Source organism: Oncorhynchus keta, chromosome 8 (genome assembly GCF_023373465.1).
Source record: "Oncorhynchus keta strain PuntledgeMale-10-30-2019 chromosome 8, Oket_V2, whole genome shotgun sequence".
In the NCBI taxonomy this organism is placed as follows: domain Eukaryota; kingdom Metazoa; phylum Chordata; class Actinopteri; order Salmoniformes; family Salmonidae; genus Oncorhynchus; species Oncorhynchus keta.
This window is the reverse complement of record NC_068428.1, coordinates 21330390-21575552: the sequence shown is the minus strand read 5'-3', so window position 1 is coordinate 21575552 and position 245163 is coordinate 21330390. Positions and strand designations below refer to the sequence as shown.

Genomic DNA, 245163 nt, shown 5'->3' with positions numbered 1-245163 from the left:
GTAGTAATGATGATCATTAGCTTCTTTTTTTAATTTTTTTTTTTACTGTGGATTGTTTTAAATTCGGATTGCTCCTACAGTCGGAAGGGGCAATTTGTGCAAAGCGCATGGCAAATACCAAATAGATTATTGTTGAGTTGTGACTGTCAGTGAAAAGCAGAGAGACCCAGCCAGGCTCATCTCAGTATTTAAAAATACAATCACGTGAAAAACATTTGGAAAGCGAAAAGGCTATTGTTGTAGCTAGAAGACGATGTAAAGGCCCCAATCTGCCTTTTTAATTCTAAAAATTCTCAACTGAATTGAGCTAAAAGTAGCCTATCGTATTGGCACCCACGGACAATATCTGCCATATCCCTGTTGAGTGTGCATATTGATTGTCTTTATCATTGGGTAAGTCAGTGCCACTTTTGTTTGTTTTTGGACAATATTTTCCTCCTCCAGATTAGATGGACGTCATATTGTATTTGCATCTTCCCTTTTAATAGGCCCAGAGTAGACTCCCCTGTAATGTGTGTTGCATTAAAAAAACATTCTGCTAATGTTTCTAGTCATATAAAATGTAATAGAATTGCATGAAATGTGTTTTCCTGTGATATAGCCCAGGCCTGCTCTACGCCACTACACCCTGCATTGAACAATATTGTTTTGCAAACAGTGGTTGAGTTATTATTAACCTAAATTCTGATTATCCAATCTAGTCATCACATTAGGAATAATAGGCTATCTTACATATGTCTGAAAATGTGAGGATGCATGGAATGCTTTATTATAAAGGTGCATTTTTATGGTGAAAATTAGCTTCCCCAAACTTGAAACCCATGCACCGCATATGTTAGAATAACTGTCCACATGGACTTTTCCTCAGCCAACAAGACAAGTAATGAAGAGCAAAATCACTAGGCTATGTCATCTACTATCCCCCATTGTAGAAAAGTTGACCTATTGTATTGGTCAACTTGTCATTTTGTGCAAGAAATAAATGGCCTTTTCCAAATCCAAGCAGACTCTGGGACAGTTGTCGGATGATAGACTCCAAATTCATACAACCACTAGGCTACCCCCCCACCCAAAAAACAACAACAACTTAAAAAGCAATGGTGATCATGCAACAGATCAGAACGTTTAGCTTAAAATGTTGATATTACTCATTCACATTATAAGCACAGCAATGCACACAAGGCAGTAGGCTATGTAGGAATGTTCGTTCCATACTGCAATTAGCAGGAAAACACCATTGTGAAAAGTGCACTGCACATGCGAGCGGTTTCATGTGACAGAGATGAAAATATCTGTTAGAAAGAGTGGAGATTTGAAGATTCAAAAACTAGCATGGGTTGCTAATATGACTAGGATTGTGCCTTTGGCTACTGGACAGTGAAAGACAGTTGAAAACCAATAGAACATGAGAGAAATGAGCTTCTGGTTTTAATGGCATATGGAAGTCTTTATAAAAGAATTGCCTCCACGTTTCTATGGTCAGATTTTGTCTACGCTACTTTGATGCAGGTAAGACTTGCCTCATCATATGATGTAAAACGTTCAGATTTCAACAGTTACGTAGGCCTATATGTTTTATAAATGCATACTGCCTCCCGTTCATTGCAAAGTGGTGTGTGATGTGCTGATGCCTGTCTACCGTTGCCTGTGCACTTGGCGAATGGGAAGGGCGCTTCAATTACCATTTGAGAAATAAAAATAGTAGTTATTTTAATCGTGGCCATCAATACTGTTTTTAATAAACGATTGCGTTTAGAATTGTTGTGCAATGAATAGGATTATAAAATAATATGTTTCAATCCAGAAGCAACAAATAAGCTTTTTGAGGAGATGTAGCAGCAGCTCTTGTGCTGTCTGGTAGATTTTCTGCTCAAAGTAGGCTCTATCTGTATGCTGTGTGCGTGTGATATATAAGATGCATAACGACTAACAAAAATACACACGCGCCAATTTAATTCCCCTAAATTATGCAAAATAACCTGTAGACCGATAAGCATGACCAGTCAAATGCATTTATATTGACTGGTATTTACATCAATAAAGAGGCTAAAAAGCATTATTTTGCATTGGGATTTTTTTTCCTTCTCGCTGACAATTCACCAGTACCAATTGTATTTATTGGCTTTTCATTTTTTGGGGGAGGGGCAAAAGCTATTACCTGGCTAACGGAAAACCTGACCCAAAATTTAGAACAGTGTTTAGTGGTAACTTCTTCCTACTACATTGAAGGTCTCCATTTATTTTGTTAATCTTCTTTACAGGATTCTGAACTAGTCTGCTTTCGGGACATTAACCCCGCTGCACCACATCACTACCTGGTTGTGCCAAAAAAACATATAGTGAGCTGCTTTTCTCTCTTTAAGGAGCACGTAAAGCTAGGTAAGGAATGATTCATCCAATAACTAACGTTACATGAAATACTGTTCATTTTTGATATGCATATACACAGTTGAATGTTAATTGATTATTTATTTGTTAATGTGGCAGTTGAGAGGATGGCTGAGATGGGGAGGGCTGTGTTGCAGGAAAATGGCATCGCCAATCCAAATGACATCAGGTATAAAGTATCCTGTGTTTGCACATGTGTGTGAAAGAGAGAGACCGATCATGTGAACATGTATGTTCATGCTTGTATTTGTATGTCGCTGGTCTGGTAGGTTCAGTGATCTTGTCTGTCCATCTACAGGATGGGGTTCCACAGACCTCCATATATCTCTGTACCTCACCTCCACCTCCATGTCCTCGCCCCGACAAGTGAGATCACTGACGACATGGCACACAAGTTCACACCAGGCACAATGAGGTTCGCCACAGTGAGTGCAAATTCTGACACACTCAGAGCAGATACAGTAGGATATACACACACAGTGACATACAGTATATACTGAACAAGTATATAGACGCAACATGCAATAATTTCAACAATTTTACTGAGTTACAGTTCATATAAGGAAATCAGTCAATTAAAATAAATTCATTAGGCACTAATCAATGGGTTTCACATGACTGAGCAGGGGCACACCCATTGGTGAACCAGGCCCAGCCAATCTGAACGAGTCTTTCCCAACAAAAGGGCGTTATTACAGACAGAAGTACTCCACAGTTTCATTAGCTGTCCGGGTGTCAGATCTCAGACGATCCCGCAAGTAACAAAGCCGGATGTGCAGTTCCTGAGTTGGCATGGTTACAAGTTGTTTGCAGTTGTGAAGCTGGTTGGACGTACTGCCAAATTCTCTAAAACAACATTGGAGGTGGCTTATGATAGAGAAATGAACAAGCTTTTTGTGCGTATGGAACATTTCTGGGATCTTTTATTTCAGCTCATGAAACATGGGACCAACACATGTTGTGTTTATATTTTTGTTCAGTATAGTTGCAGAACACACTTTCATATACAGGTACACATACATAATGTGTCTTTAGTTAGTGTAAAATGTAAATTTCCTGCAGGAGGATTTATTGCGCAGGACCCTGGTCAGTGGAGTGGATCCAGATCATTATCTGATGCTGACATGCATCAGTGGGAGAGGGCTCTCTGAATGAGGGGCAGCCTGTCTGCGGGGTCAGAGATGTGAGAATGGGAGAATTTAGCTAAAACCATACTTTTTTTTAATGGATAAATTGCGTTATTTAGGGTCCTAAACTCACAGTTATGAAAACATAGTATAGTCTATCAAAGAATATCAATACATTTGTATATTAAGACATCTGCTCCATTTATTTTTTTACTCTGAAGTTCACTAAATAATTAATAAACCTGATCAGTTCCATTCATAATGAATACTGTGATTTATACAAGTTAAAGCCCCAGTGCAGTCGAAAATTGGATTTTCCTGTGTTTTATATATTTCCACACTATGAGGTTGGAATAATACTGTGTAATTGTTAAAATTATGATAATGCCATTTTAGTGTAAGAGCTGTTTGAAAAGACCCCCTGAAATGTCAGCCTGTTTTGGTGAGATGGATTTTTGGCCTGCCTGGTGGTAAATGAGTTAAAAGACCAATAAGAAAAAGAGTTCCAAACCTCTCTTCCAATAATAGCTAATATTCAGTTTTCCCCTTTCCGATCAGAACACTCCTAGACAGTACTAGAGGTGCTTAACTGATTTGATATTGAGATAAAAACAGCGGAATTAGACCTTTAAGGATAGGGCCACTAGAGTTTACTGCACCAACCAGTTTATCTACACAGGTTGACAAAATACCAGGTAGGTTAAAGTTCCTGGACAGACATCCTGATTTCCATATAAAATAGCCTTTTGTTTGGTTAATGTAACAGCATCAATATATACAAAATGCTTTTATAAATTAGCTAGTGAGCTAAAAGGGAATTGTCATTACTGTTTAATCAATGCTTGCTAGTTAATTTTGGACAATTTCATAAAAATATATATATTTACTGCCAGACTATGTTCATAAACCAAATATATATATATATTGTATATACTGTATACAACTCCCATTTGGCATGTTTCTTCTGTTGCATTTACAGCAGCACTGACAGATGTGTTGACAGGACAAGTTCAACTGCGTCTGAGTTGTAAAGGACCCATCCCCCCTTTTGTTCCATCCTAGCTAGCCAGTAACTAGCTAACGTTGGAGTAAACCCATTCGAATTCAATCACTTTGTGACAGCATCTCTTTTGATTTAAACAAAACTTTTCATACCTGTTTGTCCATGGAAGAAGAGGTCAGAAAGGGACTTGTTGGATCTGAATGCAGAATATTCAGGAGATAAAGTTGCTCATACTTGATCAATTTATTAAATAGTTTGACAACCCTGTTTGTAATCTTTCACATATCAATCTTAACGGTTTATCTTCTTCAGTGACGAAGACATGGATGTCTCATGGTAAGGTGGGTTAGGCAAAATAGGTCAACTTTGAACACCTTTATCTCTTGAATGTTTTGGCATTCAGGTCCAAAAAGTCACTTTCTGAGCGCTTCTATAAATGGGCAAATATGTATGGAAGTTTTTGTTCAAATCAAAAGGGGTGCTGTAAAAGAGAATTTGAATTCACCCAGCATTTACAGACACACATACATTTACAGACACAGAGGAAAGGAGAAACCCATAAGAGTCTTTGCCATAGATGAATAGGGGAAACATCTAATTATATTTGCTGACACCCTGCAGTCAAATTTTGGCACCAGTAGACTAGCTAGCTATGTAAATGGTAAAGAACAGGGGGGCGGCAGGTCGCCTAGTGGTTAAGAGCATTTGGCCAGTAACCAAAAGGTTGCTGGTTTGAATCTCTGAGTCGGCAAGGTGTAAAAATTCTGCCCTTGAGCAAGGCAGTCAACCCTGGGCACCGTGGATGTCAATTAAGGCAGTCCGCCGCACCTCTCTTCAGAAGGGTTGGGTTAAATGTGGAAGACATTTAAAACAGTTCAATGCATGCAGTTGTGCAACTGACTACATATCCCCTTTCCCTAAAGGAACTGGGTGCCCAAAATTGACATCTGGGGAGGTGATCACATTAAATAAAAATGTGTAGCAATGTTTACTACTGAATAATAGAACCAGTGAGAAGGAGGCATAGGCTAGCTTTCAGTCAATAATATTTATTTTATAAAGCCTTTTTTACATCAGCAGTTGTCACAAAGTGCTTGAAAGATACCCAGCCTAAAACCCCAAGGAACAAGTGTAACTGACATAAGGCTGATTGCTTAGTGAGTACCATTTCCTCCTGATTCTGCTCTTACGAGGCTCACACCCAGGAGTAAGTTTCACACATCCCCATGTGCTACATTCACCCCCCAAACTTCCTCTACACCGAACCCAGCGTTGTGCTGAGTTCAACTGCAGATCCGGGTCACGGTACCATTTGTAATGGATGTCACGCTGCTTGCTTAGCGAGTACCGCTTCCTCCTAAATCAGCTCATACTGAGGATCGAAACCCAGGACCTCTGCCTCGCCACCACGTGACCCCGCCCTCCTGAAGCACCACGTGACGCCCTCCTGAAGCATCTTACCAGTCGACACCACTGAAAAGTGAACAATTCAGCGGAAAAAGTAGCAACACTTCAGGCTGAGGATGAAGTTTCACACATCCCCATGTGCTACACAAGCAATGTAAAAGCAGAAGCACGTGGGTCAGGAAAAATGAACCTGATCCAAGAGACCGCTCTCGTTCTGCTGTGTAGCAAAACATATTTATGTAAGCTTGTGAGATCCGGAATCATAGTATGAGGCTAAGGAAAAACTCCCTACAAGGGAGGAACCTAGCTGAACTAGGCTCACACTCAGAGGAGTGGCCAGTCCCATGGCTGTACTGGTAGGTGGTGGGCCGAAGCCTTTAAACTTTAAGTTGATCGATCCCTGTTGAGGGAGGAGCTGTTTTTTGTTAGTCACCATAATGTTTTACTGTCATTAACATTTGTTGGCACCTTCAATTCTTAGAAAGAAGTAGAATGTGCTCAAACAACGTGAGTAGAGGTGCAACCTAAAAATGTGTAGACATCATTGAACAGGAAAAGGCGCAAAGCTCACTCGCTATTAAAAATGCATAGTTTTATTTGACAAGTTTAAAAGATTGACACTTTGGCCTTCAAAATAATCACAGAGGGAATGGACAAGTTCATATAGGGCATGGGGAAGACAATTAGGGAGAAAAGACTCTTCAGTTGGTGGTGCTAATGAGAGAATGTGGTCGACCATACAGGTTGGTACTCGATGTGGTGTGCTCAATGTATTCACCTATTGATGAAATACAGAAGTGAAACCAGTAAACAACAATTACAAAATTGGACAAGCTTTTTTTCAACTACAGTAGGTGTAATTGATATACATGTTGGATATTGAAAAAATGAACAGGTCTAAGCAAAACTAGGGATAACAACAAAAAAAAACACAAAAAGCTTAGGCAAAAATGACTGGATTTTTTCAATTTCGTTAATTCTCTTAAAAAATGGGTAAAGAATATGTATAGTAAACCCAGGTGTAAAATAGTAAATAACGGCTACTTCTCAGAGTTTTGAATTGTCAAGAGGAGTTAAACGAGGGTGTCCCCTGTCACCATATCTATTTGTTAGGGCCATTGAAATGCTAGCTATTAAAATCAGAACCAATAACATTAGAGGATTAGAAATCCAAGGCTTAAAAATAAAGGTGTCCATGTATGCCGATGAATCATGTTTTATATTAATTCCGCAAGATAGATCCCTGCAATGTCTCATTGAAGATAACTTTTCTGTACTCTCTGGACTAAAACCTAATTAAGTACACAATATTACGTATTGGATCTTTAAAAAAAATCTACTTTTACATTACCCTGCAGTTTGCCTATAAAATGGGCTGATGGTGAAGTAGACATACTTGGTATTCATATCACAAAATATATAAATAAGCTCTCCACAATGAATTTCAATAGAAAACGTGTTAAAATAGACAAGATCCTGCAACCATGGAGAGGTAAATACCTGTCTATTTATGGAAGAATTGCCCTGATTAACTCCTTAGTCATATCTCAGTTTACTCACTTACTTATGGCGCTGCCTATTCCTGATGATTCGTTTTTCAAATCATATGAGCAAAAAACATTTAGCTTTATCTGGGATGCTAAACCAGACAAAATAAAACGTGCCTATTTATATAATGAATATGAATTGGGTGGGTTGAGATTATTAAATAATTAAATATATTATTAAATTATTAAATATATAAGCACTAAACCTCTCTCTAAAAGCTTCACTCATTCAAAGTTTTATTTTAATCCTAAATGGTTCTTAAGTAGATTACTAAAAAAAGCTCATCCATTGTTTAAAAATGTCCTTTGTGCAGATTGCCATGTCTCATTTTCGATTAATTGAAAGGATCTCTATATTTCAAACAAGCATTGCAGAGCTGGCTACAATTTCAATTTCATCCCCCTGAAAGGATATAACAAATATTATGGCTGAACTCAATTGTGCTGGTTGATAAAATACCTGTATTTATGGAAAAGATGTTTGAAAATTGTATTTTGTTCTTAAATGATATTGTAAATTGTAATGGTAGAGTTATGTCCTTCATGGAGTTATCAGAATTGTACGGGAAGGTCTGCTCAATCCAAGAGTACAACCAATTGATTACAGAATTACCCCAAAAATGTATGAGGCAGGTGGCAGCGGGAGGAGGTAGGGAACTGGTCTGTCTGCCCAATATAAAGGATCAAATCTGTCAGAGGAATAAAAATATCATAAATAGGAAAGTATACCAGTTTCATATGAGGACGAGGATGAAGACAAATGTGCCATACAGATTGCAAAATATTTGGGAAGAGATTTTTGATGTACCGATTCCATGGTACAGGGTGTATGAGTTGATATATAAAACAATGCAAGATGACTTTGTGCTTTTCAGCTAAAATTATTATATAGAATTCTTGCCACCAACAAAATGTTGAATATTTGGGGTATAAAATCATCGAAGCTCTGAAGATTTTGTTGTGAGGATACAGAATCAATAGACCATTTATTTTGGTCTTGCCCTCAGGTAGCCTGTTTCTGGTCTCAGGTTCAGGAATGGCTGAAAATGCATAGCATTGATCTAAAATTGACCCTAGAAATAGTACTGTTAGGATATCTGGAGGAACGAGTCCATCAATTGCTAATAGACTAATACTCTTAGTAAAATTATTTTTCTTCAACTCACAATCTGTGGATTATATTTGATTAGATAGTTAACATACAATTTCAATCTATCACAGTATAGTTGAAAGAAACAGTGGGGCAAAAAAGTATTTCGTCAGCCACCAATTGTGCAGGATCTTCCACTTAAAAAGATGAGAGAGGCCTGTAATTTTCATCATAGGTACACTTCAACTATGACAGACAAAATGAGAGAGAAAAAATCCAGAAAATCACATTGTAGCATTTTTAATTCAAAATCCTACAATGTGATTTTCTGGATTTTTTTCCCTCATTTTGTCTGTCATAGTTGAAGTGTACCTATGATAAAAATTACAGGCCTCTCATCTTTTTAAGTGGGAGAACTTGCAAAATTGGTGGCTGACTAAATACTTTTTTGCCCCACTGTATGTGTTGAGTAGAAACCCGAAGTGGGTGGCCAGCATACATAGATGGGATGGGCTGAGGGAAGCTGAGGGTTGGGATGTGGAATTGGAGACAAGTGGGAGTAGAGTTGCTGTGTGAGAGACAGAATGATGGTCAAAGATAAACGTTTAAAAAATAAAACATCATAAAAAGTATGTTTGAATGACACTGGGGGGCAGTGTTTTCACAACTAATGCCGGTTTGCCTTAGTTCATTCTCTTGGTTGTTTGTGCATTGGGGGGTTCTTGGGGGTGGGGAATGGGATAAATTGTATTCACTTCTTGGGGGGGCTGGGAGGGGTCTCAAATGATTGAGGGACAGCTATTGGGGAACTGAACCATTTGTGCAAGTTCTCCCACTTAAAAAGATGAGAGGCCTGTAATTTTCATCATAGGTACACTTCAACTATGACAGACAAAATGAGAAAAAAAATCCAGAAAATCACATTGTATGATTTTTAATGAATTTATTTGCAAATTGTGGTGAAAAATATTATAACTAACCTGGTGAAAGCTAGCTAGCTGGAGCGATAGGTAAGTAATTTAGAGCCTTCAGTAAGCGAAATGTAAATGCCTTCCTTCAGTGCTTGGTAGCTTTACTGACAGACAAGGCGGGGAGCTTACATTAAAACCCAAGAAGCATCGAGCTCAAGCTAGAGAGCTATCATATCAAACAAGTGTCTATGTGTGCGTCTGTGTGTACACTGTCCAATAATCGTTCAAGTCTAGCCAGCTCCAGCTAACACGGCTTGACATACCAACTTTTGACCATCACCCTCTCTCTGCCATCAGGTATTATTAATTAATTATCAGCAATTGTCTATATGGTGTAGGTAGCTAGATATAGCTGGTCCTTCCCTCCACTTAATAATGGCAAAGATGAAAGGAATTCAAATGGATTGTTCGCTTATTAAATTATGCTCATGGGTAATTAGTGAGTAAATGTGAGTGTACTCTATATCTGTAGAGCAGTAGGTGGGCATATGCATGGCCACCAATACACCTGCACCACTGGGTGCGATTGAAGCTGGCGGTGTTGACAGTGACACTACACATATAGCCAGGCACAACACTGCTGCCCTTCCCTGCCTTGCATGGTATTGCTCTGTATATACTAGAGTATAATGACATATTTCCCTATGTTTTTCCAGAGGGACAGTGTGTAATGTGTGATTAACTAAACTGACTTTACCTTTGACTCTCTCAGTGTAGAATCTTCATTCTCTATAAAGATGCTGGATATAGTCCCTTACATCCAACACATGTTCAGTATAGAAGAAGAACATTCATTGACACGGAACTGTGAGGTAAGGAGGTGTGTGTCTGTGTGCGAGGTAAGGAGGTGTGTGAGGTAAGGAGGTGTGTGTCTGTGTGACGTAAGGAGGTGTGTGTGTGTGTGTGTCTGTGTGAGGTAAAGGAGGTGTGTGTCTGTGTGTGAGGTAAAGGAGGCAGAGTGTGTGTGTGAGGTAAAGGAGGCAGAGTGAGGTGTGTGAGGTAAGGAGGTGTGTGAGGTAAGGTGTGTGTGTGTCTGTGTGACGTAAGGTGTGTGTGTGTGTGTGTGTGTGTGTGTGTGTGTGTGTGTGTGTGTGTGTGTGTGTGTGTGTGTGTGTGTGTGTGTGTGTGTGTGTGTGTGTGTGTGTGTGTGTGTGTGTGTGTGTGAGGTAAAGGAGGTGTGTGTCTGTGTGAGGTAAAGGAGGTGTGTGTCTGTGTGTGAGGTAAAGGAGGCAGAGTGTGTGTGTGAGGTAAGGAGTTGTGTGTCTGTGTGTGAGGTAAGGAGGTGTGTGTCTGCGTGTGAGGTAAAGGAGGTGTGTGTCTGCGTGTGAGGTAAAGGAGGTGTGTGTCTGCGTGTGAGGTAAAGGAGGTGTGTGTCTGTGTGTGAGATAAAGGAGGTGTGTGTCTGTGTGTGAGGTAAAGGAGGTGTGTGTCTGTGTGTGAGGTAAAGGAGGTGTGTGTCTGTGTGTGAGATAAAGGAGGTGTGTGTCTGTGTGTGAGGTAAAGGAGGTGTGTGTCTGTGTGTGAGGTAAAGGAGGTGTGTGTCTGTGTTTGAGGTAAAGGGGGCAGAGTGTGTGTTTCCCGATGTGCACTGTTAGAGGGTATGTATCTGAAAGCACTAACCTGTGTGCGTGGACGTGTTTAACTATACTATAATATACTATAATAGTATGCTGCAGCCCTCTCTTCAAGCACACAGACACCACCCCCCCAGAAAGGGATATGCCATGGTGTAATTTAAAAGTAGCTAAAAAAAAAATAACTGTGACCAAAACATTTTCATAACATCGTTTTCAAAATAGCCCAATTGCGGAAAACTGTGGACATGGCAACCCTGGTCAGATAACTCATGGTCCAATGACTACCTGTTAGCAGTATATGTCCCGCATTCGAAGCTACATCCATAATCGGTAGACGGTTATGATTGTAGAATCGCGGTTTGCATTGCGAGCAGTGTACAAGAAATTATTAAATCCAGCTTTTAGGATGCTACCCCCTCCCCAAATCAAAATGTAATATGGATGCCAATGTCTAGCTTTGCGTGCACACATTTCCTTTATTTCTCATGTGGGACAGCACCTGCCTGTTTTGCCGGACTTATTAGATAACAGACCGGTGTGCGCAAAGCGAAAAACTAACATTAGCATCCATATTAGATTTTGGAGCGTAGCATCTCAAAACTGGATTTAATAGAACCGTCTACCGATTATAGAATCTAGCTTTGGACCGGGGACACATGCTGCTAGCAGGTACGGTCATTGGACCATGACTTATGTCGAATGCAGTCGCTATGGAATGCCCTTAGACCTAGTCTCATTAAATAATGAAATCATTAATCAAACATCTAATATTGGGCGACCTTGGGTTTTCAGATCAGAACGATGTAAATGATGTTATTGAAATGTTGACTTTTTCTTGAATCCTTTATAGACAGAGGGGCAAATTCCTGTGGTCGCTGTATAGACATGACAGATATCATAGTGAGTCATGTAGGATATCCTACATTAGTAGATGTCCTATTCTTTAAGTTAATTTGTCATAGAGTTATGTTTCATGACTTTGAATGTTAAAAATAGCATCTTATCATGCTACTTTTAAAATGTCAATGATGTTTTGATCGTCTTTCCTTAGAAACTTCTGAAACGAGCCAGAGGGTGAAGTGGAGAGACCTTTCTACAACATGATTCAACAACCGATTTACCAGGCCTTTTTAAAGTCAAATTTGTCTGAATTATAAATTTAACCTGTGTTTTGTTTTATTTCCTTTAGTTTGAATCTTTAGTCTTTACTTATTTTTCAGTCGCTAGTCTTTATCTGTTTGCGTTTCATCTGTTTTGTCTGCCATTTAGAATTTGTACAATGCAGAGTATTTTGGAACACTTTTATATGCTGTCCAATTAAATGTTGTGTCCTGTAAATCTCTTTGGTGTAGTCCTAGTGGCCCCTGCCATGTTCCATCAAGCTGACCAGAATTTGTTTCCTGTCATACTATTTTAGTTCCCTGTCATAGAAATGTGCCTCTTTATCTTTTGAGAGGAGTGATATTCACCCAGTGCCTTTATCATTTTCTCTGTTATAAAGATGTAGCATTAATGAAATGCTAGAGAGCCCTCCAAATTAAAATTGGAACCTCAAAGCTAGTTCCTGTCTAATCAGGGACTGGTTTAGACATGGGACACCAGGTGGGTGCAATTAATTATCGGGCACAAGAGCCAGCAGTCCTCTGGACCTCATACGGTAAGCTTTGAATACCCCTGGCCTAGAGCCTTGTCTATCTCAGGCCTCCATCTTCTTTCCCTAACAGTTTGTCACGGTGGTCAGAGCTTCAGGCTGAATGCTTCAGACTGTTCACTAAGCATTGGCCTGCCGCCAAGACTTCTCCCAAATTCCTCACCTCTTCACGCTACATACATTATTCGGGTGTCGAGATGTTATCTCACTCATCTTTTATCACAGGGTTTTCAGAAGCCATGACACTTGACATGTGTGGTCTGCTGTAGGGATGTTACGTTTCTACATTGTTATAATCAGGTTTATTATGAGAATAACATTGAGGAAAAAATGCACTGTAATTATACTAATGGACAGATGCATCAAGTTTCTGTTTTTAATGCTATGCCTGCGTTCATCCACATGCATAATCATATTTTATTGGTTGACATGTTAAAGCCAGTGCAGAAAACCAACAATCTAAGACCCCGCCCCCTGCTTATCTCTCTTGCTTTTCCGCCCAGAGATGAAAGGATGGGAGACATCTCACTCATTTGTTCTAGTCAATGAACTAAGTAGACCAGACCCGGCTGCTATCATGTTGGTGTCATTGGGAGAGCCACCCCTTAAGTAGACCGGAACTGACAATTGTTTTCAATGGTTAACTTCCTGTGTAAGACATCTTCATTTATGTCTCCTCCCCCCCCCCCACAGCTGGGTTGATTTGCCTCCCTCTCTAGCGATTTGTTTTCCTCTGAATCTGATCTGGCGTTCCAGTGATGTAGGGGGGTTTCTGGGTGTGGAACCCCACCCCTCTGACCCCGACAGTCACATTGTCTGCCTGTGACAGCCCACCCACCTGTTTTTAAGTGATATTCGGTGGGAACTGGAAAGGCAAAAACATGATTTTCCCAACACTGCATGAAAGCATATTTATACAGCTAGAAGAGGGAGCTCTGTTCTGTTTTGTCTTATTATCAGTGTTATCTTGTCCTTGAGGGACCAATATGTGAACATTTCTGTAATTTCACTGGGGAAATAAAGTAGTAATTTTCTTTAATGTAAAAATGTGTGTGTGTATAGGAGAACCTGTTTTCAATTTGGTCTTAGACTCATCCAGCTCCAGTCTAGCAGCGTCTTTGGCTTTTGTCTCAACAGATAAATCCGCTGCAACGTCAACCCCATGAATGCGCCCTCTGATACCATTTTTGACATTTTTCCAGAAACCAGAAGTAGAACTTTAGATGAGATGTTATTAATCTCCCCCTCCCCTGCTGAAATGCACATTTTAAAAAAGCACTATGGTGTCCATCTAGCTAACAACAGACAATAAATACATTGTGTTGTTCAGATGAGCTCTAGGTGAAGTAAACAGGATATTAGCTGATAGTCATAAAAAAAATAAGAGTTTCTGAGCGAGAGAACACTTCTATGTAAAAGACACAAAGGCAAGTCTGTCGGGTGGTTTTTGCATTGGTTTGTGGTTCCCAGGCCATAATGTAAACTGGGAATCCAAACAATTATCCCTTTGGAAGTGTGTGTGGCTTTTGCCTGTTACCCATAGCGAACAGAAGTGGCAATGGTTGATTCTTTCTGACACCTTCCTGTCCTATCTGTTCTTCAGCTTTGTTTTGTTTTCTTGTCGGACGTTAGAAAGTCGCTCTGTATTTGAGAGTTTGGTTTTAGTTTTCTGGTAACATTCACTTCTGAGTTAATCTGAAACACACAGTCACAGCATCGTTTTGGGGCATAAACTTCAGGGAAAAGTCGTCAAGCTTTCAGTCAGCAATGTATTGTCGGAAATGTAGATACAAGGGGAATCCGGCTTCTTTTTGAAGTTTATATTTTTTCACTCAATCCAAGCTGCCAGGGTGACATTGACAGAGTGCCCGGTGTAAAATCTGTGAGGTGACTCACAAGTGCACTTATGCTCCTCTGTTTTAAATGAAACCAAATGCACTGACATATTTCTTACACATAGTCACCCAGTCATCCTCTTTTCATTAGAATGGGGGAAGACATGTGGCTGTGGAATGATGAAGGTATCTATGCAGATGAGGAGAATCCCAAGTAGGTGAAGCAGACTCAACAGGACAATACAAGTTAATAGGTCTACTTGAAGTGCTTACTTGAATATGACAACTTTTGCATTGAGAACAGGTGTGTATGTGTGTGAGAAAATGAGTTTGTGAGTGAGACTGAGAGAGGGGGAGAAAGCAAACTCGCTGCTAACCCAAAACCTTGCATTAGGTTTGAGGTGAGACTATCATGATGTTCTGAGATGTTTTCATTCCTTATGGATTCTGACGGCATGGGTGATTTCATGGAATTTTTCTTGTATTTTTCTTCTGGAAAACAGATTTGTTCTCTAGCGTGCATACTGGGGTTGGGACAATTGTGGATGATGTTCTTTTAACACAATTCTGGGGGAAAAATATTTTTCAGGTATTTTATTTACATCAAAAGGTGACTTAGCTGTTGTACAAAGAACCTTAATTCCAAAGAGGGGAAAAATGCTAATTTGGTTACCATTTCTGATTTGGATTCTGCACTTCTTGGATCTTATTAACGGACAATATTTCTCAAGACATCCACGACACAGACGTAAGTAGTCAACCGACACATTTTGATGGGACCTGATTGAAATGCGGACACCTGTTCTGCGTAATTATACGCACAGTCAACTCCTCTTCATACATGTGTAAAAGCATGGACATTACTATGTGGGTGCAGTAAATTGTACTTTCCGGGAACAATGCGGTCATATATTTTCATGGTTTATATGCGTTGGCTTACTATGTGAACATTGTAAAGTTTGGCTGAGGGTTTGATAAACCCCCTGATCCTGTTCTTGGAACATTAATGTGCCAGGTATAGTAAGTCACTACTCAGGTTTATGAGGTTGGCTGTATACATTGAGTGGAGAGCATAATGATTTGTGATAATGTAGGTCTTCCAAAAAAGACTGAAGTTGTATGGGATTCAAGTTTGACCAAATTTCACATGCACGTGCTCAAGACATGTAACTGCATCCTCTCTTATGCCGGAACACATGCACACGTGTGTGAGTGAAAGAGCGAGAGAGACAGGCACACACAGCCATAACACCAGCTCTTCTCTCCAGGTGGCTTAGTGGTGAGCAGGTTGTGTCATGCTGGCTGCCTGACATGCTCAGCGTTAAACGGCTGCCTGTCCTGTAAGCCCCGCCTCTTCTTCCACTTGAAGCATGATGGGATGCGGGAGAGGGGGACCTGTCTGCTATCCTGCCCCAGAGGTCACTATGGGACACGCTCCCCACATGTCAACACCTGCACCAGTGAGTCATGTGATGGATGAACAACACCGACACTCTTATGGAGTGTTGTGATAATAATGTCATACACAGTGTAATGCCCTGATCATGTATCCACTCTAACCATGGTCCCTGTCTGTGTCTCAGAGTGCAGGGAGGACTGTGTTTCCTGCTTCAACAGGAACTTCTGCACTCACTGTCACCAGGGCCACTACCTGTACAGAGGGAGTTGTGAGAACAGCTGCCCCGAGGGCCTGACCCCAAACGCTGCACTAAGAGAGTGCAATGGTAAGTCTATTACACTACAGCTGAACTGTGATCTTCCTTCATAGTCATAATGTGTTCAAAGTCTGGTTAAAACTAATAAGATCTAGTATTGGTCAGCCAAGAATCTGGGCTTGGATGCATTAAAATCACAGAAGACATATAAAGTACATATTTACAGTAGGGAGAGAGATCTATATAGAAATGTGTCTCTAACGTCTATGTCCCTCCGTCCCAGATTGTCTAGTGGGCTGTGAGGTGTGTGTGACGAGGAACACCTGCACCAGGTGTAGAGCAGGACTGTACCTCCTGCATGGCCAGTGCCATCATACCTGCCCAGGGGGGTTTGAGCCTGATAGACAGCTCATGGAGTGCATTTCTCAAGGTTAGTGACTCTCTGTGTTCCCCCATCTCTGTACATGCCATCCCAATATATCATTGATCGATCACTCTACAATGCAAATTTGAGTGTACATTTTGTGTATCTATCTACCCTACAATGTCATGCCCCACATATCTCTCTCAGTACACTGTCAGGTGGGAGAATGGGGAGACTGGGGTCTCTGCTTTCGGAGAGGGAGGGACTACAGGAATTTTGTGGAGGTACGAAGACGAGAGGTCCTACGGCACCCCACTCTGTACGGCGACCCCTGCCCCAAAGTCAAAGAGTGGAGGAAATGTGTCATCAAAGGGAGACCGAGTCCAGGTATACTGGTGATCAATGTGAAATGTTTGACTTATTTCAGTTTTCACACATCTTGCATTGTCCTCTCCCTTTCCACAGGAAGATCAGATGGCAAAGGCATTAGGCCAACAGAACATTGATGCAAGATCATTGGTGGGAGCAAAATAATAGCAAGTGGCAGATGTGATCCAAAACAGGATGGAAGGACAGGAGGACTGGATTAACTGGTTTGAAAGAGAGACCTCCATTGCCTGAACATCAGTCGTTTCTTGTCAGGAACAGTGTGCAACAATTTATTCCTCTATGTTTGTGACCAGCTGTTGGCCTGCCTTGGTTGAGAGACCTTGGAGAAGATAACATTATCATCTGCTCTAGAATTTTGTGTTCAACATTTTTTTCTTCATTATGACATGTCACCCACACGATCCATTCCAGGAAAAGGTCACTAACTTGATATGGACTGAATTGAGCAGTGTTCAAAAAGCAAAGTGTGTTATTCTAATAGTTTTTTTGTTTCTATCATGATGGTGGCAAGCCCACTTGTTCTAACATGTGTAGCATTTCTCTGTATAGCAAGTCAAATTGAAACTATTGATTCCTTTTCATGATTGCAATCATTGTTATAGACCTACATAAAATGTTTGTGTAGGTGATTTTATAGTAAATTACAGTATGTTGTCTTCACAAACATGACTGAATTTTTAAAACATTTACCAAAAAACGTTGTTAGGTGGAAAGCCTACTCCAAAGATGTCTATAGCTAGCTAAATAAAACAAATTCTATACAATGTGTTCTATACATTTTCTCCTACATTAAGGCGGCAGGTAGCCTAGCGGTTGGAGCGTTCAATTCCCTAAACCGACAAAGTGAAAAATCTGTCGATGTGCCCTCGCCCTTGATCATGACTCAGTTCCATTACACATAAGAGTCATTTGACGAAGGCGTGTTCTGTACGGGGATGCTCAATCTGAACAGTAACAAGCGTCGCTTGCTGTACGTTATTGGCAGCATAAGGACCTTATCTTCCATAGCAGAAAAAAATACAAGGTTAAATTTATACACACATTGGTACAGTTAGGGTTAGTGTTCTCATACCGCCATATCTCCATGTTACAGCGCTTGTTTGGGGAAAACAGACACCTATCTAGCATGCTCCGAACACCTGTGTGTAATGTACATGTGCAACTCGAGAAGTGTAGTTTTTTTTCGGTTGGAGACACCCATAGCTGTATGGATCTGTGCAAAACTGCTACTGTAAGTGTAACTTTTTTAGTTGAAGGATACTTTCTCGCTGATGAAAGATAAGGGCCATATGTTTCAAAAACGGTATTGCAAGCGATGAAAACGTTAAAACACAGTGTCGGGATTGTAGTTCACATGAGGCAGTTGTGGGCAAAGCTAATGCCTGAGAACTGTAAGGAGAACGCATAATGCTGCCTAGAGTTTTCAATAGCTCGATGTGCCCTTGAGCAAGGCACTTAAACTTGATTGCTCCATGTTCGTTTCTGATAATGGCTGGCCGTGACCCTATTCTCCTATTCTTCCCTGAGACACCCCTCAGGGAGTTGGGATATCAAAAAACACATTTCCATTTCACACTTGCATATAATAGCTGACACACTTGTACATGTGTGAAACAGGACAAATATAAGCACCCACATGTTATACGCAAGCAATAATACATGAGGCCATGTGTTAATGCCAATTGTATCATGGTTATGATGTGGTCACAGCCACGAGGAGAAGCTGACAAATAAAACCACCCACACGATATTCTGTATGATCAACCTCCTCCGAAGTTTGAGGTGGCAGACAGACCACGCAACGTCATCCCGTTACGTGTATGAATACACGGAAGGAGGAGGAACGTCAGTATTTTGCTTTGTTTTGGTAGAAGATATTTTAGTGATTAGCTAGCGTTTATAGGTCGAAAGCGATCAATAATTTGCGACTGGTCTAAAAACATCACTGAGCGATGGTCAAACGCTATTCATGACAGGTGAGTGTGGAGGAAATACGCTCGAGGTAGAAGACAGTCAAGCGGTGTGTCACTGACAACTGTGGCCTCCGAAGCTAACAGTAATTCGAAAGCAAAACTTGTCAACAAGAAATGGCTACTGTACAGAAGCTAACTAGTTTGATGGCGACATCATACTATTGATGTGTGTATTTAGTAGCTAGCTATGTTCTTTATGGTGATTGTCCTGTTCGCTTTAAATTAGCAAGATGGCTAACGTTATAGCAACATACCCTCTCTAATTATAGCTAACCCGTGTTTTTATCTCTCTGGGAAACGTGGGATTAAACAGACTCCTGAGTCTTGTCTCTTTTCAACAATATTTTTTTCCATAGAGAGGAACTTTGAGAGAATACAGAATTGACCCTGATGTCATCCCAGTAACTGCGCTTGAGAGAGTAAGTAGTTCATTTTTTTCCCATCATAGTAATTAGGACAATATGATTGACACAAAATATTCTAGCCAGCTAAATCATCTGAAATTCACATTTGAGATATTTAGGCATATTGCTAATTGAGTCTCTCGTGACAGCTTGTATGTGATTTTGTTCAACTGGGGGCTGAGAATATTGCTTAAAATTAGTCCGCAGGACTGTCTTTTTCTGTGTCTCAGCATTAGCTTAACGATCTGTCTTTCTGTCTCTCAGCATTAGCTTAATGATCTGTCTTTTTCTGTGTCTCAGCATTAGCTTAAAGATCTGTCTTTTTCTGTCTCTCAGCATTAGCTTAACGATCTGTCTTTTTCTGTGTCTCAGCATTAGCTTAATGATCTGTCTTTTTCTGTCTCTCAGCATTAGCTTAACGATCTGTCTTTTTCTGTGTCTCAGCATTAGCTTAACGATCTGTCTTTTTCTGTCTCTCAGCATTAGCTTAACGATCTGTCTTTTTCTGTCTCTCAGCATTAGCTTAACGATCTGTCTTTTTCTGTCTCTCAGCATTAGCTTAATGATCTGTCTTTCTGTGTCTCAGCATTAGCTTAATGATCTGTCTTTCTGTGTCTCAGCATTAGCTTAATGATCTGTCTCTCAGCATTAGCTTAATGATCTGTCTCCCCCCTCAGCATGGCGAGCTGTGGTGAGGTAGACCACACTGTGGACTCTGTGTCCTCTAAGGTGGAAGATGGAGGGGACGCCTGTACTGGTGACTCCCCCACCTCCCCTAAACCTTCGGCCAACCCCTTGCCGGAGTGTGCCATCTGCCTCCAGACCTGTGTCTACCCGGTTCGCCTGCCCTGCTGCCACGTCTTCTGCTTCCTGTGCGTTAAAGGAGCCTCCTGGCACAGCAAGCGCTGTGCTCTCTGCAGACAGGAAGTACCTGAGGACTTCCTGGAGCATCCCACCCTGCTGTCCCCAGAGGAGCTGAAGGCAGCAGCTGCAGGGGGGCGAGGAGGAGCCGGGCCGAGGAACGCTGGGGGAGACAATGCCTGGTACTACGAGGGGAGGAATGGATGGTGGCAGTATGACGAGAGGACCAGCCGTGAGCTGGAGGACGCCTTGGCCAAGGGCAGGAAGCGTGCCGAGATGCTGATTGCTGGCTTCCTGTACGTGGCTGACCTGGAGAACATGGTGCAGTACCGCCGCAACGAGCATGGTCGCCGCCGACGCATGAAGCGTGACATGGTGGACATTCCCAAAAAGGGTGTAGCCGGACTCAGACTGGAACCTGACTCCGCCCCGCCAGTAGTTGCCATGGCAGCTGTTCTGGTCACAACAGCGACAGTGGAGCGGTCAAGCTCTGCTGACGGGGAGGATGTGACTGGACGGTCACAGGCAGGCGGCTCAGGGGTTCTCATCCCAGCTCCACCTGTCAGACCCCCTACAGTCCTGGGGGCCCACCCTGCCACCCCAGCCTTCATGTCCCTGGAAGACTCTCTGTCCCAGCTCATCATCAGCCAACCAGAGGGGGAAGAAGAGGAGGATGAAGATGTAGCTTTAACCATGAGCCAGGCGTACGAGTCAGCATCTGGTAGCAGTGAGGATGAGTATGGTGGTGGTGATGAGGTAGGCCAGGGGTGGGACAGGGAGAGGAGGGGACGAGAAGTAGGAGTTCGACGGAGGACCAGATACAGACTCCTACAGCGGTGGCTCAGGGAGGTCCAGCCTGACAGACTGCCACCTGGTGGTGGGTCCTCTAGCAGAGGCCTTACTGTGCGCTCACGCAGCCCTGACGGTCAGTGCAGTGTCACTGAGGTGTGACCACAACTGGACCACTGTCTCTGCACTCATCCCGGCTCAGCAAAAAAACGCGTTCACTTCATGCCCATAGTGGTAGTGAAGAACCCAGGGGAAGATAGCAGATCAGCCATTTCCATTACATATACAGTTCAGTCAGGCACATATGCTAATCAATAGTTTATAATAATATGTCAGCCAGCAAGATTATGCAACATTGCACACAATGAAATAGCCCATACTGCTCCACTGTCTGCCACTGTAGCCATTTGAGCCCATGTTAACCATGCGTTGGTACTAAATATTTGAAGAGAAATGGTGAAATGATAACGGTTTGAGATTTGGAGGGGACTTAACCTTTTAAATGTAGCATCCCATCTCTAACCGGAGGCAAAAAATAATTATTGTTTTGCTGTACATTGTTTTTTGCTGTAAGAAATGTATTTTCTCATCTCTATTGAGTGTGTGCGTGCGTGTGAGTGTGTGTGCGCGTGCGTGCTTTTTTGTCTGTGTATTGAGGTCATATTCCATCTTAATATAAAAAGTGTGCGCTTGTGTTGTGTGAAAGGTGATGAGATTCTACTGGTAGAGAGGTCTTGAGTGTAGAGACGAGTGATGATTTCTATGACTTGTTCTAGTATTTTATGGAAACAGTTTGGATGGGAGATGTATTCTGAGTGTTAATGAGTCTGTTTTGAAGTTTGAACCTATTATTTGAACTCTTCTGTCAACAAAAAAAGTATTTTTGACTTATTTAACATATGTGTGTGGTCTCTAACTGTGTTTTCTCAAAAACAATAAAGTTTGTCTTTGACATTAATTGAAAAGTCACGAGTTCAATTTTATTGGTAACTTAATGGGAATATGACAATTATTGGAAGGTGATAGCTATTACATATGCATATGACTTTGGGTGATACAATATGCTCAGTGTGCATGAGTGTTGTGACTCAGCATTGTGAATTTACACCCGCAAGGTTTTTTTTATTAAACATTGTTGACCAGGCAGGTCAATTAAGACCAAATTCTAACATCAGCTCACTAGGTGGAAATGATGGGAAATGCTATATCAGGAGACTTCCTCACTCAGATGAAAAATTACAAAATGAAACGGATGTTGATGGAAAAAGATGGTTACTTGTAGGCATGAGAAACTCAATGACTCGTCTTTTCATCAAGTATAAAGCAGAAACGTTTGCATGACAAAGACACTAGTTGTTTGGATTGAAACATTGAAACATGTGAGTTACTCTATTCCTCCTGCCTCTGACCATACAGAATGACTAAGCAGCAGGAAAATTAGGGAATTGTTTTGCAAACTGAAACTGATCGGATGAAAATTGTGTAGATGTTTCCCTGGATTCACTTGGTGTGGATCTTGATGCGCCTGTGGATAAGCTTTTTATGGCGGTTTTGGAGCAGTGGATTCTTCTTTGCTGGGTGGCCTTTCAGGTTATCTCGATACAGGACTTGTTTTATGGGGATATAGATATAGATACTTTTGTACCTGTTTCCGCCAGCATCTTCACAAGGTCCTTTGCTTTTGTTCTGCGATTGATTTACACTTTTCGCACCAAAGTACGTTCATCTCTAGGAGACAGAACGCGTCTCCTTCCTGAGCGGTATGACAGCTGCGTGGTCCCATGGTATTAATACTTGCATATTATTGTTTGTACTGGTACCACTTTCACCTTCAGGCTTTTGGAAATTGCTCCCAAGGATGAAACAGACTTGTGGAGGTCTACAATTTTTTTTCTGATGTCTTGGCTGGTTTCTTTTGATATTCCCATGATGTCAAGCAAAGAGGCACTGGGTTTGAAGGTAGGCCTTGAAATACATCCACAAGTACACCTCCAATTGACTCAAATGATGTAAATTAGCCTACCAGAAGCTTCAAAAGCTATGACATCCTTTTCTGGAATTTTCCAAGCTGTTTAAAGGCAATGTTAAATTAGTGTATGTAAACTTCTGATCCACTGGAATTGTGATACAGTGAATTATAAGTGAAATAATCTGTCTGTAAACAATTGTTGGAAAAATGACTTGTGTCATGCACAAAGTAGATGTCCTAACCGACTGGCCAAAACTATAATTTGTTAACAAGAAATCTATGGAGTGGTTGAAAAACTAGTTTTAATGACTCCAACCTAAGTGTATGTAAACTTCTGATTTCAACTGTACATAGTCATTGAACACTGGTCACTGTAATAGTGTTTTATGTATGTACTGTGTTCCAGTCATGTCTAATCCTATATAATTTATTTAATATTTATTTACGGATTATGTGTGTATTGTTTTTTATTTTATTGCTTGGTATTACTGCACTGTTGGAGCTAGAAACACAAGCATTTCGCTGCACCTGCAATAACATCTGCAAATCTGTGTATGTGATGTCTAACTCCACCCACACGGTGTGCTCCTGCAGTCATCTCAGCAGCTTTGCCCTGCTCAAAGATAACCACCAGAGTCTGTGGTGATGTAGGTGGGTGCTTCCGTGGCTATGGCCTGTGTGGTCAAATCGCTATTCGTGACAGCTGCTTAATGATAGACGCCTCCAGCAACAGGAACATACAGACATTTCGGAAAGTATTCAGACCCCTTGCCTTTTTCCACACTTATGTTACAACCTTATTCTAAAATTAATTAAATTAAACATGTTCCTCATCAATCTACACACAATACCCCATCATTTTTTTCAAATGTATATTAAAAAAACCTGAAATACCTTATTTGCATAAGTATTCAGACTTTTTGCTATGAAACTTGAAATTGAGCTCAGGTGCCTCCTATTTCCATTGATCATCCTTGGGATGTTTCCAGCTGTGGTAAATGCAATTGATTGGACATGATTTGGAAAGGCACACACCTGTCTATATAAGGTCCCACAGTTAACAGTGCATGTCTGAGCAAAAGCAAAGCTCGAAGGAATAGTTCGAAGGAATAGTCTGTTAATTTCAGACATAGGATTGTGTTGAGTCACAGATCTGGGGAAGGGTACCCAAAAATGTTTGCAGCATTGAAGGTCCCATAAAACACAGTGGCCTCCATCATTCTCAAATGGAAGAAGTTTGGAACCACCAAGACTCTTCCTAGAGCTGGCTGCCTGGCCAAACTGAGCAATCGGGGGAGAAGGACGTTGGTCAGGGAGGTGACCAAGAGCCCGATGGTCCCTCTGACAGAGCTCCAAAATACCTCCGTGGAGATGGGAGAATCTTCCAGAAGGACAACCATCTCTGCAGCACACCACCAATCAGGCCTTTATGGTAGAGTGGCCAGACGGAAGCCAGTAAAAGGCACATGACAGCCCGCTTGGAGTTTCACAAAAGGCACCTAAAGACTCTCAGAATCTCTGGTCTGATGAAACCAAGATTGAACCCTTTGGCCTGAATGCTAAGCGTCACGTCTGAAAGAAACCTGGCACCATTCCTACAGTGAAGCATGGTGGTGGCAGCATCATGCTGTGGGGATGTTTTTCAGCAGCAGGGACAATGAGACTTGTCAGGATCGAGGGAAAGATGAACAGAGCAAAGTACAGAGAGATCCTGGATGAAAACCTGCTCCAGAGCGCCCAGGACCTCGGACTTTGGCAAACTGTTCACCATCCAACAGGAAAACGACCCTGAGCACAGAGCCAAGACAACACAGGAGTGGCTTCAGGACAAGTCTCTGAATGTCTTTGAGTGACCCAGCCAGAGCCTGGACTTGAACCCAATCGAACATCTCTGGAGACCTGAAAATAGCTCTGCCGTGACGCTCCACATCCAACCTGACAGAGCTTGAGAGGATCTGCAGAGAAGAATAGAAGAATCTCTCCAAATACAGGTGTGCCAAGCTTGTAGCGTCATACCCAAGAAGACTCAAGGCTGTAATCGCTGCCAAAGGTGCTTCAACAAAGTACTGAGTAAACGGTCTGAATAATGCTGTAATGTAACAAAATGTGGAAAAAGTCAAGTGGTCTGAATAGTTTCCGTGTGCACTGTATATGCCATTATGCAATAAATCCCCAGTACACCTGTATAAATCACACACCATGATGTACTTTGTGTTCAAATCAAAGTGTATTTGTCACGTGTGCCGAATACAACAGGTGTATTCTTACTTACAGGTTCTAACCAATAGTGTGGAGGGGAAAAATGTATGTGTGTGTAGGTAAGTAAAGAAATAAAACCACAGTAAAAAGACATTTGAAAATAAGAGTAGCAAGGCTATATACAGACACCGGTTAGTCAGGCTTATTGAGGTGGTATGTACATGTGGTTAAAGTGACTATGCACGTATGATGAACAGAGAGTAGCAGTAGCGTAAAAAGAGGGGTTGGCGGGTGGTGGGACACAATGCAGATAGCCTGGTTAGCCAATGTGTGGGAGCACTGTGGGAGCACTGGTTGGTCAGGCCAATTGAGGTAGTATGTACATGAATGTATAGTGACAAGTGACAATGCATATAAGATAACATAGAGTAGCAGCAGCGTAAAAGAGTGTTTGGGGGGGCACACAATGCAAATAGTCTGGGTAACCATTGGTTACCTGTTCAGGAGGCTTATGGCTTGGGGGCAAAAACTGTTGAGAAGCCTTTTTGTCCTAGACTTGGCACTCCGATACCGCTTGCCATGCGGTAGTAGAGAGAACAGTGTATGACTGGGGTGGCTGGGGTCTTTGACAATTTTCAGGACCTTTCTCTGACACAGCCTGGTGTAGAGGTCCTGGATGGCAGGCAGCTTTTCCCCAGTGATGTACTGGGCCGTACGCACTACCCTCTGAAGTGCCTTGCGGTTCGAGGTTGCATCACTGCCGTACCAGGCCAGGATGCTCTCGATGTTGCAGCTGAAGAACCTTTTGAGGATCTCAGGACCCATGCCAAATCTTTTTAGTTTCCTGAGGGGGAATAGGCTTTGTCTTGCCCTCTTCATGACTGTCTTGGTGTGTTTGAACCATTCTAGTTTGTTGTTGATGTGGACACCAAGGAATTTGAAGCTCTTAACCTGCTCCACTACAGCCCTGTCGATGAGAATGGGGACGTGCTCGGTGGTCCTTTTCCTGTAGTCCACAATCATCTCCTTGGTCTTGGTTACGTTGAGGGATAGGTTGTTATTCTGGCACCACCCGGCTAGGTCTCTGACCTCCTCCCTATAGGCTGATTCATCGTTGTCGGTGATCAGGCCTACCACTGTTGTGTAGTCAGCAAACTTAATGATGGTGTTGGAGTCGTGCCTGGCCATGCAGTTGTGGGTGAACAGGGAGTACAGGAGGGCACTGAGCACGCACCCCTGGGGAGCTCCAGTGTTGAGGATCAGCGTGGCAGATGTGTTGCTACCTACCCTCACCACCTGGGGGCGGCCCGTCAGGAAGTCCAGGATCCAGCTGCAGAGGGAGGTGTTTAGTCCCAGGGTTCTTAGCTTAGTGATGAGCTTTGAGGGCACTACGGTGTTGAACGCTGAGCTGTAGTCAATGAATAGCATTCTCACATAGTGTGTTCTCAGACATTCAGTTTGTACTTGTATTTATTTAGCTTTCATTTATGATAGACACTGTCATTGTTGTAGTTATTGTTGTTCTCATATGCCAACAATTGTTTTTTAGGGCAAGTAAGAGGCAACTCTGACCTCTAATGGCTGAACATATAAAACATAATTTTTTCAAGATTTTATTAAAAAACAATGCAGACGTGGTATGTAATACAATTAGACATTTTAGATGAGAGCCATGTGAAAGACATACTGTATATAGATGTTATTATGGTCACCAGGTGATAAATATAGAAATTCAACACACTTGGGGTCTTATGATGCCAATGTGAAAGATACATGGGGAGAGAAAAAGAGAGAGTGATGAAAGAGGAAGACCGATAGAGGGAGAAAGGGAGGTGGTTGGAGTGGGAGGGAGTGAGATAAGGAGACAGGAAGATGAGAAAGTGAGAGAGAGCAATGAGAGATAGGAAGAAGAGAGGGGGGGTGGAGAAAGAGGTAGAGTGAAAGAAGGATGATGGAATAAGAACGTGAGTGAGCAATCAGTGGGAGAGAGGAAGGGATGGAAAAAAATAGGGATGATGAAAGAGAACATGCTAAAAGAGTTCATCTTAGGTACGTATGGACTAGGCCAGACATAGCCCTGAATACAGACAGACAGACGGACAGACGGACAGACGGACAGGCAGACAGAGGGGAGACAGAGAGAGAGAGGGAAGACAGGCAAAAGTAATTTAACTCTCCCATAACCCATGTAGTCTACACCCTCTCTCTGCATGCAATACACTGGGATATACAACCCCCAGTCCTACAGGAATAGTTGGATTGTTCTTGTCTATCTGACTCCCACCACCCTGTAGTTCAAGAGCACAATTGTTTTTGTGTGTGTTATTCTTTGCAAGTTTGTTTTTCTTCGGATGGGACTTTTATTTCTTTTTTAATGCTTAGGGGCTGTGTATTCCTTACATTGTGAGTTATGTTCTGTTGATACGTTGAGACATGTTTGAACTAATCCATTCTATGTTGGTCGATTTATCTATTCCATCTATTAAAACCACATTTCCATTAGGTAAGAGTTAAGTTCTGGTGCCTGTAAGTTTGCGTACATGTGTGTGCATGCATGCATTCGTTTGTGTGTGTGCATGTGTGTGTGTGTGTGGTTGTTGGTAGCCTATTTCCAGTGGTAGAACAGACATGGATGCGGACAGATTCACAGACGTGTCTGTAGTCTCGGCCCAATAGGAACCAGCATGACCTCATTCTACTGTAACCATCATCTGCTTTAAACCATGAATACTCCGATGGCATCCCACTGTGAAAACAGTGCCACCGCGAACATGAATAACTCTCAGATGTCACCCACCGGCTATGATTTTAGGAATAAGGCCTGTTTTTCTTTTGAAGCCAGGAGGCTAGTATCAGCTACATTTATCCCTTTACTCGACCATGGGGATATTTTATTTTTATGCTTCCACTCAGTGTTTGAGATCAATTGACACCCTTTACCATGGCACATTGAGATTCATTTTAAACTGCAAAACCCTTACGCACCACTGCACTTTGTATACCAGGGTGGGCTAGCCTCAGTCACTGGTATACTTTTATTTACAAAGCCATTTTGGGTTTACTACCATTTTATTTTGGCATTTTTATTGTTCAGAGATGTGGTGGGTATTCTCTTCGTTCGCAGGACTTTATCCTGCTAACTGTTCCAAATGTCCCAACTGAATTTGGTAAAAGGGCTTTTATGTACTCTGTGCCATCGGCTTGGAACGCCTTACAAAATACTTTTAAACTGGAAGAACTTGTCCTGATTGGTGATTTTAAATCACTGATGAATGATCTTGAGGCTGATTCCCTGACCTGTCAATGTTTTTAATTTGCTGTTTTATGATTTTGTTATACTCTTGTGAATTTTATGATTTTTACTAGAATACTAGAGTAGTTTTTCATGTTGTCTGTCTGTAGTTGTGTAATGAGTTGGTGCTGCCTATCCAGGATGCTCTTGAAAAAGTGATTTCAAACCTAAATGAGCTCTTCCTGGTTAAATTAAAGGTTAAATGTTTTTTACATTTTTTTATCACCTTCCTATGCTCATAAATATCTCGACCTATGACACAGTTCTGGACTCGTACATCATATAATTATTTCTAGTTTATCGTCCACCATGCATGTTACATTAACCAAGGCACTGTAGCAGTGGTAACATGGAAGCATAAACAGAGAAAACAATGACAGAATGGATTAATAGAGATTTGAATGTGTGATTGAGTATGACAGAAATAAATGGAGCTAGTCTGATGAAGGATAGAAGAGAGGACAGAGAGAAAGTGTGAGGGAGAAACAGGTAACTGGTCAAAAGAAAGGAAACACCAACATAAAGTGTCTTAATAAGGTGTTGGGCCACCATGACCAATCTGTTGACAGGCCTCCTGCTGGTTGTAGGGGTCTCATCTTCCTACGTGGTAATTGCTTGAACAGGGTCAGCTGTCCCTTCAGCCTGTTGCACATCGACTGACAGGGTCAGATTCAAACCCTGCAGCTCTACTTAGAATCCAACAGGTCAGGAAGCCAACAAGACAGCCTGTCTGAACACATTCCCTCATAACTCACATAGCATCATACTGTACACCGCACATGCTGCATTGGGACTGTTGCTAGCTCACTGTGAGAGAGTTAGCTTCTCGCGTGGCCAAAGTCAAGTTCACTTGTTTTTTTACATTTAAATAGTTGCATGTTCACTTCTCTCAACTCTAAGTCATTTTTTAAGAGCCACCAGATACAGTACTATGAATATTCCCTAATGGTACATACTGTATAGTTTAAATGGACTTTGCCCTGGGCAGGGGTGTCACCAAAGCTCAGTAGTTGTCTGTGCAAAAACCATTAGCTTACTGTTGCTATGGCTGCTATTTCCATATAGGTTTTATTATGTGATACAGTTGAAATCGGAAGTTTACATACACTTAGGTTGAAGTCATTAAAACTAGTTTTTCAACCACTCCACAAATGTCTTGTTAACAAACTATAGTTTTGGCAAGTCGGTTAGGACATCTACTTTGTGCATGTCATTTTTCCAAAAATTGTTTACAGACAGATTATTTCACTTATAATTCCCTGTATCACAATTCCAGGTGGTCAGAAGTTTACATACACCAAGTTGACTGTGCTTTTAAACAGCTTGGAAAATTTCAGAAAATTATGTCATGGCTTTAGAAGCTTCTGATAGGCTAATTGACATCATTTGAGTCAATTGGAGGTGTACTTGTGGATGTATTTCAAGGCCTACCTTCAAACTCAGTGCCTCTTTGCTTGACATCATGGGAATATCGAAAGAAATCAGCCAAGACCCCAGAAAAACAAAAACAAAGTCAAGGTATTAGAGTGGCCATCACAAAGCCCTGACCTCAATCTCATAGAAAATTTGTGGGCAGAACTGAAAAAGCGTGTGCGAGCAAGGAGGCCTACAAACCTGACTCAGTAACACCAGCTCTGTCAGGAGGAATGGGCCAAAATTCACCCGACTTATTGTTGGAAGCTTGTGGAAAGCTACCCGATTTGACCCAAGTTAAACAATTTAAAGGCAATGCTACCAAATACTAATTGAGTGTATGTAAACTTCTGACCCACTGGGAATGTGATGAAAGAAATAAAAGCTGAATAAATCATTCTTTCTACTATTATTCTGACATTTCACCTTCTTAAAATAAAGTGGTGATCCTAACTGACCAGCACATTTTTACTAGGATTAAATGTCTGGAATTGTTAACTGAGTTAAATGTATTTGGCGAAGGTGTATGTAAACTTCCGACTTCAACTGTATATGTTAGATGTGTAAATGATATCTCAGAGGTGTGATATATTCTAGATGTGTTGATATGTGTCAGATGAGTATAGTCAGACAGTAGTAAATGATTTTGCCACCTCAGCTAACCTCAGCTAAGCCTTCTCAGGTTGACCTGTCTCTGGGGAACATTCAGATTGATCTCTGGCTCTGAGCCAATGGCATAATATCTGGTGTTCTCCCTGGTTCTACCATAGTAAGCCTGTACTACAAATTGGGATATTATACAGCATGTTGTGGTCACAAAACTATGCTGATATTATATACACTGAGTGTAGAAAACATTAGGAACACCTGCTCTTTCCATCACATCGTCTGACCAGGTGAATCCAGCTGACAGCTGATCCCTTATTGATGTCACCTGTTAAAACCACTTCAATCAGTGTAGATGAAGGGAAGGAGACATGTTAAAGAAGGATTTTTAAGCCTGGGGACAATTGAGACATGGATTGTGTGCCATTTAGAGGGTGAATGGGCAAGACAGAAGATTTAAGTGCCTTTGAACGGGGTTTGGTAGTAGGTGCCAGGTGCACCGTTTGGAGGGTGTCAAGAACTGCAATGGTGGTTGGATTTTCATGCTCAACAGTTTCCTGTGTGTATAAAGAATGGTCCACCACCCAAAGGACATCCAGCCAAGTTGACACAACTGTTAGAATCAACATGGGCCAATATCCCTGTGGAATGCTTTCAAATCCTTGAAGAGTCCATGCCCCGCCAAATTGAGTCAGTTCTGAGGGTGAAAGGGGTGCAACTCAAAACAAAAGTTTTTGTCACATGCGCTGAATACAAGTGTAGTAGACCTTACAGTAAAATGCTTAATTACAGGCTCTAACCAATAGTGCAAAAAAGGTATTAGGTGAACAATAGGTAGGTAAAGAAAACACATCAGTAAAAGACAGGCTATATACAGTAGAGAGGCTTAAAGTAGCGAATCTACACACAGACACCGGTTAGTCTATACTTATTTTCCACCATAATTTGCAAATAAATTCATAAAAAATCCTACAATGTGATTTTCTGGATTTTTTTTTCTCATTTTGTCTGTCATAGTTGAAGTGTACATGTGATGAAAATTACAGGCCTCTCTCATCTTTTTAAGTGGGAGAACTTGCACAATTGGTGGCTGACTAAATACTTTTTTTGCCCCACTGTACATGTAGATATGGTTAAAGTGACTATCCATATATGATGAACAGAGAGTAGCAGTAGCGTAAAAAGAGGGGTTGGCGGGTGGAGGGTGGGAAACAATGCAGATAGCCCGGTTAGCCAATGTGTGGGATCACTGGTTGGTCGGCCCAATTGAGGTAGTATGTACATGAATGTATAGTTAAAGTGACTATGCATGTATGATAAACAGAGAGTAGCAGCAGCGTAAAAAAGGGGTTGGGGGGTGGCACACAATGCAAATAGTCTGGGTAGCCATTTGATTACCTGTTCAGGAGTCTTATGGCTTTCGGGTAAAAACTGTTGAGAAGTCTTTTTGTCCTAGACTTGGCACTCTGGTACCGCTTGCCATGCGGTAGTAGAGAGAACAGTCTATGACTGGGGTAGCTGGGGTCTTTGACAATTTTTAGGGCCTTCCTCTGACACTGCCTGGTGTAGAGGTCCTGGATGGCAGGCAGCTTAGCCCCAGTGATGTACTGGACCGTACGCACTACCCTCTGTAGTGATGCAACCAGTCGAGATGCTCTCAATGTTGCAGCTCAATATTAGGAAAGTGTTCCTAATGTTTAGTACACTCAGTGTTCTTCTATTCTGTGTCCACTTTGTTTTGTATTCAAGGGTCATTTCAGACTGTTCCATATTTGCAAAATAAATAAAATATTTAGTGTATCAAAGGCCTTTGACTTCGACAGATAAACACCTCCAATTGTCATTTATACAGTACTCTGTAGTCTACTATGAATCAAGTGCCATGAAGATAGACTGTTTTAATCTATAGATATACTGACAGGATTAGAGAAGTTTGTTTCTAAGATTTAGAATTTAGAGCAAGTTTATCTCATAGTAAAAGCCCATTTAGTACCTTATACATACTAAGAGCCCAGATTCAGTGAAAGGATGAGTTGATTCAGTTTCAGGTCTCAGTTTTGAACCTGTTATTCTTGTCTCATTCCAACCTGTCAGTCTTCCTAAAAGACTGAAGTGCTGACATCAGATCTGCCTTTATCCCATAGCCTAGAGAATCCAACTCTTTCTGTACTACAGCTCTCCCTCATTCTAGCTACCCCCCTCTTCATCCCTCCATCACTCACTCGTAATGGACACGACAAGATGAGCCAGTCACAGCAGGGTGCTTGTGTGTGTGTGTATGTGTGTGTGTGTCTGTGTGTGTGTTTGTGTGTATGGGTGAGTCGGTGTGTGTGTGTGTGTGTGTGTGTGTGTGTGTGTGTGTGTGTGTGTGTGTGTGTGTGTGTGTGTGTGTGTGTGTGTGTGTGTGTGTCTGTGTGTGTGTCTGTGTGTGTGTTTGTGTGTATGGGTGAGTCGGTGTGTGTGTGTGTGTGTGTGTGTGTGTGTGTGTGTGTGTGTGTGTGTGTGTGTGTGTGTGTGTGTGTGTGTGTGTGTGTGTGTGTGTGTGTGTGTGTGTGTGTGTGCCACGGTGGTGTGTGTGTGTGTGTGTGTGTGTGTGTGTGTGTGTGTGTGTGTGTGTGTGTGTGTGTGTGTGTGTGTGTGTGTGTGTGTGTGTGTGTGTGTGTGTGTGTGTGTGTGTGTGTGTGTGCCACAGGAGGCTGCTGAAGGGAGAATGGCTCATAATAATGTCTGAATGAATGGAATGTTATCAAACACATGGAGATTTGGTGTCTGATTCAGCCATTACTATGAGCCTGTCCTCCCCAGTTAAGTTGCCACCGGCTGCCTGTGGTGTGCGTGTGTGTCCAGACAGAGTACCCGCTCCACTTTGGACAACCGGGCACGATGACACACCCAGACCCCCTCCACAGAAACCAAATTGGATCGTCATTCATCACGCGTAACGTGGTCGATTATAGTCCCCTCTGCCAGGCAACACACTCACTAATCCCACGAGAGCTCCCATTGCTTGTTTTGAAAGCCGAGCCCCTAGCCCGGATCTCCTTTCAAAGGGATGTTTTTGGGCCCCTTTCTATTTTCATGGGGTGGCTGAGATTCTGAAAGACCCTTAGTGGTCCTCCCAGTTTTCCTTGATCGGGTATTTGAGCTGGACACCTCAATTGGGCCGACGTGGACACTGACAACTTGGACAGACTGACGGTGATAAGAAAGAGTTAGACCGTGATATTGGTCTTCTTTAGCGGCTGGGACCAGGTGTCAACGACAGAAAGTGGGTTAAACAAGGAGGTTTGGAGTGGTGGCTTCGTACACTGTAGTTTATTATGCCTAAATCAGAGTAGATTTGAAAATGTAAATTTTTTACATTTATAAGATACTGTAGATGTCCTACAGGAGGGAATAGTGTTTGTGGGATTGGACAAAATACATTTTGGGTCGTTCCACCATTTTGGTGCCTTTGGGGAGTGTAACTTGCTCAATAAAACTTTTGATTTCACTTAATTTGAACATTCTGTAGCGGTACATGGGTAAAATCACAAACAAAGCCATATTGCATACCTATACATTGTTTGCTCTATAACTTGTTAGTTCATATGCCTTGCGACCATGATATATAGGCCTAAGGCAGAGACAAAAAAGAAGACACAGTGGCAGAATAAATTAAACCACACCTTTGTTTCATCACAAAACTGGAGAGCTGCCTCTGTCCAGTGAAGTCCACAAAGAATATTGCATGTAACAAACAGTTACATGGTCAAGCAAGTTAACGTTTCCGCCATTTTCGGACTAATAAAAAACTATTGATATAGAATCACAGAGTTACCGCAAGTCACAAATAAAAAAAATGGGCTGCCTCCACTGTTCCAGCACCACTTAAATTTCAACATTTCAACATCATCAAATCACCAATGCTTAGTCTAATACAATGACAACAATTTAGTCCAATCAACGCATGCTAAATATGTGGCTGTCCATGGTTCTGATATCTCTGTGTGTGTGTGTGTGTGTGTGTGTGTGTGTGTGTGTGTGTGTGTGTGTGTGTGTGTGTGTGTGTGTGTGTGTGTGTGTGTGTGTGTGTGTGTGTGTGCGTGTGTGTGCGTGTGTGTCTGTGTCTGTGTCTGTGTCTGTGTGTGTGTGTGTTTTGTGCAAGTAGAAAAAACATGTTGACTCACCGTACTTGTAGAGAAACTTCAATGCCATCCTCCTCTGTTTCATGTTGACAAAATGGTCTATAACTCTGTCATACAGTACACACTTTTAGTTTTTGTTGTTCTATGCTACCTGGCTAAAATGCTTTCACTCTAACCCAACTTTCTTTCATGGGCAACACTGAGCCAGCTAGTTAACATTAGCCTACTACATCTAGCTACATAGAATCACCGTTATAATCATTGACCTTTAAGGAGAATTAAGTAAAACCACAAGTCCAAATCCCTATCTCCATCCATGGCTAATTTAGAAAAGGGCCAAATTTTGCTAGCTAGCTAGCTAGCCACCGGAGGACAACAACACAACGAGATGCATGTTTTTTATGTCAATGGCTTTTTGCTCTCGATGTGATCAAATCAAATCTAATGTCATGCCCTGATCTGTTTCACCTGTCCTTGTGATTGTCTCCACCCCCTCCAGGTGTCTCTCTCCCTGTGTTTCCTGTCTCTGTGCCAGTTCGTCTTGTATGTTTCCAAGTCAACCAGCGGTTTCCCCGTTCTCCTGCTTTTTGCATTCTCCTTTTTCTCGTTCTCCCGGTTTTGACCCTGTTTCTGTACTTTGTACCCGCCTGCCTGACCACTCTGCCTGCCTTGACCACAAGCCTGTCTGCCACTCTTTATCTCCTGGACTCTGATCTGGTTTGGACCTTTTTGACTTTCCTCTGCCATTCTCTTGCCTACCCCTTTGGATTAATAAACATTGTAGGACTCCATCCATCTTCCTCCTGTGTCTGCATTTGGGTATCGCCTTGTGCCTTGATATTTAATTTTATTAGTCACATGCGTCCAATACAACCTTACAGTGAAATGCTTACTTGCGAGCCCTTAACCAACAATGCAGTTAAAAAATAAAATAAAAAATAAAAGTAACAAGTAATTAAAGAGGAGCAGTAAAATAACAATAGCGAGACTATATACAGGGGGGTACCGGTACACAGTCAATGTGCGGGGTCACCAGTTAGTTGAGGTAATATGTACATGTAGGTAGAGTTTTTAAAGTGACTATGCATAGATGATAACAACAGAGAGTAGCAGCGGTATAAAGGGGGAGGGGGCAATGCAAATAGTCTGGGTGGCCGTTTGATTAAATGTTTAGGAGTTTTATTGCTTGGGGGTAGAAGCTGTTCAGAAGCCTCTTGGACCTAGACTTGGCACTCCAGTACCTCTTGCCATGCGGTAGCAGAGAAAACAGTATATGGTTAGGGTGCCTGGAGTCTTTGACAATTTTTAGGGCCTTCCTCTGACACTGCCTGGTATAGAGGTCCTGGATGGCAGGAAGCTTGGCCTCAGTGATGTACTGGGCCGTATGCACTACCCTCTGTAGTGACCTGTGGTCGGAGGCCGAGCAGTTGCCATACCAGGCAGTGATGCAACCAGTGCTCTCGATGTTGCAGCTGTAGAATCTTTTGAGGATCTGAGGACCCATGACAAATCTTTTCAGTCTGCTGAGGGGGAATAGGCTTTGTCGTGCCCTCTTCACGACTGCCTTGGTGTGCTTGGACCATGTTAGTTTGTTGGTGATGTGGACACCAAGTAGCTATCAACCTGCTCCAATACAGCCCCGTCGATGAGAATGGGGGTGTGCTCGGTCCTCTTTTTCCTGTAGTCTACAATCATCTCCTTTGTCTTGATCACGTTGCGGAGTGGTTGTTGCCCTGACACCACAAAGCCAAGTCTCTGATCTCCTCCCTATAGGCTGTTTCGTCGTTGTTGGTGATCAGGCCAACCACTGTTGTGTCATCGGCAAACTTAATGATGGTGTTGGAGTCGTGCATGGCCATGTAGTCATGAGTAAATAGGGAGTACAGGAGGGGACTGAACACGCACCCCTGAGGGGCCCCTGTGTTGAGGATCAGCGTGGCGGATGTGTTGTTACCTACCCTTATCATCTGGGGGTGGCCCGTCAGGAAGTCCAGGATCCAGTTGCAGAGGGAGGTGTTTAGTCCCAGGGTCCTTAGCTCATTGATGAACTTTTAGGGCACTATGGTGTTGAACGCTGAGCTGTAGTCAATGAATAGCATTCTCACATAGGTGTTCCTTTTAGTCCAGGTGAGATAGGGCAGTGTGCAGTGTGATGGCGATTGCATCGTCTGTGGACCTATTGGGGCGGTAAGCAAATTGAAGTGCGTCTAGGGTAACAGGTACAGTGGAGGTGATATGATCCTTGACTAGTCTCTCAAAGCACTTCATTATGACAGAAGTGAGTGAAACGGGGCGATAGTCATTTAGTTCACTTACCTTTACTTTCTTGGTTACAGGAACAGTGGTGGCCATCTTGAAGCATGTTGGGACAGCAGACTGGGATAGGGATTGATTGAATATGTCCGTAAACACACAGTCAGCTGGTCTGCGTATGCTCTCAGGACGCGGCTAGGTATGCCATCTGGGCCGGCAGCCTTGCGATGGTTAACTTCTTTGGGATAGGGCGCAGCATTTTCACTTTTGGATGAATAGCGTGCCCAGGGTGAACTGCCTCCTACTCAGTCCCAGATGCTAATATATGCATATCATTATACGTATTGGGTAGAAAATATTCTGAAGTTTCTAAAACTGTTTGAATGATGTCTGTGAGTATAACAGAACTCATATGGCAGGCAAAAACCTGAGAAAATATCCAAACAGGAAGTGGGAAATCTGAGGTTTGTCATTTTTGAACTCCCCCCTATCAAATACACAGTGGGATATGGGTTATTTTGCTATTGCTAAGGCTTCCACTAGATGTCAACCGTCTTTAGAACTTTGTTTCAGGCTTCTCATGTGAAGTGGGGCCGGATGGGAGCTGTTTGACTAAGGGGTCTGCCTGCAGCCTCATTCTCAGTCACGCGCATTCACATGAGAGGTATCTCTCATTCCATTGCTTTTCTACAGACAATGGAATCCTCCGGTTGGAACATTATTGAACATTTATGATAAAAACATCCTGAAGATTGATTCTATACTTAGTTTCTTCGACCTGTAATATAACCTTTTGAACTTTTCGTCCAACAAGATCGCGCATTTGGATTTGTTTACCAAATGCCCTAACAAAAGAAGCTATTGGACATAAATGAACATAAATCATGGACATTATCGAACAAAACAAGCATTTAATGTGGAATTGTGATTCCTGGGAGAGCATTCTGATGAAGATCATCAAAGGTATGTGAATATTTATAATGCTATTTATGAATAATGTTGACTACCCAACATGGTGGATATTTCTCTGGCTGGTTTGGGGTCTGAGCGCCGTTCTCAGATTATGCATTTACGTAACGTTTTTTAAAATCTGACACAGCGGTTGCATTAAGGAGAAGTGTATCTAAAGTTCCATGCATAACACTAGAATTTTCATCAACATTTAGAATGAGTATTTCTGTGAATTCATGTGGCTCTGCATAATCACCGCATGTTTTAGAACTACTGAACGTAATACGCCAATGTAAAATAAGATTTTTTGATATAAATATGCACTTTATCGAACAAAACATACATGTATTGTGTAACATGAAGTCCTATGAGTGTCATCTGATGAAGATCATCAAAGGTTAGTGATTCATTTTATCTCTATTTGTGCCTTTTGTGACTGGAAAAATGGCTGGGTTTTTCTGTGGCTTGGTGGTGACCTAACATAATCATTTGTGGAGCTTTCACTGTAAAGCATTTTTGAAATCAGACACTGTGGCTGGATTAACGAGAATTTTATCTTTAAAATGGTGCCTAATACTTGTATGTTTGAGAAATTTGATTTATGAGATTTCTGTTGATTTGTATTTGGCGCCCTGCAATTTCATTGGCTGTTGGCGAGGGGTTCCCCTAGCGGAACGGGGTTCAAGACGTTGATGTCCGCGATGGTTTTCTTTTTGGAATCCGTGATTGTATGTATACTCTGCCACGTGTTTGAGCCGTTGAATTGCAACTACACTCTTGTTTTCCTTATTAGGATGTCGGTGGGTGGAGCCAGGAGGGTCATCAGCGAAATGGGACACACCTGGGCCCGGGTGTGTCCTGGGGATAAATACGCCTTTCTCCCATTTATTGGGGAGACTCTGCATGCAGATGTAACTGATGTGAAATGGCTAGCTAGTTAGCGGGGTGCGCGCTAATAGCGTTTCAATCGGTGACATCACTCGCTCTGAGACCTTGAAGTAGTTGTTCCCCTTGTTCTACAAGGGCTGCGGCTTTTGTGGAGCGATGGGTAACGATGCTTCAAGTGTGGCTGTTGTCTATGTGTGCAGAGGGTCCCTGGTTCGAGCCCAGGTAGGGGTGAGGAGAGGGACGTTACACAGACACACTGTTGGATTTTGGTTGTGGCATTTTTGTGACTATTTTGTTTGTTTGCTTTGGCACCTTTCAACACCCCTCATTATCACATCTATGCATGCAACCACTTACTTACACTACTGACTACACACACCAGTGTTTATAGTTTACTTTAGTTAATAAATATATTTTTGTTATTCCTTGATCTCCATGTTGTCTCCCTTTTTGTTACGGGCTATGAGCCTGTTCGTGACACTATGATTAGCTATTAGATGTTCAATTTTCTTTTGAAGATAATATTTTCAAAGGAATAGTTTCACCATATTAAAATGAGAGTTCACGTAACAGGGTTGACCTTAAAATGGTGGACAGATGTAAATGAATCACTAATCACATAAAATACATAATAATCTTCAGAAATTACTTTGTCAAAGCAACAAAATAACGAGGGCTTTACAATGATGATGAAGACTTTGAGGTTTTTGTGCTTAAATGGGTTAAAATCTTCCTGGAAGTCACAAAGGGTGCAAGGAAGGACATGTCAAAATGCTGTATTTTGGAACTTTAGCAAGTCTTTATTCATACAAATGAATCTGATGTATTGAATTCTCTATGTGCTCTATGTTAAAGGTCACCTTATTTTATATAACAGGTTTTTAAAAGTCAATATTGGTGCACAATTTCTATTTCCAAAAAAGGGACTCTTTTCATGGAATGACCCCTTTACATTGACATTTTATCCATTTAGCAGATGCTCTTATCCAGGGCGACTAGCACAATTAGTGCGTTCATCTTAAGATCGCAAGGTGAGACAACCACATCACAGTCGTAGTATCACAGTTGCAGTAATAACCTAATGCGGTCTGCCTTCAACCCTTATGACATGCTGATCAACTTCAAGCATAACGTAATTCAATGACAGTAGGTGTCCTGCATTAGTATGGATGCCAAAAAGGGACATCTTACCGAGAATTGCAAACACTGTATAACTGAAAGTGTCCCTGACATGCCTGATGTCTTCAACATGCAGACTGTTAAACTTTTACAAATGAAAACATTCCCAGTAAAGACTGCACCTGTGAATACCGCGAACCAGTATGAGTTCTCAAGTTCAGCACTTTAGTCTTTACTGTTAACCTATTACCAGGGTGGTCCTATCACTCTCCTATTCACATGTGAACGCACACACGCATGGGCACACACACGCATACATACACACAAATGTTTAAGTGGCAGTTAAATGTCTATTTCAAGGCTTTCACAGTAGCGGACTGACATGCTGTGGCTGTCACCACGGGCTTCTGCAGAGGTCCTATGAGTGAGGAGAGAGAGGCAGGGAGGGAAGGAGAGAGAGAAAGTGGGAGAGGGGACAGAGAGAGCTAGGGAGTGAGAGAGAGCTAAGGAGCGAAGGAGGGAGAGAGTGGGGGAGAGTTACAGAGAGAGCTAGGGAGGGAGGGAGGGAGGGAGGGAGAGAGAGGACAGGGCTGGAGCGTTACACACATGCCCCTCAGACACCACCAGTACCTTCATTGTCACCTCTGTTCCCCCAGGGCTTATCTCTGATGTGCCAAAAACAATATGTCTTGAAATCAATTTTAGCCATTATTTCAGCTGAAGCCAGAGGAAATATACTCCAACTTTGGAATGAAATGTTGCCTATTCACATCTTATATGTTGCCTGACTACAATATTTAATCTTCATACGTTAATAAATACATGCTGTGTTAATTTTTTAAATGTTTATCTGCCTACGTACTGTAGACAGCAAGCCCGTAATAAGTCAATAGGGCTAACTGGCTAGCTACTAGTACTGTAAGCTAGCCAGATAGCCACAAAGAATTGTGAGCTAGCTATCCTCGAAGAATTGACATCTATCTTGCATAGAATTTGTTTTAGGTCATTTTTGACTGTTATATTATCTGGTTAGCTACATCATTACGATTCACATACAGTGGGGAGAACAAGTATTTGGAGGTTTTCCTATTTACAAAGCATGTAGAGTTATGTAATATTTATCATAGGTACACTTCAACTGTGAGAGACGGAATCTAAAACAAAAATCCAGAAAATCACTTTGTATGATTTTTAAGTAATTAATTAGCATTTTATTGCACGACATAAGTATTTGATACATCAGAAAAGCAGAACTTAATATTTGATACAGAAACGTTTGTTTGCAATTACAGAGATCATACGTTTCCTGTAGTTCTTGACCAGGTTTGCACACACTGCAGCAGGGATTTTGGCCCACTCCTCCATACAGACCTTCTCTTGATCCTTCAGGTTTCGGGACTGTCGCTGGGCAATACGGACTTTCAATTCCTCCAAAGATTTTCTATTGGGTTCAGGTCTGGAGACTGGGCCACTCCAGGACCTTGAGATGCTTCTTACGGAGCCAATCCTTAGTTGCCCTGGCTGTGTGTTTCGGGTCGTTGTCATGCTGGAAGACCCAGCCACGACCCATCTTCAATGCTCTTACTGAGGGAAGGAGGTTGTTGGCCAAGATCTCACGATACGTGGCCCCATCCATCCACCCTCAATACAGTGCAGTTGTCCTGTCCCCTTTGCAGAAAAGCATCCCCAAAGAAGGATGTTTCCACCTCCATGCTTCACGATTGGGATGGTGTTCTTGGGGTTGTACTCATCCTTCTTTTTCCTCCAAACACGGCGAGTGGAGTTTAGACCAAAAAGCTCTATTTTTGTCTCATCAGACCACATGACCTTATCCCATTCCTCCTCTGGATCATCCAGATGGTCATTGGCAAACTTCAGACGGGTCTGGACATGCGCTGGCTTGAGCAGGGGGACCTTGCGTGCGCTGCAGAATTTTAATCCATGTCTGCGTAGTGTGTTACTAATGGTTTTCTTTGAGACTGTCGTCCCAGCTCTCTTCAGGTCATTGACCAGGTCCTGCCATGTAGTTCTGGGCTGATCCAACACCTTCCTCATGATCATTGATGCCCCACGGGGTGAGATCTTGCATGGAGCCCCAGACCGAGGGTGATTGACCGTCATCTTGAACATTTTTTAATAATTGCGCCAATAGTTGTTGCCTTCTCACCAAGCTGCTTGCCTATTGTCCTGTAGCCCATCCCAGCCTTGTGCAGGTCTACAATTTTATCCCTGATGTCCTTACACAGCTCCCTGGTCTTGACCATTGTGGAGAGGTTGGAGTCTGTTTGATTGAGTGTGTGGACAGGTGTCTTTTATACAGGTAACAAGTTCAAATAGGTGAAGTTAATACAGGTAATGAGTGGAGAACAGGAGGGATTATTAAAGAAAAACTAACAGGTCTGTGAGAGCCGGAATTCTAACTGGTTGGTAGGTGATCAAATACTTATGTCATGCAATAAAATGCTAATTAATTACTTCAAAATCATACAATGTGATTTTCTGGATTTTTGTTTAGATTCCGTCTCTCACAGTTGAAGTGTACCTATAATAAAATTACAGAACTCCCCACTGTATCTAGCTGATAGTTATATGTATATCTTGTTTTGTCTATTGTTGTCATTGTCCTGGCTGGGGGGGTGAGGCATGAGGTAATAATACAGTAGGGGGGGTGCTAGTGGGAGTCCACACTCGTTCCTACAAGAACGTACCCACAGTCAACTCAATGGTTTAGTAATTCCTCTTGGGATGGCCTAGGTTTGTGTTGTACTGTCTGTTAGAAAATTGGGGATGTTTCAACTTGTGATGCAATGCATGCTGGTTTAACACGGAAAGGTCAACCAATTGAAAACAAAGTGTAATATTTCTCACACCCACCTTATTTCTCCCCACTTGACCGCACCCCAGCATTGGCAAATGTGTTGTATGGGTTTTGGTTTGAAATTGGCCGAAGAGCTTGATAAAGACACTCCCGTTGTTTAGCTTCTCTTATGACTTTGAGGAGTAGAACAGTTACCAGCACAGTAAATCTGTGTGTGCTCATATATCATTACTGTTCCCAAAACAGCAACAGACACACACGCACTTTCCAACTTCAACTATAACTCAGGAAGGAAAGGACAGAAGGTATATATACTGTATAATGAATCATTATGAACTTGAACCTTAATCCCTGGTGTACAAAGACAAATCATTATGAACTTTAACACTAACCCCTGGTGTACAAAGACAAATCATTATGAACTTTAACCTTAACCCCTGGTGTACTAAGACAAATCATTATGAACTCTAACCTTAACCCCTGGTGTACTAAGACAAATCATTATGAACTTTAACACTAACCCCTGGTGTACTAAGACAAATCATTATGAACTTGAACCTTAACCCCTGGTGTACTAAGACAAATCATTATGAACTTGAACCTTAACCCCTGGTGTACTAAGACAAATCATTATGAACTTTAACCTTAACCCCTGGTGTACTAAGACAAATCATTATGAACTTTAACCTTAACCCCTGGTGTACTAAGACAAATCAAGTGTTTGGCTACGGCCTACGTGAAGAGTATAGATGGATCCGTGTTCAGCTGCCCCTTCCCTCTACCCAGTGATATAGATGCATTTTTTGTTGTTTTGGCTCTGTATTCCAGCACTTGACAATGACTATGAGATTAAACTGCAGGCTGTCAGTTTTAATTTGAGGGTATTTACAGACGCACAAATGTCATACCCCCCCAAAAATGCTAAACTCCCCTGTTATTGTAATGGGGAGTGGTTAGCATGTCTTGGGGGTATGATATTTGTGCATCTGTAACTTTCTATCCTTAATAATGGTAACATCCACATTAATGTAGAAGTGTTTAGAAACATATGATATTCTTATTTATAATAAAAGTGACTCCAAAGTGACACACTACATTATTTACATTTCATTTCTATTGGGCACAAAATAATCTAAAACAACCAAATCAAACAGCAAATGCATCCACCAAATGTGTAGAATCACAAGTTTGTTGTAGTCATTGCGTGCTATGAATATGGGACCAAATACTAAACTTCATACTCCTTTAATACACGACACAGTACATTTGGTTCCCTAAAATGGGGGGACTATTTACAAAAAGTGCTGGAATTTATAAACGGTTCACCCAATATGGATAGAAATACCCTCCAATTAAAGCTCACTGTCTGCAGTTAAATCTTATAGAAATTGTATCATTTCAAATCCAAAGTGCTGGAGTACAGAGCCAAAACAAAAACTCACAGTCCCAATACTTTTGGAGCTCACTTGTAATGTGTGTGTGTGTGTGTGTGTGTGTGTGTGTGTGTGTGTGTGTGTGTGTGTGTGTGTGTGTGTGTGTGTGTGTGTGTGTGTGTGTGTGTGTGTGTGTGTGTGTGTGTGTGTGTGTGTGTGTGTGTGTGTGTGTGTGTGTGTGCCTGCATATCTGCATACCCTTGCTCTTTTGCAGGGTTATGTAAAAGGCTTTTATGATGGGGTATACGTACCCAGGGGTTACAGTGTGATAACTTGGTGTGGCCAAAAGGCCTGTGGTGAGGTCAATGTGACCATGGCTACCATAGGCCTTTACTGTGCTTTTCCTTCTCTGGGTTAGTCATGTGCCCACCGCTACTCATCCCACTTGTCCACACAAATACCCAGCAGGGAACACAGTGTGCCCTCAGCCTGTCTGTTTCTGTCCATCATTAGGCCATGGGCCAGGAAAGAGGGAGAGAGAGGTAGTCAGAAAGGGAGAGAGAGAGGCAGGAAGAAAGGAAGGAAGGAAGAGAAAGACAGACAGAGAGGAAGAGGGAGATGAAATAGAGAGAACTAGGAAGTGAGGGGGAGACAAAAGGGAGGAATTGTGAGGGAAAGGTAGTGAGGGAAAGAGAAAGGTGTAGAGATAAGAAATAAAGGAGCTCTGATCCAGTGGGGGGCCTAAACAGGACCCAGGATTGGTGGCTGGCGGGATGCCTTGTTAAGATATCCCAGTGTGGACCAAGGGAGGTGCCAACCTGTGAGCTTCCCTCTCATTTACACACAGTCAGACACACAGGCAATGTGGGGCAGAGAGAGAGAGAAATAAATACCTAGCTGGGATAAGAGAGAGAGTTAGCATGAGGATAGAGATAAAGAAAATGAAAATGGAGAGATGAGAGAGAAAAAAGGTATACGGTGAACACGAAGAAAAAGAAACAAGCTGGGAGAATTGGTACAGAGATGTGAGAGAGGGGTTAAAAAGGGACTGGGAAGTGTACATATACAGTCGTGGCCAAAAGTTTTGAGAATGACACAAATATTAATTTTCACAAAGTTTACTGCTTCAGTGTCTTTAGATATTTTTTGTCAGATGTTACTATGGAATACTGAAGTATAATTACAAGTGTTTCATAAGTGTCAAAGGCTTTTATTGACAATTAAATGAAGTTGATGCAAAGAGTTAATATTTGCAGTGTTGACCCTTCTTTTTCAAGACCTCTGTAATCCTCCCTGGCATGATGTCAATTAACTTCTGGGCCACATCCTGACTGATGGCAGCCCATTCTTGCATCATCAATGCTTGGAGTTTGTCAGAATTTGTGTTTTTTTGTTTGTCCACCCGCCTCTTGAGGATTGACCACAAGTTATCATTGGGATTACGGCCATTCCTGGCCATGGACCCAAAATATAAATGTTTTGTTTCACGAGCCACTTAGTTATCACTTTTGCCTTATGGAAAGGTGCTCCATCATGCTGGAAAATGCATTGGTTGTCACCAAACTGTTCCTGGATGGTTTGAGAAGTTGCTCTCAGAGGATGTGTTGGTACCATTCTTTATTCATGGCTGTGTTCTTAGGCAAAATTGTGAGTGAGCCCACTCCCTTGGCTGAGAAGCAACCCCAGACATGAATGGTCTCAGGATGCTTTACTGTTGGCATGACACAGGACTGATGGTAGCACTCACCTTCTCTTCTCCGTACAAGCTTTTTCTTCCGGATGCCCCAAACAATCGGAAAGGGGATTCATCAGAGAAAATGACTTTACCCCAGTCCTCAGCAGTCCTTTTGTAGAATATCAGTCTGTCCCTGATGTTTTTCCTGGAGAGAAGTGGCTTCTTTGCTGCCCTTCTTGACACCAGGCCATCCTCCAAAAGTCTTTGCCTCACTGTGCGTGCAGATGCACTCACACCTGCCTGCTGCCATTCCTGAGCAAGAACTGTACTGGTGGTGCCCCAATCCCGCAGCCGAATCAACTTTAGGGGACGGTCCTGGCGCTTTCTGGACTTTCTTGGGCGCACTGAAGCCTTCTTCACAACAATTGAACCGCTCTCCTTGAAGTTCTTGATGAATCGATAAATGGTTGATTTAGGTGCAATCGTACTGGCAGCAATATCCTTTCCTGTGAAGCCCTTTCGTGCAAAGCAATGATGACGGCACGTGTTTCCTTGCAGGTAACCATGGCTGACAGAGGAAGAACAACGATTCCAAGCACCACCCTCCTTTTGAAGCTTCCAGTCTGTTATTCAAACTCAATCAGCATGACAGAGTGATCTCCAGCCTTGTCCTCGTCAACACTCACACCTGTGTTATTGAGAGAATCACTGACATGATGTCAGCTGGTCCTTTTGTGGCAGGGCTGAAATGCAGTGGAAATGTTTTTGGGGGATTCAGTTCATTTGCATGGCAAAGAGGGACTTTGCAATTAATTGCAATTCAACTCTTCATAACATTCTGGAGTATATGAAAATTGCCATCATACAAACTGAGGCAGCAGACTTTGTGAAAATGTATATTTGTGTCATTCTCAAAACTTTTGGCCACGACTGTACAATAGAGAGGGAGGGAAAAGAGAGTGATGAGATAGAGATGAAAGTGCTGAGAAAGGAAGAAAAAGGGAGACAAAAAGAGAGAGAGAGAACCAGCAGCACACACCCCTCTTCTTTATTTATACCTCCATCAGCAGCAGGCTAAGATTTCTGGCACCAAAACAACGTCACGATTGCTATTTCAGTCAGAGGGGCAACATTTCAGAGTGGGGTTGGGTGACGAGGTTGAGGCGTCGCAGGGCCAAGGGACTTCCGTACCCCTACAGCCCTAACATTTCACAGCCCTGACATTTCACACTGTAGCTACCTCCCCTTGCTTTGTGTGTGTGAGAGAGAACATCTCTCTTGCTCTGTGTGTGTGTGTGTGTGTGTGTGTGTGTGTGTGTGTGTGTGTGTGTGTGTGTGTGTGTGTGTGTGTGTGTGTGTGTGTGTGTGTGTGTGTGTGTGTGTGTGTGTGTGTGTGTGTGTGTGTGTGTGTGTGTGTTAGAGAGAGAGAGAGAGTGTGCCATCACAGCAGCAAGATTTGTGACCAGTTGCCACGAGAAAAGGGCAACCAGTGAAGAACAAACACCATTGTAAATACAACCCATATTTATGCTTATTTATTTTATCTTGTGTCCTTTAATTATTTGTACATTGTGTATATATATATATATATATATATATATATAATATGACATTTGTAATGTCTTTACTGTTTTGAAACTGTTGTATGTGTAATGTTTACTGTTAATTTTTGTTGTTTTTCACTTTATATATTCACTTTGTATGTTGTCTACCTCACTTGCTTTGGCAATGTTAACACATGTTTCCCATGCCAATAAAGCCCTTGAATTGAATTGAATTGAATTGAGAGACACAGGTAGTAAGATGGCACTGACAGATATGGCAGCTCTGCCAGAGGGAGAGAGAGGGAGAGTGTGTGTGTGTGAAATTGTAAGTGTGTTAGAGAGGACCCACCTGCTGTGTGTCTTGAATGGCAGACAAAGTGGCAGCAGACAAGTTGGCAAACCGCCTCTTGGTTGTTCATGCAGTTTTATGAGGAGAGTACCTCAGGGCATGAAAACACATCTAATATAGACCCCCAACAGTCTTCTCACGCAACCCCAGTCTATGTTAGTCTGCCTGGTAACAGGGTTGGAGAGAGTGAGACACTATCCTACAATATAAACCCTATTATTATGGCCATGGGCACTTATTTACTGAGCATTCACTACCATATGTAGATATCATATGGTAAAGTGTTGAGACACTTTGCACTGATGCAAAACAATGACTTATGGTGCAAATGTTTAGTAAATCTAGCCCAGAATGTATGTTAAATAAAATAGTTAAAGGTTAAATAAAATAAATAATAAAAAAATAACTGTGCACTGACTCAGTGTTTAGTCAAAGTGAGTTGTTCACATGTAGTAACCAGGTCATAAATAGGGATTTCATAGGTGGTGGTCTTTCCCAAGAAGATATTGCTTATACATGATCAGATTGACCAAAAATCATCCTGTCATCCGCTGTCTCGGAACCTACACTACCGTTCAAATGTTTGGGGTCACTTAGAAATGTCCTTGTTTTTGAAAGAAAAACACATTTTTTTCCTTTAAAATAACATCAAATTGATCAGAAATACTGTGTAGACATTGTTAATGTTGTAAATGACTATTGTAGCTGGAAACTTCAGATTTTTTTATGGAATATCAACATAGGCGTACAGAGGCCCATTATCAGCAACCATCACTCCTGTGTTCCAATGGATTGTTGTGTTAGCTAATCCAAGTTTAGCATTTTAAAAGGCTAACTGCTCAGTTGTGCACCGGGGCCTCCCACTCCTATTTCTATTCTGGTTAGAGCCAGTTTGCGCTGTTCTGTGAAGGGAGTAGTACACAACGTTGTACGACATCTTCAGTTTCTTGGCAATATCTTGCATGGAATAGCCTTAATTTCTCAGAACAAGAATAGACTGACGAGTTTCAGAAGAAAGTTCTTTGTTTATGGCCATTTTGAGCCTGTAATCAAATCCACAAATGCTGATGCTCCAGATACTCAACTAGTCTAAAGAAGGCCAGTTGTATTGCTTCTTTAATCAGCACGACAGCTTTCAGCTGTGCTAACATAATTGCAAAAGGGTTTTCTAATGATCAATTAGCCTTTTAAAATGATAAACTTGGCCATTGTGCCATTGGAACACAGGAGTGATGGTTGCTGATAATGGGCATCTGTACACCTTAGATATTCCATAAAACGTTTCCAGCTATAATAGTCATTTACAACATTAACAATGTCTGCTCTGTATTCCCGATCAATTTGATGTTATTTTAATGGACAAATAAAATAGGCTTTTCTTGCAAAAACAAGAACATTTCTAAGTGACCCCAAACTTTTGAACAGTAGTTTATTTGGCACCGGAGAAGCTTCCTCCCCCCTCGCCTTCATTCAGCTCCAGCTAATGTAGAATACATCAGCTAGTCATAGTTAGCTTGGCCTCAGGCATTGATGTCACCTTCCCTGAGACCTAGAGTAGCTGACTCCCCTGAACAGTAGTAGCTGAGCTAGTTGCTTTCGATGTTTAGTGGCACTCAGGATTGTTTCAGTATGGTACTGAATCTCAGTAGTGTTGATACATGGAGTAGCAACACCATGTCATCACCAACCAATGAAATAACAGGCACAAATCAAACAATACAAATCATGGAGATGCAATTCCAAAGATAGCTGGAGTCAGTTCGTCAAAGCACTGTCGTGTTTATTTCTTATCAAGAGAGAAAAAAGGACATGAAAAGCATCACAGTCATAACTGTATGTCTCACGATGGTTACTTGAACATTTTCAAATGCGTTACTTTGATAATATGACACAGTAAAACATACTATAGACAGTTAGCATGTTGCTTCTGTGCTGACAGGACAGGATCAACTCTGAATTGACTTGTTGGCCATTTATAAAAACAAGCCAACATGGCACTTATTAGGGTTGAGTTACATACATAAAGGGACATGCACCCGCAAGTAAAAGGGGGCATGCTATATCACATTTTACACAGCCATCCAAAAATCACCAATACAAAAGAAAGAAAGGTAGAGAAGTTAAGAGAGTGAAAGAAATAAAGACGTAGGAGAAGGGAAGGCCACAGTAACACTGGAGACTGAACAAGAGTCAACTATTCTGTTTCTTATAGACCACACATACACAGTCATGTGGGTAATCTCATAGAAAATTTCTTAAAGCACTTTTTTTAAAAGCCAGATAGAAGGAACAGTCTTTAGTATTTACAGACAGGGCAGGACTATGTCATCTGAGTCCTGTGGGTTGATTTGGGGAGGAGAGGCAGGGTTTAGAGGGGGGCGGGGCAGGTGTCTCACATGATGGCAGTCTCAGTGTGGAGCAAATAGGAGCAGAAAGATTGCTGCTTCAGGGCGGGGCTTGGGGTTCTTGCTATCGTGCTAGGAGTGCGTGCCAAGGTTCTTGGGGGGTGGGATATTGGGCCGGAGGGGGCAGAGATCAAGGCGGTGGGGGCACAGCAAGCCCACCTGGATGGAGGACGTTGATTAGCTGGACGAGCAGGACGAGAGAAGTTACTTGTGGGGGTTGCTGAGAATGAGTCAGCTGGGCTCACCTGGAGAGAAACAATACAAGTTGGTCAGGTCAAGACTGTGTGTGTATGTGTGTGTGTGTCTGTATTTGCTATGCCTATTTCACCTGCTGTGTATCCTGTCTGTAGGCAGTCTGTGCGGCTTGGGGGCAGGAGCTGTACTCGTGCTCAATGTCCAGCATATCCAGTAGCTCAATGAGTCCATTGTCCTTCTTCTGACCTGCAACTGGCCCTCCCCTCTGGATCATCTGAGCCCCAACATAGGATCCACTCAGGTTCCTGTAGTCCACTCCGAGTTCCCCAGGCTGGGGTGAAGGCCTCCTGGCCCTCTCTCCCTGGACCAGACCCATGTCTCTGTCTGCCCTTCCGAGAGCCCTTGCTTTGGGCTTGGGGCTGCCTCCTACCTGGGTCCTCCTCTGAACCCCTGCATGGAGTCCTTTAGGGTGAGCATAGCTAGCCATTGAGGTGCCTCTGCCCTCTCCCAGCTGGCTCCCTCTCCTAAAGTCTTTCACTGCCCCTCGTTCTTGGCTGCAATCCATCCTTGCTGTTAGCACGACGGAATCTGCTTGGCACTTCTGGACAGGCACGCGCCCAGTCATCCTGCTGCCGTCCAGCCCTTTGTGCTGACAGATGGCGGTGGGGCACTTGTTCTCGGTAGGCACCTGGTTGGTCACCACACCGGTATCAGTGAGGGTTTTGCCCTCGTTTTCCTGGAGCATGGCTCCAAACTTTCTGAGGACCGAGGGGCTCCCACACTTCCTGTCCACAAGGACCCCAGGGGCATTGGACATCCTGTCCAGGGCTGGGGAGAAGGTGTCGGGAGGGGCCATCTGGGAGGTGGATCGGGGGGGTATGGGAGGACCTTCTCGCTGTCTGAGGGGGGGATTGGCCCATGTGTTCTCCTTGTTAAGGTCCCTGCAAGGGGAACTCTTTCTGTGTGACACCCTGTTCTTCCTGTTCTCAGCCTCCTCGTCCGCAAACCGCACCTTACTAATCCTAAAACAGATCAACGAGCAAAAAATGTCACCAGTAAGATAACTAAAATAAGGAATTGCATAGGTGGATTGAACTCTCAAAATTAATTTTCTCAAAATGAACTTCACAAAATTATGTCTGTATGAAAGGTCTCTTACCTTTCATTCCCAACAGGCCTCCTCTTCATCTCATCCTGGTGTACAGACTGATCCTGGCTCCCTTTAGTGATCTCCTTCAGATGCTGAGAGAGAAGTGGGACAAGGGTTACCTGGGAGGGAAAATAATCAGTGAAGCAGAATAGTGCAAATAGCATAGATACAGTATATCAAATTCAGCTGTGCAGTCACACTGGCATGGCTGATGCAATTTCCAGTGGAGTATGAAGTTCTATGTAATCTATTTATATTAATATTCCTGAAAACAACCCTGCCTATCCCCTGCCCCTCCAGTGCTGGCAGACTTGAAGGAACCAAATAGGTGTAATCATTATGGTGTTGGCCCCATCTCGTCTTCCAATGAGCTAAGGGGAGATTCTACCACATTGCTTTCACCTATCAGATTTCTTCCCATCTGCAAACACCAAAGAGGTGAGTCATAGGATAAAAGTTGTTTCCGGATGGGGCTGCCTTATGACTGTAACCCTTAGTTACTGTAGCTACTCACATTGTTGATAGCGGAGTTGGTCTTCCGGGTCTTTCCGTGACCATGTCCAAGATAATCCTGCAACAAGTCTCCAAGTTCCACCGCACTGTTGCTAAGGGGATAACCATAGCCGCCATTCTGATGGTTGACAGGGTAGCCGTAACCGTTGGGGCCGTGGTTAAAAGCATCTACAGCACTGGGGTGGTCCTTGGTGGCGTTGACGTGGCTGCCATACAGGTCACAGAAGCCAATGTCATGATGCCCACGGCCCCAATCAATCATCCTATCATTTTTGCTGTTATCCATGGTGACATAATTTCCACCTCTACGAGCCTGCACCTCGTTGTAAAGCTGAAATATGCACATAAACATGATGATTATCAAGACTCTACATTCACAACATGAACACAAGTTTTTATACATACAACAATTCCTTACACTTACAACGTAGATGTATTCCAAAACACAAATATCAATACAAAAGCACTGTATAGCAATATGTACACAAAACCCTTCTGTACGCATGACAATGTCAACCGGCCTTGTTTACGCAATCCATCGCACCATGCCAAAACAGTTACACAACCCAACTATTTTCTATAATCTGCACCTCTGCTACTTCATCTGGAGTGAGTGTGTGCTTCCTTTGACATTCCAATCTTTAATGTGTTCATTAGTATCAACTTTCACAGTGTGTGTGTGTGTTCTGACTGTCTGTCAGCACATCACAGTTTAATTAGCTTGTTAACATGTGTCTGTGTCCTTAGTCCAGAAATGCATAGGGTCGCAGGAAGGGGTGTGCTGCCAACAGTTTATTATAGGACACACACACAACCAGTTAAACACTCTTCAGGAACGACCAAGAGTGTGAGACGAGAAAGACATTATCTCAAAGTGAAAATATTCACAAGTATGTTCACACGACTGATGTAGTGAACCCCATGTCAGGTAATGTTACTCTACCTAGGATCTTGTTAGACCATGTCAGAACGGTGCTTGAGCATGTTGGACAACGTTTAGACTAGCCCATGTATTTGGATTATGTTTTACTTTAGTTTGGACCGCGTTGGACTGTATCTGACCGTGGTTGACCCCTCACCTCCTCTATCTTCCTCTGCATGTCCTGCAGCTGGTCCTCCCATTCCTGCATCTCTGAGTCGAAGCTGTCCAGAAGCTCCCCCCTCTCTGTTCCCCAGCCCCTTCCAGACCGCTTCAGACTCTGCTGTAGTTCGATGGCCTCCATTTTGGGCCACTTCCTGTCCTGTCACAAACTTCCTCTCTTTTTCTGTTTCAACTTCCTAGTGTCTTTCTGTCTTGATGGGGTCACCAACGTGTGGAAATGTTGGAGGAAAACTGCAAAGGGGGAGAGAGTGCGAGAGAGATGATTATTGTGGATGATAAGACATGGAAGCACTAGAGGACAGTAGCCATGTGTACATCAACCAATAAACAAAGGGTCTCAATATGCATTTAGCAGATTTCATGGAAAGATTCAAAGCAATTGGCACATTCCAATCTTTCACATCCTGTAGGCCAGATATTTTCGGCACGCCCTCCCATTCATTCGTGATAAATTATCATATGTAAATATGAAATGTCATAGACTACACATTTTAAGATTAGATCCCTCTCGAGTCAGTTGTTAACCGAATGTGTCATTTATTTTTCAAGTGAAAACTAGGTAAGTCTGATGCCAAAAAAAAGGAAATTCTTGTCTACTTCACCCATATTTTCTTCAATTTTAGCAAAAAAGTAGTGTGTAGTTCCAGTAGTTAGCTACACCACTACCTGGCAAAAAAAAAAAACAATTAACTACTGAAAACACTACCAAGATTTTAAATAAGTTCAACTACCACCAAGCGATTGCAAAATGTAGTTAAATTACTACATGTAGTTCACTACCCCAACTCTGCTTGTGACAACTTCACTGTTTGGCTCTTGGTCACCATCCCCTCTGCTCCAACCCTTCTCTTAGTCTGGGTACCAGTCTTTTCAGCTAACATTCATTTGGCAAATGATATGACTGGCAAGGAGTGGAATGGTATAGCTGATCAGAGACGGCAACCAGACTACCTTTCCCTATGTCCTTCGCAACTTTCTATACTGGAATTTGGTATACATTTCAACTTCGGGGGCATGCACATATCCGGCAGCCATTACCCATTTAACGTACATGCATTCCTCATTTTTCAAATGTTCACACATTATGCACAATGGGCATTTCTGCCCTCAGTGTCAACGCTAAAAGATAAGGTCATTGCCGACTTGGCTGCATGCGCGACTCACCACTAGAATATTGACCATATGCCACACAATATTGGCATGGCTTTCACGGGTTTCCGTAGGCCTATCGCTGCAGTAATATATTACAGTACATCCAGTACATTTTTACAAGGGAGATGATTTGCTACCAACAAATGTTATAGATTAAGTGCGTACCGAACACCAACGTAAGAGTACGGGTATATTTATAAACCTGTAAATATGCATTGTAAACTTGGGAGGGCGGAAGAGAGAAAGAATAAATGTGAATGGCGTATGTGTTTATATTAATAGGTGTCTATAATAAAGAAATCCACACATGGCCAAATGCAACCTATTTGGAGGCGCGTAGAAAAAGGCACAGGTTGATCAAATGTGACCCAATACACAAAGCCCACAGTGGATCTGCAAGGTTATATTTTACAATGGTTTACCTCTGTCCAATGATTATGTTGATAGAAACCAAAGTTGTAGAGATGATCAATTAGCCTTATGGGTAAAACAATGCTTACAACACAACTTAATTGAACGTTCTATATATTTCCACAAAATAAAATAAAATATTAACTTCTGAGTGTGGCCTTACCTGGCTGTGCAATAGCTTCCTTGAATATTTTATTGCCAATCGCTGGCGGTATATTGCAGTGGCATATACATATAATAAATAATAGCAGAAAATGAATCCAGATTTTAGTCTAGCCAAGGTCTTCACAGTGACCCTCTCTTTAGCTCGCAAGATGTGTGTCTGTGTGCCTGGTGGCGGTTCTGCTCCCCTCTTCCACAGCTCTCCCTTTCGGTTGCCTCCAATCTATTACGTAAAGTCGCGCGGATTGTCACTCCTAGGCAGCGGGGTTAAATCCGGAGCAGGTGCCTTTTTCCCCCAGGGTAAACAACTTCTGTTCCAGAGGGGGACCCTGCCTTTATAGTGCGCCTGGTATTTACACCGCGTCACTGGGGCTAGGATCAAGTATGATAATGTCAAATGTATTCTAGCACGACTGTCTTCACCACCATCCTGTCTATAATTACAAAGCAACCGAGAGAGGGAAAGTGTTTACATAGCTATTTTAGCTGCCGTTCTCTGAGCCAATTGGCACCCCTGTTGCTACTCCGCTTTGGGGTGCTTGGCAGATTTCGTCTTGTGACTCCAAGCTACTCGTAATTGTTTACAATTTATAATGTCAAAATGTAGACTACCGATATGTGACAACTGCGCTAATATTTGGATTTGAAAGGCTACGCCGCAAAACTGGATGTCTGGCGCGTTGGCAGGTACTTTGATCCTATTTCACCACTATTTTACAGTTTATTTGTTTTCATATTCTCAATTGCTGTTGGTGAAGGTTGCACAATATCACCGCTCGCGTCATTCGATCCCCGCTCGGTTCTGACCCAAATAGATTACTTGTCGACATAAACAAGAAGCGTTGCAAAACGCATCTGATCGCTCAAAACCAAAATATATTTGGTGTGGATAGGAATGTGGGAATCCTCAGACTAAGGTAATATGAAGCTTTTGTGTGACCGTGTTATTGACTCAAATCTATTGGTACGATGTCCGGGAGTCATACGTGTTTCCTCAGTATAGGAGCTAGCCTACTGTATGCCTACTCATTCCTCGTTCGTTTACCAGAATTAGTATGGTGACAGGAAGGAGAGAAAACACATTTGTTCTTACCTTTTTGAGGTAAAAGCAGCATACTCGTTGATTAATGTAGACCTATAGGCTAAATCTGAAAAAGACTACAACACAGCACTGTCACAATCTGTTACAAAATAAGATGTTGTTAGGGGCAAACACCATTCAGCTGTATTGTCACTATTATGTTTGTTTAAAATTCTTATCTACTAGGCTACCTGATGTGGTGGCCTACCTTCATGGCTAATGGGTTTGATTTTGGAATTGGGCAAAACAGGTGTCATTAGCTAACTCACCTTTACTTGGGGGTGATGAAGGAAGTGGTGGGTAGTGGGTAATGTAGTCTCCAGTGTTGAACATAAGCATACTGTAAATCCAGTTATGTGACTGTGGCCTGTGCTTGAATAGGGAGGCTCCTGTGCATTGACCTTGACAACCAATGTAAACATCAACAGAAACAAACAAACAAAGGATGTGGCTATGCTATTGAGGCGGGATCACAGGACGAAGAAAAGGGTAAACAGAAAGACAAGTTTAAAGATGGTGGCATAGGAGAGGGAGGAGAATAAGACTAGTATGAGGATGAGTAAAATTATGGGCTGAAACATCTGGGCAGAGGAAGTGAGAACATGAGTGTCAACGAAGGAGAAACGAGAGGGAAAATAGGGTCAGAGTAAGAAGGAAAATAGATTCAGCAGAATATTCAATGGTCAGGGACAAGTGAAGAGACTATGGTGATACAGCCAAACCATATCTGAAAGTGGCTTATGGCCAGGTCGGTATGTCTCTTTAATTAAAACACACACACACACAGAGTAATAGTCTACAATAAGATTACAGCACAGCTGCTTAGAACCACATGCTGCTAAAGCTGGACCTCATTCTACACCTCAAATACAGAGACCCAGCCTGTATCAATAAGAAATGGGTAGAAGGCTAATATGTCTGGTCTTTTCTGGCTTATGAACAGACACACACACACACACTTACCGAAAGTGGTTCCTCCTCCCTGTCCTCAGGTTTGGGCACCTCCAGTCTGTCTATGAAGCCCTGTAGCTCCTTCCTGAAGGCCTTCATCTGGGCATTGATCCTGTACAGCAGCTCATGCTCCCTGATCCTACCCCCCTCATCCTCCTCCTCACCCCCGCTGCCTCGCCCGTACAGGTCACCATTGGAAACGTACACCCGCGCCTCTGCGATGATGGTTGCTGTGTCGGCAATTAACCGGTCGATGGTCCTGCCAAGACGCTCCGCCTCCACCCGGATGTCGATCATCTGCTGGCGATCCCGTGGGCTGCGGGGCAGGAAGCGGGCGGCGACCTCTGGGGGCGGTGTGTAGAGACCTCGGGTGGGTGTGAGGCAGCGGGTTTGGTTCCGCACCTCATCTGAGTCACTTTCCCCGCCCACTGGGCCCTCGCGTTTGCGGTGCGGGGGCAGGATGCGGGAGGAGGAGGAGTCATCATCACTCTCGCGCTGCACGGTTGGACCGGTCCCACCCGCGTCACTGTCTGCATCGCTGTCCCGGGGGCTTGTGCACCCCCTCAGGGCCAGGTGGGAGGCCAGGTCGTAGCGCTGCATGTTGGAGAGCAGAACACGGTTCTCATACTGCAGCTGCATCACCTGGGGAGAGAAGAGGACAGGATGAAGGAGGCATGCTATGTTTATGACCATATATTTTTTGCTTAACATATACCATACTTTCAATGTATGTTATGTCACAGAAATAAAGGGGGAAAACCATCCCACCTTCCCACTGAGATCATTAATCTGTAGCCGGGCCGTCTTCAGTTCTTCCTGCAGTGCATCTGCCTTCTCTGTGCTTAGTCCTCCTCCTCCTGCCACCCCTCCTCCATGCCTCGCTCCTCCCTCGTGGGTCCCAGCCTTAAACCTGAGCTTGTTGAGTTCTCCCATCACCCTCTTGTTGTGATCCTCAGCGTCTGCCAGGTTCCTCCTCAGTAACTCTGCCTCGTCCTCCACCAGCTGCAGCTGCTGCCTCAGCTCTGTCATGGCCTCCCCATGGCCCCGGCCCACCCCTACCCTGCCCACAGCCCCGCCACCGGACCCCCCTTCTCCCTCCCCTTCTCCCCTGAGGTCGTCCAGCTCGGCCCTCAGTCCCCGGTTCTCCACCTGACATGAAACACATGACATGAAAAACATTTGATCAGTTATGTTATGAATCACTAGCATCCTCTCTCTGAAAGCAGCTTCTGAACCGAACTAACAGAAATGCTTGGAACAGTTGTGTTCCCAAGTGCAAACTTATTTCCTGGTCTCTTTGATGACATACATCATGCAACCTACATCAAACCCTCTGCATCACATCCTGTCTCTCTCACCTCCAGCTCCACAATCTTTCTCCCTAGGATGTTAGCCTCCTCCTCCACCAGACGCAGACGCAGCTTCAGCTCGGACTCACGGGTGCTGGGGGGTCCCCCGGCCTCACCCTTGGGATGGGGGCTGTCTAGATCCCCGTAGAAGGAGCGGTACTTCTGTAGCTCCGCCTCCAGCCGGTCCTTTTCCTTGTCGATCTTAGCTGTCTTCTTCCTCATCAACACGGCCTCCTCCTTGATGAAAGCAAGCTGGCACTTGAGGTCCTCATTGTGGTCCTGAGAGGGGGAAGTGGAAGGAAGATTTCAGATGTACAGACACAACTCTCGCTGGTGTTTGCAACAAAATCACTTTTTATTTATTTCTAGGATAAAACCATTTCATGTTGAGCCCACACCTCTGTTGGGGTCTGGGCAGACTTCTTGTCAGACCGTTGAACCTCCTTGCTTCCTCTTCTCTTCTGTGACTGTTAGGAATTGAATAACAGAATAACCCTATGTAATATGTATTATAGCAATATATGTGCTATATAGATTATATAGTGTACTGTGGGTGTGTGCTCTTACCTCCTTGACTTTGTCCAGCTCATTCTGAAGGGCCTGTTTGGTCACCTCCACCTCAATGAGTTTCTGCCTCAGTTTCTCATTCTCGTCCTCTGTCTTTGTACGTTTCTCCTCCACATTCTCCAGCTCATGGTGGAGCCTCACAGACACATCCTTCGCTACCTGCATTAGACAAGAATCAGGGACATTGATTAAAAGTTGATTGAATCAATTATCTAGGTGAGTGGACAGCGCATCAACCAACTAAATAAATGAGTTTAAATATCAAGCCTACCCTCCCTCCCTCCCTCCCTCCCTCCCTCCCTCCCTCCCTCCCTCCCTCCCTCCCTCCCTCCCTCCCTCCCTCCCTCCCCCTCCCTCCCTCCCTCCCTCCCTCCCTCCCTCCCTACCTTCAGGTCCTGCTCCAGGCTCCTCAGTAGTTCCTCGTCAATCTCTCCTGTCTGGGCATAGCGCAGCTTCTTCCTCTCAGCCTTCCTCAGCCGGTACTGGAGGATCCGGCAGTTCTTATTGGCTCGCTCCAGTTCACGCCTCATTTCCTGCAGCTGGCACGTGTCCTCCTCATAGAAAGTGTCACGCATCTCATCCATCTCCGTCCTCATCTCCTCGATCTCCGTCTGGGACATCAATAGGAGTGATCAGTCAGTCAGGCACTACAGGGTACTAGTAGCCTACAGGGTACGTGGGGCTCACGCTTTAGTGTTATTGGTGTTGAGTGTTTCGGTCCTCAGAACATGATGCAATTGGATAGGGACATACCAATCTGAACTGATCAATAGGGTCATCATTACAGATGTAGGATCTTAATTTGATTATCTTGTTGCTGGAGAACTGTCCTGCTGTGCAGGAAATGCAAAAGCTGTCCTGTATTTGAGGTTTAAAAAGGCTTCTAAAGTTTGTAATTTCCACTTTGAAATGTCAGACTTGATTATGCCTGATGTAAAATGTATCAACCCATACAAAAATGTCCATTAACTTTAATCCACATAACAATTCACATTTCCTGTTGCTGCAGAATTATTTTCCTGCTGTAGCAAACCGGCTCAAATTAAGATCCTGCATCTGTATGTCAATCAATGATTAGAAGTAGGCTAAACACAGGATGGTGCTTTTTATTGTTCTGAATAGGGAGGAAGGGTTTGGCTTGTGTAAGCTATAGGCCTACCTAAATCATATAGCTTTCGCAAGCATCAATAACGAACCAAGGGAAGTAGACACGTTTCTACATCAGTTCTTTGTAATGCTATGGAAAGAATAATAACTGTTCAGTTAGACTACTTGTGGGCTAAAAAAAAGATGCTTGCTTCATTGTATCAACATACAGTTTTCCAGTATAGGCCTAATAGGCCTAATGATAAACCTTGGGGAATATGCCTGGTATAACGGCAGCAATACTAACTCAGTTGCAGTGTTATCATCAAACACGAAATAAGTCTACCTTTTCACTTAGGCCTACTATGTATAATAGTTAATTAAGCATGCATTAAATGCATTATATGAGCATAGGGCTATGTCAGTGCCAAACTTTGGGCAATATGCCTGATTTCACAATGAATCTTATCAAACAAAAAGTGGTCCATACCAGCAGTGTGTTTGCATACATTGAACATAATGAATTGTACGTCAGTGACGCCAAACCTTGAGATCTTCATTCTCATCCACCAGTCTCTCCAGCTCGTCCTCCGGGCCCTCGTCTTGCTGTGTCACGGGCTCCGCCTCTATGGCCTCTGTAGCCGGTTCCGTCTCCGCCGAGGCCTCCGCGCCCGGAGCCCTTTCTGCCTTGGTGTGCATCTTACTGCCGCTTCTCTTCAGTTTCTTATGTAGGTGGAAGTGGATGAGTTCAGTCTGCAAGCAACCCCCGCTCCACAGACATAGGCCCGGCACGCAGCCCACGTATTCCCCGCTTCTATTCCCTCCGCAGCCTGCTGAAGCTGTCACTGCCTCCCCTCCCCGCGTCTTCGCTTTCCCTTTCACCGAACCCGCCGTGCTGGAGCCGTCTGGCCGGTATGACCCAATATGTTGGGAAGACTCGCCTTTGAGGCAGGATACACGTAACGAGGAACGACGGGTTTGAGAATCTATCGGCTGGTGAAATATCTCCCCCGTACCTTCCTCTCTGCTAGAATCCGCCTTCTTTGCATTGCAATTGACAGCATCGGTTTCAGCACCATCCGAGTGAACAGCTTCCACGTCGCATCGCTCAATCTCCTTCTCCCTCACGACAGCGGTCCTAAACCCCTCGTTTCCCACCTTATTCCTCGATCCTCCTTTGGAAACTATACTTTTGGATCTACTGGAGGATTTCTGGGCCGGTTTTGGGGCGCATTCCCGGATTTTGGTCGGCGAGGGAGCCCGATGCAGCCTCGCTGTGCTATTGTCTGATGCTGCCACTGGAAAATCCGCAGCGCCGCTTGCGGCAGAGTTCATCGTGTCATCCATCAGTCCTGACGTTTCACTCGCCCATCTCAAAGTATGATTTTATTATTATTTATGGAAATAATAAAACCTTAATATAAGTATTGATATGGCCTATTATCATTTAGATAAAATGAAAAAGATGCAATGAAATATGATGGTCAACCGGTTCCACAATTTATAGGCCTACTATAAATAGAAAGTCTGGGTGAAATGAACTAAATCTCGTAGCCTATGCTGCAAATGAGATATGACGTCTGCAGAGTGACATTGCAATAGTAGTTTTGACTTTAAAAAAACAAGGTCAATAGAATCTAACTTATAGACTGGATAAGGAGGCTATTATTCTGGATCAAGTGATACAAGATATACAATTAAATGGGTTTCTACTTCTATAGTGAGTTTTGTAAAGTGCTGTAACTTTTGTTCAATAAAAAATAAACATTCGTTAATAAATTAGGCTACAAACACAAATATTTCCATGCATTTTCTGTAAAATGTCGTACCAAAAACGTGTTATTTTATTTAGGCTTCTTACCGCAAGAGACAGTGCAGTTTCAGCCCAGCGCTAGTGGGCTGGAGAGATGCTGACACAAGGTACCACCAGGCACTGCAGGGGCACGACGAGCCACACAGTATTCATCACGTGTGATTTTAACGTCAAACCAGGAAACAAACATTTGAATATCTTTCTCCAGGCCCATTGTAAAGGACCCATTGTAGCCTTTACTTACTGTCTTAAACTATATACATATTTAACTAGGCAAGTCAGTTAAGAACAATTTCTTATTTACAATGATGGCCTACCCTGGCCAAACCCGGATGAAGCTGGGCCAATTGTGCGCTGCTCTATGGGACTCTATAGCCTGGATTCAAACCAGGGATTGCAGTGACTCCTCTTGAGATGCAGTGCCTTAGACAACTGAGCCACTCCGGAGCACCACTACACTACATCCACACAACTTGAAAAACATCCACACAATGATTAGGCAATAGTTATTGTTTTGTTTTCAAATTAATTATTTTTTCAAATCGCTACAATCTTCTGACCTGGTAACAGCATACTCTCTGACCAATCAAATACAAGGATTGAGAAAAGGAAACCAGTAGGCCTAGTACTACTAGAAGTTCAAGAACTCAGGAACCCATATTGTGCATGCAATGATTTGTGGTGGCCATGGGAGGGTGGTCTCCACCCATCTATCAGCACCATCATAAAGGGCTCATCTGTGCTGTGTAGACAAGGTACCACCAACTGACTGTATCAACTAACTCAGATATAATGAGGGTTGTCATAAGCGGTAGTGAGTGAGTGAGTGAGTGAGTGAGTGAGTGAGTGAGTGAGTGAGTGAGTGAGTGAGTGAGTGAGTGAGTGAGAGGCAGACAGGCAGGCAGGCAATATTACAACCTATATGTTGTGATAATTGCATTGTTTGCTCTATAACCTCTTAGTTCATATGCCTTTCCACCGCTACATATTGGCCTAAGCAGAGTGAGGTGGGTGGGGTCTCTTGGGCACATGCTCATACACAATGTTTTGGGGGGCGTAATAATAAAGATGTAATTTAGCATTAAAAATCAATTAGGCTACCGTTTAATGTGGCATGAACCCAACCAGTAAGGATGATTGTCAACTGATTGTCAAACAAATCACTCTAAAAAGTAGGTTACCTGTGGATGTTCTCCACTCCAAAATCTGGAATCTCAGAGATCTCGGGCGGCAGCGTAGCCTAGTGGTTAGAGCGTTGGACTAGTAACCGGAAGGTTGCGAGTTCAAACCCCCGAGCTGACAAGGTACAAATCTGTCGTTCTGCCCCTGAACAGGCAGTTAACCCACTGTTCCCAGGCTGTCATTGAAAATAAGAATGTGTTCTTAACTGACTTGCCTGGTTAAATAAAGGTAAAATAAATAAAAAATGCACTAGAAGTGTAGGCCTACGTAATGTTTCGCCGTGAAAACAGTGCTTATGGTCACACAAATCCAAAATAATGTAAACATATGCCATTGCAAATTTGATTGCTTCTAACCGAAAGAGTCAACTATAGGTCTATAGGTCAACTATAGGTCATTAACGTATAGCCTACTTGTTGGATGGATTGGATGCACATTGGTGTCTAGCTGTAAGCTAGTTGCATAGTGATATTGTCAACCATCATCAGTTGATCCAGAAAAGAAAACTAATACTCCGGACGGCACGGAGAACAGCAATACCCAGCTTACCTGAAAAAAACCTTGAGCGCTCTGAACAGCTGACTGACAAAAGCAAACAATGATACATCACAGATAGCCTAAATCGAATGCATTGGAATAAAGGCACAGCATTTATTTTTATCAAGGACTCATGGTAAACAAATGGTGAAAATTAGGAAGTACAAATGGAAATATATGCGTTTAAAGGAGCTCAACTGAGGCCGAAATACAGCACTACTGAGTGGACAGCGCAGCTGTATAGCCAGCTATAGAATTCTACAGTAGGCCTACCATTCATAGACAGGGAGACGTTTTGTGCAGCAAAGTAGAAATAAATGGTTTAAACCATGACAGAGAGGTGGGGGTGTTCGTTTATTTTGAAAGCTTTTATTTTCATATTTACCTCTGTAAAACATTTTTACCCATGCATTTTAAACAAATGGAAGAATGGTTAAATTAGCATTATTTATGTTGAACCTTTATTGCATCTAGGGGAGCTAATTTCTAATTCAGGGGAGCTGAGTCCCCCACTGGCTCCCCCATCATTCGCTCCCTGGGCTTAAAGCAGACAATACGAATGCACAATGGCAGAGTAAATTCAACCACACCTTTGTTTTATCACAAAACCCGGACAGCAACCTCTGTCAGGTGAAGTCCACAAAGCAAATTGAATGTCATAAACAGTTACATGACCTACAGCATGGTCAACCAAATGAATGTTTCCTACATATGTGTTTGTGTGTGTGTGCATGCGTGCATTGTGCAAGTAGAAAGAAACATGTTGAGTCACCCTACTTGTAGAGAAATGCCAATGCCATCCTCCTCTCTTTCATGTTGATGAAACGTCTATGGCTCTGTCATACAGTACACGCTTTTAGTTTTTGTTGTCCTAGGCTACCTGGCAAAAATGCTTGCTCGCTAGCCTAACTTTCTTTCATGGGCAAAATGAGCCGTATAGTTAACATTAGCCTACTACATCTAGCTACATATTGAACTTCCATCCTCTCATAGCCGGGGGCACAATGTTTAGATTTATGGTTGGATTAGAATCACCGTTAAAATCATTGGCCAGTACAGAGAATGAAGTAAAACCACAAATCCATATTCCTATATCCATCCATGGCTAATTTAGGAAAGGGCCAATTTTAGCTAGCTAGCTAGCCACCAGAGGACAACAAGATGCAATAATAAAACATTTCTGTCAATAACGTTTTGCTTTTGATGTGATGTGATTGGTGGGAAGCCAAATCCATATGGGCTTCCATTGACGTGTTTTAAAAATTCTTCAAGCTCTGTCAAGTTGGTTTTTGGTCATTGCTAGCCTGTTTTAAAGAAATGTGATCATTGAATATTGTAAGAGATTTCTTTGTCTGCTTATATGCCCCTTTTATTTATACAATGGTTCTGAGTTGGTGTACAGGGAGAACACTGTAAGAACGGCCCATCTTCTGCATTCTGTCAATGTACATTTCAAAAGTGCTGAACAAATAGTTACACTACCATTCAAAAGTTTGGGTTCACTTAAAAATGTCCTTGTTTTTTAAAGAAAAGCAAATTTTTTGTTCATTAAAGATAACATCAAAGTGATCAGAACATAGGCGCACAGAGGCCCATTATCAGCTACCATCACTCCTGTGTTCCAATGGCACGTTGTGTTAGCTAATCCAAGTTTATAATTTTAAAAATACAACTGTCCTTCTTTAGACTAGTTGAGTATCTGGAGCATCATCATTTGTGGGTTCCATTACAGGCTCAAAATGGCCATAAACAAAAGCCTTTCTTCTGAAACTTGTCAGTCTATTCTTGTTCTGAGAAATGAAGGCAAATCCATGTGAGAAATTGCCAAGAGATTGAAGATCTCAGACAATGCTGTGTACTACTCCCTTCACAGAGCAGAGCAAATTCTGGCAATAACCAGAATAGAAATAGGAGTGGGAGGCCCCGGTGCACAACTGATCAAGAGGACAAGTACATGAGATTGTGTAGTTTGAGAAACAGACACCTCACAAGTCCTCAACTGGCAGCTTTATTAAATAGTACCCACAAAACACCAGTCTCTACGTCAACAGAGAAGAGGAGACTCCGGTATACTGGCCTTCTAGGCAGAGTTGCATAACTAACATTAAATAACTGAGATTTGTGTCTACAGTGATGGTTGTTCGCGGCTTGCTCTGTGATGTAGCTAATAGCTATAGTATAGACAGACTTAAATTGCCCTTTCTACAGTGGCCTATGTGGAGTGGAACAGAGCCACAAAACCCAGCAGTTGCCAGAAATATATTACATCTGTTGTGATAAGACTTACCATTGAGAATGAATAGGAAAAGTTAAGGAAAGTTCAGCTTTATTAAACTCAGCAAAAAAAGAAGTGTCCCTTTTACATGACCCTGTCTTTCAAAAATAATTAGTAAAAATACAAATAACTTCACAGATCTTTGTTGTAAAGGGTTTAAACACTGTTTCTCATGCTTGTTCAATGAACCATAAACAATTAATGAACATGCACCTGTGGAACGGTCGTTAAGACACTAACAGCTTACAGACGGTAGGCGATTAAGGTCACAGTTATCAAAACTTATGACACCAAAGAGGCCTTTCTACTAACTCTAAAAAACACCAAAAGAAAGATGCCCAGGGTCCCTGCTCATCTGCGTGAACGTGCCTTAGGCATGCTGCAAGGAGGCATGAGGACTGCAGATGTGACCAGGGCAATAAATTGCAATGTCCGTACTGTGAGACGCCTAAGACAATGCTACAGGGAGACAGGACGGGCAGCTGATCGTCCTCACAGTGTCAGACCACGTGTAACAACACCTGCACAGGATCGGTACATCCGAACATCACACCTGCGGGACAGGTACAGGGTGGCAACAACAACTGCCCGAGTTACACCAGGAACGCACAATCCCTCCATCAGTGCTCAGACTGTCCACAATAGGCTGAGAGAGGCTGGACTGAGGGTTTGTAGGCCTGTTGTAAGGCAGGTCCTCACCAGACATCACCGGCAACAATGTCGCCTATGGGCACAAACTCACTGTCACTGGACCCGACAGGACTGGCAAAAAGTGATCTTCTCTGACAAGTCACGGTTTTGTTTCACCAGGGGTGAAGGTCGGATTTGCGTTTATCGTTGAAGGAATGAGCGTTGCACCGAGGTCTATATTCTTGAGCAGGATCGATTTGGAGGTGGAGGGTCCGTCATGGTCTGGAGCGGTGTGTCACAGCATCATCAGACTGAGCTTGTTGTCATTGCAGACAATCTCAACGCTGTGTGTTACAGGGAAGACATCCTCCTCCCTCATTTGGTACCCTTCCTTCAGGCTCATCCTGACATGACCCTCCAGCACGACAATGCCACCAGCCATACTGCTCATTCTGTGCGTGATTTCCTACAAGACAGGAATGTCAGTGTTCTGCCATGGCCAGCGAAGAGCCCGGATCTCAATCCCATTGAGCATGTCTGGGACCTGTTGGATCGGAGGGTGAGGGCTTGGGCTATTCCCCACAGAAATATTAAGGAACTTGCAGGTTCCTTGGTGAAAGAGAGGGGTAACATGTCACAGCAAGAACGGGAAAATCTGGTGCAGTCCATGAGGAGGATATGCACTGCAGTACTTAATGCAGCTGTGCCCACACCAGATACTGACTTTTGATTTTGACCCCCCCTTTGTTCAGGGACACATTATTCCATTTCTGTTAGTCACGTGTCTCTTAGTCACGTGTCAGTTTATATCTCAGTTGTTGAATCTTGTTATATTCATACAAATATTTACACACGTTATGTTTGCTGAAAATAAACGCAGTTGAGAGGATGTTTGTTTTGTTGTTGCTGAGTTTATATCCGGCTCCCACCCCAAAGTCACGCAGCGCCTCTTCGCTACCTGCGGCCATGCTTGGCCATCTCACTTCAGAATTAGACGTTCATTTTCTTACACATCAAATGTTGAAGTCGTTCCAAACGGCATTAAGGTAATTGTGCCCCTATTTCAGGAGAGGAACGACATGAATGACATTTTGGCTCTACTCTCTGCTGAGACCGATCCGGCCCCAGCAGTGCAGGCCCAGCTATAACAGTGGTCCTCCCTACAGGCTCCCCTTTGGCACCAGCTCCTGCCACAACAAAAGAGGATTGCTATGAAGAGTTTCTGCTGGATACAGGTAATTCAAATTATATCACACACACACACACAAACACACAAACACAAACACACACACAATGGTTCAAAAGCGGGAAAACTAGAAAACAGGAACTAGACAAAGACAGGAGCAAGGGGAAAACCACTGGTAGGCTTGACGAACAAAACTGGCAACAGACAAACAGATAATACAGTTATAAATACAATGGGGATAATGGGGAAGATGGGCGACACCTGGAAGGGGGTGGAGACAAGCACAAAGACAGGTGAAACAGATCAGGGTGTGTCAATCTAGGTCACTGTATAGGAAAGGCTTAGTCATTAAAATTATATTGGGCCTCTGTTTCAGATCAATTCAAGAAAATAAAAAGCAATGTATTTACATTCACATATCAAACTGTTTTTTTATTTTTTTATTTAAACAGGTAGGCTAGTTGAGAACAAGTTCTCATTTGCAACTGCGACCTGGCCAAGATAAAACATAGCAATGTGAACAGACAACACAGAATTACACATGGAGTAAACAATTAACAAGTCAATAATACAGTAGAAAAAAGGAGAGTCTATATACATTGTGTGCAAAAGGCATGAGGAGGTAGGCAAATAATTACAATTTTGCAGATTAACACTGGAGTGATAAATGATCAGATGGTCATGTACAGGTAGAGATATTGGTGTGCAAAAGAGCAGAAAATAAAATAAATAAAAACAGTATGGGGATGAGGTAGGTAAAAATGGGTGGGCTATTTACCGATAGACTATGTACAGCGGCAGCGATCGGTTAGCTGCTCAGATAGCAGATGTTTGAAGTTGGTGAGGGAGATAAAAGTCTCCAACTTCAGCGATTTTTGCAATTCGTTCCAGTCACAGGCAGCAGAGAACTGGAACGAAAGGCGGCCAAATGAGGTGTTGGCTTTAGGGATGATCAGTGAGATACACCTGCTGGAGCGCGTGTTGCCATCGTTACTAGTGAACTGAGATAAGGCGGAGCTTTACCTAGCATGGACTTGTAGATGACCTGGAGCCAGTGGGTCTGGCGACGAATATGTAGCGAGGGCCAGCCGACTAGAGCATACAGGTCGCAGTGGTGGGTGGTATAAGGTGCTTTAGTGACAAAACGGATGGCACTGTGATAAACTGCATCCAGTTTGCTGAGTAGAGTGTTGGAAGCAATTTTGTAGATGACATCGCCGAAGTCGAGGATCGGTAGGATAGTCAGTTTTACAAGGGTAAGTTTGGCGGCGTGAGTGAAGGAGGCTTTGTTGCGGAATAGAAAGCCGACTCTATATTTGATTTTCGATTGGAGATGTTTGATATGAGTCTGGAAGGAGAGTTTACAGTCTAGCCAGACACCTAGGTACTTATAGATGTCCACATATTCAAGGTCGGAACCATCCAGGGTGGTGATGCTAGTCAGGCGTGCGGGTGCAGGCAGCGAACGGTTGAAAAGCATGCATTTGGTTTTACTAGCGTTTAAGAGCAGTTGGAGGCCACGGAAGGAGCATTGAAGCTCGTTTGGAGGTTAGAAAGCACAGTGTCCAAGTGTAACAGTATACTTTTAAACCGTCCCCTCGCCCATACCAGGGACCTTCTGCACACATCAACAACAGTCACCCTCGAAGCATCGCTCCACAAAAGCCGCAGCCCTTGCAGAGCAAGGGGAACTAGTACTTCAAGGTCTCAGAGCAAGTGACGTAACCGATTGAAACTCTATTTAGCGCACACCGCTAACTAAGCTAGCCGTTTCACATCCGTTACACAAGGACTGGCCGGAAGTATATAGAATGGTGTCGTGTAGTATATAGAATAGTGTGTTTACACTAAACAGACCTAAAACATCTATTTAGATTTGATGCATGAAGTAATTAATAAATAGGTGTTGATCATAAAGCATGTCAATGCTGAGGTAGAATATTGAAAGTGGAACATTCCATTTTATGTGTTTATCTTCCGATTTTGCTTGTATTGACATTACATCTCATAGGACATATATGCCTTTTGCTCAGAAGATTTTCAGCTTTTAATTTTGTATTAATTTGTAAACATTTCTAAAAACATACATCCACATTGCCACGTTGACATTATGGGGTATTGTATGTAGGCCAGTGACACAAAATCTCAATTGAATCAATTTTACGTTCAGGCTGTAACACAACAAAATGTGGAAAATGTCATGGAGTGTGAATACTTTCTGACCTGTGTTACGTGTACTAAGTGTACAAAATATTAGGAACATCTTCCTAATATTGAGTTGCACTCCCTTTTGTCCTCAGAACAGCCTCAATCCGTTGGGGCATTGACTCTACAATGTGTTGAAAGCATTCCACAGGGATGCTGGCCCATATTGACTCCAATGCTTCGCACAGTTGTGCCAAGTTGACTGGATGTCCTTTGGCTGGTGGACCGTTCTTGATACACATGGGGAAACCCAGCAGTGTTGCAGTATTTGACACAATCTAAACGGTGCACCTGGCACCTACTACCTAACCCGGTTCAAAGGCACTTCAATATTTTGTCTTGCCCATTCACCCTGAATGACACACATACATGGGGCGGCAGGGTAGCCTAGCTAGTAACCGAAAGGTTGCAAGTTCAAACCCCCGAGCTGACAAGGTACAAATCTGTCGTTCTGCCCCTGAACAGGCAGTTAACCCACTGTTCCTAGGCCGTCATTGAAAATAAGAATTTGTTCTTAACTGACTTGCCTGGTTAAATAAAGGTAAAAAAAAAATGTTTAAATACACAATCCATGTCTCAATTATCTCAAGATTTAAAAAATAATTATTTAACCTGTCTCCTCCCCTTCATCTACGCTGATTGAAGTGGATTTAAGGTGAATTCAATAAGGAATCATAGCTTTCACCTGGATTCACCTGGTCAGTCTATGTCATGGAAAGAGCAGTTGTTCCTGATGTTTTGTACACTCAGTGTATATTGCTTGTGAGTATGGGTGTATGGGGTGGCAGGGTAGCCTAGTGGTTAGTGTGTTAGACTACTAACCAGAAGGTTGCAAGTTCAAACCCCCGAGCTCACAAGATATAAATCTGTCATTCTGCCCCTGAACAAGGCAGTTGTTCCTAGGCCGTCATTGAAAATAAAAATGTGTTCTTAACTGACTTGCCTAAAGGTTAAAAATAAAAAAATTTCACAAGCGAGAGTTCGGATGTAAACAGAACTTGTCCCTCACCACTGATAGACGAGCTAAATCATTTATATTCTCGCTTCATGGCAAGCAACACCTTTGCATGCATGAGAGCATCAGCTGTTCCGGACGACTGTGTGATCACGCTCTCCGTAGCAGACATGAGTAACATCTTTAAAGGGTCAACATTCACAAGGCTGCAGGGCCAGATGGATTACCAGCATGTGCTGATACTGGCAGGTGTCTTCACTGACATTTTCAACATGTCCCTGATTGAGTTTGTTATAACAACATGTTTCAAGTAGACCATTATAGTCCCTGTGCCCAAGAACACAAAGGCAACCTGCCTAAATGACTACAGACCCATAGCACTCACATCCGTAGCTATGAATTGCTTTGAAAGGCTGGTAATGGCTCACATCAACACCATTATCCCAGAAACCCTAGACCCACTCCAATTTGCATACCACCCAAACAGATCCACAGATGATGCAATCTCTATTGCACTCCACACTGCCCTTTCCCACCTGGACAAAAGGAAAACCTACGTGAGAATGCTGTTCATTGACTACAGTTCAGCGATCAACACCATAGTAACCTCAAAGCTCATCACTAATCTAAGGATCCTGGGACTAAACACCTCCCTCTGCAACTGGATCCTGGACTTCCTGACGGGCCGCCCCCAGGTGGTGAGGGTAGGTAGCAACACATCTGCCACGCTGATCCTCAACACTGGAGCCCCTCAGGGGTGCGTGCTCAGTCCCCTCCTGTACTCCCTGTTCACCCACAACTGCGTGGCCAGGTACGACTCCAACACATCATTAAGTTTGCAGATGACACAACAGTGGTAGGCCTGATCACCGACAATGGTGAGACAGCCTATAGGGAGGAGGTCAGAGACCTGGCCGGGTGGTACCAGAATAACAACCTATCCCTCAAAGTAACCAAGACTAAGGAGATGATTGTGTGACTATAGGAAAAGGAGGACCGAGCAAGCCCCCATTCTCATCGACATGGCTGTAGTGGAGCAGGTTGAGAGCTTTTAAGTTCCTTGGTGTCCACATCACCAAGAAATAGAATGGTCCAAACACACCAAGAGAGTCGTAAAGAGGGCACAACAAAGCCTATTCCCCCTCAGGAAACTAAAAAGATTTGTCATGGGTCCTCAGATCCTCAAAAGTTCTACAGCTGCAACATCAAGAGCATCCTGACTGGTTGCATCACTGCCTGGTACGGCAACTGCTTGGCCTCAGAGGGTAGTGCGTACGGCCCAGTACATCACTGGGGATAAACTGCCTGCCATCAAGGACTTCTACACCATGCGGTGTCAGAGGAAGTCTTGGACCAAAAGGCTTCTCAGCAGCTTTTACCCCCAAGCCATAAGACTCCTGGCTACCCGGACTATTTGCATTGTGGGTGGGGCCTATTCCTGAGGGGGAATAGGCTTTGTCGTACCCTCTTTAAGACTGTCTTGCATTGTGTCCCGCCACCTGCCACCCACCACCCGCCAACCCCTCTTTTACGCTACTGCTACGCTGTTTATTATATATGCATAGTAACTTTAACCATACCTACATGTACATACTACCTCAATTAGCCCGACTAACCGGTGCCTGTATATAGCCTCGCTACTGTTATAGCCTTGCTACTATATATAGCCTCGCTACTGTTATAGCCTTGCTACTGTTATAGCCTTGCTACTGTTATAGCCTCGCTACTGTTATAGCCTCGCTACTGTTATAGCCTCGCTACTGTTATAGCCTTGCTACTATATATAGCCTCGCTACTGTTATAGCCTCGCTACTGTTATAGCCTTGCTACTATATATAGCCTCTCTACTGTTATAGCCTCGCTACTGTTATAGCCTCGCTACTGTTATAGCCTCGCTACTGTTATAGCCTCGCTACTGTTATAGCCTCGCTACTGTTATAGCCTTGCTACTATATATAGCCTCGCTACTGTTATAGCCTCGCTACTGTTATAGCCTCGCTACTGTTATAGCCTCGCTACTGTTATAGCCTTGCTACTATATATAGCCTCGCTACTATATATAGCCTCGCTACTGTTATAGCCTCGCTACTGTTATAGCATCGCTACTGTTATAGCCTCGCTACTGTTATAGCCTCGCTACTGTTATAGCCTTGCTACTATATATAGCCTCGCTACTGTTATAGCCTTGCTACTATATATAGCCTCACTACTGTTATAGCCTCGCTACTGTTATAGCCTCGCTACTGTTATAGCCTTGCTACTATATATAGCCTCGCTACTGTTATAGCCTTGCTACTATATATAGCCTCGCTACTGTTATAGCCTCGCTACTGTTATAGCCTCGCTACTGTTATAGCCTTGCTACTATATATAGCCTCGCTACTGTTATAGCCTCGCTACTGTTATAGCCTTGCTACTATATATAGCCTCGCTACTGTTATAGCCTTGCTACTATATATAGCCTCGCTACTGTTATAGCCTCGCTACTGTTATAGCCTCGCTACTGTTATAGCCTCGCTACTGTTATAGCCTTGCTACTATATATAGCCTCGCTACTGTTATAGCCTTGCTACTATATATAGCCTCGCTACTGTTATAGCCTCGCTACTGTTATAGCATCGCTACTGTTATAGCCTCGCTACTGTTATAGCCTCGCTACTGTTATAGCCTTGCTACTATATATAGCCTCGCTACTGTTATAGCCTCGCTACTGTTATAGCCTTGCTACTATATATAGCCTCGCTACTGTTATAGCCTTGCTACTATATATAGCCTCGCTACTGTTATAGCCTCGCTACTGTTATAGCCTTGCTACTATTATAGCCTCGCTACTGTTATAGCCTCGCTACTGTTATAGCCTCGCTACTGTTATAGCCTTGCTACTATATATAGCCTCGCTACTGTTATAGCCTCGCTACTGTTATAGCATCGCTACTGTTATAGCCTCGCTACTGTTATAGCCTTGCTACTATATATAGCCTCGCTACTGTTATAGCCTTGCTACTATATATAGCCTCACTACTGTTATAGCCTCGCTACTGTTATAGCCTCGCTACTGTTATAGCCTTGCTACTATATATGCCTCGCTACTGTTATAGCCTCGCTACTGTTATAGCATCGCTACTGTTATAGCCTCGCTACTGTTATAGCCTCGCTACTGTTATAGCCTCGCTACTGTTATAGCCTCGCTACTGTTATAGCCTTGCTACTACATATAGCCTCGCTACTGTTATAGCCTCGCTACTGTTATAGCATCGCTACTGTTATAGCCTCGCTAGTGTTATAGCCTCGCTACTGTTATAGCCTTGCTACTATATATAGCCTCGCTACTGTTATAGCCTTGCTACTGTTATAGCCTCGCTACTGTTATAGCCTTGCTACTATATATAGCCTCGCTACTGTTATAGCCTTGCTACTATATATAGCCTCGCTACTGTTATAGCCTCGCTACTGTTATAGCCTCGCTACTATATATAGCCTCGCTACTGTTATAGCCTCGCTACTGTTATAGCCTCACTACTGTTATAGCCTTGCTACTGTTATAGCCTCGCTACTATATATAGCCTCGCTACTGTTATAGCCTCACTACTATATATAGCCTTGCTACTGTTATAGCCTCGCTACTGTTATAGCCTCGCTACTGTTATAGCCTTGCTACTATATATAGCCTCGCTACTGTTATAGCCTTGCTACTATATATAGCCTCGCTACTGTTATAGCCTCGCTACTGTTATAGCCTTGCTACTGTTATAGCCTCGCTACTATATATAGCCTCGCTACTGTTATAGCCTCGCTACTGTTATAGCCTCGCTACTATATATAGCCTCGCTACTGTTATAGCCTCGCTACTGTTATAGCCTCGCTACTGTTATAGCCTTGCTACTGTTATAGCCTCGCTACTATATATAGCCTCGCTACTGTTATAGCCTCGCTACTGTTATAGCCTCGCTACTATATATACCCTTGCTACTGTTATAGCCTCGCTACTGTATATACCCTTGCTACTGTTATAGCCTCACTACTGTTATAGCCTCGCTACTGTTATTATTCACTGTCTTTTTACTGTTGTTTTTTATTGCTTTACTTATCTATTGTTCACCTAATACCTATTTTTTACTTAAAAATTGCACTGTTGGTTAGGGCCTGTAAGTAAGCATTTCACTGTAAGGTGTATACGTGATAAATAAACTTTGATTTGATTTGATACAGGGTCAGTTATTTTGTTCATCCTCCTAATAATGAAGGCTAGAATTGAGTAGGTAATCTGATCCTAGATCTGTGGTTAGGAGGTAGTGTGAGTTCAGAGCAGTGCTAAGAGCCCAGGTGCAGTACAGGTTAGGGTGACCTGTGTTAAGTGACCCTGATGGAAAGCCATGGCCTACTGCAATCCTCTTAGAGCTTGGCATAGATCCCGCTGTATCCCCTGGGAGGACAAACACCTCTAGCCTCTACACACTCATCACTTCATCCTCTCCTCCATCCCGGAAATATAGTTAGAGGGGGAAGGGGTTCATGTGAAGTTGCAGTGGTGTGAGTCAGTGTAGTTTGTAAGTTTATAAAGACAGTAAAATGTGGCAGTGATAATGGAGAAGGTTAGAGGAGGGGGCAGTGTATTGAGGACATGCTAGAGAAAACCAACGGCGATAGTGGAGGAGGCTGGTGATAGGAGCTATAGGAGGACGGGCTCATTGTAATGGCTGGAATGTAATTAATGGAATAATACCAAACACATCCAACACATGGAAACAACGTGTTTGCCTGGCACAGGAGAGGGTCAGCCGGTGTGTGTATGCGTAGCATACTGTATGTGGAGTTGTGTGTGTTACTATGTGTGAATGTTGCATATTGTTCTCTCTGTGTTTGCATATCTATATATATATATATATATATATATATATATCTACACTGAGTGTACAAAACATTAGGAACATCTTCCTAATATTGAGTTGCATCCCATTTTGCACTCAGAACACCCTCAATTCATTGGGGCATGGACTCTGTTGCAAGCGTTCCACAGGGATGCTGGCCGATGTTGACTCCAATGCTTCCCACAGTTGTGTCAAGTTGGCTGGATGTCCTTTGGCTGGTGGACCACTCTTGAAATACATGGGAAAGTATTGAGCGGGAAAACCCAGCAGCGGTGCAGATCTTAACACTAACTGGTGCACCTGGCAGCTACTACCATACCCTGTTCAAGTCACTTACATTTTTGTCTTGCCCATTCCCCCTCTGAATGGCACACGTACGCAATCCATGTCTCAATTGTTTCAAGGCTTAAATATCCTTATTTAATCTACACTGATTGAAGTGGATTTAACAAGTGACATCAATAAGGGATCATAGCTTTCAGCTAGATTCACCTGGTCAGTCTGTGTCATGGAAAGAGCAGGTGTTCCTAATGTTTTGTGAACTCAGTGTACTATATTCATACCAGTATGCATGTATGTACATACTGTATATGTGAGTGTCAATGACCCAATGGAAGATTACAGAAGACTCCTCTTTTCCACAGTGACATGAATTCCTCAGTTAACTAGCTGTGTGACGTGGACATAAGCTCTTTTACAGCTAAAGCCAATTTACCCCCCCCAGATTACAATAGAGCTGTCTGGCCAAGCCCCAGAGACACAGGCCTCTCTTCCTCTCCGTTACTCCCAGGAATCTGCTTGACCCAGGGGACAGAAGGAGAGGGGGGTGGGGTGGGCTGGTAGAGGAGAGGTGGAGGAATCCTACTCATCAGAGCAAGATATGCACAGACTTTTGCAAACTTTGAGAATGAGAATTCTAAAGGCTTCTGTAGATGCAAGGAGAGAAAGAAGGGTTTTTAGCGGTTTTTGAGGTATTGGTTAGCTCAGGTATTCATTTTTTTAAAGTTCTAAATAAAAGACAAAACATGCAAACGAAGATACACATTGATGGGGAAACATAGACACTAACACACTAACATACACACAGAACAACGAGGGTGTTGGCATCCTCTTTATTTCCATTGTAGCCAGTAGCTGTTTTATTTAAATAAAATAATGAATATACTGTTGTCGTTTTTTAAAAGCCCTTTGGGATGAGGTATCATTTTCCCCATCTTGAGTTAGACATGTTTCCCAGTTGCACCATAGCTACATTGCACAGCAAAAAAAGAGAGGAAAATTATGCAGAAAACCCTTAAGATCCACAACAGCAAAAAAAGATAACCATATAAATGCACAACAGACCATATAAATTGACAACAGACAATAGATAAACAGTCTAGGAGTAAAGGTATTGGTCAGCCAACTTGCATGTGCAGTATGGTAGCTACCCAATCTTCATAATGATACACTAACAACTTGCACAGATGATTACCCACCCAATCTCCTGTAGTTATAATACCATGCACTAAACATGCACTTCCTCCACTCTCTTGTACATACATACACATGCCAGGTACAATGCATTCAGAAAGTATTCAGACCCCTTTTTCCACATTTTGTTATGTTACAGCCTTATTCTAAAAGGAATTCAATTGTTTCCCCCCCTCATCAATCTACACACAATACCCCATAATGACAAAGCAAATACAGGTTTATATATATATATTTTTTTTTTATATATTAAAAATAAAAAACTTAAATATCACAATTACATAAGTATTCAGACCCTTTACTCAGTACTTTGTTGAAGCACCTTTGGCAGTGATTACAGCCTTGAGTCTTCTTGGGTATGACGCTACAAGCTTGGCACATCTGTATTTTGGGAGTTTCTCCCATTCTTCACTGAAGATCCTCTCAATCACTGTCAGGTTGGATGGGGAGCGTCGCTGCACAGCTATTTTCAGGTCTCTACAGAGATGTTCGATCGGGTTCAAGACCGGGCCCTGGCTGGGCCACTCAAGGACATTCAGAGACTCCAAATCATGTCCAATCAATTGAATTTACCACAGGTGGACTCCAATCAAGTTGTTGAAACATCTCAAGGATGATCAATGGAAGCAGGATGCAACTGAGCTCAATTTAGTCTCATAGCAAAGGGTCTGAATACTTAGTAAATAAGGTATTTCTGTTTTCTATTTTTAGTACATTTGAATAATGTTTAAAAAAATAAAATGTACTTTGTCGTTATGGAGTATTGTGTGTAGATTGGTGAGGGAAAATGTATTTTATCAAGTTTAGTATTAGGCTGTAAATGTAAATAAATGTGAAAAAAGTCAAGGGGTCTGAATTATTGTGTTCGTGTATGTGTTTATTATGTACTTTAGGGCAGGTCTGTATGGCAGAGAGGGCTTGCAGCTAGTCTGTGTGTTCCACGTAGACAAGTAATACTGCCACAAATAGAATTGAGAACAGCCCCTGTACTGTAAAACAACTATTTATTCCTCAATAATGCTCCCCCAGTAGTTCCCTTACTCATCACGCAATGAAATATAAATCCTCTTTGGTATACGTTTCTGGAAGATTCTTCAATTGAAATAATTTAATACGTAAAATACCATTTACAATGCTACAAAAATAAATAAGCATTTGCATCACTACATCAGCATTGAGTTAAACAAAGAAAAGTACAAAATGGTGGTGGAGTTTTGGTTGGAAACGTTGCAGCTGCTGAGCAGTTTGGGAGTCCCTGTGGTTGTGTTGTGGTCTTTTTAAGGTCTTGTCTTTGACCAGGACCCCAAAGTAAGGAGACAGAGCACAGACTCTACATGAAGAGCAGCGATCTTCTTTCGTTGTAAAAAGACAACCAACACTCTCCTCTCCTACCCCCATCCCTCCATACCCAAACCTTACCAAATCCCAGAATACAAACCTCACCAAATCACCCCCCCCACACACACACACAAATTGGTCACAAATCACATCCTCAAAACATCCTGCAGGGGCAGTGGTGTGGTGGAATCCCATTTGACTTTTGAACTTTCACCCCTGAACCCCCCTATCTCCTCTGCCTTTTCACCCCACGGTCCTCGTGTTGGTCTGACAGAGGCTTCCTCCATCCTCTCCACCTTCTCCTTACTCCCTTTTCGCTCTTTCCTTTTTCTGCTGCTTCTGCCCATTTTCCTCTACCTCCTGTAGCTTGTTGTAGCCGTTGGTTGTCATGGAGACACCGTTAGTGACGGGCTTGGCCGCCTTGTGGGCAGAACGTGGGGTGCGTCGGTAGGTCTGGTAGTAAAAGTTGCCGAATAGAATGATGAAGGTGACGGCGTAGCCAATCAGGGCCCACTGCATCCAGGCAGGGAATGGGCAGCCAGTGTAGAGGGAGTGGCCGGCATGGCCAATGGTCACGTGGAACTGGATCTGTGACGTACACAAAACACACAACAGACCTGACATGCTCAATCCCAAATGTAATAATGCCAATATAATCTGTGATGAATGAGTCAGACCGCACACTCCAAACAATGGAATATATTTTGACATGCAAAGATGTGTTTCGGTATCAATCACACACTACCTGAACAGCTGTGCTATGGCCACAGCAAGAGGGAGACTTACCATCTGAATAATGGTCAAGTATTTCTTCCACCAGAGGAATTTCTGGATCTTGGGTCCGAAAGCGGCCAGGCCATAGTACCCATACATCAGGACATGGATGGATGAGTTTATTCCTGCTCCGAAGAACGCTGTGAGGGGGTTAAAGGATAAAGGTATTTCCAAGGGGATACAAGTCAGGCTGCTTATGAGTGGCTAGCATGCTATTTCAGAACAGTATGATAGTGAAGGGTAGAGATGAGCCTGGTGTATCCAGGTGGGAACATTTAATCACCCACCCTACACAAATGCATGAACACACACACACAATACGCCAATGTACCCCCCAGGTACTCACATTGTCCTCCAGGGACCCACTTGATTCCGATCCACCAGAGGATGAACATGGTGCAGTGATGGTAGACATGGAGGAAGCTGACCTGGTTGATCTTCTTCCTCAGGATGAAGAACACTGTGTCCAGATACTCCACTCCCTTAGAGATGTAGTACCACCACAGAGCCGACGCTATCTGCCAAAGGGAAGAGGGAGTGAGCTTTAACACAAGATTACATCATTGGTGCTCAAAACCATCTGGTTTCAGAGACACGAGTCTCAAAGACAATAAAGATCCCAATTTCCTGAAACACTTTAAAGAGGATTCTGTAGGTTTCTATGGATTCCACTGGGTTGGGATTATGGAGATCAAAAGGTTTGCTTTTCACACACATTCTCATCATCATGCATCCTCTACACATATGTATCAAGGACACACACATGCACACACCCACATGCACACACATGTGCATATAACCTACAGGTGTAGTTTTCAGTGTAAGGTAACACTGACATTGTACTGAAGAGACTATACTGAGATAGAGTGTAGTGTAAGGTGGGACCAGGAGTATTGTAAAAATGGTTATTTTCACACGTTATTTCAATATCTATTCAATTTGAATGCTCAGACGGCGATTGGATGATCTGCCTAATTTTAAAGTCAGAGTCAACAATGTTAGCGTCAACTCCGTCCATAGGGGATTGGTGATGACAATGAAAGGGGTCATTGATGAATGACATGGCATGTTAGCCTGCGGTCTGGTAGAGAAAGTGGCTTGATAAGGGGTTGGTACAGTAAAATCTGATAACTGAGATTAACTGAGGGATGTATCAGGCTTGTTGCTGGCTTGTATGTCAGACTATCTATGGGACAAAGTAGCCTGTCATTATCCATTACCAACCTCCCACCAACATACTCTCTCTCTCTGTCGTATCCCTTTGTAATTCACACACACACACACACACACACACACACACACACACACACACACACACACACACACACACACACACACACACACACACACACACACACACACACACACACACACACACACACACACACACTGCTCTGAGTGTCACTCTTATCCCTCAGTAATGCCATCATGCCATGGGCGGGGACAGAAGTGGTGAGACCTAATAACTCCTCCTCTTTATGTTAAAGGTCACACCCCCTCTGTCCTGGAATCACCGTAGATCTATCTCTGACATTCTCCTACTCTCCCTCTCTCTTGCACACACACACACACACACACACACACACACACACACACACACACACACACACACACACACACACACACACACACACACACACACACACACACACACACACACACACACACACACACACACACACACACACACACACATAGAGTAATAGTCTACAATAAGATTACAACACGGCTGCTTAGAACCACATGCTGCTAAAGCTGGACCTCATTCTACACCTCAAATACAGAGACCCAGCCTGTATCAATAAGAAATGGGTAAAAGGCTAATATGTCTGGTCTTTTCTGGCTTATGAACAGAATGACCAGACAAGCTCTAGCTCTTGGTCTTTCCACCAAATCGATTGCAAGAGTGTACAGATGTACTATCTTAATTTGACCAGTTTCCTACTGCAGGAAAATAATGCTGCTGCAACAAGAAATGTGAATTATTATGTGGATGATAATTCATGGACATTTTAGTAGGTGTTGTTACATTTTTGGTTTGGGAAATCAAGTCTGAAATGTTTAAGTGGAAATTACAAACTACAAATTACAAAAAAGAAGCCTTTTTAAATTGTGAATACAATGTTTTTTTTTAAAGCTCTCTTGTCATAACTCTCCTGTGGCGATCTGAAGGATCAGGTAACAGTGGGTCCGCTCTACAGCGTGCTCTCTCTCGTAGAGGGGGAGAGCTGGAAGTCGGCTGTTTTAGGGCGGTCATAAAATATGCTGCCTCTGTGCTATGTAGTGTTCGAGATTGGAATGTAAATTGTGGAACACAGAGAGACCCATTGACATCAAAAGTTTGAATAATTAAACAATATTTATATTTTTGAGAATGTGGGAATGTTCCGTGGGTAATTAAAGAACAATCTTGTCAAAGTTGTTTTATTCTGGGCCTCCTGGGTGGCGCAGTGCTTAAGGGTGCTGTACTGCAGCGCCAGCTGTGCCACCAGAGACTCTGGGTTCGCGCCCAGGCTCTGTCGTAACCGGCCACGACCGGGAGGTCCGTGGGGCGACCCGGGAGGGTTTGGCAGGTAGGGAAATCTTTGTCTCATCGCGCGTGACTCGCAGTGCGCGCTAACCAAGGTTGCACAGTGACACATTGGTGCTTCTGGGTTGGATGGCGCTGTGTTAAGAAGCAGTGGGGCTTGGTTGGGTTGTGTAGGACGCATGACTTTCAACCTTCGTCTCTCCCGAGCCCGTACGGGAGTTGTAGTGATGAGACAAGATAGTAGCGACTACAACAATTGGGGAGAAAAAGGGGTCAAAATAAAAAAAAGTTGTTTTATTCTGTGACATCACGGAAAGGTAGTTGGACAAGGAGGACGATAAGGATATCTCTGCTTGTCCACACTTCCCAGTTATGAGGTTTCCATCTAACTGTTGTATAGAATGAATGACTGAGTATAATGGTACTCTTGTTGTTGTTGTCTCTTGTGAAGACAACAATGTGATGTTAGCATTCTAAATGAGAATTATTTTCCATTGTAGCTTATTCTCAATTGGTGGTCCTGCCCCAAGTGAACACAGACATTGGGTGGGAATGATGAAACACCTACCCCAAGTATATAAACCCCTGTGACGAAATTCACTTGGTCTTGGACTTGATCGCCACATTGAAATGGCTACAATTCTATTACCAAAGGACAAGACCATACAGCATGGAGCGTTGGCTACACGGCTGGAAATGGTTCAACTCTGAGACTATCGATCACTACAGAATAAGAGCAAATCCTAGACATAGAATTACTAGTCTGCAGCTGGAAATTACGAGAATAACAACAACCGCAGAAGCATCTATTCTATGCAACAACCATCTGTACGCCTGACGTATCCATTACAACAGACACTATCCAGAGCTGCTGAGAAAGCCACAACTACGAAAGACATTGTGACTCCTGGGGAAGTTAACCAGAGACTCTCTGATGAACTGACTCTCCAGCAGACGGACCGGCGATTCCAACAAAGAAAACAACAGCGACATACGGGCGTAAATATATATGTTGAAATGATTTTTGAATGAGCGGCCATTCAGGTGCTTAGGATTAGCATTTCAATGAATACAATAATCAACTGTGTGTAGTCAATCCATTTTGTCTGTCCCGCATTTTATCTGTCACCACCTCTTTCCATTATCTACCAAGCCGTCATACCGGTTTAGCCCACTAGGGACTTATCAATGCATCGTGTTAGTAACCAATAAGTATATTGTTTGTTTATGTATTTCTGTGATTTGTTTAGTAAATAAATAATTAAGCCAATATGTACATCGCAGATTCAGTTTCGAAACTAGGGTTCGTGCAGATATCCAAGGGTTTGCGACATTCATTAATGAGAACTGATGAGGTAATAATGATACATTAATAGAAGACTAATCGATAAGATATGAAAATATATTAAGAGTCGATTTGGGAAATAGAGACTCTATAAACATTTTCCGGTGGTGCCCCGACTTCCTAGTTAATTCAAGTTTACATGATTAGTTTAATCACAAAAATAATAATTACACATAGAATTGATTTGATAAAATAAGTCTTCACATTTAATGATAGTCACAGACACGACACTCTGCAACAACAGAGTGATCAAATTAAGAGTATGTCTTTAGTGTGTCAAGTTTGCTCACCCTGACTTCGTTGACGTCGTTGGAATAGCTGACAGGTTGACATAGGTAGCTGTATCCCGCTGCTCTCGCACCCAGGAGGAGCTGAGGACCACAGGGATACAATGTTAAGGACACAACGTTTGGGGTAGTCCCTTTCCTCTAGACCACAGATACACAACAATAGTCCTCAAGGGCCACAGAGACCAATTTACACCTGGGTGAATGGACGTGTGAAAGAAATTGCCAGGGAGAAATTAAAACCACCAGTACTGTAGCCTTTGAGGATTGGAGTTGTGCCCTAGACCCTGTATCCTCTGTGCCTACAGTTCTAAAAAGACTATATAGATGTAACTGTAGAGGATGTTTGACAGGTGCAGTGCTGGGTATGGTATGGGAGTATGGTATTGAGTTCAGGCAGGGTTGGTATATGGCATGCTACATTATCCATTTGGTGATGGCTCAACCTTGCCCACCAATACATTAGCTGGAGAAGGTGTCATTGCTATCAACTTTAAAGCCCTTTCCAATCTGTAGACACTGACACTGGGACTGGGAATCATAAAGACCATGGCCTGAAACGAAATGGAACATTTCCTGAATTACTTTTGTTGAAAAAGGAAAGGAGCTGGTTACCTCTTTGGCGATGTAAAAGTTGAGTATCACCATACTGAAGTTGTACACTATGAGGGTCTTCCTTAGCTGGAAAGGCTCGCGATTCTGCATGTACTTAGGCCCCGCCCACAGGAAGAGCAGGTACAGGCAGCTGATGGCCAGGGTGGGGGCGGGCGATGACATCATTGGCCATTTCTCCACCCGCTTGTCTGGAAGAGGGATAGGAGAGGAAAGGGGTAAGGTCAGAACCGGTCATTATAACAGACACTCACATGTAAGACCACATAATGTATGAATGTAAGACTACATAATGTTGAACCAATGGTGTCTTGAGGATATACTCAACTCTAGTTCCATATTGCGCTAATAGTGTACTGAAGACAGACTGAGATAGAGTTTAGTGTAGACAGGTGGGACTGGAGTATTGTAAAAATAGTTATTTGAAAAAGTTATTTAAATATGTATTCAATTTGAATGCTGAGACAGTGATTGACCCACACACACAGCATCGGCAGACATATGGACAACCATAGGAGTTACAGTGCTTATGTGTTGTTGGAGGGTGCTGTGTAGGTTAGTCAAATGAAAAGAAGGAGACTTTTTCTAGGTTAGTCAAACAAACATGAAAAAGAACATTCTAACAGTCACATGACACAGTCAACAGTAGTATGTAAAGTACCACTCAAAAGTTTGGACACACCTACTCATTCAAGGGTTTTTCTTTATTTGGACTATTTTCTACATTGTAGAATAATAGTGAAGACATCAAAACGATGAAATAACACATGGAATCATGTAGTACCCAAAAAAGTGACATCCAAATCAAAATATATTTTATATTTGAGATTCTTCAAAATAGCCACCCTTTGCCTTGATGACAGCTTTGCACACTCTTGAAATTCTCTCAGCCAGCCTCACCTGGAATTTTTTCCCAACAGTCTTGAAGGAGTTCCCACATATGCTGAGCACTTGTTGGCTGCTTTTCCTTCACTCTGCGGTCCAACTCATCCCAAACTATCTCAATTGGAATGAGGTCGGGTGATTGTGGAGGCCAGGTCATCTGATGCAGCACTCCATCACTCTTCTTCTTGGTCAAATAACATTTACACAGCCTGGAGGTGTGTTGGGTCATTGTCCTGTTGAAAAACAAATGATAGTCCCACTAATTGCAAACCAGATGGGATGGTGTATCTCCGCAGAATGCTGAGGTAGCCATACTGGTTAAGTGTGCCTTGAATTCTAAATAAATCACAGACGGTGTCACCGGTAAAGAACCCCCACACCATTACACCTCCTCCTCCATGCTTCACGGTGTGAACTACACATGTGGAGATAATCTGTTCACCTACTCTGCATCTCACTAAGACACGGCAGTTGGAACCAAATATCTCAAATTTGGACTCATCAGACCAAAGGACAGATTTCCACCGGTCTAATGTCCATTGCTCATGTTTCTTGGCCCAAGCAAGTCTCTTCTTCTTATTGGTGTCCTTTAGTAGTGGTTTCTTTGCAGCAATTCAATCATGAAGGCCTGATTCCCACAGTCTCCTCTGAACAGTTGATGTTGAGACGTATCTGTTACTTGAACTCCGTGAAATATTTATTTGGGCTGCAATTTCTGTGGCTGGTAACTCTAATGAACTTATCCTCTGCAGCAGAGGTAACTCTGGGTCTTCCTTTCCTGTGGTGGTCCTCATGAGAGCCAGTTTCATCATTGCGCTTGATGGTTTTTGTGACTGTAATGATGGACTGTCGTTTCTCTTTGCTTATTTGAGCTGTTCTTGCAATAATATGGACTTGGTATTTTACCAAACAGGGCTATCTTCTGTATACCATCCCTTCTTTGTCACAACACAACTGATTGGCTCAAACGCATTAAAAAGGAAAGAAATTCCACAAATGAACTTTTAACAAGGCAGACCTGTTAATTTAAATGCATTCCAGGTGACTACCTCATGAAGCTGGTTGAGAGAATGCCAAGAGTGTGCAAAGCTGTCATCAAGGCAAAGGGCGCCTACTTTGAAGAATCACAAATATAATACTTTTTTGGTTACATCATGATTCCTTATGTGTTATTTCATAGTTTTGATGTCTTTACCATTATTCTACAATGTAGAATATAGTAAAAAATAAAGAAAAACCCTTGAATGAGTTGGGGTGTCAAAACTTTTGACTGGTACTGTATGTGTGTGTGGTGTACCTGGGTTTGTGTGCATGTATGTGGCTACATTAGCAGACTGACCCTGCTATGTGAGAGAAGAGAGATCAACACTAACTCACCTGCTATAGTAAGGCTCCATCTGTAGAACTCTACCGTGTCATTCATAAAGTGGGTGAGAGCTTCCATGACTGCGTCTTGATTTGGTCCTGCTTATGCTGCAGTGAGAGATAGAGGAGAAACTTTATGACAGACTACTTGAGCTCACTTTTAAGCGAGTTCATCTGGAAAAGGAGCAGGTGTGTTAGCGTAAAGAAAGCTAGACAAGAAATGTAATTAGCCCCTTTAGATAATTGAAAACCTTAACATAACATTTGGTTCTAATGTAAAGGATGTCACGCTGCTTGTTTAGTGAGTACCACTTTCTCCTGTGACCTATGCCTTTCTCCTGATGCGGAGACCTGTGCCTTTCTCCTGATGCAGGACATGTGCCTTTCTCCTGATGCAGGACATGTGCCTTGCAAGCACACGTGACTGCCCTCCTGAAGTGTCTTACCAGTCGCCACCATGCAAAACACTAGCTATCCACTAGTGCAAGTGGGGACACTTCACTCTAAGGAGTAGGTTTCACACATCCACCATGTGCCGCACTAAGTTTTCATGCTGCCCATCAAGTCCAAAACCTGAGTCTGCACATGCAACACCAATTGGTAAGAACATTCCCTGGTCTAAACTGTTTGTGCAGGGTTTATTTCCAGCCTGAACAACTGATCAGTGTTTGTCCGACCATTAATAAGGCGGGGTGCCTCCTCAACCCCCTACACAGCTGTCACTGTTCGAGGCGCTAGCTAGCTGCTGGTAATGCTAACATGCATAAGAGACCTGGCCGGTCGCTGCCATAAAAGCAGTTTAAGTTCATTATGGAGGATAAGAGATGAGAGATCAATGTTCATAAGAGGGTCTTTCTCTCTCTTTCTGTCTCCACACACATGGCTGTACGTCTATATGTGTGTGGTTATCCCATCCCTAGGGTTACCCATTCTGCAACAAGATTAGAAAGAAAACACTGATTAAAAAGTTGACAAATGTGTGTGTCACGTTCTGACCTTAGTTCTTTTATTATGTCTTTGTTTTAGTATGTTCAGGGCGTGAGTTGGGTGGGTTGTCTATGTTCTTTTTTCTATAATTTGGGATTTTCTGTGTTCGGCCTGGTATGGTTCTCAATCAGAGGCAGCTGTCAATCGTTGTCCCTGATTGAGAATCATACTTAGGTAGCCTGGTTTCACTTTTGAGTTGTGGGTGTTTATTTTCTATTCTGTGTTCTGTTGCACCGTTCAGGACTGTTAGTTTGTCGTGTATTGTTTTTGTTTCAGTATTCATTCTTTATTAAATTACAATGAATATTTATCATGCTGCACCTTGGTCCTCTCTTTCTCCCGACGACAACCGTTACAGTGTGCCACTCTAGCATGATTTGAGTTGATGCATAACAAATGAGCTCTGGAGAACAACGTTACATAATTGCAGCATAGGCCTATCCATCTTACAACAGGTGTCCATTTATTCATCTATTATTCATCCCGTGGATCAGTTCAATAACAGTCGCCACAGATGAGAATGCAGAGGCCTAAATATGTTCCTCTTGTTTTTATTACTTTGTTAGTACTTTTATTTGATATTTTATGACATGAGGCACTTTGATACTTTTATTGAAAAGCAATGTACAAATAAAGTTAATGTTATATTATTATAATAACATGAACTAAAGAACCATACACTAGAACCATCTCATGTGCATATAGATCATGTTAGGCCTAATGAATTTGTGAAAATGTATTGGGAAGTTTATGAAAAAACATATGCATTCACTGACAATGGGGGTTTAGTTTTGTTTTCAAAACGGAAGAGGAAAGGAGAGGATGGAAGGAGAAAAAACGTCACCCAGCGAATAGATCCGGTCGCCCATGGAAACGGGCATGATCGCACACAAAGACCCCGGGCGTGTCAGCAGGTTTCGGGCGGAGCACTCAAGAGGCTTAAATCCAATTGATCTACGAGCTTAGATGTAAGTGCAAATGCCGGACGACCCACATTCGCAGGGCGACAGGGGATTGTCAAAATGTGGTTGATTGAACAGTTCAATTCATACGAAAACTTTAGTAGGACACCCATTCGTAGGAAAATATAATGAAAATAGTCTCTAAACACTTTATAGACACATTTTATAGGCTGTATCCAGTGCGTTCGTTCCTATGTGCCACTCATCTTATTCTAACAACGTGCTAGCCTACTACACGTTTCTTTCGGCCAAGTCTATTTACGGGCTACATTATTGCCATCTGTCATGCACGCTCACATAGAAGTTCACCGTTTTTTAAGGAGGAGGGAGTAGGCCTAATGGAATAAAAGTAATGAACGAACGAAACAGAATGTAACGGTTCAATACCTCAAAGCAGCTCATGACTAATTAAACAAGACTAAGCCTACACTTTCCAAGGTTGTGCACTAATATGTTCCCCAAATGTCCTATATAAAGACTGATAGCCTAAGCACACGGTTTTTATTTCGGTATTAACCATTTCATTATAATGGAGAAAAAATACATATCTACATACCTTCTCGAGATGTAGGTGCGTGTAATGACATCCGGTGCAATGTGATGCCCAACACCTCTAAATTACCGTATTCTGCCGTTATAGCTGTTGATCTCCAACACTGCTGGACAATTCGACATCAACCCCGAATTAGGCAAAAACTACAAAATGCAAGCGGAAATCAGGCATGAGTTCCGTGCTGGGTGCTCAGGCTCATCTTCTCTGTTTTCGATCTTCAGGATCCACGACGAGACTGATGGCACTGCGCATGCGGTTATTGCACTCCAGGGACCGCTACACTGACTGGAAAGACTGATGGCCCCTTTGCTTGATAGAGATAATCAACTTCCACCCTGTCCCCTTATTCAGCCCCTTCAAGTGATAGGAGAATGGAGAAGCCACTAGAAATGGCTTCCCTCGCTAGAAGCATGTTTCAGACATAAGGAAGTGGATGTCTGCAAAATGTCTACTTTTAAACTCGGACAAAACAGAGATGCTTGTTCTAGGTCCCAAGAAACAAAGAGATCTTCTGTTGAATCTGACAATTAATCTTAATGATTGTACAGTCGTCTCAAATAAAACTGTGAAGGACCTCAGCGTTACTCTGGACCCTGATCTCTCTTTTGAAGAACATATCAAGACCATTTCAAGGACAGCTTTTTTCCATCTACGTAACATTGCAAAAATCACAAACTTTCTGTCCAAAAATGATGCATAAAAATTAATCCATGCTTTTGTCACTTCTAGGTTAGACTACTGCAATGCTCTACTTTCCGGCTACCCGGATAAAGCACTGAATAAACTTCAGTTAGTGCTAAATACGGCTGCTAGAATCCTGACTAGAACCAAAACATTTGATCATATTACTCCAGTAGCCTACAAAGCATTACATGTGCTTGCTCCTGCCTATCTCTCTGATTTGGTCCTGCCGTACATACCTACACGTACGCTACGGTCACAAGACGCAGGCCTCCTAATTGTCCCTAGAATTTCTAAGCAAACAGCTGGAGGCAGGGCTTTCTCCTATAGAGCTCCATTTTTATGGAATGGTCTGCCTACCCATGTAAGAGACGCAAACTCGGTCTCAACCTTTAAGTCTTTACTAAAGACTCATCTCTTCAGTGGGTCACATGATTGAGTGTAGTCTGGCCCAGGAGTGGGTAGAAGATATCCCTCTAGTGGTGTGGGGGCTGTGCTTTGGCAAAGTGGGTGGGGTTATATCCTTCCTGTTTGGCCCTTTCCGGGGGTATCCTCGGGTGGGGCCACAGTGTCTCCTGACCCCTCCTGTCTCAGCCTCCAGTATTTATGCTGCAGTAGTTTATGTGTCGGGGGCTAGGGTCAGTTTGTTATATCTGGAGTACTTCTCCTGTCCTATTCGGTGTCCTGTGTGAATTTAAGTGTGCTCTCTCTAATTCTCTCTTTCTCTCTTTCTTTCTCTCTCTCGGAGGACCTGAGCCCTAGGACCATGCCTCAGGACTACCTGACATGATGACTCCTTGCTGTCCCCAGTCCACCTGGCCGTGCTGCTGCTCCAGTTTCAACTGTTCTGCCTTATTATTATTGGACCATGCTGGTCATTTATGAACATTTGAACATCTTGGCCATGTTCTGTTATAATCTCCACCCGGCACAGCCAGAAGAGGACTGGCCACCCCACATAGCCTGGTTCCTCTCTAGGTTTCTTCCTAGGTTTTGGCCTTTCTAGGGAGTTTTTCCTAGCCACCGTGATTCTACACCTGCATTTGCTTGCTGTTTGGGGTTTTAGGCTGGGTTTCTGTACAGCACTTTGAGATATCAGCTGATGTACGAAGGGCTATATAAATACATTTCATTTGATTTGATGACTAGAAATGAATCTTAGCAAGAACTTGGCTGAATCCATATAGAATGACAAAGGCTTCTAGTGGCCAAAGGGTCATTTAGCATGTCCAGCGCCATTGAGGGCTTCCACCATTTCACTGTAGTCAACTGGGTGGGACTTCCAACCTTATTGGCTGATTCCTCCTGATGACCCTGTTGGAGTCATGCCCAACCGGGTCATCAGGATTGATCAGACAATCGTGACGAAGAAAATTGACTACTTCAAAATGGAGATTGTCTTAATGGAACTGCCCGTGCGCTCAGACGCCATAATGGAAACGAATGGGACGCTTTCTCTATCATTCTCTAGCTGAATCGCAAATCACTCCCTTTCCCTTGGCCCTCCATTTGCAAATTCACGTGTGCCTCTGCCATTTGCACAAGTCTCCCAAAGCTGAAGGAGGGAAAATGATTAGACTCTCAGATAGCCACTTTAACCAAATATGGGTAATTGCCTACTTGGAGTGTCAGAAAGTCGGCGTTGCAAAAGGAGTGGGTGGATCAACAGCAATGGGTGTAACATCAGTGGGTGGATCAACAGCAATGGGTGTAACATCAGTGGGTGGATCAACAGCAATGGGTGTAACATCAGTGGGTGGATCAACAGCAATGGGTGTAACATCAGTGGGTGGATCAACAGCAATGGGTGTAACATCAGTGGGTGGATCAACAGCAATGGGTGTAACATCAGTGGGTGGATCAACAGCGATGGGTGTAACATCAGTGGGTGGATCAACAGCAATGGGTGTAACATCAGTGGGTGGATCAACAGCGATGGGTGTAACATCAGTGGGTGGATCAACAGCGATGGGTGTAACATCAGTGGATGGATCAACAGCGAAGGGTGTAACATCAGTGGGTGGATCAACAGCAATGGGTGTAACATCAGTGGGTGGATCAACAGCAATGGGTGTAACATCAGTGGGTGGATCAACAGCAATGGGTGTAACATCAGTGGGTGGATCAACAGCGATGGGTGTAACATCAGTGGGTGGATCAACAGCAATGGGTGTAACATCAGTGGGTGGATCAACAGCGATGGGTGTAACATCAGTGGGTGGATCAACAGCAATGGGTGTAACATCAGTGGGTGGATCAACAGCAATGGGTGTAACATCAGTGGGTGGATCAACAGCAATGGGTGTAACATCAGTGGGTGGATCAACAGCAATGGGTGTAACATCAGTGGGTGGATCAACACAGCAATGGGTGTAACATCAGTGGGTGGATCAACAGCAATGGGTGTAACATCAGTGGGTGGATCAACAGCAATGGGTGTAACATCAGTGGGTGGATCAACAGCAATGGGTGTAACATCAGTGGGTGGATCAACAGCAATGGGTGTAACATCAGTGGGTGGATCAACAGCAATGGGTGTAACATCAGTGGGTGGATCAACAGCAATGGGTGTAACATCAGTGGATGGATCAACAATGATGGGTGTAACATCAGTGGGTGGATCAACAGTGATGGGTGTAACATCAGTGGGTGGATCAACAGGGATGGGTGTAACATCAGTGGGTGGATCAACAGCAATGGGTGTAACATCAGTGGATGGATCAACAATGATGGGTGTAACATCAGTGGGTGGATCAACAGTGATGGGTGTAACATCAGTGGATGGATCAACAGGGATGGGTGTAACATCAGTGGGTGGATCAACAGCAATGGGTGTAACATCAGTGGATGGATCAACAGCGATGGGTGTAACATCAGTGGGTGGATCAACAGCGATGGGTGTAACATCAGTGGATGGATCAACAGCGATGGGTGTAACATCAGTGGATGGATCAACAATGATGGGTGTAACATCAGTGGGTGGATCAACAGCGATGGGTGTAACATCAGTGGGTGGATCAACAGCAATGGGTGTAACATCAGTGGGTGGATCAACAGCAATGGGTGTAACATCAGTGGGTGGATCAACAGCAATGGGTGTAACATCAGTGGGTGGATCAACAGCAATGGGTGTAACATCAGTGGGTGGATCAACAGCAATGGGTGTAACATCAGTGGGTGGATCAACAGCAATGGGTGTAACATCAGTGGGTGGATCAACAGCAATGGGTGTAACATCAGTGGGTGGATCAACAGCAATGGGTGTAACATCAGTGGGTGGATCAACAGCAATGGGTGTAACATCAGTGGGTGGATCAACAGCAATGGGTGTAACATCAGTGGATGGATCAACAATGATGGGTGTAACATCAGTGGGTGGATCAACAGTAATGGGTGTAACATCAGTGGGTTCATCAACAGCGATGGGTGTAACATCAGTGGGTGGATCAACAGCAATGGGTGTAACATCAGTGGGTGGATCAACAGCGATGGGTGTAACATCAGTGGGTGGATCAGCAGCGATGGGTGTAACATCAGTGGGTGGATCAGCAGCGATGGGTGTAACATCAGTGGGTGGATCAACAGCAATGGGTGTAACATCAGTGGGTGGATCAACAGCGATGGGTGTAACATCAGTGGGTGGATCAACAATGATGGGTGTAACATCAGTGGGTGGATCAACAGCGATGGGTGTAACATCAGTGGATGGATCAACAGCGATGGGTGTAACATCAGTGGATGGATCAACAGTGATGGGTGTAACATCAGTGGATGGATCAACAGCGATGGGTGTAACATCAGTGGATGGATCAACAATGATGGGTGTAACATCAGTGGGTGGATCAACAATGATGGGTGTAACATCAGTGGGTGGATCAGCAGCGATGGGTGTAACATCAGTGGGTGGATCAGCAGCGATGGGTGTAACATCAGTGGGTGGATCAACAGCAATGGGTGTAACATCAGTGGATGGATCAACAGTGATGGGTGTAACATCAGTGGGTGGATCAACAGTGATGGGTGTAACATCAGTGGATGGATCAACAATGATGGGTGTAACATCAGTGGGTGGATCAACAGTGATGGGTGTAACATCAATGGGTGGATCAACAGCGATGGGTGTAACATCAGCACTCCATTATTGGTTAGAACGGCCATAGCCAGGTGCACTGCGGGTCAGTTTAATGTATACATAGCAGGTTCAAATAACTAATGTAGCAGGTTAGTATATATATATATATATATATGCCATATAGCATATATATATATTAGGAGAATTAACGTAGCAGGTTAGGATAATTAACGTGGCAGGTTAGGATAATTAACATGGCAGGTTAGGAGAATAAGGTTACATTTAGGAAATGTGTTAGGGAAAGGGGGATACCTTAGGGTTAGCTAAAATGCATAGCAGGTTAGGATAATTAAAGTGGCAGGTTAGGAGAATGAGGTTAAGGTTAGGAAAAGGGTTAGGCTTAGCTAGAATTCTCCAGTTGTCATCAATCGACTTGTTGTGCAGCCCAATCTGCCACACAAATGGTCTTAATTGGCAACAAATCTGCCCAATTATCTATTTCGCTTACTATACACCCACTTCTGTTGATCCTCCCAGTTCTGTTGACACGCCCACTTTTAGACACACTCCATGTATGCAGTTACCCATGACTCTCTTCGACCAAGCCAGCAATGCTGTAGGCTTCAGAGCAAAGAGCTATCCGAACAACACACTGTGATATCAAATCAAATCATATCAAATGTTATTTGTCACATGCGTCGAATACAACAGGTGTAGTAGACCTTACTGTGAAATGCTTACTTACAAGCCCTTAACCAACAATGCAGTTCAACAAATGTTTGGAGCTTGCACAATTTCAAAGAAAATAATGGAGGCGTGCCTAATTATATGACATGTGCATTTGTTTATGTCTGATTTCGAGACTTGACAACAGATGAAATACCTCCCAAATTAAATGTTTAACAGTTACTGAGGTTTCTATCTTGTAAGGGGATTTGTTCATTCAAATTTGTATGATTTAAAAGTAGAACATGAATTGCATCATTCAAGTCAGAAGTGTGTTCCGAAGTTGATGTGTTAATTGATCCCCTCTCCACTCTCTGGAAGTCACCCTCAGCGTTTCGTCAACATCACGTGACAACAAGGGTCCGCCAAGCCAGTTGGTTGGGGCGATGGGGTGGTTTGGGATTGACAGCTTGATATAAGGGCGCATCTCTGCTGTTGCACCGTGTGTGGAACCTCCTGGACAAATGCATTTGCTGCAAATGCATTTGCGTTTTTGGCCTTAATTACACCCATTAGAGGATATTCTACATTGTCAGTATTGTCATTGCAGATTTGGACTTTAATTTATACCAAGAATAGGCTATACGAGGCATGTTTTTAATCAGAAATATAAATAGCCTAGTGATTCTATTATCGCTTAATTTGGGTAGAGGAGAAGCTTCATACAACAAATGTGTGTATTCTCTCTCTAGTTGCTATTTAGGCTATAGGTCTGTGGCTGTAAGTAGCTTTTGGATATGTGCCAATGTCCCATAGTGTGTCAAACCATTAGCCTATCAATTAGTCTTTAGAGTGTGTCCTATAGTCCAGTCACTGAGGTGGTCAACATTGAGATATATTTTGAATTCACCGCTAGGTGGAAGTGTCACACCAACATTAGATACAACCCAGCTTTACCTGTTGGTTACAGAAGAGAGCTTCCTCTGGCCTACATTCTCTGATGTAACCTAAAGTTTTCTATTTTTAGGCAGTGGTGGGAAAAGTACTCTATTGTCATAATTGGGTAAAATTAAAGATAGAAAATGACTTAAGTAAGTGAAAGTAAATGGAATTCCTAAAATGTATAAACCATTAAAAAAATAATTATATTAAGCTAACCAGACTGCACAATTTTATTTCTATTTTTTATTGACGGATAGTCAGGGGCACACTCCAACACTCTGACATACTTTACAAATGAAACATTTGTGTTTAGTGAGTCCGCCAGATCAGAGGCAGTAGGGATGACCAGGGATGTTCTCTGTTCAGTGAGTCTGCCAGATCAGAGGCAGTAGGGATGACCAGGGATGTTCTCTGTTTAGTGAGTCCGCCAGATCAGAGGCAGTAGGGATGACCAGGGATGTTCTCTGTTTAGTGAGTCCGCCAGATCAGAGGCAGTAGGGATGACCAGGGATGTTCTCTGTTTAGTGAGTCCTCCAGATCAGAGGCAGTAGGGATGACCAGGGATGTTCTCTGTTTAGTGAGTCTGCCAGATCAGAGGCAGTAGGGATGACCAGGGATGTTCTCTGTTTAGTGAGTCTGCCAGATCAGAGGCAGTAGGGATGACCAGGGATGTTCTCTGTTCAGTGAGTCTGCCAGATCAGAGGCAGTAGGGATGACCAGGGATGTTCTCTGTTCAGTGAGTCTGCCAGATCAGAGGCAGTAGGGATGACCAGGGATGTTCTCTGTTTAGTGAGTCTGCCAGATCAGAGGCAGTACGGATGACCAAGGATGTTCTCTGTTTAGTGAGTCTGCCAGATCAGAGGCAGTAGGGATGACCAGGGATGTTCTCTGTTTAGTGAGTCTGCCAGATCAGAGGCAGTAGGGATGACCAGGGATGTTCTCTGTTCAGTGAGTCTGCCAGATCAGAGGCAGTAGGGATGACCAGGGATGTTCTCTGTTTAGTGAGTCTGCCAGATCAGAGGCAGTAGGGATGACCAGGGATGTTCTCTGTTTAGTGAGTCCGCCAGATCAGAGGCAGTAGGGATGACCAGGGATGTTCTCTGTTTAGTGAGTCCTCCAGATCAGAGGCAGTAGGGATGACCAGGGATGTTCTCTGTTTAGTGAGTCTGCCAGATCAGAGGCAGTAGGGATGACCAGGGATGTTCTCTGTTTAGTGAGTCTGCCAGATCAGAGGCAGTAGGGATGACCAGGGATGTTCTCTGTTTAGTGAGTCTGCCAGATCAGAGGCAGTAGGGATGACCAGGGATGTTCTCTGTTTAGTGAGTCTGCCAGATCAGAGGCAGTAGGGATGACCAGGGATGTTCTCTGTTTAGTGAGTCTGCCAGATCAGAGGCAGTAGGGATGACCAGGGATGTTCTCTGTTCAGTGAGTCTGCCAGATCAGAGGCAGTAGGGATGACCAGGGATGTTCTCTGTTCAGTGAGTCTGCCAGATCAGAGGCAGTAGGGATGACCAGGGATGTTCTTTGTTCAGTGAGTCTGCCAGATCAGAGGCAGTAGGGATGACCAGGGATGTTCTCTGTTCAGTGAGTCTGCCAGATCAGAGGCAGTAGGGATGACCAGGGATGTTCTCTGTTCAGTGAGTCCTCCAGATCAGAGGCAGTAGGGATGACCAGGGATGTTCTCTGTTTAGTGAGTCTGCCAGATCAGAGGCAGTAGGGATGACCAGGGATGTTCTCTGTTCAGTGAGTCTGCCAGATCAGAGGCAGTAGGGATGACCAGGGATGTTCTCTGTTCAGTGAGTCTGCCAGATCAGAGGCAGTAGGGATGACCAGGGATGTTCTCTGTTCAGTGAGTCTGCCAGATCAGAGGCAGTAGGGATGACCAGGGATGTTCTCTGTTCAGTGAGTCTGCCAGATCAGAGGCAGTAGGGATGACCAGGGATGTTCTTTGTTCAGTGAGTCTGCCAGATCAGAGGCAGTAGGGATGACCAGGGATGTTCTCTGTTCAGTGAGTCTGCCAGATCAGAGGCAGTAGGGATGACCAGGGATGTTCTCTGTTCAGTGAGTCCTCCAGATCAGAGGCAGTAGGGATGACCAGGGATGTTCTCTGTTCAGTGAGTCTGCCAGATGAGAGGCAGTAGGGATGACCATGGATGTTCTCTGTTCAGTGAGTCTGCCAGATCAGAGGCAGTAGGGATGACCATGGATGTTCTCTGTTCAGTGAGTCTGCCAGATCAGAGGCAGTAGGGATGACCAGGGATGTTCTCTGTTCAGTGAGTCTGCCAGATCAGAGGCAGTAGGGATGACCAGGGATGTTCTCTGTTTAGTGAGTCTGCCAGATCAGAGGCAGTAGGGATGACCAGGGATGTTCTCTGTTTAGTGAGTCTGCCAGATCAGAGGCAGTAGGGATGACCAGGGATGTTCTCTGTTCAGTGAGTCTGCCAGATCAGAGGCAGTAGGGATGACCAGGGATGTTCTCTGTTCAGTGAGTCTGCCAGATCAGAGGCAGTAGGGATGACCAGGGATGTTCTCTGTTCAGTGAGTCTGCCAGATCAGAGGCAGTAGGGATGACCAGGGATGTTCTTTGTTCAGTGAGTCTGCCAGATCAGAGGCAGTAGGGATGACCAGGGATGTTCTCTGTTCAGTGAGTCTGCCAGATCAGAGGCAGTAGGGATGACCAGGGATGTTCTCTGTTCAGTGAGTCTGCCAGATCAGAGGCAGTAGGGATGACCAGGGATGTTCTCTGTTCAGTGAGTCTGCCAGATCAGAGGCAGTAGGGATGACCAGGGATGTTCTCTGTTCAGTGAGTCTGCCAGATCAGAGGCAGTAGGGATGACCAGGGATGTTCTTTGTTCAGTGAGTCTGCCAGATCAGAGGCAGTAGGGATGACCAGGGATGTTCTCTGTTCAGTGAGTCTGCCAGATCAGAGGCAGTAGGGATGACCAGGGATGTTCTCTGTTCAGTGAGTCCTCCAGATCAGAGGCAGTAGGGATGACCAGGGATGTTCTCTGTTTAGTGAGTCTGCCAGATCAGAGGCAGTAGGGATGACCAGGGATGTTCTCTGTTTAGTGAGTCTGCCAGATCAGAGGCAGTAGGGATGACCAGGGATGTTCTCTGTTCAGTGAGTCTGCCAGATCAGAGGCAGTAGGGATGACCAGGGATGTTCTCTGTTCAGTGAGTCTGCCAGATCAGAGGCAGTAGGGATGACCAGGGATGTTCTCTGTTTAGTGAGTCTGCCAGATCAGAGGCAGTAGGGATGACCAGGGATGTTCTCTGTTCAGTGAGTCTGCCAGATCAGAGGCAGTAGGGATGACCAGGGATGTTCTCTGTTCAGTGAGTCTGCCAGATCAGAGGCAGTAGGGATGACCAGGGATGTTCTTTGTTCAGTGAGTCTGCCAGATCAGAGGCAGTAGGGATGACCAGGGATGTTCTCTGTTCAATGAGTCTGCCAGATCAGAGGCAGTAGGGATGACCAGGGATGTTCTCTGTTCAGTGAGTCTGCCAGATCAGAGGCAGTAGGGATGACCAGGGATGTTCTCTGTTTAGTGAGTCTGCCAGATCAGAGGCAGTAGGGATGACCAGGGATGTTCTCTGTTCAGTGAGTCTGCCAGATCAGAGGCAGTAGGGATGACCAGGGATGTTCTCTGTTCAGTGAGTCTGCCAGATCAGAGGCAGTAGGGATGACCAGGGATGTTCTCTGTTCAGTGAGTCTGCCAGATCAGAGGCAGTAGGGATGACCAGGGATGTTCTCTGTTCAGTGAGTCTGCCAGATCAGAGGCAGTAGGGATGACCAGGGATGTTCTTTGTTCAGTGAGTCTGCCAGATCAGAGGCAGTAGGGATGACCAGGGATGTTCTCTGTTCAGTGAGTCTGCCAGATCAGAGGCAGTAGGGATGACCAGGGATGTTCTCTGTTCAGTGAGTCCTCCAGATCAGAGGCAGTAGGGATGACCAGGGATGTTCTCTGTTTAGTGAGTCTGCCAGATCAGAGGCAGTAGGGATGACCAGGGATGTTCTCTGTTTAGTGAGTCTGCCAGATCAGAGGCAGTAGGGATGACCAGGGATGTTCTCTGTTCAGTGAGTCTGCCAGATCAGAGGCAGTAGGGATGACCAGGGATGTTCTCTGTTCAGTGAGTCTGCCAGATCAGAGGCAGTAGGGATGACCAGGGATGTTCTCTGTTTAGTGAGTCTGCCAGATCAGAGGCAGTAGGGATGACCAGGGATGTTCTCTGTTCAGTGAGTCTGCCAGATCAGAGGCAGTAGGGATGACCAGGGATGTTCTCTGTTCAGTGAGTCTGCCAGATCAGAGGCAGTAGGGATGACCAGGGATGTTCTTTGTTCAGTGAGTCTGCCAGATCAGAGGCAGTAGGGATGACCAGGGATGTTCTCTGTTCAGTGAGTCTGCCAGATCAGAGGCAGTAGGGATGACCAGGGATGTTCTCTGTTCAGTGAGTCTGCCAGATCAGAGGCAGTAGGGATGACCAGGGATGTTCTCTGTTTAGTGAGTCTGCCAGATCAGAGGCAGTAGGGATGACCAGGGATGTTCTCTGTTCAGTGAGTCTGCCAGATCAGAGGCAGTAGGGATGACCAGGGATGTTCTCTGTTCAGTGAGTCTGCCAGATCAGAGGCAGTAGGGATGACCAGGGATGTTCTCTGTTCAGTGAGTCTGCCAGATCAGAGGCAGTAGGGATGACCAGGGATGTTCTCTGTTCAGTGAGTCTGCCAGATCAGAGGCAGTAGGGATGACCAGGGATGTTCTCTGTTCAGTGAGTCCTCCAGATCAGAGGCAGTAGGGATGACCAGGGATGTTCTCTGTTTAGTGAGTCTGCCAGATCAGAGGCAGTAGGGATGACCAGGGATGTTCTCTGTTTAGTGAGTCTGCCAGATCAGAGGCAGTAGGGATGACCAGGGATGTTCTCTGTTCAGTGAGTCTGCCAGATCAGAGGCAGTAGGGATGACCAGGGATGTTCTCTGTTCAGTGAGTCTGCCAGATCAGAGGCAGTAGGGATGACCAGGGATGTTCTCTGTTTAGTGAGTCTGCCAGATCAGAGGCAGTAGGGATGACCAGGGATGTTCTCTGTTCAGTGAGTCTGCCAGATCAGAGGCAGTAGGGATGACCAGGGATGTTCTCTGTTCAGTGAGTCTGCCAGATCAGAGGCAGTAGGGATGACCAGGGATGTTCTTTGTTCAGTGAGTCTGCCAGATCAGAGGCAGTAGGGATGACCAGGGATGTTCTCTGTTCAGTGAGTCTGCCAGATCAGAGGCAGTAGGGATGACCAGGGATGTTCTCTGTTCAGTGAGTCTGCCAGATCAGAGGCAGTAGGGATGACCAGGGATGTTCTCTGTTTAGTGAGTCTGCCAGATCAGAGGCAGTAGGGATGACCAGGGATGTTCTCTGTTCAGTGAGTCTGCCAGATCAGAGGCAGTAGGGATGACCAGGGATGTTCTCTGTTCAGTGAGTCTGCCAGATCAGAGGCAGTAGGGATGACCAGGGATGTTCTCTGTTCAGTGAGTCTGCCAGATCAGAGGCAGTAGGGATGACCAGGGATGTTCTCTGTTCAGTGAGTCTGCCAGATCAGAGGCAGTAGGGATGACCAGGGATGTTCTCTGTTCAGTGAGTCTGCCAGATCAGAGGCAGTAGGGATGACCAGGGATGTTCTCTTGATAAGTGTGTACATTGGACCCTTTTCCTGTCAAAATGTAACAAGTACTTTTGGGTATCAGAGAAAATGTATGGAGTAAAAAGTATATTCTGTTCTTCAGGAATGTAGTGAAGTAAAAGTAAAAATTGTAAAAAATATAAATAGTAAAGTAAAATACAGATACCAACCAAAAACTACTTAAGTAGTACTTTCAAGTATTTTTACTTAAGTACTTTACACCACTGGCAGAAGGCTCATGGTAATTATTGCACAGAATATTCAATATTCAATATTCTCAAGCTTCTGCCCAAGATTCCATTGAATTAATTTGATTGAAAGTAAAAGATTGACAACCTACTGTATTTTCACTGCTGCACTGACACAATTAGTTATACTTAGATAACCAGTCAGAGGGTATATTTGGGTTGTTGTTGCTTTTGGACATCATAATGATATCCAAAGTCAGGAAATCCTTCGCTCAAAACTTTGACACTGTCATTTTTATTCCTCTGTCTGTTATTTTGTACTTTTCCATTAGGGATGTCAAAGTTCCAACTGGAGGGTCCTCTCCAAACCGCATCCAAGGCCCTGCTTCATTCACGAATAAAGGGAGAGGAAAATATTACACAATATGTAACAGTTCCTGTCTTCAATTTCACGACGGACTAATCGGACACATCTATTACACACACACACACACACACACACACACACACACACACACACACACACACACACACACACACACACACACACACACACACACACACACACACACACACACACACACACACACACACACACGCACACACACACACACACACACACACACACACACACACACGTGTACAGCAGTTTCACAAGGCTCCCCCATTGTGTTTTATTTATTTACACATTTTTGGGGGAAAGCAGCTAATTTCCTGCAATTTTATCAATTTTGCCATGGGGAAAAGGGAAAATGTTGCAGTTTTAAAGCTAATTTCCTGCTATTCTAGGGAGGGGGAGGGCAGAGCTCGTGGGCAGTGGTGCAGACCTACACTTACGCACACCTATGCACAACGCACACACACGCACACACACAGGCAGAACTTCCGGCGCAGACAGAGATGGCCGCCTCGCTTCGCGTTCCTAGGAAACTATGCAGTTTTTCATTTTTTTTACTTGTTATTTCTTACATTGGTACACCAGGTCATCTTAGGTTTCATTACATACAGTCGAGAAGAACTACTGAATATAAGAGCAGCATCAACCAAGAATATGACTTTCGCGAAGAGGATCCTGTTTTCTGCCTTTCACCCAGGACAACGGAATGGATCCCAGCCAGCGACCCCAAAAAACGACTTCGTAAAAGGGGGAAACGAAGCGGACTTCTGGTCAGACTCCGGAGACGGGCACATCGTGCACCACTCCCTAGCATTCTTCTCGCCAATGTCCAGTCTCTTGACAACAAGGTTGATGAAATCCGAGCAAGGGTAGCATTCCAGAGGGACATCAGAGACTGTAACGTTCTTTGCTTCACGGAAACATGGCTCAATGGAGAGACGCTATCGGAGTCGGTGCAGCCAGCTGGTTTCTCCACGCATCGCGCCGACAGAAACAAACATCTTTCTGGTAAGAAGAGGGGCGGGGGCGTATGCTTCATGGTTAACGAGACGTGGTGTGGCCACAACAACATACAGGAACTCAAGTCCTTCTGTTCACCTGATTTAGAATTCCTCACAATCAAATGTCGACCGCATTATCTACCAAGGGAATTCTCTTCGATTATAATCACAGCCGTATATATTCCCCCCCAAGCAGACACATGGATGGCTCTGAACGAACTTTATTTGACTCTTTGAAAACTGGAATCCATATATCCTGATGCTGCATTCATTGTACCAGGGGATTTTAACAAGGCTAATCTGAAACCAAGACTCCCTAAATTGTATCAGCATATCGATTGCGCAACCAGGGCTGGAAAAACCTTGGACCATTGCTATTCTAACTTCCGCGACGCATATAAGGTCCTGCCCCGCTCTACTTTCGGAAAAGCTGACCACGACTCCATTTTGTTGATCCCTGCCTACAGACAGAAACTAAAACAAGAAGCTCGCGCGCTGAGGTCTGTTCAACGCTGGTCCGACCAAGCTGATTCCACACTCCAAGACTGCTTCCATCACGTGGACTGGGATATGTTTCGTATTGCATCAAACAACAACATTGACGAATACGCTGATTCGGTGAGCGAGTTTATTAGAACGTGCGTTGAAGATGTCGTTCCCATAGCAACGATTAAAACATTCCCAAACCAGAAACTGTGGATGGCAGCATTCGCGTAAAACTGAAAGCGCAAACCACTGCTTTTAATCAGGGCAAGGTGACCGGAAACATGACCGAATACAAACAGTGTAGCTATTCCCTCCGCAAGGCAATCAAACAAGCTAAGCGTCAGTATAGAGACAAAGTAGAATTTCAATTCAACGGCTCAGACACAAGAGGTATGTGACAGGGTCTACAGTCAATCACCGATTACAAAAAGAAAACCAGCCCCGTCACGGACCAGGATGTCTTGCTCCCAGGCAGACTAAATAACTTTTTTGCCCGCTTTGAGGACAATACAGTGCCACTGACACGGCCCGCAACCAAAACATGCAAACTCTCCTTCACTGCAGCCGACGTGAGGAAAACATTTAAACGTGTCAACCCTCGCAAGGCTGCAGGCCCAGACGGAATCCCCAGCCGCGCCCTCAGAGCATGCGCAGACCAGCTGGCTGGTGTGTTTACGGACATATTCAATCAATCCCTATCCCAGTCTGTTGTTCCCACATGCTTCAAGAGGGCCACCATTGCTCGTGTTCCCAAGAAAGCTAAGGTAACTGAGGTAAACGACTACCGCCCCGTAGCACTCACTTCCGTCATCATGAAGTGCTTTGAGAGACAAGTCAAGGACCATATCACCTCCACCCTACCTGACACCCTAGACCCACTCCAATTTGCTTACCGCCCAAATAGGTCCACTGACGATGCAATCTCAACCACACTGCACACTGCCCTAACCCATCTGGACAAGAGGAATACCTATGTGAGAATGCTGTTCATCGACTGCAGCTCAGCATTCAACACCATAGTGCCCTCGAAACTCGTCATCAAGCTCGAGACCCTGGGTCTCGACCCCGCCCTGTGCAACTGGATACTGGACTTCCTGACGGGCCGCCCCCAGGTGGTGAGGGTAGGCAACAACATCTCCACCCCGCTGATCCTCAACACTGGGGTCCCACAAGGGTGCGTGGCCACGCACGCCTCCAACTCAATCATGAAGGGTTTGCGGGCGACACAACAGTGGTAGGCTTGATTACCAACAACGACGAGACGGCCTACAGGGAGGAGGTGAGGGCCCTCGGAGTGTGGTGTCAGGAAAATAACACTCAACGTCAACAAAACTAAGGAGATGATTGTGGACTTCAGGAAACAGCAGAGGGAACACCCCCCTATCCACATCGATGGAACAGTAGTGGAGAGGGTAGTAAGTTTTAAGTTCCTCGGCGTACACATCACAGACAAACTGAATTGGTCCACCCACACAGACAGCATCGTGAAGAAGGCGCAGCAGCGCCTCTTCAACCTCAGGAGGCTGAAGAAATTCGGCTTGTCACCAAAAGCACTCACAAACTTCTACAGATGCACAATCGAGAGCATCCTGTCGGGCTCTATCACCGCCTGGTACGACAACTGCTCCGCCCACAAACTTAAGGCTCTCCAGAGGGTAGTGAGGTCTGCACAACGCATCACCGGGGGCAAACTACCTGCCTTCCAGGACACCTACACCACCCGATGTCACAGGAAGGCCATAAAGATCATCAAGGACAACAACCACCCGAGCCACTGCCTGTTCACCCCGCTATCATCCAGAAGGCGAGGTCAGTACAGGTGCATCAAAGCTGGGACCGAGAGACTGAAAAACAGCTTCTATCTCAAGGCTATCAGACTGTTAAACAGCCACCACTAACATTGAGTGGCTGCTGCCAACACACTGACTCAACTCCAGCCACTTTAATAATGTGAATTGAAGGGAAATGATGTAAAATATATCACTAGCCACTTTAAACAATGCTACCTAATATAATGTTTACATACTCTACATTATTAATCTCATATGTATACGTATATACTGTACTCTATATAATCTACTGCATATTTATGTAATACATGTATCACTAGCCACTTTAACTATGCCACTTTGTTTACATACTCATCTCATATGTATATACTGTACTCAATACCATCTACTGTATCTTGCCTATGCCGCTCTGTACCATCACTCATTCATATATCTTTATGTACATATTCTTTATCCCCTTACACTTATGTCTATAAGGTAGTAGTTTTGGAATTGTTGTCGGAACTAGAAGCACAAGCATTTCGCTACACTCGCATTAACATCTGCTAACCATGTGTATGTGACAAATACATTTTGATTGGATTTGATTTGATTTGACACACACAAACACACTGCCTGCACCTTCCTCTGTGAAGATGAGTGTAGGGAGGACAGGAAAGGAGAGGAGAGGAAGGAGGAAGCAGCACTTTCAAGGGTCACAGTGTTTCTGTGTTGCATGATGATCCTGAGGAACACATCTCCCTCATTTCCCCTCAGTAATCTGATGCAGGAATCTGTTTACTGGGCCAAGCACAAGAGCCAACAGCAGGGCTCTACAGCATTGTGTGTGTATGTCTGTGTGTGAGAGACTGAAAGACAGAGACACAGAGAGAGAAAGAGAGTGAGAGAGAGAGAGGGAGAGAGAGAGAGAGAGAGAGAGAGAGAGAGAGAGAGGGGGAAGAAAGGGAGCAAGAGAAAACGGAAGACAGGGACGGAGAGTGATAGTCAATACATGAGAAAAAGAGAAGAGGGGGCAGGAGAGATATTGTTTACTTGTGTGTATCAGTGTGAGAGTGAGCAAGAAATAAAAAGTTCCATAGATCCACCTGCTCTCACTGTCAATCGACCATATACAGCCTTCATTACGGGCTCTGCCTCAGCACTGCTGCCAAACCAAACAAACATAAATTCTCAGATACTACACGCAGGCTGCAGTGTTTGGGCTCCAAGAACAGATACAAACACACACACTTGATGGCAACCGCACCGTGACACCTGTTCAAATGCCTGAAGGGAGGTCTGCAGACTGGGGAGAGCATCAGATAGTGGGCTGAATAAAGGCGTCGGCATGCTTCAGTTCGGCTGGCGCCTAGGCGAACTCGGCTAGCCGAACCAAACAAGTGTACTTGCATGCGGGACACACAACGAGACAACCCAAAAACCACAGGGTGCCAAGTTAAAGAAAAGAAAATCCACCACTACCTAAAATGCACACACGTAACATAAAGACAATCCACCACTACCTAAAATGCACATACATAACATAAAGACAATCCACCACTACCTAAAATGCACACACCTAACATAAAGACAATCCACCACTACCTAAAATGCACACACGTAACATAAAGACAATCCACCACTACCTAAAATGCACACACGTAACATAAAGACAATCCACCACTACCTAAAATGCACACACCTAACATAAAGACAATCCACCACTACCTAAAATGCACACACATAACATAAAGACAATCCACCACTACCTAAAATGCACACACATAACATAAAGACAATCCACCACTACCTAAAATGCACACACCTAACATAAAGACAATCCACCACTACCTAAAATGCACACACATAGCATAAAGACAATCCACCACTACCTAAAATGCACATACATAACATAAAGACAATCCACCACTACCTAAAATGCACATACATAACATAAAGACAATCCACCACTACCTAAAATGCACACACGTAACATAAAGACAATCCACCACTACCTAAAATGCACACACATAACATAAAGACAATCCACCACTACCTAAAATGCACACACCTAACATAAAGACAATCCACCACTACCTAAAATGCACACACATAACATAAAGACAATCCACCACTACCTAAAATGCACATACATAACATAAAGACAATCCACCACTACCTAAAATGCACACACGTAACATAAAGACAATCCACCACTACCTAAAATGCACACACCTAACATAAAGACAATCCACCACTACCTAAAATGCACACACATAACATAAAGACAATCCACCACTACCTAAAATGCACACACATAACATAAAGACAATCCACCACTACCTAAAATGCACACACATAACATAAAGACAATCCACCACTACCTAAAATGCACACACGTAACATAAAGACAATCCACCACTACCTAAAATGCACACACCTAACATAAAAGACAATCCACCACTACCTAAAATGCACACACCTAACATAAAAGACAATCCACCACTACCTAAAATGCACACACGTAACATAAAGACAATCCCGCACAAAACAAGGGCGGTTCCACCTACTAAATATAGGGAAGCTAATTAAACCAAACAACAGAAACACAGGTGAAACACTGCACTGTCGGAACTAGAAGCACAAGCATTTCACTACACTCGCTTTAACATCTGCTAACCATGTGTATGTGACAAATAAAATTTGATTTGATTTAAGACAAAACAAACAGACAAACGAAAAAGGGATCGTGGCGGCTAGTAGGACGGTGACGGCGGCTAGTAGGATGGTGAGGACGACTGCCGAGCACCGCCCGAACAGGCAGGGGAGCCAACTTCGGCCGAAGTCGTGACAAAATGAGAAAAAAGCGGCAATAGTACTGTCTGTCTATTTTGAGATGCTGTAGACAGTATATACACAAAAGTAACTCAAGAAATATGTGATTAATTGTGCCGTTTTTGCAGAGATCTTAGTTGTGCAATTTTACATCTAATTAAGATGTTTGGTGCAGTATTTCTTAATGAAAGAATTTGCATGAAAACGAGTTGTCTCTTGTTGAGTGACAACAAAGGCTGTATTGAAGAATCCCTACTGTTGACCAATCACTGACAAAGGGATGTAGACTTCAGCTCCAAACTTCGGCTTGCCTCCAAACCGCCCCCCAAAAAACTCACCGAAGTCCAAAACGACAAAAATGTAGTCATAATATATGCACAAACTCTTACGTCTAGGAAACATGTGGACACCTTTAGTCTACTTCACTAAGTGGAAAATGCTGTCTCAAGTAACTGTTTACATTTTGGCAGACGCACAACGCACTTATCCAGAGCAATTTACAGTAGTGAGTGCATATTCAGGGACCCAATTGGGTTTAGGTCTGGGGACTGAGACACACACACACCCGCACATTATGATTTCACCAAGTAGGATGCACTCCTGGATTGTCTTTATTATTTTACCCCTCGATCAACAAGTTCATCAACTAATTAGACAGTCATGCACCCTTGTAACATCATCAATATGTGTGTGCACAGTCCCACCTCCTCACTTGTGCAAAAGCAAAAACTCTGCCTTTCCTGTAAATATGCAGAATCAACTTGTGCACTGCTTTTCAATAGGTAGAAACATTTCATAATATTTTTCCATCTCCATGACCCAAAACATTTAAAAAAATGGCACCTTATTGAAAACGATTTTTGCTTAGCGTTGTTCTAGAGCACAGGTAAGCTTTAAGTTACCATCAAGCAAACTATCTAGCTAAAAAAGTAATGGAGGGAAAACAGAACGCTAACTAGCATTTTGCTAACTGGCATTGAAGTGCCTTGCTATGCTTTTTATTAGCGGATTATACTTTTTTTAGAGCACGGTTTAGCTTTAAGCTAGCAGCAAGCAAGCTATCTAGCTAAAAATGATGAAGGGTAAACAGTGAGAGAACTAGCGTTAAAGCTAGCTGGCATTGAAGTGCCTTGCCATGCTTTTTATTAGCTAATAATATATTTGGCTGATTATAGTTGAAGTATAGTTAGCAGCTTAAAGTAAATCGAGGGGAAATAGTTAGCTAGCTTGCTAAAAACTAGCAAAAAAGATAATAAGAAGCTAATCTTATGGAAATTTGTTGGATAATGTTAGTCAAATGTCCTTCTTGTCCACTGTGGCAGTCCTGGATCGTCATGACTGTGGCAGTCCTGGAACGTCCTGGACTGTGGTGGTCCCAGATTGTCATCACTATGGTGATCCTGGATCCTCTTGACTGTGGCGGTCCCTGCTAGCACCCTCAATACCTCCTACCTCCCGTCCTTTGCTGAAACGTATGGTTGCCCCTGAAATCTTTAAGATGAAATCCTTAAGCATAGCAGAACTGCACCATGGACTCCTTCCTCTCCTTTGATTGCAAGCTTATATCAGCAACTCGGCAAAGTAAAATAAAAAAATCTAATGTCACACCAGTGTCAAAGTTTGGATCTCCCTCTATTGCAGTTGAGAAGTTAAGGTTGCTGTAGTAATAAAATAAAATGTGATGCAATCTGTACTGAACCTGATCAAATGATGAATGAATGAGGATTAGGTATCGCTATAACAATAAGGTTAAAAGGGTCTTTGTGATTTTGGATTTACTTACTGTTCAAACCAAATTGCTGATGTAAGATTCCCCATAATTGTAGCAATATCCAAAATCTTCCCATGTAAAGGCCAAGCCTCTCCCTGTACTGCTTGAAACCCTTGGCAGTTTCCTAAAAGTCAATCCTGTGCAGTGAAAAACAGAATATCGTTTTTTTCCTAATTATGGAACTGTGCAGGGGTACTTACAGCAACATACAGTACATGCCATTAGCAGTATAAAGCTATTATACTAGTAAAACACTACATACCGTTGTACAGGCTTTCAGTCTTTTGAAAAAGTAAACCATTTTGTTTCAGACTTCTTTATTGGTAGGCCCACTGACTCCAGAATCTGTCTTCTTCAACCATCGGATGACTGCCTATGAATAAAAACATGTTTTCCGAGTTCACTACAACAGACATAACATTTAGAATAAAATTGCCATACTAGTATTTGAATAATATAATGTTTTTTTGTAATTGTTTTTGTATTTCTGACCCAAATGTTACCTCCCACAGGCGGGAGAGGTAGGATTTTCACTGCTGTGCAGGAAACTGCAATCGTTGATATGGTCATCAGAAACAATGGCATAAAACTCACAGAGATTCGGGACAGAGTGTTGGCAGACAACATTACATTTGGAAATATTCACAACGTAAGCATAACAACTATTTCTAGAGTCCTGAAACAACATCAAGTCAGGATGAAGCAGTTGTACACTGTCCCCTTCGAGAGGAACTCTGAACGAGTCAAGCAACTCAGGAACCAATATATCCAGGTAAGATGACTAATAAATACAGAACTGGTTTTGAACAAAACCAAGCAGGGCAGAGGCACACAATGGCATGTTATTAGGTATAATATAAACTACTGTAATAGCCTAACTCTTATGTTGCCTTTGTAACGGCGTTCGTTTGTTGAAGGAGAGTCGGACCAAAATGCAGCGTGGTGATTACTCATGTTCTTTAATGACGAATAGCGAATACATGAAATAACTATACAAATACAAAACAACAAACGGAACGTGAAAACCTCTACAGCCTGTCTGGTGAACAACTACACAGAGACAGGAACAATCACCCACAAAATACACAGTGAAACCCGGGCTACCTAAATATGGTTCCCAATCAGAGACAACGAAAATCACCTGACTCTGATTGAGAACCGCCTCAGGCAGCCAAGCCTATGCTAGACACACCCCTAATCAACCACAATCCCAATTCCTACAAAAACCCCAATACGACAACACAATAAACCCATGTCACACCCTGGCCTGAACAAATAATTAAAGAAAACACAAAATACTAAGACCAAGGCGTGACAGAACCCCCCCCAAGGTGCGGACTCCCGGACGCACCTCAAAACCATAGGGAGGGTTCGGGTGGGCGTCTGTCCATGGTGGCGGCTCCGGCTCGGGACGTGGACCCCACTCCATCAATGTCATAGTTCCTCCCCCTCGCGTCCTGGGATAATCCACCCTCGCCGCCGACCATGGCCTAATAGTCCTCACCCAGAACCCCACTGGACTGAGGGGTAGCTCGGGACTGAGGGGCAGCTCGGGACTGAGGGGCAGCTCGGGACTGAGGGGCAACTCGGGAATTAGGGGCAGCTCGGGACTGAGGGGAAGCTCGGGACTGAGGGGAAGCTCGGGACTGAGGGGAAGCTCGGGACTGAGGGGAAGCCCGGGACTGAGGGGAGGCCCGGGACTGAGGGGAAGCCCGGGACTGAGGGGAAGCCCAGTACTGAGAAGAAGCCCAGTACTGAGAGGAAGCCCAGTACTGAGAGGAAGCTCAGGCAGGTAGTTGGCTCCGGCAGATACTGGCTGGCTGGCGGATCTGGAAGATTCTGGTTGACTGGCAGATCTGGAAGAGTCTGGTTGACTGGCAGATCTGGAAGATAATGGCTGACTGGCGGATCTAGCTGCTCTGGCTGCTCCATGTAGACTGGCAGCTCTGGCTGCTCCATGCAGATTGGCAGCTCTGGCTGCTCCATGCAGATCTCTGGCTGCTCCATGCAGATTGACAGCTCAGGCTGCTCCATGCAGACTGACAGCTCTGGCTGCTCCATGCAAACTGGCAGCTCTGGCTGCTCCATGCAGATTGACAGCTCAGGCTGCTCCATGCAGACTGACAGCTCTGGCTGCTCCATGCAGACTGACAGCTCTGGCTGCTCCATGCGGACTGACAGCTCTGGCTGCTCCATGCAGACTGACAGCTCTGGCTGCTCCATGCAGACTGGCAGCTCTGGCTGCTCCATGCAGATTGACAGCTCAGGCTGCTCCATGCAGACTGACAGCTCTGGCTGCTCCATGCAGACTGACAGCTCTGGCTGCTCCATGCGGACTGACAGCTCTGGCTGCTCCATGCAGACTGGCAGCTCTGGCTGCTCCATGCAGACTGACAGCTCTGGCTGCTCCATGCAGACTGACAGCTCTGGCTGCTCCATGCAGACTGGCAGCTCTGGCTGCTCCATGCAGATTGGCAGCTCTGGCTGCTCCATGCAGACTGACAACTCTGGCTGCTCCATGCAGGCTGACAGCTCTGGCTGCTCCATGCAGTCTGGCAGCTCTGGCTGCTCCGAACAGGCATGAGGCCCCGGCAGCGCTGTAGATGAGGAAGGCTCTGGAAGCGCTGAACAGGCGGGAGACTCCGACAGCGCAGGAGAGGAGGAAAACGCTGGCTGCGCTGAACAGGCGGGAGACTCCGGCAGCCCAGGAGAGGGGGAAAGCGCTGGCTGCGCTGAACAGGCGAGGCGCACTGAAGGCCTGGTGCGTGGTGCTGGAACTGGTGGTACTGGATTGAGGACACGCACAGGAAGCCTGGTGTGGGGAGCTGCCACCGGAGGACTGGTGTGTGAAGGTGGCACAGGATGGACTGGACCGTGAAGGTGTACTGGAGAGCCTGAGAGCAGGGCTGGCACAGGACGTGCAAGGCTAGGTAGGTACACAGGAGGCCTAGTGCGTGAGGCTGGCACATTTTTCACCAGCCGACTAACACGCACCTCAGGACGAGTATGGAGCGCTGACCCAGGTGCCATCAAATCCCCGACACACTCCGTCGGACGAGTCTTGTACCTAAAGCACCAAGCTAGCAACTCCCTCATTACTCTCCACTCCACTTTCCCCATTAACTCCTTCACAGTCTCTGCTTCGCTCACCTCTAACACTGGCTCTGGTTCTGGTCTCCTCCTTGGCTCCTCACGATTAACAAGGAGAGTTGGCTCAGGTCTATCTCCTGACTCTGCCACTCTCCCCCCCCCCCAATAATTTTTTGGGTCTGACTTTCGGGTTTCTTTCTGCGCTGCCGTGTCTTTCTCTTCGACTCCATTCTCCTATAGCCCTCTTCGCACTGCTCCAGCGAATCCCAGGCGGGCTCCAGCACTCTCTCTGGGTCGACCGCCCGCCTGTCTATTTCCTCCCACGTCATATACTCCATACTTCTGCTGTCCATAACGTCCTCCCTTCGCTGCTCCTGCTGTCGCTGCCTGTTACCATGCCGCTCGGTCCGGGTGTGGTGGGTGATTCTGTAACGGCGTTCGTCTGTTGAAGGAGAGTCGGACCAAAATGCAGCGTGGTGATTACTCATGTTCTTTAATGACGAATAGCGAATACATGAAATAACTATACAAATACAAAACAACAAACGGAACGTGAAAACCTCTACAGCCTGTCTGGTGAACAACTACACAGAAACAGGAACAATCACCCACAAAATACACAGTGAAACCCAGGCTACCTAAATATGGTTCCCAATCAGAGACAACGAAAATCACCTGACTCTGATTGAGAACCGCCTCAGGCAGCCAAGCCTATGCTAGACACACCCCTAATCAACCACAATCCCAATGCCTACAAAAACCCCAATACGACAACACAATAAACCCATCTCACACCCTGGCCTGAACAAATAATTAAAGAAAACACAAAATACTAAGACCAAGGCGTGACAGCCTTGTGGATTTATTTTTAGAGAGTCATGGAGATTGAAGTCAGGCAAACACCCCACATATTCATCTTTGTGGATGAGGCTGGTTTCAACATGGCCAAAACACGGCAGCGAGGAAGGAATGTATTGGGAAAAGAGCCACAGTGGATGTCCCGGGCCAGAGGGGTGCCAACATCACAATGTGTGCAGCAATATCCTCTGATCGATTGCTTTTACACAATTTGAGCCATACAACACTGTTGTCATTCATTCCTGGATGACCTCCATGGAAGGGTTGTGCCAGGTGAGGAAAGAGTTGCAGTGAATCAGCCAATGTTTGTAATTGTGTGGGACAATGTAACATTTCACCACTCCCATGCAGTCACAGAGTGGTTTGCACCCATCCCAGGATGGTGTCACTTTTCCTCCCACGTTACTCTCCATTCTTCAACCCCATAGAGGAATTATTTTCCTCATGGAGGTGGAAGGTTTATGACCACCATCCACATGATCAAATGTCCCTCCTGGACGTAATGAATGCTGGATGCCTGGACATATCTGCAGAAGATTGCACGGAATGGACCAGGCTTGCCAAAATATTATTTCCTAGGTGTATTGCCCAAGATGTGGATGTGGATGAGAATCTGTGGCCAAATGCAGAAGACAGGGTTGACCAGCATTGCTACTGTATCTGTATTGGTAGATGGTGTATATACACATTTTTGTATTTGGAATCACTCAATGCAAAAAAATGACTTAAACATATTGAAGCATATTGCATAATGTCTGATTAATTCCTGTAACATATACTGCAGTGAATTCTATACAGTAGAGAGGTGTCATTCTTGTTTTGTAAAGTCATTTTGCCAAAGAAAACATTGTGAAATCTTCCTGTTGTTCGTGTTTTTTAGGTAGTTGTTTTATGAGTGACAAAGAGTACTTGTTGGGTGACAACCTTTGCTAGTGTTATGGAAGAATGGGACGATTTGAGACATGTATGAAGTGTTTTGGTAGTTTTAGTGCATTTTGGATGTGAAATGAACTGCTGTGCCAAGCTGAAGGTTGGTTAAGAGAACTGTGTGAAGTGTTTCGAAAAAGTGACCGAAGTATTGGGAAATGGGTCCTAGCGATTGTAAAAAACTGTAAACAGCATGGTCATTAAACAGGTGCACCTTGTGCTGGGTACAATAAAAGGCCACTCTAAAATGTACAGTTTTGTCACAACAACACAACACAACACAATGCCACAGATGTCTCAAGTTTTGAGGGAGCGTGCAATTGGCATACTGACTGAAGGACTGTCCACCAGAGCTGTTGCTAGAGAATTTAATGTTAATTTCTCTACCATAAGCCACCTCCAATGTTTTTTTTTGAGAATTTGGCAGTACATCCAACCGGCCTTACAACCGTAGATCACGTGTAACCACGCCAGCCCAGGACCGCCCCATCCACATCTTCACCTGTGGGATCGTCTGAGACCAGCTGATGAAACTGTGAAGAATTTCTGCACAAACAAAATCAAATAGCTAAATGATCCTTGGTATGACCTTCTTAAAACAATTCAATGTTAGCTTAGTAGAAACCCAGCTCCGGGCCCTTAGACCATACTTTTAATAATATTTTTGTGCTTGAGCATTTGCCTAATATTAAATGGCACATTTCTTTAGTATTAACTTCATATTAGCTGATAATGATATTGTTACTAGCTAGTTAACTATTTTCCCACCATTTACTTTAAGCTACTTGCAAGACTTCAACAAATTCAACAATAATCATCCAAACATATTGTCAGCGAATACAAAACATGGGATGGCACTTCAGTGCCAGCTCACTAAATCCTAGCTTGCTCACTTTTTGAAATGAATTACTCTTAGCGGGCTAGCTCGATGCTAAGCGGTGGTCTATAACATTCAGTATCATCATACTGGGTCACGGTAAAGGAACAGCTTACCTTTATGTTGAAAAGCAGTGCAGATTTTGCAGCATTGCACAGCACGTACATTTTGAGTTTTGGTGGGTACAAAGGGTGCGTTATACGTCTTGTGCATGTTGTCACTGGTTGATGGACATGTTGTTCCCTGGACAATAATAAAGACGATCCAGGAATGTGTCCTACTTCGTGAAATCATGTCGTGCCACACCGCTGGGTGAAAAAGGTCAATGTCAGGGGATATCTTTATCTATATATTTCCAGATATCTGACAATTTATTAGATATAAGGAGTAGACCAGTGGAGGCTGGCAACTTGAACAATTTAAGAGGACGGGAGTCCCACGGTATAGGCGTGAAGACAACAAAGCGTGTTAAAAAAATTGTCTTAGACTAATTATTTTAACCTAAAGCATTAAAAAAATGTTTTTTTTTATAGTACAATATGATGAATGGGAATGAGATGGGCTACTTACACCGTGTTGGGAAGGGATCACAGCAGGGATTGAAAGAGGGCATGAGTTGAGGTGTTCGGAGGCTTCACTTCAGTGCAGGACAGGGATTGAGGTGTTCAGAGGCTTGACTTCAGAGCAGGACAGGGGTTGAGGTGTTCGTAGGCTTCAGTGCAAGACATGCCCATCATGGATGGATGGTGTTGGAGAATAGTTAAACTCTTCCACTGAGGGCAGGACAGGATTAGAAAAAGGATTTATATGGGCTATGATGAGACCAGTTTTCTAATCACATGGTTTTAAAAAGCATATGTAAAAAACTCCTGGCGCGGGGGAGGATGAAAACCCTGTCAAACTGCAGCAAACTTATAATTGTTCATATTAATTATATTTAGACTAGACTAACGGGGTGTTTCCTCTACCCAGACACAGAGCAAACAACAATGGACAGTAGATAGAACAATAGAACTCACAGGGCTGAGCGTGCTTTATGCATGTCTGCATCATGCAGGCCTATGCAAAACCATACACATTACATTCAGTATTATGATTATAATAAGATTCATACATCCATACAGTAACATAGTAGTATTCTGTTTAGTTATAGTTCTGATTTAAATGTATACATAATGTATGTTCATTATTCATAAAAATCCCTTAACAAATAATCAATAATTTTTATCTTTATTTAGCCATCTTACATATAAATCCTTATTTATTCGTAAAAATGGTGAATAATGCACCACAGGTTAATGAGAAGGTTGTGCTTGAAAAGATGCAGATCATTCAGGAAGGAAAAAACATCACCCAGATAAGCCAGTCATGTGAGAAATCATCATGCAAGCAGTAGGACAAGTGAAAATTATGGTCAGTAAAGAAAACTTTAAGCTCATCTCTCAATTAAAGAAAATGTGTCAATACTTTGCCCCTTGATAACCAGGGCACTTCTATATGTTGTAAAAGTGTTACATGGTCGCTGCCCATATCATTGCATAATGTCGAAAATACACGACTGTTCAGGGGCCTTACTTTAACAAAGTTAACAATTTTCACTGTAGTGTCCGTCAAGCTGTCAGGCATTCCCTTTGCATCAAGAGCCTCTCGGTGGATGCTGCAGTGTACCCAAGTGGCATTGGGAGCAACTGCTTGCACACGCGTTACCACTCCAATATGTCTCTCTGTCATGGCTTTTGCGTCATCAGTAGAGATACCAACACATCTTGACCACCAAAGTCCATTTGATGTCACAACGCTGTCCAGTACTTTAAAAATATCATCTCGTGTTGTCCTGGTTTCCAGTGGTTTGCAGAAGAGGATGTCTTCCTTATTTACAGGTATATCTCTCTAATCACCCCCTAAACCAATTATTTCTTTGGCCGCCTCTCCTTCCAGTTCTCTGCTGCCAATGACTGGAACGAACTACAAAAATCTCTGAAACTGGAAACACGTATCTCCCTCACTAGCTTTAAGCACCAACTGTCAGAGCAGCTCACAGATTACTGCACCTGTACATAGCCCACCTATAATTTATCCCAAACAACTACCTCTTTCCCTACTGTATTTAATTAATTAATTAATTTTGCTCCTTTGCACCCCATTATTTTTATTTCTACTTTGCACATTCTTCCACTGCAAATCTACCATTCCAGTGTTTTACTTGCTATATTGTATTTACTTTGCCACCATGGCCTTTTTTTTGCCTTTACCTCCCTTATCTCACCTCATTTGCTCACATCGTATATAGACTTGTTTATACTGTATTATTGACTGTATGTTTGTTTTACTCCATGTGTAACTCTGTGTCGTTGTATGTGTCGAACTGCTTTGCTTTATCTTGGCCAGGTCGCAATTGTAAATGAGAACTTGTTCTCAACTTGCCTACCTGGTTAAATAAAGGTGAAATAAAATAAAATAAATAAATACATTTGAACTCCCATATACATAATGGACATACTGTATACCAGGAGCTGTGCCAGGCCCACCACGTCTGTTGACTCATCCAGCTGTAATGCATATAATTCACTGGCTTGTATGTGAACCAGTAATTGTTTCAAAATATCTCCTGCCATGTCACTGATGCATCGTGAAACAGTGTTGTTTGATGAAGACTTTGTCGGTATAGTTTTTTAGGCCCTTTCCCCCAGCTTTGTCCCAGCCATATATGCGGCAGCAGAAAGAATTGAAGTCCTCCACAATAGTATTGGGGCTTGCCTGTCCTAGCCACTCGGTAGCTCACCATATATAACTCTTCTAGTCCCTTCTTATTGATGGTATCTGTTGCTTTAAAACATGTCTTACTACTCGAAAGTCATCTTTATTCTCGCACAAAAACTCCTGTGGCTTATCTTTTAAATTGTCTCTTTTAAAATGTTTTGTTTCTAAATGTCTGCGCAAGAGTGAAGGTTTCCCGTGAGAGAGTAACGGTTACTGTGATTGTTGGAAAATATAAATGTACTGTTTGAAAATATGAATAATAAAAAAGAAAAAAAGTTTAATGTGAATAACAGATTTTTTTTGCCGTACCCCCAACAGAATAGCGTGTACCCCCAGTACCCCGGTTTGGGAATACCTGCATTACACCATAACCTATGTGTCAACCATATGTTTATGTTATATACAGTACCAGTTAAAAGTTTGGACACTTACTCATTCAAGGGTTTTTCTTTATTCTTACTATTTTCTACATTGTAGAATTATAGTGAGGACATCATAACTATGAAATAAGACATATGGAATCATGCAGTAACCAAAAATGTTTTAACCAAATTTAAATATATCTTATATTCTAGATACTTCAAAGTAGCCACCCTTTATCCGCCAACCTGGATAAAGCACTAAATAAACTTCAGCTAAACACGGCTGCTAGAATCTTGACTAGAACCAAAAAATGTGATCATATTTCTCCAGTGCTAGCCTCTCTACACCTTCTTCCTGTTAAGGCTAGGGCTGATTTTGATGTTTTACTGCTAACCTAGCTTCATTAAATAGTACCCACAAAACACCAGTCTCAACGTCAACAGTGAAGAGGTGTTTTACGGGAACTATTTAATGAAGCTGCCAATTGAGGACTTGTGAGGCACCTGTTTCTCAAACAAGACACTTTAATGCACAGTTCTTGTCCTCTTGCTCAGTTGTGCACCAGGGCCTCCCACTACTCTTTCTATTCTGGTTAGCGCCAGTTTGTGCTGTTCTGTGAAGGGAGTAGTACACAGCGTTGTACGAGATCTTCAACTTCTTGGCAATTTCTCGCATGGAATAGCCTTCATTTTTCAGAACAAGAATATACTGACGAGTTTCAGAAGAAAGGCCTTTGTTTCTGGCCATTTTGAACCTGTAATCGAACCCACAAATGCTGATGATCCAGATACTCAGCTAGTCTAAAGAAGGCCAGTTGTATTGCTTCTTTAATCAGCACAACAGTTGTCAGCTGTGCTAACATAATTGCAAAAGGGATTTCTAATGATCAATTAGTCTTTTAAAAGTATAAACTTGGATTTGCTAACACAACGTGCCTATGGAACACAGGAGTGATGGTTGCTGATAATGGGCCTCTAAATGCCTATGTAGATATTCCATAAACAATCTGCCGTTTCCAGCTTCAATAGTGATTTACAACATTAACCATGTCCACACTATTTCTGATCAATTCTTTCAAAAACAAGGACATTTCTAAGTGACCCCAAACTTTTGAACTGTAGTGTATGTCAAAACAAGTGTAAATATATGGGTCATGACAGTGTTATGACCATATTATGATAGGTTATAACAAGTTATGTCAATTGTCATTACATATTATGACATGTTATTGCAGTGTCATAATGTGTTATGGCCCTGGGTGTCAAGTAAGGTGTTACCAACATTTGTCTGACTGATGTAACATAAGAATGACTTCAAAATTATACAATTTGTAACTCAGGAAAGTTTTATTTACAACATTATCAGGTCAAATCGACACTATGTTTCCAAAAGTTGCGCATCTGTTAAAAACTCCACCCATTAACTTTTTTTCGTAACCTATCGGATTTCTTCTGCCCTATTAAATCAATCAGATGATCTCTTCCTTTAGAACAAAGTTGACTACACTTTATGTCAACCTGCAGGCCAGGAAAACAGGCTATGTGCACACTGCCCACAACATGACGTGGAAACTGACATGCACTTCCTAACCTTCTGCCAAATGTATGACCATATTAGAGACACATGTTTCCTTCAGATTACACTGACCCACAAATAATTAGAAAACAAATCAAATTTTGATAAACTCCCATATCTATTAAGGGAACTATCACAGTGTGCCATCACAGCAGCAAGATGTGTGACCTGTTGCCAGAAGAAAAGGGAAACCAGTGAAGCACAAACACCATTGTAAATACTACCCATTTTATTTGTTTATTTATATTCCCTTTTGCACATTGTTACAACACTCTACATATCCATAATATATCATCTGGAATGTCTCTATTCTTTTGAAACTTCTGTGAGTGTAAACTTTACTGTTCATTTCTGATTGTTTATTTCACATTTGTTTATGTGTTTATTGTCTATTTAACTTGCTTTGATAATGTAAACATATGTTTTCCATGCCAATAAAGCTCTTTGAAATGAAAGTCAGAATGGGAGTGGGAGAGAGATTTAAGGAGAAGGGAGAGACAGATTCTTTATTTCCCACATCTTGGTATATTTGGCTGGGCCCCGAGAGAGGGAGTGGCTGTAAGGAGGGAGATAGAGATAGAGGGAGAGGGAGTGGAAGAGCGATTGAAGGAGTAGGGAGAGAGAGAGAGATTATTTATTCTTCTGGGTATATCTGGCTGGGCCCTGAGAGAGGGAGTGGCTGTAGAGAGGGAGAGAAAGGGTGTCCTTACTGAGAGGTCGTTTGGGGACAACACGATGTGTGTGTGTTTGTGTGTGTAGTTTTATAGTCAATCTCATGCTATTCTACATTTTTCATGAGGCTGAGAGAAAATGGTGCTGTTTTAAAGTACGTTTACTGTAATTTCTAAGCATTTTTGCATGTTCATACACTATCTGGAAAGGTGGAGCGACCTCCAGGGGGCCCCCAACCGCTTGCGAGGGCTGCGGGGGTGTATGTGTACATCTATTGAGAAGCTACACATACACACGCATTTCCATTGAGAATGGTATTTGGTACACACTCTACCAAATTCCTCTACTGTAAGCCTGTAATTTCCAGTCCGCAATGTGCTGAAACAGAGGCCTGATTCAAACAAAACACATCTTGAGTGAGTTCGCTTCAGCCTTATTCCTGTGAGTGCACTATCATTCTCACAGCCTCCTCGCAGCTTAATGTCCCAGACACAACTACCACAAGACAACCCAATCTGCTGGAGTGTGGGGGAGGGACAGGAGGGTATGTTTGTGTGCGTGTGTGTGCGTGCGTGCGTGTGTGTGTGTGCGTGCGTGTGTATGATTTTGGTTTTACTATCCTTGTGGGTACCAGAAGTCCTCACAAGAATGGTAAAACAAGGACAATTCAGAAATGTTGCCGATCACAAGGAAACATACTATTTTAGGCTTAGGGGTTGGTTAGGTTTCAGGTTAGGGTTACAATTAGGCCTAAAATTAGGAGTTTGGGGTTAGGGTTAGAAGTTAAGGTTAGGTTTAGGGTTAGGGGTAAGGGGAAATAGGATATTGAATTGGAATCAATTGTTTGGTCCCCACAAGGATAGTAAAACATGCATGTGTGCGTGTATGTGTGTGTTTGAATATGGTCTATCCCAGCAGTTTAGCAGAGCCTGAGAAATGTGGTGTCTCCCAGGTTTGTCCCGGGTGCTCTCCACAATACATGTGCCCTTCAGTGGGAAATTTGCTGTGTGTTAACCACCAGTTTCATAAGGTCTCCAAATACTGTTTTGGTATTCGCCTGCCTGGCAACCAAGACAAAACAAGGCAACGCTCAAGAGTCTCTCTCGGTGAGCCACTACACAGATCAGACATAATGATCATAATTCATATGAGCAGGATATTGAGAGCTTATGAAGTGTTCACTAACAAATACCAGGCTTCATTACAGGTCATAGACGAGATGACCATTGTTATGTGTCCTGTCTTAGATAATAACAATGGCAAATGGCAAATGCTCCACAATTTAGCCCATTTTCGATCAGACATACCAATACGGATACATAAATGATCAGGTATGACTAAGTCGCTTTGGATAAAAGCGTCTGCTAAATGGCATATATTATTATTATTATTAGATAAGATACATTTCTGAAAATATGTGAATTCGTTCATGTCTCAATATAAAGGCTTAGATATGTCAGCATGCTGACACTTACCCTTTCCGGAGTTAGAATATTCTACAAATATGTAAGTGGTGCAAGCCTATTAGGTGCGTGTGTTGAACATATCTCACCCGAGATATCTCCCTGGGATCCGGATTGGATGCATGTAAAAACTGTCCCATTAAAGAGAATATCCAAGCTCCATATATCAAATTAAGGACATACATATCTGGAGAATGTGTACTCCAGTGGAGGCTCCTCAGAGGAGGAAGTAAAAATACAGAAAAATAATGAAACACTAAAAAGGTTATACTTTTTAGATAAAACTATACGAAATATATTCACGTCACCAAATACCTGATTAAAACACACTGTTTTGCAATGAAGGTCTACAGTAGTCTCAACAACATACTCTAGGCTAGCACCATAGTGTAGCCAGAGGACATCTATTTCCCGTCCTTGTCTAGCCACATTGAGGCATCTGTGGCATTGTGTTGTGTTACAAAACTGCATATTTTAGAGTGGCCTTTTATTGTCCCAGCACAAGATGCACCTGTGTAATGAACATGCTGTTTAAATCAGCTTCTTGATATGCCACACCTGTCAGGTGGATGGACTATCTTGGCAAAGGAGAAATTCTCACTAACAGGGATGTAAACAGATTTGTGCACAACATTTGAGAGAAATGAGGATCTGTTATTTCAGCTCAAGAAACATGGGACACTTGTTGTGGTTATATTTTTGTTCAGTATAGATGAAACAACAAACTTTGTGTTCTTTTTTAATACCAAATGTTTATTCTAAAAACATGAACAAAATTGTCCTACATTTATTTATCTATTCTATACTAAATGAAAAGTTATAATACATTCAATGGGGTTTCATTGTTCCTTCATTAAAATCATCATTCTAATGATCTTTTCATCTAGACCAGTGGTTCCCAAACTTTTTATAGTTCCGTACCCCTTCAAACATTCATCCTCTAGCTGCGTACCCCCTCTAGCACTAGGGTCAGCACACTCTCAAATGTTGTTTTTGCCATCATTGTAAGCTTGACACACACACACACTATACGATACATTTATTAAACATAAGAATGAGTGTGAGTTTTTATCACAACCCGGCTCGTGGGAAGTGACAAAGAGCTCTTATAGGACCAGGGCACAAATAATAATATAAAAATAATCAATCATTTTGCTCTTTATTTAGCCAGCTTACATACAAAACCTTATTGGTTCATCAACAATTGTGAATAACTCACCACAGGTTAATGAGAAGGGTGTGCTTGAAAGGCTGCACATAACTCTGCAATGTTGTATTGGAGAGAGTCTCAGTCTTAACCCTTGTGTCGTCTCAACATTCTATATACTCCCCTTGCCCTAAGGGTAAAAAAAATGACCTACCTTCACGAAACACCTAAAATAAAGCAGCTTAATTTAATTTAAAACCCCAAATCTATTTTGCATGAAGAAACAACCTCTCATTCATTACAAATGTTGTGAATATCTGGGTTTTCCCTCTCGACAATGCAGAAAGACTGCATTTAATCAGTGGACACCGCTGGTTTTTATTACAACACACCGATCACAGTTGTTTTCTTTACTAAAGTAGAGGTTTATTATTATGTGTCGGTAGCACTGTATTGTCCTCAAAGCTAGCAAGGAAGTTGTTTAGTTTGTCTGGGAGCAAGACATCGGTGTCCGCGATGGGGCTGGTTTTCTTTTTGTAGTCCGTGATTGACTGTAGACCCTGCCACATACCTCTCGTGTCTGAGCCGTTGAATTGTGACTTTAATTTGTCTCTATACTGACGCTTAGCTTGTTTGAGTGCCTTGCGTCGCGGAAGTTAGAGTAACAATGATCCAGGATGTAGGACAGTATGCAAGTGTGTGTACATGGACTTTGCAGATGCATTTCTCAAATGCAGCAGTCCTTCTTTGGGGGGCAGAATTGGCATCTCCTCCTCTTGCCTGGCACAGCTGCAGCATCAGGACAAGATTCAGCCCCACAAGCACTGCAAAGGCTGCTATGCGGGGGAGGCGCTCCCTTCTTTGAATGTGTGGGGTTACAAGTGCTGTCACGTTCTGACCTTAGTTCCTTTGTTTTTGTATGGTCAGGGCGTGAGTTGGGGTGGGCAGTCTATGTTTGTTTTTCTATGTTGGTTTTTGTGTTCGGCCTAGTAGGGTTCTCAATCAGAGGCAGGTGTCGTTAGTTGTCTCTGATTGAGAATCATACTTAGGTAGACTTTTTCCACCTAGGTTTTGTGGGTGTTTATTTTCTGTCTTTGTGTTACGTGTGTATGTCACCAGACAGGACTGGTTCGTTCATTTGGTTATTTTTGTATTGATTCAGTGCTCAGTGCTTCCTTGAATTAAAATGATGAACACTTACCACGCTGCGCTTTGGTCCTCCTCTCTTTCTCCCGAAGACGATCGTTACAAGTGCCTTTTCCAGCAGCTCCAGGAACAACCTCCTCTTGTTCCGCTTATCAGCCATCTAGGTAGGGTTGATCTTGTTCCATATCACTAAGGCATTGTATGAGGACACATCCATGATGTTATGGATGATGACCAGGGGCCAGTGGGCAGTCATCCTCCTGCAGCTGTAAGTTCCAATCACCTTGTCCAGGTTGTCCACGCCTCCTTTGTTGTGGTTGTAGTCCAGGATGATGGCTGGCTTCCTCTCCTCACGATCACTGACCTCAGCCGTTTTGTGCAGTTTGCTCCCCCTTGTTGCGAGGTGTGCAGAGCTTGTTCTTTCTAACTGTGCCAACCACGGTGATCTTCCTCTTCAGGACCTGCTAGCTGAGTTCAATCAGTACCACACATAATCTCAATTTCTCGTGTGTGTGTGTGTGTGTGTCTCTGGGGTTTTTGTGGTGTTCATGGAAATATGAACAAAGGCGATGGTTCACTTTTTCTGATGCTGGGGTAACTATAGGAAAAGTAATCAAATTTCAAGGTGAAAAAATATCATTTAGGGTGTTTTCTCTGCTGTTAAACATACTGGCGGGTCATTTTTGACCCATAAGACAACACAAATGTTAAATCATTTTCCACAAACAGTCTGTGCCTGTATTTAGTTTTCATGCTAGTGAGGGCCGAGAATCCACTCTCACATAGGAATGTGGTTGCAAAGGGCATCAGTGCCTTAACAGTGCGATTTGCCAAGGCAAGAAACTCTGATTGCAGCCCAATCCAGAAATCTGTCAGTGGCTTCTGATTGAATTAAATTTTCACAGAACCGTTACTGCAATTTCGATGAGTCTCTCTTGTTCAGATATCGGTAAGTGGACTGGAGGCAAAGCATGAAAGAGATAACGAATCCAGTTGTTTCTGTCGTCCATTTCGGGAGAGTACCTGCGTAATTGAGCTCCAAGCACATGCTTTTTTTCTGTTCTGCCCCCACATTTTCTATAGGATTGAGGTCGGGGCTTTGTGATGGCCACTCCAATATCTTGACTTTGTAGTCCTGAAGCCATATTTCCACAACTTTGGAAGTATGCTTGGGTCTTTGTACATTTGGAAGACCCATTTGCGACCAAGTTTTAACTTCCTGACCGATGTCTTGATGTTGCTTCAATATATCCACAACTTTCCTCCCTCATGATGCCATTTATTTTGTGAAGTGCACCAACCCCTCCTGCAGCAAAGCACCCCCACAACATGATGCTGCCACCCCCGTGCTTCACGGTTGGGATGGTATTCTTCGGCACGCAAGCCTCCTCCCTTTTCCTCCAAACATGATGATGGTCATTATGGCCAAAGAGTTCTATTTTTATTTCATCAGACCAGAGGACATTTCTTCAAAAAGTACAATCTTTGTCTCCATGTGCAGTTGCAAACTGTAGTCTGGCTTTTTTTATGCCGGTTTTGAAGCAGTGGCTTCTTCCTTACTGTGTGGCCTTTCAGGTAATGTCGAAATAGGACTCGTTTTTCTGTGGATATAGATACTTTTGTACCTGTTTCCTCCAGCATCTTCACAAGGTCCTTTGCTGTTCTGGGATTGATTTGCACTTTTTGCACCAAAGTATGTTCATCTCTAGGAGACAGAACGCGTCTCCTTCCTGAGCGGTATGATGGCTGCGTTGTCCCATGGTTTAGCACATCTGGTAGGCTTGTGTCACTGGGCAGCTCGTGGCTGTGCTTCCCTTTATAGTCTGTAATAGTTTGCAAGCCCTGCCACATAAGACGAGCGTCGGAGCCGGTGTAGTATGATTCAATCTTAGCCCTGTATTGGCTCTTTGCCTGTTTGATGGTTTGTCACAGGGCATAGCAGGATTTCTTGTAAGCTTCGGGGTTAGAGTCCTGCACCTTGAAATCGGAAGCTCTACCCTTTAGCTCAGTGCAAATATTGCCTGTAATCCATGGCTTCTGGTTGGGGTATGTACGTACAGTCACTGTGGGGACAACGTCCTCGATGCACTTATTGATAAAGCCGGTGATTGATGTGGTGTACTCCCGAATTACATCGGAAAAGTCCCGGAACATGTTCCAGTCTGTGATAGCAAAAAAGTCCTATAGTTTAGCATCTGCTTCATTGGCCACTTTTTTAGACACAGAGTCACTGGTGCTTCCTGCTTTAATTTTTGCTTGTAAGCAGGACTCAGAAGGATAGAGTTGTCTACGGATTTGCCAAATGGAGGGCGAGGGAGAGCTTTGTACGCTTCTCTGGAGTACAGGTGATCTTGAATTTTTTTTCCCCTCTGGTTGCACATTTAACATGTTGATGGTAATTTGGTAGAACTGATTTAAGTTTCCCTGCATTAAAGTCTCCGGCCACTAGGAGCGCCGCCTCTGGTTGAGTGGTTTCCTGTTTGCTTATTTCCTTATTTTCTTATACAGCTGACTGAGTGCATTCTTATTGCCAGCACCTGTCTGTGGTGGTACATAAACAGCCACGAAAAGCTAGCTTCAAACTCTCCGGGCAAGTAGTGAGGCCTGAAATTTATTACAATATACTCTACTTCAGGTGAGCACAATCTAGAGACTTCCTTAGATTTCATGCACCAGCTGTTGTTTACAAATGCACAGACCCCCCCCGTGTGTGCTGTTCGATCTAGCCGGTGCAGCGTATATATCCATGTCGTCATTCAGCCACGATTAAGTGAAACATAGGATATTACAGTTTTTGATGTCCCGTTGGTAGGATATTCGTGATCGTACTTCATATAGTTTATTGTCCAATGATTGCATGTTGGCGAGTAGTATTGACGGTAACGGCAGGTTTCCCACTCGCCTTTTCCGGCTCCTGACCAGGCATCTGTCTCTTTGTCCTCTGTACCTGCGTCGCTTCCTCTTGCAAATAACGGGGATGTTGGCCCTGTTCGGGTGTTTGGAGAATGTCCTGTGCGTCTTGCTTGTTGAAGGAAAAAATTGTTGTCTAATCCGAGGTGAGGGATCGCTGTCCTGATATCCAGGAGCTATTTTTTGCTGCAAGATACATTTGCAGAAACATTATGTACAAAATAAGTTACAAATCACTTAAATAGTTGGCTAGTAAATAGCAATCTCTTAGCAATGTTGAGTTATAGAATTGAGCTAGCTCGGTCTCAAATATAGTGGGGTAAAAAAGTATCTTGTCAGCCACCAATTGTCCAAGTTCTCCCAGAGTAACTATGATGAAAATTACAACAGACAAAATGAAAAAAATCCTGAAAATCACATTGTAGGATTTTTTATGAATTTTTTCTTTTTTTTGCAAATTCTAAAGCGTTCCACAGGGATGCTGGCCAACTTGTGCCAAGTTGGCTGGATGTCCTTTGGGTGATGTTAATTTGGGTTAACCTCTTAATTAAGAATCGGCCCTCTTTGTTTTCAATTTTGACTGGAGATTACTGAATGTAAGTACATTATTTACCTTCAGAGGTGAATGTATCAAGCCCGTTGCTGTGATAAAAGGTTTTGTTGTGCACTCTCCTCAAACAATAGAATGGCATTTTTTCACTGTAATAGCTACTGTAAATTGGACAGTGCAGTTAGATTAGCAAGAATTTAAGCTTTATGCCCATATCAGACATGTCTTTGTCCTGGGAAATGTTCTCGTTACTTACAATGTCATGCTAGCGCTCGTTAGCTCACTAGCTCTATTTAGCTTAACATTTTACATTGCTGCCCTGGGGGCAGCATGACTGACCATCCCCGTTTTTATATAGATTATTAAAGTTAACATTTCAACAAAGCAAATGTTACTTAACTTGTATATTTAACACCTAGTTAGCTCTATTTATTGCTTGCTCTGATTAGCTTGCTACATTTTACTCTTTGCTTCAAGTTAGGAGACAATTTGTCTGACTACTGTAGCACAATTCTGATTTCAAAATGTTAGTTTTCTTTACAAGATTCTCAGTTGAAATTTCCGCCATGTTTTCAAAAGTTGTGCATCTATTAAACTCCGCTCATTGAACTTTTAGAAACCAATCGGATTTGTTCTGCCCTATACTAATCAGATTATTTCAGCCCTTAGAACAAAGTTGACTACACTTTATGTCAACCTCCCCTACGCAGGCCTCTCTCAATAGCAAGTCTATGATCACTGAGAATGTACTTGGTCAAAGCTTTTCTTAATTTTGGGTCAGTCACAGTAATCAGGTATTCTGCCACTATGTACTCTCTGTTTAGGGCCAAATAGCATTAGTGTGCTATGTTTTTTTTTTTGTTAATTCTTTCCAATGTGTCAAGTAATTATCTTTGGTTTTCTCATGATTTGGTTTGGTCTAATTGTGTTGCTGTCCTGCGGCTGTGGGGCATGTTTGTGTTTGTGAACAGAGCCCCAGAACCAGTTGGCTGAGGGAACACTTCTCTGGGTTCATCTCTTTGTGGCTCAGGGTTGTTATGGAAGGTTTGGTATGGTTGTAGAACTTACTGTCTTTTCTGGAGTTTGATAATTAGTGGGTAGTGTCCTAATTCTGCTCTGCGTGCATTATTGGGTGTTTTACGTTGTACACGGCGGATGCGTTTGCAAAATTCTGCATGTCTCAATGTGGTGTTTGTTCCATTTTGTAAATTCTTGGTTGGTGAATGGACCCCAGACCTCACAATCATAGAGGGCAATGGGTTCTATAATTTATTCAAGTTTTTTTTAGCTAGATCCTAATAGGATGTAGAATTTTATGTTCCGTTTGATGGTGTAGAAGGCCCTTGCCTTCTCTCTCAGATTGTTCATAGCCTTGTGGAAGTTACGTGTGATGCTGGTGTTTAGGCCAAGATAGGTATAGTGTTTTTGTATGATCTAAGGCATCGGTGACCAGATGGGGTGAATACATGCTCTGTTGTGCGGTTGTTCAGTAAAAAGCCAATTTGACATTGATTTCACTGAAATGTAGTAGCCTGCTGTTAATGATAATGCAGTACTTGATCGCTCTCTCTCTCTCTCTCGCCTCCTATCCCAAATCCTTATTTTTTTCTCATAAACAATGTATACATGGGTGCTACCATGGGATGTGAACTCTGTGGTATCTGGGTAATTATGAAGTTAACAGAAATTAAAGGGCACTTAAATGTCGTTGCCAGGCCGACCTGTGTGATGAACTTATCGTTAGGAGGCTGGTGTAAAGCAACACTGGCAAAATGTATGCTGCCTGCTGTTTGTGCTTCTGCTTGTGTATGTGTGTGTTCATGATTCTGTGCTTGTGTATTCAAAAGGGCAATTCCCCATTTGCAATTGAAAAACAATTCTGCTACCAAATGATCTCAACAGGAGACAACAACTCACGTCACGATTAAATACTGGTACATACTGTTCAATATTTGAACTTTGAGGTCGAATGGTTCTCATAAGAAATAGTGTACTTCTTTCAGAAAGCCAATGGCCTTTAACAGCCTGTTTGATCCATAAAACTCAATGTTGTGGTTCGGGGGTCCAGTTTCAAGTACAATTAGTTTGACCACAGACTCAGCAATGAATAGGCTCTAATAGGGAGTGATCTAACCGTCCAGACCAAACTCAACCTGTAAAAAAAACATTATTAGTCAATTACGTGGGAGAAATGCGTTAGCGGTGTGCTAGCATGGCGTAATTCCACTTGTGAAAAACCCAATTACAGACACCTCGAAATTAGCTTTATGAGCTCTTTTACACGTTTACCATTTCTTTGCGTCTCACGGTGGTTCGTATGTAAAACAATCCAAGCTGGACTGAACATAGGAGCATTTCACTAATGGCATATGAAGATTTTGGCCTGATGAGTAGATACCTCTGGCATAAGGTACAGTAATGTTACCCGGTTACACGCCTAAATGCTGATTTGCTACTACTGCTTTTTGAGCTCAACATAACTCTTATCTGCAGATAAGTTACAAAATAATTCTGACTGCAGAAACAATTATGAGTGGGGAGAGTGCATACATTCTGGTCCCCTCTCATTTCTGCCGTGCGTTAAAAATAAATGTCCTTTTTTTTCTGTATTTTTTTGCAGGTGATCTAATAATTTGGCTGGGTAAATGTATTTGAATGCGCATTTCACGATCTGACATAATGGTTGCCTACTTTTTTGGCTTTATATCGGAGATTGGTTCTAGGTGGTTCTAGCAAAAATGCACTCCCGGGTTAAGTCCAGAGAAGTCCTTCACTCACTGTGAAGTCTTGAAAGATTGAAATGTTGTGCCTGAAGTGGAAGACGTTCTGTTGTGTCCCTCATCTCTCCAGCATGAACCCTGTCATGTCAATCAAAGGGCCTAACTCATATGGTTGCATGTTTATTGTGCATGTGTTACCAGGTTAGGGAGAATTACAGGTGTCATTTAGCCATAGAATTAGAACAATTCCAAATGGTACAACCCAAAATGGCCACCAGTCCAGTCACCAAGGAATATGTTGCTTTCAGTGGGAAGGTCCATTCTATTGATTCTAGTTCATGCATAGTCCATTCTACTGGTTCTAGTTTTACCCTTCCTTGATGACGCTGGATGATGACGCTGGGTGGTGACCTTAGACATAACAGGGTGGTAGGTCGTAAGGCACTGGGTCGGCCCACGGCAGGGCATCGTGGTGAGATTGACGCTAACAGAGTGTGACGGCGCTGATAGGCTTAAATTATGGCTTTCCAGGGCATGGGATACCACCACCAAGTGACTACTCTGGCCAAAGAAAGGTAATGACTGGGCCCAATGGACAAATGTACCACCATTAAAGTGGAGGAGCTAGAGAATATGCATTGGACAAAGCTGGCAGGTCAGCTAAACCAACTGAAGTTCAACTTAGACCTATACTCATACAGGAGCCGCTCCTCCATTCTAAACCACAACCTTACCTATCATGAGCTCAATGATTTAGCTTGTGGTTATACAGTGAGTAGAAAGAGCGACCACAGGTTACTGGCAGTTCCAAGCCTGTTGGCTTCTCTCTCAGGTTAAATTGGCAGAAAATCTGGGCTGAACTATAAAGCCTGAAATCTTAATGTGTTCTCTAAAACCTGACCTTATATTAATACAATAACTCTTGTTTTGATATAGAAATACTGGATTGACAATCACGCCACATTACATAAAAGATCTGGCTTGTGCTGACACAATTTCTTCTTGACAGAAGCTAAATGACCACATTACTGCCAAAAGGTAGGAAAATCTGACTTAAAGATTTCCTGGGTTGAAGTTCAAAGGGAGCCAAATGAAGGTCTCTGCGATTCGGTTCCCGACATTCACCAAAAAGATTGGTTCAAAAAGAGCTGTTCGTGGGTGAACAACCCATAGAGTGAGATTACAGAGTCATCTGCACAAGCAGGTCCATTATCTTTCTGTATTCTCTTTAGGCCGGGCATCCATTGTTGCAGATGGCTTATGTTGGTCTTTTTATAATAACGAATAATCAAGAACTTGGCTTGAGTTATGGATGGGGTCTGGGTTTCATAGTATTCAGACCCCTACCGCTATTTCATATTAATGACCAGTTATACCAATTAGTAACTGTCAGACCCCACTTTCTCGACCAAGTAAATGCATGCACACACGCACCCACGTACGCACACGTGTGCTTACACACACGCACACACACACACACACACACACACACACACACACACACACACACACACACACACACACACACACACACACACACACACACACACACACACACACACACACATCACATTCTCTCTCCTTCTTTCAATCTGTAATGTACTGGATGTTTCATATGTTTCATAGGAAAATTAGTTGAGGATACATTTTCAAGCCGTTCTCAGGGGGTACAATCTGGAGAAATTCAGGGTGAGTGTTTCAGTTCAACCTGCAGTCTGACCACACATTCCCTTTATGGAAATACAGTAGCCCAAGGACGGTTTAAAATGGCTTCAAACTAAACAAACAGAAAATTCGACAACCAAATAAAGACAGCAGAGCACTGTTAGTTGCTCAATACATCTATGAAAACATGTTGAGAGAGAAAGAAAGAGAGAGAACCCTTCTGGTGAGGACAACTCTCTCATGGTCTCCCAATAAAAATATTTCCCATTGTGTATGTTTTAATTGAACCTTTGGAGAAAACTGTGTAGTCATTGATGTTCTCTTTTTCCACCTGGTTTATCACTTAAAGTTTCCCTCGGTTTCCCCCCATTGTGCTCCTGTTATTTTTCTATTTTTACCTGCGATGTCGAGGGGTAAAATGGTAAAGTACTGTGGGCTATTACTTGCTAATGTGCTGTTTTTTTATTAGAATTTTGTCTGGCTTTTAATGTCACTTTCATAAGGCTGTCATCAGTAGCACAACAATGGAGCACATATGGTAACACAGCCAGAGGTTGCTAAGAGGACAATGATACACATACACACAAACATTCTCACACACGAGCACATACTCGCATGCACACTCTGACACACCCTTGTGTACACACAAATGCATGAAGATAGGCACATGCACACGTTCAAATGCACACATACACTCTAAGGGCAACTGAAGCAAGTGTTTATGTAAGGGATAAATGCCGACATTCTGTACATTACCTTGGAAATAATGGATGACAGTGGGATAAGGCCCTAGCCAAATCTCTCAGCGGAGTTAATTAGTTCCAAGGTAAAGTACGGAACGCAGACATTTCTCCCGCTTTACCACAGTTGCCAAAGAAAACAATACTTGTGCACACGTTTACCTGTAGAAATTATATATTTATATATATATATATTTTTATAATATGTTTATTATTTTACAATAAAAAATCAAATAAAAAAAGACAGCAATACTAACAATGATATTCATTGTACTGTTGATTGGGATGTCCAATTTAGAGGACAAAACAAAACTTAACTCACACATACACAAAATAAAACTAAATCCTATTAGGTGGTACATGTATATGAAGACAGCATAGTCATTACAAGCAGTGTAGTTAAGCCAAAAATAAATGTTGAGTGGAGTACAGCACAGAGTAGCAGCAGATCGTCAACCCAGTTATGAAGCGGGACTAGACCATTTATCCAGTATCGGCTGCCATATTTTGTAAAACATTGGACTTCTATTGGAGGTATTGTATCGAATCTTTTCCATATGTATTACATTCCCTAAATCCCGTAACCACATTTCAAAGGTAGGTACAGTCTCCAGTTTCCAGAATTGCAATATGAGCCTTTTGGCTAATAGAGTACAAAGAGAGACACCTTTCCCTTCGTGGTTATTCCCATCAACTGTACCAAACAGAGCCTCCCACCAAAACTGGTTGTTAGCCCATTGCCAGAGACACGACACAGTTGTTAATTATTTTTGTTTTATATCTATGTACACGACCCAGTAGTTTGTTCTTTATGTTCCGTTTCAATGCTTGCTGGCTAAGTTCTTATCCCTGGCTTTCCAAATAGTCAACTACTGCTAACACAGTCACATCAAACAGTACAGTCAGAATAACAGCAAAGTTGCTGCATTTGAGTTTGCTTAACATTTATTTGGATACATCCATAACAATAAACTAATGAGGCACGATTTCGCCTGGCATAGAAAATGCGCTCTCTCGTCAGGACTCTCATCAGAGGTGTCACGTTCGTTGTGAGGAGACCAAGGCGCAGCGTCGTAAGCGTACAATCTTTATTTTAGAATGAACACTGAACAAAAACTAACCGTGACGCTAATATGAGTAGTGCAGACAGGCAACTGAACATAGAACAAGAACCCACAAACACAAAAGGGAAATGGCCACCTAAATATAATCCCCAATCAGAGACAACGATAAACAGCTGACTCTGATTGGGAACCATATCAGGCCACCATAGACATATAAATACCTAGACCTACAAAACCCCTAGACATACAAAAACCCTAGACAATACAAAACTTGCATACCCACCCTCGTCACACCCAGACCTAACCAAAATGTAAAAAACAAACAGATATTAAAGGTCAGAGCGTGACAAGAGGAGCTAGCCTCTTGTATAATTAAGCAATAATGCCCGAGGAGGTGTGGTATATGGCCAATATACCATGGCTAAGGGCTGGTCTTAACCACAACACAATGTGGAGTGCCTGGACACAGCCCTTTGCGGTGGTATATTGGTCATATACCACAAACCCCCGAGGTGCCTTATTGCTATTATAAACTGGTTACCAATGTAATTAAAGCCGTAAAAAAAAATTTGTTTTGTCATACCCGTGGTATACGGACTGATATACCATGGCTGTCAGCCAATCAGCATTCAGGGCTCGAACCACCCAGTTTATAATTCACTATAACGCATGGTATATCTGCACGGTATAATTGGAGCGAGCGGTCGCATTCGCACTTCGCTCTGCAGGTTGTATAACTTTTTATAACTTTTTCATTACATTTCATTATAGTACAACGGTTGATTTGTCTAATCTTAGCAATTCTTCTTAGCTAGCTACATAGCCGTCCTTGTATCAGAGATAATTGCATAATTATCGTATTTAAATCGCCCTAACGTAGCCTTCACTGCTATTCGCCCAGGAGCTAGCTAACGCACACAGATTAGCATCACTGTAGTGCTATTCACTCAACTGTACGACTTGATTAGTTCAGTGTTAGCTAGCTACATAGCTGTCTTTGTTTCCAAGATAATTGTGTAGTTTAGTGTGTGTAGCCTTGGAGTGATTATCTTAATTCACTGAGGTTCGCTAGCCAGCTATTTGTCGTCCTTAACGTAGGAGACTCTGCTAGCTAGCCAACAGCTAACTGCTAACAGCTAGCCAACGTCTGCTGTTTTGAATTCAACAACCCGGTCAGGTGGTTTCACATTTTCGTTTCATTGCAGTGCAGCGGTTTGATTTGTTTGATCGTGGCTAGCTGCATAGCCGTCTTTGTTTCAAAGATAATTGTGTAGTCTAGACCGATTCCCTAGGTTAGCTAGCCAGCTATTGTCGTTCTTTTAACTCAACGTAACGTAAACAACACTGCTAGCTAGCCAGCTAGCCCCGAATAGCAGCACTGTAGAATTATTACACTCAACGGAACGACTTGATTAGTGTAGTGTCAACAACGCAGCTACTGCCAGCTAGCCTACTTTAGCAGTACTGTATCATTTTAATCATTTTAGTCAATAAGATTCTTGCTACGTAAGCTTAACTTTCTGAACATTCGAGACGTGTAGTCCGCTTGTCATTCAATTTCCTTGCATTAGCGTAGCCTTTTCTGTAGCCTGTCAACTATGTGTCTGTCTATCCCTGTTCTCTCCTCTCTGCACAGACCATACAAACGCTCCACACCGCGTGGCCGCGACCACCCTAACCTGGTGGTCCCAGCGCGTACGACCCACGTGGAGTTCCAGGTCTCTGGTAGCCTCTGGAACTGCCAATCTGCGGCCAACAAGGCAGAGTTCATCTCAGCCTATGCCTCCCTCCAGTCCCTTGACTTCTTGGCACTGACGGAAACATGGATCACCACAGATAACACTGCTACTCCTACTGCTCTCTCCTCGTCCGCCCACGTGTTCTCGCACACCCCGAGAGCTTCTGGTCAGCGGGGTGGTGGCACCGGGATCCTCATCTCTCCCAAGTGGTCTTTCTCTCTTTCTCCCCTTACCCATCTGTCTATTGCCTCCTTTGAATTCCATGCTGTCACAGTTACCAGCCCTTTCAAGCTTAACATCCTTATCATTTATCGCCCTCCAGGTTCCTCGGAGAGTTCATCAATGAGCTTGATGCCTTGATAAGCTCCTTTCCTGAGGACGGCTCACCTCTCACAGTTCTGGGCGACTTTAACCTCCCCACGTCTACCTTTGACTCATTCCTCTCTGCCTCCTTCTTTCCCCTCCTCTCCTCTTTTGACCTCACCCTCTCACCCTCCCCCCTACTCACAAGGCAGGCAATACGCTTGACCTCATCTTTACTAGATGCTGTTCTTCCACTAACCTCATTGCAACTCCCCTCCAAGTCTCCGACCACTACCTTGTATCCTTTTCCCTCTCGCTCTCATCCAACACTTCCCACACTGCCCCTACTCGGATGGTATCGCGCCGTCCCAATCTTCGCTCTCTCTCCCCGCTACTCTCTCCTCTTCCATCCTATCTTCTCTTCCCTCTGCTCAAACTTTCTCCAACCTATCTCCTGATTCTGCCTCCTCAACCCTCCTCTCCTCCCTTACTGCATCCTTTGACTCCCTATGTCCCCTATCCTCCAGGCCGGCTCGGTCCTCCCCTCCCGCTCCGTGGCTCGACGACTCATTGCGAGCTCACAGAACAGGGCTCCGGGCAGCCGAGGCGGAAATGGAGGAAAACTCGCCTCCCTGCGGACCTGGCATCCTTTCACTCCCTCCTCTCTACATTTTCCTCCTCTGTCTCTGCTGCTAAAGCCACTTTCTACCATTCTAAATTCCAAGCATCTGCCTCTAACCCTAGGAAGCTCTTTGCCACCTTCTCCTCCCTCCTGAATCCTCCCCCCTCCCTCCTCCCTCTCTGCAGATGACTTCGTCAACCATTTTGAAAAGAAGGTCGATGACATCCGATCCTCGTTTGCTAAGTCAAACGACACCGCTGGTTCTGCTCACACTGCCCTACCCTATGCTCTGACCTCTTTCTCCCTCTCTCTCCAGATGAAATCTCGCGTCTTGTGACGGCCGGCCGCCCAACAACCTGCCCGCTTGACCCTATCCCCTCCTCTCTTCTCCAGACCATTTCCGGAGACCTTCTCCCTTACCTTACCTCGCTCATCAACTCATCCCTGACCGCTGGCTACGTCCCTCCCGTCTTCAAGAGAGCGAGAGTTGCACCCCTTCTGAAAAAACCTACACTCGATCCCTCCGATGTCAACAACTACAGACCAGTATCCCTTCTCTCTTTTCTCTCCAAAACTCTTGAGCGTGCCGTCCTTGGCCAGCTCTACCGCTATCTCTCTCAGAATGACCTTCTTGATCCAAATCAGTCAGGTTTCAAGACTAGTCATTCAACTGAGACTGCTCTTCTCTGTATCACGGAGGCGCTCCGCACTGCTAAAGCTAACTCTCTCTCCTCTGCTCTCATCCTTCTAGACCTATCGGCTGCCTTCGATACTGTGAACCATCAGATCCTCCTCTCCACCCTCTCCGAGTTGGGCATCTCCGGCGCGGCCCACGCTTGGATTGCGTCCTACCTGACAGGTCGCTCCTACCAGGTGGCGTGGCGAGAATCTGTCTCCTCACCACGCGCTCTCACCACTGGTGTCCCCAGGGCTCTGTTCTAGGCCCTCTCTTATTCTCGCTATACACCAAGTCACTTGGCTCTGTCATAACCTCACATGGTCTCTCCTATCATTGCTATGCAGACGACACACAATTAATCTTCTCCTTTCCCCCTTCTGATGACCAGGTGGCGAATCGCATCTCTGCATGTCTGGCAGACATATCAGTGTGGATGACGGATCACCACCTCAAGCTGAACCTCAGCAAGACGGAGCTCCTCTTCCTCCCGGGGAAGGACTGCCCGTTCCATGATCTCGCCATCACGGTTGACAACTCCATTGTGTCCTCCTCCCAGAGCGCTAAGAACCTTGGCGTGATCCTGGACAACACCCTGACGTTCTCAACTAACATCAAGGCGGTGTCCCGTTCCTGTAGGTTCATGCTCTACAACATCCGCAGAGTACGACCCTGCTCCTCACACAGGAAGCGGCGCAGGTCCTAATCCAGGCACTTGTCATCTCCCGTCTTGATTACTGCAACTCGCTGTTGGCTGGGCTCCCTGCCTGTGCCATTAAACCCCTACAACTCATCCAGAACGCCGCAGCCCGTCTGGTGTTCAACCTTCCCAAGTTCTCTCACGTCACCCCGCTCCTCCGCTCTCTCCACTGGCTTCCAGTTGAAGCTCGCATCCGCTACAAGACCATGGTGCTCGCCTACGGAGCTGTGAGGGGAACGGCACCTCAGTACCTCCAGGCTCTGATCAGGCCCTACACCCAAACAAGGGCACTGCGTTCATCCACCTCTGGCCTGCTCGCCTCCCTACCACTGAGGAAGTACAGTTCCCGCTCAGCCCAGTCAAAACTGTTCGCTGCTCTGGCCCCCAATGGTGGAACAAACTCCCTCACGACGCCAGGACAGCGGAGTCAATCACCACCTTCCGGAGACACCTGAAACCCCACCTCTTCAAGGAATACCTAGGATAGGGTAAGTAAGGGTAAGTAATCCTTCTCACCCCCCTTCTCCCCCCCCAACAAGATTTAGATGCAAGTGGCTGTTCCACTGGTTGTCATAAGGTGTATGCACCAATTTGTAAGTCGCTCTGGATAAGAGCGTCTGCTAAATGACTTAAATGTAAATGTAAATGTAATAATTCAATGGCTATAATTCATTCTTACTTGCTCTGTATTTGAGCTACTTTTGCAAGCACAAGTCAAATTGAAAACATTATTATTATTATTGGCATTGTTGAATTTGATTTTCAGGATGGAAAACTAGGACTGATAATTTGGTTAACTAAACTAGCAAGTCTGTTCGTTTGGTTACCACAAAAACTACTGTAGCTATCTAGTAAACTTGCTAGCTACTTTAGTGAATGTTGAACATATTTCTACAGTCAAATGAACAGATTTCTAGTGGCCACTTGTTTAATTATAGCCTTGGTGTATATGGCATAATCAACTCGGGATCTATGCTATCGCTGGAAAATAATGCAACTCCTTGGAAGGCTAGTTCCACTCCGTTAGCCCGTCGTCGAACACACCTTCCACATAGTTCATAGCCTCTCGTTAATTATCCCTTACTTATCCACCTCATTTTTTAACACTTTTAAAAAATGGAAGCCAAATGCGGAAACTATTGGTACAACTTCCTCCGTTCTCACGCATTATCGTAACTTGTGTACATTAGCACATGGTAAATTGTGGTAAATTGCACTCGCTCGCGGGCGTGCTGGCAGAATAAGGCAGCCTATAGCAGCAGTTCGGCTGTGCATCAAGAATTCAGCGTACCAGGTTTTTATTAAGTTATTAAATGGGTGAATAGTTTAATCCATTCTCCATTTCATGAATTTATTCACAGTTAAATAGTAACATGCTCTAAACCGCTCTGTTGACAAACAAATTCTGCTGCTCTGTTTCCAATCGTCCACATGGCTGGGAGAACCTATCCCAGTAAGTAAATACATTTTGAAAATGTAAAAATAGTAATGTATTATTAGCTACAGTGCAGGCTACCTCAAATGAGCTGCTAATGTAGCTAGCTAGCTATCCATCCAACTTTACATACTGTATAGCTAGTCAGCAAACTTAATTAAATATCAGCAGCTACCTAACTTCATATTAGCTAGCTATCTTGATGTATTTAACATAGTTTTTAACAAACTCCAAAAGCTAGATACCTGCAAATGCAAACAGCCATGGTCGAGGGTGAAAGGATAGCAGCCCAACTGTCAAAGAAGGGAGAGATTAGGCTATTCTATTCTACATAGGACAGGTACTTTTGTGTTGTTCCAGTCCCTAGAAAGAAGTGAGGACAGAGATAATAGCAACATAATACTCAGCGCTGTCTAATTTCAGTGTAATGAAGTCTGTTTCTTGTGATGTTGTCTGTCCTCAGACACAGAGAGCTGTGAAAGCCTGTATGCAGATGAAGAAGTCACAGTGAAGAGCAGTGCTTCTCAGTCCTGGTCCTGGGGACTCAAAGAGGTGCACATTTGTGTTTTTGCATTAGCACTACATAGCTGATTCAAATGATCAACTCATCGTCAAGCTTCAAGTGTTTATTTATCTATTCATTTGTGATGCTATCCTTGATATGATCCTGCTGTTGTCACATACTAGACATAAAGTTGAAGACGGAGATTTACATACACTTAGGTTGGAGACATTATAACTTGTTTTTCAACCACTCCACAAATGTCTTGTTTTAACAAACTATAGTTTTGGAGGTTAGGACATCTACTTTGTGCATGACACAAGTAATTTTTCCAACAATTGTTTACAGACAGATTATTTCACTTATAATTCACTGTATCACAATTCCAGTTGGTGAGAAGTTTACATACACCAAGTTGACTGTGCCTTTATTAAACAGCTTGGAAAATTCCAGAAAATTATGTCATGGCTTTAGAAGCTTCTGATAGGCTAATTGACATCATTTGAGTCAATTGGAGGTGTACCTGTGGATGTATTTCAAGGCCAACCTTCAAACTCAGTGCCTCTTTGCCTGACATCATGGGAGAATCTTTGCTTGAATGAAATAATCTGAATGCTTAAATTAAATAATCTGTCTGTAAACAATTGTTGGAAAAATGACTTGTGTCATGCACAAAGTGATGTCCTAACCTTCTTGCCAAAACTATAGTTGGTTCAAAAGAAATTGGTGGATTGGTTGAAAAACAAGTTTTAATGATTCAAATGTGTATGTAAACTTCCAACTTCAATTGTATGTCAAATGCAATTATTCAGTTCCCAGTTTCTCTCCCTTTGATTTCTACTTATCAGGTGAGGGTGCTGTGCAGGTAAGGGTGATGCCTGTACAAAAACAAAACCGACTCCTTTATGAGTCAACCATATTGTTTTTTTAAAAACAATTAGACACCAGACAACCCACACCTACACACTCGTGTACCAATCTGATTGATGGATTGTGTTGTGAAGTAAGCAGGCTCAGGTGTATAACTGTGGCTTCTTCCACCTTAAAAGAATTAGGCAAGAGGACCAACCATGGAGAATATTAAGACATCTCATTATTTATATTTATGCATCTACGCTATATTGTTTGTCCTTGTGTCTGCATGTTTTTCAGTATAAAGTACTCTGCAGCCTCTCAGTATGGACACCAGGTGAGACCACACACTGATTCCTGTTGAAAACTGTCACTTTTACCTTTTTTTCTCAATATCAGTCTCTCTTATGGGGCGGCAGGTAGCCTGGCGAGTAGGAGCGTTGAGCCAGTAACCTAAAGGATGCAGGATCGAATCTCCGAGCTGACAAGGTAAAAAATCGTTCTGCCGCTGAGCAAGTCAATTAACCTACTGTTCCCCAGGCGCTGATCTCAATTAACTCAGGAGCCCGCACCTCTCTGATTCAGAGGGGTTGGGTTAAATGCGGGAGCCACATTTCAGTTGAATCATTCGGTTGTACCACTGACAAGGTATCCCCCTCGCCTTCACTTCATCCCTCTCCTCCTTCTCCCTAAATCCTCTAGGTTATATCAACTGGGTCTGTGAACCACTGCCGCTTCTGAACTGCCTGACACAGAGGGCACAGCATGATGAGAGGTCACATCACGTTTCAAGGTAAGAACCAGATGCAGACACCGTCGAATTAACAACATCTTATTAATCCAAAAGGGGAAGGCAAAAGACAGGTCCAGGGCAGGCAGGGGTCAGTAATCCAGATAGGTGGGCAGAGAGAAACGCTGGTAGGATTGACGAAACAAAATGAACTGGCAACAGACAAATAGAGAAAGGTATAAATGCACAGGGGATAAAGGGGAAGATGGGCGACACCTGGAGGGGGGTGGCGACAGATCAGGGTGTGACAGTACCCCCCTTCCAGCCAGTGCCTCCATCCCTCCAACGCAGACTTTTCACAGCGAGACCCTCTCGATTTCCCACATCGTAGTTCCTCTCCGTGGCATTGAGGCAGTGGGAGAAGAAGGCGCAGGGAGGCAGCTTTAAGGTCCAGGGCAGAACGTTGAGACAGGACAGTCCCCATTCCAACATCCGAAGCATTGTCCTCCACCACGAACTGACAGGAAGGGTCAGAATGAACCAAGATGGGAGAAGTGGTGAAGCGGTGTTTGAGGTCCTGGAACACCCAGTCAGCAGCAGAGGACCACGTGAATGGAACCTTGTGCCCCCCCTAGAGCGGCTCGGAGGCCCAGGAAATGAGTGGTAGCGGGTAACGGTTCTTAACAATAATGTCATTAAGTCCCACGGGCTCAGGGTCTTGTCCTTTTTCTCCATGAAGAAGAACCCTGCGCCGGCAGGAGAGGAAGAGGGACTGATAAATCCCGCAACTAGGAAGTCCCCAATGTAGGTTTCCATAGCCTTGGTCTCCGGTCCCGACAGAGAGTACAAAAGTCCCCAGGGTGGCATGGTGCTAGGGAGAAGGTCAATGAGCGACCGATGAGATGGTGCTGCTAGCGGCTGAGTTACCGAGTGGCTGTGGGGTTACCACCGTGGTAGACTGCCTCCCAGACAACCCACGGAATTGCTCCAGCAAAATATCCAATGCCCGGTCATGGCGTTCAGCCAACATTTGGACCCCCTCCATTAGGCCACAAAGCAATTCCTCGTGCCTACCGATGGTGGCTCCTTGGGAGGAGATGGCGTAGCGCAGCTGACCCGGGTCTGCTGGGTCAGTCATGACCAGTTTGTACTATCACGTTTCAAGGTAAGTCCCAGATGCAGACAACGCCGAATTAACAACAGTTTATTAATCTAACAGGGGCAGGCAAAAGACAGGTCCATTGCAGGCAGGGGTCAGTAATCAAGATAGGTGGGGCAAAGGTACGAGACGGCAGGCAGGCTCAGGGTCAGGGCAGGCAGAAAAGGTCCAAACCGGAAAAACAAGAAAACAGGAACAATTGAGAGACAGGAACAGAGGGAAAAATGCTGGTAGGCTTGACGAAACAAAACAAACTGGCAACAGACAAACAGAGAACACAGGTATAAATACACGGGGGATAATGGGGGATAATGGGGAAGATGGGCGACACCTGCCCCCTCACCCGCTCTGCGGCCAATTGGGGGCCCAAGGCTTGTTAAGAGACACTGCTAGCGACACTATGTAATTGTAATGACCTTAAAGAATATGAAGCTTAGTAGAATTGTAATTCATGAATCATATGCTGCCTTCCCTGCTCCTCTGTTCTTACCTCTTTCCCTTTCTGTCTTTTACACTCTTTCTTCCTCTGTTGTCCATCCGGTCTCCCTGTAGCGCTGTCTTAGGCATCTCACAGTACGGACTGTGCAATTTATTGCCCTGGCCACATCTGCAGTCCTCATGCTTCCTTGCATCATGCCAAAGGCACATTCACGCAGATGAGCAGGGACCCTGGGCATCTTTCTTTTGGTGTTTTTCAGAGTCAGTAGAAAGGCCTCTTAAGTCCTAAGTTTTCATAACTGTGACCGTCTGTTAAGCTGTTAGTGTCCGTTCCACAGGTGCATGTTCATTAATTGTTTATGGTTCATTGAACAAGCATGGGAAAACGTGTTTAAACCCTTTACAATGAAGATCTGGGATTTTTACAAATTATCTTTGGAAGACAGGATCCTGAAAAAGGGATGTTTCTATTTTGTTGAGTTTAGTTTATCATTATATTTATTGGCTTTGTGGATGGCCCTAAACTAGCCTACAACAGAATTAGCCTACTAGTAGGTCTAGCTAACATTAGCAAACTTGAATAAAGTAAATAAGTATATAAGCTTCACTTATACACTTATACTTGTTTTCTTGACTTTTTCTACTTCTTCCATCCTGGACACCATGGCAGTTCTGGTTTAGATTTTGGTGCCCAATAAGTATTTTTTTTGTCTGGGTACCATGATCCGATTTAGAACCTGGTATGTTTTTTTGTATTATGTTTTTTATAAGGGGCCCAATTCTGATTCTTATTTACACTTGGACCCGCTAAGGAGTTACTTTAGGATCCTAGTTAGGCTTAGTGCTGCTGACATTCTGGGTCTGTCCCAAGTTCTCACTCCATCAGTTGATATATACTGCTTTTCTATTGCAACACCAGTGTTACACTAGTGTATACACCATACACCAAGGGAAATTGTGGCTGACAGTGAGGACTTGTGAAGAGCAGAATCCAAACAGTTGCTTTGTGAGAAACCCAATTTCACAGTGAGACATTTTAAATCCCACCTGAAAATCCCCAGCGGCCTTTCCTTGGCCCCAAGTCAGAGCAGGTCCTCTGAGGACATGGCACAGTGAGTCCCAGGAGCTGGGTCGTGCAGGTGGAAACACAAGAGTCTGAGGCTTTTTGGTGAAACGCCAGGGAAAATCTTCGATGGAAATGCACCAATAGATTATGGTTGACAGACAGAGGTTTCCCTTATAGTGAGGTTGTGTTTGATTTAGTTCTTGCCTGTTCATTGTACTGACTTCTCATGCAGTTTGTGTAATCTATTGTACCCACTATTAGCATTGTGGTGTTTTTCTGATCAGGTCATGCCAAGAACTTCCTGAAAAAGGTAACGATTTCCAAGTGACCGATCAGGTGGAATATGTATGTTGAATAAGTTAAAACGTCTATACATTTTCCCCATGTTTCCCTGCATCCAAGGCCTGACCATCTGTCTTGTTGTACTGACGATGACTCCCAATAGGTAAACAGATATGGAGATGGACTGTAGCTTACCTGGCAGTTAACATATTCAACATCTCGGCTCATGTTTTCACTGTTCAGAATGTCAGAGTTTGAATGGAGGATGGTCTCCATGGAAACATGACTGCAGGTTAGTGGTTGTATGTTTGTTAAGGAGGCTCTTTCCCTAGAGCTAGAAAGAGAGCTCTATATGGATGAATGCTGCTTTAGCATGGCCACCATTTTAAAGTAATCATCTGGGTGGGACTTGCTATACTGTAGGATAAGGAAGGATCACAGAATTTCATCCTGGTCAGCAGGATGGGTCAGTCAATGAATCATACTTCTGACCAAACATTCAATAACTGCAGGTGGCAGTAAATCACCAACCTTGGCTTTATCCCTGTTAACACTATACACACTCCAGCATGGTAGGTGATGGTATGCATCTTTTCAGTTCATTTACAAACTGATAATCTTTTCAGTATATTTACAAACTGACCGTACACTCATAGAAGTATAAGAAGAAGATCGACTATTTTAAAATTAATATAGCCCTCAATGGCACTGCCCATGCTGTCACAGAAGACATCATTAGAGATGTGCACTGTCTTTCCATAAGTGTGGGTATTTTTGACTGGCCATACAAACACTACATATGTTACTTGACACAGGTAGAGTATACTGTTACCTGCACACTTGCTGGCTAGGATTATTAGAGGCTAAGCCAGGCTCTTTATCGTATCTATTTTTGTCACTTCATGGTTCTTTATTTCTTTGCTTAGCCTGTTTCAATCCCTATCTCTGTTCTGTTTCTGTGCCTCTCTCCCAGCAAGCACATTTGGTTCCTTGTAAGTTGTGGGAAAGTATGATTTTGGTTTCCATACATTTCCTGACCAGTAAAACTGAATGTATTTTTAAATGTTCTGAGAACAGAAGTGAACATTTATCAAGTTCTGGTTGCAGAGAGGTTCCGAGAACGTTTTACTCTGGTTCCTTGAAAGTTTTCCTGGTAGGTTTTATTAACGTTCTGAGAACATAAATGAATTTCCTTAGGCATTAATCACACAAACACATTTTATTTTATTTATTGTGACACGGCATCAGTGAGATTCAAACCTATTATCTTCTTTTCTCTGTCCATGGAATTAGCAGTACACTGTGCCACTAGGATGGCGGTAGCATGCAATGAATTTTTACGCATACAAAGCTGTTCATTTTAGCCTATTCAAACAGACCACATTTCAATGGAAACAAGCACTCATTAATATCAGGTGTGGCCAACTAGTTGGCGCAGTCAACACACTAGGTATACATTACCTACAACGTAATGTAGAGGTAGTAATTTCTCGGAACATTAAAGTTTTCTTGTGTTTTTTAGAGAAAGTTTTCTCAATGTTCTCGGAAAAATTTGAGAACTTAACTTTAAATCTGTAGGAAATGTTATGCTGAAATATGGAAATTCCCACAAAAGGATGTTGTTTTTTTAACATTCTCTGAACTATGAGAACATTCCCAATGTCAAATCAGTTGGAGAACGTTCCTAGAACATTACCAAAATTGAAATGAAATGTAACATTTGAACTTTTAGGGAACGTTCTGTTAAAGCAATGAAATACCCCCCCCAAAATGATTTTTTTTGTCAAGATCCTTAAATGTGCTGAGAATGTTCCAAAGCCAAGCAACTATCCTGCACCATTCCCAGAAAGTTGTGGAAGGTTTTATGCAAAATAGCCATAGGACAACCACGTTCTCACCAAGCCCTTAGAAACATATCCCACTGGGCACAGATGTCAATTTAATGTTTATTCCACGTTGGTTCAAAGTAATTTCATTCAAATTACGTGGAAACTATGTTTATTCAACCAGCGTGTGCCCAGTGGAATTGTTCTCAGTACATTATATGCTAGCTGTGCTCCATCTCTCTCTGTTTCTCTTTTTCTATCTCTCTTTGTTTCTGTCCCTCTCTCTCTGTCTCTCTTTGTTTCTGTCCCTCTCTTGCTCTCTCACATCCCTTGTACCCTCCCTCATTCTCTCACCTGTCATGACTTGACTTTAACATTAATCTGAAGACTGTTATTTATCTAATTAACTAACTATGTTTAAGTGTTACCCAATGTAACAATTAACTCATTAGGTTCTGGGGCACCACGAGAGGGGTTCTTTAAAGAGTTACCATCTCCCGAATTAAACTCTAAAAAGGTCTTTACCTATCACATCTATAAACAGTCAACTTTTTTAATCATAAATGTCATAAGGTGAATGCACCAATTTGTAAGTCGCTCTGGATAAGAGCGTCTGCTAAATGACTTAAATGTTAAATGTAAATGTTATCATTCTGGACAGTCGTAATCTCCTTGCATCTGCAAAAACCGGAGCCTTACTTATGATTCAGTACGCCACAAATTGGTTTAATTATTCATTTACTAGCTAATTAAATGGGAACACAGTATAAACACACACACACTGCAACGATTATTGACTGGAGATGTAATATGCTGAAAACAGGTGCCTAGCGGAATGACAACATTGATGCTTGGGATAGGGGGTGGCATTTTCACTTTTGGATGAATAGTGTGCCCAGAGTGAACTGCCTCCTACTCTGTCCCAGATGCTAATATATGCATATTATTATTAGTATTGGATCGAAAAAACACTGAATTTTCTAAATCTTTTTGAATGATGTCTGAGTATAACAGAACTTATCTGGCAGGCGAAAACCTGAGAAAAACCTAACCAGGAAGTGGGAAATCTGAGGTTTGTAGTTTTCAAAGCTTGGCCTACCGAATACACAGTGTCTATGGAGTCACGTTGCACTTCCTACAGCTTCCACTAGAGGTCAACCGTCTTTAGAAACTTGTTTCAGGCTTCTGCTATAAAGGAGGCAGGAATGGGAGCTGAATGAGTCATGGGTCTGGCAGTGTCTCAGGCTTGTGACGCGCGCTCCCGACAGCGTTACCTCTCGTTCCAGTGCTTTTCTTCAGACAATTTAATTCTCTGGTTGGAACATTATTGATTTATGTTAAAAACATCCTAAAGATTGATTCCATACATCGTTTGACATGTTTCTAAAGGACTGTAATGAAACTTTTCGAGTTTGTCTGGACGAAGTGCTCGCGCCTCATGAAGATGGCTTACTGGGCTGAACACACTAACAACAAGTGGCTATTTGGACATAAATGATGGACTTTATGGAATTTTATGGAACACATCCGTCATTTATTGTTGAACTGGGATTCTTGGGAGTGCCTTCTGATTAAGATCATCAAAGGTAAGTGAATATTTATAGTGTTATTTCTAACTTCTGACTCCAACATGGCGGATATTTCTTTGGCTGGATTGGGCTCTGAGCGGCGTTCTCAGATTATGCTTTTTCCGTAAAGTTTTTAAAAAATCTGACACAGCGGTTGCATTAACCTCGACGGGATCAGTGTCCCCCCTGCGGGACAGTTGAGCTAATGTAGGCTAATGTAATTAGCATGAGGTTTTAAGTAACAACATTTCCCCGGACATAGACATATCTGATATGGGCAGAAAGCTTAAATTCTTGTTAATCAACTGCACTGTCCAATTTACAGAAACTATTACAGTGAAAGAATACCATGCTATTGTTTGAGGAGAGTGCACAATTTTGAACTTTAAAAAATGTACTAATAAACCAATTAGGCACCTTTGGGCAGTCTTGATACAACACTTTGAACATATATGCAATGGTTCATTAGATCAGTCTAAAACGTTGCACATACATTCCTGCCACCTAGTGGCCAACGTTGAAATTGCACCTGGGCTGGAATAATACATTATGGCCTTTCTCTTGCATTTCAAAGATGATGGTAAAAAAAAGTTAGGTCCTGAGCTAAAGGCAGTTATATTTGGGAATGTCATTTAAGGTGAAAATGTTCAAAAAGTGTCAGATCCTTAAGAGGTTTGTAAATCAGATGACAACATCATGAATGGTTGTGTTCATGACACGTTAAATGGTAACACTTTTTTTACAGTTCGTTTGTGTCTTTAATATAAAATCCATTTTTTTTTATTTATTTTTTATTTAACCAGGTAGGCAAGTTGAGAACAAGTTCTCATTTACAATTGCGACCTGGCCAAGATAAAGCAAAGCAGTTCGACACATACAACAACAGTTACACATGGAGTAAAACAAACAGTTAATAATACAATAGAAAAATAAGTCTATATACAATATGAGCAAGTGAGGTGAGTTAAGGGAGGTAAAGGCTAAAAAGGCCATGATGGCGAAGTAAATACAATATAGCAATTAAAAAACTGGAATGGTTGATTTGCAGTGGAAGAATGTGCAAATTAGAGATAGAAATAATGGGGTGCAAAGGAGCAAAATAAATACTGTAAATGCAGTAGGGAAAGAGGTAGTTGTTTGGGCTAAATTATAGATGGCCTATGTACAGGTGCAGTAATCTGTGAGCTCCTCTGAGAGCTGGTGCTTAAAGCTAGTGAGGGAGATAAGTGTTTCTAGTTTCAGAGATTTTTGTAGTTCGTTCCAGTCATTGGCAGCAGAGAACTGGAAGGAGAGGCGGCCAAAGGAAGAATTGGTTTTGGGGGTGGCCAGAGATATCTGCTGGAGAGCGTGCTACAGGTGGGTGCTGTTATGGTGACCAGCGAGCTGAGATAAGGGGGGACTTTACCTGGCAGGCTCTTGTAGATGACCTGGAGCCAGTCGGTTTGGCGGCGAGTATGAAGCGAGGGCCAGCCAACGAGAGCGTACAGGTCGCAGTGGTGGGTAGTATATGGGGCTTTGGTGACAAAACGGATGGCACTGTGATGGACTGCATCCATTTTATTGAGTAGGGTATTGGAGGCTATTTTGTAAATGACATCGTCAAAGTCGAGGACTGGTAGGATGGTCAGTTTTACAAGGGTATGTTTGGCAGCATGAGTGAAGGATGCTTTGTTGCGAAATAGGAAGCCAATTCTAGATTTAACTTTGGATTGGAGCTGTTTGATGTGAGTCTGGAAGGAGAGTTTACAGTCCAGCCAGACACAGACACAGGTATTTGTAGTTGTCCACATATTCTAAGTCAGAGCCGTCCAGAGTAGTGATGTTGGACAGGCGGGCAGGTGCAGGCAGCGATCGGTTGAAGAGCATGCATTTAGTTTTACTCGTATTTAAGAGCAATTGTAGGTCACGGAAGGAGAGGTATATGGCATTGAAGCTCACCTGGAGTGTTAACACAGTGTCCAAAGAAGGGCCAGAAGTATACAGAATGGTGTCGTCTGCGTAGAGGTGGATCAGAGACTCACCAGCAGCAAGAGCGACATCATTGATGTACAGTGGGGCAAAAAAGTATTTAGTCAGCCACCAATTGTGCAAGTTCTCCCACTTAAAAAGATGAGAGAGGCCTGTAATTTTCATCATAGGTACACTTCAACTATGACAGACAAAATGAGGGGGAAAAAATCCAGAAAATCACATTGTAGGATTTTTTATGAATTTATTTGCAAATTACGATGGAAAATAAGTATTTGGTCAATAACAAGTTTATCTCAATACTTTGGTATATACCCTTTGTTGGCAATGACAGAGGTCAAATGTTTTCTGTAAGTCTTCACAAGGTTTTCACACACTGTTGCTGGTATTTTGGCCCATTCCTCCATGCAGATCTCCTCTATCAGTGATGTTTTGGGACTGTTGCTGGGCAACACGGACTTTCAACTTCCTCCAAAGATTTTCTATGGGGTTGAGATCTGAAGACTGGCTAGGCCGCTCCAGGACCTTGAAATGCATCTTACGAAGCCACTCCTTCGTTGCCCGGGCGGTGTGTTTGGGATCATTCTCATGCTGAAAGACCCAGCCACGTTTCATCTCCAATGCGCTTGCTGATGGAAGGAGGTTTTCACTCAATCTCACGATACATGGCCCCATTCATTCTTTCCTTTACACGGATCAGTCGTCCTGGTCCCTTTGCAGAAAAACAGCCCCAAAGCATGATGCTTCCACCCCCATGCTTCACAGTAGGTATGGTGTTCTTTGGATGCAACTCAGCATTCTTTATCCTCCAAACACAACGAGTTGAGTTTTTACCAAAAAGTTATATTTTGGTTTCATCTGACCATCTATTCTCCCAATCATCCTCTGGATCATCCAAATGCTCTCTAGCAAAACTTCAGACGGGCCTGGACATGTACTGACTTAAGCAGGGGGACACGTCTGGCACGTCTGGCACAGGATTTGAGTCCCTGGTGGAGTAGTGTGTTACTGATGGTAGGCTTTGTTACTTTGGTCCCAGCTCTCAATTTAGTTTCTGGTGTCCTTTGACAGCTCTTTGGTCTTGGCTATAGTGGAGTTTGGAGTATGACTGTTTGAGGTTGTGGACAGGTGTCTTTTATACTGATAACAAGTTCAAACAGGTGCCATTAATACAGGTAACGAGTGGAGGACAGAGGAGCCTCTTAAAGAAGAAGTTACAGGTCTGTGAGAGCCAGAAATCTTGCTTGTTTGTAGGTGACTAAATACTTATTTTCCACCATAATTTGCAAATTCATAAAAAATCCAACGTAATTTTCTGGATTTTATTTTTCTAATTTTGTCTGTCATAGTTGAAGTGTACCTATGATGAAAATTACAGGCCTCATCTTTTTAAGTGGGAGAACTTGCACAATTGGTGGCTGACTAAATACTTTTTTGCCCCACTGTATACAGAGAAGAGAGTTGGTCCAAGAATTGAACCCTGTGGCACCCCCATAGAGACCGCCAGAGGCCCGGACAACAGACCCTCCGATTTGACACACTGAACTCTATCAGAGAAGTAGTTGGTGAACCAGGCGGGGCAATCATTTGAGAAACCAATGCTGTCGAGTCTGCCGATGAGAATGTGGTGATTGACAGAGTCGAAAGCCTTGGCCAGGTCAATGAATACGGCTGCACAGTATTGTTTCTTATCGATGGCGGTTAAGATATGGTTTAAGACCTTGAGCGTGGCTGAGGTGCACCCATGACCGGCTCTGAAACCAGATTGCGTAGCGGAGAAGGTATGGTGGGATTCGAAATGGTCGGTAATCTGTTTGTTGACTTGGCTTTCGAAGACCATAGAAAGACAGGGTAGGATAGATATAGGTCTGTAGCAGTTTGGGTCAAGAGTTGAAGAGGGGGGTGACTGCAGCTGCTTTCAATCTTTGGGAATCTCAGACGACACGAAAGAGAGGTTGAACAGGCTAGTAATAGGGGTGGCAACAATTTCGGCAGATAATTTTAGAAAGAAAGGGTCCAGATTGTCTAGCCCAGCTGATTTGTAGGTTTTCCAGATTTTGCAGCTCTTTCAGAACATCAGCTGACTGGATTTGGGAGAAGGAGAAATGGGGAAGGCTTGGGCGAGTTGCTGTGGGGGGTGCGGTGCTGTTGACAAGGGGTAGGGTTAGCCAGGTGCAAAGCATGGCCAGCTGTAGAAAAATGCTTATTGAAATTCTTAATTATAGTGGATTTATCGGTGGTGACAGTGTTTCCTATCTTCAATGTAGTGGGCAGCTAGGAGGAGGTGTTCTTATTCTCCCAGAACTTTTTTGAGTTTGTTTTGCAGGAAGCACATTTCTGCTTGAAAAAGCTAGGCTTGGCTTTTCTAACTGCATGTGTATATTGGTTTCCAGCTTCCATGAAAAGTTGCATATCATGGGGGCTGTTCGATGCTAATGCAGAACGCCATAGGATGTTTTTGTGTTGGTTAAGGGCAGTCAGGTCTGGAGAGAACCAAGGGCTATATCTGTTCCTGGTTCTAAATTTCTTGAATGGGGAATGCTTATTTAAGATGGTGAGGAAGGCATTTACAAAAAATATAACCAGGCATCCTCTACTGACGGGATGAGATCAATATCCTTCCAGGATACCCCGGCCAGGTCGATTTAGAAAGGCCTGCTCACTGAAGTGTTTCAGGGAGCGTTTGACAGTGATGGGAGTGTTTTCAGGGAGCGTTTGACATTATAAAATGTGTACACACACATGAAGTCTCGTGAAAGTGAAAAGAACGTGCCCCTCTATGGAAATCAAATGCCCATCAAACTGAGTCGTTCTGGCACCGGCCCTGCTTTTGATTCAATCTGCATCAATTTGACAGGAAAATGTCAAGCCAAATTTCCGCTGACTGCCTGTTCTGACTCGTGTGAATGTAATGTAAGTAAATGGTCCTTGGTTTATCCTGTGGCTTTAGCATATTAACTTACAGCTAGTTAGAGGGATAAATTTGTAGATGGAACATAAATAGCTGGTCCATTTTTGCCAAATCACAGACAGTGGATGATTCATTGTTGTAGCGACAGAGACCGTATATGGGGCGGTCTGGCTGTGGGTTTCTGACTAAGGGATGGGATCATTTTTTTGAAAAGATAAGTGAAAACAGAGCTCAGAATGTTGTGAGAAATATGATGTAAATTGCAGCTTTGCTGTAGTTAACCCCTCCACAGAGATGGAAGCATGTGTAGTGCCTCTAGGGTTGGCTCTGCTTTAGCCTCAGGGCAGTTCTCTCTTTTATAGAGTGGGTGCCAAGGTTCAAAATGGTGCATGTGCATTTTAATTCACAGACAACAGAATATTAATATTAACAACGGAGCGAGGGGGGAGAGTGAGAGATGGAACAGCCCACATCAGCTCATATCCCAAACATTTGCAAAGCATAACGATGCGCTCTTTCTAAATCCACATTTCAGGAGTGGATTATATTAGATTACATTAGATTGTATTTAGTCACATGCACAGGGTCACATACGTAGTTGCAGTGTACAGTGAAATTCTTCAGCTTTGAGCTCCAGCAGTGCAGGTGTGAATGAAACAATAAAAAAATAAGAATACATGTTTACAACTGGGACAATGATACTGTACATATAAATGTCCATTGGAGGGTAGCCAGGTTAATTGTCCATTGAGAGGGCAGGAGGTGCAGGTAACTGACTGGCTATTCATCAGCCTGATGGTCTGGGGGTAAAAACTATTGGCCAGTCTGCTAGTTTTAGATGCTCCTGTACTGCCTGTGTCTGAGTGATGGAAGCAGGGAGAACAGGGCATGGCTCGGGTGGCTGAGGTACTGGAGGATCTTCTAGGCCTTCATGTGACACCTGGTGTTGTAGGTGTCATGGAAGGCAGGCAGTGTGCACCCAATGATTCATTCGCCTGTGCGTACCACCCTCTGTAGTGCCTTGCAGTCAGCATCGGCGGTGGTTGCCATACCAGGCTGTGATGCAGCCCGACAGTATGCTCTCGATGGTGCTCCTGTAGAACACCGTGAGCGCCCTCGGGGACTGTCCGAATTTCTTCAGCCTCCTGAGGTTGAAGAGTTGCTGTTGTGCCTTCACGTGTCAATGTGGTTTGACCATTTCAGCTCCTCAGACGTGTACGCCGAGGAACCTGATGTTTTTGACCATCTCCATCTCCGTTCATGAGGATAGGGGGCGAGCTCAGAGTAATTTTTCTCGAAGCATGAGAAAAAGATTTTTAGCTCGTTCCGTAGGGCAGCGTTGGTGCCCGCGACGTGACTGGCTTTCTTTTTGTAATCCGTGATCGTTAGAAGCGCCTGCCACATAAGCCTTGTATCCATCCCGCTGAATTGCTCCTCCACTTTGTCCCTATCTTGATGGAAGTGCCTAGGTTGTATTTGTACTGTTTAAGTACACAATTGTCTCCGGTCACCATGCCGTGTTTATAAGCAGCATGTCTCTCCTTCAGTTTTCCGACAAGACTGCCATCAATCACTGTTTTTTATTGTCACATACACATATTTAGCAGATGTTATTGTGGGTGTAGGGAAATGCTTGCACTTCTAGCTAACAGTAATATCTAACAATTTCACAACAATACTCACTCATTAGTAGAATAGGATAGAATACAGTATATAATAATAATAATAATAATATATGCCATTTAGCTGACGCTTTTATCCAAAGCGACTTACAGTCATGTGTGCATACATTCTACGTATGGGTGGTCCCGGGGATCGAACCCACTACCCTGGCGTTACAAGCGCCATGCTCTACCAACTGAGCCACAGAAGGACCACATATGAGATGAGTAATGCAAAATATGTAAACATTATTAAAGTGACTAGTGTTCCATTATTAAACTGGCCAGTGATTCCAAGTCATTGTATATAGGGCAGCAGCCTCTAATGTGCTAGTTATGGCTATTTAACAGCATTTAACAGTCTGATGGCCTTGAGATAGAAGCTGTTATTCAGTTTTGACCTGTACTGACCACGCCTTTTGGATGATAGTGGAGTGAAGAGGCAGTGGCTCGGGTGGTTCTTGTCCTTGATGTTATTTTTGGCCTTCCTGTGACATCGGGTGCTGTAGGTGTCCTGGAGAGCAGGTAGTTTGCCCCCGGGGATGTGTTGGGCAGATTGCACCACCTTCTGGAGAGCCCTGCGGTTGTGAGCAGTGAAGTTGCCGTACTAGGCAGTGATAAACCGTAAACACTCCAGCCAGCTGGTCTGCACATTCTCTGAGGATGTGGCTAGGGTTGCCGTCTGGGCCGGGATCCTTGCCAGGGTTGACACACTTAAATGTCTTACTCACGTCGGCTCTCCTTCTCCGTGGCCCACAGTCCTTGGTAGCGGGCCGCGTCGGTGGCACTGTGTTATCCTCAAAGCGGGCGAGGAAGGTGTTTAGCTTGTCCGGAAGCAGGACGTCAGAGATCCACGAGGTGGCTGGTTTTCCCTTTGTAGTCCGTGATCTGTAGACCATGCCACACACGTCTTGTGTCTCAGCTGTTGAATTGAAACTCCACTTTGTCTCTATACTGACGTTTTGCCTGATTGCCTTACAGAGGGAGTAACTACACTGTTTGTATTCAGCCATATTCCCAGTCACCTTGCCATGGTTCCCCTCTCTCCAATGGGATTCTCTGCCTCTAACCCTATTGCAGGGGCTGAGTCACTGGCTTACTGGTGCTCTTCCATGTCATCCCTGGGAGGGATGCGTCACTTGAGTGGGTTGAGTCACTGACGTGGTATTCCTCTCTTGGTTGGCGCCCCCTCTTGGGTTTTGCCATGGAGGAGATCTTTGTGGGCTATACTCGGCCTTGTCTCAGGATGGTAAGTTGGTGGTTGAAGATATCCCTCTCGTGGTGTGCAGGCTGTGCTTTGGCTAAGTGGGTGGGATTATATCCTGCCTGTTTGGCCCTGTCCGGGGGTATCATCGGATGGGGCCACAGTGTCTCCTGACCCCTCCTGTCTCAGCCTCCAGTATTTATGCTGCAGTAGTATGTGTCGGGGGCTAGTGTCACGATCGCCATCGTGGTGGAACTGACCGGACCAAGGTGCAGCGTGGTGTGCGTATATATTTTTCTTTATTATAAATGTTGCCAACAAAACAGACAACAAAAACGAACGTGAAGCTTACTAGGGCTATACAGGCCACTAACACAGACAACTACCCACAAAATACAAAAGGAAAAAAGGCTGCCTAAGTATGATTCCCAATCAGAGACAACGATAGACAGCTGTCCCTGATTGAGAACCATACCCGGCCAAAACATAGAAACACAGAACATAGAGTTTCCCACTTGAGTCACACCCTGACCAAACATAGAGAATGAATAAATCTCTACTGTCAGGGTGTGACATCTAGGGTCAGTCTGTTATATCTGGAGTATTTCTCCTGTCTTATCTGGTGTCCTGTGTGAATTTAAGTATGCTCTCTCTAATTCTCTTTCTTTATTTCTCTCTCTCGGAGGACCTGAGCCCTAGGACTATGCCTCAGGACTACCTGGCATGATAACTCCTTGTTGTCCCCAGTCCACCTGGCCGTGCTGCTGCTCCAGTTTCAACTGTTCTGCCTGCAGCTATGGAACCCTGACCTGTTCACTGTGATTACTATTATTTGACCATGCTGGTCATTTATGAACATTTGAACATCTTGGCCATGTTCTGTTATAATCTCCACTCAGCGCAGCCAGAAGGGGACTGACCAACTCTCTAATAAGTTGGATGAATTTTGGCCCATTCCTACTGACAGAGCTGGTGTAACTGAGTCTGGTTTGTAGGCCTCCTTGATCACACACGCTTTTTCAGTTCTGCCCACACATTTTCTATGGAATTGAGGTCAGGGCTTTGTGATGGCCACTCCAAAACCTTGACTTTGTTGTCCTTAAGCCATTTTGACACAACTGTGGAATTATGCTTGGGATCATTGTCCATTTTGAAGACACATTTGCGACCAAGCTTTAACTTCCTGATTGATGTCTGGAGATGTTGCTTCAATATATCCACATCATTTCCCTGCCTCATGATGCCATCTATTTTGTGAAGTGCACCAACCCCTCCTGCAGCAAAGCACCCCACAACATGATGCTGCAACCCCCGTGCTTCATGGTTGGGATGGTGTTCTTCAGCTTGCAAGCAGCCCCCTTTTTCCTCCAAACATAGAAATGGTCATTATGGCCAAACAGTTCTATTTTTGTTTCATCAGACAAGAGGGCATTCCTGCAAAAAGTAAGATCTTCTTCCCCATGTGCAGTTGCAAACCGTAGTCTTCCTTGCTGAGCGGCCTTTCAAGTTATGTCGATATAGGACTCGTTTTACTGTGGATATAGATACTTTCGTGCCTGTTTCCTCCAGCATCTTCACAAGGTCCTTTGCTGTTGTTCTGGGATTGATTTGCACTTTTCTCACCAATGTACGTTCATCTCTAGGAGACAGAGCGCGTCTCCTTCCTGAGCGGTATGATGGCTGCGTGGTCCCATGCTGTTTATACTTGCGTACTATTGATTGAACAGATGAACATGGTACATTCAGGCGTTTGAAAATTGCTCCCAAATGATGAACCAGACTTGTGGAGGTCTTGGCTGATTTCTTTTGATTTTCGCATGATGTCAAGCAAAGAGGCACTGAGTTGTAGGTAGGCCCTTGAAATACATCCACAGGTACACCTCCAATTGACCTAATTAGCCTATAAGAAGCTTCTAAAGCCATGACATAATTTTCAGGAATTTTCCAAACTGTTTAAAGGCACAGTCAACTTAGTGTATGTAAACTTGGGTGTATGTAAACCCTGGGTCTCGACCCCGCCCTGTGCAACTGGGTACTGGACTTCCTGACGGACCGCCCCCAGGTGGTGAGGGTAAGTAACAACATCTCCACCCCGCTGATCCGCAACACTGGGGCCCCACAAGGGTGCGTTCTGAGCCCTCTCCTGTACTCCCTGTTCACCCATGACTGCGTGGCCACGCACGCCTCCAACTCAATCATCAAGTTTGCGGACGACACAACAGTGGTAGGCTTGATTACCAACAACGACGAGACGGCTTACAGGGAGGAGGTGAGGGCCCTCGGAGTGTGGTGTCAGGAAAATAACCTCACACTCAACGTCAACAAAACTAAGGAGATGATTGTGGACTTCAGGAAACAGCAGAGGGAACACCCCCCTATCCACATCGATGGGACAGTAGTGGAGAGGGTAGTAAGTTTTAAGTTCCTCGGCGTACACATCACAGACAAACTGAATTGGTCCACCCACACAGACAGCATCGTGAAGAAGGCGCAGCAGCGCCTCTTCAACCTCAGGAGGCAGAAGAAATCCGGCTTGTCACCAAAAGCACAAACTTCTACAGATGCACAATCGAGAGCATCCTGTCGGGCTATATCACCGCCTGGTACGGCAACTGCTCCGCCCACAACCGTAAGGCTCTCCAGATGGTAGTGAGGTCTGCACAACGCATCACCGGGGACAAACTACCTGCCCTCCAGGACACCTACACCACCCGATGTCACAGAAAGGCCATAAAGATCATCAAGGACAACAACCACCCGAGCCACTGCCTGTTCACCCTGCTATCATTCAGAAGGCGAGGTCAGTACAGGTGTATCAAAGCTGGGACCGAGAGACTGAAAAACAGCTTCTATCTCAAGGCCATCAGACTGTTATACAGCTACCACTAACATTGAGTGGCTGCTGCCAACACACTGACTCAACTCCAGCCACTTTAATAATGGGAATTAATGGGAATTGATGTAAAATATATCATTTGCCACTTTAAACAATGCTACTTAATATAATGTTTACATACTCTACATTATTCATCTCATATGTATATACTGTACTCGATACCATCTACTGCATCTTGCCTATGCCGCTCTGTACCATCACTCATTCATATATCTTTATGTACATATTCTTTATCCCTTTACACTTGTGTATAAGGTAGTAGTTTTGGAATTGTTAGTTAGATTACTCGTTGGTTATTACTGCCTTGTCGGAACTAGAAGCACAAGCATTTCGCTACACTCACATTAACATCTGCCAACCATGTGTATGTGACAAATACATTTGATTTGATTTGTATGTAGCTTGTGTATCTGATGCTGTCTGGACAAAAATCGTATGACATGCCATACTCTTTTTGTCCAGACAGGTGTGCTGTTTCCCTCGCTCGGATGCTTTATCTGAGATTGATCCTTCTTTCTGTCAGAGTATGCCTTGGTTAAAGAAATGATCAATATTTACATATTTAATTTTGACAGGCTAGGAGGTACGGTAGGGCGGGCCAGGCATAATGCTGGCCTTGATCAAAGGGAATCACTGAGATAAATGAGAAGATAGATGATGTATTTTCCTTCTGATGTATTTTTCTACTTCTATTTTCACAATACACACGTCACACCTCTATTGTTCTGATACAACCCCAAAAGCAGACAAGTTGGCTACAATCTTCCACTGTCCACTAAGTCCTCTATGGTGCCCCTAGTGTTCTGAAAGGGATAAAATCTGTATTCAAAGGAAACACTGTAGTGAATGAGTCCTAAAAAGTACACTTTCATAATGTTCTCAGTGTTCTCTCTTTCCCATGACAGGGTTCAATGTAGTGCATGATCTGAAAAATATTTGATCTCTGCACCTCTTTACACACACACACACACACACACACACACATTCCAGTGCTATCCATAGAGGACACACACACACATTCCAGTGCTACCCATAGAGGACACACGTCTTTGTGCAACCCCCTCTGCTTTACATGAGGTACATTCCCTATACTGTCCACTTATTGTAACAGGCTGTCAGTCATAAATGATTTAATTATTTTTGATAGTTTCACAGGCAGACAGTGGTATGCTGGGCTCCTATGCTCCACAAATATGTCTGAAGCAATCAAGGCCAGGGTTGTGACGGCCTAAATCTCAGACCTGACAGTTACTATACTCTGTCTCCTGTTTCTATGGCTGTGCAGCATTATTTTCAGATGCGTCAGTTGGCTGGAGCACAACTCTGGCAATACCAGAGTTGTGGCTTTGATTCTCTATAGACAGCACATCATGTATCAAATCAAATCAAATCTAATTGTATTAGTCACATGCTCCAAATACAACAGGAGACCTTACAGTGAAATCCTTACTTACAAGCCCTTAATCAACAATACAGTTTAAAAATATGAATAAGAAATAAAAGTAACAAGTAGTTAAAGAGCAGCGGTAAAATAACAATAGCGAGACTATATACAGGGGGTTCTGGTACAGAGTCAACGTGGAGACTATATACAGGGGGTTCTGGTACAGAGTCAACGTGGAGACTATATACAGGGGGTTCTGGTACAGAGTCAACGTGGAGACTATATACAGGGGGTTCTGGTACAGAGTCAACGTGGAGACTATATACAGGGGGTTCTGGTACAGAGTCAACGTGGAGACTATATACAGGGGGTTCTGGTACAGAGTCAACGTGGAGACTATATACAGGGGGTTCTGGTACAGAGTCAACGTGGAGACTATATACAGGGGGTTCTGGTACAGAGTCAACGTGGAGACTATATACAGGGGGGGTACTGGTACAGAGTCAACGTGGAGACTATATACAGGGGGTTCTGGTACAGAGTCAATGTGGAGAATATATACAGGGGGTTCTGGTACAGAGTCAACGTGCAGACTATATACAGGGGGTTCTGGTACAGAGTCAACGTGCAGACTATATACAGGGGGTTCTGGTACAGAGTCAACGTGCAGACTATATACAGGGGGTTCTGGTACAGAGTCAACGTGCAGACTATATACAGGGGGTTCTGGTACAGAGTCAACGTGCAGACTATATACAGGGGGTTCTGGTACAGAGTCAACGTGCAGACTATATACAGGGGGTTCTGGTACAGAGTCAACGTGCGGGGGCACCGGTTAGTCCAGGTAATTGAGGTAATATCTATATGTAGGTAGAGTTATTAAAGTGACTTATGCATAGATAATAACAGAGAGTAGCAGTGGCGTAAAAGGGGGGCAATACAAATAGTCTGCGTCGCCATTTGATTATATGTTCAGGAGTCTAATGGCTTGGGGGTAGTAGCTGTTTAAAGCCTTTTGGACTTGGCGCTCCGGTACCGCTTGCCGTGCGGTAGCAGAGAGAACAGTCTGACTAGGGTGGCTGGAGTCTTTGATTTTTAGGGCCTTCCTCTGACACTGCCTAGTATAGAGGTCCTGGATTGTCGTGCCCTCTTCACAACCAAATAATTCACTGTGTGTGGATTACAGAAACTGCTAAATTATCATATATAATATTGCCGTATGCTTTTGATCAATGCCATTATCATGCATTTGAATTAAACACTGGGGTCCAGTGTCAGTAAGTGCATCTTGGCAGTTTGCCTTCTGAGTAATGTGGTGACAACATGGAGGCAGGCTCCTGCCAGGTGAGCTCTCATTGGCTCTGTGTTGTGTTGGACACGTGGAGGTCATTGTCTTGCCTGATAATAAAAGGGACTGAGTTATAGGGCTGATCTCTCCTGCCAGTATCAACTGCAACACACATGAGGAGCCACATCAATCACTCACCTCCCAATGGAGACCAGATGGTTCCTTACTTCAAGGGTAGAATGTGCTATCAGACCCTGTTGGTTTTGAACCAAGGCCAGTCCACACAGACCGAGCCATTTGCCAACTTGGTTGCAGTTTTAGAATTCTTATGGGTGCCATGTTGGCAGCAAAGGTCATGGAAACAGGTTGTTTAACTTATGTGGTTTGCAATAACGTAATTTTCCACATAGTAAAACAGGTATTTGGATACAGCACCCCAAATGTCTTACATTTTTTAAAACCCATGGAATAGGAGTATAAAACGACCTTCCTCAAGATTATCATTGGGTTATTTATGATGCTCTTGGAGACTGTTCTGGGAGGGGCTGGGATTCCCTTCTCTGGGACCGAGAGCCTTGGAACTATTCTGACCAGCAAGGCGGGAAGCACGGCTATTTTTCACAGCTGATTCTGGACAAGGAGAGAGATGGAGATAGATAGGGGGAGGGAGAGGAATCATGTATAATGTATATATGGAGAATATACACTTCCCATGGTCATTTTATGTGGTCATACAGTATATGAATGAGTCATGAGCCCTTTTGCGAGGATGAACAATAAAGCGACATACTTAATTTCCCCTCGCTAATGATAAAAGTCATGCCAATCATTCAGCCCTCCATACTTCTCCTCTTTTCATTCTAGCACTCCTGTCCTATCTCCTTTCCAGCCCAATGACTGCATTCAAACATCCACATTCATCTCCAGTGTGTGGGCGTGAGGCTGCAGGAGATAGCTGCATTTGATAAATCAGAAAGTTAATTCAATTTAAGTGAGTCTCCTGCTCCCCGTTCCTTTGTTTTACAACTAAGAAAGAGGTCAATGAAGCTGAGGGATTTTCTCTTTTTCTTTTCTGGGGCCCATAAAAGTCAAATGAATGTCTGGCTCCTGGACTGAGTAAGGGCATTAAGGTCTTCCCTCCTTTTATGAGTTTAGACAGAATAGACTCATCAGTAGTGATGGTTCTGGCTTTTGGGTTATGGGTTAACTGTATGCCACGTTGAATAGAAGTGTGACATAAACTGCCATTCTGACGAGCTATGATTCAATAGCTAGCTAGCTACTACAGGAAAGGCTGCACAGAAAATATGTTTATTTGTGTTCAAGGTCAGGGCCGCTCTCCATCACCTAAGGCCACATTTATTTTTTTATTTTGTTTGGTTGACAGGGACATATTTTTTTCAAGTGGTGTATGTTTTTACACATTGGGACATATCCTCCATTTCGAAGGGTAATTCATGAGCACAGCGTCTTCAGGTTTCACAGTGTGTAATTATATTTTTACTGTCTCAGTGCTTAAAAACAGTTAATGCCATTCTGACCGTGAAATATCGCTTTATGGACCTTCATTTTAAGATGATAAACTGTCCTGTCACGTTTGAGGTAAATCTCACTCTCTGTCCCCTTCTCCTCTCTCCTGCTTGCTCCTCCCTATAATTGCCATTCCCTCCTGTTCCTCCCCTCCATTGAAGGACAGTAACCAGTTAATCAACCCGGTGTCTACTGACAGTATGGATTCCTCTGCCAACCTCTGTTTTTTTTCTGGATTCCTTTTTTTTACGATGTCAGTTTAGGGTTTTAAAGTCTTCTGTGCCAGCTGAATTGGCTGTAACCACACAGTGCGGTACACACACTGAATCTATAACGACCCAACGGAGCCAGGAGCCCTTACTGCCCTGGTAGGTCAGATGAGAAGAGGTGTGTGTGTGTGTGTGTGTGTGTGTGTGTGTGTGTGTGTGTGTGTGTGTGTGTGTGTGTGTGTGTGTGTGTGTGTGTGTGTGTGTGTGTGTGTGTGTGTGTGTGTGTGTGTGTGTGTGTGTGTAGAATAGCCGCATCTCTCCATATTCACATAGGCTTGGTCCTTGTATTCCTCATACAAAGCGACCATCCCTCTGTGGTCCTACTGTATCAGACCAACAGCAGTGGAGGAAACAGCACAGCAAGGTAAAACATTTCACTACTCTGGCGATAACACTGTGGATCATAAACACTTCACAGAGATAATCTCTCATCTGCACCCAGAGACCTAACAATCCAGGTGTCCCCTCTCAAACACAGCTGGGACCAATATCACACAGATTATAGCACAGGCATTCAAGTCTGGTTCAAATAGTGGTTGCCCTTAGACACAGATCCAGGATTAGGACTCCAGCCACCCTAGTCATAGACTGTTCTCTATGCAACCGCACGGCAAGCGGTACCGGAGAACCAAGTCTAGGTCCAAGAGGCTTCTAAACAGCTTCTACCCCCAAGCCATAAGACTCCTGAACATCTAATCAAATGGCCACCCAGACTATTTGCATTGCACCCCCTCTTTACACCGCTGCTACTCTCTGTTGTTATCATCTATGCATAGTCATTTTAACTCTACCTACATGTACATATTACCACAAATAACCGGTGCCCCCACACATTGCCTCTATACCAGTACCCCCCCTGTCACACCCTGACCTCAGAGAGCTTTTTATGTCTCTATTTTGGTTTGGTCAGGGTGTGATTTGGGTGGGCATTCTATGTTCTATTTTCTATGTTTTGGTGTTTCATTGTTTTGGGTTCTCAATCAGGGACAGCTGTCTATCGTTGTCTCTGATTGGGAATCATACTTTAGGTAGCCCTTTTCCCCTCCTTTCAGTGTTGATAGTTAACTTTGTTTGTGGCACTATAGCCCTGTAAGCGTCACGGTTATTCTTTCGTTTGTTGTTTTGTTGACGACATTTTAAAATCAAATCAAATGTATGCTCACCACGCTGCACTTTGGTCCACTTCTTTTGATGGCCGTGACAGTCTCGCTATTGTTATTTTACTGCTGCTCTTTAAAAACTTGTTACTTTTATATCTTATTCTTATTCGTGTTTTTTTAACCCTCCTGTTGTGTTCGTTTCATTATAGATCCATTATAAATCCATAATAATCCATATATAATCACCTAATGTTAGATTATTTTATCAATTTAAGTTATTGCGCACATGACAAGTTTTGAACTTCTATTGACCTGAGCTCATACAACTCGTTTTTGAGTTTAAAAAAAAGCATAATGTATGGATTATTTTGACTATAACAAATACTCAGATGAAACATATTGTGCTATTTATCACAGACTATTTTGAGTCTAAGTTTAACAAGGACTCTCTCCTCCTCACCAGTGTCATGATCAAAGATATGATCAAGAGCCTCACATACAGTATATTGTTTGGTCATTGTGCTGCCACAGAAAGAATTGTGAGCAAGGCCTCAAAAAAGCTTTATATACCAGAGCTGCAAGAAGTTCTGTATATTATTGAAACAATGTTGCGATTGTTTGTGAGACTGCCAACAGGTGTTGTTCCCGTGGGGGAAAGATTCTATTGGGGAAAGGTTCCCGTGGGGGTTGACATGGAAGCAAAGAAGGGGAGTGAGGTGTGTGTGTGTGCTCAAACACACATGCATGTGTGGGTCTGGGAGAGGAAGGGTGTCCATCTGAGGAATGGGCATGTGCCTGAACTCAATTTTATACACTAATTGTAGTCTCACCAATTCATGTCTAATGACTGGTCATTTTTGATCTGGAACACCACAGGTGTACAAAAGTTAAATAAAACACCCAAAATGTAATGAAGACCATCAAAATGTGTTTTGTGTGTTCAGATGCCCTGTGTGGACAAAGTCATGAAACCTTATGACAATCAAAATTAACTAAATTTTTCAGAGAGAACTTGTAAATCGGCCGAATTGGACCGGAACACAACAGGAGGGTTAAACTGCACTTTTGGTTAAGGGCTTGTAAGTAAGCATTTCACTGTAAGGTCTACAGCTGTTGTATTCGGCGCATGTGACTAATACAATTTGATTTGATTTGAGTTTACTCTTCCCATACCGTAACCTGAAAGATTACCCAGCTAGCACATTCGGAAGTTGTGGGAACGTGACTTTAAATGGAACCATGAAGAAACCTGTAGAAAACATGAATTTGACGTACTGAAATTCCCACAGAAGAAAGTTGTTTCTTAACATTCTTTGAACATTCTGAGAACATGACTTTAAATAGAACCATGAGGAAACCTGTAGGAAATTCTTATTCTTATTTGTATTTCTTTTTAAACTGCATTGTTGATTAGGGGCTCGGAAGTAAGCATTTCACTAAGGTCTACATCTGTTGTATTCTGCGCATGTGACTAATACAATTTGATTTGATTTGAGCTTACTCTTCCCATACCATAACCTGAAAGATTACCCAGCTAGCACAAGTTATGCTACTGAGATTCCCACCTACAAAACACATGGTTCTCAGAACGTTACGTGCTAGCTGGCCATCCTGCACCTTTCCAAGAAAGTTGTGGGAAGGCTGTATGCAAAATAACCATAGGACGATCACGCTTTCACCAAGCTCTAAGAAACATATGGTTCTCAGAACGTTATGTGCTAGCTGGGTAGAGAGAGAAATGCAAAATGGACCTTCGATCAGTGTCTAGGCAGGGGCTACATTCTCAGGTCCAGGTCCATCCCAGCTGGGTCCATACAGATAACGGCTGTCCATCTCTCTGGAGGCAGACTGCTTGTTTGTAGTCCGTCAGCTGTAGTGGCTTATAGAGATGGAAATTCTTAGGGTCTTATGAAGTTCAGTGAGGCTATGGTAGAATACAGTAATTTATGCTTTGGGTTTCACTGCTAAGCTGCGCACAACCAAAATCAAGTCCTCCAGCACTGTAGACAATTTAGACACGAGGTGATGCCATTTTTCCACTTTGGCATTTGGTGTGCCATCTCTATGGTGCTTCTGTCTTTCGTCATATTTCTATTCATCGCTCCAAATATCACCCCTAAACTCTGCCCAAATATCATCCCTCAACTCCGCCCAAATATCACCCCTCAACTCCGCCAAAATATCACCCCTCAACTCCCCCCATTCTTAACTCAATAGTTTCCCACACCTTCAACCAACATTTTATTGTCAAATAATACGCATAGTCTATCCCTAATCGCACCCTAGACCCAAGTCTCACCTCAAACTACCTTTGTCCTTGCCCTAATCCCAACCTTTCCTCCCTCTCTTTCTCTCTCTCTCTCCTATTGCCTTGTCCCATTTTCACAGAGCCAGACGTCTGCTCCCCAGCTGTACTCAGATGGCTTAGATAAGTCTATGGGCACACACATAACCACACACCACACACACACATACACCACAGGAGATTGGTGGCACCTTATTTGGGGAGGAAACAGGAACAGAATGAATACAATGACATCAAACACGTGGTTTCTATTTGTTTGGTGCCAATCCATAGGCTCTGTTCCAGCCGTCCTCCCCTCAGCAGCCTCCACTGACACACACACACACACACCACAAAAGGGATCATAAAGCTCCTTCTCGGTTTTCACTTTCCCTCTGTCTCCTCCCTCTCTTCATCCTCGATGACCAAATCAATATAAAACAGAACCCACAAACAAACAATTAACAAGCCATAACTGTGTCTGTCAGGAAATTGTCCGCTTGTGATTTAGGGACTGGGAGTGAGTAATGTGAGAGATTCAAAAGCAGTATGTGTCTCACTCAATTATACAATGTGAAAATGAGCTGAAGCTTGCTTCATTCTCTCTCCAGAGTCATTGTCGTTTCACAGCTTCCTCTTTCTCTCGCTCTCTATCTACTGTATACTCATCCATCACTGTATGTTCTACACTATACTGTTTTCATTTGTCTATTCCTTTATCCCTCTCACAAATCACATCTCCTTCCAGCAGGTTGTATGGTGGGATCCATCTCTATAGCCTGGATTTATTGAACCCATGGATTACCACACTTACACACCACCATTATGGGTATGGTATGATAGGAGGACTATTTCTTTCTTTCTCCCCATCTCGTTAGATTGGATTCAAAAGGCCATTTTTGTGTTATCTAATGCTGTATTCATAACCACGTGGGAGGTGGGAATTTACCAGTAGTGAAGTCGTAAATCATTTACATTTAAGTCATTTAGCAGACGCTCTTATCCAGAGCGACTTACAAATTGTAAATACCAGTAGTGAATTCGTACATATCCATTGGATGCATTCACATGCTCTGATCTTGCTGAGAAAGGCTGATTGGCTAATGGCCAAAAACCTATGTAAACCATAAACTAAAGGTACAGCTATCATGCTTGTGAAGAAATTACTATACTCAAAAACCCTATTAATCGATTGGATAGGTTGTTGCATTTACCTGCCAAAAATGCTGTTCTCGAGGTCATTTCCTTAGTAGGTCATGTCAGAGGTCAGCATGTGGGAGAAGTGCGAGCTCAGGATGATAGAAGAGTTGCCCACTAGCCATTAGTTGGAGGGCTGTTCAAGTGGATGTTTCCCAGTCGTATGTGCTAAATTCACACTTTCCGCTTAGTTTCAAAAGCAACATTAGTGGCTCTCAGTTATTGAATATACAGGTAACTGCTCAAATCAAGGAAATGCTTCAGTGAATGAGGGATGCAAAGTTGACAGCAGGTGCTTCCACACAGGTGTTGTTTTCTGAGTTAATGTATGCAAATCACATCCCGACATGCTCAGGGTCATAAAAATGCCCAGTTGTCCATTATTTTGGCTACCATGGCTAGATGAAGAGATCTCAGTGAGCACAGGGGGTAAGTGTGTGTGTTTATGTGTGTGTATGTCTCTCAGTCACCACATCTCAACCCAATTGAACACTTATGGGAGATTATGGAGCGGCATCTGAGATAGCGTTTTCCACCACAATCAACAAAACACCAAATTATGGAATTTCTCATGGAAGAATGGTGTTTCATCCATTCAATAGAGACACTTGTTTAATCTATGCCAAGGTGCATTGAAACTGTTTTGGCAGCTGGTGGTGACCCAACACCATATTAAGACACTTTATGTCAGTGTTTCCTTTATTTTGCCAGTTACCTGTGTGTGTGTGTGTGTGTGTGTGTGAGGTTGTTTACGACTGAAGAGTTCCTTTAAACTCAAACTAGGAAATAAGTTTCAGATGTCAAGTTTTCTGCTTCTCATGCAAGACATGACCACCACTTCTAATTGAGTTGCCACAGTACCCTGTGGTTGTTTCTGTTTTCAATTTATGTAGTTCTTCGGTCTTAAATCCAACTTGACATACAGTGTCTAGTCAAAGTCTACACACACCCCTTGCACAGTTTTCACATTTTGCTGCCTAAAAAGGGATTTAATTTTTTTATTGCATATTTTCTTTCACTTTGAAAATGTGGAGAAGGTTGTGTAGACACATGTAAGTAGGAAAAAAATGTAATGTAATCCCTTTTAAGATAATGTTACGAAGCCTGTTACAGTCATTTTAAATCCTATAATTGAGACATTACACATGAACTAGACTCCAATCTGTTGTTCACGTGCAGGTTGTGTTGCCTTGGTGACGGAGTTGGCGTGACATCAGGCATCTGACCTTAGATTAACTGTCAACAGGCTTTTGGAAGGTTCTGGGAGGGGTTTGAAGGTAACATACAGTACACGTAAGCACAGACATTATGGGAGAAGAACCCTGTTTGTCAACTTAGCCTTGGTGCGAGACGACATTCAATTCAGCATTGAAAAAAGCACAAGTTTTAGTTTGTTCCACCCTTTTAAAGCTAATTCCTGTTACTTCCTCTCTCTCTCTCCCTCTCTCTCGTTTCCTTTGCATCCTCCCCTGAACCTTATTCTCAACTCACCCTTGATTCCACAAGCGGCTGCTGAGGTGAGAATGGAGCGAATGGAATGGCATCAAATGTGTTTAATGTATTTGAAATCATTCCACTCCAGCCATTACCACGAGCCCATCCTCCCCAATTAAGGTGGCATCAACCTCCTGTGCCTGACTCCTACCCCCTGACCTCTAGGCAGAGTCAATCATGAGTCCACAGACAAGGCAGTAAATCTGTCATTACAGTGATAGAGACCTGTGGCTCAGTCCTAGGCTTTCCCACTCAACCCCTCTGGATGTATGTCGTGTCAGTCCTGTGCATCAAACTGGACTCAGAAAAGTGAACTTGAGTTGAAAGGAGATGAAAGGAGAATGCCACTCCTGCACATTTTCTTTTTTTCATAGCCTTTTTATGTTTACAAAAATGTGCAAACAAACAACAAACTGTTGATCAACCCGGTTAGTTACACATCAGAACAAATTCCTCTTCTCCACCAGCTATGAACCACACAAACATATAATGTCCTCGCCGTGCCTGAACCAAACCATTGATCAGAAGGAACATCTGATTATTCTAATAAGCACATACTTTCTCCTGGGCATAAGCGCCATGTGTGGAACGCATAAAAAAAACCTCTTTTCATTTGGCCCCAACCAAACTGCCATGGTTTGCCATAACCACGTTTTAACCGAGCCAGAGTTTCAATGGAAAACGTATCCTCCTGTTCTTCCTCATGTTTGCTTTAGAACAACATGTTTATGTGGCCGGTTAGAGGGGGATGGTCTGCTGGAGAAGCCTGACCGGCGCGGTCGCAATACCCCCTTGATTTACTATGTTATAACGACAGTGAAGAAATGCTTTAACGTGCAGTTTGTCTTTCTCTGTTGTTGTTTTTGGCTGTAAATTGTCATGTACAGCAACCAGTCTCTTTCTGATTTTCATATCTGCTCAATAACAACACGGCAGAAACACAGGCACAGGCTGGTACACACACACACACACACACACACACACACACACACACACACCACACACACACACACACACACACACACACACACAAGTTATTTTGGACATGGGTAGAATTGCATTGTCAACTGCCGTGCAAAAGCGAGACTACATATTTTCACTTATCATTCACTGAGAGGGATATAGTGCAAATTCAGTCAGTACACCTACATAAACATGCCACATCTCTGTGACAAGTATGAGAGAGAAGGCATAGCTTTGTCCTTTATCTACTAAGAGGGTCAGAATGCAAAGACCAAAATATTTCTGTCTGGAGAGAAAGGCCATCTCCTCGAAACATCTCCAGTATCTTAATTTGATCACCCTGTTGCAGGAGGAGAACATTCCTGACATGCAGGATAGGTATAACTTGTAATGTATTCAAGGTTTAAAAAGGCTTCTGGCTCAAATGATGATCTTCTCAAAGCATTTTTCTGAGAATCTCAATAGAATACCTCCACTGCTCTTACATGCAGAATAACATTACCAGGACCTCGGAGATAATGTTGCAGCATGGAGAGAGGGCTTACTGTATATTATCCATCACCAATATCACACAGACACAGCAACAAGGCTAAGGAGGAGTACAGGGATGTATTTCATACTTTATTTAGAGTTGATCTAACTTACTGTAAACACAATCCTGTAATGTTCTATAGAAACTCGGTACACATTTCCTTTAAATGTGCAATATGCAGAAATCGCTCTGCCATTTCCTAGTTGCTCAAATTCTAATAGTTTGCCTCATGTCACGATTCAGGATATGACCCAGATGCCGACACGGGAGGCAGATCGTACAGTTCACAGATGATTTATTAGAAACACAAACGTTGTTTTTCACATGCGCCGAATACAACAGGTATTACAGCGAAATGATTACTTACAAGCCCTTAACCAACAATGCAGTTTTAAGAAAAAGACTAAAAGAAAAATAACAAATAAAAGTAGCAATTGAGGTAATATATACACGTAGGTAGAGTTATTGAAGTGACTTATGCATAGACTATAACACAGTAGTAGCAGCATAAAAAGGGCTGGGCAATGTAAATAGTCTGGTTCGCCATTTGATTAGATGTTCAGTAGTCTTATGGCTTGGGGGTAGAAGCTGTTTAGAAGCCTCTTGGACCTAGACTTCATGCTCCGGTACCGCTTGCCGTGCGGTAGCAGAGAGAACAGTCTATGACTAGGGTGGCTGGAGTCTTTGATAATTTTTTGGGGCCTTCCTCTGACACCGCCCTGTATAGAGGTCCTGGATGGCAGGAAGCTTGGCCCCAGTGATGTACTGGGCCGTATGCACTACCCTCTGTAGTGCCTTGCGGTCGGAGGCCAAGCAGTTGCCATACCAGGCAGAGATGCAACCAGTCAGGATGCTGTCGATGGTGCAGCTGTAGAACCTTTTGAGGATCTGAGGACCCATGCCAAATCTTTTCAGTCTCCTTTTCAGTCTCCTGAGGGGGAATAGGTTTTGTCGTGCCCTCTTCACAGGGCTCTAAAGGTTAGAGTCCGTGTTCACACACGCAATATACTTTGAGTTTATTTATAATCTGTGAGGAAAAAATATACTTATTTTTTCTACAAGCTGAGAAACTCCAATACCATTTTCCCTCACTCTCTGTGAGTGTGTGTGTGTGTGTGTGTCCATTCCTGTGCATACAGTATATGCTTCCTTGTGTGAGTGTGTGTGTGTCAGAGAGAGACTGTGGCTTTATGGGGTGTCACAATGTTATTTTTGAGTGTGAAGCTGTCCCAATCCTTCCTTAGATCCCCTCCTTCTGGGCTCATAAGATAATCAATTTCCTCTTCAACTTCAGGACCAAACACCCCCGTAACCTAGTCGAGGAATTCTCAACTCAGTTCTCTTATATCAAGGCGGAGTTGAGCATTGAAAACTGGTCGCGCGATTTGCTAGCAACAGTCACCATCAGGCGATACTTGTAAAAGTGTCAATTCTGAAAACACTTACCTGTATCTGTGTTTGTCCTGTACAACTGAGGTCCTTCCACGAGGTGCTGAAATTCATACTTTTAATAAAAACGTTTATTGATTACAACCAGACTTTTTCCTCATTTGTGTTGCTCAACCCACTCAGCGTGAATGGGCTTGTACCAATTGAATCTTATTTTACGTAGAACGTCAAGGCTGCTATGCCTCCAGTTGAGGAACGCAAATCAGGAAAAAGTTGGACATTGTATTCAATAAAAGTTTGTATTAAAAGTATGAATTTCAGCACCTCGTGGAAGGACCAGAGTTGTATCGGAAACACAGGTACAGGTAAGTGTTTTCAGAATTTACACTTTTACAAGTATCGACTGATGGTGACTGTTGCTAGCAAATCGCGCGACCAGTTTTCAATGTTCAACTCCGCCTCGATATAAGAGAACTGAGTTGAGTGTGCCTCATCTACCCACACCCCCAAACACACACACAGCCAAGACAGGGCCCACAGTGGAAAAGAAACGTGATTAGTGATTTACTACAGTGTAGCACAATCTGTCTAGTGTTAGCTACAATGAAACTATCTCACACAGATAGAGCACAATAAAACATTCACCGGTTTCAAGACAATAACAGAGAAGAGAACTTTGGAAGGAGGGGAATTTAAGCTAAAACAGTGATGTTCCATTGGGTGGCCAGAGCCCAGAATCTTACAGTAAATTAAGGGAGTAGTTGATTCATGTCATAGGAAGTGTAGGATTAACAAACTGTGCCTTTGGCAGATCTTACAAAGATTAATGATAGTGTCTGCTGGATGCTGTTCTCCCACTGACATTTTACATGGTAGCAGAAGTTAGAGACGGAGAGCGAGAAAGAGACTGACAGTCCTCCAGCCATTATGATGGAGCTGCTTCTGATATCTTCAGCCTGGATCAGAGTTTGAATAGTTCCATCCAGTCGGTTCTAGCTTCCCTCCAACAGCAGTTGGTTTTACACCTTGACCAAACCGGCTCTGCACATGAGTCCGTGTGCTCATGTTGATTTAGTCTATTCCCAAAAGACGCATGTATGACACGCAGGTTAAAATTCCAAAATCAACTGTGAAACAACTATATTAATTTGAGGTATGGGTTGAAACACACACAAAACATTCATGGCTATTTTGCTAGCTTTCTCTTGCTATCAAATTTGTCCTGGAGATAAACATGGGTTATTATCTTACCTGAAATGCAAATGGTTATTTTATCATTGCAGAAGTTTGACACATTTTGAGTCATACAAAATCGTGTGTTCTCTATTCCGACAATTAATCCACAGATAAAAGGGAACACCTAGCTCGTTTTTAGTTATTTTTCTCAATTTAATCTCTCATAGTGCATTCTTTTTTCTTCTTCTGTGGTTTTCTTTATGGTGGTTGGCAACCAACTTTAAGGTGCATCCCCACCACCAACTGAACTAGAGTGTGTACCTCGTTCACCTTTTAATTACCCACGTGGGATAGTATGCTCATAAAAATCAATGAGTAGATGGGAAAGGCGGGACTTGCTGCGTTTCACCCGTCTAAAATAGAACCATGTTCTATTGAAGTGCCTGGCTATGCAGACGCTCGTTGAAGAGCGCAAGCAGTTTGGATGAAATGATTGAATAACATGTACAGTGCCTTGCGAAAGTATTCGGCCCCGTTGAACATTGCGACCTTTTGCCACATTTCAGGCTTCAAACATAAAGATATAAAACTGTATTTTTTTTGTGAAGAATCAACAACAAGTGGGACACAATCATGAAGTGGAACGACATTTATTGGATATTTCAAACTTTTTTAACAAATCAAAAACTGAAAAATTGGGCGTGCAAAATTATTTAGCCCCTTTACTTTCAGTGCAGCAAACTCTCTCCAGAAGTTCAGTGAGGATCTCTGAATGATCCAATGTTGACCTAAATGACTAATGATGATAAATACAATCCACCTGTGTGTAATCAAGTCTCCATATAAATGTACCTGCACTGTGATAGTCTCAGAGGTCCGTTAAAAGCGCAGAGAGCATCATGAAGAACAAGGAACACACCAGGCAGGTCCGAGATACTGTTGTGAAGAAGTTTAAAGACGGATTTGGATACAAAAACATTTCCCAAGCTTTAAACATCCCAAGGAGCACTGTGCAAGCGCTAATATTGAAATGGAATCAGACCACTGCAAATCTACCAAGACCTGGCCATCCCTCTAAACTTTCAGCTCATACAAGGAGAAGACTGATCAGAGATGCAGCCAAGAGGCCCATGATCACTCTGGATGAACTGCAGAGCTCTACAGCTGAGGTGGGAGACTGTCCATAGGACAACAATCAGTCGTATATTGCACAAATCTGGCCTTTATGGAAGAGTGGCAAGAAGAAAGCCATTTCTTAAAGATATCCATAAAAAGTGTCGTTTAAAGATTGCCACAAGCCACCTGGGAGACACACCAAACATGTGGAAGAAGGTGCTCTGGTCAGATGAAATCAAAAATTGAACTTTTGTCAACAATGCAAAATGTTATGTTTGGCGTAAAAGCAACACAGCTCATCACCCTGAACACACCATCCCCACTGTCAAACATGGTGGTGGCAGCATCAGGGTTTGGGCCTGCTTTTCTTCAGCAGGGACAGGGAAGATGGTTAAAATTGATGGGAAGATGGATGGAGCCAAATACAGGACCATTCTGGAAGAAAACCTGATGGAGTCTGCAAAAGACCTGAGACTGGGACGGAGATTTGTCTTCCAACAAGACAATGATCCAAAACATAAAGCAAAATCTACAATGGAATGGTTCAAAAATAAACATATCCAGGTGTTAGAATGGCCAAGTCAAAGTCCAGACCTGAATCCAATCGAGAATCTGTGGAAATAACTGAAAACTGCTGTTCAGAAATGCTCTCCATCCAACCTCACTGAGCTCGAGCTGTTTTGCAAGGAGGAACGGGAAAAAAATTCCGTCTCTCAATGTGCAAAACTGATAGAGACATACCCCAAGCGACTTACAGCTGGAATCGCAGCAAAAGGTGGCACTACAAAGTATTAACTTAAGGGGGCTGAATAATTTTGCACGCCCAATTTTTCAGTTTTTGATTTGTTAAAAAAGTTTGAAATATCCAATAAATGTCGTTCCACTTCATGATTGTGTCCCACGTGTTGTTGATTCTTCACAAAAAAATACAGTTTTATATCTTTATGTTTGAAGCCTGAAATGTGGCAAAAGGTCGCAAAGTTCAAGGGGGCCGAAAACTTTCGCAAGGCACTGTATGTGCATATTTATTACACAACGCTCGTGCACGCAAAGCGTACGGTGTAGTCAGCATGTTATAGAAGGGTGTACGAGGTCAGATGTCAGCCAGGACAGATCAACAGCACCCATGTGTTGGCTGTTTGTCAACAACAGAATGTGTCCAATAGATCAGGGACGACAGGACTCTGGTCTGAAGGTATGGATAATCACATATAAGACACCATATCGGAAAAGAGCATTCTGGAAGATTAACATTCTCCTAGACAAGTCGGATAAGACTTATCCAATATCCGATAAGACTTATCCTTGTGTCATTAGTATAAACCATCTCTTTGCATAGCGCTGTCGATTAGTTGTTTTGGTTGATTTTGGCTGTGTGTGTGTGTTTGGGGCAATGAGAAGCCAAGCACCAAGCCAAGATTCCATAGACTTGGCTTGTCCCTTCATGTTTTTATGTGAAATACTAATATGACACCAAGTAAGATTGGTCTATTTTCTTGTTTTCTCGCTCATAGAAATGTGGCTCTTGGTTGACTTTTTTTGCTTTATACTTGACATGAAAACATAGCAAGATGTGAACGTACGTGACATCAAAGAGGGCCAACCCACTTTCTAGTAGAGGATGCAGTGGTGAGTACAAATACTGTTTCCTGTAATAAAGAGCAGTGCACTATGACAAACGGCATCTAACGGCTTTAATGAAGACTCAGCTGCGTTCATATAGAAGATGTCACCGCGGTCTAGGACCGATAGGAATGTCGACTGAATAATCTACTTTCTACTATTTAGTAAGAGGCATGATCTATTTCTATAACAAAAGTCCATTTCTATTCTCAGCTTCTTAACTAATTGATCAAAATGTTTTTTGAAAGACAACTTTTTATCTATCCAGATGCCCAGATATTTTTAAGCAGGGGCACAGTCAATATGGACACCATCCAAAGTATATACTGTATGTTTAAATCATCAAAGTTATTTTTATGCGCTATAGTGAACAACATATACTTAGTTTTACTTGATTTCAATACACATTTCAGGTCAATAAAGTTGTTCTACAATACAATTAACACAGACTGTATATATGTGTGGATACACACACACCAACACAAAATTGTGTGCACTCTTGAAAATGACCTATTGACAACAACCCTCAAGCACTGTCTGTATTTATCATATAAAATCATCTAAATGTTGTGTTAAAATGATGCCGTATCGTCACTTTGATGATGCTTTTATCCATAGTAACCAACCGTGAATGTACACTGAGTGTACAAAACATTAGGAACAAGTGTGGTCTAAATGGCGCAGGAGAAGAAGGCAGGTGTTTTACGCGCTCCCAACCCCTAATCAAATGGCTACCCAGACTATTTGCATTGCATTACTTTAATTTCGTATTCTTATTCATATTTTTTAAAACTGCATTGTTGGTTAGGGGCTCATAAGTAAGCATTTCACCGTAAGGTTCTGTTGTATTCGGCACATGTGACTAAAAACATTTGATTTGACCTTCCTAATAATTGAATTGCACCCCCTTTTGCCCTCAGAAGAGCCTCAATTCGTCAGTGCATGGACTCTAATTGTTGTCAGCCTTCAACAGGGATGCTGGCCAATGTTGACTCCAATGCTTCCCACAGTTGTGTCAAGTTGGCTGGATGTCCTTTGGCTGGTGGACCATTCTTGATACACACCGGAAACTGTTGAGCATGAAAAACTCAGCAGAGTTGCAGTTCTTGACACACTCAAACCCGTGCACCTTGCACCTACTACCATACCCTGTTCAAAGGCACTTAAATATTTTGTCTTGCCAATTCACCCTCTGAATGGCACACACACACAATTTATGTCTCAATTGTCTCAAGGCTTAAAAATCTTAATTTAACCTTTCTCCACTACTTCATCGACACTGATTGAAATGGATTTAACAGGTGACATGAATAAGGGATCATAGGTTTCCCCTGGAATTACCTGGGTAGTCTATGTCAAGGAAAGAGGTATTCTTAATGTTTTGTGCAGTCAGTGTTTAACCTATTCAGCACGTGGCCCATGCTCCAGCCAACTGAGCCATCTGAACTGTAGTAGCTCCCTCACGAGTGGCACAGCGGTCTAAGACACTGCATCTCAGTGCCAGGGGCGTCACTACAGACCCTGGTTTGATTTCAGGCTGTATCACAACCTGTCGTGATTGGGAGTCCCATAGGGCGGCGTACAATTGGCCCAGTGTTGTCCGGGTTAGGGTTTGGCCGGGGTGGTCCGTCATTGAAAATTTGAGAATTTGAGAAGAATTTGTTCTCAACGGACATGCCTAGTTAAATCAAATGCAAAATGACTCAACCCAGATCCAAAGAGTTTCACATTCCGAACCTCGTCACATACTGTTCACCTTATTTTGTCCAACTGTTGTTGAGAAACACTCACTGGTGTGTTCTTTGACTTTTCTCAGGCTCTCTCTGCCTCCATCTGGGTCAAATCCATCACAGCTTTTCACAAGCTCCCTGGGTGTGCCAGACACGGGGGAAAGGTCCAAAGAAAACTATATATTTTTAAGTGTGTTGTTTTTATGGTTGACATGGACTGGGGCAGGCAATTAAACATAACCTCTTTCCCTCCCAACAAGTTGGACGTGAATGAGATCTCCAGAGATATCAGGGAATATGTTACTGATTCCTTGAAATCTGTGTTTATTTGTGTCTGTCTTTAAGTTGAAATCTGTGTTTAATTAAAGTTACATGTATATCACACAACATGAATCACGAAGATGGATCTCATGTTAAAATTTGGGCCTGTAAAAATGTGTGTAGAATATTAGAACAACTGCCCCTAAAAACCAACGACTCAATAAGAAAATAGCCTATGTGGCAACAATATGTGTAATTTATTCTACTGTCAAAATTGACTACAAAGTGTAAATAGGATAATTTTGGTCAAAAAGTCAATCTCATCCAAAACTGAGTTTTGTGAGACTTGTGGTCATGACTGCATCACAACGTAAATGAAGTTTAGGTTTATTACAATCCTGCCCACATGCTCACAGACGGCAGCACACAAGTCATCATCAATTCGGAGTGCAGCTACATACGACCCAATCATATCCCTATGGGGCCTGCTCGAGACCATCAGTAAATTACACAATGTACGTGGAACAATATATTCAAATTACAATAGCTCCAAATTTCAATGACTTCAAAACCTAAAACCAACTATACATTTGAGAAATTCATATACAAATGTTGAAAGCAATCAATGAGAAACTAAAAGGTGTGCAACATGAAAATATTGTTTTCAATGTGTAATCTAGCCCCAGAGATTAGCTATCCAAAGTCAAACCAATTTTGCCACGGTAACACACGAACCGGCTGAGAACTAATTGGCAAAATAACTTGGCTAACTATTCCCAACACACACAAGAGGTACCCACATCAAACCACATCCCCAAAACAACTCTTATTTAACCAAATGTAAAACGAGGTCAAGTCAGGAAGTCTAGTCGTCCTTTGAGCATCTTAATTCTATGAATGTCTCAAATCAATTTTACTTCTGTCTTAGGTAGTATATGAGATGCTTTATTAGGCTTCTCACTGACATTATCAGTTGCATGGATTTGTGGGTGCATCTGAATGACTTTTGAGTGAGTTTTTTCATGTTCTGATATCCCTAAGTTATGGACAGGGTAATAATATGGAGGATGAGGCCCATATCCTGTAGTCTATATTAGTCTCTCTAGCGAGCAATAGGGGGATTGGGACATTGCACATTAATCTCTTCTTCTTTTCATTTGAGTTCTTCTTCATCCTGTGTGTTTTTGTGTATAAGTCACCCAGCAGATGTTATTTTGCAACAAGGAAGACCCTTCCATCTTGCCCATCATAGAGAATTTTAACAGTGGAAATACAGAGAAACACACAGAGCACTGGCTTCATGAGAAACCAGAGGTACTGTTATAGTAAAACCTGTGATAAATTCCATCGCAACACCCAGGGACACACACTTGTAGAGCAGTGGAAATAATTGTGTGTGTGTGTCCAAGGGTGTTAGTTTGAGTTGCATATTGGGTGGGGGTGGGGAGGTCAATGTGTCCTGAGATCAACATCCTTCTGGGGGGGTCCGGGGGCCCTGGAGATTTGTGACCCAATTCAGGAAACTAGGTGTATGTCGCAAGTCACGACTTCACAGGGGCCGTTTGAACATAAAACACTTTTTTTCTAATCAAAATGCTTTTTCTTTTGGCTGAAATGCCTTCTTGAACATGTGAACTTTCACGTACCTTAATAACAAACTTGTATGCCATCTGTAAATACAAATAAAATTGTTCAATTACGAGCCTTGTTGGTTAAGCCACAGAAAAAGGTAGCAAACTTCTGTGATTGGCTGAGATTATGAGTGTGGGCTAGACATGCCGAGAAAGGAGTTCAGATTGGTCTGACATAGAAGCTCGTCAGTCTGTGTTGGTAATCCTGTCGAACATGTCTTTTTTTAAATTAATTGTGTAGTGGAGCTGCATAAGTGCTGCTCTCCACTTTCTGGAGGATCAAGTTTTGAAATCAGTGGAATTAGAGTATGATAGCTAAAGAGATGGAGAAAACACCTGTCTCCGGATTACATCTTCAAAACTAAGGGCAACCATGGCATGGCATTCCTGACAGGGAGGCGACTATGCACAATGATGTACACAGGTAGCGCTAGCTAACTACATTTTCAGATATTACACATTTTCTAATTTTGACAGAATTTGGTTTCATTTCAAGTTAAAGTGTGCTGTTAGCTAGATAGCTAACCTTAGCTGGCTGGCTGGCTCCCTAGCTGATGTTATTATTAGTTTCCCAGAGCCGTTTGCTGTTCTAGTTAGAGCCTAATGTTAGCTAGCTAACATTGAACATGGATGGTTAGCTCTCAGGACTTTGGCATTGTTGGCACTGTTCATTGTTGCTTAACTAGCTAACGTTGGCTGGTTGGCTAGTTAGCTAACGTGACGTGACGTGTGTACAACAATATTTATGTTGCTTCAAAACTAATTATAAGGACGAAGAAAAAAATTATCTGAACATATATTGTTCTCAAATATTTGCTGTATTTAACAATGTAAATAATAGTAGTTTGATTTGTGGTTTTGATCCATGCAGCCATTCATTCATTCACTTCACTTTTCTCCTCTTTGGCGTTAGCACCTCCATTAAGAGCGCTACTTTTTCACTAATGGTGAACACTGACTCACCGAGTGCTGCTCATCTGAAACTGTAGTTGAAAAGGAAAAGAGGAAGATCTAGATACTGTTCTAACTTTGGTGCTAGCTTAGCGAGCTAGCTAACATTAACCCTAGCTGAAATAGCCAACCTAGCATTGCATCACTCGGTATGAAACTATTTTTACACAATATTATCTCATTACAAATAGTTTGCTTGTTACACAACAACATAGGAATACATTTATGAAATTTCATGAACTTTATCTCGTTTTAAACTTTCGAAACTTCTATACGTTGGCGCACTCATGAATATAACTAGCTTCCTCTCCTCACATGCGCCGAATACAACAGGTACCTTACAGTGAAATGCTTACTTACAAGCCTTTAACCAACAATGCTTTAAGAAGTTTTAAGAATAAAAAAGTGTTAAGTAAAAAATAGAAAATAAAAGTAACAAATAATTAAACAGCAGCAGTAAAATAGCAATAGCGAGGCTATATACTATGGGGTACCGGTACAGAGTAAATGTGCGGGGACACCGGTTAGTCGAGGTAATTGAAGTAATATGTACATTCAGGTAGAGTTAAAGTGACTATGCATAGATAATAAAGAGTAGCAGCAGCGTAAAAGAGGGGTCTGGGTAGCCCTTGGATTAGCTGTTCAGGAGTCTTATGACTTGGGGGTAGAAGCTGTTTAAGAAGCCTTTTGGACTGAGACTTGACGCGCCGGTAATGCTTGCCGTGCGGTAGCAGAGAGAACAGTCTATGACTAGGGTGGCTGGAGTCTTTGACAATTTTTAGGGCCTTCCTCCGACACCGCCTGGTATAGAGGTCCTGGATGGCAGGAATCTTGGCCCCAGTGATGTACTGGGCCGTACGCACTACCGTCTGTCTTCAGTCTGGTTTTAGACCCCATCATAGCACTGAGACGGCACTTGTGAAGGTGGTAAATTACATTTTAATGGCATCGGACTGAGGCTCTGCATCTGTCCTCGTGCTCCTAGACCTTAGTGCTGCTTTTGATACCATCGATCACCAGATTGTTTTGGAGAGATTGGAAACCCAAATTGGTCTACACGGACATGTTCTGGCCTGGTTTAGATCTTATCTGTCGGAAAGATATCAGTTTGTCTCTGTGAATGGTTTGTCCTCTGACAAATCAACTGTAAGTTTCGGTGTTCCTCAAGGTTCCGTTTTAGGACCACTATTGTTTTCACTATATATTTTACCTCTTGGGGATGTTATTCGAAAACATAATGTTAACTTTCACTGCTATGCGGATGACACACAGCTGTACATTGCAATGAAACATGGTGAAGCCCCAAAATTGCCCTCGCTAGAAGCATGTGTTTCAGACATAAGGAAGTGGATGGCTGCAAACTTTCTACTATTAAACTCGGACAAAACAGAGATGCTTGTTCTAGGTCCCAAGAAACAAAGAGATCTTCTGTTGAATCTGACAATTAATCTTAATGGTTGTACAGTCGTCTCAAATAAAACTGTGAAGGACCTCGGCGTTACTCTGGACCCTGATCTCTCTTTTGAAGAACATATCAAGACCATTTCAAGGACAGCTTTTTTCCATCTACGTAACATTGCAAAAATCAGAAACTTTCTGTCCAAAAATTATGCAGAAAAATTAATCCATGCTTTTGTCACTTCTAGGTTAGACTACTGCAATGCTCTACTTTCCGGCTACCCGGATAAAGCACTAAATAAACTTCAGTTAGTGCTAAATACGGCTGCCAGAATCCTGACTAGAACCATAAAATTTGATCATATTACTCCAGTGCTAGCCTCTCTACACTGGCTTCCTGTCAAAGCAAGGGCTGATTTGAAGGTTTTACTGCTAACCTACAAAGAATTACATGGGCTTGCTCCTACCTATCTCTCTGATTTGGTCCTGCCGTACATACCTACACGTACGCTATGGTCACAAGACGCAGGCCTCCTAATTGTCACTAGAATTTCTAAGCAAACAGCTGGAGGCAGGGCTTTCTCCTATAGAGCTCCATTTTTATGGAACGGTCTGCCTACCCATGTCAGAGACGCAAACTCGGTCTCAACCTTTAAGTCTTTACTGAAGACTCATCACTTCAGTGGGTCATATGATTGAGTGTAGTCTGGCCCAGGAGTGGGAAGGTGAACGGAAAGGCTCTGGAGCAACGAACCGCCCTTGCTGTCTCTGCCTGGCCGGTTCCCCTCTTTCCACTGGGATTCTCTGCCTCTAACCCTATTACGGGGGCTGAGTCACTGGCTTACTGGGGCTCTCTCATGCCGTCCCTGGAGGGGGTACGTCACCTGAGTGGGTTGATTCACTGTTGTGGTCATCCTGTCTGGGTTGGCGCCCCCCCCTTGGGTTGTGCCGTGGCGGAGACCTTTGTGGGCTATACTCAGCCTTGTCTCAGGAAGTTGGTGGTTGAAGATATCCCTCTAGTGGTGTGGGGGCTGTGCTTTGGCAAAGTGGGTGGGGTTATATCCTTCCTGTTTGTCCCTGTCCGGGGGTGTCCTCGGATGGGGCCACAGTGTCTCCTGACCCCACCTGTCTCAGCCTCCAGTATTTATGCTGCAGTAGTTTATGTGTCGGGGGGCTAGGGTCAGTTTGTTATATCTGGAGTACTTCTCCTGTCCTATTCGGTGTCCTGTGTGAATCTAAGTGTGCGTTCTCTAATTCTCTCCTTCTCTCTTTCTTTCTCTCTCTTGGAGGACCTGAGCCCTAGGACCATGCCCCAGGACTACCGGACATGATGACTCCTTGCTGTCCCCAGTCCACCTGGCCATGCTGCTGCTCCAGTTTCAACGGTTCTGCCTGACCTGAGCCCTAGGACCGTGCCCCAGGACTACCTGACATGATGACTCCTTGCTGTCCCCAATCCACCTGACTGTGCTGCTGCTCTAGTTTCAACTGTTCTGCCTTATTATTATTCGACCATGCTGGTAATTTATGAACATTTGAACATCTTGGCCATGTTCTGTTATAATCTCCATCCGGCACAGCCAGAAGAGGACTGGCCACCCCACATAGCCTGGTTCCTCTCTACGTTTCTTCCTAGGTTTTGGCCTTTCTAGGGAGTTTTTCCTCGCCACCGTGCTTCTACACCTGCATTGCTTGCTGTTTGGGGTTTTAGGCTGGGTTTCTGTGCATCACTTTGAGATATCAGCTGATGTACGAAGTGCTATATAAATATATTTGATTTGATTTGCTCGGAGGCCGAGCAGTTGCCATACCAGGCAGTGATGCAACCAGTCAGGATGCTCTCGATAGTACAGCTGTAGAACCTTTTGAGGATCTGAGGACCCATGCCAAATCTTTTCAGTCTCCTGAGGGGGATGGATTCTCAATCGCAAAAGGCAGAAATTAAAAATATTAACAAGTATCGCAAAAGGCAGAAATTAAAAATATTAACAAGTAACAAAAGCGGGATTTACAATGTAACATTATTATACCTGTTAAACAATACTATGTCAAAAAGATGAGGTGAGGACATTGTTGGCATACTGCAGCGGTCTTTATATGTACCACAGGAGAACCAAGAAATGAAGAGTGACACCGCGGCTGTCTTTTTGGCTTTTATGTCAATCTGCAATAGTATTGTGAAAAGACAGGAACACATCAGTCTCCAATGCACCATCTGACAAATTGTTCTATACAGACGCATGAAGAAAGGTCAAACACATATCCTGTCTCACATCCCCAATACATTGCTAGGTGCTTTCAGTGTTGACAGTATTAAAGTACAACAACTCTGTAATAGAAACCAGCTACAACGTGAAATCATCTTTATCCCATTCAGACCTTAGATGGCTAAAACTACATCTCCCATAATGTAACGCTAGCATCAGTCAGCAGCTCAGCTAATGTTTGCATCACAGAAAGGCAAGCTAGCTAGCAACAGCAATACTTTTTAGCACTCTGTAAACTATATATACTATATTAATAACAACAATTAAACTCTGAAAGTTACTTGTTTCAATAGTCTCACACTCCCTTATAACAATATATACAGCATTAACCTTGGGATGTTTTATTTATTTCACATTATGGACTTCTACAAAGGAGTAATCTGCAACACATACCTTTTTCTCTCTGTGTTTTCTCAGACTGAGAACGGGAGCTGCTGGTAGTACCAGGGTGTTAGTAGGTGACGCAAGCACCCAGATGAAATAAAATACATTTAATGAAATAAAACCTGAAGATGTTAACATCATTCAGCTACTGTAGCTGCCTACTTAACATCAGCAGGCAGCACCAGTAGCGCAACAATTAAAAATAGACACCAAAATTTAAGTTCCTGGCGATCATAGCAATCTGACTCGCCCCTTCTGTCTGAACTTGGAGTATTCCTGTTCGCGGGCTTGGGCCACTGACCCTTAAAACTTCTTAGGGCTGCAATCCCGTTAACGGGATGTTATGACAACAGCCAGTGAAAGTGCAGGGCGCCAAATTCAAAACAACAATTCTCATAATTACAATTCCTCAAACATACATGTATTTTATACAGTTTTAAAGGTAATCTTGTTGTTAATCCCACCACTGTGTCCGATTTCAAATATGCTTTACAGCGAAAGCACCACAAACTATTATGTTAGGTCACCACCAAGCCACAGAATAAACAGTCATTTTTCCAGCCAAAGATAGGAGTCACAAAAAGCACAAATAGAGATAAAATGAATCACTAACCTTTGATGACCTTCATCACATGACACTCATAGAACTTCATGTTACACAATACATGTATGTTTTGTTTGATAAAGTTCATATTTTATATAAACAAATCTGAGTTTATATTGGCGCGTTACGTTCACTAGTTCCAAAAACATCCTGTGATTTTGCATAGCCACATCGATTCAACAGAAATACTCATCATAAATGTAGATGATAATACAAGTTATAAACCTGGAATTATAGATATACCTCTCCTTAATGCAACCGCTGTGTCAGATTGTTAAAAAGAAACTTTACGGAAAAAGCATACCATGCAATAATCTGAGACGGCGCTCAGAAATATAATACAATTAGCCACCATGTTGGAGTCAACAGAAACCAGAAATTGCATGATAAATATTCCCTTACCTTTGATGATCTTCATCAGAATGCACCCCCAGGAATCCCAGGTCCACAATAAATGCTTGGTTTGTTCGATAATGTCAGTTATTTATGTCCAATGAGCTACTTTTGTTAGCCCGTTTGGTATACATATCCAAACGCTTGTGTATTTCTTCGGACAAAAACCAAAAACTTCAAAAAGTTATATTACAGTTCGAAGAAACATTTCAAACTAAGTACAGAATCAATCATTAGTATGTTTTTATCATACATCTTCAATAAAGTTCCAACCGGAGAATTCCTTTGTGTCTTAAGGAGGAATGGAATGCAAGTCGATATCATGTGGAATGCATGTGACCAGGAAATGGCTCTCTGCCAGTAAGCTGACTCATTCAGCTCTTATTCAGTCCCACAACACAGCAGAAGCCTCATTCAAGTTTCTAAAGACGGTTGACATCTAGTGGAAGCCCTAGGAAGTGCAACTTCATTCATATCCCAATGTGAATTCAATTGGGCCTGGTTTTAAAATCACTTCCTGTTTGGAGTTCTTCTCAGGTTTTTGCATGCCATATGAGTTCTGTTATACTCACAGACATCATTCAAACAGTTTCAGAAACTTCAGAGTGTTTCCTATCCAATACTATTCATTTTCATATATTAGCAACTGAGACTGAGGAGCAGGCCGTTTACTCTGGCCATCTCTGGGCACCTTTCATCCAAGCTACTCAATGGTGCCCCTGCAGCCATAAGAAGGTTGTTCTGTTCTGCGTTGTGTACTATTATAATCATTTGAAGTTTGTTGGAATAACCGTTTTAACTCTCCTACACACCCCTTCTTTATTTCAGCAAACTTTAAGACATAAGGTAAGTGTTCTTCCTCCACAGGGGTAACCTTGACCAAGAGTCGTCCAGAAGGACAGCAAAGAGACTTTGCCAGGTAGAAATATGCCGATATACATACAACCTATGACCCCCTAATAAAGTGTTTCTCATTTCCTTAATCTATCCTCTTGCCTCTGTTTCACTGGGGTACTGTCACTTCAACAAAAGTTGATAGGGCTTGAATCAGGGCAGCTAGATGCTCTATTTTTGTCCAGCTCAGCAATCACTTGACTCATTGACTCTAAAAGTCTTCTGACAGGCTTCACAACTCTTCTAGTTCGAGTTCTCAAGGTGCCTTCACTGGGTCTCAGGACTGTATCAGTGAACTCAGATCTGGCTGTTTCTGATCTCTACCTCTCTCTGGTTACTCATTCTCTTCTTAGTAGATCTTATGCATCCAGAGCCACTGACTGATGAACTTCTACTGCTGATGCCATCTAGACTGCTCACTGATGTTGCTTTTCTACTTGTGTCATCTTCAGAAGGATCACTTGAATCATCACTAGGCATCCTTGAGGAGCTTCCTGTGCTTGAGCTAGCTGCTTCTCCAGAGATCATGTCCTTCCGTGGGCTTTGAGGATCAGCTTCTCTCATGTTTACCCCATCTTCCAGTCCCGAAGATTTTTGAGCTTCAACTTCCGTGGGCCCCTCAGGATTCTGGCCCTCAAGAATCCAGACAGCATTTCTCAGATCCTTGTACCTTGTCAGCTCAGGGGTTTGAACTTGCAACCTTCCGGTTACAAGTCCAACGCTCTAACCACTAGGCTACCCTGCCGCCCCATATGGCTTGTTCTTGAACATTTTGGTTTTGGGGCTATATTTATACATATGATCTGCACCATGTATGTGAATCCTTTTTCTATTATATCTACTGGCACTACCCATTTTAATCCATCTACCATACAACTAGGATGTAAACCAGGTTGTCCCGCCTCCTTATGCTATTTTCTCTCTCTCTTGAACCACTGGCACAAAGCATATGTCAAAATGTGGCTTCCTTACATATCAAAATCAGACAACCTGAACAAGAAATTTCTCTGTATGCAGATGACATACTGCTCTACGTCGCAAACGCTCAGAAATCCCTCCAGCCAATAATGTATATTTAAACAGAATTCAGCTCATGGTCTCATTACAAGATCAACTGGTCCAAATCAGCTCTACTACCTCTTAACTGGGAAGCGTGCAACTACCACCCATGATCCCAGTGAAGAAACAAATCACCTACTCAGGCATCACCATATCCCCCTCTATTCACACTATTTGCAGGAAGAACTCATTAGAAACCTTTCAAAATATCAATAAAGACATAAAAAAAGATGGTCCGCTATGGCCACTTCTTTGCATGCTGAAATCTCAATGATTAACTTAATGTCCTCCATCGTATCAGTTTTATGAGTTCCATGTTACCACTGTCTCCTCTTATAAACTATCGGTCTAAACTTGACTCTGTCATAAAGAGGTTAATTTAGGGGATAAAGAGACCACAGATTAAATATGCAACCACAGAGAACAAAACCTTCTGGTGGACTTGCAGTTCCAAATAAAAAATGGTATCACCTATCATTTCAAATTTCCAGAGACTTCTGTTCTTTAGCGTGCTACAGAAGAGTCAATAGTTTCTCTACTTAGTTTACAATATTTATTATTTTCTGGATTGACAAAAAAAATTGCATTATTGTTTAGAACCATTATAGCATACTCTTTAAATGTGTGGAAAGCTATAGAGAAGCATATTATGAGATCTAATCTTAAATGGTATTCATACTCTCCAATATGGCGGGTATAAGGAATTCTTAGCATGTAAGATTCTTGGTCTAAGAAAGACATGCAATGTGAATGGACTCCTCAGTTTCCAGGGAATCTGCCAGTGTTTTAATGTCCCAGGTTCATCATTTTGTCTTTACTTTCAAAGTCACCTATCCATGTGAGTATATGGGTCCCCTGGTGAGCAGAACTAACAGTACACCCATCAAACTTCTAATGGACAGAGGCCTGCAAAAGGAGTTGTTTCTGACATCAACAGTATAAAGACATCACATGGGTATTAGTCCATGCCATTATGTGAGATCTGCACCACAGGGGACCTTGGTACTTCTCAGCATGTGCTGTGGAAATCCCCAGGGGTGGTTGAATTCTGGCGGAAAGTCAAGGATGTAATCTCTGTACTTAATGCCATTAGATCCAATAGTGTTGTTGCTTTGTGATGACTCTTATTTGCACTTGTCAGAGCGCCATGGAGGGTGTGGTTGGCAGGAACCACAGCTGCTAAGAAAATGATTGTACAAAGGTGGATCCCACCTCATCAGTCACCATTGCAACAATGGCTGCTCACATTTAGGGAAATTGTACTTATGGAGCTCTCCACTGCCAGGATCCACAGGGCCAGGGTGTCTACTGTGGACACATGGAAAAAAGCAGCAGTGGACATTTCTGAACTCTTAACCAACGGGCCTTTACATCCATGAATGTGTATCAACAATTTGTCACTATTTCTGAGACTATATTAAGTATTTTTCAGTAGATTTACTATGTAACATTAATTTAGTTGTTACATGCTATCAGATTGCCGGTGAGGGGTGGTGGGGATCTTTAGAAATATATCTATAAATTAATTTTATGAATCCTATGAATTTAAATAATAAAAACTTCAGTATTGTTTTTTTAACGAACATCTCCAATAGTGACAGGGCTGTCTGGTGAAAAAACAAAACATTTCCCCATGCATTGAAATCACTAACTCCCCTGAATGTACTCTGAAAATGTCATGATTCTAGAACGAATAAAATGTATTCAAAATAGCATCCGAAGTTTCGAAATTGTAGTTTTGTTAATGGTAGATTAAGTCAGTTTTACCATTTCCTGAAAAGTTTCTGATTTGGAACAAACCCTCCAGATTATGAATGATTTATGACTAAAACCAAAGGCAGTTATTTGTGTTTGATGCCAGGGAAAGTTCTCTAACTTAATAGTACAGAGAAGAGAAAAACAAGTTATTGTGCAATGTTTTTAAAATTGCCTAATTATCAACCAGATTACATTTAGCAAATGACTGGAACAAAATAATCTGTAAAAGCAACAATATCCACAGATGGTTTTAACTAAAAATGAGACACACTCCCTCAGTTTTCTCCTTACCAATGTAACATGTACAGTACTCACTCACTCACGCATGCACGCATGCACGCACGCACGCACGCACGCACGCACACACACACACACACACACACACACACACACACACACACACACACACACACACACACACACACACACACGCAGAGCTGTTTCTCAGTCTCACTCGGGCGTGATTAGGTTTAGTTTTAGACCTCGGCTGGGTCCAACTGGGAGGCGTGCATGCAATTGTGTGTGTGCGGGCCAGGCGAGTCGCTCCATATACACATTGATTATTAACAGACAAGAGACTGGCTCTACATCAGGATCCCTTAGTCTCTCTGATTTGCTGTGTTTGGATAAACAAAGAGACATCATGTTTTTGATTTGTATTACCAGTATCTTTTATCCAGCTCGTTCTTATTCACTTATTTTTCCCTCTGTCTTTGACTTTCAGAAAAATAGACCAGAGTAAGTGGAGTGCATTATTAGTCATCCAGCTAAATTACCTTCTCAATGCAACGGGACAGAGCATTTGACTTCTGGGTGCAATGACACAGATTGATTGGAGCATAAGAGGATATGGAGGAGTAAGTTAGAGAATTAGGGTTCCCTCCACATACATCACTGTTACCAATGACGACAGCCACAACTCCGTTAGCCAATCCGAATGCAGCTCTGTCAACCCAGGTAATAGAAAGAGGAAGGGGAAGTAGTGAGTCATTCATAAATTGACATCTGGGGTCAAAACCTGCATCATAGGTGATAGAGAAACCTCATAGAGTGTAACAGCACGTCAGGACCAGATGACACACTCCGTGTGTGTGTGTGTGTGTGTGTGTGTGTGTGTGTGTGTGTGTGTGTGTGTGTGTGTGTGTGTGTGTGTGTGTGTGTGTGTGTGATGACGTGGATTGTTGAGACATAACAACGAAGATAACACCCTTGATAACAAAAGGTCAACAACCTCTAGATCCATAATAAAGTAATTTATCATCATTATCAGTGGGCCACAAAGACAAAGCTGTCATCAGTGTAGTGACTCAGTCCTTTGTGACTAGAACTCCCAATGAGACCACAGTCATGAGCTCTCTATGTTAAAGGGGGCTGAACTCAGTTTTTCTCACCTCAGTTTTCCCTCATTATGAAAAACGCGATTTGCATCTTGGGGGTGTGGTTTGATGTGGGTGTGTTACAGTGCCTTCAGAAAGTATTTATACCCATTGACTTATTCCAAATGTTGTTGTGTTACAGCCACAATTTAAAAAAAAGGAGTATATATAAAGGAGTAAATATAAGGAGTATATATAAAGGAGTATATATAAAAAGGAGTATATAAAAAATACATCTAACCCATCTACACACAATATCCCATAATGATGAAATTAAAACATGTTTGTAGAAATTTTTGAAAATGTATTGAAAATGATTCACACCCCATGAGTCAATACTTTGTAAAAGCACCTTTGGCAGCAATTACAGCTTTGAGTCTTTCTGTGTAAGTCTCTAAGAACTTTGCACACCTGGACTGTACAATATTTGCATATTATTACTTTAAAAATTCTTCAAGCTCTGCCAAGTTGGTTGTTGAGCATTGCTAGACAGCAATTTTCAAGTCTTGCCATTTATTTTCAAGACTATTTAAGTCAACAATTTAACTCAATTTAACTCAACAATAACAAAAAAACTAAGCAACTCAGGAACATTCAATGTTGTCTTGGTAAGCAACTCCAGTGTATATTTGTCCTTGTGTTTTAGGTTATTGTCCTGCTGAAAGGTGAATTTGTCTCCCAGTGTCTGGTGGAAAGCAGACAACCAGGTTTTCCTCTAGGATTTTGCCTGCCTACTCTATTCCATTTCTTTTTATCCTAAATAAAATAACTCCCTAGTTCTTGCCGATGACAAGCATATCCATAACATGATGCAGCCACCACCATGCTTGAAAACATGAAGAGTGGTACTCAGTGATGTGTTGTGTTGAATTTGCCGCAAATATAATGCTTTGTATCCAGGACATGAAGTTCATTTATTTTCCACATTTGTTGCACTTTTACTTTAGTGCTTTATTGAAAACAGGATGGATGTTTTGGAGGATTTTTATTCTGTTAATGCTGTCATTTAGTTTAGTATTGTGGAGTAACTACAATGTTGTTGATCCATCCTGTAACGGCGTTCTTCGTTTGTAGAAAGAGAGTCGGACCGAAATGCAGCGTGGTGGTTACTCATGTCTTTAATAAATGAAGAGCGATACATGAAATAACTTAATACAAAAGCAAAACAACAAACGGAACGTGAAACCTAATTACAGCCTATCTGGTGAAACTACACAGAGACAGGAACAATCACCCACGAAATACAAAGCGAAACCCAGGCTACCTAAATACGGTTCCCAATCAGAGACAACGAGAATCACATGACTCTGTTCGAAAACCGCCTCAGGCAGCCAAGCCCATACAACAACTCTACTCAGCCGCAATCCCAATAACTACAAAACCCCAATACGAAATACAACAAAACAAACCCATGTCACACCCTGGCCTGACCAAACAATCAACGAAAACACAAAACACTAAGACCAAGGCGTGACAGAACCCCCCCTAAGGTGCGGACTCCCGGACGCACCTCAAAACCATAGGGAGGGTCCAGGTGGGCGTCTGTCCATGGTGGCGGTTCCGGCTCGGGACGTGGACCCCACTCCATTAATGTCCTAGTTCCTCCCCTTCGCGTCCTGGGATAATCCACCCTCGCCGCCGACCATGGCCTAATAGTCCTCACCCAGAACCCCACTGAACTGAGGAGCAGCTCGTAACTGAGGGGCAGCTCGGGACTGAGGGGCAGCTCGGGACTGAGGGGCAGCTCGGGACTGAGGGGCAGCCCCGAACTGAGGGGAAGCCCAGTACTGAGAGAAAGCCCAGTACTGAGAGGAAGCCCAGTACTGAGATGAAGCTCAGGTAGGTAGCCGGCTCCGGTAGATCCTTGCTGGCTGGCGGATCTGGAAGATTCTGGTTGACTAGCAGATCTGGAAGATTCTGGTTGACTGGCAGATCTGGAAGAGACTGGTTGACTGGCAGATCTGGAAGATCATGGCTGACTGGCGGATCTAGCTGCTCTATGCAGACTGACAGCTCTGGCTGCTCCATGCAGACTGACAGCTCCTTGCAGACTGACAGCTCTGGCTGCTTCTTACAGACTGACAACTCTGGCTGCTTCATGCAGACTGACAGCTTCATACAGACTGACAGCTCTGACTGCTCCATGCAGGCTGACAGCTCTGACTGCTCCATGCAGGCTGACAGCTCAGGCTGCTTTATGTCAATCAAAGATGTTCTGAGGCGCTGCATGCTAATGACTATTGTCTATAAAGATATGGGCGGGCTGTAGGTTGATTCTTCTGCTACTATTGCATAGTGTGCTCTGGTCATTTGGGTGCTGCCAGGCAGCTGTCCCATGTACGTGGGCATGTTGGCATGATTTAAGTCCAAACCCAGCCCTCAAATATCCAAGCATTTGGCGGCATCATTAATATCCACGGTCGTGGACTATAGGAAAAGGAGGGCCGTACAGGCCCCCATTAACATTGACGGGACTGAAGTGGAGCGGGTCGAGAGTTTCATGTTCCTTGGGTTCACAAACACACCAAGACAGTTGTGAAGAGGGCACGATAACAGGCGGTGTCAGAGGAAGTCCCATAACTACCTAATTGTCAGACTCCAGTCAACCTACAGTAGTCATAGACTGTTCTCTCTGCTACCGCACGGCAAGCGGTTACGGAGCACCAAGTCTAGGTCCAAAAGGCTTCTTAACAGCTTCTACACCCAAGCCATAAGACTCCTGAACAGCTAATCAAATGGTTACCCGGACGATTTGCATTGTACCCCCAGTTTTACACTGCTACTACTCTCTGTTTAATATCCATGCATAGTCACTTTACCTCTACGTACATATACATATTACCTCAATTACCTCGACTAACCGGTTCACCCTGTACAGTATATAGCGTCACTACTGTTATTTTATTGTTGCTCCTTAATTATTAGTTATTTTTCTATTTTCTTATTTCTTATTTTATTTTTTATTTAATTCGTTTTTTTACTTCAGTTTATTTTAGTAAATACTTTCTTAACACTTCTTAAAACTGCGTTGTTGGTTAAGGGCTTGTAAGTAAGCATTTCACTGTAAGGTTGTATTCGGCGTATGTGACAAATACAATTTGATTTGATTGCAACATGCTGCAGGCCAGTAGTTTACAATCTTTTTTGTTTACTGAATTTGTCTCTGCCCAGAGTACCCCTCATACTCATTTTACCAGTAGGCCTATGGTCTCTTGCATCTTCTCAAGTACCCCCTGTGGATAGGCCAAGTACCCCCAGGGGTCCTAGTATCCTTTGGGAACACTACTGTAGGCTATGTCTGAAGAAACACTTACCACTCTTCACTAATGTTTAAATTGTACTTCTTAGTTCCTGATATCTATAAATCTATCAGTGCATGAAGAGACATGACCAATCATATACGACTGATCTCATTGCTGATGTATAGTTTTTCCCCACTGTTGTTTGAGTGTTATTTTGACCTATTCTCTGAATTTCTCCTTTAAAGTCAATCCACAGAAGGGAGAGTTTCCAGTGCAATGGAATCTTCTTGTCTCTGTTTTATTTTCTCAGACACGTAAATCAAAGCATCTCTGAATCGGTCTATCCTGCATCCCGATATAGGAACTGAAAGTCCCAGCCGCGAATAGGGAGACTCAGTTCTACTGCCGAGCATCTGGTAAGAGTTCATCCTGGCGAGTGAACATGAAACTGGCAGGCAGAAGCCTGTTCCCCCCACTGTTCTTGAGGAGTATACATGCCCACGGAAATATGATGAACTGCTTAGAAATATTTAAGTAGCAGCCTCTAATAATCATCATACATGGTCAGTTCTGAATAGGAAACCTCACAATAGATTCACAATTGGTTGACTCCATTAATGAAATCGCAATAAAGTACCCTCATTATTGTCTTTGTGTCAGCACAATATACTTTCCTCACTGTTCATGTGACAACAAATGAGGCAATCTAATCACTGTCTTTGCGACCTCAAAATGAGGTATTATCATTACTGTCTTTGTGACATCACAATAAGGTATGCCCTCTTACTCCGGTCTTTGTGACATCACAATAGGTTACACATATCTCTCTGTAAAATCATAATCCACTTAAAATACTGTCTTCAAAAAATCTAATCAAATTTTATTTGTCACATACGCCATATAAAACAGTTGTAGACCTTACCGTGAAATGCTTATTTACAAGCCCTTAACCAACAGCGCAGTTCTAGAAATAGAGCTAATAAAATATTTACAAAAAAAATGTAATCAATCAAAAAGTAACACAATATATGTACATAACAATAACAATATGCGCAGGGGGTACCGGTACCGAGTCAATGTGCGAGGGTACAGGTTAGATAAGATAAGAAACAGCGAGTAGCAGCAGTGTAAAAACAAAGGAGGGGGGGAGTCAATGTAAATAGTTGTTCAGCAGACTTATGGCTTGGGGGTAGAAGTTGTTAAAGAGCATTTTGGTTCTGGACTTGGCGCTCTGGTATCACTTGCCATGTGGTAGCAGAGTGAACACTCTATGACTTGGGTGACTGGAGTCTTTGACAATTTTTTGGGCCTTCCTTTGACACCGCCTAGTATAGAGGTCCTAGATGTCAGGAAGCTTGGCCACAGTAATGTACTGAGCTGTACGCACTACCCTCTGTTGTGTCTTATGGTCAGATGCCAAGGAGTTGCCATACCAGGCGGTAATGCAACCAGTCAGGATGATCTCGATGGTGCAGCTGTAGAACTTTTTGAGGATCCATGCCAAATCTTTTCAGTCTCCTGAGGGGAAAAATGTGTTATCGTGCCCTCTTCACAACTGTCTTGGTGTGTTTGGACCATGATAGTTTGTTGGTGATGTGGACACCAAGGAACATGAAACTCTCGACCCGCTCCACTTCAGTCCCGTCAATGTTAATGGCACCACACTGCCAGGTCTTTGACCTCCTCCCTATAGGCTGTCTCATCGTTGCCTGTGATCAGGCCAACCACTGTTGTGTCGTCAGAAAACTTAACGATGGTGTTGGAGTCGTCCTTGGCCACGCAGTCATGGGTGAACAGGGAGTACAGGAGCGAACTAAGCACGCATCCCTGAGGGGCAACAGTGTTGAGGATCAGCGTGGCAGATGTGTTGTTGCCTACCCTTACCACCTGGTTGGCAGCCTGTCAGGAAGTCCAGGATCCAGTTGCAGAGGGAGGTGTTTAGTCCCAGGGTCCTTAGCTTAGTGATGAGCTTCGTGGGCACTATGGTGTTGAACGCTGAGCTGTAGTCAATGAACAGTATTCTCAGATAGGTGTTCCTTTTGTACAGCTGGGAAAGGGCAGTGTGGAGTGCGATTGAGATTGCGTCATCTGTGGATCTGTTGGTGCGGTATGCGAATTGGAGTGGGTCTAGGGTTTCTGGCATGACGGTGTTGATTTGAGCCATGACCAGCCTTTCAAAGCACTTCATGGCTACCAACATCAATGCTACGGGGCGGTAATAATTTAGGCAGGTTACCTTCGCTTTCATGGGGACAGGGACTATGGTGGTCTGTTTGAAACATGTAGGTATTACAGACTCGACCAGGAAGAGGTTGAAAATGTCAGTGAAGACACTTGCCAGTCGGTCCGCCCATGCTTTGAGTACACGTCCTGGTAATCAAGTCTGGCCCTGCGGCTTTGTGAATGTTGACCTGTTTAAAGGTCTTGCTCACATTGGCTACGGAGAGCGTGATCACACAGTCGAATAGCTGGTGCTCTCATGCATGCTTCAGTGTTGTTTGCCTCAAAGTGAGTATAAAAGGCATTTAGCCCATCTGGTAGGCTCGCGTCACTGGGCAGCTCGTGGCTGTGTTTCCCTTTGTAGTCCGTAATAGTTTTCAAGCCCTGCCACATCTGACGAGCGTCAGAGCCTGTGTAGTAGGATTCAATTTTAGTCCTGTATTGACGCTTTGCCTGTTTGATGGTTTGTCTTCACTATGACGTCACAACAGGTTATTTGGATTGGTGTCTTTGCAAGATAGTAGAATGTTCACACCATCTTCACTGTGACATCACAATAGGGCATACCATCACCTCATGATTGCGGCATCACAAAATGGATGGCTACCTTGATTAGTAACGTTATCACGGTACTATGTAAGCCACACACAGTATTAATCTCGCTAGGTCAGTCCTGTGTTGGGCAACATTAGAAACACATCTGGCTATTTTTCTAAAAGTGTTTACCAGGACCCAGAGAAGGAATTGAACTGGTTCACTCAGCAGGGAGGACTGGGTGACCTAACAGAGTGATGGTCATCCTCATTGGCATTGGGGTGTGTGTTACAGTACAATGGCAGTAAATCCCCCTGCAGTAACTACAGTAGACCCATGAGCACATGCTTATAAAGCAGCTTTCCCCAGACAACAGGGTAATGTCCTTATCATGGCCAGCACTATATTTAGCTACCACTTTCTCCCTCTTAGCAGGGGATAACATGGTCCTGGTTCCCTTCCACCACCGCTGGTTATCATCCACACTAATGCCCCAAAGGGACCACACACACACACACACACACACACACACACACACACACACACACACACACACACACACACACACACACACAGACAGACAGACAGACAGACAGACAGACAGACAGACAGACAGACAGACAGACAGACAGACAGACAGACAGACAGACAGACAGACAGACAGACAGACAGACAGACAGACAGACAGACAGACAGACAGACAGACACACAGACAGAGAGAGAGAGAGAGAGAGAGAGAGAGAGAGAGAGAGAGAGAGAGAGAGAGAGAGAGAGAGAGAGAGAGAGAGAAGAGAGAGATGGAGAGAAAGAGACAGAGAGAAAGAGAGAGAGAGAGAGAGAGAGAGAGAGAGAGAGAGAGAGACCAAGCCACAGGTGTGAGAAATTCCTTTTGTCCTTTCCTCTGAGAAATTACAGAAAGACAGACAGAAAAGGGGACAGTGAGACATATGACAGAGAGGATAGAAAAGGACACAGAACAAGAGTAGAGAGGGAGAGGGCCAGTTGGTCACCAGGGAGAATGAAATCTGGAGTCCTGGTTACATTAGTATGACGCAGGCCTGGAGCAAATCCACTCATTCCTCTCCTTTACTCTGCTCCTCAGCTCCTAGCTGAGCTCACTGTGGGGACAGGGCTCTGCCGGGAGTGCCACAATCTAAAGTACATATCACCCGCACCTGGCGGGTAGACAAACACCTGGCCCATGTCTGGCAAACACACAGTAACTGTTGGTGACGGTGGGTGACGCTTGGTGACGTCTGACTGTGACGTCTGTAAAAGGAAATCCTACAGGATCAGCTTGGTGCGATCAAATCAAATCAAATTGTATTGGTCACATACACATGGTTAGCAGATGTTAATGCGAGTGTAGTGAAATGCTTGTGCTTCTAGTTCCGACCATGCAGTAATAACCAACGAGTAATCTAACAACTTCACAACAACTACCTTATACACACAAGTGTAAAGGAATGAATACGAATATGTACATATAAATATATAGATGAGCGATGGCCGAACGGCGTAGGCAAGATGCAGTAGATGGTATAGAGTACAGTATATACATATGAGATGAGTAATGTAGGGTATGTAAACATTATATAAAGTGGCATTGTTTAAAGTGACTAGTGATACATTTATTACATCCAATTTTTTATTATTAAAGTGGCTAGAGATTTGAGTCAGTATGTTGGCAGCAGCCAATCAATGTTAGTGATGGCTGTTTAACAGTCTGATGGCCTTGAGATAGAAGCTGTTTTTCAGTCTCTCGGTCCCAGCTTTGATGCACCTGTGCTGACCTCGCCTTCTGGATGATAACGGGGTGAACAGGCAGTGGCTCAGGTGGTTGTTGTCCTTGATGATCTTTTTGGCCTTCCTGTGACACCGGGTCGTGTAGGTGTCCTGGAGGGCAGGTAGTTTGCCCCCGGTTATGCGTTGTGCAGACCTCACTACCCTCTGGAGAGCCTTACGGTTATGGTTGGAGCAGTTGCCGTACCAGGCGGTGATACAGCCCTACCGGATGTTCTCGATTGTGCTGGTTTTCTGCCTTGGAGGAAAGCCTTCTCTCCAGGGTCAGACCACATCCAAGTGGCCTCTCTCCTTCTCTCCTCTGCATCCTGCTCAAAGCCAAAGCAAAAATATGCCTCTGAGTCTCTGTTTGAATAAAGAGAGGATCCACCATCATCCTGTGATCCGTTCATTAGTTAGGATGAGTTTCCCATCGTTCCATAAGTGACTGTGTGTGTCCACTATCTCACACTCAGTTGCAAGGCATCTATGCAGTGTACATGGGGTGGTGGGGAGGCGGTTGGTGTGGATGGGGGTATTGCTGACGGTGGTAATGTTGATGGGGGTACTGTTGAGTATGAGTCACGCTTCTCATGACTCATGCTCTTAAAGGACAAATCCACTCCATAATTATATTTGGGGCCTGGCTTTTTCTTGTGACCTCTTTGTTGATAATACATTTGTCTCATTTTAAACTCTGAGAGTTGACCCAATACCCACGTTTTGGGTTATCTCCAAACTCACAGCTAAAAAACATTTCCCTTCATTTCTGCTCCTGCCTGCAAAGTGTCCAGTTGAGAGGTGCTTAGACCTTAACCCCTATCTGAAGGGCACAATCTCCAGGTTATATGACATCATAAAGAACATTAACCCACCTTTCTGGTCAAATACCAAATCCGCATGGGAACAAGTCAAGCTACCCGATGACAGTATGGCAACGTAGTACAGAGCTTATCGATACCTCATCATTTTGCATACGGCACGTGCTCATTCAGTTCAAAGTCTTACACCGTCTCCATTACTCAAATGACAGACTAGCAAAACTATATCCAAATGTCGACCCAAAGTGTATGAGATGCCATCAGAGTCCAGCAACTGTGGGGCATTTGTTTTGGTCATGCCATTCTCTGAGTGTTTTTGAGATCTGATATTTGAGGCATTTTCACATTTATGTAACAAAACTGTTGACCCAATCCGTTCACTGCTATTTTTGGCAAACCACCTTTGCATTGTACTGCTACCACCCACCAGGCGAATGCAGTAGCATTTGCTTCACGTCTAGCTCGCCATCTTATCCTCTTTAATTGGAAGACCTCTGCAAGACCTCCTTCTCTTACACAATAGGTTAAGGAGGTGATTTCATCTCTGCCACTTGAAATGGATAGATACACTATGCGGGTGTCCCAAGAAAAGTTTGGCCTGACATGGTCCCCTTTCATTGAACATGTAGAGATCCTATCTCTCACATTTAAGTATAGGCAGTCATGTCCTGTGTAAGTGGATGCGATGTGTTAATAGAAATCGACTGTAATTATCATACCGGTTTTATTATCTTTGTTATTTTTTATATTCTGTCATCCTAGGACTGTTGCTTTGATGTTTTCTCCAGCCACCGTATGGACCAGATTCTCCTGGTCCTGGGGTCCCGAGGGGTGCAAGTTTTGTACTTGCCGTAGCGCCGGCACACTTGATTCAATGTACCTGTCACGACTTCCGCCGAAGTCGGCGCCTCTCCTTGTTTGGACGGCATTCGGCGGTCAACGTCACCGGCCTTCTTGCCATCGCCAATCCACTTTTCATTTTCCATTTGTTTTGTCTTTGTCTTACACACCTGGTTTCAATTCCGCAATTACTTGTTCATTATTTAACCCTCTGTTCCCCCATGTTTGTTTGTGAGTAATTGTTTATTGTATTGCGGGTGGTATTTGTGACCTTGTATTTATACAACGTGTATTGTTATATTATTGAGTAAATTGCTTTCATTACTCATATCTGCTGTCCTGCGCCTGACTCATCTCACCAGCTACACACAGAAGCATTACATTACCAAACTTCTGACTGGAGTCGAGTGCGTTGGATGCGGAGGCGGGGATGTGTGTCCCCTCAGGTCCCGGGGCCAGGACTGGGGGACACTGTCATGGGCCAGATGGTATTTGAGCTACTAATAGAGAATTGCTATTGTTTTTTTCAGTATACGCAGTTACAGTGCCTTGTGAAAGTATTCGGCCCCCTTGAACATTGCGAGCTTTTGCCACATTTTAGGCTTCAAACATAAAGATATAAAACTGTGTTTTTTTGTGAAGAATCAACAACAAGTGGGACACAATCATGAAGTGGAACGACATTTATTGGATATTTCAAACTTTTTTAACAAATCAAAAACTGAAAAATTGGGCATGCAAAATTATTCAGCCCCTTTACTTTCAGTGCAGCAAACTCTCTCCAGAAGTTCAGTGAGGATCTCTGAATGATCCAATGTTGACCTAAATGACTAATGATGATAAATACAATCCACCTGTGTGTAATCAAGTCTCCGTATAAATGCACCTGCACTGTGATAGTCTCAGAGGTCTGTTAAAAGCGCAGAGAGCATCATGAAGAACAAGGAACACACCAGGCCGGTCCGAGATACTGTTGTGAAGGAGTTTAAAGCCGGATTTGGATACAAAAACATTTCCCAAGCTTTAAACATCCCAAGGAGCACTGTGCAAGCGATAATATTGAAATGGAAGGAGTATCAGACCACTGCAAATCTACCAAGATCTGACCGTCCCTCTAAACTTTCAGCTCATACAAGGAGAAGACTGATCAGAGATGCAGCCAAGAGGCCCATGATCACTCTGGATGAACTGCAGGGATCTACAGCTGAGGTGGGAGACTCTGTCCATAGGACAACAATCAGTCGTATATTGCACAAATCTGACCTTTATGGAAGAGTGGCAAGAAGAAAGACATTTCTAAAAGATATCCATAAAAAGTGTCGTTTAAAGTTAGCCACAAGCCACCTGGGAGACACACCAAACATATGGAAGAAGGTGCTCTGGTCAGATGAAACCAAAATTGAACTTTTTGGCAACAATGCAAAACGTTATGTTTGGCATAAAAGCAACACAGCTCATCACCCTGAACACACCATCCCCACTGTCAAACATGGTGGTGGCAGCATCATGGTTTGGGCCTGCTTTTCTTCAGCAGGGACAGGGAAGATGGTTAAAATTGATGGGAAGATGGATGGAGCCAAATACAGGACCATTCTGGAAGAAAACCTGATGGAGTCTGCAAAAGACCTGAGACTGGGACGGAGATTAGTCTTCCAACAAGACAATGATCCAAAACATAAAGCAAAATCTACAATGGAATGGTTCAAAAATAAACATATCCAGGTGTTAGAATGGCCAAGTCAAAGTCCAGACCTGAATCCAATCGAGAATCTGTGGGAAGAACTGAAAACTGCTGTTCGCAAATGCTCTCCATCCAACCTCACTGAGCTCGAGCTGTTTTGCAAGGAGGAACGGGAAAAAATTTCAGTCTCTCGATGTGCAAAACTGATAGAGACATACCCCAAGCGACTTACAGCTGTAATCGCAGCAAAAGGTGGAGCTACAAAGTATTAACGTAAGGGGGCTGAATAATTTTGCACGCCCAATTTTTCAGTTTTTGATTTGTTAAAAAAGTTTGAAATATCCAATAAATGTCATTCCACTTCATGATTGTGTCTCACTTGTTGTTGATTCTTCACAAAAAAAATACAGTTTTATATCTTTATGTTTGAAGCCTGAAATGTGGCAAAAGGTCGCAAAGTTCAAGGCGGCCGAATACTTTCGCAAGGCACTGTATGTAATATGTCAGTGTCTACAGTGTGCAAATCGGATTCCATTGTGATTGTGAGACCAATTTATTTCATTCATTGTAATTTATTTTACCTTTTGTGTATCTTATTTATTTGTAAAAACAAAATATGGTTTGTTATTTATTTTGTTTTTGTTTTGTTTCTATCATTGTTCTTGTGCAGTTTCTTTGTATAATGCCTTGGTGTTTGGAAGGAATGGGCTGGGTGGATAAAGGAATGGGGATGTTGTATTGATGTCAATGTCTCTATGTTCTCATATTTTAAAACGTACAAATAACAAAAATGATATTTGCATATTTCTTTCATTAGTCCACTGTTAATACAGACCCAAAATGTTTTGGATGTCAGCAGTAAAGTTTACAAGATATTAAGCAGTGGCACTTGCCACATCATCATGATGATGCAAAATGCATCATTATGAGGATGACACTTTGCAAATTACACTTTACTTCTTGAAAACTTGACTCCTGAAATGGGAAAAAAATGGGACTGTATGAAAGATGACGAATGAAAGAATATCAAAAATATAGTTTTTGAGTGGATTTTCCTTTCAGAGCATGAGTCATGAGAAAGTACAGTTATTTATGAGTATTTAAATACTGTATATACTGTATATACAGTTGAAGTCGTAAGTTTACATACACTTAGGTTGGAGTCATTAAATCTCGTTTTTTCAACCACTTCACAAATGTATTGTTAACTAACTATACTTTTGGAAAGTCGGTTCAGACATCTACTTTGTGCATGACACAAGTAATTTTCCAACAATTGTTTACAGACAGATTATTTCATTTATAATTCAATGCATCACAATTCCAGTGGGTCAGAAGTTTACATACACTAAGTTGACAGTTCCTTTAAACAGCTTGGAAAATTCCAGAAAATGATGTCATGGCTTTAGAAGCTTCTGATAGGCTAATTGACAGCATTTTAGTCAATTGGATGTGTACCTGTGGATGTATTTCAAGGCCTACCTTCAAACTCAGTGTCTCTTTGCTTGACATTATGGGAAAATCTAAAGAAATCAGCCAAGACCTCAAAAATAATTGTAGACCTCCACAAGTCTGGTTCATGCTTGGGAGCAATTTCCAAACGCCAGAAGGTACCACGTTCATCTGTACAAACAATAGTACGCAAGTATAAACACCATGGGACCACACAGCCATCATACCACTCAGGAAGGACTCCTAGAGATGAACCTACTTTGGTGCGAAAAGTGAAAATCAATCCCAGAAAAACAGCAAAGGACCTTGTGAAGATGCTGGAGGAAACAGGTAAAAAGTATCTATATCCACAATAAAACAAGTCCTATATCGACATAACCTGAAAGGCCGCTCAGCAAGGAAAAAGCCACTGCTCCAAAGCCGCCATAAAAAAGCCAAACTACGGGGGAGGGAGGCTTGGAAGCCGAAGAACACCATCCCAACCGTGAAGCACGGGGGTGGCAGCATCATGTTGTGGGGGTGCTATGCTGCAGGAGGGACTGGTGCACTTCACAAAATAGATGGCACCATGAGGATGGAAAATTCTGTGGATATATTGAAGCAACATCTCAAGACATCAGTCAGGAACTTAAAAGCTTGGTCGCAAATGGGTCTTCCAAGTGGACAATGACCACAAGCATACTTCCAAAGTTGTGGCAAAATGGCTTAAGGACAACAAAGTCAAGGTATTGGAGTGGCCATCACAAAGCCCTGACCTCAATCCTGTGGAACATTTGTGAGCAGAACTGAAATAGCGTGTGTGAGAAAGGGGGCCTACAAAACCTGCCTCAGTTACACCAGCTCTGTCAGGAGGAATGGGCCAAATTTCACCCAACTTATTGTGGGAAGCTTGTGGAAGGCTACCCGAAACGTTTGACCCAAGTCTAACAATTTAAAGGCAATGCTACCAAATACTAATTGAGTGTATGTAAACTTCTGACCCACTGGGAATGTGATTAGAGAAATTAAAGCTGAAATAAATAATTTTCTCTACCATTATTCTGACATTTCACATTCTTAAAATAAAGTGGTGATCCTAACTGACCTAAGAAAGGGAATTGTTACTAGGATTAAATGTCAGGAATTGTGAAAAACTGAGTTTAAATGTATTTGGCTAAGGTGTATGTAACCTTCGACTTCAACTGTATTCTGTATTTTACACTTTTGGAAAAACTGAAAAGAGAATAAATGCATAATTGACTACAGGAGTGCATAACTGTTTTTTCTTCCTTCTTAATGATAAAGTAATTCATCTTAGACAAATGTGTTCACACATTCTTTTCACATTTTTGGCCAATCCCATATTGGTTGGCAATCAAAATAGACATTTACACAACAATAACACATTGACAGAAACTCAAAAAAACATTATATTTCTTAGAGAATAACGTTTTGAAACAAAAAAGAAAGAAAACAAAAGAAATTGCATGAGCAATGCCATGGACACAAGTGAGTCTGCATTTGAAAGTTTCCCACTGGGCAAAAACTGGTTGAATCAACATTGTTTCCACGTCATTTCAACCCAAACAATCTATGTGATGATGTTGAATCAATGTGAAAAACTGATTGCATTTCGTCTCTTTTCACCCAACGTTTAAGCTAAATCCAATGACATGGGGAAATGTTTTGTTGATTTCAAGCAGAATTGACGTTAGTTGACAACTCAAAACTAGACATTGAACTGACGTGTGCAAACACACACACACACACGCACTTGCATCAATACTCTTTACAACCTCTTGGAACGTGGCAATCAACAAGACTATGGCATGAGCCGAACAACATGTACAAAAATAGAGAGATTGATCGAGAAATATAGAAAAATATGAGATCTGAGAACAGGTTTAATAGAAGGATGTGAGATGTCTGCATTGATCGGGTTAGATTTACTCAAAGTTTTCACCTGGTATCTTTATAAGGGAACAAAAAACAACCATTATTGATACATCAACTTAGTTATTATCCTTCTCTTAACCTTTAGTTCATTATTTTAGGTTTCATTACTTAAAAATAACAGGCGCACACTTTGCAAAGGTGCAAATGCTTGAACCCCCCTTACTCACATCCCACATGGAATTTCCTCAGAAAAAAACATCAGAAATGTAACAAAGAAGAATGCATCAGAGGACAATTTCCACCTTTTTATACCCAAACATATACTGCCCATTCACACACACAGTGAAATATCACAAATACATCTCTCAAGCAACACTTTCAGACCTCTCTCTCTACTGGTAAAAACACTCTCTAACAGTATGAGTCAGGCCTGTAAACTACTGCACACTTGTGTGCAAGAGTTTGCAGGCGTGTCCCCAGACACTACACGTTTGCAGGAGTTTAAAGGCTTGACTCATACTCTAATCCTCTCCCTTTGTAACCTCCTCACTCACTCAGGACCCTCTCTCACTTTCTCCTTCCTTTCTCTCTCACACTATAACTCATCTCCCTCTCTCGTCATCCAATTCCAATTCTGGGAGATATGAGACACAAACCTGGTTCCTCTCCTTCAATAACAGTTCACATTGTGTCCCTCTCTGGTCTAAAATACATTCATTTACACAAGTAACACACCATCATCCTTCAAAAGGCTCATGGTCCTTTGTCTAAAATGAACAAGTCTGGGTTTATTCACAAAATATTCACAAAAACCTGTTTCTTCCTTTTAGACATGTAGGCACTTTAAGCAAAAATATTCACATCAACATATTGCATTTTTTTTGTTGCTTTTTCTTCTTCTTCTCCTTGATCAGCCAAGACGTGGGTCTCTAAAAGATAGATCTTTGGTTTGTAAACAATGTCCAGTTCTTCTTTTGCATTGTCTGGGGTAAGCCTTACTTCTTATTTTCACTGTCCAGAAAAAGGTCAACGCAAGGTCTTCGTAGCCAATCAGGACGTGTCCACATCTTCCCGAAGTCTCTCACTTTCCTATACAATACACTCTGTGTTTGCCTATGTACTGTACATGTCTCATGTATGCACTGTATGGTGTGTGAGAGTGTGTCTTTGTTTTTATGCATGTATGAGTGTTAGGGAGTATACTGTAGGTGGGTGTATATTTAAGAGTGAGTCTCAAATTCAAGCCATTGCTTGCAAAAACATAACCACTAACACATTGGTTACATACATCATTTCACTGCATCGTCAACACTGGTAGTATTCAGCCCTAAGCCGAATGCTTGGTTGTCCAGCAAGGTGTTTAGCCTGGTCTCCTAGGACTGGCTAGTCGCCATGGACCGACTGGCCTCCTGGGTTCAACCTCAGCCTCATCTTAGGTCGGCCTTCTCCCTTCCCTTTTGCCCTCCTCTCCTCCACCACTGGTTTTCTGCCTTGGAGGAAAGCCTTCCCTCCAGGGTCAGACCACATCCAAGTGGCCTCTCTCCTTCTCTCCTCTCCATCCAGCTCATAGCCAAAGCAAGAATATGCCTCTCTTTGAGTCTCTGTTTGAATAAAGAGAGGATCCACCATGATCCTGTGATCCATTCATTAGTTAGGATGAGAATTCCATTGTTCCATAAGTGACTGTGTGTGTCCACTATCTCACACTCAGTTGCAGGGCATCCATGCAGTGTACATGGGGTGGTGGGGAGGCGGTTGGTGTGGATTGGGGTATTGCTGAGTTGGGTATTGCTGAGGGGGGTACTGTTGATGGGGGTACTGCGGAGGGAGGTAGTGAGGGTAAACAGGCTGCACCTGGGCCACGTAGTAGTTGCTGAAGTTGCTGTCGGCCACATAAGGGGCAGGCTGGTAGTAGCAGGTGACGTTGGCCGTGTTAGGGATGACGTTCTGCTCTGCAAGAACCCGAAGGGCCAGGGAGGAGATGAGGCCCAGTGTCTGTCTCCTCTCGTGGCCCATCAGGCACACTGTGCTCTCCTGCACTACCCCATGCAGAGTGGCCAGATAGTCGTATTTCCTGTCTTCGAGACCCACAAAGTGGTTCTGGAGGTAGGATTCCAGCTTCCTCCTCTGCTCGCCCAGCTCTGGGAAGTCTATGAAGAACCTAGAGCACATGTAGCGTTGCAGAATTTTCATTTCGGGTCCGGAAGTGGCGCAGAAGCCCCGGACCAGCAGATGGCAGTATTTCAGAAGACCACCACCACGAATCTCCTCAGGGTTCCTCGTGCAGATGAGGCGTTTGCGTAGATGGTCGAGGGCCGCGGTGAAATCCCCGTACACACTTTCTCCCAGGATGGTGGGGTGGAAGGTGTCAGCCATGGGGTGCTCGGAGCACTCGTAGAAGAGGAGAAGGGAGTCCAGGCGAATCTGGAAGGAGTCCACACTGAACTCAAACTGGCGACGCAGAGAGTCCACAAACTTGAGCTCCACATTCTTGCCTTTGTTGTTGGAGAGGGAGATTAGGCTCCAGCGGTCTGAGTCATTACATACTTTCACCATCTTCTGCACATAGGCCTCCTGAAAACACAACAACACAGACATAAAAAAACATGTCTTAGTCACACATCTGACATCTCTATATCTACATGTTTTGTCTATGGTAATAGGTCATTCATAAATTAATGATTAGATACAGATGTAGAATATTAATTTGAGCCAGTTTGCTAGCAAGAGGAAATTTGAATTATTATGTGGATTATAATTAATTGATATTATTGTAGGGGTTAATACATTTTTGTAAGGGAAAAACAAGTGTAAATGTCAAACTTCAGAAGACCTTTTAAACTAAAATTAGACTACACATTTAAAATATCCTACATTGCAGGAGAGTTCTCCTGCTACAGGGCGATCAAATTAAGATCCTAGACCTGTACATTAAATACATCAATGAAATGTTTCATTGTATAGAATTATCAGCATATTCATCATAATTTAACCAAACATGTTAATAGATTAAAGTGTTTGTTATGTCTCTTGGTGCATTTCTTCATTTATTCTCAGTACATGCATCATCCTCTGTATCTAGGTCTGGCAATGTGTCTGGTGACGGGGAGTAATAATACACTTTATTAAGAAATAAAGCATGTCAGGGGTTCATTTGAGTGTGGTAGATGATTTTCTGGTGTCATTTTCACCCTCTGTTCAATATTCAATTAATCTACCATTGGAAACCCATACTCAATCAAGGGTTTTTCTTTTTTTTTACATTGTAGAATAATAGTAAAGACATCAAAACTAGGAAATAACCTAAATAAATGTTCAAGTCAAAATATATTTGAGATTCTTCAAAGTAGATTCTTCCACGTATGATGACAGCTTTGCACACGCTTGGCATTCCCTCAACCAGCTTCACCTGGAATGCTTTTCTAACAGTCTTGAAGGTCTTGAAGTTCTCACATATGCTGAGCACTTGTTGACTGCTTTTAATTTATTCTGCGGTCCAAAACATCCCAAACCATCTCAATTGGGTTGAGGTCGGGTGATTGTGGAGGCCAGGTCATCTGATGCAGCACTCCATCACTCTCCTTCTTGGTCAAATAGCCATTACAAAGCCTGGAGGTATGGCGTGTCATTGTCCTGTTGAACATTTTTTTTTATTCCCACTTAGCACAAACCAGATGGGATGGTGTATTGCTGCAGAATGCTGTGGTAGCCATGCTGGTTAAGTGTGACTTGAATTCAAAATAAATCACAGACAGTGTGACCAGCAAAGCACCCCCACACCATCACACCTCCTCCTCCATGCTTCACGTTGGGAACCACACATGCAGAGATCATCCGTTCACCTACTCTGCGTCTCACAAAGACAGCGGTTGGAACCAAAAATGTCTAATTTGGACTCATCAGACCATAGGACAGATTTCCACCGGTCTAATGTCCATTGTCCATGTTTCTTGGCCCAAGCCATGTCTCTTCTTCTTATTGGTGTCCTTTAGTAGTGGTTTCTTTGCAGCAATTCGACCATGAAGGCCTGATCCATGCAGTCTCCTCTGAACAATTGATGTTGAGATGTGTCTTTTACTTATTTATTTTGGCTGACATTTCTGAGGCTGGTAACTCTGCAGCAGAGGTAATTCTGGGTCTTCCTTTCCTGTGGTGATCCTCATGAGAGACAGTTTCATCATAGCGCTTGATGTTTTTTTTCAACTGCACTTGAAGAAACTTGAAAAGTTATTGAAATCTTCCAGATTGACTGACCTTCATGTCTTAAAGTAATGATGGACTGTCGTTTCTCTTTGCTTATTTTAGCTGTTCTTGCCATAATATGGACTTGGTCTTTTACCAAATAGGGCTATCTTCTGTTTACCACCCCTAACTTGTCACAACACAACTGACTGGCTCAAATGCATTAAGAAGGAAATAAATTCCACAAATGAACTTATAACAAGGCACACCTGTTAATTTAAATGCATTCCAGGTGACTACCTCATGAAGCTGGTTGATAGAATGCCAAGAGTCTGCAAAGCTGTCATCATGACAAAGGGTGGCTGTTGTGAAGAATCTCAAATATAAAAATTTATTTTGATTTGTTAAACACTTTTTTGGTTACTACATAATTCCATGCACATTATTTAATAGTTTCGATGTCTTCACTATTACTCTACAATGTAGAAAATAGTAAAAATAAAGAAAAAAGATTAAATAACACACATGGAATTATGAGTAGGTGTGTCCAAACTTTTGACTGGTACTGTATATGTTTTGCATTGAAGGGAGGTTAATCCTCTCCCCCCAGCGCTGGGTCATGCGTAAATACGTAACCATGTAACTGAGAAGCGACCATTAATGCGGTTCCCCTTCCGATTGGATTATCGTGAATCCTCTTTGTAGTGGAAACCACTGTTTCTACTATCTGCAGCCCTATCACCATGTAGCTTAGAATGCAGGGAATAATTCTGAATGCACTATTTTACACATAAGTTAATGTTGATACTGTGCGGATTGGCATAACTGTAATGTATTGGCTGCTGTAGGGTGCATAATATATTGCAGTAAGCACTTTGAGATGGAATGAAGATATGAAAGTAACGTGTAATCGGAATGCATTCTCATACTTGTGCATAACTTTCACTGGTTGCATTAGAATCCAAGTCTTGATACGACGCTTGCAATGAATATAGAAACACGTGTGCACCTAAAATGGTGCGTAATAAACTACATAAACCTGCATTATGAATGTCAAATGATAATGTCAAATAAAACAAATAAATTATGTTACCTTTAAGGTCACTGGCGTTATCTTGTCCTTGTTCACTCCCTCGGGTAAGAAGTCTAGCAGAGCGTCCAGAACTATATCCTTCACCGTCTGGAACTCCATCTCACTTTTCAGGTCAGCACAGAATATCAAGTCCAGATCCTTCCATCCTAACCCGCTGTCCTCATGTAGAACATGGCTCGCCGCGGAACCGTTCAGACGGACCTCTCGGACATGTATCCGTTTCTCCTCCATGCGACTCCGGACCACTTTGACGATGTCCCGCGGTTTTATCTCCAGGGTAGGGAAGTTCCAGCGGCCGTGGATGGGGATGGACCCAGCCAGGATGACGTCCAGGCGCTGCACTTGTTCCCAATTGAGCACGCTGAGGTTTCTGCTCTCCCCGTCCACCAGACAGCCTTCCACCGGAGTCGATCGACTCGAGTCTACTTTCTCGCCCATATTGGTAAGAGGTAGATATGAAAATGTAAACGCTGAAAGTGTCCTTTCGTCTTCTGCTTCGCTGTGAGATAAGGCGGCCGTGTTGCCGCTGGGGTAGATTGACAGAGTGCTTTGGCCACATTAGCTGGCTGTATTTATCAGTATCGCCGACCTTTAGATAACGTATCTTTATCACCGTCCTTTAGATAACGCTGTTTGCCATAACTAGACGAAGCATCTCTCATTTAAACACAGTATACGTGTGTTTGCACTTCTCTGTTGCTTGTAGCAGAGATGAAGCATATGGTCAGCCAGTTGTCCTGCGTAAAGCTAGATGTCCATTGTCTTCCCTTTCCCCAAGTTCAGTGGGGATATTATTCGATTGCTGAGCGGGTCTAAAGGGCTTGTCCAGCCGTGGGGTTCACACACTATCCTGTATTATTTACCTCACTGTGCGCTTTCTCTTCCGTCTGTGTCGCCGTCGCTTAAATGTGCGCCTGTCGATGATCATCAATACAGAATAGCGTCTTGCACTTCCTCAATGGGCCTTTTCTGTTCGACTCAAACCCATTTTTGCACCTCCCAAAGTTGATTTTCCTTTCACTTTTACGCGCAGAAAGTTTCACGGATCTTGGTATTTCTCCTCTGCGTCTATTTTACGCATCATATTTAACCCACGAAATACGTATTCCTATACACTTTCTTCACCTACCATTCACAGAAAATGGTGTATGGCTTCTACTTGCATGTTACATTTTGCCAGTTTTTCGCTTGACGGCAGTGCGTCATGCCACAGAGGACTCGCGCTGCAGATGAGAGGTTCTGACGACTATGCTTTCCCCAGCAAAGGAATGGCGGGGCGGGTTAGTTTGAGTGGCAGCTCGTTCCATCAATCGTTGTAATCGGTACATTCCTAGTAACCTGTCGAGTGAATTAAGTTGTCCCATATGCTGATATGAGGTCAGTTTTGCATTTCACACCGCATGTTATATTGGCAGAAGGAACCTTGATTATAGATTTGTCACTATAGGCTAAATCTACATGGACACTTGCAGACCAATGGTGGTTTTATAGACGCAACACCTTCTGCAAAGTTTTTTAAATATATAATTTTCACAGTCATTTTACACCCCAATTATTCACTACTACAGCCACATACATTTGTTGTTGAGGAACTCAAATGTGCACATCATACCCTTCACATGTGTCACAGAGAGTATCGTTAATGATGTGTAGATATTATATCAGATATGTAGATACATGTTATTTATACACATATTAATGTTAACTATCAGTCACTCATATTCATCTTTTCTTTAAATCTAAATTAGACTATGCTCGATCCTTGCATATATCACTATCTAGGGGTGGCAAGAGCAACACCTCTCTCATGGCATGAACATTGCATGTACAACCTTCTTCAAAAAGTAAGTGTTGGAATCACAGTGCTAAAGTCAATTCAAGGTGTATTAGGTGTGTGTATAGTAACAGTACTCTGAGTAATGGTACAATATGTAAGCTATATTCCATAGTGTCAGGATGTGCTCCTTATCACGCAGAACTCAGATAGAGCTTCACTGGCATATCTGCGTCACTGTTGACTACCTCATAAACCAGCTTAATGCAGATTACTCTGTATGTACAGTAGCACACACACATATACAAACACAGCCACACACACATACTGTAGGTGTGCGCCCATGTTGACTCCAATTCTTCCCACAGTTGTGTCAAGATGGCTAGACCATTCTTGGGACATACTGTATGGGAAACTGTACCGGAAACTGTATGGGAAACTGTACTGGAAACTGTATGGGCAACTGTATGGGAAACTGTATGGGAAACTGTAGGGGAAACTGTATGGGAAACTGTATGGGCAACTGTATGGGAAACTGTATGGGAAACTGTATGGGAAACTGTATGGGCAACTGTATGGGAAACTGTATGGGAAACTGTATGGGAAACTGTATGGGAAACTGTAGGGGAAACTGTATGGGAAACTGTATGGGCAACTGTATGGGAAACTGTAGGGGAAACTGTATGGGAAACTGTATGGGCAACTGTATGGGAAACTGTATGGGAAACTGTATGGGCAACTGTATGGGAAACTGTATGGGAAACTGTATGGGAAACTGTATGGGAAACACAGCAGTGTTGCAGTTTTTGACACAAATCAGTGTGCCTGGCCCCTACTACCATACCCAATTCAAAGGCACTTATATATTTTGGCTTGCCCATTCACTCTCTGAATGGCACACATACACAATCCATGTCTCAATTGACTCAAGACTTAAAAATCCTTCATCTACACTGATTGAAGTGGATTTAACAGGTGACATCAATAAGGGATCATAGCTTTCATCTGGATTCACCTGGTCAGTCTATGTCACGGAAAGAGCAGGTGTTTATAATGTTTTGTACACTCAATGTATGTACACACACACGCACGCACGCACGCACGCACGCACGCACGCACGCACGCACGCACGCACACGCACACACACACACACACACACACACACACACACACACACACACACACACACACACACACACACACACACACACACACACACACACACACACACAGCTCATACTACTGTTTCTAGTAGGCCTGTGTTTTTTCCCATGACTATTAACCTAACTTGCTCTTTTACAGTGGTATAATTACAACATATTGGCAGAAACAAGGAAGGAATGACCACCCTGCCAAATGACATGTGACCTGGACCTGTGCAGGCTCTGCATTGTAAAACCACTATTTTACTGCCACAGAGGGTACAGCCATTTTGGGTCTATAAACAGTGACCTGAAAAATAAACCTTTGCACAGTCTCGCTATGAAACCACCCACTTTTCCCCTGGGCTGGCCTGTTGAAAAGAGAGGTGTGTAAGAGGAGAGGTGGTGAAAGAGAATACTGATAATCCTACACTTCTCTGAAAAAGAAGTCTCGATCCAGAAACAGAATGGAAAATAGTTTGATTAGTAATATTCTGACACACAGTTACACAGTGTTTTTTAGATTAGTTATTTGAGATAGTATCTGGAATACAGTCCATGCAGAAAGAGTGGCTGCAATTTCAATCCACCATTTCTGTATGGTTACTTTGTCAGACTTACAAATGGGTCATGTTAGAATTGACCATTGAAATGACTCAAGAAATTCATCATAGTGGCCTACCCTCACCTCCAACCTAACCGTTTTAACCCAGAATCATAATGGATTTAGGAAGATGGTGGGCAACGTCTGGGAAAAGGGGTGAAACACAGGACTAACATATGTGTCATACTCTGAGACTTAGTCGTAGAGGTAATAGGTTAGGGGTCAGAGTGCAGCTATACGCTTCCGGCTGAAGTTATACATAGTCACGTTCACACAGGAGGGAAGAAGGAGGGCAGTTGAGTGATCTGATTGGTTTATAGAGGCTGATTTCACCCAGAATAACAAAAGTCTCTTTGAAGACTTACAGTAACAAGTGATAATTGTCAATCCTCTATCAGCTCCCCATGCAATTTCACTATGAGTTAGTTTCTGTTTGTCCTCCAAAGAATCTTGCCATAGAATATAATGAAATACATGCAATATTAATCAATGCAAAGCAACACAGTAAAACTGTATTTGTTCAAGGATTCATCTAATGCACAATAGGCTACATATCACACAGCTTTTGTGTACATTACAAATAGAGACATGATGTAGCTGTATAAGAGAGCAGCTCATTTCTATAGGTGAGAAAGAGAGACCAGTGAACAGTCTCCATTCAGCTATTGACTCCATGTCAGGCTTAGGAGACCATCCGTATGATACAGCTACTTACATTAGCTTTGACACTAAGACACTGCAAGTGGATGATAGCTTGCCCCCAAGACCACTCCTTAAATCATGCGGTTAAATGAAAGGCACACTCAATACAAAGATGTGTTTCATGCTGTCTTATTCAAGCATATTGAAGTGTAGGATTTGCAGTTGTGACACAAACATGTGAGTGCAGACAGGAAGTTGGGCACCATGGGACGTCATAGGAAAGCAGATGAAGGCTGTAGGTAGTAGTAAATCAATTGAGAGAACGGGCAACCAGCGGCTACCTTTGCCCTCCTCCCCCCTCCCCTCTCTCCTCCTCCTCCTCCCTCATCCACTTTTCCATCTCCATTTTCACCAACTCCTCCTCCTCAGGAAGTACATAATAAGATTACCATGAGCCTGGGAGCCGAATATACACCCCCTCCCTCTCTCCCACTCTCTCTCTCCCTTCCTTCCTCCCACTCTCTCTCCATTCCTTCTACTATTCCTTTCTCTCCTTCCTCCCTTGCCCCGTTTTTCTTCCACTCCCCTCCCTCTTCTGCCACTTTCCTCCCCCATCCCTCCATGTCTCCTCCCCCACCAGCTGTAGCAGCTATTAGCAGGTTATGTCAGGTATGCTCTGAGCAGGCCCAGAAAAGACGTATTGAGCAACTGTGCTTAATTGATGCTCATATATAGAGAGTACTTAGAACTCACTGGACATGAGACCTTTTGGAGAAGTAACTTCAGTTGCACTGCAATTGCACAAGTATGTGAAATATAGATTCTAGCAAGGATAAATAGATTCTGGTTTGCCCATGGTTTGTGGAATAGAAGTGCTAGCACAAGTGTCCTTTCTAGACAAGGTACAAATGTAGGATCTTAGTTTGATCACCCTGTTGCAGGAGAACTTTCCTGCAATGCAGAAAATGTCAAACTTGAAGTGTATTTGAGGTTTAAAATGGCTTCTGAAGATTGTCATTTCGATTTCTGATTTTTCCTTACCAAAAATGTATCAACTCTACGAAAATGTCCATTATTTATATAATCCGCATAATAACTCACATTTCTTGTTGCTGCAGGATTATTTTCCTGCTGTAGCAAACTGTCTTAATCTGTACCTCTATCTGAACTGCCAGTCATTTTGTGGAGGTTACTTTGGAATTATACAGCAACTGCACCAATTCTTGTATATGTTGAATTACAAGCAGGACCATGGTACAGTATGTGTAAAATGGCGGATATATTTCCATTCGATAGGTTGTATTTCTTTATGGCCACTCCCACCCCTCCCTATGGCCCTGACCTTAGTGAGTGACCGCTCCAGACCACAGCTGACCTACTGGAGCTCTCTCAGTAAGCCTGCTAAACAGCTCCATTGCTCCTAATGAGATCGGTGACTCGCCCAGCCCGTTAAGCCAAAGATTCACAGCTTCCATCCCTACAGGGTACTATCTAACAGTGTGTGTGTGTGTGTGTGTACATGCTTTCCTACCTTATCAGGACCAAATTTTCTGTCTGTCTGTTTGCCTGTCTGTCTCAATTAATTAATTGTTAATTAGGCTATTTAAAGCATTGCTTTTCACAAGGCTAGATCCTGCTTCAATGAAAGCTATAAAGGTGATTGGTGTTAATTGTTTAATCACTGGGAAGGGATGTCACGGTTTTCATATGGTGAAGGAGAGTCAGACCAAACTGCAGCGTGTATATTGCGATCCATGTTTAATCAAACAACGTAAACACGAATAAACACAAACACTACAAAACAAAAACCGAAACCAGCCTATACTTGTGTCAACTAACACAGCACAAGGACATCAAGACACTCAGGACAATCACCCACAATACAACCAAAGAATATGGCTGCCTAAATATGGTTCCCAATCAGAGACAACGATAAACACCTGCCTCTGATTGAGAACCACTTCAGACAGCCATAGACTAACCTAGAACACCCCACTAAGCTACAATCCCACTATCTACACACCACATACAAAAACCCACGTCACACCCTGGCCTGACCAAATACATGAAGAAAAACACAAAATACTATGACCAGGGCGTGACAAGGGAAACACGTACAGTGAGAGACTGACTATTGAAATTAAATTCATGGTGCCAGCAGTTGTACAGTAGGTATTCATATAGACATGCATATTTGGGCCTGTACAGGGATGCATAGAACCATACTAGACAAGCCTGTTTTTGCAACTGCAGGGGGATGATTACTCAATATTCTTTACCGTGAACAGCTAAATTTGCTTTAAAAAATGAATAAAACAACACCTCATAACACAACGCCTCTGCCCTATCTGACCTATCTGGTCATACAAGATGGCGCCGTCAGAGAGGGTCGCCTCGTTTCTAGTCCTTAGGAAACTATGCCATATTTAGTTTTTAAAAATATATTATTTCTTACAATGTTAGCCCAGAAAATCTTAAACGTTATTACATACAGCCGGGAAGAACTATTGGATATCAGAGCGAAGTCAACTTACCAGCACTACGACCAGTAATACGACTTTCCCGAAGCGGATCCTTTGTTCGAACCACCCAAGGCATTCAAACTGATTCCAGAGGCTGACCCAAAACAACGTCACCGCATAAGAGGTAGATTGAGCGGCCTTCTGGTCAGACTTCGGGGGCGTGCACACCACACACCGCTTCCGAGTATATTACTCGCTAATGTCCAGTCTCTAGATAACAAGGTAGATGGAATTAGGGCAAGGGTTGCTTTCCAGAGAGTTATCCGGGATTGTAACATACATGGAAACATGGCTCTTTGGGAACATGCTGTCGGAGTCAGTACAGCCACCGGGATTCTTTGTGCGTTGCGCCGACAGGAATAAACATCTCTCCGGGAAGAAGAAGGGCGGGGGTGTATGTTTCATGATAAACGACTAATGGTGTAATTGTAACAACATACAGGAATTCAAGTTCTTTTGTTCACCTGACCTAAAATTCCTTACAATCAAATACAGACTGTATTATCTCTCAAGAGAATTCTCGTCGGTTATTGTTACAGCCGTGTACATCCTCCCTCAAGCCGATTCCATGACGGCCCTCAAGGAACTCCAATCGTATATCCTGATGCTGCATTTATTGTAGCTGGGGATTTTAACAAAGCAAATTTGAGAACAAGGCTACCTAAATTCTATCAGCACTAACCACTAGGCAGGGTAGCCTAGTGGTTAGAGTGTTGGACTAGTAACCGAAAGGTTGCAAGTTTGAATCCCCAAGCTGACAAGGTACAAATCTGTCATTCTGCCCCTGAACAGGCAGTTAACCCACTGTCCTAGGCTGTCATTGAAAATAAGAATTTGTTCTTAACTGACTTGCCTAGTAAAATAAAGGTAAAATAAAAAAAATAAAAAAATAAAAATGTGTAGTACCCTGGCTGGCAAAACACTGGATCACTGCTACTGTAACTTCTGCGATGCATACAAGGCCCTCCCCCGCCACTTCATTCGGCAAATCTGACTACGACTCCATTTTTCTGCTCCCCTCCTATAGGCAGAAACTCAAACCGGATGTACCCGAGACAAGGACCATTCAACGTTGGTCTGACCAATCGGAATCCACGCTTCAAGATTGTTTTGGTCATGCGGACTGGGACATGTCCTGGGCAGCCTCAGAGAATAATTTAGATTTATACAGACAGAGGTGCAATGGCTCTGCTTTGAGTTAAGGCATCCACATGCATAGTTTTGGTTTGTTCCTAGCAGAACTCGGCTAGATGAAGCCAACGTCTGTGCTCGCATACTCCCTAAAGACCTTTGCTTGAAAAAAGAGAACAAAGCGGCAATATTACTATTGTTTGTCACTCTTGAGCCACCATAGCAACAACTTAGCCATAACACTTCCTTAAAATAGTTAGAATTAATCTAAGATAAATCAAGAAATCTGTAATTAATTTGATGTTTTTGTCGAGGTCTTAGTCAAGCAATTTTACATCTAGCTAAGAGATTTGGTGCAGTTCTTCTCAAGTCAAAAAATGTGCATGAAAACTAGCAGTGCACTACTGACAACACGGCCAAGCTACTGCTGCACTCCCCTCGCTCTCATTGAACCGTTGAATGACAGCAAACACTTCACTGAAGAATCCCATCCATAGTTCCCAACCCTACTGTTGGCCAATCACCGACAAAAGGGCTGAACACCAAAACAAACCAAAACTTTACAAAATGTAGTCATAATAAAGAGCAAGCTGTTCATGACTGTCAAAACTATAGGTCAGTGACTTCCAGCAGTGGTTAGCAGGGGTACTGCAGCTGTTTAGATTACTTTCATTATTTTATTTTAAAAAATGTATATATATAAAAAAAAAAACTGGGAATATTAATAGTACTAGAAAATATTTACATTACCTTACACAATGCAAATTGTTTATAATAATACTCCTTTAATTTGTTACACTCAATGCTACAATTGACAACAAAAAAGTCTACAAGGTCTGCAGCGCTTTAGCTCCCCCTCCTGTCCAGCTCAGGCGTTCGGTGTTTCCGGCCTTCTAGCCATTGCTGAACCTGCTGCTGGCGAACGCCCTTCACTCATCAACCCCGGACTTGTCTCATTACACACACCTGGTTCCAATCCCCACTCTATCACTGTATATATACTCACTCTGTCATTTGTCTTTGTCGGTCATTGTATATGTTTCTTGTTTTCCTGAGAGGAATATCTCCTACTATGAGTATTGAGTATACCTGAGTATTTTATTTTTTTGCACTTTAGGTTTCGTCCCACTTTAATATATGGTGCTTTAATAAATTCAGTATTTCTAAACCTGTGACTGGCTCCTGCCTACTCCTCTCTACACTTGTGACAGGTTGACCTTAAAATGAGGAACAAATGTAAATGAATCACTAATCACATAAAATAAATACAAATCTTCAGTACCATGTTCAGAAATCACTGTCAAAGCAACCAAATAACTAGGTTTTTACAATGACGGTGGAAACTTGGAGAAATGTTGGGTTTAAGTGAGTTAAAATCTTCCTCGAAGTCCCTGAGGGATGTCAAAATGCTGCATTTTTCACTGTAAATTCTCCATGTGGTCTATATTAAAGAGCACTTGATTTAATATAAAAGCTTTTAAAATTAAATACTGACACACAATTTCTACTTAAAATTTAGAAAGGGACGCAAAAGGCACTATTGTCATGGAATAACCCCTCTATCTATGCATCTAACAAGTGTGATGTTTTGTTATGAATCCTCACAGATATACACTTTGGTTAGAACAATGGTTAACAAGGCTGATCACACACACATCCAAGCGTGCACGTACACACACACGTACACACACACACACGTACACACACACGCACACACACACACGTACACACACACACACACACACGTACACACACAAACGTACACACACGCACACACACACACACACACACACGTACACACACGCACACACGCACACACACGCGCGCACGCGCACACACACACGTACAAACACAAACGTACACGCACGCACACACACACACACACACACACACACACACACACACACACACACACACACACACACACACACACACACACACACACACACACACACACACACACACACACAAGTATAGCTTGACATTGCATTGCATTTGGAATTGAGACCCAAGTCCATTCTACTTAATCTATTTCCATTGCTGGTTGTCTTTAATCAGACTGTTTCCCCCTCATGTTGAGGGACCTTTCACAGTGTGTCCCCTATAAGCATTTAGCAATGTTTTCAGTGTAACATTTCAATGGCAAACACCAGATATAAAGTATGTAGAAAATGTATATTTTTAAATAAGATCATCTTTGAGAACTAACAATCATCAAAATAAAAACTAGACTGTCATGGAGAATCTGAAATTCCAAACATCTCATGGCATGTGGCCCCCATTGATTTTGTTATAATGTTTTAGTCACTCAGACAGCATAAGAACAAGGCATAAGCCATGGTAAAATGTGTAGAATTACAGAAAATTAGCTTTAAAACTACAAATGATCTCAGCCCCATGGCAAAATGTGTAGAATTGCAGAAAACTCGCTTTAAAACAGCCTCCCCCCTAACTTTGCCACCGCTACTTTAAAAAATCCTAGGAGAAACACAGAATTGTCTGAGGACTGGCGTTGCCAGAGCGACATAAACAGGAAGTGAGGCGTGTGGTGTCAGTTAGGCTGAGAAGAGATCGGACTCAGTTTCCTGTTTATAAATGTGGTGATCACATCTCCTACCACATAATCATTCTCAATATCTTCACACAGGCACACTTCACACAGCAACACCCCTTAAAGCCACAGATAAAGGGTCCAGATATTCCCTTGCTGCTTATGCCCACAATATCTCTTCTTAAGATATAGTCTTTCACACCCTCACACACAAGCTGCTGTCTGATTCTTTACCCTTCTCCCTGAAGTGTACAGGGGCAGAAAGGTAAGGAATAAGAACGGCCTTCTCTCTCCCTGTCACTCACTGTCTTATGCGTCATACAACTAAAAGGTACCGTTCTGCCATCTGCTGGACAGAGCTACACCAGGTCCATCAGCTGGAGACGTTCTATCATTGGAGAAGGCCTCCTCTCCAAGACATCTCCCTCTTAGCTGACACTAGGTGGCAGTCTTTACACAGTTTCAGTTGTCCCAGCTGTCATTTACTGAAACCCAGAAAAGACAGGAGGGGACAAAATGCTTGAGTTCCTTTGAGTCCTCTCCAGTCAAACATTAAGGAAGTCTCAAATGATAAGTAGGTCCTCTTCTGCTGGTTTTCAAACACAGCGTTTTGATTTAAACATAAGTTCAAAACACAAATGAGAATAAGAATGTCAACTAAGTGTTTGTCATTATAGTGACAGCCGCTTTAAGATGCAAATCGCTTTTTATACAACTAGAGAATAAGTGATTTATCTAATCTTACGTAATTCCCCCCATATCTGGTAGTAATTTATACGTTTTATTCTTCAAGGTTCAGGGAGAAATGCAGTGCTCCCTCGTGTCATGTGGATTTCAGTGTGACCAATAGGATACAGGCTACCAAGGCTACAGTAACATAACAGGAAAGGTCTCTATCTGTATGATTGTATATGATTGCACATGACTGTATGTGATTGTATATGATTGTGTGTGATTGTATATGATTGTATATGCTCTGGAGAATCATTTGAAACTCTGACTCCATTAGTCATGGTTAATGTTCCACATCATCTTAATGATTTTGACTGGAAAGAACTTGATTTCGAACAGAGAGAGAGAGAGAGAGAGAAAGACAGAAAGATACGAGAGCAATGGACAGAGGGTTCAGATCAACCATCTCTCTGTAGTCTGGAGTATTGAATAGAATACAACTTTACTGTCGCGGTTGTAAAGCAGTTCCGTTGTTATGGTTCTGCATTTGGTGTCTACAGGCTACTGGCCCTGATACTGACCTGTCAACCCCTCATTCACCTCCGACTGGGATTTATCAATGCTAACACCAACACTACAGAAACATACTGTGGGGTTAAATAAGCATACAGTATATGGGGTTTCCCACAGTATACGAACCTTCAGGGTCATCCCTGTAGGATCTCTATCCAATCTCAGTCTCATAAGTGAAACAGATAGACCTGTACAGACCGTTATATAATGCTGTAGTGTATACTGTGCTATGGCCTATTATCTCTTTTATTATCTGCTAACAGACATTATGAAATTCAATTCTTGTCTTGTTGCATGGGAAGAATTCTGTTTTGCCTCATCCGGAAACTTTTGATTGAATGGGTCCAATTATTATAAAAACATTTAATGACCATGATTTCAATCAAATCTCCTTCTGTGAACATACTCCAATCCTCTCTCTGCTTGTACTGCATTTATTTATGTTCCATTCTGTATCAATCACTGTTCTGGTGGTTTTTGGGGGGACACAAAATGCTGACACTTACGGTCAGTGAGTCTGAGCCAGCTGGTTTGGAGTCTGGCCATGGTTGATGAGACCACTAGCGCTCTGTCTGTCTCTGTGTCTCTGAACAGTCGTGTGCACTGAAGGGTGAGTCACAGTCAGGATTGAAGTGGTCATAACTACTACGGTATATAATGCTGTCTATATAGGAATGACCTATTGTTCTTGACTCCTTCATGATTGATGATGACAACAATCTTTATGTTAAGGAACTCTAGTATGCTCTATTGATGTATAGAACGCAACATGGTAAGTGTTGGAAACATGGCTGAACAATTTGCTGTTCTATCTGCCTCAAGGGAGAGTGGTGTGGTCAGCGGGATGGTTTGGACCGAACATAAATGACGAAACTCTGAACTCCAATGAATGATGAAACTCCAATGAATCCAATTAAAGCCTCACAAAATGAGCACAACCTGAGGGGTTGAGAGAATACCACAGTTATTCAATCATTGAAATATAGTAGAATGTGCTGAATAGACTTGAAGTACTGTAGTATGTACCAGGTCTGGTCTCATTGCAGAAGAAAAAGAGAGACACAGCATGGTGGTTGTCATGGCAAGGGGCATGCCAGTCCTGTGACATTCCCTGAGTAAGCAGAGTTACATATCAGTGGAGGCTGGTGGGAGGAGCTATAGGAGGATGGGCTCATTGTAATAGCTGGAATGGAATTCATGGAACGGTATCAAACAGATCAAACATATGGAAACCACATATTTGACTCCATTCCATTTTAGCCATTACAATGAGACCATCCTCCTATAGCTCTTCACACCAGCCTCCATTGTTACATATTGCTTTATGGTGTTACTTTATGTGGGAGAAGAGTTGTGCAAGGCTTTATTTTTGTAATTTACAACCACAGTGATGCAAAGGGGAAAGTATCTCCTTTGAATCCAGTGCCAACGTTTGTGTGTGTGTGTGTTTGTGTACAGTGGGGCAAAAAAGTATTTAGTCAGCCACCAATTGTGCAAGTTCTCCCACTTAAAAAGAAGAGAGACGCCTGTAATTTTCATCGTAGGTACACTTCAACTATGACAGACAAAATGAGAAAAGAAAATCCAGAAAATCACATTGTAGGATTTTTAATGAATTTATTTGCAAATTATGGTGGAAAATAAGTATTTGGTCACCTTCAAACAAGCAAGATTTCTGACTCTCACAGACCTGTAACTTCTTCTTTAAGAGGCTCCTCTGTCCTCCACTCGTTACCTGTATTAATGGCACCTGTTTGAACTTGTTATCGGTATAAAAGACACCTGTCCACAACCTCAAACAGTCACACTCCAAACTCCACTATGGCCAAGACCAAAGAGCTGTCAAAGGACACCAGAAACTAAATTGTACACCTGCACCAGGCTGGGAAGACTGAATCTGCAATAGGTAAGCAGCTTGGTTTGAAGAAATCAACTGTGGGAGCAATTATTAGGAAATGGAAGACATACAAGACCACTGATAATCTCCCTCGATCTGGGGCTCCACGCAAGATCTCACCCCGTGGGGTCAAAATGATCACAAGAACAGTGAGCAAAAATCCCAGAACCACACGGGGGACCTAGTGAATGACCTGCAGAGAGCTGGGACCAAAGTAACCAAGCCTACCATCAGTAACCCACTACGCCGCCAGGGACTCAAATCCTGCAGTGCCAGACGTGTCTCCCTGCTTAAGCCAGTACATGTCCAGGCCCGTCTGAAGTTTGCTAGAGAGCATTTGGATGATCCAGAAGAAGACTGGGAGAATGTCATATGGTCAGATGAAACCAAAATGGAACTTTTTGGTAAAAACTCAACTCGTCGTGTTTGGAGGACAAAGAATGCCGAGTTGCATCCAAAGAACACCATACCTACTGTGAAGCATGGGGGTGGAAACATCATGCTTTGTGGCTGTTTTTCTGCAAAGGGACCGGGACGACTGATCTGTGTAAAGGAAAGAATGAATGGGGCCATGTATCGTGAGATTTTGAGTGAAAACCTCCTTCCATCAGCAAGGGCATTGAAGATGAAACGTGGCTGGGTCTTTCAGCATGACAATGATCCCAAACCCACCGCCCGGGCAACGAAGGAGTGGCTTCGTAAGAAGCATTTCAAGGTCCTGGAGTGGCCTAGCCAGTCTCCAGATCTCAAACCCATAGAAAATCTTTGGAGGGAGGTGAAAGTCCGCGTTGCCCAGCAACAGCCCCAAAAACATCACTGCTCTAGAGGAGATCTGCATGGAGGAATGGGCCAAAATACCAACAACAGTGTGTGAAAACCTTGTGAAAACGTTTGACCTCTGTCATTGCCAACAAAGGGTATATAACAAAGTATTGAGATAAACTTTTGTTATTGACCAAATACTTATTTTCCACCATAATTTGCAAATAAATTCATTAAAAATCCTACAATGTGATTTTCTGGATTTTTTTCTCATTTTGTCTGTCATAGTTGGAAGTGTACCTATGATGAAAATTACAGGCCTCTCTCATCTTTTTAAGTGGGAGAACTTGCACAATTGGTGGCTGACTAAATACTTTTTTGCCCCACTGTATACAGAGAAGAGAGTCGGTCCAAGAATTGAACCTGTGTGTGTGTGTGTGTGTGTGTGTGTGTGTGTGTGTGTGTGTGTGTGTGTGTGTGTGTGTGTGTGTGTGTGTGTGTGTGTGTGTGTGTGTGTGTGTGTGTGTGTGTGTGTGTGTGTGACTGCATGTGGATTTTAAAGTCTGGAAGCATGTAAAAGTACTGTATGTATAAATATGAGTGTCCACGACATTGCATCTAATATGGAGAGTTAGCTGGTATCCCTGTGTGTATGAAGGTGTGTGTATCCTGACATTTCTATGTGTCCTATAAGCTGAGTGAAAGCTGATATTTCCATTGTGCTCAGCACACTGACAGTGCTCTGGAGGAGTGTGTGTTGGCTGCTGTCAGACCTGCTCCAAGCAGCACACATCTGGAACCAGTTAACAGCTCTCCCATGTTCAGGAGAGGAGAAGGAGGAATACATTGTCCTCATCTGAAGGCATGTTCAGAGGAGACACACGTCTCTCACCCCTCCCTGCTCTCCAAAGGTAAATCCACTGTCCCCCTCAGGTGAAGGACTGCACCATGGGCCTCCCTAGTTGAGCTGATGTGTCATTTTGTGTGATGTGTATGTAGTTATCTTCTTGCTGCGCATCACTTTTTGTGCTGTGTAGTTTTCTGTAACTGTGCATAACTTTGAGTCACCATGGCCCGCTGCGTAAGGTGATGTGGCAGTATGGATGTTCTAACGTCAGCGCTCTTATTTAGAAGGTTCTATTGGCATGACAGGTCTAGACTTGGGTGGAGTCCCTTTCTTCTTCTGCTTTCTGCCTGCTTGGTTTATGTGTACAGGGTCATTTAGGGAGAGGCTTTTCTGCTGAGGGGGAGGAGTGAGAGAGAGGGAGAGAGAGGAGAGAGAGAGAGAGAGAGAGAGAGAGAGAGAGAGAGAGAAAGAGAGAGAGAGAGAGAGAGAGAGAGAGAGAGAGAGAGAGAGAGAGAGAGAGAGAGAGAGAGAATAGAAAAGCAGAAGAGGGAGATATACAGTCCTCTGAGTTGTGGTCAGTTCTCCTCCCTTCTCTTGGCTAGTGTTAGACGTGTACCTTAAGCCAGGGATAGTCTTGTGGAGGTGGGAGTAGAATATGATAAGGTGCAGCAGGGAGAAGGAATGAGAAAAGTAACAGAAAGAGGGAGAAATGAGGGGGCGGACAGGCCTGAGGTGGAAGAGGAGAGGAGAAGGTGGAATGAGTTGAATAACTAGGAGAAAAGGGGCATGGGAAAACAGAAGATAACACTCAGATGATCCATGCTCTGAGTCATCCCATCTATGAGATCTTACAGTCTGGGATTCTCCAAAACAATGATGTCACTAAGAAACATATCTCTCTCTCTCTTCCCTTTGTCTCTGTCTCTTTTCACTCTCTCTTCTGCATTTTCATTCTTTTTTTGTTTTCTCTGTTTTGCATTGGAAGTTCCAGCATGTAATAAACAAACAAACTAAATCAAGCAAATACAAGTTAAGAATCCATTCCTGAGACACATGCTGTCTGAAGACGTTTCACATGCAGATCCTAGAGAGAGAGAGAAACTTGAAGCGAGAGAGAGAGAGAGAGAAACTTGGAAGCTCATCTCTGAAACTGCCTCCAGACTTTGGAACAGCCAGGACACCATCAACAGTCTTTATTTATTATATGCACTTTACGTGCACATTATTAGTGTTTATGGCGTTGTTTTCACTACGGAGTTCAACTCGTTCCGCTCCAATACACATAGCAAATATCGAGATAGAAAAACTTCTTGGCCTTTTTAGTTGCCTTGTAAATATTGTGTGTGCACCTTTCAAACACGGACAGAAGGAATTATCAACATCAAATGAGCCAGATTAACTATGCACTTGTTCAACATTGCAGCCAGCATTGCAGGCGACTGCCGACTCACTGATCTACAAATCACCTTGCATCAATAAGTACAACTCATTATTATTGATTATACTGTAGCTCTCCAACACGGCATACTGTCTTTGTTCCTGATCAATTGTTAATCCATGGGTGCATGGAACCAGTTGGATTACTCATTGTCTGTTAACTAATATGGGGTGCCGGGGTATGTTATGGGTGTACCCAGCACCCAGGTCATTTCCACACTGACAACAGGGCTTAAGAAACTATTTGCTCTCACCGTTCCAGTCCTCCGTAGTGAAAACAGCGCCATAAACAGGGAAGACTCCTTATATCCTACCCAGATCAATTATTCATTGGAGATCCAGAAATTTTCTGACACACACTCTGGACTGGCTGGTTCTGGCGGTCCCGTGGGTCTCCACTGACCTAGGGAGAAATGCTTTTAGTTTAAAATAAAATAATCATTTTATGCCCCCAGATAATGGAATAGCCTTCAGGCCACCTTGAAATTTGACTCACACGGTCTCTATTGGAAAGTTTAGATTGAGTTTAAGGGAGGTGATATCTGAGAGTTGTGTTTATTTTGATTCATCTTGTTGTATTTATTGTATCGCATTTACATTTTTATCTGACGTGTATTAAACATGAGACCCTGGTCTCAATGGTGACCCATCCTGTATAAAGAAAAGTTTAATAACAAAAAAATAACGGACGTCACACTGCTTGATTAGCGAGTACTGCTTCCACATGGTTCGGCTCACACCGAGGCTCCAGCCCAGGACCTCTGCTTTGTTAGCACACATGACTGTCTCCTGAAGAGCCTTGCCAGTCAGCGCAACCAAAACATTAACAATTTGGTGGCGCAAGCCAATGAGAATTCAGGTTCCCTCTTTCCTCCATAACAATGCACTCTGGAAAACCAATCAGTGAAATGAACAGATGGTGAACATCAGAGAAGCATATTTCAGCCCTTTGGTTCACACAGAGAGAGAGCAGGTCAAAGTAGTTCATTTCAATATTAATTTAATTCATACAGAGGGAAAATATGGAGAGAATGTTCAGGTTTGAATAATTATTATGGTAAATGCATATGATTTGGATTTGAACTTGTGTTCAGCTGTGTTATTTGACTTCATACTGTATTGGTACCGTCTCCAAAATAACTGCCTACACTCTCCCTATCTCTCCCTTTCCCTTTCTCTCTCTCCTCTCTCTCTATTTATCTCTCACCCCACTGACCCTATCTCCTTGAATAAGGGAGATTGATAGACACTCAACTAAGTGAGAAACCATGAATTCACATCATTACAGACTGAATAAGACAATGATGATGGATATTGACAGTCATCCGGCATTTAAGCTGAAGTAAAAGGGAAATAAACATGAGAATGAAAATATAAAACAGGGATAAAATGGTCGATAGAGTGGAGGGGAATGTGATGACTTCATCTTAGGGGAACTCCAGGCAGATAAAATGTTGGCATACATGATTTAACTTGATGTGGATTAGCAGTTTTTTTTAAACTCAATAAACAGAAAGAAATGATGGATTTCCCTTTAGTGTTGGACAGAGAGAGAACATCAAATATATCCTGCATCCCCAGTTGTTTATGTGTTTACTAAACAGGCAGAGATGCAGCATTTCCCTTGGATAGACATACAGAGACAGACAGACAGACAGACATACATACAGAGACAGACAGACAGACAGTCAGAGCAAAAGGAGGGGGGTGGGAAAGAGAGGCAGAAAAACATACAGTAGAGAGTTGAATGATTTACCCCTGTCATGCTGTTTAAGTATGCAGGGTCCACAGTGCCAACTCTCTCCCACTGTCTGAGATTACACTGTGTTTTCCACAGCACTCCTACATGAGTCCCCTATCTGACAGTTTATACAGATTTATAGTCGTTATTTAACCCATAAAACAACCCATCCATCCTCCCCCTCTGGCTCTCGGTCTCTATGTGGTTTGCTTGATGAGAGTGTTGACCTTATAGGGAATACCTCGTAGTTCACCACACCCTGTGCACGGGAAAATCAACAGGAGAAATCACTAGTAAACACGGGTAATAAAGCAGCCTGTATTATCTACAAGTTTGTCTTCCGCTCTTCATTTTAACACTAATTACTTGAGAGGATAACTGATCTGACATGATCAGATAGGTGAAAGCATTATGGTAGAAAAGCCTGATTAAACCCATCTCTGATGCACAGGAAGCGTCTTAAGCGTGTGATCAAGCCTCCAGATGACATGGTGGTCTGTGTTTGTTTAGGGGACAGTAAATATAACAACAGCACAAACAAGTGACGATTATCATAATAACAAGTGTAAACAGGACCCACACACACACACACACACACACACACACACACACACACACACACACACACACACACACACACACACACACACACACACAAAATGTTTGAATCCCAACAACATCTGGACTTGATATATTAAATATTAACACAATAAAACTATTGTAATAGTGTGGTAAATGTGATTACACTAACACAAAATAAGCTGTGTTTATACAGATTCTGCCAGAACTGCTGAATAGTACTATCAGCTGAAGAAAACAAACATGACAGTTAGTTAGACTTTAATGTCGTTAGACATGCAGTACACTGTACTTGAAATGGGTGGGCATTATAGGATTTGTCAGTACAGTGGGGTTTGGTGGTGGTGCTTGCATGGGATCAATATCGTTGGCTTTGGTACAGTTCTGTGTGGTCTCCCTCCCTCCATCTCTGCATACAGTACATTCGGAAACTATTCAGAACCCTTGACTTTTTCCACATTTTGTTACGTTACAGCCTTATTCTAAAATGGATTAAATAGTTTTTTTCATAATCAATCAACACACAATACCCCATAATGACAAAACCGTCCTGTTGGAAGGTGAACCTTCACCCATAGTCTGAGGTCCTGAGCGGTCTGGATATCTCTCCGTACTTTGCTCTGTTCATCTATCTCTCCATCCTGACTAGTCTCCCAGCCCCTGTCGCTGAAAAACATCCACACAGCATGATGCTGCCACCACCATGCTTCACCGTAGGAATGGTGCCAGGTTTCCTCCAGACGTGACGCTTGTCATTCAGGGCAAAGAGTTCAATCTTGGTTTCATCACACCAGAGAAGTTTGTTTCTCATGGTCTGAGAGTCCTTTAAATGCCTTTTGCCTTTTGGCAAACTCCAAGTGGGCTGTCATGTGACTTTTACTGAGGAGTCGCTTCCGTCTGGCCATTCTACCATAAAGGCCTGATTGGTGGAGCACTGGAAGGTTCTCCCATCTCCACAGAGTAACTCTGGAGCTTTGTCAGAGTGACCAATGGGTTCTTTTTCTTCCCTGACAAGGCCCTTCTCCCCTGATTGCTCAGTTTGGCCGGGCGGCCTGCTCTAAACAGTCTTGGTGGTTCCAAACTTCTTCCATTTAAGAATGATGGATACCACTGTGTTCTTGGAGAACCTTCCCCAGATCTGTGCCTCGACACAGTCCTGTTTCGGAGCTCTATGGACGACTTGTTCGACCTCAGGGCTTGGTTTTTGCACTGACATGCACTGTCAACTGTAAGACCTTATATAGACAGTGTGTGCCTTTCCAAATCATGTCAGATGTAGTTCAATGGTTACTTCCTCCCCATACTGACTGATACTATTCAATTGAAAAATGTAAAAAATACAATGCAAATAAAAGTTGTGTCTAGTAAAATGTTAATGCCGAGTGCCAGGCCTGTTACCATTCAGACACATCAGTATCTGTCAGAAGGTGAGTGTAGCTGGTGCATGAAGTCAGGGGCAGGAGAGAAAAATGACTGAGCAACGTACTTTACTCAAAAATAAAGGCACAAGGTAAACAAATAGACTTGACCAAATACAAACGGTAAATATTAAGCACGGGTGAAAACAGCTCCCGTCAAAAAAACAGCCATCATGAACCGAATTGAACATAGAAACAATCACGCACAAAAACATGGGGGGAAACAGAGGGTTAAATACATGAACACGTAATTGGGGAATGAAAACCAGGTGTGTAGAAAACAAAGACAAAACCAATGGAAAATGAAAGGTGGATCAGCAATGGCTAGAATACCGGTGACGTCGACCGCCGAACGCCACCCGAACAAGGAGAGGGACCGACTTCGGTGGAAGTCGTGACAGTACCCCCCTTGACATCCACCTCCACTATGAACGCCAAAGAGGGATCCGGATGAGCCAGCACGGGAACCCGAGGTAAACAGAGCCCTCAGCTGACCAAAAGCACTGTCCGCCTCAGCTGACCACTGCAAACGCACCAGTCCCCCCTTCAGCAGTGAAGTAATGGGAGCCGCTACCTGACCAAAGCCCCAACCTCAGGTAGTAGTTGGCAAACCCTAGAAACCGCTTCACTTTCTTTACCGCGGTGGGAGTCAGCCAATTACGCATGGCTGAAATGCAGTCACTCTCCATCTCCACGCCTGAAGTGGAAATGCGGTACCCTAGGAAGGAGACGGACTGTTGGAAAAACAGACATTTCTCAGCCTTGACATACAGGTCATGCTCCAACAGTCGACCAAGCACCCTGCGCACCAGGGACACATGCTCGGCGAGTGTAGTGGAGGTCCCTGAGTGTAGTGGAGGTCCCTGAAAATCTTGTCTACAAAGGCCTGGAAGACTGATGGAGCATTCATCAAACCATACGGGATGACGAGGTACTCATAGTGCCCTGAGGTGGTACTGAAAGCGGTCTTCCACTCGTCTCCCTCCCGGATACGCACCATGTTGTAAGCGCTCCTGAGATCCAATTTGTTGAAGAAGCGCCCCGTGCATTGATTCAATCGCACTGGCTATGAGAGGTAGCGGGTAACTATACCTAACAGTGATCTGGTCGATACCTCGATAGTCAATACACGGTCGCAGACCTCCATCCTTCTTCTTCATAAAAAATAAACTCGAGGAGGCAGGTGAAGTGGAGGGCCTGTATCCCTGCCTCAGGGATTCGGAGACATATGTTGCCATAGCCGCCGTCTCCTCCTGTGACTGGGGATACACGTCACTCCTGGGAAGTGCTGCGTCCAATGACAATTAGGGATAGATGATATCTGACACAAACATACAGTATTCTATGTTGAAGTTTGAACAAGCCAGACTAAACATACCTAATTCTGCTCTCCCCATCGTCAACAGTTGGTGAGCAGGCAATCATCATAGATCAGCTCCTGGACCCTCATCAAAGATACTGGTCTCTCACTCAATCAATCAATCATTCACACACACACACACACACACACACACACACACACACACACACACACACACACACACACACACACACACACACACACACACACACACACACACACACACACACACACACACACACACACACACACACACACAGTGCACTGATTACAATATTAATGGTGGTTATGATTAGCCTGGTGGAACCAATCTGATTGCTGCATTCACCTTTTCTATTTCACTTCAGTTATCATAAAATACTGAAGTGAAATGAAATGGTGAACACAGCAATCAGGCAGGTTCTACAGCAATCTCTCTCAACTCAATTGCTGGTTGAAAACTGTTTTCTGACACTCCCAAATGATAGAATTTGTACATAATTGTCCCTCTTTATGGGACTCACCCACAAACAGGACCAAGCCTGGCCTGCTGAGGAGTGACGGACTCCATCCTAGCTGGAGGGGTGCTCTCATCTTATTTAATAACATAGACAGGGCTCTAACTCTAGCTCCACAATGAGATAGCCAGCCTGCCAGCTTAGTGGAGTCTGCCATTAGCACAGTCAGTGTAGTCAGCTCAGCTATCCCCATTGAGACCGTGTCTGTGCATCAATCTAGGTTGGGCAAAACTAAACATGGCAGTGTTCGCCTTTGCGTTAGATCCCTCACTTCCAAAGCAGATATAGTCAATGAACTAATCACTGAATGTAATCTTGATGTGAGTGGCCTGACTGAAATATGGCTTAAGCCTAATTAATTTACTGTGTTAAATGAGGCCTCTCCTCCTGGTTACACTAGTGAGCATAACCCCCGTGCATCCTGCAAAGGCGGAGGTGTTTCTAATATTTACAATAGCAAATTTCAATTTTGAGCTTCTAGTCATGAAATCTATGCAGCCTACTCAATAACTTTTTTACAGCTACTGTTTACAGGCTTCCTGGGCCTTATACATCATTCCTCACTGAGTTCCCTGAATCCCTATCGGACCTTGTAGTCATGGCAGATAATATTCACATTTTTGGTGACTTTAATATTCACGTGGAAAAGTCCACAGACCATCTCCAAAAGGCTTTTGGAGGCATCATCGACTCAGTGGGTTTTGTCCAACATGTCTCTGGACCTACTCACTGCAACAATCATACTCTGGACCTAGTTTTGTCCCGTGGAATAAATATTGTGAATCTTAATATTTTTCCTATATTGTGGATCTTAATGTTTTTCCTCACAATCCTTGACTATCAGACCACCATTTTATTATGTTTGCAATCGTAACAAATATCTCTCTAGTGGTGTGGGGCTGTGCTTTGGCAAAGTGGGTTGATTATATCCTGTGGGGGGCTAGGGTCAGTCTGTTAAATCTGGAGTATCCGGTGTCCTGTGTGAATTTAAGTATGCTCTCTCTAATTCTCTCTCTCTTTTTCTCTTTCTTTCTTTCTTTCTTTCTTTCTTTCTTTCTTTCTTTCTCTTTTCTTTCTTTCTTTCTTTCTTCCTTTCTCGTTTTCTCTCTCTCTGAGGACCTGAGCCTTAGGATCATGCCTCAGGACGACCTGGCCTGATGACTCCTTGCTGTCCCCAGTCCACCTGGTTGTGCTGCTGCTCCAGTTTCAACTGTTCTGCCTGCAGCTATGGAACCCTGACCTGTTCACCGGACGTGCTACCTGTCCCAGACCTACTGTTTTTAACTCTCTAGAGACAGCAAGAGTGGTAAAGATACTCTGAATGATCGGCTATGAAAAGCCAACTGCCATTTACTCCTGAGGTGTTGACCTGTTACACCCTCTACAACCACTGTAGGTTTCTTCCTAGGTTCCGGGCATTTCTAGGGAGTTTTTCCTAGCCACTGTGCTTCTACACCTGCATTGTTTGCTGTTTGGAGTTTTAGGCTGGGTTTCTGTACAGCACTTTGTGACATCAACTGATGTAAGAAGGGCTTAATAAATACATTTTCCTGATTGATAACCAGCACTCAATGGTCTAGCTATACTCACCACCACTCGGGACCAACAAACTCCAACCACCTATTCCACGTGATATAGGGTCCTTCGCCAGGTTATGCAAACCAGTTGTTGACTGTGCATCCTGCTGGAAGCTTAGGTTCAAAATATTCCCACCTTCAACCTAGATGGAAGCATGCATTGTATGGTGAATCCGTATATGTATTTTCCATCTCAAATGACCGTGATCCTTTGAACATGTTGGTTTGGGGCGATGAAACATCGGAGCCCCATTCAATGAAGGGCAGAGAAGTGGGCAGGGTGGCGATTTGCACGTGGAATTTGGCAAAAAGTGGCATGATTTGTTGACATAATTGCAATCCAAATCAAACCTTAGTTTACTCGTTGTGAAGCACGGAGGTTCCAAACATCGTTTTAGACAAGACTGACCAAAATTATCCTATTTATACTTTGTAGTCAATTTTGATACTAGAATAAAAATGTTTCTGACTCATATCGATGCCACATCGGCTGTTTTCAAAGGGATTAGTTGTTTTTTAGGGAAGTCACTCTGTTAGACCTATAGGGGCAGTATTTCATTTTTGGATAAAAAGACGTGCCCGTTTTTAGCGCAATATTTTGTCACGAAAAGATGCTCGACTATGCTTGGAATTGATAGTTTTGGAAAGAAGACACTCTGACGTTTCCAGAACTGCAAAGATTTTCACTGTGAGTGCCATATAACAAAATCTACAGGCAAAACCAAGATGTTTGAGTGACCAGGAAATCAACAGGATTTCTGGAGGCACGTTTTCCATGATCGCCTTATATGGCTGTGAATGCGACAGGAATGAACGGACACTTCCTATCGTTTCCCCCAGGTGTCTGCAGCATTGTGACGTATTTGTAGGCATATCATTGGAAGATTGACCATAAGAGACTACAATTACCAAGTGTCCCGCACGGTGTCTGCGTGGAAATTGGTGCGCAAAAGTCAGCTACCAGTATTTTTCCATCCGAATCAGAGAAGAATGCACGCTTCCAGGGACGGCATTTCAATGAAGAGATATATGACAAAACACCTTGAGGATTGATTCAAACAACGTTTTCCATGTTTCAGTCGATATTATGGAGTTAATTCGGAAAAAAGTTTGACGTTTAGGTGACTGAATTTTCGGTTAGTTTCGGTAGCCAAATGCATAGTAACAAAACGGAACGTTGTGTCCTACACAAGCATCTTTCAGGAAAAACTGGACATCTGCTATGTAACTGAGAGTCTCCTCATTGAAACATCTGAAGTTCTTCAAAGGTAAATTATTTTATTTGATCCCTTTGCTGGTTTTTGTGAATGTTGTGTGCTAAATGCTAACGCTAAATGCTAAGCTAGCTATCACCACTCTTACACAAATTATTGATTTTCTCTGGTTCTAAAGCATATTTTGAAAATCTGAGACGACAGGATTGTTAAGAAAAGGATAAGCTTGAGGGCAGGCATATTTATTTCATTTCATTTGCAATTTTTAGAAATCGCTAATGTTGCGTTATGGTAATGAGCTTGAGGCTGTAGTCACGATCCCGCATGCGGGATGGGGCGGACTAAGAGGATAACCATGAGGAGATATTATGCTAAAGTACCGAAATTTCCACCGAAGAACGTTGTTTCTTAACGTTGTCTGGACTATTTGAGAACATTCCCAATGTCGAACCAGTTGGCGAACGTTCCAAGAACATTTTAATTAAATGTAACCATGTTAGAACATTTAGGAAACATTCTGTTAAAGTAATGAAATAGTAATCAAATAGCAAAATAATTATGTTTTTTTTGTGGTCAAGTTCCCTAAATGTGCTGAGAAAGTTTCTTGGCTTTGGAACAATCCTACACCATTTCCAGAAAGCTGTGGGAAGGTTGAAGGCAAAATAATCAATGAACAACCACGCACTCACAACCAAGCTCTAAGAAACATAAGGTTCTCAGAATGTTATGTGCTAGCTAGGATGTTCATGTGAGAGTCCATGCTTCATTGGTCTCATAGGACTGTCCGTCCTGGATCTACTCCTAAGGCAACATCCCACAGGCCAATCTCTCATTAAAACCCTGAGAAGAAAGAATAGAACATGCTTTTCCTGTTCTTCTGGTGTGTGTTGAAGTTACAAGTGACGTGACACATCACCATAAAACAGAAATATTCCAATAAAATAACACAATAAAATAGACGTATAAAATTCATGGTTGAGCAAGTTGTACTTGTGCCCATGACAATAGCCCAGAGGGTTCCAGTAGGCACTTAATAGTATGATATAATTGTACCCTCCAACCTGACCTGTTAAATATCTGGCAGACTGGCACACTATAACTTGATTAACATAATTTGGTATGTTATTGAACACCTCCCCGTTCCCCTCCCGCACAAACTGCTCACATCTATAATGTATGTCAGTTCATCACAAACATGCATTCCTTTTATTTCACCTTCATTTTAAGAGGGAGTCACATTGAGACCAAGGCCTCTTTCCCAAGGGAGTACAGCAATTTATAAAATGTACAACATTCAACATACAATACTACAAGCAATTTAAGAAGTAGAAACATTTCTCAACAATGAGGTCCTCCATTAAGTTGAACTGCACTAGACACACCAGAGCGTCAAGGTGCAGAGAGCTCTGCAGATCATTCCATACAGGGGGCACAAAAAAACTCAATGCAGATTTACCTAATTCCATAGAGATCAACAGGACCTCGAGAGTATTTCTGCAATTTAACAATGAAGTAAGGCGTTTGCACAAGTGTGCTTAATAAACAAAAAGAGAGCAGGTGCATTGATCTACAAAACTTAAGACAGGGCCAGCCTACTTTCTGATACAGAATGCAATGATGTGTACTGAACCAATCGCCCATAATAAAGTGTAGTGTGCTATGACAAACGGTGTCCAATGTCTTCAATACAGTGGCAGCCGCATCCATATAGACGATATTGCCACAGCCTAAAGCCAGGAATGAATGTCGACTGAATGATTTGTTTTCTGCTATTTAACGAAAGGCATTCTCTATCTCTATAAAAAGAGCCCATTTTAATTATTGTATGTATAGTGTCAGAAAGTGTGACCGGTCCACCCTATTTAGAGAGGTGAGTCATGTTAACAACATGTTTACATATTCTTGTGTTGAGCTGTGGAAAGCTAATCAAGACCAGATATATTAAAGATCATATCTGTGTGTTGTTAACATTTGCCAGCTGGTCATCAACAGCTCAAGGCTACGTCAAAAATCAGACTACTAAAACACTGAGCACTTTGATTAGATTATCGCTCCAAGGGAACTTCCCACTTACAGTAGCTCCGCATAACAATAAAGGGGGATTAAAAGTGGACAGGAAACTGTAAAGCTCTCTGTTACAAGGCAGATGTATAGAGCCAAGACAAACCCACCCACCTCCTCCTCCTGCTCCTCCTCCTCAGCTGGCCTCAGCAAGGTCTCTCTCCTCCTAAAGCTACTCCTCTTTATGTTCCTCTGCCAGCTGGCCTGAGAGAGACCTGGTGAAGGAGGGTCAAGAATCAAAGAGAAAGGGATGGAGACAGACAGAGGTGGACAGAGTGAGATGGCGAATACTCTACAAGTTTGCATTCCCTGCGGCACAGGACAATTCTCTGAAAACAGAGTGATATAATTAAGAGGGCACAACTGTAGAAGTGTGAGAGAGTTCGACGAGGAGAATGCCCAGGTCCTGTTGATGACTCATCTCATAGACACCGGTAATATAGTGCTGTTATCACAAGCCCACTAGGGACCAGACCTATCCGCTCTGGATAAGAGCGTCTGCTAAATGACTTAAATGTAAATGTAAAAACTCATTAGATCCAATCAAAAATGTATTTATATAGCCCTTCGGACATCAGCTGATATCTCAAAGTGCTGTACAGAAACCCAGCCTAAAACCCCAAACAGCAAGCAATGCAGGTGTAGAAGCACGGTGGCTAGGAAAAACTCCCTAGAAAGGCCAAAGCCTAGGAAGAAACCTAGAGATGAACCAGGCTATGTGGGGTGGCCAGTCCTCTTCTGGCTGTGCCGGGTGGAAATTATAACAGAACATGGCCAAGATGTTCAAATGTTCATAAATGACCAGCATGGTCCAATAATAATAAGGCAGAACAGTTGAAACTGAGCAGCAGCACGGCCAGGTGGACTGGGGACAGCAAGGAGTCATCATGTCAGGTAGTCCTGAGGCATGGTCCAAGGGCTCAGGTCCTCCGAGAGAGAGAAAGAAAGAGAGAATTAGAGAGAGCACACTTAAATTCACACAGGACACCGAATAGGACAGGAGAAGTACTCCAGATATAACAAACTGACCCTAGCCCCCCGACACATAAACTACTGCAGCATAAATACTGGAGGCTGAGACAGGAGGGGTCAGGAGTCACTGTGGCCCCAACCGAGGACACCGGGCCAAACAGGAAGGATAGAAACAGGAAGGATTAGATCACATTATAAGCCTGGATCCCTCCACACACCCTGTTCAACTCAAATAACCACACCATACAAGGGTCTAAAATCATACAAACCGTCTTGATGAGTTCAAGACAAATGTTCTACATTTCCAAGGTGGCGTAACTGGTGATTCTGAGCCTGAACCATCCCTGGTAAGAAGACGGCCACTGTACTTACCCTTGTTTAGGGGGGAACATACAGTATGTGTTCATTCGTAAACCCTTGCTACTTGAATGGCTGAACCCACCTACCTGCATGTTCATTATTGCTTTGTCATGTTTAAAACCACAGTAGTATATTCTCATCACTGTGTGTGCATAATAACCTGACCCTTGCCATCATCACAACCATAATTATGATGGCTAAAACCATGATTGCGTCATCATACATGCCTCTCTGGACATACAGTCAAAACACGTTATGCTGCACTAGTATTAGAAAATAAAACTATATGGGGATGGCATTTTATCTGTGATAAATATAAAATACATTATAGGCTTCAACACAACAATACGTTCCCATAACAAATAAATGGTTCTTCGAATACTGGGTACCTTGCCAATGTTGGTTCTGTGTTAAATGTCTTTGACACAGCTGGGTTAGTGTGTATTGTTACAGTATATGATGAGAAAGGAAAATAAACTGTGAGTGATTTGTAAATTGTTGAGCGGATCCATTTGAGTGATTAAAACTGTGTGGTTGCTAGAATAAACATGTGCTTATTGATGGTATCTAAGATCCTAGTGCTGTTTACTGTCCAGAGAAAACATAACCCACTCCAAACTCAACTTGATTTATTTGCAAGAAGAGAAGGGAGAGAATATTTGTTCACAGGCTTACATTTACTCACTCACAAAAACATGTTTACAGTCTGTACAGTATGTACAGTACAGTCTATGTAAGCAGAAATGCTCACACACACACAAAAAAAAAGTGTAGAGTTGGGAATTGCCAGAGACCTAACAATATGATATTATATCAACACTTTGGTGCCAATATGTAAATGTAATATGATATGTATTACGATTCTCATGGTTCTAAATGTATTACGATTCTCATGGTTCTATATGTATTACGATTGTCACGGTTCTAAATGTATTACGATTCTCACGGTTCTATATGTATTACGATTCTCATGGTTCTAAATGTATTACGATTCTCATGGTTCTAAATGTATTACGATTCTCACGGTTCTATATGTATTACGATTCTCATGGTTCTAAATGTATTACGATTGTCACGGTTCTATATGTATTACGATTCTCACGGTTCTATATGTTTTGTGATTCTCACGGTTCTATATGTATTACGATTCTCACGGTTCTATATGTATTACGATTCTCACGGTTCTATATGTATTACGATTCTCACGGTTCTATATGTATTACGATTCTCACGGTTCTATATGTATTACGATTCTCACGGTTCTATATGTATTACGATTCTCACGGTTCTATATGTATTACGATTCTCACGGTTCTATATGTATTACGATTCTCACGGTTCTACATGTATTACGATACTCACAGTTCTATATGTTTTGTGATTCTCACGGTTCTATATGTATTACGATTCTCACGGTTCTACATGTATTGCGATACTCACAGTTCTATATGTTTTGTGATTCTCACGGTTCTATATGTATTACGATTCTCACGGTTCTACATGTATTGCGATACTCACAGTTCTATATGTATTGTAATCTTGGAGAACATGCTGTGCAGGTACAGCCAACTAGCGCAAAAATAATATTGAATTATTGTCAAAACGATACAAAATATTGTAAAAAGTTATATCCCGATATCTAACTGTATCGATCCCTTCAGTCTGTATTGGGTCAAAATAACCTTTGCTGAAGGACAAAAGAGAAAAATATAAAGACAGAAAAGTGTATCCAAGCCTATTGGCTGGAGTACAGACTGAGAATAGAGGGGAAGTCATCCTTGTATGAGAACTGGCTGCTTTCATTGACTGAAATTGAGCCAGAGAAAACCCAGGCATAGCCTAAAGGGCCAGCTGGGGGAATTACTGACTCATGTCAGCCCCCCCCCACACACAATATTCTTCATTGTGACCCTTGTTGTATCTGTTTTATTAATAGTGAAGTGTGTGTCTAGACAGAGGGAGCACAGGGTTATGAGCTGACTCTCTCTCTCACCCAGTTTGCTGTCCAGAGGAGGGGAGAAGGTGAAGGATGGTGAGAAATGGGAGACAGAGACACAGCAAAAGACAAAGAGAGGGAGAGACGGAGAGGAGAACATAGTCAGAGACATAACTTTGTGCCAATATCAGTAGTGCGGTAATCATTTGAGGAGAAATAGAGACAGAAAAACACAGACACAAAGCCCTGCGCTTCTAACACTAGTTTTCTTTGGAGCGATGTGCAGAAGCCACAGTGATCCTCTGAGCTGTGAGGAGTGATACACTCTGCGTGACGACTGAGGAGTGCTAATGACCAACATATGAGAGGAGAGAGGTACTTTACTCTGAACATCTAGAACAACTAGAATTCCTTAGTGGAGTTATGCTGGAATACCCCAGAGTACTAAAACAAATATATCCTCCACACAGAAGAATAATTTTAAGCAGAACATATGACGGTTTAATAACACAGTTCATCACCTACTATCGCATAGCTAAACAGATGAATTACTTTTAGGTGGTGTTGAAGAGAGTTCAAAAGAAGGCTTCCAAAGACCATGGTGGATTCATGAGACAATAAATTAGTGGAACAATAATAATGTCCACTGGTTTTACAGTAGATATTGACAGGAGTTGAAAGGTCTGTGTGAAGTCCCAATCCATCAGGGGTGCACTCAGAATGCATAATGCTCAAACTAACAGGCACACATTCTAATCTAATAAATAGGGCCATTCCTCCAACAGGAAAGCCTCCAAATCAAACACATCTCTAACCAATTTGAATCAGCTGTGCAGTGTTAAGGCAAAAACCCTTGGGATCCCGAGGACCGATTTCGGGAAGAGCTAGTTTAGCTCTCTCTCATTGGCACTTTGAACATGTAAACTGCTCTCGCTTCTGGACATATATATACAACTAATTCAGAAAACTTCATTATGTAGTCAGAGAATGCTTTCTTACATTTATCATAGGACTCTAATATCAAAAACACTGTAAATGATGAAAGTGGAATCGTGTGAGTTTTGCATTTACTACATTTTCCCTGTTTTGCTTGAGAGGCAGAAAGCCAATCGCAATCAGCAAGGGTGATTCCAAATTCCTAAACCTCCAACATGAAGAATATTACACCACAAATCAAACAAACCCAACTCAGAACATTCCCTCTCTCAATGTGTTAGTTAACAAGATAACAAGATGGCGCTGACAGACAAGGTTACCCTGTTTCTAGCTCCAAGCCAACTTGGCAATAGTTAGCTTTTTTGTTGTTGTTATTTCTTACATTATTTGTTTCTAGTATTATTTCCTACAACCAAAAATAACTTTTGGACTCCTTTGTTTAGACGTCCCGAGGCAGCCCCATTCACCAAAATGTCGATGCAGGAGGAGAGGTGGGGTTCTAGCCATGCTTAGGCGGCTAGAACCCCAATCACCATTCACCGCTTCAGAGTATATTACCCGTTAACGTATAGTCCCTGGGCAACAGCCCCTGGACAAGTAGATGAGCTCAGGGCGAGGATCTCCTTTCAGAGAGACATAAGTGACTGTAAGGGTTTTCCTGTGGTGAAGGAGAAGCGGACCAAAATGCAGCGTGGTGGTTATTCGTGTTCTTTAATAAAGGAACTAGACATGAAATAACTAACAAAACAATAAATGTACGAAAACCTAAACAGTCCTATCTGGTGCAAACACAGAGACAGGAACATCAAGACACTAAGAACAATCACCCACAAAACCCAACACCAAACAGGCTACCTAAATATGGTTCCCAATCAGAGACAATGACGAACACCTGCCTCTGATTGAGAACCATATCAGGCCAAACATAGAACTAGACAAACTAGACATGTAACATAGAATGCCCACTCAGCTCACACCGTGACCAACCAAAACATAGAAACATACAAAGCAAACTATAGGGATGAGCCGGAGAGACAGCCTGGTGCGGGGGACTGCCACCGGAGGGCTGGTGCGTGGAGGTGGTGACGGATAGACCGGACCGTGCAGGCGCACTGGAGCTCTTGAGCACCGAGCCTGCCCAACCTTACCAGGTTGAATGGTCCCGGTCGCCCTGCCAGTGCGGCGAGGTGGAATAGCCCGCACTGTGCTATGCAGGCGAACCGGGGACACCGTGCGCAAGGCTGGTGCCATGTAAGCCTGCCCAAGGAGACGCACTGGAGACCAGATGCGTAGAGCCGGCTTCATGGCACTTGGCTCGATGCCCACTCTAGCCCGGCCGATACGCGGAGCTGGAATGTACCGCACCGGGCTAAGCACCCGCACTGGGGACACCGTGCGCTTCACAGCATAACACGGTGCCTGCCCGGTCTCTCCAGCCCCCCGGTAAGCACAGGAAGTTGGCGCAGGTCTCCTACCTGACTTCACCACACTTCCTGTGAGCCCCCCCCCAATACATTTTTGGGGCTGACTCTCGGGCTTCCTTGCCAGCCGTGTTCCCTCATATCGCCGGCTCCGCTCTCCGGCTGCCTCTGCTCTCCGAGCTGCATCCACCTGTTCCCATGGAAGGCGATCCTTTCCCGCCAGGATCTCCTCCCATGTGTAGCAACCCTTGCCGTCCAATACATCGTCCAATGTCCATTCCTCTTTGTGCCGCTGTTGCCCGTTACCACGCCGCTTGGTCCTGTTGTGGTGGGTGCTTCTGTCACGGTTTTCCTTAGGGAAAAGAGAGTCGGACCAAAATGCGGCGTGTAGATTGCGATCCATGTTTATTCAACTGAAGCAACACGAATCTAAATACAAACACCACAAAACAATAAACGTAATGAAAACCGAAACAGCCTAATACTGGTGCACATACACACAGAACAAGGACATCAAGACACTAAGGACAATCACCCACAAAACCCAACACCAAACAGGCTACCTAAATATGGTTCCCAATCAGAGACAATGACGAACACCTGCCTCTGATTGAGAACCATATCAGGCCAAACATAGAACTAGACAAACTAGACATGTAACATAGAATGCCCACTCAGCTCACACCCTGACCAACCAAAACATAGAAACATACAAAGCAAACTATGGTCAGGGTGTGACAGTGACTGTAAAATACTATTTTTTACGCAATCATGACTCTCTCTGGGTATACAGCCAGCAGGGTTATCCATATTTTGCATGGACAAGAAGAAAGAACTCTCCGGGAAAAACAAAGGTGGAGTGGAATGTCTCATGGTTAGCAACTTATGGTGTGATTGTGGTAATGTGCAGGTACTCAAGTTCTTTTGTTCTCCCGATTTGGAATAGCTCACCATCAAATGCCGACCGCATCACCTGTGGTTATTGTCACCGCCGTGTATATTCCCCCCCAAGCCAACATTGCAAAGGCTGTCAAGGAACTACACTGAACTGTGCAAACTGGAAAGTGCATATCGTGAGGCTGCATTTATTGTAGCTGTGGACTTTAATAAAGGCCATCTGAGGAATACGCTCCCAAAATTCTACCAACACATCTCCTGCGCTACACACAGAGAGAACACTCTTGTTCGTCTGACCAATTGGAGTCTATGCTTCAGGATTGTTTTGATTACGCAGCTGTGAAATGTTCCGGGTCACCTCCGGGGATAATCACGACGTACAGTGCATATGGAAAGTATTCAGACTCCTTGACTTTTTTCACATTTTGTTACTTTACGGTCTTATTCTAAAATGGATTAAATAGATTTTGCCCCTCATCAATCTACACACAATAGCCCATAATGATTAATCAAAAACACGTTTAGAAATTTTAGCTAATTTATTCAAAATAAAAAACTGAAATATCACATTTACATAAGTATTCAGACCCCATACTCAGAACTTTATTGAAGCACCTTTGGCAGCGATTACAGCCTGGAATCTTCTTGGGTATGACATTACAAGCTTGGCACACCTGTACTTGGGGAGTTTCTCTCATTCTTCTCTGCAGATCTTCTCAAGCTCTGCTAGGTTGGATGGGGAGTGTCGCTGCACAGCTATTTTCAGGTCTATCCAATGATGTTCGATTGGGTTCAAGTCCGGGCTCTGGCTGGGCCACTCAAGGACATTCAGAGACTTGTTCCGAAGCCACTTCTGAGTTTTCTTGGCTGTGTGCTTAGGGTGATTGTCCTGTTGGAATGTGAACCTTCGGCCCCAGTCTGAGGTCCTGAGCACTCTGGAGCAGGTTTTCATCAAGGATCTCTCTGTACTTTGCTCCATTCATCTTTCCCTCGATCCTGACTAGTCTCCCAGTCCCTGCTGTTGAAAAACATCCCAACAGTATGATGCTGCCACCACCATGCTTCACCGTAGGGATAGTGCCAGGTTTCTTACAGATGTGACGCTTGGCATTCAGGCCAAAGAGTTCATTCTGTTTCTCATGGTCTGAGAGTCCTTTAGGTGCATTTTGTAAGAAACTCCAAGCGGGCTGTCATGTGCCTTTTACTGAGGAATGGCTTCCGTCTGGCCACTCAACCATAAAGGCCTGATTGGTGGAGTGCTGCAGAGATGGTTGTCCTTCTGGAAGGTTCTCCCATCTCCACAGTGGAACTCTGGAGCTCTGTCAGAGTGATCATCGGGTTCTTGGTCACCTCCCTGACCAAGGTCCTTCTCTCCTGATTGTTCAGTTTGGCTGGGTGGCCAGCTCCAGGAAGAGTCTTAGTGGTTCCCAACTTATTCCATTTAAGAATGATGAAGGCCACTGTGTTCTTGGGGACCTTCAATGCTGCAGACATTTTTCGGTACCCTTTCCCAGATTTATGCCTCAACACAATCTTGTCTCGGAGCGCTACGGAAAATTTCTTCAACCTTATGGCTTAGTTTTTTCTCTGACATGCACTATCAACCACGGGACCTTATATAGACAGGTGTGTGCCTTTGTAAATCATGTCCAATCAATTTCATTTACCACAGGTGGACTACAATCAATTTGTAGAAACATCTCAAGGATGATCAATGGAAACAGGAAGCACCTGAGCTCAATTTATTTATGTAAATAAGGTATTTCTGTTTTTTATTTGTAAGAAAAAAATTCTAAAAACCTGTTTTCGCTTTGTCATTATGGGATATTTGGTGTAGATTGA

At 43.1% G+C, this 245163-nt stretch overlaps 6 protein-coding genes across 9 annotated transcripts in view; 3 read left to right on the top strand and 3 right to left on the bottom strand.

Annotated features, from left to right (window-relative positions):
- LOC118387001 (adenosine 5'-monophosphoramidase HINT3-like) overlaps positions 1 to 3777 on the top strand; it is a 12574-nt gene extending 8797 nt beyond the window's left edge. The window contains exons 2-5 of one of the 2 annotated variants that reach the window (XM_035775077.2): positions 2262 to 2379; positions 2488 to 2557; positions 2687 to 2803; positions 3451 to 3777. In XM_035775077.2, the coding sequence (XP_035630970.1) occupies positions 2262 to 2379; positions 2488 to 2557; positions 2687 to 2803; positions 3451 to 3505 (360 nt within the window). In that variant the 3' untranslated portion in view covers positions 3506 to 3777. Of the gene's footprint in view, positions 1 to 2261; positions 2380 to 2487; positions 2558 to 2686; positions 2814 to 3450 lie in introns of both variants that reach the window. The other variant, XM_035775076.2, reaches the window with a different exon arrangement.
- Positions 3778 to 10684: 6907 nt separating this feature from the next.
- On the top strand, positions 10685 to 17767 carry LOC118387203 (R-spondin-3-like). Its single transcript, XM_035775370.2, has 6 exons — positions 10685 to 12767; positions 15865 to 16056; positions 16180 to 16320; positions 16535 to 16681; positions 16823 to 17002; positions 17081 to 17767. Exons 1-6 carry the CDS (start codon positions 12701 to 12703, stop codon positions 17119 to 17121), a joined length of 768 nt encoding a protein of 255 aa, XP_035631263.1. The 5' UTR covers positions 10685 to 12700; the 3' UTR covers positions 17122 to 17767.
- A 1009-nt stretch (positions 17768 to 18776) lies between these two features.
- Positions 18777 to 22001, top strand: LOC118383121 (E3 ubiquitin-protein ligase rnf146-like). The gene is made up of 3 exons (XM_052523832.1): positions 18777 to 18981; positions 19335 to 19397; positions 20060 to 22001. The coding sequence occupies exon 3, from the start codon at positions 20061 to 20063 to the stop codon at positions 21192 to 21194; it is 1134 nt and encodes a 377-aa protein (XP_052379792.1). The 5' UTR covers positions 18777 to 18981; positions 19335 to 19397; position 20060; the 3' UTR covers positions 21195 to 22001.
- A 30996-nt stretch (positions 22002 to 52997) lies between these two features.
- Positions 52998 to 61079, bottom strand: LOC118386996 (protein SOGA3-like). Of its 3 annotated transcripts, none has more exons than XM_052523828.1 (10): positions 60279 to 61079; positions 59033 to 59257; positions 58647 to 58805; positions 58478 to 58546; positions 58089 to 58358; positions 57499 to 57879; positions 56743 to 57372; positions 56049 to 56180; positions 55792 to 55856; positions 52998 to 53204 (listed from the first exon to the last, which is right to left on the bottom strand). In XM_052523828.1, the coding sequence occupies exons 1-10, from the start codon at positions 61077 to 61079 to the stop codon at positions 53150 to 53152; spliced, it is 2787 nt and encodes a 928-aa protein (XP_052379788.1). In that variant the 3' UTR covers positions 52998 to 53149. The 3 variants fall into 3 exon arrangements, with proteins under 3 accessions (XP_052379788.1, XP_052379789.1, XP_035630962.1); XM_052523829.1 differs by having other exon boundaries at positions 53055 to 53204; positions 56049 to 56235; XM_035775069.2 differs by lacking the exons at positions 52998 to 53204; positions 55792 to 55856 and having other exon boundaries at positions 56093 to 56360.
- A 15401-nt stretch (positions 61080 to 76480) lies between these two features.
- On the bottom strand, positions 76481 to 182683 carry LOC118386999 (elongation of very long chain fatty acids protein 4-like). Its single transcript, XM_052523830.1, has 8 exons — positions 182467 to 182683; positions 88498 to 89760; positions 86005 to 86100; positions 83746 to 83933; positions 83134 to 83214; positions 79315 to 79486; positions 78981 to 79108; positions 76481 to 78782 (listed from the first exon to the last, which is right to left on the bottom strand). The coding sequence occupies exons 3-8, from the start codon at positions 86069 to 86071 to the stop codon at positions 78498 to 78500; spliced, it is 921 nt and encodes a 306-aa protein (XP_052379790.1). The 5' UTR covers positions 86072 to 86100; positions 88498 to 89760; positions 182467 to 182683; the 3' UTR covers positions 76481 to 78497.
- Positions 182684 to 204742: 22059 nt separating this feature from the next.
- Positions 204743 to 211334, bottom strand: LOC118386995 (terminal nucleotidyltransferase 5A-like). The gene is made up of 2 exons (XM_035775068.2): positions 209799 to 211334; positions 204743 to 207097 (listed from the first exon to the last, which is right to left on the bottom strand). The coding sequence occupies exons 1-2, from the start codon at positions 210234 to 210236 to the stop codon at positions 206231 to 206233; spliced, it is 1305 nt and encodes a 434-aa protein (XP_035630961.1). The 5' UTR covers positions 210237 to 211334; the 3' UTR covers positions 204743 to 206230.
- Between the last annotated feature and the right edge of the window lie 33829 nt (positions 211335 to 245163).

Coding starts and splice junctions, on each gene's coding strand:
- LOC118387203 (XM_035775370.2), top strand. CDS start 12,701: ATGGGACACCAGGTGGGTGCAATTAATTATCGGGCACAAGAGCCAGCA. Junction 16,057..16,179: donor ACATGTCAACACCTGCACCA/GTGAGTCATGTG, acceptor TCTGTGTCTCAG/AGTGCAGGGAGGACTGTGTT. Junction 16,321..16,534: donor TGCACTAAGAGAGTGCAATG/GTAAGTCTATTA, acceptor CCTCCGTCCCAG/ATTGTCTAGTGGGCTGTGAG.
- LOC118383121 (XM_052523832.1), top strand. CDS start 20,061: ATGGCGAGCTGTGGTGAGGTAGACCACACTGTGGACTCTGTGTCCTCT.
- LOC118386996 (XM_052523828.1), bottom strand. CDS start 61,079: ATGGATGACACGATGAACTCTGCCGCAAGCGGCGCTGCGGATTTTCCA. Junction 58,806..59,032: donor GCCTGGAGCAGGACCTGAAG/GTAGGGAGGGAG, acceptor TGTCTAATGCAG/GTAGCGAAGGATGTGTCTGT. Junction 57,373..57,498: donor TTAATGATCTCAGTGGGAAG/GTGGGATGGTTT, acceptor TTCTCTCCCCAG/GTGATGCAGCTGCAGTATGA.
- LOC118386999 (XM_052523830.1), bottom strand. CDS start 86,071: ATGGAAGCTCTCACCCACTTTATGAATGACACGGTAGAGTTCTACAGA. Junction 79,109..79,314: donor GTGGGTCCCTGGAGGACAAT/GTGAGTACCTGG, acceptor ACCCCCTCACAG/CGTTCTTCGGAGCAGGAATA. Junction 78,783..78,980: donor ACTTGACCATTATTCAGATG/GTAAGTCTCCCT, acceptor TGTACGTCACAG/ATCCAGTTCCACGTGACCAT.
- LOC118386995 (XM_035775068.2), bottom strand. CDS start 210,236: ATGGGCGAGAAAGTAGACTCGAGTCGATCGACTCCGGTGGAAGGCTGT. Junction 207,098..209,798: donor TAACGCCAGTGACCTTAAAG/GTAACATAATTT, acceptor TTGTGTTTTCAG/GAGGCCTATGTGCAGAAGAT.